The 247179-nt window shown below is 38.4% G+C and overlaps 32 protein-coding genes, 1 long non-coding RNA gene and 2 pseudogenes across 49 annotated transcripts; 18 read left to right on the top strand and 17 right to left on the bottom strand.

Annotated features, from left to right (window-relative positions):
- Window positions 1-8: 8 nt before the first annotated feature.
- Window positions 9-2277, top strand: LOC145238265 (uncharacterized). Its single transcript, XR_013862092.1, has 2 exons — window positions 9-1289; window positions 1492-2277. It is a non-coding gene; the product is annotated as an uncharacterized LOC145238265 (long non-coding RNA).
- Window positions 2278-6507: 4230 nt separating this feature from the next.
- On the top strand, window positions 6508-10230 carry LOC145238264 (uncharacterized). Its single transcript, XM_080101380.1, has 3 exons — window positions 6508-7520; window positions 8865-9118; window positions 9553-10230. Exons 1-3 carry the CDS (start codon window positions 7175-7177, stop codon window positions 9733-9735), a joined length of 783 nt encoding a protein of 260 aa, XP_079957506.1. The 5' UTR covers window positions 6508-7174; the 3' UTR covers window positions 9736-10230.
- Window positions 10231-12824: 2594 nt separating this feature from the next.
- LOC145238564 (uncharacterized) lies at window positions 12825-17789 on the bottom strand. Its single transcript, XM_080101770.1, has 3 exons — window positions 14138-17789; window positions 14006-14065; window positions 12825-13942 (listed from the first exon to the last, which is right to left on the bottom strand). Exon 1 carries the CDS (start codon window positions 17787-17789, stop codon window positions 14586-14588), a length of 3204 nt encoding a protein of 1067 aa, XP_079957896.1. The 3' UTR covers window positions 12825-13942; window positions 14006-14065; window positions 14138-14585.
- Window positions 17790-17811: 22 nt separating this feature from the next.
- LOC145238565 (uncharacterized) lies at window positions 17812-21162 on the bottom strand. Its single transcript, XM_080101771.1, has 3 exons — window positions 20872-21162; window positions 20740-20799; window positions 17812-20676 (listed from the first exon to the last, which is right to left on the bottom strand). Exon 3 carries the CDS (start codon window positions 20428-20430, stop codon window positions 17812-17814), a length of 2619 nt encoding a protein of 872 aa, XP_079957897.1. The 5' UTR covers window positions 20431-20676; window positions 20740-20799; window positions 20872-21162.
- A 9399-nt stretch (window positions 21163-30561) lies between these two features.
- LOC145239638 (solute carrier family 35 member G1-like) lies at window positions 30562-32590 on the top strand. The gene is made up of 2 exons (XM_080103005.1): window positions 30562-31587; window positions 31666-32590. Exons 1-2 carry the CDS (start codon window positions 31206-31208, stop codon window positions 32256-32258), a joined length of 975 nt encoding a protein of 324 aa, XP_079959131.1. The 5' UTR covers window positions 30562-31205; the 3' UTR covers window positions 32259-32590.
- A 202-nt stretch (window positions 32591-32792) lies between these two features.
- LOC145239537 (solute carrier family 35 member G1-like) lies at window positions 32793-35055 on the top strand. Its single transcript, XM_080102884.1, has 2 exons — window positions 32793-33308; window positions 33546-35055. The coding sequence occupies exons 1-2, from the start codon at window positions 32924-32926 to the stop codon at window positions 34145-34147; spliced, it is 987 nt and encodes a 328-aa protein (XP_079959010.1). The 5' UTR covers window positions 32793-32923; the 3' UTR covers window positions 34148-35055.
- Window positions 35056-43687: 8632 nt separating this feature from the next.
- On the bottom strand, window positions 43688-46295 carry LOC145239498 (b(0,+)-type amino acid transporter 1-like; annotated as a pseudogene). Its single transcript, XR_013862322.1, has 5 exons — window positions 45464-46295; window positions 45000-45390; window positions 44744-44931; window positions 44480-44675; window positions 43688-44416 (listed from the first exon to the last, which is right to left on the bottom strand). The product of XR_013862322.1 is annotated as a b(0,+)-type amino acid transporter 1-like (transcript).
- Window positions 46296-46957: 662 nt separating this feature from the next.
- Window positions 46958-48835, bottom strand: LOC145239497 (solute carrier family 35 member G1-like). The gene is made up of 2 exons (XM_080102826.1): window positions 48371-48835; window positions 46958-47774 (listed from the first exon to the last, which is right to left on the bottom strand). The coding sequence occupies exons 1-2, from the start codon at window positions 48753-48755 to the stop codon at window positions 47188-47190; spliced, it is 972 nt and encodes a 323-aa protein (XP_079958952.1). The 5' UTR covers window positions 48756-48835; the 3' UTR covers window positions 46958-47187.
- A 1862-nt stretch (window positions 48836-50697) lies between these two features.
- On the bottom strand, window positions 50698-53958 carry LOC145239620 (solute carrier family 35 member G1-like). The gene is made up of 2 exons (XM_080102982.1): window positions 53291-53958; window positions 50698-52546 (listed from the first exon to the last, which is right to left on the bottom strand). The coding sequence occupies exons 1-2, from the start codon at window positions 53673-53675 to the stop codon at window positions 51975-51977; spliced, it is 957 nt and encodes a 318-aa protein (XP_079959108.1). The 5' UTR covers window positions 53676-53958; the 3' UTR covers window positions 50698-51974.
- A 1958-nt stretch (window positions 53959-55916) lies between these two features.
- Window positions 55917-58610, bottom strand: LOC145237791 (solute carrier family 35 member G1-like). The gene is made up of 3 exons (XM_080100780.1): window positions 58575-58610; window positions 56814-57201; window positions 55917-56670 (listed from the first exon to the last, which is right to left on the bottom strand). Exons 1-3 carry the CDS (start codon window positions 58608-58610, stop codon window positions 56087-56089), a joined length of 1008 nt encoding a protein of 335 aa, XP_079956906.1. The 3' UTR covers window positions 55917-56086.
- Window positions 58611-58788: 178 nt separating this feature from the next.
- LOC145238475 (solute carrier family 35 member G1-like) lies at window positions 58789-61072 on the top strand. The gene is made up of 2 exons (XM_080101670.1): window positions 58789-59456; window positions 59701-61072. The coding sequence occupies exons 1-2, from the start codon at window positions 59072-59074 to the stop codon at window positions 60270-60272; spliced, it is 957 nt and encodes a 318-aa protein (XP_079957796.1). The 5' UTR covers window positions 58789-59071; the 3' UTR covers window positions 60273-61072.
- A 1792-nt stretch (window positions 61073-62864) lies between these two features.
- LOC145238540 (solute carrier family 35 member G1-like) lies at window positions 62865-64658 on the top strand. Its single transcript, XM_080101743.1, has 2 exons — window positions 62865-63524; window positions 63669-64658. Exons 1-2 carry the CDS (start codon window positions 63140-63142, stop codon window positions 64259-64261), a joined length of 978 nt encoding a protein of 325 aa, XP_079957869.1. The 5' UTR covers window positions 62865-63139; the 3' UTR covers window positions 64262-64658.
- A 4034-nt stretch (window positions 64659-68692) lies between these two features.
- LOC145237790 (solute carrier family 35 member G1-like) lies at window positions 68693-70428 on the top strand. The gene is made up of 2 exons (XM_080100779.1): window positions 68693-69077; window positions 69625-70428. Exons 1-2 carry the CDS (start codon window positions 68693-68695, stop codon window positions 70194-70196), a joined length of 957 nt encoding a protein of 318 aa, XP_079956905.1. The 3' UTR covers window positions 70197-70428.
- A 1468-nt stretch (window positions 70429-71896) lies between these two features.
- On the top strand, window positions 71897-73905 carry LOC145238642 (b(0,+)-type amino acid transporter 1-like). The gene is made up of 5 exons (XM_080101874.1): window positions 71897-72232; window positions 72306-72696; window positions 72765-72952; window positions 73025-73231; window positions 73295-73905. The coding sequence occupies exons 1-5, from the start codon at window positions 71897-71899 to the stop codon at window positions 73529-73531; spliced, it is 1359 nt and encodes a 452-aa protein (XP_079958000.1). The 3' UTR covers window positions 73532-73905.
- A 76-nt stretch (window positions 73906-73981) lies between these two features.
- Window positions 73982-75233, top strand: LOC145238645 (osteopetrosis-associated transmembrane protein 1-like). The gene has a single exon (XM_080101877.1). It carries the CDS (start codon window positions 74022-74024, stop codon window positions 74955-74957), a length of 936 nt encoding a protein of 311 aa, XP_079958003.1. The 5' UTR covers window positions 73982-74021; the 3' UTR covers window positions 74958-75233.
- LOC145238646 (ragulator complex protein LAMTOR3-like) lies at window positions 75223-76409 on the top strand. The gene is made up of 3 exons (XM_080101879.1): window positions 75223-75396; window positions 76078-76229; window positions 76292-76409. The coding sequence occupies exons 1-3, from the start codon at window positions 75295-75297 to the stop codon at window positions 76407-76409; spliced, it is 372 nt and encodes a 123-aa protein (XP_079958005.1). The 5' UTR covers window positions 75223-75294.
- A 45-nt stretch (window positions 76410-76454) lies between these two features.
- On the top strand, window positions 76455-78642 carry LOC145238644 (zinc finger C3HC-type protein 1-like). Of its 2 annotated transcripts, XM_080101875.1 has the most exons (7): window positions 76455-76694; window positions 76817-76964; window positions 77092-77321; window positions 77454-77599; window positions 77736-77907; window positions 78087-78182; window positions 78325-78642. In XM_080101875.1, the coding sequence occupies exons 1-7, from the start codon at window positions 76455-76457 to the stop codon at window positions 78568-78570; spliced, it is 1278 nt and encodes a 425-aa protein (XP_079958001.1). In that variant the 3' UTR covers window positions 78571-78642. The 2 variants fall into 2 exon arrangements, with proteins under 2 accessions (XP_079958001.1, XP_079958002.1); XM_080101876.1 differs by lacking the exon at window positions 78087-78182.
- Window positions 78643-81386: 2744 nt separating this feature from the next.
- LOC145237895 (uncharacterized) lies at window positions 81387-94152 on the bottom strand. Its single transcript, XM_080100886.1, has 16 exons — window positions 93787-94152; window positions 93118-93368; window positions 92739-92855; window positions 92600-92676; window positions 92283-92431; window positions 91234-91382; window positions 90961-91044; window positions 90698-90892; window positions 89919-90106; window positions 88920-89058; window positions 87870-88054; window positions 87276-87378; window positions 86044-86911; window positions 83077-85851; window positions 82603-82741; window positions 81387-82267 (listed from the first exon to the last, which is right to left on the bottom strand). The coding sequence occupies exons 1-16, from the start codon at window positions 93941-93943 to the stop codon at window positions 82075-82077; spliced, it is 5769 nt and encodes a 1922-aa protein (XP_079957012.1). The 5' UTR covers window positions 93944-94152; the 3' UTR covers window positions 81387-82074.
- A 737-nt stretch (window positions 94153-94889) lies between these two features.
- LOC145237462 (uncharacterized) lies at window positions 94890-107783 on the top strand. 2 transcript variants are annotated; one of them, XM_080100328.1, is made up of 16 exons: window positions 94890-94999; window positions 95186-95255; window positions 95406-95442; window positions 95508-95590; window positions 96137-96264; window positions 97858-97958; window positions 98155-98223; window positions 98442-98519; window positions 99225-99346; window positions 99841-99939; window positions 100461-100572; window positions 100834-100935; window positions 101232-101394; window positions 103985-104175; window positions 105136-105249; window positions 107332-107783. In XM_080100328.1, the coding sequence occupies exons 2-16, from the start codon at window positions 95224-95226 to the stop codon at window positions 107404-107406; spliced, it is 1506 nt and encodes a 501-aa protein (XP_079956454.1). In that variant the 5' UTR covers window positions 94890-94999; window positions 95186-95223; the 3' UTR covers window positions 107407-107783. The 2 variants fall into 2 exon arrangements, with proteins under 2 accessions (XP_079956454.1, XP_079956456.1); XM_080100330.1 differs by lacking the exon at window positions 98442-98519 and having other exon boundaries at window positions 94917-94999.
- A 7-nt stretch (window positions 107784-107790) lies between these two features.
- On the bottom strand, window positions 107791-120379 carry LOC145237461 (F-BAR and double SH3 domains protein 2-like). Of its 3 annotated transcripts, none has more exons than XM_080100325.1 (18): window positions 119606-120379; window positions 117741-117838; window positions 117371-117416; window positions 117149-117225; window positions 116871-116909; window positions 116369-116513; window positions 116123-116259; window positions 115988-116051; window positions 115098-115226; window positions 114692-114814; window positions 114310-114470; window positions 113940-114033; window positions 113052-113225; window positions 112184-112441; window positions 111277-111598; window positions 110131-110360; window positions 109322-109516; window positions 107791-108426 (listed from the first exon to the last, which is right to left on the bottom strand). In XM_080100325.1, the coding sequence occupies exons 1-18, from the start codon at window positions 120248-120250 to the stop codon at window positions 108364-108366; spliced, it is 3000 nt and encodes a 999-aa protein (XP_079956451.1). In that variant the 5' UTR covers window positions 120251-120379; the 3' UTR covers window positions 107791-108363. The 3 variants fall into 3 exon arrangements, with proteins under 3 accessions (XP_079956451.1, XP_079956453.1, XP_079956452.1); XM_080100327.1 differs by lacking the exon at window positions 119606-120379 and adding an exon at window positions 118083-118246; XM_080100326.1 differs by lacking the exon at window positions 116871-116909.
- An 11300-nt stretch (window positions 120380-131679) lies between these two features.
- LOC145239623 (phosphorylase b kinase regulatory subunit alpha, liver isoform-like) lies at window positions 131680-154722 on the bottom strand. 3 transcript variants are annotated; one of them, XM_080102984.1, is made up of 30 exons: window positions 154480-154722; window positions 153932-154090; window positions 153579-153650; window positions 153332-153476; window positions 153057-153220; window positions 152709-152849; window positions 152532-152636; window positions 152337-152429; window positions 151830-152006; window positions 151114-151300; window positions 150101-150194; window positions 148648-148801; window positions 147946-148090; window positions 147709-147787; window positions 147377-147450; window positions 146528-146731; window positions 145942-145959; window positions 145105-145156; window positions 144632-144739; window positions 144294-144408; window positions 143638-143759; window positions 143083-143161; window positions 142685-142774; window positions 141769-141910; window positions 141357-141463; window positions 140792-140839; window positions 139223-139366; window positions 136491-136652; window positions 135109-135312; window positions 131680-132682 (listed from the first exon to the last, which is right to left on the bottom strand). In XM_080102984.1, exons 1-30 carry the CDS (start codon window positions 154555-154557, stop codon window positions 132506-132508), a joined length of 3639 nt encoding a protein of 1212 aa, XP_079959110.1. In that variant the 5' UTR covers window positions 154558-154722; the 3' UTR covers window positions 131680-132505. The 3 variants fall into 3 exon arrangements, with proteins under 3 accessions (XP_079959110.1, XP_079959112.1, XP_079959111.1); XM_080102986.1 differs by lacking the exon at window positions 140792-140839; XM_080102985.1 differs by lacking the exon at window positions 145942-145959.
- Window positions 154723-154955: 233 nt separating this feature from the next.
- Window positions 154956-157842, top strand: LOC145239624 (multiple inositol polyphosphate phosphatase 1-like). Of its 2 annotated transcripts, XM_080102988.1 has the most exons (12): window positions 154956-155040; window positions 155127-155248; window positions 155306-155462; window positions 155532-155628; window positions 155693-155839; window positions 155893-156025; window positions 156101-156332; window positions 156390-156496; window positions 156560-156672; window positions 156902-157032; window positions 157126-157260; window positions 157381-157842. In XM_080102988.1, exons 3-12 carry the CDS (start codon window positions 155395-155397, stop codon window positions 157613-157615), a joined length of 1398 nt encoding a protein of 465 aa, XP_079959114.1. In that variant the 5' UTR covers window positions 154956-155040; window positions 155127-155248; window positions 155306-155394; the 3' UTR covers window positions 157616-157842. The 2 variants fall into 2 exon arrangements, with proteins under 2 accessions (XP_079959114.1, XP_079959115.1); XM_080102989.1 differs by lacking the exon at window positions 154956-155040 and having other exon boundaries at window positions 155063-155248; window positions 155532-155625.
- Window positions 157843-159728: 1886 nt separating this feature from the next.
- On the bottom strand, window positions 159729-164261 carry LOC145239625 (heterogeneous nuclear ribonucleoprotein K-like). Of its 4 annotated transcripts, none has more exons than XM_080102990.1 (3): window positions 164083-164186; window positions 161810-161956; window positions 159729-161058 (listed from the first exon to the last, which is right to left on the bottom strand). In XM_080102990.1, the coding sequence occupies exon 3, from the start codon at window positions 160988-160990 to the stop codon at window positions 159959-159961; it is 1032 nt and encodes a 343-aa protein (XP_079959116.1). In that variant the 5' UTR covers window positions 160991-161058; window positions 161810-161956; window positions 164083-164186; the 3' UTR covers window positions 159729-159958. The 4 variants fall into 4 exon arrangements, with proteins under 4 accessions (XP_079959116.1, XP_079959118.1, XP_079959117.1 ...); XM_080102992.1 differs by lacking the exons at window positions 159729-161058; window positions 161810-161956 and adding exons at window positions 162528-163653; window positions 163877-163921 and having other exon boundaries at window positions 164083-164260; XM_080102991.1 differs by lacking the exons at window positions 159729-161058; window positions 161810-161956 and adding an exon at window positions 162528-163921 and having other exon boundaries at window positions 164083-164261.
- Window positions 164262-164833: 572 nt separating this feature from the next.
- LOC145237788 (epimerase family protein SDR39U1-like) lies at window positions 164834-166872 on the top strand. Its single transcript, XM_080100778.1, has 4 exons — window positions 164834-164855; window positions 165170-165315; window positions 165473-165558; window positions 165625-166872. The coding sequence occupies exons 1-4, from the start codon at window positions 164834-164836 to the stop codon at window positions 165848-165850; spliced, it is 480 nt and encodes a 159-aa protein (XP_079956904.1). The 3' UTR covers window positions 165851-166872.
- Window positions 166873-167848: 976 nt separating this feature from the next.
- LOC145238810 (epimerase family protein SDR39U1-like) lies at window positions 167849-170483 on the top strand. Of its 4 annotated transcripts, none has more exons than XM_080102080.1 (7): window positions 167849-168120; window positions 168402-168490; window positions 168625-168695; window positions 169238-169347; window positions 169433-169518; window positions 169585-169856; window positions 169928-170483. In XM_080102080.1, the coding sequence occupies exons 1-7, from the start codon at window positions 168076-168078 to the stop codon at window positions 170341-170343; spliced, it is 1089 nt and encodes a 362-aa protein (XP_079958206.1). In that variant the 5' UTR covers window positions 167849-168075; the 3' UTR covers window positions 170344-170483. The 4 variants fall into 4 exon arrangements, with proteins under 4 accessions (XP_079958206.1, XP_079958209.1, XP_079958208.1 ...); XM_080102082.1 differs by having other exon boundaries at window positions 167856-168154; window positions 168628-168695; XM_080102083.1 differs by having other exon boundaries at window positions 167855-168490; window positions 168647-168695.
- Window positions 170484-170546: 63 nt separating this feature from the next.
- On the bottom strand, window positions 170547-173169 carry LOC145238806 (uncharacterized). Its single transcript, XM_080102075.1, has 7 exons — window positions 172458-173169; window positions 172229-172396; window positions 171899-172081; window positions 171673-171831; window positions 171516-171599; window positions 171243-171392; window positions 170547-170899 (listed from the first exon to the last, which is right to left on the bottom strand). The coding sequence occupies exons 1-7, from the start codon at window positions 173012-173014 to the stop codon at window positions 170749-170751; spliced, it is 1452 nt and encodes a 483-aa protein (XP_079958201.1). The 5' UTR covers window positions 173015-173169; the 3' UTR covers window positions 170547-170748.
- A 954-nt stretch (window positions 173170-174123) lies between these two features.
- Window positions 174124-187867, bottom strand: LOC145238805 (ADAM 17-like protease). Of its 2 annotated transcripts, none has more exons than XM_080102073.1 (14): window positions 187592-187867; window positions 185515-185655; window positions 184513-184794; window positions 184174-184292; window positions 183192-183377; window positions 182192-182386; window positions 181241-181421; window positions 180626-180790; window positions 179991-180137; window positions 179009-179141; window positions 177991-178214; window positions 177222-177370; window positions 176003-176263; window positions 174124-175647 (listed from the first exon to the last, which is right to left on the bottom strand). In XM_080102073.1, the coding sequence occupies exons 1-14, from the start codon at window positions 187865-187867 to the stop codon at window positions 175296-175298; spliced, it is 2811 nt and encodes a 936-aa protein (XP_079958199.1). In that variant the 3' UTR covers window positions 174124-175295. The 2 variants fall into 2 exon arrangements, with proteins under 2 accessions (XP_079958199.1, XP_079958200.1); XM_080102074.1 differs by having other exon boundaries at window positions 181241-181418.
- LOC145238807 (protein adenylyltransferase FICD-like) lies at window positions 187812-189977 on the bottom strand. Its single transcript, XM_080102076.1, has one exon. It carries the CDS (start codon window positions 189583-189585, stop codon window positions 188164-188166), a length of 1422 nt encoding a protein of 473 aa, XP_079958202.1. The 5' UTR covers window positions 189586-189977; the 3' UTR covers window positions 187812-188163.
- Window positions 189978-190767: 790 nt separating this feature from the next.
- Window positions 190768-195954, bottom strand: LOC145238808 (gamma-butyrobetaine dioxygenase-like). Its single transcript, XM_080102078.1, has 10 exons — window positions 195319-195954; window positions 194695-194828; window positions 194403-194628; window positions 194033-194108; window positions 193921-193965; window positions 193728-193849; window positions 193112-193307; window positions 192634-192756; window positions 192379-192483; window positions 190768-192302 (listed from the first exon to the last, which is right to left on the bottom strand). Exons 1-10 carry the CDS (start codon window positions 195396-195398, stop codon window positions 192195-192197), a joined length of 1215 nt encoding a protein of 404 aa, XP_079958204.1. The 5' UTR covers window positions 195399-195954; the 3' UTR covers window positions 190768-192194.
- A 70-nt stretch (window positions 195955-196024) lies between these two features.
- On the bottom strand, window positions 196025-199621 carry LOC145238809 (gamma-butyrobetaine dioxygenase-like). Its single transcript, XM_080102079.1, has 10 exons — window positions 199438-199621; window positions 199027-199160; window positions 198337-198562; window positions 198197-198272; window positions 197808-197852; window positions 197633-197754; window positions 197196-197391; window positions 196919-197041; window positions 196450-196554; window positions 196025-196385 (listed from the first exon to the last, which is right to left on the bottom strand). Exons 1-10 carry the CDS (start codon window positions 199515-199517, stop codon window positions 196278-196280), a joined length of 1215 nt encoding a protein of 404 aa, XP_079958205.1. The 5' UTR covers window positions 199518-199621; the 3' UTR covers window positions 196025-196277.
- A 991-nt stretch (window positions 199622-200612) lies between these two features.
- LOC145238811 (uncharacterized) lies at window positions 200613-204150 on the top strand (annotated as a pseudogene).
- Window positions 204151-210246: 6096 nt separating this feature from the next.
- Window positions 210247-214756, top strand: LOC145238472 (gamma-butyrobetaine dioxygenase-like). The gene is made up of 10 exons (XM_080101665.1): window positions 210247-210407; window positions 210829-210962; window positions 211052-211277; window positions 211510-211585; window positions 211701-211745; window positions 211964-212085; window positions 213052-213253; window positions 214086-214208; window positions 214347-214451; window positions 214518-214756. Exons 1-10 carry the CDS (start codon window positions 210328-210330, stop codon window positions 214623-214625), a joined length of 1221 nt encoding a protein of 406 aa, XP_079957791.1. The 5' UTR covers window positions 210247-210327; the 3' UTR covers window positions 214626-214756.
- A 3615-nt stretch (window positions 214757-218371) lies between these two features.
- LOC145237110 (organic cation/carnitine transporter 2-like) lies at window positions 218372-228104 on the top strand. Its single transcript, XM_080099860.1, has 12 exons — window positions 218372-218568; window positions 219007-219148; window positions 219460-219563; window positions 221963-222063; window positions 222429-222583; window positions 223278-223446; window positions 226229-226340; window positions 226417-226556; window positions 226724-226938; window positions 227334-227516; window positions 227583-227724; window positions 227976-228104. Exons 1-12 carry the CDS (start codon window positions 218386-218388, stop codon window positions 228040-228042), a joined length of 1713 nt encoding a protein of 570 aa, XP_079955986.1. The 5' UTR covers window positions 218372-218385; the 3' UTR covers window positions 228043-228104.
- LOC145237111 (uncharacterized) lies at window positions 223937-225752 on the bottom strand. The gene is made up of 3 exons (XM_080099861.1): window positions 225493-225752; window positions 225044-225197; window positions 223937-224787 (listed from the first exon to the last, which is right to left on the bottom strand). The coding sequence occupies exons 1-3, from the start codon at window positions 225622-225624 to the stop codon at window positions 224345-224347; spliced, it is 729 nt and encodes a 242-aa protein (XP_079955987.1). The 5' UTR covers window positions 225625-225752; the 3' UTR covers window positions 223937-224344.
- A 211-nt stretch (window positions 228105-228315) lies between the features above and the next one.
- Window positions 228316-246401, bottom strand: LOC145237109 (cleavage stimulation factor subunit 3-like). Of its 2 annotated transcripts, XM_080099858.1 has the most exons (19): window positions 246275-246401; window positions 246100-246179; window positions 245916-246011; window positions 244939-245034; window positions 237951-238081; window positions 237514-237615; window positions 237322-237448; window positions 235231-235389; window positions 234843-234924; window positions 234589-234698; window positions 233458-233649; window positions 232521-232664; window positions 232174-232276; window positions 231908-231977; window positions 231611-231745; window positions 231412-231472; window positions 231076-231256; window positions 229457-229612; window positions 228316-228791 (listed from the first exon to the last, which is right to left on the bottom strand). In XM_080099858.1, the coding sequence occupies exons 2-19, from the start codon at window positions 246124-246126 to the stop codon at window positions 228595-228597; spliced, it is 2169 nt and encodes a 722-aa protein (XP_079955984.1). In that variant the 5' UTR covers window positions 246127-246179; window positions 246275-246401; the 3' UTR covers window positions 228316-228594. The 2 variants fall into 2 exon arrangements, with proteins under 2 accessions (XP_079955984.1, XP_079955985.1); XM_080099859.1 differs by lacking the exon at window positions 246275-246401 and having other exon boundaries at window positions 246100-246268.
- Between the last annotated feature and the right edge of the window lie 778 nt (window positions 246402-247179).

Raw genomic sequence — 247179 nt, 5'->3', positions numbered from 1 at the left:
GTTTGCAATTCCATGGTAAATGCGATCCCTTGTTGCACGTTGTTTAAGTGATCTAGAAACGCTGTGACCTGGCTAATATTTGCAAACTAACAACCGGCTTCCCTTTCTGGATGTGGAGGTATTACAGGCAACAGACGGGAGACTTTCCACGCAAGTGTACCACAAACCAACGAGCACCAGGCGCTATTTGCATTTCACGTCTCACCATCCTCTACACCACAAGAGAGCTGTGGTGAAATCGCTGACAGATCAGGCCCGAAGGTTGACCACAGAACCCGGAATGCTCCAAACCGAATTACGAAGGGTACACCAGGCCCTGCGGTTAAATGGCTACCCGAACTGGATCCTCCGTGACCGAAAAACCACGGGTGCTCGGAAAAAGGTTCAGTCCAAAGAGCGTACATTTGTTACCTTGCCATACATTCCTAGGTTAACAGACGTAATACGTCGCATGTTAATCGACTTTGGGGTCTCAGTAGGGATTAAACCAGTCAACACCCTACGTCAGATGCTGTCGCACCCCAAAGATCCCATTGATACAAACGCAGCAAGGGGTGTGGTGTACGCGATCCCATGTCAACAGTGCAAGGAGATTTACATTGGCGAGACGGGAAGATCTCTGAATACGCGCCGTAAAGAACACGAGAGGGATGTAGCCAAGAAAGATGCTAAAAAATCGGCATTAGCACAACATGCTACTACCCTCGGTCACACCATAAACTTCTCTGCTGCCCAGGTGTTAGCTAGAGAAACCGATTTTCACAAGCGAGGTTTCCTGGAGTCGTGGAACATACATTCTCACACCAACACGATGAACGTTAAAACGGACGTTCTAATGCCGATAACTTATCGGTCGCTTTTGCACCATTGAGCCAGGTGTTATCACACGACCATTGGTGCGAACTGCGTTATTTCTATCGCCTTTTTTGTGTGTGTTTCGCCGCCCTTTTCGCTTTATAATAACTTGTGTTTGCATTGTATGTCATTACCCTGATGAAGGTGTTTCGTATGGGACATCGAAACGTTGGCATATTACAATAAAAAACTGCCGGAAGAGCTAAAAATTCTGTTAATACGTTATGCCTGGCAGCAACAGTGTATTCACGACAGGAGTCTTTCCCCGGATTCGCGCACTACCAACTGCGCTACACATGCTTAGTAGAGATACCGCCGAAAGTCGCATCACAAGAACCGTTGGCTGCCCTGTATGCTGCACATGTCAGCTGTCGAGGGTTCCAATCTCACCGCAAGCGCCTTGACATATGGGAATTGGGAGACCAGCTGTTTCAGTACAACGCCTTTTATAGGCCTGGCGTACTATAAAACAAATTTAAATTGATAAAATACATAAAATCAGAGCAGCGTGAATGCGATAGTTGTTTAACTTTGATAAATGTATAATTAGATGTTTAGTACAAACAAATTATTTAAGTAAGCCTGTTTACGAATACATAGATTTTATGTTGCGGCCAATCAACATTAATTGTTTAGAATGGAAATGCGGTGGGTTCCAGAGGTAGGAGTGTCTACACACGATGGCATCGCGACCATCCTATCAGCACTGGCCCCGTTATCGCATGGGTTGTGGGGAAACCAACACGGTCTGCATCAAGTACCGGGATGTTCACAACTAGCAAGATAGATCCATACCCACTGCCGCTATGTCGCCTTCAAATTAACATCCAAACTGTTTTCTAGAAACAACAAAATATCTACACGTCTGTTTCTACAACAAATTGATTAAATCTAAAACCTTTGTTAAACTAAAATTGCTTGGAAAGATTGTCCTTTAGGCAAACCAAGTTAAATAATCGCATCTAAAATATCCCAATCTTTCAGCTTTTTACTGGGTTTTTGTTTATCAAATCCGAATGTGTTTGTTGACATGAAACAGGTATAACTTTCTCACAAACGCCATTTTGTAAATCTTTTGTGAAAAAACTCACTTTTTCAAAATGTATTGAAACCTGCGCTGTGTCGGGTTTGGCGCTGGAATAGAAAATACCGAATTTGAGATGTGAGGAGAAATAATAGAGGAATGACCAGCTTCCATGTAAATGACAATTCACATGTGTTTTGTTGTTTTTTGATATTTTTTTCCGCAGCGCATTGTACAACAATTAAAACTTGTTGTTATTTCATTGTTAAGTAATAAATTAAAGTGGGTGTTGCAAAGTATTTTATCCTGTTTGAAGTGACACCAGTAGGATATTGTGTTCAACAACCGCAAGAGCATGAAGGCCAACATGCAACATCTTATGTTGAATGTGCTCAAAAGACTTTGATTAATTTAGCCGAGTAGTTAGTGTTCGTATCAAGTCTAAGCACATAGAAATCAGCAGGTCTTCAAAAGCGTTTATAACTTATGGCTTATACTACATTGCATTAAAGTTTAATGCAATGTAGTATAAGCCATAAGTTTTAACCAACTCATGTATACTGTTTGGAGCCAAATAAAACGACGGGCTGTATAAGTTGGTAAACCGTGGTATAAAAAGTAATACGCAACAGTTAGCTAAAATCACTGTCCCTAAAAATCTTTAGCACTATCGGCGTGAGATCTTTTTTAATGCAATTAGGTTGAGAAAAAATTATGTACACTTCTACGCATAACATAAACCAATAGCTTTTTAGGCAACAGAACTTGTTATTTCCAATATAGAATGGACAGAAGGGCTATAGCTATGTTTTCAGTTAAGTTTGAAATAACTTTGTTAGAATTTTACAAACGTAAACATTGTCACAGGATGGAGTTGTTACACAAAAAATGGCGCGTCACCGTGTACAAGTTGGACACCCCTGGTTTAAGGCATGTTAATAGGTTGAAGAGCTTTCTTTCAGGATTCTATGCGATGTTCTAGATTACTAAACTATTACTGGTGGATCGCTAAAAATTCACATCTGTACTGTGGAACATGTATTATTTATAATGCAACATTTTTTGCGGCAACTAATTCTAAATATCAAGTTGCAATTTTAGGCCGAAATGTCTCAAATTATGTTGATAAAAAGTACGCAATGACTGAAAAGTGAATAATTGCACAGATCAGAAGATATTCGATGCTTTGCTTGTGCGTTGGGATCGCTAGATGTTGTGCCCGCAGTTCGCGTTAGTTTAAAAGACTTAGCACGACTGTATTGGAAAATAAAATTCTGAACATTTTTAAAAAATGAGAGCTGACAAGATGTCCACAGGAGGGCGCTGTAGTTCCAAATGTGAAGCTCTGTTATATTCGTTTGAAGTTTGTGCTGAATTTTTTTTTTACCCAACACTCTTAGTTTTATTAGGTAGACAATGAAACAGACAAATGGCTGAAATAAATTGTATTCAGCAAGATATTCAGCTCACTGCGCGTTACATTCTTTTTTATATACTCATAGAGGAAATTTTAGTCCAATAAACATATTGAGACAAAAAATATTGGGTTGTATATGTAAAGTCAGGTTGGTTTACAGTTTGGTTGATGTTTTTTTTAAAAGGTACATGCATGATGAAAAACTATTTCGGTGGTTATGCATTGTTGGTGGTAAGCAAAGGAAAACGAATTTTGTAAATGTTATATATCCGTTTTTTATACATAAGTTATATTCAAGATACCCATATATTTTATCCGAGATTACTCGGATGTTGCTTTGTAGAAATTGTTGTTACGTTGAGTGGCGACATGTCTTTAAGTGGGTCCACTGTGTATGTAGTAGGATAATGGTTCTGGTGGTCCATGGACCACTCGTGGTCCATGATGACTTTTTGTGTGGTCCACAGGACGTTAATTATATTTTGTGTTGAATTGGAAATAGGCCTTAGTTGCAAATAATTTAATGAATATTTAATACGAAAAAAGCTTATCCAAGTTATTGGCCATTTGTTGTTATCTGTTATCTCTCCCTACAACAAAATTATGTATTGATGGAATATATTTTTTAAGCCAATATACTTTCTGTGGATGCTTTTTTATCTCTTTGTTGACGCCGGTGCGCGAAATAACGTCAGTTTCGAATCAGTCCGTATTGAAAAAAAGGTTGCTGAACCTCCAGTAAAACTAGCAAACTTGATGCTAAGAAAACATTCACAAATGGGCATTGTGACGTTTTTTTGATACTTAGTCGCTTGTGTGAATTCAGAAGTAATTTACGTTTGTTGACGTGTTTCCTTATAGCGTATGTGTAGCCAATTAATAAAGCGATAAAACGGTTCATTTCATAAGTTCAAACGCTTCATTAAATTCTCAAGTAAAGTCCACGAAAGAAGAAAGCGGTTTTCCAGAAAACATATTCTCTAGTATGGTCATGAAGATTATGATTTTAAGATTTGGTTGCTTGCGAAATATTTTCCAAACCGAAAAGGTGAATCTTATTTGCACACATACACGTTTCATTAGGTTCCGGTAATGTTCAGTAATTATGGTTGAAGCTCGGTAGAATGGCGTAGTAGAAGAACTTGTTCGGTATTTCATAAAAACGAGCTGTAACCCATCTAAGATTTGAAAGAGAAATAAATACGGCTTTTTTAAGCCAAACATTTGTTAGTTTACATTTTGTTTCACTCTCAGATACGAATGTTCACATACAACATTTTAAACAATTGTATGTAGTGGGTTACTTGTTTTGGTATTTAATATTTTAGCTGAATCGGCCGAATGGTTACCTTTACCGCTCATATACACTGTATACACTGGAAAGCCCAAGGGAGTAAGTCACTGGTTTACAATTGTGGCGATTTAATGCATAGCGGAAGGTCGCTGCTTGACGCACGAAAGGATTACGAGGCAGTCATTTTGATGATTAGACGCAGTAATGCCCTGTGTATTTATTAAGTTAGCACGCGCATTTTCAGTTTTTAGCGAAGGTTGTATCTGAGAAGTGATTAAAACGATATTTCAGTTTCATGCATGTCAGACAAACGTTGTTGACTAACATGAAGGTAAAAAACAGGACGTTTTCCTAAGACGCAATAAAGAGTCATTGAACGGTCGTTGTCAGTTTTTCATCACAGAACACAATTTAGAATGTTTTTTTGTTACAACGAAGGTATTTATTTTTGACACATACACTCCAGGAACAACACGTGAGTTATACATAAATTAGGAAAAACGTTATTGTTGAACACTAAGAAATGCATGCTATTGAAAACTGTGTCAAAAGGTCATTAAACAGACGTTCTGCGATAGGCTACTGAAGAACATTTTGATATCAAGAAGACCTTTGCTGCAAAAAATCTTTCTAATTTATCAGTGTCGGTAATATTGTGTAGTTTTTTTAGGATAAGTTGTAACTGCTTCAAAACTGGCCTTGCACAGCTATTTCGAGGTCAAACCTTAAGGATAAATTCTTAGATTGGGAGGATTTTTTGTGCTTTTTTACTACTTTTGTAAATATATGATGTAAACAGGATATGGACAAAAAGTTCAAAGTTTGGGTTCATGCTTTCTACTAATTTGTCCTTCTAAAAAAGAATCTAAAAATAAAGAATTCGTAAACCTTTTACCATGACTAATTCGCACGGGACCTATCCGTTTTTGCTTGCAAAAACAATCATGTGTGTAGATTAAATGCTGTGTAGGGTAAATCGATAAATAGGGTACACAATATAAAAAATGGAAAAATATAGGAAAGCCACCTTGGGCTTAAATCATTTTACCCTAAACTAATGCAGTTTAAATGTTTATTTTAAATCCCTAAAAATAAGCGTTGCTTGCAAACATAACTATGGAAATAATTATGGTTCAACTTAAATCGCAGCTTATGCCATGTGCATTGCTCAACTTTTGTCCTGGTTGTGTTGACAATTTCGGCCAAATAAATCAGTTACGTGGTGATCGAAGCATTTGATTGACGCGTTTGTTCATAACCTGACCGCGGTCGTTTATTATAAGTGATAAAGGAATTTATTCCAGCATCTTGACAGGTAAATTAAATTTCTGAACCACGAGTGTTTGTAGGGCTATGGCTGAAAGGATATCTGCTTTAAAGTAAATAATGTTATGGTGCAATAATCTCCTCCAACTTTAAGATTGTTGACAACAAAAATCGCTTGTTGGAATAAAACGTCGAAGTCCACACAGCTTTGAAAGAGTTTGATTGACGTGTCTGCTCGTAAACTGTAGGTGCTAAATCAACAATTCTGAAGTCACCTTTGCTATTCCTCAATGGCACAAAGTGAAAAACTTTAGGCATATTTGCAGCTTTCCATTTTTGAACTGGTAATTTGTAAACAAAACTAACGGCAACCTTAGCTTTAACGCAACAGTATCTGTGAAAGGACGTTTTGGTAAAAACAATGTTTGGTAAAAACAGCATGTCTGTAAACAAACTACAAAAATTTAATACGGCGATTCTGGTTAGTCATATACTGGTAAAATGGTGCATTTCGCTTAATTATGGGTCGCCTTCCCCGACTCAGCACCCAACGCTTTAAGACGCAATAAAGAGTCATTAAACGGTCATTGTCAGTTTGGCCGTCGTACGACAAGAAGGAGAGGTCACTAAATGTCAAGTTGTAGGTATCTTTTGTCACAACGTAGCTTATTATGGGTCCTCTTCCCTGAAGGGGACGCATATTGACTTCACTCAGTTTTTTTTCTGTTTTCCCCCTTTAAGTTGGTTTGTGCACTTTTGGCATGAAATCTTTGTTGGATTTGGATGAAACTTTCACAGGTGGTAGATTATAGTCATGTAGATGTGCCACTTGCCTTGTTTGTCTTGTTAGCCCCACTATTTACCCTGCTAGCCCCCTGAAATGGGTTATTTTTTAAACAATGTCCGAATTTAATAGAATTCGGATAGCTTGTACAGTGTACGATTTATGCCTGTCAGTTGTTGTGTATCGCCCTCTAGCCCCTATATTTACCCTTAAATGGGTAATTTTTAAACCATGTCTGAATTGGATTAAATTTGGACAGTTTGTTGATGTTGTCATTTATAGATGTTCATTATTCTGTGTCATCCTGTAGCTCCAACATTTACCCTTGTGTCTTTTAAAACAAGGCAGACAATGTCTAAATTGCATAGTAATAAACACTGCAAAGGTTATAAAAGACGGTGGCTAATATGGGACCCAGTATAAAATAAGCATATAAAACGTATTTACGTTTTGAAATAGGTTATATTGTAAGTCCAATGGCAAAATGTGCTAAGCCACCCTTAAATTATTGACACTATTTAATATTCAGGCAGGATGTACTTGGTAAAGCTAGTTTTCCTCTTGACAATCATTGGTCCGTCATACTGTCATGACAACCACAAACAAAAATATTTGGTTTGTCGGCCGCTTGACGGCTTGTTTGAGCAACAACCTTCAAGTTCTTTGAATCAGTTAACGTTAAGAGGACCTCCAGGTCGGCCAGGTGAACGCGGACCTCCTGGTTATAAAGGTGAGCAAGGTCAACCTGGAGGCCCAGGAATGCAAGGGGTCAAAGGTGGAAGGGGTGAGCCCGGTTTGCAGGGTCCAGAAGGACCACCTGGACCCCAACTATTGGTGAATTGGACCAGAATAGACAATCGTATACACGAAATAATTAATGGTAAGATATTTAGCTAATGTTTTCTGTTATTGATAACATAATTAAGAACTTTAAACTGTTGTCCGAAATCTGATTACAATAATTCTTTATTTTTTACTGTCACTTGTGAGTTTCCCAGAAATGCACGGTGGCAGAATTACAGCTTTGATGTCACTTACGCGTGTAGTGGGTAAATCCCAACACAAGGGACAAACTTCCTATAAGAGCTGCTTAACTGGTTGCATTCTTCGCAAACATCATTGTTTCTTATGTACAATCCTCACATATTACACTGGGGCGCTTGAATGGACCTTAATTTTTTGTGATAAATGCCCAACCTTATAGTTAGGTAATTTTCACGTTTGCACCAAAACCAAATGCCGTATTTATTGAATTGTAAGCCGCGCCTTTTGTTTTATTTTTTTGCGTGACCAGCAACTGTTGACAAATAGTTGTACTTCATAGCAACATAAAGAAGTTTGTTAAACAATAGTATCTAACATCACAAAATGCGGCTTATAATAAAACACGGTATTCAACTTTTGTATTCTTTAATTATTTAACTCTATGATTGTTTGAAGTGTAAATTGCATTTCAGTCTTTCAACATTGGCTTAGATGCGATACGGACGAATAGTTTCTTAAATTTGTTTCCCAGTTAATTGATTTAGAGACACTTGGTGATTTATCAACCTAAATCAGGATTTGTATCTCGTAATTATCATTCAAAGCAGTGGTTCCCAACCTTTCGTGAACCATGCCCCCCTTAAAGTAACTTTTTGGCCTCGTGGCCCCCTTCAAGTTACCATGAAGGCCATGTGGCCCCCTTAAAATGTAGATAGCAATCTCGCGTTGGAATGCGGTATAAATTTCTAATAGAGTAACAGGTCTAATAGAGTAAATGAGCGTGATAAACCTCACTAGAGACAAATAGTATGTGAAATAGTCGATTAAATTCGGGAATAAAGGTAAAGTGAAAATGACTTTTAGTGGGTGTTTCTTGTGAATCTACGCCCGTGGCCCCCCGGAACACAGCTCGTGGCCCCCCAGGGGGGCCATGGTCCCTGGTTGGGAACCACTGATTTAAAGCATTCAACAGTCATTGTAACACAATCGCATTGTGCGCAACAATCAAAACGCATTTACTAAATAACAATTACATACGACGTCATAAACAATTAACAGTTGAAGCTAGTAACCGTTTTTGATCGTTTGGTGCAATATCGTGCTTCGTGCAAATAATCCTTCAAAAGTCGAATTGTCTTAAATTTAGCGCAGTTGCAACAACATTGACACAAACAGACCAATAAGTTCGCCACTCTAACAAGTCATTATTTGTAAAGGTGAAATATCTTTCTGTTGGCAGAACAAAGAATATGCACTGGAGTTTTGTACAGAGATCATTGCTACTGGCTGCCGTGGACTGTTGTAATGTACAGGGGTGGCGGTGGAAAGTCGACAGCTGTAAATGTTTGTACTTCCCACAACGCCACAATTGTCGACATAGAGACTGAAGAACAATACGACGTGTTATACAAATATATTCAGAAATCTTGGCTAAAGTACGTTGATTGGCCGACATACGAATATATTAAAGTGTGGTTGGCATCAAGTTACACGGTGAGTGTTTCATTTCTCACAAGCGGCAATTTATTTTGTAGAGTACAATACAACAAAAACAAAACGAAACAAATTTAAATTGATAAAATACGTAAAATCAGAGCCGTGTGAATGCGAAAATTGTTTAACTTTGATAATCGTATTAGATGGAGTCAGTAGGGCATCGACAGCTCGACCATTATTCATTGAAGAAAAAACAAAATGTTTAGCAAAAGAGTAAACAAATGCTTCAAAATTTTGTTTTTAATTCAATTTAAAAAAAAAGTTTTATTTTGCAACAAAACAAAATTGTTGTCGGAACTCTTGGAAAATTTAAATCGCGACATTCTGTTTGAAACCCTGTTTAGTACAAACAAATTATTTAAGTAAGCCTGTTTGCGAATACAAAGATTAGTTGGTGTTATATTGTGGTCATTCAACGGTGATTTGTTTAGAATGAAAATGCGGTGAGTTCCAGAGGTGGGAGTGTCTACACACGATGGCATGGCGGTCATCCTCTCAGCACCGGCACTGTTATCGCATGGGTTGTGGGGTTACCTACACGATCTGCGGGTCAAACCGGGATGTTCACAGCTAGCGAGATAGATCCATTCCCTGTGCCATTTTGTCGTTTGTAAATTTATTTTCAAGTTGTTCTATAGAAACAATAAACTATTTGCACGTCTGTTTCTGTGATAAATTAAAACTGAAATTTTGTTTAAACTTGTATGTACTTGGGAAGATTGTTGCTTTCAGGCAAACCAAGTCAAATAATGGCATCTAAAATAATATTTTTTTCGCAATCTTTCTTTTTTGTGTGGTTTTGCTTTAACTTACTAAAATGTACATATGTTTGTTGACATGAAACAGGTATAACTACGTCACCGACGCTATTTTGTATATTTTTTGCAAAAAAAACTTACTTTTCAAAAATGAATTGAAACTTGCGCTGTGTCGGGTTTTGCACTGGGAGTAGAAAAATAGCGATTTTGGAATGTAAGGAGAAATAATAGAGCTTCCATCTGAATGATCATTTACCGTTATTTTGTTGTTTTTTGATAAAAAAAAAATCCGCAGCACGTTGTACAACAATTGAAACTTGTTGTTATTTCATTGTTAAGTAATAAATTTAGGTGGGTGTTGCAAATGTGTTTTATGCGGTTTGAAGTGAGAGCAGTAGGAGATTGTGTTTGACAGCCGCAAGAGCATGAAGGCCATGCAACATTTTGAATGAAATGAATGTGCACAACAAGTAGATTAATGTTTCCATTCTACATTAAATGCTGCGTTTAATTTCATGATTAAAAATATCAAACCTCCTGACCATTTATACTCGTTAAAATAGGGTTGTAAATATTATGCCGGAATCAAACTCCAAATTTCACCCCTTTATTTGCACTTGATGGCATAATTAGGCACCCTTTGATCGTGTTTGTGAAGTTCCACGATTAATTTGCTTAAAGCACTTTCGACAAATCATCCAAATATCTCATAGAAAAGGGTGTATAATAAGCAAGTACAACTTAACAGCATTTTGCGTTGTAGCATTTTTTCAACCACGCACAGACCCAACAGTTCAATTATTGCACGCCCGAAGTTTCATTGGAAACTGCCATGTTCTGCAGACTGGGCTCTAGATATTATGCTGTAACATATGTGCTTCAATCTAGTGGTTCTCAACCTTATATTAACCGTGTGTGTACCACCTGATGACATTTTCTATCGTCGCGTAGCACATATAGACCCAGTGGTGAGATTCAGCCGGTTCGCACCGGTTCTATAGAACCGTCTCAGGAAATTTTATGAGACCGGCGAACCTGTTAGCGTAACTGAATATTGTCAATGGACTTTTGTGATAGAACCGACTGACAAAAAATTTAAATCCCACCACAGCAAACCAAATTGAAATTGGTAGACATAGATATGGACCTATTCTTTTCGAAAAGGACAGCACATTTCTGACACAAGCAAGGTTAGCAATTCCAAAAGAATGACCAAGAAATGAGTTTCAGCCAAGAGCAGTCACTTGAGTTGCAATTCTTACAGACCGGCAGCCCAGCGACATTTGGGTATACGAATTAGATACCAATATCTGACTATACAAGTGTGTAGAGGGTCACCAGAGGTCAATGAAAATGGGAGTCTGCCGGGTACCACCCACTGGGTATTCCCCCGGGGGACCCCGAAAGGTGCTAAAAATGGGTACAAAACAAACGGGAGAGATACCACTTGATTCCACCGCCATGGGATGCCCATTGAGATCCTCATACAAATTCCACAAACGACAGACATTTTCCCCGCCTCATTTGGTCCGCCAGACCCCCCACAAAGGGCCCAAAAAGGGGGGTAGCATAAACGAGTGAGATACCACTCGCAACTAATGCCAAACGAACAAGTTGAGTTTATACAACGATAATTGGGATACGACAGACTACTGTTCCACCGCATCGCTAGTATCAGACTCCCTAAAGTTCGACTGTGTCATTGACGTGACAATGCTGTTATGACGTCAAATCCATTGTGATGCAATTACCTTGTGCTGTGCGCGACCGCATGATGTGCATTATAGTCTTTGCAACTTGTAGTTAGTGAAAAAAAATGTATGTGGAATTAGATTGGTTGTTTCAAATAGATCAGTGTAACTATTTAATAATATTAGTATACAAATAAAGACTAAACCAGAACACACGTTATTTAATAAGTGCGTAATAAACGGATAACATTCATATGACTCATTTTCCATAAAGTAGATCTCAGTGTGAAAAGGTTGGTGGGCCTTATTATAGGAAGAATATACATTGTAATTGCCAAAACTTGACAAGAATATTACTTTGTTCGTGTTTCGTTTGTTCGAGTAGCTCAGCAACTGGTGTTTATCAAACTGAAATAGCAGGTAAAATTTCGGATTCGCAAAGGGAAATGGTTAGTTCTATCCACTGCTTTGATTGATTTCAAGATATTTTTGCAAAAAAATGTCTAAATCTACTTTGTGTGGTAATATTTTAGGTGCCTTATTAATCAAAATGCTGAGAACAAAATTTATTTCAAATTTGGTAATTGTTTTCAATTTGCCGATAAAATATAGCCTATCTTGTATACTTTCGTATTTAATGTGTGTTTGCGCGTGTGTTTGTTTTAGGAAACTGATCCATAACAACAACCCCGAAGCTTTTTCATTATATGCAAAACATCAGATGAAAGTAACGGGCGAGAGTTTGATGATGAAACTTGGAAAACTTTCAAAAAAGCAGCTGAGGCCAGACTACAATTGCAGACTGACAAATATAGAGATGTAACGACAGACGTTAATTAGCAGTCAGGCAGATACAACGCGTTTTGTTATACAAAACCATGCTACAAAAATTTCACTGCTGTTAAAAACGACCAGCTTATCAAAGTACAGACGGGCCTCGTACCAAAAAGCCAGAGACAAGAGAACGAAGCTCTCTTTCACCCTAGTGACTCTAAAGGTTCACTGAAAGGATCATGTATCTTCTGTGCAAATATGACAAAGACAGAGGCAAGAGAGTAGAGCAACTATCACAGTGTCTCACTAAAAATGGTTGCGACAAAATAGCTGAAGCAGCTCCACACAATGTTACCGAATTATTTCGGCAGGCCTGAAAAATCGATCTTATGCACCAAGCCTGCTTACTTAATTCGGAACCGGTCCAGAACCCTGCAATAACGGCTCACCACTAAAGCCAATTATACTCCCTCACACTGGTTTAGCTTATGGGCGCGACTTATATTTAAAACAATATAAAAACGACGTACGTTACACCGGGCACGTGGCCACCCCACCACCAATACCAACACCAACACCAACAAGTTTCACGGCGCCCAGAGAAAAGCTATGACTTCGACTAGTGACGCCCTATTTAAAGCATGCGGAATAGGGAAGCACATTCCGGCGCAGTCAACGCTTTCACAACTAATCACTCCTAAGGGGAAGCAGCGAGGGTGCCATAACACAAAAACGTAATTAAGGTACCACAACGAAAAAGAACGAAAACAATAAGTGACGGTGACAAAAAATAATAAGCAAATAAAATTTCGCTACAACAGTACAAACGAGCGTGTCAAAGCGTTACTCATTGATCTTATAGCCAAGGAGGCTCGATATCACAAATCTTGTAGTCGTGAGTTATTCAGGTGTGTTAAGGTCCAAGTCGAGGAACCTCTGCAGACAGCAAACTCTAGAAACAGAGAGTTACATTCAATGACAAGATGGATATTTGATCCCCAAACTTGTCTTTTGTTTTCTTTGTTAAGACCTGTATTCTGTAGCTATCCAATGTGTCTTCTGCTCCTCCATATCCAAGATATTCTGTCTTGTATAAGTCAAACAAAGACGAAATAAACATTGCCTGTCGATTTATGATCACCTCTGATCCAATGAATGCCACAATAGTGGTAAAGGAACTCTCTGTATCTAGAGTTTGCTGTCTGCAGAGGTTCCTCGACTTGGACCTTAACACACCTGAAGAACTCACGACTACAAGATTTGTGATATTGAGCCTCCTTGGCTATAAGATCAATGAGTAACGCTTTGACAAGCTCGTTTGTGCTGTGTGGAGCTGCTTCAGCTATTTTGTCGCAACCATTTTAGTGAGACACTGTGTGTAACGCAGTCCCCTTAGAAAAGTGGCCAGCTTCTTCGGACAGCGCAACAGGTCACCTCTGCAATCTCCGTAATTACTGCAACGTACGTAACCAGAACACCGACAGACACCATCAAATGAAATGCTTTAATCGGCGAATACAATCAATCTCAGTCACGTAGCAATGCAGTTTTTTGACTGTGAGAAATGGCCCACAGAGGTAACTCAGTGAGTGGCAAAGCTGAAATAACATATCACACATGAATAAGGCATTATGACGTCACAGCACATACGATTCACTCACCAGCAATATGTACTTGCAGTCAACACGACTGTGCAGTTTACAGGCGATCGGATGTCACAACTGTAATATTTACATTCAAAGTTAGATTAAATTCGAACACTTTAAGTTAGAAACATATGCAAGAAAGCTTACCACGACAGCAATGCACAGAATCACAAGATCGCCAATCGAATTTCAGTTAAATTCAATCCAATTAATCTTTACAGTTCGCCACTATATTTCACAGCTGCAATAATATATAGACAAGTTAGCTTACACAACTACGACAGCATTACACATAAATTCCAATCGCTAACCAATCGACACGGGCAGAAACAGACAAACCCTGACACACAAACTTGGAAATGATATCAGCCACGCTACAGTTCGCGCATGCGCAGGACAACAATCAAACGTTTGTTGTGCAATGCGCAATGAAGCGTATAACATGAGGTCCCATAAACAACTAATAAGAGCGCAGAGAAATTCTTACACTCCCCCCCCCCAAAATTGACAAGTGGTTCACATTCACGTTCAATTTTGCAACACAAAAATATTTTGACGCGCTCGTCGAGTAGACACCACAACCGCAAAATGTCATTTACAATTCGTTTACAGGTGGAGCAACAGCCACTGGGTCGTCATGCGCTTGCGCATGAACTTTCTCATCTGCAGGAACGATTAAACACAACTTGTGTATAGGCCTTCGAACACAGTTTCCCTTGGATCGAACCATGACGTTTCGTACGACTCCATGCTCATCAGGATGGACGGCGACGATTCTTCCTATCGACCACGACGATCTCGGGGATGCGTTGTCCACCAAAAGGACAACGTCGTTCACTTGGAGATTCTTTTTCTCATCATGCCATTTTTGACGTGAGATAATAGTACGCAAATATTCTCTCGACCAGCGCTTCCAGAACTGATCCGAAAGGTACTGGACGTGGCGCCAACCTTGGCGGGCATAACAGTCACGGTCATTCGTAGCGGCCGGCGGAAGGCCACCAAAAGGGTTTACCCTGAGCAAGTGGTTCGGGGTAAGTGGAGTTTCATCATCAACGTCCCAGGTGACCGGTGTCAGAGGACGAGAATTCAGAATTGATTCAACTTCCGACAGCAGAGTTTGCAGTTGATCATCAGTGAGCGTCCGTTCGTTTGTCAAGGCTGAAAGTATGCGTCTTGCCGAACGGATCATCCGCTCCCAGGCTCCTCCCATATGACTAGCGCTGGGCGGGTTAAAGGTCCATTGTATTTCCTTCTGCTTCAAGTGTTCTTCGATCTGGTGCTGGTTCCAGTTTCGAATTCCATCCTTTAGAACACGTTCCGCACCAACCAGGTTGGTGCCGTTATCCGAGTACATGTGCAAAACCACACCTCGTCGCGCAACAAAGCGGCGGAGCGCGTTGACGAAGGCGTCGGTGCTTAAGTCACATGCAACTTCCAAATGAACTGCACGTGTTGTGAGGCAAGTAAATAGACATCCATATCTTTTCACTTCGCTGCGCCCTCGTTTGACTAGCAGAGGGCCAAAATAATCAACACCAGTGTAAGCGAATGGATGGACGTTCATTTGTAAACGAGGAGGTGGGAGTTCAGACATCAGCTGCTTTGCGGGCTTGGCATCGCGGTGTCGGCACTTCAGGCAACGACTTAACACGCGGCGAACGGCAACTGCTCCCCCAACGATCCAGAAACGTTGATTCAGAGTCGTCAACGTGTGATTCAATCCAGAGTGACCAACACGCTCGTGGAAATCAGTTATGATCAGATCGGTCAAACACGAGTTGTGAGGGAGAATCGCTGGATGGCGTGCCTCGTACGAAACTGGGGCTTTATCCAGTCGCCCACCAACGCGTAAAACTCCTTCAACAAGAAATGGATCCAATCGAAATATTGGTGATGACTTAGTCATCTTTTTCAATCTCCCTTCTCTGGACATGCCAAACATCCATTGCGCAAAGTGACATCTTTGCACATACTTGACTGACTCCATCTCAGCAAGCTTTAACTCATGAACTGTCAAAGGCGTGTTCGAAACTGGCTGAGGTGGGCGTCGCACTTTTTGTAACAAATAAAATTTAAAGCGCAGCATCCAAGCGACTGCAGACTTTAATTTGTACAGAGAAGAAAACCTCATTAACAGTCGGTCCATTGGGCAAGCAGACTCCACAACCGTAAATACATCAGCAGGTTTCTTCTCAAACACATTACCATTGACCTCGACGTCCTGTTTCTCGAACATATTCGGCCACCTTGCAGGCTCATCTTTCAGAAACATTGGACCAAAAAACCACATATCCGACTTTGCAAGAGTATCAGCTGGTGCACCCCGAGACGCCAGGTCAGCCGGATTCTGTTTTGTCGGCACGTGCTTCCAGTTCCGAGTGCACGTATTTTTTTCAATGAAAGCAAGCCGACGGGATACAAAAGGCGGAAATCTTCGTCGATCGTTGTGTATGCTTTGCAACACCACAGAAGAATCCGTCCAAAATATTGACGGACGCAGATCTAACCCTAGTTCCCCCTTGATTGTCTGCTCCATCTTCACAGCAGTAACAGCAGCCATTAGTTCAAGCCGAGGAATGGAAACTTCTCCTTGAGGGGCCAGTCGAGATTTACTCATGACGAGAGTACACGTGACAGAGTCCTTTCTTGTAGATCGCAGGTAACACACTGCGCCATATGCCTCCTTCGATGCATCGGAAAATACATGCAATCGGCTTTCTTGAATATTGTCGTAGGCGTGCAAGTTAAACGAACGCGGAATACTGATGTCGCGTAGACTTGATAACCTGAATAACCACCTTTCCCATTTCCGTAGGTCCTTTGGGGGCATTTCCTCGTCCCACTCGATTTCTTGCTGACATAAACTTCGGTAGATCAACCGTGCTTCCACTACCACTGGAACAACAAACCCCAGCGGGTCGAATAACGAATTCATCGTTGACAGCAATCCCCGACGAGTGCGCGGTTTGACTGGCAAAGAAACCGTGAAGTTAAACTCATCGGCTTGAACGCTCCAATGGACACCAAGCACCCGCTCCTGTAGATCTGCATCTAGAGGGTGCGTCAACAGAGACTTGGACAGTTCCTCAGCTGGTAAACTATCCAGAATTTCCTTGCTGTTGGATAGCCACTTGGTCAATCGAAACCCGCCTTTCGCAAGCAGGGAGCGCAGTCCTGCAACGAGTTCCAGACCAGTGTTAACATCCGAAACCGACGTGAGACAATCGTCCACATAAAAATTTCTTTCCACAGTAGACGCGACAAGCGGTTCAAATTCACTGGCAGCTTGTCGCAAACAAAATGCAGCACAGCTTGGGGACGAAGCTGCGCCAAACAGGTGAACCTTCATTCTGTGCGGAATTGGGGACCTTGACAGATCGCCTCCTGGCCACCATAAAAAACGTAGGCAATCGCGGTCACGCGGAGCCACACGAACTTGATAAAACATGGCTTCAATATCGGCCACAAGAGCAATAGGTTCCTTGCGAAATCGCAACAGCACACCGACTAAACTATTTACAAAGTCGGGACCTTGCATCAGAGCCTGATTGAGTGACAAGCCACGATATTGAGCAGCGCAATCAAATACAACGCGGAGTTTACCTGGCTTGTTGGGATTTAGAACACCGTGATGGGGAATGTACCAAACGCGTTGATTAGTACTTAATTCATCCGTGGAAATTTCTTCAGCATACCCCTTGTCAATTGTGGTTTGCATTTGCTCTCCATATTTCGACATCATCTCGTCATCCCTTGCTAGACGGCGTCTTAGGCAGCCTAACCGTTTTGTCGCCATTTTGAGGTTGTCAGGCTTTTTGTCAGGTTGTCATGATTTGGTGGTCGTGTCTCCAGGGAAGTGGCAATTCATAGTGTCCATTAACAAATTTAACAGAATCCTTCATCATCCGATATGTTCTTCTGTCTTCAGTCGAAAATGGAGTACCCAACACGTCCCCATCTTCTAAGTCAGTAGGCAAAAAATCTCCTTCATCGCTCAAGAACATGGCGTGAGCATTTTCAACAGCAGATGCGAAATGGACACGGGCGGTGGGATTTTTTGATTCGAAGGTTTGGCCAAGCAAAGACCAACCCAAAGGCGTCCTCACTGCATCCGGGCAATAATCATCCCCCGGGCGGACAGACTTTACTCGATGTGCGACAGGAATATTGGCTCCAATCAATAACGTAACCGATCCCCCTGGCACGTTGCATAATGTCAAGTCTTGCAAAGAACGATGCGCCCTTAACGTCCGTGTGTCGGGCACAACGTTTGGCATCACAGGAATTTTGTTGACCACAACCACCTCGGGAAGATCAATTGCTTCTCCGCCACCCAGCGGTTCAACTGCAACGGATATAGCAACAGTGTTCAAATGACGTGGCGTCGTTAGAGTATTCAACAGTATTTGTTTAGGTTTGCCACAGGCTCCTAATTTATCCATCAATTTACGTTCACAAAATGTGGTAGTGGACCCTTGGTCCAGAAAGGCATATGTCGCGATTGCTGTGTTTCCATATCGCACCACAACTGGAACCACATTTAAGTATACGCTCGCAGCATTCACACTGGCACTGTACTCTTGCGTCTGAATCGCGGTACAAGCAGGATTTACGTTGTCGATAAAATGCGGCTTAGCTCTAAAGGCCGGATCGTGTAAGAGATGGTGATGGGAAGTTCCAGTACAGCCCTCAACCTTGCAGGTACTTGTTGCGTTGCAATCACTGGCAATGTGATCGCCCTTAAGACATCTAAAACACAGTCCTTTTGTACGAACAAACCTTCGCCGCTCTAAGTATGTCTTTTCCTTAAAGGCAGGACAGTCGTACACTTCATGTGGGTAGGCGCACAACACGCATCTTACAGAAGACGAGGGTTCCGAAGCGACGGTATTGTGAGCAGTAACCTTTGTATGTCGATTCGCAGCCTTGGATGCTTCCTTTGGGGGAAATAGAGCCTTCCCAAAAATGGAATTCGCTTGTTGACTCTTTTCACCAATAAACTCAGTCAACGCAGCAAAGTCCGCTCTTCTCCCTGTCTTCTTCTCTATATCGGTGGCCCTCGCAATCCATTCATCACGCAGTGGCACGGGAAGTTTTCTTGCGACGGTAAGCATAATCTCCATCGAGTCTACACTAGACGCATATCTTATATCATGTAAGGCAGTGCAACATTTATCTAGTAGCACAGATAGTTTCATCAGTCCATCTGGATCGTGGGTCTCAACGACCGGAGACGCTTTTAGATGTTGCTCGCATCGTTGTGCTATAACATGCGGTTGGCCGTATTCTTCGTGTAAAGTTTGCCATGCCAACTTATATCCTTCAGAAGGATCCTTGGCATCAAAACGTTCTAATTTTTCACAGATATGCGGTTCGCAGTGCTGTTGCAGAAACAACAAACGCATATCGTCACTTCGAGACTTTTTTGCAATATACACGTCAAACTGGCGCACGAACGACCAGTAGTTCATGGGGTCTCCATCAAATTTCTTCACTACAGGCCTGGGCAAAAAGCGTTCACCCACTCCAGGGTAATCGTGATCAACAGGTCTCGGTAGCGCAAGCTCTCTGACAAGTTGTGAGGACTGCTCGTGGGATGGTTCGGGAACGCCTACAAATGGCTTATCGCGTTCCAGTGAGTGCTTATTTTCGTGTGGTAATTTAGCAAATATGTGTGGCGACGCCGCCGTGTACTGCTTATCCTCTATCACAGGTATTGGTCGCTGCGTACTGCCTGAATTCATCAGGTGCAACTGCGAATTTTGAAGAGACTCACACGTGGATTCTTCCTCCCAAGCTTGAGCTTCAACCTCAGCTAGTTGAAGTTGACAGCGCCTATCTTGAGCATTTCTTCGAGTATTTTCTTCAATACGGTCAGCCTCCATTTTCATCTTCGCGACCTCTTCCTCCGCAGCACGCCGGGCAGCTTCCCTTATGCGACGCGCCTTGTCTTCTGCGTCGCGGCGCAGTCTTTCAGCTTCTTCAGAAGCTCGTCGCTGGTTTGCTACTTCCTGATCATGGGCGAGTCGTGCAATTTTTACCTTCACGCGACTTCGGCGAATCTCACTTCGAATCGAACTCGTAGTTGAATTTCGACTCGATCGAACAGACAATCTGTCATCGGGAACATGGTGACTCGTTTCTGGCGTTCGAGATTCTCCTTTTTCCAGAGTTGCAAACCATTGCTGCACCCTCTCGTCAAATTCTTCCTTTTCCCAACGGCAATCGGCTTTACGACAAACTGTTTCGGGTAACGTATCCGAATCTGACATTTCGTCGCACAAGTCCATGACGACTTTGAATTCCAATTCAAGCGTTGGTAGAAATTCCTTTAGTGGAATTGCACCTTCAGGTTTAATCATCAGGTTTTCAGCACGCAAATAATTATTTTGCAGCGCCTTCAAGGCAGACACAATTTTCGACTTGTCTGCAGACATTGCGACAATCACAGTTAAAAAACGATGTAACGCAGTCCCCTTAGAAAAGTGGCCAGCTTCTTCGGACAGCGCAACAGGTCACCTCTGCAATCTCCGTAATTACTGCAACGTACGTAACCAGAACACCGACAGACACCATCAAATGAAATGCTTTAATCGGTGAATACAATCAATCTCAGTCACGTAGCAATGCAGTTTTTTAACTGTGAGAAATGGCCCACAGAGGTAACTCAGTGAGTGGCAAAGCTGAAATAACATATCACACATGAATAAGGCATTATGACGTCACAGCACATACGATTCACTCACCAGCAATATGTACTTGCAGTCAACACGACTGTGCAGTTTACAGGCGATCGGATGTCACAACTGTAATATTTACATTCAAAGTTAGATTAAATTCGAACACTTTAAGTTAGAAACATATGCAAGAAAGCTCACCACGACAGCAATGCACAGAATCACAAGATCGCCAATCGAATTTCAAATTTTCATATATAGACAAGTTAGCTTACACAACTACGACAGCATTACACATAAATTCCAATCGCTAACCAATCGACACGGGCAGAAACAGACAAACCCTGACACACAAACTTGGAAATGATATCAGCCACGCTACAGTTCGCGCATGCGCAGGAGTGACGCAACAATCAAACGTTTGTTGTGCAATGCGCAATGAAGCGTATAACATGAGGTCCCATAAACAACTAATAAGAGCGCAGAGAAATTCTTACACTGTGATAGTTGCTCTACTCTCTTGCCTGCTGTCTTTGTCATATTTGCACAGAAGATACATGATCCTTTCAGTAAACCTTTAGAGTAACTAGGGTGAAAGAGAGCTTCGTTCTCTTGTCTCTGGCTTTTTGGTACGAGGCCCGTCTGTACTTTGACAAGCTGGTCGTCTTTTAACAGAAATTTTTGTAGCATGGTTTTGTATGACAAAACGCGTTGTATCTGCCTGACTGCAAATTAACGTCTGTTATTACATCTGTATAGTTTTCCAAGTTTTATCATCAAACTCTCGCCCGTTACTTTTATCTGATGTTTTGCATATAATGAAAAAGCTTCGGGGTTGTTGTTATGGATCAGTTTTCTAAAACAAACACACGCGCAAACACACATTAAATAGGAAAGTATACAAGATAGGCTATATTTTATCGGCAAATTGAAAACAATTACCAAATTTGAAATAAATTTTGTTCTCAGCATTTTGATTAATAAGGCACCTAAAATATTACCACACAAAGTAGATTTAGACTTTTTTTGCAAAAATATCTTGAAATCAATCAAAGCAGTGGATAGAACTAACCATTTCCCTTTGCGAATCCGAAATTTTACCTGCTATTTCAGTTTGATAAACACCAGTTGTTGAGCTACTCGAACAAACGAAACACGAACAAAGTAATATTCTTGTCAAGTTTTGGCAATTACAATGTATATTCTTCCTATAATAAGGCCCACCAACCTTTTCACACTGAGATCTACTTTATGGAAAATGAGTCATATGAATGTTATCCGTTTATTACGCACTTATTAAATAACGTGTGTTCTGGTTTAGTCTTTATTTGTATACTAATATTATTAAATAGTTACACTGATCTATTTGAAACAACCAATCTAATTCCACATACATTATTTCTTCACTAACTACAAGTTGCAAAGACTATAATGCACATCATGCGGTCGCGCACAGCACAAGGTAATTGCATCACAATGGATTTGACGTCATAACAGCATTGTCACGTCAATGACACATTCGAACTTTAGGGAGTCTGATACTAGCGATGCGGTGGAACAGTAGTCTGTCGTATCCCAATTATCATTGTATAAACTCAACTTGTTCGTTTGGCATTAGTTGCGAGTGGTATCTCACTCGTTTATGCTACCCCCCTTTTTGGGCCCTTTGTGGGGGGTCTGGCGGGCCAAATGAGGCGGGGAAAATGTCTGTCGTTTGTGGAATTTGTATGAGGATCTCAATGGGCATCCCATGGCGGTGGAATCAAGTGGTATCTCTCCCGTTTGTTTTGTACCCGGGGGAATACCCAGTGGGTGGTACCCGGCAGACTCCCATTTTCATTGACCTCTGGTGACCCTCTACATACTTGTGTAGTCAGATATTGGTATCTAATTCGTATACCCAAATGTCGCTGGGCTGCCGGTCTATTAATCTGACTTAAATGGAATACAGGAAAAAGCCTGAAAAGCTCCGCTGTGCAGCAGGTTGAGAACCACTGTTTAAACTGAATGCTTTTAGTTGTTAAGTCAACACCAGAGGGTTTGTCTTGTTCCACAAAGTTTAAGCTTCTGAAATTATTTAACTGATTCAAAATGTCAAATATAGTTTTTACGACCAGAGAGCAATGACCATTAGACACCATTCTGAAATTGTAGGGCCTACACAATACAGGCTTTTTGGGATACAAACCAAAAATATTTGTTAATATGCAGTTTTCAAATTAGTGCTTTCGATATAAACACCATACCCGATATAAAGGTGTGTAACAAGCAAGTAGAACAGCATTTTGCTTTCTAGACATGTGAAACTGCCTTAAAACATTTCCGTATACACCGACCCTTAAACCACACACAGACCCTCGTGGAGGTTTGCGAATCTCAGGTTGAAAATCACTGCTTTGAACACAGGTGTTGATAGGGGTGGCATATCACAAAACCCAAGGGGTAACGCTTTTCATTGACGTCTAATACAAGTGGCAAACTGATGGGGACTTTCCGACGAATGATGAATTGCTTACTTTTACAAAGTATAAATCATTAATATCAGAAAAATTTAAATATTTGTAACAAAACCAATTTGGCCAGGAATTAGCAACTGTAAATCACGGTTTAAATAGTAAAGAAATAACCTAATGACATGCACGACGTTCTTTTGTAGGTGATGTGTAGCTCATAAAGTACCATGTCGCTCCAAAATAAAATGGACAGAGATTCCCTTTATTACTAGATATATTACTTCTGCTGATTCTATTTCCGTCTTTACACAAACTTCAAATTAATTTTAAAATGCAAACGTGCACAACAGATTGTTCGCAATCCTGTATAACAAACTCCCGACTCCTCTAGTTTGGAGGGATACGACGCAAACAGTTTTTACGTTCTCGCGTACGGCACCTTGCGTATGCCTTCGGATCGACATGCTTTCTGTTTTTGTTTCTTAATTTGTGTTTCTGCCAGTGCAACCATTTGTAAGCATTGATTTAAAGGTGAAAAGCTGATAGGAAATACGTTTTTTAGCATTGTTCACGTTTAAATGTTGTTTGATCACGTGCCCTCTCAAATATAGTGCGGCAGAGGGTGGAGCAAGCGAATTGTTACGTTACAAATCTGGCAAAGCAAAATAACTTTCGGTCAGCGAAGGAACTAAAGTTGTTTTTTGTTTTGCGAAACTGCTTCTCTCTGGAAACAAGACTCGAATTTCGTAAGTTTATGAATTCGCTTTCACAACGAGTTACGCATTGGGAAGCTTTTGCCGTATTGAGGTAAAAACTCATGTTTGAGTGTGTTTGGCGAAACAACAAGGATAAAAAAGGTGGTTTGCCATTCAGTGTTTGGCATTACCATGCGTTATTTAGTACCACTCCAAGTTTGAGGTCTTGATATCACAAAATTTGTTCTTTACCATGCAAGTTAACAAGAACTAACGTTTTTACAAATGTTTGCATGTACTGTTGATATAACCAGGCCCTCTAAGTCAAAACAACCTTGACTTTGTTTGTTATTCTGTTATGTTCTGCTACATCTGTAGTAAAATTTGTCTTTTAGTGCTCGATCATAGTAAGATTTGTGCTTCATGCTTTGTCTCAAAATATGCTGGTCTGAGATAAGTAACACTTGCATCAAGGTCAATTGAGTTTAAGGTACATGGTCTGAAATGCAATGGCCAAGGTTAAGGCTACAATAATCAATCAAAACAATAAAAACTAACAAAATTTTACCAAACAAATATCCAAAAAAAAGTCAGTTCATAAGTTTGTAAATGTGACATACTAAATGCACTTGCGGGCAAATATGTTTAATTACATACAGGTTGAATGCATTATCTGTTTATTTGCATGGAAATAACAGCCGCTTACGACTAAATTGGTCATCCAATTAACTAGATTTGCCTGTATAAACCATTAGACTAGTCCAAGGGTGGGGAACCTTTTGATTCATAACGGCCACCCAACGGCTTAAATGTTTTGGTTTCCAAATTCCGTTTATTGGAAAATTAAATGTTTAACCATTTAATGATATGATGATACAATTTTGCAAGTAAGATCTTTTCCCGCTAGGGAATTTACCCGCAAAACCTGGGGGGTTTCCCACATAAAAATTTTTACAACAGATCGCCAATAACAAACTTCTAAGAAGTCTGTGTAATGCTTTTGCGTTTATAATTTTGAGCCAGATAATGCAGGATTTTTGATGTTATAGTTAAGCACAGTGTAACTGCAGCCAATAAACGAGAATTGACGTAACCACAATGACAGGCAAACCCATATTTAGAGGTTAGAGATTTTTCCTGCGTGCCAATGATTCCTGGTTTAGTACAACGGCATTGTTGTGAAATCAAGTTGTAAACAACTAAAAGTTTCATTGAATTGTAAAGATGCAATATCCTTTAAAAATAGGCATAGAAATAATATAAAAATGACCAGTCAATCAACCGTACTACCATCCTGGGTTTCAAGTGGTTTGAAAACAGACCCTTTAAATTCAGCGGGTATATTTTCTGTACCTCGATAACTTGCTTGATAGCTGTTTTTTCTGGTGTTTTGGTAACGTTACGTTTAATTTGAGGCGGAGCAATATGTGCGAGCAAATATTTGTAGTGGTAAGTGATCCTTCATAATAGCCTGGTGGACGTTACTTTCGTCCGAAGTTACATTAAAAATACTCTCCCCTGAAAACTGCAGCGTAATCCAAAAAAGTTACGATTTAGGGCGCTAATTCCACCACAGGCTAGATTTTTCTGGCCTGCGGCTTACCTTATGGTGGTGAATGCTTGGCGACTGGGTCACTTTTTGTTTTCATCCTTAGTTACGTTTTTAGTGGTATGACACCTTCCCTGCTTCCCCTTTAGGGATGATTGGTTTGTAAAGCGTTGATTGCGCCGTGTCTTCCTGTTCCGCATGCCTTAAATAGGGCGTCACTAGTCGACGATACGGCTTTTCCCTGGGCGCCGTGAAACGTGTTGGTGTTAAGTATTGGTGGTAGGTTGCCACGTGCCCGGTGTAACGCTGTTTTTACATTGTTTTAAGTACAAGTCCGTGCCCATAAGCTAAACCAGTGTGCGGGAGTAATTGGCTTTAGTGGTGAGCCGTTATTCCAGGGTTCTGGACCGGATACGAATAAAGTAAGCAGAATTTGTAAATAAGACTAATTTATCAGGCCTGTCGAATAATTCGGTAACAAATTTACGGTCATTTGACAGGAATCAATATTGTTTATACAACACTAGTGCTTACTCCGTGGGTGCGAGAACTGTTCCTAGGGGGTGCGGGGATGCTAAATCATTAAGGTTGGTTAGGTCTATTCTATTTAAGCAATTACAGATGGGGGAGCGAAAATTGGTTAGTGATTTGAAAGGGGGTGCGAAAATTGGCTGGTGATTTGAAAGGGGTGCAGCAAGGAAAAAAGGTTAAGAACCACTGCTCTAGGCTTTCGAGGAAAGCGGTTTATACTTCTTGCATTCGAACGTAACTTCTGAGGTTTGTGTGTTGAATTTATAAACAGCGATGCTTCGCTCAGTACCGACAATGCGTTTAGATGTGTTGAATTTTGTAGACAGATTAACCAATGCGTTCGTTAAAGGCGTTGGTTTGTGTAGTTTTATACGTGAACGTAACTTTAGATATTCCCAATGCACTCCAAAACGCAATAGGTCAACTAAAATTGTCATAAAACATTTCTGTTGGTGAAATGCAAACTAGGTTTGTAAAAGTTTAATCTAAAATTTATGCTAAACGTACTTTTTGAGTTTGAGTTGAGTTTATTTTGCCGGTGATACAAATGGAAGCAGCACATATGCAATTGCGCTAAAATATTTACCAAGCCGGAAATAGCTGCGCAACTTTGGGACGTTATAAAGCGCGACATATGTATGGCTACAGTTGGTGGAAAGATGATAAACGCGATGCAGCTACCCCGTTACTAAAAGCGTTATGTGGCAGGGACTCCCATCAGAGGGTGAGTTTGGCGCATACTTACTCATCAAGCCGCTTTGCTTTCAATGTATATTTGTCTAGCACATGCTGCAGTCGGGATTGGGCTTCTGCACAAAGTGATGACAACAAAATAATAACCGCAACCAACAATCCAATATATCAGAGGGTATAGTAGATGTATGTTTAATGCTTCCTTTTTAAAGTTTTTGCATTAATATTTTCATTCTTTTAAATATTCGTAAACTTAAAGTAGAATTTAATACTCGAAGCAGAGTTGTAAACGGGACTTAATTTGGACGCAGCCCGAACCCGAATCGTTTTTAAGAAGCGCGTTTGGGCCCGAAAGTTTGATTAACATGCCAATACATTGAAGCCTCATGAAAGACCACTTGAGACAACAAACACAATAGACAATTGGTCTTGAGCAAGGCGTTTTGGGACTGTTTGAAATTAGGTCAGGTCCAGCAACTAGCTTCTTAGCTAGTTAAGTTTTTCAAAAAAGTGCTGACACAGAGTGTAAAGTCAGGCCCGAATCAGACCCGTTTTTTTGATGAAATCTAAGCCCGAACCCGACCCGAACCCAGCCCGACTTACAACTCTGTGTGAAGTCCATCTTTATATCTTTCAAGGGCATTTTTTCGAAAAATGATCAAGTGATCTCAAAGAATATCTATAGTGACCCAAAGGTAGATCACATGTACAATTAAATCCTACGATGGAATTGTAGATAAACAGAATAAACAGCTGATTCGGTATGGCGCCTTCAATGGCCTGGCGTACTGTGATTTAGATAAACAGAATTATGACATTCAAAACTCAACTGTGTTGCAATGGCTAGTTGAAGTAAATGATGAATTCGTTGTACGAATAATAAACTTTACCTAAAACGGCAAAACGAAGATACGTGACTAACAAATTTGTAGCTCTTCCATCAGTTTTTATTAAAATGTGCCGACGTTTCGATGTCCCATGCGAGACACCTTCATCGGCGCAATGTCATAAATTGAAAACACAAAGTTGTCATGAAGCAACAAGGGCAATGAAACACACAAACATGGTGTCACAAAGACATGACATTTATTAAATGTTTAACAGATGTTTAAGACTTTAAGTCAGGGGTTCCCAACCGGTGGTACGCGTACCACTAGTGGTACGCGAAGGGTTTTCAGGTGGTACGCGAGTAGCTTCTGTTTTGTTCACAAAAACCTCAATTTGCAACTTTATATTTTGTTTGTCTGGTTCTGTTTACAAAAAAACAGTCCCGAGGCCTATTGTCATTGTTACGTAACTATTCCTGTTGTTTCGTATCATTACGATCTTCAAAATACAGGTCATGTCAATTCTCAACAAAAAGCATAGTTGCTACTTGCTATGAAAAGCCGAACAACGCTGCGGCACAGTGGGCGTTAATTATGTCAAATGATTGCTCTTGATAGATATATCTACTGTTTTGGTGCTTAAGATAGCGTTGAATGAAATATGATTCAAGCAAAATGGTTGTTCTGCAAGAAGTGGTACTGTAGAGCACATTAGTGCTCTATGGTGGTACGCGTGGCAGTGCAGAGCGTCCAGGTGGTACGGGATCGTAAAAAGGTTGGGAACCCCTGCTTTAAGTGAACATGTATATATGTATATATATTACTGTGATAGAAATACAAAAACGAGGACATTTGCACACAATGCCTGTGTACTATTTTTACGACCAACGTAGTCAAGGCCTAATCAACGATTCTACAAAAAAATCCAAAATGAAGCTCAGGACAAGGGTTGCAACAAAGCAAGTGCGCGTATTGTTTAAACAAGCAGCCTCAACTACATTGGCAGACATTGTCAAGTAGCAATAATGTTTATACAACACATGTGCTAACCCTGTATAAAATTCAACTTCAGTTGCATTGCATTTCGTCTTGCCATTTAAAAAAATCAAATACATTTCAACACGTTCATTTTACTACCTTACTACCTAAAGTCAAATGCTTTGTACGACTGGCTTGAAAAACCGAAACGTCGAGGCTTGGAGTGACCACTTTTTGCCTCGAGCCTTTTGCAAAAAGCGCTTTATACCTGTTTGCATTCGAAGCGTAACTTTTAAGGTTTATGTGGTGAGCTTAACAACAGCTGCGCTTCGTTGGGTACTGTAGCGTAAAAATAATGCTTTGACATGTGCTGTAAAGAAGATGTCAAGCCGGTCGTTATACGCTATTTTGTAAGTTTTTTGACTGTAGATTAGGATTCGCAACACTAAACATCAACCTATTGGGATGACGTTAAAAAGCGTAGTTTAGGCATTTTTTAGGACATGATAAAATTCGGAAATAAGTTCAATTAGTCATCCGATTTGCCTAAGAAAAGTAGCCTTAAACGTTTTTACAAACGATGATAGTTTTTTGTTGTACCAAACACTGTTGATATTTGTTGCAATAACTAATGAGCATTTCGCACAACAGCGTTTTCGAGTCATGTTTTCCGGTATCTGCCTTACGCCAATAGTTAAGCAGGCGCTTTCGCTCTACCCTCTGTAAGCGAACACCACTGCATTCTTCGTTTTCTGTTGTTTATTTGGCATTTTTGCTTTCTTGTTGTTTAATGCAATACGAGCAGCGGTTATACTTATATTCAAGCTGCTGGTATATCAAGAAAGAAAAATTTAATTGGAGAACAAAGTTAGAGTAGCTAGTGCGGTGCCAAACCCCTTTGTGGGTTTCGTTGACGACCAGAAGTGATGTATCAGTTGTAAAGATTTGCATTTGGGAAGGATATTGCTATTTAATTGTAATAGCGAGCTTTCGTGCAGTTTAAAACAACAACCCGAAAGCCTTTGCAGTTTAAAGGGCTATTGTGCTAACAATTCGAAACAATATCTTTTAAGAAGTGATAGGTTTGCATGGCTTGTAAGGAGAATCAAACAAGAGCTGGCAGATGTAATAGGAAGCAAAATTAATTAAACTACTTGAGGTTCAATTAACATCCAGAAAATGTTATTGCCCATCTCCGCTGATGTAACGTTACTTTTAGTTTTAAGTTTACAACTTGAAAATTCGATGTAACTATAAAATATAGTCTGCACAATCATTCCATGTAAAATGAATACATGGTGAATAAGAAGGGGCACAGGTTGACGAGGTTTCAGTTTTGAGTTACAATCCATCACCGGAGCAGGCAGTTAAGGTTGCTGCACATTCAATCAAACTGCCAGCGTTTTGGGGGTGCGTTTACTTGTCCTACATAAAAAACGAAAAGCTCGGTTGTCTTTATTTTGATCTCAATCAACAGAATAGGCCCTACTAGATCAAAGTCCAACACAAAACAAACACATCAAAATCCAACTTTGCTGCTTCTGTCGCAGAGACAAGCCTGTAATGCAAATAACTGCAGCAACTGCTCAAATCAAACGCAAGTATAAAACACTATAGTCGCGGTTTAGTATATGTCAGGTTTTGTGTTGAAGCAAGTATAGCAACATTATTCTATGCTTCACATAGCGATATCCGAATTGTCATTATTGTGTAGATTATCAACATCCCATTGCACACAAAAATCAATAAAGATAGTTTTCCGTTTCCATGCATCGCTCGCAGTAAACTAGCCTACCTATTGTTTTTCCCTTTGCTTCTAGATCCGATTATAAATTATGTGCAAATTCCAAAATAACATGCAATATAAACACATTGTGTGTGTTTTGATATTATTAAGTTGTTAGCAGATCTTTTGTAAGGGGTATTCGAACTTCGAAGCTTTTTTTTTCCATAGAAATTCCAGACTCTTTGTGACTCAGTTTATGCGAGCACTCAGTGGTAGCGAACAAAAGGACCACATGCAATAAATTGATACTTTTTCGTTGCTCCTATGGCTAATGTCGTTTAGTTTTATTTTTTATGGTATGTGAGAGCGGGCCAAAAAACTAAAGGAATTTTTACAACATTACAAGTTTACCCCGACTTTACAGATTTTCCGTATTTTGGACTTTGTTTTCCGTATTTCCGCCGCTCCGCTTTTATTTTTCTTATCCTTAAACGAAAGTGACGCTAAATGTACTTACATAGATTTTACACTTACAGATTGCAGGCCGCAGGACTTTTCGCGCTTGCGACTTTTATGATTGCAACTTGAAAACTTGATGCCACGATAAAACGTGATAGTATTACCTGCAAAATCATCCCATGTAGAATAAAACATGAACTGGTGAAAGATAAGTATAGGGCAATGGTGTTTGAGGTTGCAATTTTTGGTTACATTCTGTCGCCGGGGGAAGGATGCTACGCATTTCATCAACTTTTTTTAAACAGTAACCCACGATTTGGTTTTATCTCTGTTTTAACGGAATGTGGCCTATTCAATACAGAACAAAGTCCAACACACAACAGGCACACCAGTGTCAAATTTTGTCGTAGAGACAAAGCTTCATCAGTGAACTACAGAAACTACTCAAAGCAAAGCATAGACATATAAAAACACTAGTCGCGACAGAGGTAAAGTAGTCCAGTGTAAACAAGGTTTAGTGTTTGTCAGGTTTTAAGTTGAGGCAGGTACAGCAACACCTTACTATTCTGTATGCTTTAGGTACAGCAACCGCATTGTTATTATTGTACAGGATACCAACATATAATGGCACAGAAGGTTACACAGCAGACTACCGGTAAGTGCGGTACAATTGTAGGGTTTTTCTGTGCTCTGTTGACAGCGTTTAGCTGGGCGCTGGGTGGATTATTGTTCAAATACGTAAAGGAAGCTGGAGCAGATGAAGTCCAAATCGCGAGATGCCTCTTGCAGTATATCCTAATCCTGCCAATACTTGCCTACAAAAAGAAAAATGCTTTTCAAAAAACCTTTCAAACAAACATCCTTGTTCTCCTTCGTTGCTTAACCGGTGTCGCCTCAGACTGGGTGTACTTTTCAGCTTTGCAATTTTTACCCCTCGGCGATGTAACTTCTGTTACGAACACTATGGTTGCATTAGTCGGGTTGTTTGCCTGCATCTGCTTGAATGGTAAGTGACCTGAAATGTTAGCACGATGATCTTTCGTTTTGAGGTTTTTTTATAGCCCTACTTTTGTTTTGTGTTTAGAGCGTTGTTCTATTGGCGAGTCATTGTTGACAGTAATTACCTTTGTTGGCTTGGTGCTGGTCGCCCGACCTTCCTTCATATTTGGAAAGACACAGGCATCATCTACAACCGACATAATAGCGGGATTTTTACTGTCATTTGGTGGAGCAGTTCTAATGTCCTTGTCGATGGTCATACTTCGCAAACTAGGTTCAGGAGTTCACTACAGCATAACTATGTTTCACTACGCATGGATTGGATTGGTTTTTAGCCTCGTTTCATCCGCAATTAAAGGAACCCTCCGAATTCCTTGCAAATACGATGTGATGATGGTATCCCTTGCCGGTGTCACTGGAATATTTGGACAACTGTTTGTAACCCTAGCACTGCAAAAAGAAAAAGCAGGGTATGTTGTGGTAGTGCAGTCGTCACAAATTATTTTCGCTTTAATATTACAGTTAGCGTTTCTAGGCTATTTCCCTACAGTAACGAGTTTGATTGGTTCGCTACTGATTTTCTTTTCCTCAGTCTTTCTAACCTTGACACGAGTTCGCAGTAACGACCGCAAAGAGACCAACAACGAAGTCGTTTCAAACGCGTCCTCACGAATATAACTTTTGTATTGAAAGCCAGATACAACGGGATAAACGATTTTTATATTATACAACTGACATTTATCAACAAACTGTACTTAAAGACTCCCTTCGCTGTTTTACATGAAGAACGAAAATCCCATGCATTGTATGTTTTTTTGTGTTTTTTTTATTTCAAATATCTCCTGCAAGAGTTCGTGGCAAACATTAGAAAATTGAACAACTTTTTACTTGTTTTTGTTTTGCGTAAGCTACGCTACGCTACCAAACATTGGCTAACAGGATAGAAAACCGCTGACGACGCTGTGTAAATATTTGCATTTGCTCCAAATAAATTACACAACGCAAAGGTAGCACTAGTCGGATATTGTAAGAAGCTGTCTACATACAGTAAATATCAAAAATTTTAAAAACGTTTTTGAATGTAACTGCTGATGTTCGACGGGTATAAGGACCAGACACTTTACAATTTTGATTGGGTTAAGCAACGACACCCGTAGTAGACAACAGTGTAGAAAAGAAAGTTTGTTTTGTTGTATAAATGCTACATATACATGCATAACGAAAGGAAAACTGGTAAGACAAGAAGTTTTAAGGTTAGATGTGCTTGTTTTTAGGTATCGATGTCTTGCAAAGCTGTTTGTAGCCAAAAGCTTAGCTCTCTGTTTTGTTTGATGTAAAGCACAATGGCGCCTGATGGCCATGAGTGCAGCGAAACAATCAAGTGCGACAAGGTCATGGGATTTTTGTTTGCCTTGCTGGCTGCATCCAGTTACGCAGTGTCGGGGCTAATTTTCAAATTGGCAAAAGACGCTGGAGCCGACGAAATACAGTTTTCAAGATCGCTTTTGCAATATATCCTTGTACTTCCAATTGCTACATACAAAAAAAAAGATATTATAGCAAAAGATCTGAAAACAAACATAATTTTGCTTTTTCGGGGTTTTACCGGCGTAGTGGCAAACTGGACAAGATTTTACGCAATTTTATTCATTCCACTCGGTGATGCTGTGTCTATCGTGAACACCTATGTGACTTTGACTGGCTTGTTCGCCTGTATTTGCCTCAAAGGTGAGTCACATTTGTAACATGAAATAAATCCTACTTCTTATTTATGCATGTTTCTAACACGTAGTCACCAAAACATAACTCCCAAAGTCAGATACAGTAGATAAGCTAAAAACTTTATACAACCTTAATTCTATAATCCACAATTCAAAACTTCCAATTTTTAGGACCTTTTTTTAAAAAAAATAAACATATAAACGTTATTTTGTCAAGATCAACCCAGTGTATTTTTTGTTGTAGAACGTTGCTCGTTGCTGGATGCCCTACTTTCAATTCTTACCTTCGTCGGTTTGTTGCTTGTGGCTCGGCCTTCATTTATCTTTGGAAACATTTCCACTGAAACCCCTGAACATATAACAGCAGGAGTGCTGCTTGCATTCGGGAGTGCTGTACTAGCCTCTATAACCATTGTTTGCATCCGAAAACTTGGTTCGGAAATTCATTTTAGTGTGAGCATGTTTCATTACACATGGATTGGTTTGGCTTTTAGCCTAGCCTCAGCATTTAGCAAGGGTGCTCTTAGCATTCCATGCACCCACGATTTGATAGTGTTGTTTCTTTCCGCAATCACTGGGATATCTGGACAGATGTTCATGACTCTAGCATTGCAGAAAGACAAAGCTGGGCAGGTCGTGGTAGTTCAGTCAACAGAGATTATTTTTGCTTTGCTGCTGCAGTTAATAGTCTTTCGGTATTACCCTACATTGACTAGTTTAATCGGATCGTTACTCATATTTGGATGCTCTTTTGTTCTGACCCTTAAGAACACACGAAGCAAAACAAACAAAGAAGATAAAACAGACAGCACTTCGATTGACAACGTGGCATTGAAAAAACAGTAGGCCTAAATATGTGTTGCTGTACGAGTCTATTTGTCTTTCTGATGAAGGTATAACAATCATTACCTTCATATACCCCAATTGGGATATTTGGGGGGCAACCTTAAATTAAAAGGGTTAGTCTTCTTTTTCATTGTACAATGACGAGAACCTTTAATTCGTGTTGTAGTCTTTGAAGTACAGTCAATTTTTGATCGCCGCAGTCGATATGTATCAAAATCCGCTGCTTGAGCAGCCAAAGGGAATTTATAATTATATTTAAGGCTTTGGTGTGAGTTAGTTTGACTGTGTTAAAGTTATGTGCCGACTCCGCAAACTAATATGAAAGTTTAAACATCACGTTTACCTTAAACAAGACGCAGGCCAATGCAAGCTTTCACTGTGTCAAGGAGCAAACGGCTTGTCTGAATGCTGGCTATTGAGATCAGGTCCTGCAAGGTTTTTATTAAAATCACTGATCTTTGATTACATAACAGCAGTACATCCTGTATGCAAGACACCAAGGCTATTTACTCTTGTAATTTCGTCACAGTCCAACAGTTAACCAATCAAGCTTGACCTTTTCTGTTCTACCATAGATAACTTAATTCACTAGATGCGCAACTCGGCGAAATCGCTCAGACAGGTCACGCTCGAATGGACCAGTACACATTGGCTTATTTACAATGGCGGGCAATGGGTGAAGAGTGAAGATATTGGCAAAAAATCGCAATTTATTGCATTAAACGTCAAATAACTTTGGAATTGAAGTGATAATAAATTTACAGGTTACGTAAGTGTTATGTATCTCGTGTATTTTATTCGTTTTTAGAAGTTTATTGTGTGTTTTAAAAGGATCACTAACCGTTTTTGTTTGATTGATTTTGTATGTTAAATATACCATGGACAAGACCAAATTCTCGTATTTGTGATTTAGTTGTATTTCTGTGTAATAGCTAGGTCAGCCACATCGTGCCAGCCAATGGCAAAAAATCTTTGTTTAAAATTTGCAATCCTGAATTTCAAAGCAACTCTGATATGAAGAAACATTACAGCAATTTACAAAAATGTGTGCTCTCATTGCTTGACCCAACTTAGGGAGACATAATACATGCTTCATAAAGAAACGTAATATTAATTTCCTTTTAACCCACTTCTGTTGTCAAAATCAAACAGTAATTCTTTTCAAACAGAGCATTCATATGTGAAGATCACTTTGAAAAAAAAAACGATCTGCTGATTATTGGTTGCAGAAAAAAGTTAAAAATTGGTGCTTTGCCATCCAAAAAAATTCCTAAACAGCAGTACAGGACAAAATTGGTAACATTGCCCATGAACATATAAATGTTTATTACAGCTAAAATCATTTGTTGTGGCCAAGACAAGCAGAAAAGCACCATTTGACAGAAAGGTTCTTTCATAAGTTAAACACCACAGCGTTAAAAGTGTTGAGAAAGCTTTTAAACAATTAGGTCCTCAGCTGAAAGTTAGTACACACTTCTTAAGTTAACAATTCATTTTAAACAACAAGTTGTACAACATTTAGAAAAGTCATTTTATAGAAAAGGCAAATACCTTTTGGTAGAACAATATAAAAATAAAATTGTTAAAGCATACATAAGGTACAGTTATGTTTATTATGAATTAATCTGGGTTTCTGTATGTTATACTTTTTGTGGCAGACTTTGCATCTCAAGCAATGTTGAGGTTGAATGAGCTCCATTTTATGGATGGTGAGTTAAACCACTATCTTTGGGTATTACTCCATTGAGGAAATCAACTTTAAATGCATTTTTAAGTATAACACCTGCTTTTAAAACAAGATAGTTTTTACCATTAGGCTTTTATTGTTTTTTGTGCATCATTACAGGGGAGTTGGATAACTTTGAACTTTGTACGGGAGTAAGCAGGAAAAAACAAGAATATTAACAGAAAAAGGGCCGGTAATATGTAAAATGTTTGCAAAGTATGGCAAAAAATGGAATGCAACAGAGTGCAGCAAATGAAATCCAGTGCAACTAGTAAAGAAGAATTGGTAACAGTGGATGACCGAATTCATTAGGATATCTTGATATGCAGATTCAAATATTTCTCATTTAATTTTGGAACAGTAATGTGTCATTTCCCATCTGCAGGATTTGGTTGAAAGTCAAAAACACTCACTAATGAGTGGCAAGCCTCATTTTTTAAAAATGCAATGTAAAAATGCTTCAAAGACCATTAATCGGAGACGGTACCACCCTGATGTGGTTCATTGGGCAATTGAGTTTTTTGCTAGAGCTTCAGCAGCATATAATCATCTCAGAACCAGTGGTGTTCCTATATTGCCATCATCACGTACTTTACAGTAGTACAGGTATAAGTTGCAATTTTACACATAATTTTTTGAACTGACATATCATCACACAATCCTTAAAACACTGTATGGTAGATTGTTAAAAATATTGGCTCTGGTGCATGTGGTATCAACCAATTGGCAGTCAATGCTCTGTGGATGCAAAGTTAGTTAACAGCAGCAATTTATGCACTTTTTCATGTTTTTTTAATTTATTATTCTCATGTAGTCAAGAAAATTGGTATTCTAGGAAGGCCACTTAGTTGGATTTATTGACTACGGGGCCAGAAATGCAGACACCATAATGACAACCCATGTATGTAGCAATGTGGTACACATACTGCAAATTGTCCAATTCAGCGAATTCAAAGTCCAAACTTGCTACATAAATAAGGTTAATAGCCATTTTTTTATGATATTATTAAGAAAAATTCCAAAAACTAAAACATTTTTATCAAATTAAACGTCGCAGCTCAAAACACTTTCGACAAGACGACAAAATATGTGTATGTTCTTACCAATGCACACGAAATGTGTACTTGTTCATTCGAGCGTGCAACGTCTGAAGGAAGGCAAAACCAATATATTCGCGTTCGTGGTAATTAAATTAGATTTGTTAAAATAAAAATGTTTAAAAAATACATCAACCAAACATAACTACACATTAAAAGTTACATCTTGTTCTATGTAGTAATTCACCCGAGAGATTTTTTTTATATTTAACCGGCAGACGAGTTGCGCATCTAGTGAATTAAGTTATCTATGGTTCTACACAGTGGAACAAGGTCTTCAGCACAGCCGTTTTGTAAGCTAGCTTTTGTAAAAGAATACTCTGGAAATGATTATTTAAGGACTAAAGCCCTTTATCGTATATTAAATGTATTACTTTTCGGAGCCATCAACTTGTAGAGCTATTCTGGCAATTGCATTTTTAGACCGATGTTTCGACGTCCTGAACAGGTCGCCCGAAACGTCAATTGCCCAAATAGCTCTACAAAGTTGGTATCTCCAAAATGTAATATATTTTATGCATGAAAGGGCTTACTCAATTTCTAAAGGCGGTTATGTACAGAACAAATTTTGGACACGCCTAGTTTAGGGTTGCCATATTTTATGATACACAATCCCTGACAAAATTTATCTCAGTTGCGTTAACCCAGTGGTTCTCAAACTTTTTCGTTATTTTCTCTTAACGATCTCTTTGCCATTATTTCGAGAGTTTGCGGTGTATTTTAGAAAAACGAAAGTTGATTGCAGGATTTTAGCTTGTTATGCAAAATTCTGCATAACAATGATCCAAATCTGACATTACAGACAAGACAAAAACATTACAATTGTGCGCGAACAATTGTTAGTTGGCATACAATAAAGTCTATTGTTTGGCAATGGAGACGGTCGATTCTCACTTTCACTTTGATTTAAACTTATTCAGTGGCACAAACTGACGCGAAATATAAATATATAATTACTTTAACCTTTTCGCGGTCCCCGCAAAATTGCCTCACGGAGCCCTAAAAGGACCGCGGACCCCAGTTTGTGAACCGCAGGGTTAACCTTTTTTGAGCTCAAAATACTTCTATTGCGGAATAAATTTAGAATATTCGAAAGTCACACGGACAGCGACACGAGAAAACGTTAGATACGATACTCTTATCCTTGTTAATTAACTTTCTGCGTAGGCTTCTGTTTAGTAAAGTTTATTAGGCTAAGCTCACTACTCTCACTATCCTTGAAACAATAAGCATATATATCAGGGGTCGCCAACCTTTACCACTCTAAAAACCATTGGGACGAATTTCAAATTTTCACAGAAAAAAAACACTGGGAGCCACAAAAACCTTTTAAATTTGAAATAAAATGCCACTGTAAAAACGTTTTTATATCTCAAGACATCGACTTTTTTTGTTAGTTAATTCCTTGCACATTAGGTACACAGTTAAAGCAAATGAAATTTTTCATGTCCCCACGTAGCATCGAACGCTGTGTTTTTATAAAATGCGGATTTTATTTGCGCATTTATTGTTAGACAACTAGTAACAAACAGGCATTGTTACGCGCGCACACACACTACAAAACGAAACAGTAACCTTGTACGTTAACCTGCGCGCCACCAGTTTACCTCTTTACGTTTCATGGTATAGACGCGGTTGTAGCTAACTATTAGAAATTTTCTCCGTTGGTACATTAATTTCGTAGTATATCTATATTTTTTCTTAAATTCCTGACTTTTAAGTACATTTTTGCATTTCTCCCGGACGCAGATTTAAACACTAAATATCCCTGATATGTCAGGGAAAATCCTGACATATGGCAACCCTAGCCTAGTTAATATGTACTTGATTTGAGAGACTATAGTCTATACATATCTGTAACCAAATAGCGGAAATAACAATGAGACATGATGAGCTTAAATGTTATAAAGCCATTGTGTTGAAATAAAACATTCTGTTTTCCTGCAATGTCTCTATATTTTCTATTTTGTTTACACTAAAGTAGGGTTGCCATAATTTATGATACACAATCCCTGACAAAATTTATCTCAGTTGTGTTAACCCAGTGGTTCTCAAACGTTTTCGTCATTTTCTCTAAACAAGGGGTGCACAACCTTTTCTCTGTGGCGGCCGCATCGCAGGTCCTTATTTCACCAACGGCCGCCAATTACTTGCTTGTTTTTGTTTAAATTAGCCTGGTGTAAAGAATTAGGTTTATATCATATATATACATACCATTTAAAGCCCCCTAAAATGCTCAGATTAATAATTTCTAACTTGGTGCATAGGTTAAGCTGAACTGAGCTAACTGCTTATGACGTCATAATCTGTATAGTGACGATTGCGGTGCCTGTTTTTGCGCATTGTTTGCACACAATAAGCGGATAAAATGCCTGGCGCACATGGTTATACTCGACTTGTAATCTTTTTTCCAGTCTCACGAAATCTGTTTAGAGCAGTTGGAAAATCAAAATATTTCGCCAAGTAGTTTTAGTTAGGGATGGCCCGATAGTACTGTATCGGCGCCGATACCCGATGCTTCGAGCAGTATCGGTACTCGTCCGATACTTTAGCGGTATCGGTACAAGTTCCGATACTTTTTTTGAGACTTTATCATGTGTAAAATTGAAAATGAAAGGAGGCAAAAAAATCGGGTGTGATAACATATTTATGGGACTACAACTAAAAAACGCGTTCGTTTTGGATTTAATGAAATTATATGACCTAAATCGCTACAGCGACTTAATGCCGCAACACGTTTTTTAGGCCCGCGTTAATTGCGAGCGAGCGTCACAACACACAAAGTTCATTGTAGACGTTTGTAAGCATAAGTTTGGAAACGGCAGGTGTTTAATTTGTATGGCCAAGTGTATTTAGAGATTCCTAGTGTTATCAGTGACAAATTATTTTCTATGCCGTTAGGTGAACTTGTAAAAATGGCTTGTAAAAATCGAAGTGCTGTGTGGGATCATTTTATGAAGTGCGAAACTGATTTGTCTAAAATAAATGCACATGCAATCATTGTGGTGCAATTCTTGCCCCTGGTGGTAATAGTTCTAGGTCATGGTTAGGGATGTTCAAAGTAGAATAACTGGGTATTCTAGAATAATTGTTTCGAATCTAGAATATCGAATCCAATTCTTATGTTATTTTTAACTGTGTAGTCATTAATCTTGACAATAACGAAAGTAGACCATTTTCACACATTATAAAGCTTAACCAAAACAAAGAAAATTACTGGGAAAAAACTTTTTGAAACTAAATACCCAAAAATCCAAAAAGACAGAGAATTAGCAAAAACACGTTGATTATAATAATTTTATTTAGTGGTTTTTATTGCCTTCAGTAGTAGTAACCATGTTGTGAGCATGCTGAGGTAATTGGATTTGTCTGGTTGTAAAGCACTGACATAGACTTCCTAGTGTACAGATATATAAAGTTTGTTAACTTAACACAACTGCAAAAAAGGCACCCTAGCAAACAAAGTTGTGACAATCGGTGATTACTTTTTAAATCCCAATTAAACTACCTGCGATTTTGCAATACAAAAGTTGGCGTTAAGAAATGACCCAAACGTCATATGTTTTGTGATTCCTTCACTGTTTTGGGCATATTAACAGACAATCCCATTCTCTGCCTAAAGCAGCGGTTCCCAAACTGGGGTCCGCGGTCCTTTAGGGGTCCGTGAGGCAATTTTGGGGGGACCGCGAAGCGGTTGAAGTAATTCTATAATCTTATTTGGGGTCAGTTTGTGCCACTAAATAAGTTTAAATCAAAGTAGAAATGAGAATCGACTGTCTCATTTGCTAAACAATGGCCTTTATTGAATAACAACTATCAAAAATGCAATTGTTCGCGCACAATCGTAATGTTTTTGTCCTGTTTGTGATGTCATATGCTGTCTTTGGATGATTGATATGCGCAATTTTGCATAACTAGCTAAAATCCTGCAATCAACTTTCGTTTTTATGAAATACACATTTAGGCTTAAGGACCGCGAGCCCTCAAAATAATGGCAAAGGGACCGTTTTGAAAAAAATATGAAAAAGTTTGGGAACCACTGGCCTAAAGCCATGATCGTTAAATGTTTTTTGTTGTCAAAGTCGGAAACAATAACGCCGGTAAGACGTTGCAAACAAAGATCAGATGCGTAACAACAAGTGCACCAATCGTTAGTTATGCCTCCAATGCACCACCGTCGTTAGGGCATCGTTAGCTCGCCAGCTGATTTGCCAAAGAGTCTTTACCAGACCTGGGCATTTTACGGCCTTAAGTGATTTATTAGACTGAGTGTGTTGTTAAATTAACTGTGATGGTAAAAAGGCAGTTAATGTGTTAGACTCAGTGTGTTGTTATATTAACTGTGATGGGAAAACACATTGCAAATACATCAGTTTGAAAATGTTTTTGCTTGTTTGCAAAGTATCGGGTATCGGTATCGGATCGCAGTACTTTTGGGGTAAAATATCGGGTATCGGTATCGGTTCAAAATATTGGTATCGGGCTAACCCTAGTTTTAGTTACGTCACGGCCGCCAGTACACGTGAGATACGATACTCTGATCCTTGTTAATTAACTTTCTGCGTAGGCTTCTGTTTAGTTAAGTTTATTAGGCTAAGCTTACTACTCTCACTATCCTTGAAACAATAAGCACATATATCACGGGTCGCCAACCTTTGCTGGAAATTGCGGTAAAATCATAGGATTTACATTTGCACTGCTGGCAGCATTTGGGCACTTGGTGGATTGGTATTCAAATATGTGAAAGATGCTAATGCCGATGAACTTTTACTTGCAAGATCACTTCTGCAATTTCTTCTCATTTTACCACTGCTTTCCTACAGAAAGGAGAAGCTCCTTCAGGAAGACCTTAAAACAAACCTGCTTCTCTTTGTGCGATCTACTGCTGGTATAGTAGGAGACGGGTTTAACTACTCAATTATAAAGTTTATACCACTCGGTGATGCGGTGTCTGTAATGAGCTCGTATATAACTCTGGTCGTCTTATTTGCCTGCATCTGCCTCAAAGGTGGGTAAAGTAGTTTGTGTTTGATTTAGAATGTGTGAACGCAGCATCCGTGGTACTTAAATACTTTGGTAAATTAGATCTGATTACACTGCACTGCAAGGTTGAAATCAAAAAATCATCTTAATAATATGAAAGTGCTTATTTTTTTGTGCAGAACGGTGTTCCGTTATCGAAGCTCTTCTTTCACGACTAACTTTTGTCGGCTTGGTGCTTGTTGCTCGTCCTTCGTTTTTGATGGGAAGTCCAAAATTTGAATTAACGTGTGACCTGGTAACTGGAATTCTGCTTGCATTTGCTGCGGCACTTTGCTTCACAGTGGCAATTATTACTATTCGTTACCTAGGATCAGGAATTCATTACAGCATTGCCATGCTGCACTACTCATGGCTGGGAGCAGTGTACAGTCTTACCTCAGCCACAAGCAAAGAAAATTTGCAAATTCCTTGCATGGACGATCTGCTACTGGTATCTCTGGCTGCAGTTATTGGTTTATTTGGACAGTTATTCTCGATATTCGCAATGCAGAAGAAGAAAGCTGGGCAGGTCGCGGTGGTTCTGTCATCAGAGATCGTATTTGCTTTGCTGCTGCAGTTCATATTTTTAGGATATTTTCCAACTTTAACTAGTTTCATCGGCTGTTTACTGATATTGGGAAGTTCTATTATAATAATAATAAAAAAAACTTACAGCATGCAGGTTAAGAAGAAAATACATGCAAAGTTAAAAGTAACAGTTTGTATAAATTTGTAGGAAAGAGATAGCTACAAATTTGTAATTGGTCCTACATTAGGTCAACATGTAACTAAAGATCTTTAAATGCAGTTCGTGGTTAAGTTGTTTTCAAACTTTATGAGGTGATGGCAAAATTTACTCAATGTTATTTACTCCATTAGTTATGCGATGTCTGTTATGATGAGAAACTACGTGGGTTTAATTCGTTTTAGTAGTATTTCCATGAGTAATGCAACAATGTGATGTTGTAATGGATTTTTTTCTGAACAGAGAGAAAGTAAATCCAATGACCTTGCTGCATTTTTCAGAACATTTTTCTTTTCGATCTGAATAGTCCATAATTAAAAAGAAAAGCTGTGTACAAGAGTGTTCTTGTCGGTTAAAACTGATTTTACATCAACGTTTCTGATCTAGTTGGCATGTATTTTCTTTTAGCGTAAAAGACAACATTAGATGTAAAGAACACACTATAACTTTATGACACTTTAAATCTATTAGAACAATTAACACTCGCTCTGAAATCTAAATAAACCTCCGGCTGGTTTTGCGGCGAACCCGGATTTTGGCAACTTGTAAATCTGTCGATGCATATAGCCCGCAACGGATATTATTTATGACAAAAAATCGCACAGACCTCGCAAATCACAGTCCAGTTCGATACTTCAACGTTTAAAGGCCAAAAGTTACAAAGGAAAATTAGTTCTGCCCTAACGCAGTTTAACCTTTTCATAATACCTTATTAGTCAGAACCATTTCAACATACCAACAGCTGGTCTGCATCATAAAGATGGATATGTTGCCTTGTTGACTTTACTCTTTGTTGACATAGACCGCATGTCATGCTGACCACATGTTTCTACATTCAGCTGCTGGTCGAGTTACAAAATGCTGCACTTGTTGGAATTGTGCACAGGAGGCAAATTAAATTTAAAAGGAGACAATTTTGTAGCAAAGCTATTATACATAAGGTTGTGTAGGACGCAGGGTGACCAAAAAAACAAGACAAAACAGAAAGACATGCATAAAGCAACCATTGGTCTTTACCCAGTGTTTACTATACGCTTTGAACAGGTTTGTACTAAATATAATCTTGAGTATGCGAAGTAATTGTTAAAAAATTTTTTTTTTAATCAACACCATACGCCAGGGGTGTCCAAACTTTTTTTGATGGGCGGCAATTTTTACCAGGTAAAGACGCCCGCGGTCCAACGTTTTTTTTAATTAGAACCCCAATATACGGGATTCAAGAAATTGTGCGATTTTGTTGCGTCAGCACCATGTACATTACCTTTCACCGGTAAATAAAGACCCTTGGAAAGTTTGCGTGAAGTCGCAAGTCGCCAAAACCCAAAAACTTAGCTTAAACTATGGAGGCCATACGCAACACATTTTGAAAAAACGCCGCGGGCCACACAAAAAGCCGCCGGGGGCCGCACTTTGGACACCCCTGCCATACGCGAATAAATTTTTTAAATACAATCTTCCCAAGTCGTTGGAGCAACTTGAAGGATTTTTTGAAGCACCAGAGTTATCTTGTCAAGTCCATTGCACTCGCGCCACTTGTGTACAAAAAAGTAATACACAATGGGCGAGGAAAGCAAAAACGCGAGAGAATACAAAATTAGAACATCTGGTTTGTAAACAAGAGGTGCAACAAGGAGGTAGCAGCAAATGACGACGGCTAAAACTGAAACAGGAATCGGAACCTATAAAATAAAGTAGCTAGTTTTTTAACATTTATTTTAAGCCTACACGATCTCGTATCGAACCTTAAATGGTCGTTTCATCATAGGGCGAGTGATTCTCATAACCAAAATGCTAGCTATGGAGAATCCACTGACTAAAGCTGAAAGCATTGATCAGTGAATTAAAGTCGTTTGGAAGCAGATAAATTAGCCCCATCAATGTCACAAAAATCAGCGCCGGAGTTGGCATGTGGTAATGAATGTCAGCCATTTCAAATATCTGTGAAAAATATGAGAAGTAACTTGCTTAGATCAACCTTTTCTGCACAACATGATATTGAGCTCAACCTTGGGAAGCTGACCACGCCTGGCCGCTGCCAAGGGGATTCGACCTGCTGCAATGACCGTTCCATTCAGGGCACCAGCAATCGACAAGCACACCGACACAGGTATGATCCAAGCAACAGGACCAAGCACACGTGATGCCCACGTTACTGCGACTGCTTTGCTTTGTAAAATCTCCTCAGGGGTAAGAACTGAAAAGTGTTAATAGGTTTAACGAGGCAAATGAAACCTTGCAATCGACCGAACGTTTAAAACTTACCGGCAAAATAAGAGATGTTTACCAATAAATAAAACATTGTCACTAAAGGCACTGCGATTAAAATGGCTCTGGATATAGTTTGATGCGAATCTTTTACTTCTTCAGCAAGAGTGTTTAACCCGTTCCATCCATCATAAGCCCACAGGCCTTGATAAAATGCTAGGCCAACTTCGGAAAAGCCTATACCGACCAAGTCTTCTTTACGAAAGGCGTTGCTTAAGTTATTTGTTCCTACTTGGTCATCCTGGCATAAACGGACGATTCCTCCAACTGTTATTACAGCCATTCCCACAAACTTTGCCCACGTTAGAATTTCTTGCAGTTTTGATGCAAATTTTAGGCCTACGCAATTGACGATAGTAAGAAGTAAATGCAGACTAGCCGCAATAACCTGAAAAAAGACAAGTGTCGTTTGTCTTATTTGTACCAACCTATTGTAACTAATAAAAACATCTTAATAATACCTTGGAAAAATATCTCGATGGTTTACAATTTCTGGGATAGTATGATTCAACAACGTAATCTCCAAAAGTTAACGCCAACGCAGCTATAGCAGTTCCACTGGAAATTAGGCAAGTGCACCACACATAAGAGAAACCAACCCAGGGTCCATGCCCTGCATGTATATAAGTGTAGGTCCCACCAGAAATGCTAAAGCAAGACCCAAGCTCACAATAACAAAGGGCGCCCACTAGAGCTATGACACCACAGCCGGCCCACACAACAAGGCTCAGACCTACACTGTTGTTGGATCCAGCTAAAACCCCGGTCGGGGAAACGAATATTCCAGAGCCAACCATAATTCCTGCAATGACTGCTACGCTTCCGGCAAGTCCAATCTCTCGGCGCAGTCGAAATTCTTTGTTCTCGGTTCGAGCATTTTCTCCGACTTGGCTGCGATTTGTCTTAATTGCTTGCATCCTGAAAAGCTGCGGTGTGTCTTAGATGAAAAATTTTGCAAAATATTATCAGTGGTGGGATCCGGCCGGTTCGCACCGGTTCTATAGAGTCGTATATTATGTGATCAGCGATCCGGTTAGCATTACTGGTTGCTGTCAATGTACTTTTTGTAACAGAACCGACTGGAAAACATGACTTTTGCGACAGAACCGGCTGACAAAAAAATTAAATCTCACCACTCCTAAGTTATATATAAGCAGCAAAAAAAAGGAAACATTCCAAGTAGTTAGGTTAGTTAGTTATTTTTTTTAATTAGTTGGTAAAGTCGCGTATTTTGAGTAGATTGCATATTCTACAATAAATCATTAATATAGATGGCATTTTCATTAAGCCTGGCCATTAGTGCATTGCTAGTCATATTTAGAGTAGCCTATCTACTTTGTTTAGAAACATGCCCTGCTTAATACACAAGGCTAGAATGACGGCCATAAAGCGTGTTTTCTGTAGACGAGACAATGCTAATAAACGGAAATGTCGTTGTCAGCCGAAGTGGTGTCACTTACACAGTGTGCATTTGTAAAGTATATGCGTTTGCAAAACAATGTAATACAAATCTTTAAACTAACTTCACAAAATTCGAGCAAGCTTGGGCTAAACGCGACGAAAGTCTTTGCAGATACTTGTTTAAGTGCAAACGAACTACAATCTGATTTACGACAGTATTAAATCAATGTTTGCCTACAGGTTCTGTTGCCTAACAAAACGTTGTCTGGGTTTCCAATAAACTCGTTCAGCTTTACTACCTATTTAAACAACCAAATTGGTCGAGTTTACACACAGCTAGTAGCAATTTTACCCTGATGAAGGTGTTTCGTATGGGACATCGAAACGTTGGCATATTAGAAATAAAAAAACTGCCGGAAGAGCTGAAATTTTGTTGATAGCAATTTCCTGGTTTAGCTTTTCTTTGAAGCTAAATTTCTACAAGACGATCTAGAAACGTTTAAGAGAACTCAGTCATGATTAGCGTAAGTTAAACAAATTAAACTTCATAAAGGTAAGATTGTTCCTTTATATTGTTACATCGGTTTGTAGATTAGACAGTTTCTTCAGAGTTAAAGGCATAATGGAAGCGTTACAAGCACCAAATCAAGCTGGAAGCGACTGCTAATCATATAAGTTGTTCAAAACACAAACATCGTACAACACTGCAAAAAGTGGTCAATTTGGGTTATGACATGCAAAAATTGAGTGGGAATGTGAGGTATTAAAAGGTGTTTTCGTTTGATCAGTTGTTTGAATCTCTGTCAGCTTTTTCCTTCTGCGTATTAGGCCTACTTCCCCGAATCTTCTTTAATGTCAAAACGACGGACGAAAAAAATATGATCAGCGAACCGATTAAACTTGTAAGGGTTGGGGAGTAACCTAAAAACACTAATTGCAGAATGAGAGCAAAAATAATTTGCGTCGATTGTACGACTACGACCTGTCCGGCTTTCTCTTTTTGCAGAGAAATGATCATAAATATTTGTGCCAATAAACCTACAACGGCAATCAGCAATATCAGCAGCAGGTCGTCCATACATGGAATTTGCAGAGTTCCTTTGCTTGCGAATAAAGCAAGGCTGTAGACTACTCCAACCCATGAGAAATGTAACATTGTGATGCTGAAATGGATTCCTGACCCCAGATAGCGAAGGACAATGATGGATGCCGTGCTACAAAGTGCTGAAGCAAATGCAAGTAGAATTCCAGCCATCATGTTGTCTGCTGATTCCGATTCCATATTTCCAAATAGGAAAGATGGACTAGCGACAAGCACCAAGCCGACAAATGTGAGGATTGAAAGCAAAGCTTCGATCACCGAGCAACTTTCTGTACACAGTAAAATAATATATAAGCTGTTGCTGCCAGGCATAATATCAATTTTATAGAGCACCTCTGGCATGTGTATTTTTTACAGCGACGCCATTCCCAAAAAATCATAAGGCCACCGTATCGAGTTCAATGCGGCGTTAGATCTGGCTCGGGAGCCTGACCATAGGAAAAGATTATTTCTCGGGTCATGGAATATTTACCAACAGGGCAACACGAACATCAAAACAGACGTGATGCTTTCAGTGTACTACAGACACGTGCTCTAACATTAGGATCCAATCAGTCGTTATTGCACAGCGCTTTCGTTGCGTTGTGGCGAGCTTGCGTTTAATTTGTTTTTCCTTTGTTTATGAGGTACTGTACAACGCGCATTCAGTTTTTTACCCAAGAAGGCGACCTGTATCGGAAACATCAGTATGGAAGTACTATTGCCAAATGAGCTCTACGAAGTAAAATAATATGTTGTCAAACACCACAATGACAACAGCAATATGTTGTCAATAATACAAGTCTCATCTACTACCAAATGTGCTTATTTGTATGTTGATGTGCTTGGTTTACTGTTATAATTTAAACACAAGGTTTTTACAAACCTTTAAGGCAGATGCAGGCAATCAATCCGACCAAAGTTACGTAGGAGTTGGTAACAGACACCGCATCACCAAGTGGGGCAAACTTGATACTTGAGTAGAAAAACCAATTTCCTAAGACGCTACTGGCACCACGAATCATTATCAAAAGGTTCGTTTTTAGGTCATCCTGAAAGAGATTTTCCTTTCTGTAGGTAAGCAGTGGTAAAGTGACAATAAACTGCAGAAGTGATCTTGCAAGTAGAAGTTCATCGGCTCCAGCATCTTTCACATATTTGAATAACAATCCACAAAGCGCCCAGCTAAATGCTGCCAGTAATGCAAATGTAAATCCAACGACCTTGCTGCATTTTTCAGAACATTTTTCTTTTCTGTTTGGGTAGTTCATATTTTAGGAACAATATGTAAAAAATCTGTGGAGTACAAATTTCCTAGGTGCACAGTTTCGAAGCCAAGTTTTGCTAAAAACAAAATTAAAGTAGCGTAAACGTACATTGTATTGCACATTTAAGATGACTATACGTGTATTACTGGGGCTAACCTATAAGCGTTCATGTAGACCACATTAGCGATCGCAGAACATTTGCAGATAAATTATAGTACACCATAGCCCTATTAAAGACGTTATACTGTATCAAGCCCATCCTCCAAACATCAGTTGGCAGAGCGATGATGATTATTTTGAACTGACGTTTCTACGAAATTAATTGTTATCGGCAGTGAAATATAACCAGCAAAACGAGTATCTTTAGTTACCCAGATGTATGAAAGCAAAAAAGAGAATTACAAGGTATACTTAAGGTGAGACGGCATTTTTACACATACCTGCTTTATTGTGTAAGTAACTTAATGGTCAATCGTTTTGTTCTAAAGTTTGAACTGCAGAATTGCATTAATAGTTAAAAAACGTACCTTACAACTAAATACTACTAAGACAGCACTCGATCAGATTGCGGTATAAACTTGTTGCCTTTTGGCAATAACAAACTTAGATGTTTGTTTTACTTTTGTTTGTGGCGAGGCATAGAACCTGCAGTGAACATCAAACATTGGCCAAGTCTAATTTTGATCCAGTTTAACTGCTTAATTTGTGCACAACTTTCCGAGTGTGTACTAAATTAGAGCTTTAAACTTATTGGTTAAAAAATCCAAAAATAATGAAGAAATGCTGATGCAAGCATAGTACAAGAGTTAACGAATACTTCGCACATCAGAATCACTTCACAATAGCATCTGTAAGTTTGCAACAACTGCACAGTAATTGTACTGCCTTGTTGACTTTACTCTTTGTTGACTGAGTCGCTAAGTCTGGTGAATTATAATTTCCACATTTGCTGCTTGTTATGATGTGGAATTATTCGTTACCAATGCAATTGGATCTGTGCTCGACAGGCGACATTAAAAGCTGTTGGATGACTGTACTAGACTGCAGCTTTTTTGGACGGAGCGGGTCATATTTATTCATGTTGTTTACCCCGACACAACCATATAAGCGTGAACGATTTGTCAATAGGAGTATTTTTATTTAAAGTATTGCGGGTTTATTTAAACCATATTGACCTTGACAATTTCGGAAACGTTGCTACGCGGCAAAATTTAACAAAAAATGTTAGCTGACAATCTACATTAATACAAACCAGTGCCCGATGTGGCATGTTAGAGTGCAAAAGGACAATTTCAGATTAGTCAACGCTTAAAGGGTGAACAGTAGCCGTTGTCTTAGTATCTTTTACACGTTCGTAAACGAAGGCTCGCATATTTGAACAATCCACCAAGTGCATTTTGCACATTGCTTGTTTTAATCAAGTAAAACTGAACTAAGCATTATCCGCTGGTTTTACCAGCTGCTTTAGTCTTTACAAAATTATGTTTTATTTGAAACAAATATATTCTATTATTACTGGAATTGCCTAATTCAAACCACTTAACGCGCGTTTGACGATGCGTATCTAGTGACCAAGAGCAAATAGTTGCAAAGTTCTGGTTTTGTTCGGTTTAACGCCATATGAATTACGGGGTAGGCCTACCCTGTTTAATACCATTTCTTATTGGTTTTGTTCGTTCTTCTTTTTCAAAAGGCCGAACCCGGCCCAAACCCGAACCCGAAAATCCCAGGCCGACTAACAACTCTGTTTTGTCACGTGAAGCCTGTTGTATCAAATATTATGTGCACTATTTTGCAATCCAGTAAAAGGCACAAAAGGCAATTACGTTTGTCAATAAGTTTGAAAGCAGAACTTTGCTTTGAAAGCAGTTGAAAAAATGGATTAAAAGCTCAAGAACGAGTTTCTTGTCTCAAAAAACCTGCACATACAACACAACAAGCGTTACTGTCCGTTACAACTATAATTTGACGGAGTAAGCAAGTAGTAGGGGATTGCGGCGGAATGTGGCTGCGGGCCACATTATCATGCAAGACCAGAAACTGTCTGCGGGCCGCTCAAAATCCCGTCGCGGGCCGTATGTTGCCCACCCCTGCTCTATATAAACGTACAGCACAGAAAACTGTTGAAAAAAAGGATTAAAAGCTCAAGAACGAGTTTCTTGTCTCAAAAAACCTGCACATACAACACAACAAGCTCAACTTTACGTCAGGTGTATAGCGAAGACAGTAATGTTAGCACACAGGCACAATTGCTAACTTCTTCTTCAGGTAAGAATTGTATTAGGCACGTCTAAACATCGTGGTCGGGCCAACATATAGCTTTAAAATGTTGATACCAGTATTGGCTTTAGTTTGTTTTTATAACATCGGTTACTCGGACAAAACTGTTAGTGGAAATGGCAGTCTTTGCAGGTCGCTTGTTTAGACAGCTCACAAACGACAGTGTCACATCGGCGTATGTTTACCTTGTGATACGAATACAACGTTAAGCGAGGTCATAGTAAAATTAGCTACACAACCTGCAACTGCGGTTACATATTTGTTCAATCGCGCAATCTGTGTTAAAACATATCTACGGAAAGCCGTCCTATAATGTAAACCAGGGGTGGGGAACCTATACTTAGAGCCGCGGGCCGCATGAATTGCACAACATTTTCGGGCGGGCCAAATAATTTTTTTATTTTCAAAATCCGTGTAAAATGCCCAAATCACACGAGTGGTTTTAAATTTCATCCATACAGATTTGATATCTTCTTTTGCTGCTACATGTAGAAACAAGGTATGCAGGTTTATCACCTATTTTGACTAAAAAATAAGTGTTTGTTCATTCTTTCTTGAACACTCCAGCACCAATATAACGATCTGTCTTTTTTCCTAGTATATATTTTAAACAACAATATAAGGATCCACGCTAATAGCTCTAACATCAATTTAAAACTAACACCACATGGCAAATGATTCGTCACTGCAAGGAGAGGCAATCGAGTGACTGTTACGTCACAAATATAGCAAGCGGTTGAAAGCGTGGCAATTTTAATAAGTTAGGCGTCATAATGTGGAATGGGGAGATTACCAATAATGTCGTCATTTCAACGAAATATTTGTACATAAGCATTTCATTGTTGTTGTTTTTTATGCTATGTTGTATACTGTTCTTTAACAAAATTGTGACGGGACCACATTAAAAAGGCAAACGGGCCGCATGCGGTTTGTGATTTATATTTATTTTGTGTCTACGTTTTGTTCCTGCCTTCCACTATCCCGAATTCTTATCAACGTCAAAACAACAGATGACACAAATATAACCAGAGAACCAAATAAACTAGTAAGTGTTGGTGAGTACCCTAAAAACATTAATTGCAGAATGAGTGCAAAAATAATTTGCGTCGATTGAACTACCGCAACTGGGCCAGCTTTTTCCTTCTGCAGTGCAACTGTCCCAAACATATGTCCTAAAATACCGATGACTGCAGCTAGAGAAACTAGCAGCAGGTCTTCCATACACGGGATGCGCAAACTCCCTTTACTTGCTGCAGAGGCAAGGCTGTAAATGACCCCAACCCATGAGTAATGCAACATTGTGATGCTGTAATGGATTTCTGAACCCAAGTAGCGAACAATAACAAATGATGCCGTGGTACAAATAGCTGAGGCAAATGCCAACAGAATTCCGATCATCAGATCACCTGCTGATTCTGACGCCAGATTTCCGAATAAGAAAGATGGACGAGCGACAAGTATCAAACCCACAAAAGTGACGATTGAAAGTAGAGCTTCGATCACGGTGCAACGCTCTGCACAGTAAAAACAGCTTATCAATAAAGTGTTAGTTAGTTGGTTCGTTTGAAAAACGGAAACATGAGCAAAATTAATTAGGCGCAATAGCTCGATTGTGTGACATTAGACTCTTTCCACTAACAGACTCTATATCAGGGGCGGGCAACTTCTCCAGTCGGCGGGCCTGATATGGGAAAATGAAGTACTTGGCGGGCCGGATTCCTGAATCGATATATTAATCGCGTATTTATCCAGTGATTTAAAACGGATTTTTGACCACCTAAACTAAATACAATCAAGAACGTCGCAATTACAATACAGTCCAAACAATCTAACTATAACATAAAATTATTCACCACAGCAAATTTAATGCATACACCACAGACTTAGATACTGCTGAAACACTAACTAGGCTACACGTGTGGAAAGAAAGAAAACCGAGAAATCAGGCCACCCACAAGGTTGGCAGTTATGTCGTAACAATAGATGTATGGTGCGATGGTTACAACGGCGGGAAAGTTTTTTGCTAGTGGGGAGCGTTACTGTCCGTTACAACTATAATTTGACGGAGTAAGCAAGTAGTAGGGGATTGCGGCGGAATGTGGCTGCGGGCCACATTATCATGCAAGACCAGAAACTGTCTGCGGGCCGTATGTTGCCCACCCCTGCTCTATATAAACGTACAGCACAGAAAACTGTTGAAAAAATGTTTGCCGCAATGTGATTGCAGATTAAAGACCTTGATCGGCTATTTTACCTACCTTTAAGACAGATGCAGGCAAACAAACAAACCAGAGTAATGTAAGAGCTCATTACAGATATCGCATCACTGAGTGGAATAAACTTTATACTTGAGAAGTAAAACCAGTTTCCTCCAACCCCAGTCAAACCACGCAAAATGAGAAGAAGGTTGGTTTTTAAATCATCCTGAAAAAGTTTTTCCTTTCTGTAGGTAAGTATTGGCAAAGTGACAATAAATTGCAGAAGTGATCTCGCAAATTGAAGATCGTCAGCGCCAGCATCTTTCACATACTTAAATAACAATCCACCAAGCGCCCAACCAATTGCCGCTAGCAATGCAAACATAAATCCCACGATTCTACTGCATTTTCCAGCGCCATCCTTTTCCTTGCTTGGAGAGCTCATATTTAAAAAAGATCATACCTGTGGACAACGTAACTTTTTTTACAGACATTTTATCAAACTGCACTGAAGTCTTGACTTGTAACCAAATAACACCGATTTTGCAATTCACTTTAAAACTGAATTCTTGCTTGACAAAACTAGCTGCCAGGACAACACTCCATCAGATATCCAAATTCACTTTACGTTCGTTACAACGTGTTACATATAAGCAGCTGCGTATCTGGTGATGCGTATCCTGCCCGTAAAACAAATATTAGCCTAGTTTTTTTATCCACGCTGGTTTAATTGTTTTTGAAAGACGTAACGTAAGCGAGACAGTCTGACATAGGAAATACTAGAACGAATTAAACCCACGTAGGTGCTTATCATGACAGACATTGTATCTCCCCCTGGAATGAATACGATTGCGGAAAATTTTGTCCAATTTGCCATCACAGCGGCAAAGTCACGAAAAAGCAAAAATATGTTTGTTTTCCGGTATTTTTTTAAATAAGTAACCGCTATATATTCCAACAGGTTATTGGGTTTAACTACCAAAGTTTCAGGTGCTCGCGCGAAATACTTTGACAGCAAAAACCCTGCTCATGCTTATCACAGCCTCTGCACTGCAAAGAAAGATGAGCAGGTAGAATTCCTGGACGTGCTGCATATATGTTTTTCCCAATACCCTTTCGGTCTCATTTTGACTGATTTTGTTAAGCCAACTGCAATCACTCGCCTTTTTTACGAAACATCACCTCACTCAGCATATTTAATTCCATGGTTGTTGGGGATGCAAGGCGATTGCGCAGACTTAACGAAAATGATGAAAAGACTAAAACATCTAGTAACGACCAACCTCAAAGTTGTCAAAACCTGGACCTGGGACAGCACTACTGCAACGAAGTCAAAAAAGAACAACAGCATAAGACTTGTCTGGCCTACCGTTTTTCCTCGCTAAAGGTATCAGGGATGAAACCTGCAACCCAAAGCTTGCGTGGTTTATAAACGGCCAGCTACACTGGGAGGATTATTAACCAACTACAGGCGCATTGCATTTGACGAGCGAAACTCAAGCAGCTACAACAAGAAGGTCCCATCCATGCCAACATTGCGGCCTTTGTGGGCGCTACAGCAACTACAAATCAATGGTGCCCTATACCACCACAATCAACACACCCGCTGGTGAAACGCGTCTCAAATAAACCCTTAGTTGCCGCGACTACGGTATGTTGCTAAATTTGTGACATTACGCCAGCAACCACATTAATATTTTGAAAAGGACACCTGACATCGGCAAATGTTTCTGTATTACCTTTGTTGACCGCCCTAAAAAAATACAAAGACATGTGCGAGGCCGAATGGCAAAGAATATTGGACGCTAAAATAAATATACAAGAAGTGGTTCTGACTCTAGTATGTTAAAAACTCCATCACACCGATGTTGGTATGTCCCTGCGTGCGCGTGCCTGTCCTACTTTTTACGTCTTATGTTTATTTTTTTCTCCCTCAAATCGGTGCCCAGAGTTGCGCTTGTTTTGTTTGGGTTTTGAAGTTAGTTCAAGTAGCTGTGGCAGTTAGCAACAGCAATCCCTTTTTTATAGTTATACTGTTTTATAGTTATACTGTTTTACTGCTTTTATTTTAATTTTAGCGTGTTTGTTTTAGCACTCATTTTTGTGTCGATTTGTATTTCGATTTCCAGGAACTGATGATACGACATAGGCGAAATGTATATTCCTTTATTTCAACCGACTGATTCCGTTTTACCAAGGGTTTTATCGTTCATTTGGTTTTACTGTAATATTGCAGAGGCGTTCTGGTAAACATAATTTCGTCGGTTTCTCTGCCTTTTGCGTATTTGAACACTGCTCAGAAACTGCGTTACCAAATGCAGCCGACAGGGCTCGCAAGAGTAACACGCCTTTGTTAAATGTGTTTCTTTCGCTATGAGTCTTTTTGTTGGAAGTCATTGCAATTTACTTTAAACAAGACATAAAGCCAAACTGTTGACCACATATAAAATCTTTTTAAAAAAATGTAGTATCTCTAAAGTCTAACTCTAAACGAACCTTCTTATATTTATACAAACCAAATTGGTGGTTTATTCGAAACGAATGCAAATATTTACATTATCGTTTTTTTTTCTATATTACGAATTTCGTTGGTCAATCTTTGTGAACGAAACGAGTTAAAAACCTGGAATTAGTTTAAATTTGTTAAAAAACATCAAATATATTTCCTTTGAAACTATATGAAAAATACATCAAAATGAAATTGTATTAACCAGCCTGCATAAAGTTTGAAAAAAACTTGACCACGAACTGCATTTAAAGATCATTAATTACATGTTGACCTAAATAGCTAGATAAACTTCCAGGAGCACACATGTAGGACCAATTACAAGTTTGTAGTTATCTCTTCCTAATGGACTAACTGTCATTTTTATCTTTACATGTGTTTTCTTCTTTCCCTGCATTGCTGCGAGCCTTTTTTAACGTTATTATGACAGAACTTCCCAATATCAGTAAAGAGCCGATAAAACTAGTCAAAGTTGGAAAATATCCTAAAAATATCAACTGCAGCAGCAAAGCAAATACGATCTCTGATGACAGAACTACCGCGACCTGCCCAGCTTTTTCCTTCTGAACAGCTACTATCGCGAATAACTGTCCGAAAATGCCAATAACAGCACCTAACGAGATCAGTAGCAGGTCGTCCATGCAAGGAATTTGCAAAGTTCCTTTGCTTGTGGCTGAAGCAAGACTGTACACTATTCCCAGCCATGAGTAGTGCAGCATAGAAATGCTGTAATGAATTCTTGATCCAAGGTAACGAACAATAATGATCGCCAACGTGAAGCAAAGTGCAGCACACAATGCAAGCAGAATTCCAGCCATCATGTTGCTTGGTGATTCCGATGTGAGATTTCCAAATAAAAAAGAAGGACGAGCAACAAGTACCAAGCCGACGAAAGTCAGGATTGAAAGAAACGCCTTGATTAACGAGCAGCTTTCTACACAGTAAAAAAGGTTCATTAATATTGTAAAAATACTGTGGGGTTGGAATACAAGGTATAGTCAAATAATTTAAGTATGGATTTTTATGGATAATGTTTTTAAAATATTGTATACCACAACACTAGTTTTTTTTACTTACCCTTGAGACAGATGCAGGCAAATAAACCGACCAGAGTTATATAAGAGCTCAATACAGACACCGCATCACCCAGTGGTATAAATTTTATACTTGAGAAGTAAAACCAGTTTCCCAGAACGCTGGTTACGCTACGAAGAATTATGAAAATATTTGTTTTCAAATCGTCCTGAAAAATCTTCTCCTTTCTGTAGGTAAGCAGTGGCAAAGTGACAACAAACTGCATAATTGATCTCGCAAATTGAAGTTCATCGGCTCCAGCATCTTTCACATATTTGAATACCAATCCACCAAGCGCCCAACTAAATGCTGCCAGTAATGCAAATGTAAATCCTATAATTTTATTGCATTTTCCTGAACCATCTTTGTTCTGACTTGGAGTGCCCATAACCTGAAATATATAAGAATAACATTACTATGGATGAGTTGTTTTGGTCATGTGAAACCGAATTAAACGCTATCTGCACGTTCTTCCGTCTACTCGGCTTTACAAAATTGCTTTTAATTTGAAATATTTTGGTACAGTACTCGAACAGCGTAATTCAACCACATTACCCCTTGCAATTACTCACCTACATCCAAACCACTTGATGCGTGTTTGACGGTGCGATTTCAGTGACCAGCAAGAGCAAATATTTGACTTTTTTTCTGTACATAAGAACAAGGGTCCGCAAAGTTTTATTTATCAACATCATCAGCCTTCTGACAATGTTCACGTTGTAAAACCCAGTCGTGTTATCAATAAAAATGCTATGAAAACAGCGTAGGCCTTCCCCGTAATTCATATGGCGTTAAACCGAACAACATCGGGTTGAATGCCGAACTGTGCAAATATTTGCTCTTGGTTACAGGATTTACATTTGCATTACTGGCAGCATTTAGTTGGGCGCTTGGTGGATTGGTATACAAATATGTGCAAGATGCTGGACCGATGAAGTTCAACTTGCGAGATCAATTCTGCAATTTATTGCCACTTTGCCACTGCTTACCTACAGAAAGGAGAAGATTTTTCAGGACGATTTGAAAACAAATATTTTCATAATTCTTCGTAGCGTAGTTTACCAGCGTTCTGGGAAACTGGTTTTACTACTCATGTATAAAATTTATACCACTCGGTGATGCGGTGTATGTAATGAGCTCCCACAAAACTCCGGTCCGTACTAATTTATTACGTCGGATTTCGTTTCCTTTACTCTTTACCATGATGTATCTCTCGAATTTTGCGCAGTTGTTTTGTGGTTTAGCTACGTTTTGCCATCATTGCAAAAATTGACAAAAACTCAGTTCATTGCCATAAACTTGAGCGTTTTTTACTCCTGCAGACGTTGAGAGTGTTAACTACCTTATTAATGCAATCATTGCAAAACCTGTCCCAGACCTGAATCTTTGCAAAAACATGTCCTATAGACTTACACGTATTTTCAATCATTGAGTGAATTATGTTGTATGTAGCTACTTTTCCAAAAGGGCTGCTGGCCGGGTAATTTTGCTTCCGGGCCGGATTCGGCTCGTGGGCCGTAGGTTGCCGACCCCTGGTTTAGAGCTACTACACTTTTTGTAAGAATATTTTATTTGCGGTAAACAGCTTAGCCTTCCGTTTTGTTTCAAGTATGTGGCATCCAACAAAAATCATCATAAGGAAAGGAACAGATTTGACACAGTCATAGGATTTTTGTGAGACCTGCTGACTGCATTTGGCAACGCAGTTTCCGGACTTGTGTTTAAATACGCGAACGGCACATGAGTCGACAAAATGCAGTTTACCAGATCATTTTTGCAATGTGTCCTTGTTGTTTCCATTTCTACTTAAAAAAGGAGATATTAGCAAAATACCTGAATACAAAGGTTTGCATTTTCGTGATTTTGTATGTAATGCCTGTTATGATGAGCACTTAAGTGGGGTTTAATTGCTTCTAGTATTTCCTATGCCAGACTGTCTCGCTAACGTTACATCATGCAAAAGCAATAATACCGGGGTGTATAAAAAACTAGGCTAATATTTGCTTTACGGACAGGATACGCATCACCACATACGCAGGTGCTTATATGTAACACGCTGTAACGAACGTAAAGTGAATTCGGACATCTGATGGAGTGTTGTCCTAGTAGCTAGTTTTGTCAAACAAGAATTTAGTTGTAAAATGCATTGCAAAATCGGTGTTATTTGGCTACCAATCTAGACCGCAGGGCAGATTGATATAAAGTTCGATGAAAAAAACAAAAACTTTATGTCGTCCACAGTTATGATACTTCTTTAAGTTATGAGCTCTTCAAGTCAGGAAAAAGATGGTCCTGGAAAATGCAGTAGAATTGTGGGATTTACATTTGCATTGCTGGCAGCAATTGGCTGGGCGCTTGGTGGATTGTTAGCCAAATATGTAAAAGATGCTGGAGCCGACGATTTTCAATTTGCGAGATCCCTTCTCCAATTTATTGCAACATTGCCAATACTTACCTACAGAAAGGAAAAAATCTTTCAGGATGATTTAAAAACCAACCTTCTTCTCATTTTGCGTGGTTTGACTGGGGTTGGCGGAAACTGGTTTTATTTCTCAAGTATAAAGTTTATTCCACTCAGTGATGCGATATCTGTGACGAGCTCCTACATTACTCTGGTCGGTTTGTTTGCCTGCATCTGTCTCAAGGGTAAGTGAAATAGCCGATTTAGGTTTTTAATTTGCAATCATTTTGCGGCCAATATTTTTTTTTATTCAACAGTTTTCCTTTCTGTACGTTTATATCGAGTCCATGGATAGTAATGTAAAATAGTCCGAGTATAATGTCACACAACCTAGGTATTGCGCTTAAGTAGTTTTGATCATGTTACCATTTTTCAATCGCACGAGCCAGCTACTTAACACTACACTGATGTACATGTTTTACTGTGCAGAACGGTGCACCGTGATCGAAGCTCTGCTTTCAATCCTCACTTTTGTGGGTTTGGTGCTTGTTGCTCGTCCATCTTTCCTATTCGGAAATCTGGCGTCGGAATCAGCAGGTGATCTGATGATTGGAATTCTGTTGGCATTTGCCTCAGCACTTTGTACCACGGCATCATTTGTTATTGTTCGCTACCTGGGGTCGGGAATCCATTACAGCATTACAATGCTTCATTACTCATGGGTTGGAGTCATTTACAGCCTTGCCTCTGCAGGAAGCAAAGGAACCCTGCGAATCCCATGCATGGACGACTTGTTGCTGGTATCTCTAGCTGCAGTCATCGGTATCATAGGACTTTTGTTTGCGACTGTGGCACTGCAGAAGGAAAACGCTGGCCCAGTTGCGGTTGTTCAATCGACGCAAATCATTTTTGCTCTTATTCTGCAATTAGTGTTTTTAGGTTACTCGCCAAGGCTTACTAGTTTGATCGGTTCGCTGATCATATTTTTCTCATCTGTCGCGTTGACGTTGATGAGAATTCAGTACAGTGGAAAGCAGGAACAAAACGTAGACACAAAATAAATTCAAAGCACAAAGCAATTCCATTTAAAACCTGCTGTTTTGTTTTGACAAAGTCGATACTTACAAAGTGTAGTTGCACTTATTTCATTACGTTTGCCTTAACTGAGATTTTAAAGTTCCTATTACATGGACTTCTTTTAGACCAAATGACTTTTTAGACCACGTTTAGATACACAATATTTAGGATAAGGGTTTACATCATAGGACGGCTATTCGTACATATGTTTTAACACAACTGGCGCGGTTTAAAAACCTTGTGTCCGCAGTGGCAGGTTCTGCAAGTAATTGTCCTATGACCTCACTTAACGTGGTATTCGTGTCACAAGGTAAACATTGGCCGATGTGACACTGTGGTTTGTGTACTGACTAAACAAGCGACCTGCAAAGACTGCCATCGCGACTAACAGTTTTGTCCAGTTTTGCGATGTGATAAAAAAAAACTAAAGCCAATACTGGTACCAACATTTTAAAGCTATGTAGGTCCGTTCGAACACGTGTGTTAGACGTACCTAATACAGTCCTTACTTAAAAACGAAGTTAGCAATTGTGCCTGTGTGCTAACATTACTGTCTTCCCTATACACCTGACGTAAAGTTGAGCTTGTTGTGTTGTATGTGCAGGTTTTTGGAGACAAGAAAACTCGTTTTTGAGCGTTTTATCGTTCCGGTTTCACATTTATCTGCAAACGTAACTGCTTTTTGTGCTTTTTATCTTTCGCAAAGATTTTTTAATTTTATTTTAACTTAGCCTTAAGTAAAGATCTGCAAACTAGGGGGCAACCTTGGATTGCAAATTCGAAACGTGCGCACGTAATGTTTAGTACAACAGGCTTCACGTGACAAAACAGAGTTTTAAGTCGGCCTGACATTTTCGGGTTTGGCCCAATGTTTTTTCAAAAAGAAGAGCTTGATTTGAGCCTGACTTCACATTCGGTGTCATTTTTTTTAAACAAATACAGCCCTATAAACGCCTTGTTCTTAGACCAATTGTCTATTGTGTTTGTTGTATTGGTCTTTCCTGAGGCATCCTTGTATAGGCCGGTAAATCAAAATTTCGGGCCTAAACGGGCTTCTCAAAAACGATTCGGATTAAGGCCGAGTTTCGAGCTTGTATTTCGGGTTCTGGCCGGGTTAGGGATCCAATTTCTGGCCGTTTGCAACTCTGATAGGAGAAAATTATGTCATAATGAACATTCAACACGTACAAATGCGACAAGTGGTCTGATTTAAAAAAAATCAACCAACTTTCTTATAGTGCGACAAATGGTCTTATTTAAAAAAATTCAACCAATTTTCTTATAATGCGACAAGTGGTCTGATTTAAAAAAAATCAACCAACTTTCGTATAATGCGACAAATGGTCTTATTTAAAAACAAACAAATATATGATTCTAAAAAATACTTCGCTAAAAGCATCCAAGAATTTTTTTACATAAACCTTGCAAAAATCAAAGAAGAAAACAGCGGTTCATTTCAATTGTGAATATTCATTGAAACATCGCCGAAATTCGTAGTTATATATTTGAATTACGTCAGAAAACCGTACGTACTCGTTAGACCAGAACTTCTGTGATAACCGCAATATATTTCTGGTATATTATGCATGATTCGGAGATAGCCCTTGGATAAAGTTCGACTGGGCTGTCTTCAACAATTTTAAACTAATGACCAACAGAACAGCTATGGTAAAACGGGCTGATAATGCATAGTTCGGTTTTACTTTATTACAAGAAGCAATATGCAAAATGCTTTTGGTGGATTGTTGTTCAAATATGCAAGCCATCGGCTAAAACATGTAAAATATACTAGAACATCGGCTAATGTTCACCCTTTAAACGTATACCGATCAAAAATTGTCGTTTGGCATTGTAACATGCCACATCGTGCACTTGTTTGTATTAACTCAGATGCGCAGCTAACATTTTTTGTTTAGTTTCTGTTTCCGCGTAACAACGTTTCCGAAATTGCCAAGCTCAATATGGTTTAGGTGGCTCAGCCAAAAAAGTTTAACTGCAACTGCAGTAGAGAGACAAAGAAAACGCCACTAGGCAAAACGTTGTGACCAATCCAATGCATTGGTATATGGATGACCATGGAATCGGCAAAAAGAAACTGGAACACACTACAAGAAGAGTAAAACAAAAAGTTTTCTTTAGCCAATCGTTTCTTTTTATACTTGTTATTGTGTTAACCTGCGATCACATGCTTGTATAGCCTTGTAACTGGTTTTTATCTTTGCCTGTCGTGCACAAATCGAACAACCGCGCCAATGCCAACAGTACAAACAGCCAAAATGTAGTGAGCACAACCTGTGGCCTATAGGGACAAAGGGATAAGTCAACAAGACAGTAAATGCTGGTTCTGGATGCAGACCTGCAGTTGGTATTTTAAAATGCTTCTGATTAATAAGGTTTTCATTAAAAATGAACGATTGTTCGCAACTTTTTGACCTCAAACAAGTATTGTACTGGACTGTTATGTGCAAGGTCAGTATGTATTTTTATGTGACTTTTGTGACTGTGAACATTTAAACAGGTGTCGCCTTTAACAATTTGGAGTTATTGGAAAACTGTAAATGCGTAACCTGTATTCACAGCGTTAGAAACCCAATAAAAACAAGTTGAATGCAGAACTTGACAAATATTTGAACTTGGTCACTAAAAACACATCGTCAAACACGCATCAAGCTGTTTGGATTTAGGTCGATCATTGCAAGGGGTAATGTGGTTGTATAAGGCTGTCGAGTACTGTACTAATAGATTTCACGTAAAAAGCAATTTTGTACAGCCTAGAGTAGATGTATGATAATTCGGTTTCATTTAATCTTTAAAACTGTGTCATCCACAGTAATGTACAATTTTTCAAGTTATGGGCACTCCAAGTCAGGAAACTGATGGTTCAGGAAAATGCAATAAAATTATAGGATTTACATTTGCATTACTGGCAGCATTTAGTTGGGCGCTTGGTGGATTGGTATTCAAGTATGTAAAAGATGCTGGAGCCGATGAAGGTCAACTTGCAAGATCAATTCTGCAATTTATTGTCATCTTGCCACTGCTTACCTACAGAAAGGAGAAGATTTTTCAGGACGATTTGAAAACAAATTTCCTTGTTTTGGTGCGAGCTGCTGCAGCCATTATAGGAAATTGGTTTTACTACTCAAGTATAAAATTTATACCACTCGGTGATGCGGTGTCTGTAATGAGCTCCTACATAACTCTGGTCGGTTTGTTTGCCTGCATCTGTCTTAAGGGTAAGTGATATAACTTGTGATTGATTTCTGGTTTACGATATTGCTACAGAGAATTCGCACTTAATTAAGGGGCATGTTTTTACCTTCCAACTTTACTACACATTGAGCATTTTATCATGTTATTAAATCTCTTTTACTGTACAGAAAGTTGTTCGGTGATAAAGGCGTTGCTTTCAATCCTCACATTCGTCGGCTTGGTGCTTGTTGCTCGTCCATCCTTTTTATTTGGAAATCTCACATCGGAATCAGCAAGTAACACGATGTTTGGAATTCTGCTTGCATTAAGTGCAGCACTTTGCTTCGTGTTGGCGATCATCATTGCTCGTTTCTTAGGAACAAGAATTCATTACAGCATTGCCATGCTGCACTACTCATGGGTAGGAGCAGTGTACAGCCTTGCCTCAGCCACAAGCAAGGGAACTTTGAAAATTCCTTGTATGGACGACCTGCTACTTGTATCGCTGGTGGCAGTTATTGGTATTTTTGGACAGTTGTTCTCGATAATAGCTATTCAGAAAGAGAAAGCTGGGCAGGTGGCGGTTGTCCTATCTTCTGAAATCGTATTTGCTTTAGTGTTGCAGTTCATATTTTTAGATTATTTTCCAACTTTGACTAGTTTGATCGGCTCGCTTTTGATATTAGGAAGTTCCGTTACACTAACGTTGAAAAAGACTTGTAACAATACAAGCAAAGAGAGCGTTAAGGACAACGATAGTTCTTCGGTTAAAGAAGGATAAATCTGTAATTCGTCTCATATTTGTGGTTTTAAGCAGGTTAAATGGTAACCCAGATATGAAAACCAACTACGCAAAATACAACAAGATAATTGTTACTTAAACAACTCAACTAGTCATTTTTCTTGCAGTTTTGAGTCAATTTAATAACGCATGGCAATTTCTTCATATAAATGCAGGTTTACCATTTACATTATCTAAAGTGCATTACTACATTCAATATGTTTATCATATCTATGCATGTAATTTCGTTTAGTAATCATTTTTGGCATTTAAATTTCAAGAAATAGAAAGCCAAGCTCGTCGCTAACAGAAACAAAACTTCATTTTTCTCGTCGTGTGTGGTTGCAACTCAAGTACATTTTAAAGTTTCATTGATATTTCTCGTAATAAACTACATTCCTGCAATTGGGCTCACATAGGTACAAGTTAGAACGTTGTACCGGCAAGTGTTGAGCCGCTTCAATAGTACCTATTGTTTAAATACAACGTCCTTACTTGAAGCTTCTATTAGTACCAGAATTTAAACATTGACTCATCTGACATTACGACGATTGGCAGCTAACGATTTTTGTTTAGTTTTACCGCGTAGCAAGGTTTCCGTAAATGTTAATGTTCAACTTGCAAATCAACAACACTAAAAGCATAAAATAGTTTAGTGTATCTGACCAGTAATAAATCGGTGTATAAATTATACTACCACTGCAGTAAAGAGATAAAATAAAGTATTTGAAAAAATCCCTGCATTGCCTTTGTAATATCTTATTTGATGTAGACATTTTCGAAGCATATTACACTTTTCAGATAAATAAAATTTTGTTTTGAAGCAAGCGTGTATACTACTAATATTTGACACAAAGTTTATTGTTAGCAGATAAAGGATTCAAAAACATTGGCGCCGCATGAAAGAAACGGGCACACACTGGAAAAAACAAACGTTTTCTTTATGCATGTCCTTTCTGTTGTGACTTGTTATTTAGGGCACCCTGCGTCCTATTGTCCTAGATGCGCAAAAGTGTTCAATCTTATGTATAATAGCCTTGCTTTAAATTTGCCTCCTTTTCAACAAAATTTGCCTACTGTGCACAATTCTAACAAGAGCAGCAATTTGTAACTCGACTAGCAACTGAATGTAGAACATGTGGTAAGCATGACATGCGGCACATGTCAACAAAGAGTAAAGTCAAAAAGGGAACATATCCATTTATGATGCAGACCTTCAGTTGATATATATAATATAAGCTATTGCTGCCAGGCATAATATCAAGTTTGTAGAGCTCTTCTGGCAAATGTAATTAGTTGACATGATGAAATGGTTCTGACGAATAAGGTATTATGCACAGGTAAAATTACGTTACGACCGAACAAGTTGTCCTTTGTAACGACCTTAAAACTTTGAAGTATCGAACTAGACTGTAATTTGAGTAGGTCAGTGCGATTTTTTGTCATAAATTAATATCCGCTTTGCTATACGCATCGATAGATTCACAAGTTGTCTAGATTCGAGTTTGCCACAAAACCAGCCAGGGGTTCATATATCAGAGCGAGTGTTAATTGTTCTAATAGATTTAAACTTTAAAGTATCATAAAGTTATAGTGTGTTTTTTACAACTAATGTTGTCTTTTAGGCTAAAAGAAAATACATATCAAGCAGACCAGAAACGTTGATGTAAAATCAGTTTTAACCGACAAGAACACTCTTGTACACAGCTTCAATTATGGATTATCCACATCGAAAAGAAAAATGTCCTGAAAATGCAACAAAGTCATTGGATATACTTTCTCTCTGTTGGCAGCATTCAGCATGGCGCTTAATGGATTGTTATTCAAATACCTAAAAGATGCTGGAGCCGATCAAGTTCAACTTGCGAGATCAGTTTTGCAATTTATTGTCCTTTTACCACTGCTTACCTACAGAAAAGAAAAACTCTTTCAGGACGATTTTAAAACTAACTTTATGTTAGTTTTTCGAGGGTTGACCGGCGTCGTGGCAAACTGGTTGCTCTTCTCAAGTATGAAATTTATTCCACTTGGTGATGCGGTGTCTGTGATGAACTCTTACATAACGCTGGTCGGTTTATTTGCCTGCATCTGTCTCAAGGGTAAGTATTTTTTGTTTGATTTAAAGTGCATGATATGTCATGTAGGTCATCCATTGCACACATGTTTTGGCACTGTGTACGATTTTACTACTACTTACGATACTTGTCAACATGTCAACGTGTCCATTTTACTGTAGAACGGTGCTCCGTAGTCGAAGCTCTGCTTTCAATCCTCACTTTTGTCGGCATTGTACTTGTCGCTCGTCCTTCGTTCCTTTTCCAAAATCTGGCGTCAGAATCAACAGGAAATCTGATCATTGGAATACTGCTGTCATTTGCTTCAGCACTTGGTACCACGGTGTCCGTCATTGTTGTTCGCTACCTGGGTTCAGAAATCCATTTCAGCATCACAATGTTGCATTACTCATGGGTTGGAGTAGTCTACAGCCTTGCCTTAACGGCTAGCAAAGGAACCCTGCAAATTCCATGCATTGACGACTTGCTGCTGGTACTCCTGATTGCCGTTGTGGGTGTATTGGGACAAGTGTTAATGACCATTGCTATACAAAGAGAAAAAGCTGGACGTGTCGTAGTCGTACTATCGACGCAAATTATTTTTGCTCTCATTCTGCAATTAGTGTTTTTAGGTTATTTGCCAACCCTTACAAGTTTAATCGGTTCGTTGATCATTTTTTTTTCGTCCGTCGTTTTGACATTGAAAAAGATTTGGGGACGTGATACACAGAACGCAAAAACTGACAGAGATTAAAACAACCGTAGCCAGTCAAATAAAAACTCTATTTGACACCTTAGATATGTCCTTAAATAAATTTGCATGTTATAACCCAGGAAAAATGGATTTTGTTTGTGGTTCGTACGTTGTCAGTTTGTGGTACATCGTTTGCATATGTAAGTATTGTATTGTTTTGAGTCATACATGTGTATTGTATAAGTGGGAATAAAAATTGTGAACTCTCTAATTTTCTGGTGTACAGCATTCTATAAATCTCATGGACGTTTTGTAACCTGATGTAGACAGCAGGGCATGTTGTGTACTTCTTCTGTATTGGTTGCGGCATTTTCATTGAAAGTATTATGTTGAAAAACCGTTCACGCATATGGTTGTGTCCAGGGTTTTTTTAAGATTTGGTTTGGGTGACCGCTAAGTAGTTTTAAGAGACCGCAAGTGTTTCATTTAAATACCAAAAACTGTAGTTGTAGTTGCAAGTCCAAATTTTGGGAAACCGCTGGAGAAATTTGGGGGACCGTTTCAGTCCCCCAAAACACCTCAAAAAAAACACTGGTTGTGTCAGCGTAACCAACAAGAATAAATATGAACCGCTGCGTACAAAAAAGCTGCACCTTCTTACACAGTCTTACAACAGCTTTTAATTTCGCCAGTCAAGCGCAGATCCAATTGCTTTGTCAGCGATAATTCCATATCTTAACAAGCTGCCTGGTGTGGAAAATACAATCAACATGACTTTTCACTCAGTCAACAAAGAGTAAAGTCAACAAGGCAGTACTATTACAGTCGTTGCAAACTTGCAAATGCTATTGTGAAGTGATTCTGATGTACAAAGTATTTCGAAACTGTTTTATTATGCTCGCATCATGCAGCTTTTCTTATTTAATTGGGGATTAAGAAGTTTAAAGCTCTATATTAGTTCACACACGGCAAGTTAAACTGGATTAAAATCAGACTTTACCAATGTTTGATGTTCTCTTCAGGGTTTATGCACCGCCAGACACAAAAGTAGAACAAACATCCAAGTTAGCTATTGCGATTAGGTGACATGAAGTTTATACTGACATCAGGTTGAGTTCTGTTTTAGTGGCATTTCGTGGCAAGGTACGTTTTTTAGCTAAAAGTGCGATGTCGATTTTGGAACAAAACGATTGACCATGAAGTAAGTTGCTTAGAAAATAAGGCGGGTATATGTAAAAATCCCGTCTCACCTCAAGTGTAACTTAATTTTCCTTTTCTACTTTGCTTTTATACATCTGGGTAACTAAAGATACTTGATTTGCCGGTTATATCCTACAGTACTTTACTCATTCGTTTCGTAGAAACGTCAGTTTAAAACAATCATCATTGTTCTACCAACTGATGTTTGGAGGATGAGCTTGATACAGTAAACGTCTTTAGTAGGACTGGTGTACTTTTATTTATGAGCAAGTGTGCTGTGACCTGTGATCGTTGTGGTCTACACGAACGATTCAGGGCTGGCCCCTGTAATACACGTATGTTCATCTTAAATGTTCAATACAACGTACGTTTGTGCAACTTTAATTTTGTCCTTAGCTAAACCTCTTTTTAAATCTGTGTACCTCAAATCTTCAAATCTGGAAATTTGTTCTTTAGAGATTTTTTACATATTGTTCCTAAAACATGAACTACTCAAACCGAAAAGAAAAATGTTCTGAAAAATGCAACAAGGTTGTTGGATTTACATTTGCATTACTGGCAGCATTTAGCTGGGCGCTTTGTGGATTGTTATTCAAATATGTGAAAGATGCTGGAGCCGATGAAGTTCAACTTGCGAGATCAATTCTGCAATTTATTGTATCTTTACCACTGCTTACCTACAGAAGAGAAAATATCTTTCAGGATGACCTGAAAACGAACCTTTTGATAATTATTCGTGGTGCCATCAGCGTCTTAGGAAATTGGTTTTTCTACTCAAGTATCAAGTTTGCGCCACTTGGTGATGCGGTATCTGTTACCAACACCTGCATAACTTTGGTCGGATTGGTTGCCTGCATCTGCCTTAAAGGTTTGTAAAATACATTGTGCTTTAATTATAACAGCATACCAAGCACATCAACATGTTAATTAGCACATTTAGCAGTAGATAAGACTTTACTCATTATGGTATCTGACAACAAAGTATTTTAATTCGTAGAGCTCTTCTGACAATAGTATTTCCATTCTGACGTTTCGACGTCCAATTCAGGTCGCATTTTGGGTAAAAAAAACGTCATATGCAGGTCGCCTTCAGGGTAAATAACACTGAATGCCTGTGAAAAGTGCACGGTAAACAAAGGGGAAAAAAGAAATAAACGCAAGCTCGCCACAACGCAACGAATGATTGGGCTTCTAATGTAAGAACACTTGTCTGTAGCACAATGAAAGCATCACGTCTGTTTTGATGTTTTTTAACTAGAGAAATAATCTTTTCCTGTAGTTAGGCTCCCGGGCGGCCTTGTGATACCGCGTGATTGGAAATGGCGTCGTTGTATAAAAATACACATGTCAGAGGAGCTCTATAAATTTGATAATATGCCTGGCAGCAACAGCTGACATATTATTTTACTGTACAGAAAGTTGCTCGGTGATCGAAGCTTTGCTTTCAATCCTCACATTTGTCGGCTTGGTTCTTGTTGCTCGTCCTTCGTTCCTATTTCGAAATATGGCATCGGAATCAGCAGAAAACATGACGGCTGGAATCCTACTAGCATTTGCTACAGTACTTTGTAACACGGCATCCATTATTGTCATACGCTACCTGGGTTCAGGAGTCCATTTTATCATTACAATGTTGCATTACTCATGGGTTGGAGTAGTCTACAGCCTTGCTTTATTCGCAAGCGAAGGAACCCTGCAAATCCCATGTATGGACGACCTGCTGCTCATATTGCTGATTGCCGTTGTGGGTATATTGGGACAAATGCTTATGACCATTTCTTTACAAAAGGAAAAGGCTGGACATGTCGTAGTCGTACAATCGACGCAAATTATTTTTGCTTTGATTCTGCAATTAGTGTTTTTAGGTTACTCGCCAACACTTACTAGTTTAATCGGTTCGCTGATCATATTTTTTTCGTCCGTCGTTTTGACGTTAAAGAAGATTCGGGGAAGTAATACGCAGAAAGAAAAAGCTGACAGAGATTAAAACAAATGAGCAAATGAAAAACTTTTTTAAAACCTCATATTCGTAGTCAATTTTGCCTGTCGTAACCCTAATTGACCCCTTTTGCAGTGTTGTACGATGTTTGTGTATTGTAACTTATTTCCTTAGCTTCCAGGTTGAATTCGTACTCTGAAAAAGCTGTCTTATCTACAAACCGACGTCATATAACATAAAGTACAATTTTACCTTTATGAAGTTAAAACTTTTTAACATTTGCTAATCATGACTGAGTTCACTTAACGTGAAATCTTTAGCTTGAAAAAAAGTACACCTCCTTTTCGTACAATGTATTTGCACACTACCAGCATGCTAGTTTAGTGAAATGAAAAGCACAGGTATACATATTATGTTAGTCAACAATCCCTACATATTTACAACGTATCAAAAATTTTGCGTACAAACGCCACTCATAACACAAGGCTAAAGCATACAATCTCACTTCACAAAAGGCTAGTCCAGTTTTTAGGTCAATGTCCTCTGCACACTTCTGAGGAACTCAATCCAGAATTCAAACGGAGCGTACTCATGTAATGTGATCAGCTCGAACTGCAGGTTTTATATAGGGCGCTATTACATGAGGACAGTTGCGATTACAGATCATACATGCAATGCTAGGCACTACTTCTAGCTTCGTCAGCAATCCAAGAGAAATATTGCGAGCAATTGGACTGAGTGTATGTGACGGGAAATTGCTTCTGGTTGTGTGTAAACTCGACCAAATTTGGTAGTGTTTAAATCGGTAGTAAACCTGCAAGACTTTATTGGAAAATCAGACAACGTTGTGTTACGCAACAGTATACCTGTACGCAAACATTGATTTAATACTGTCCTTTCTGTTGGTTGACAAATCAGATCGTTTGCATTGAGCATTCCATAAAAATCATCTGTAGAGGGTTTCGTCGCGTTAAGCCCAGGCTTGCTCGATTTTTGTAAAGTGTGTTTGCAGATGTAGTATACATTGTTTGCAAACGCAGATACTTCGCTGTGTTTGCATTACACATGCACATCGAGTAAGTGACACCACTTCGGCTAACAACGGATATTTCGTTTACTCGCATTGTCTCGTGTGCAGACAACATCACACTTATTGACCGTCATTTTAGCCTTATTACGAAGAACCAGGCATGTTCTGAAGAGAGTATTGGTTAGTTAGACAGACTACTCTAAACTATAAACAAACCACGACTAACAATGCAATGGCTAAGCTTCATGAAAACGCCATACATTTCAACGATCTATTGTAGAATATGGAATGTACTCAAAATACGCAATTTACCTAACTACTTGGAATGTTTTTTTTTAGCTCAGAGAAGTGCTTTTTTATTTTTGCAGTCCAGAAAAATACTATGACACCTAGTGATTGTTATAACAGGGATTTTTTCAGAATTGACACTGTGAACTGCATGCTTTGAATAGCAGCCTACAAAGTAAGACTTTCAAAGAAAACTAACAATTGTACTTACAGGCATTACACTGACGCTGATCGTCTGCTGCTCTTTTTGAGTACATTTTGTACTTACAGATTTAACATTTTTCACATGCACATACCGCAACTATTCAGGATGCAAGCAATTAAGACCAATCGCAGCCAAATCGGGAAAAGTACTCGAACTCAGAACAAAGAATTTCTACTGCGCCGAGAGATTGGACTTGCCGGAAGTGTAGCAGTCATTGCAGGAATTATGGTTGGTTCTGGAATATTCGTCTCCCCGACTGGGGTTTTAGCTGGATCCAACAACAGTGTAGGTCTCAGCCTTGTCGTGTGGGCCGGCTGTGGTGTCATAGCTATGGTGGGCGCCCTTTGTTACTGTGAGCTTGGGTCTTGCTTTAGCATTTCAGGTGGGACCTACACTTATATACATGCAGGGTGTGGACCCTGGCTAGCTTTCTCTTATGTGTGGTGCACTTGCCTAATTTCCATGGGAACTGCTATAGCTGCGTTGGCGTTAACTTTTGGAGATTACGCTGTTGAATCATTCTATCCCAGCACTTGTAAACCATCGAGATATTTTTCCAAGGTATTAGTAAATTGTTTTTGTTAGTTACAATAGGTTGGTACAAATAAGACATACGACACTTGTCTATTTTCAGGCTATCGCGGCTAGTCTACTTTTACTTCTTACTATCGTCAATTGCGTAAGTCTAAAATTTGCATCAAAACTGCAAGAAATTCTCACTTGGGCAAAGTTTGTGGGAATGGCTGTAATAATAGTTGGAGGAATCGTCCGTTTGTGCCAGGGTGACCAAGTAGGAACAAATAACTTCAGCAACGCTTTTCGTAAAGAAGACTTGGTCGGTATAGGCTTTTCCGAAGTTGGCCTGGCATTTTATCAAGGCCTGTGGGCTTATGATGGATGGAACGGGTTAAACACTCTTGCAGAAGAAGTAAAAGATTCGCATAAAACCATACCAAGAGCCATCTTAATCGCAGTGCCTTTAGTGACAATGTTTTATATAATGGTAAACATCTCTTATTTTGCAGGTAGGTATTGAACGTACAGTTGATCGTAAGGTTTCATTTGCCTCGTTAAACCTATTTGCACGTTTCAGTTCTTACCCCTGAGGAGATTTTACAAAGCAACGCAGTCGCAGTAACGTGGGCATCACGTGTGCTTGGTCCTGTTGCTTGGATTATACCGGTATCTGTTTGTTTGTCAATTGCTGGTTCCCTGAATGGAACGGTCATTGCAGCAGGTCGAATTCCACTGGCGGCGGCCAGGCGTGGTCAGCTTCCCAAGGTTGGGCTGATTTAATGTAATGTTGCGCAGAAAAGGTTGATTTAAGCATGCTACTTCTGATACTTTTCACAGATATTTGAAATGGCTGACATTCATTACCACACGCCAACTCCGGCGTTAATTTTTACGACGTTGACGGGGCTGATTTATCTGCTTCCAAACGACTTTAATTCACTGATTAATGCTTTTAGCTTTAGTAAGTGGATCTTTCTAGCTCTTTCCATAGCTAGCATTTTGGTCATGAGAATCACTCGTCCTACGATGAAACGACCATTTAAGGTTCGATACGAGATCATGTAGGCTAAAAACAAATGGTAAACTACCAGCTACTTTATTTTATAGATTCCGATTCCTGTTCCGGTTTTAGCCGTCGTCATTTGTTGCTACCTCCTTGTTGCGCCTCTCGTTTACAAACCAGATGTTCTAATTTTGTATTCTCTCGCGTTTTTGCTTGCCTCGCCCATTGTGTATTACTTTTTTGCATACAAGTGGCGTGAATGCAATGGACTTGACAAGATAACTCTGGTGCTTCAAAAACTCCTTCAAGTTGCACCAACGACATGGGAAGATTGTAATTAAATTAAAAATATATATATTTGCGTGTTGATTTGTCACAAAAATTACCAATTGCTTCGCTTACTCAAGATTATATTTTGTACTAACCCATAAACAAGTCTGTTCTTTTCCTGGCCATGTGTGTCACATGATTAGCATGTTTTGTGCCCAAACGGGTCTGGTCAAAGTGTCAAACTACATTGTGGTAAATATAATAGAAGCGATAATTGTGTGTAACTAAATATAACCGTACATTTTCCGCTTTTAAAAACAGTCGTTTTGTATAACAATTTAATACTAGAAGCCAATAGTTTTTGGTAACTCTGTTAGGGTGACTTATCTGTTTAAGAACTGTTTAGGACCGAAATGCTTTAAAATATTGTGACATTTGCATTCTACCATTTTCATATTATTGTTTCAGTTTTACTGCTTTGTTCTGAATGTGTCGTCCATTAAAGTTAACTCTGAAATATTATAACTTAACACAAGTTCTTGTTTAGATTTACACCTGTAGATGGATATCTTGAATTTCAGTTTATTTTGCCTGTTATCTCTGCTTAGATTATCACAATCGTTTGCAAGTGCAACAGAAACCAATACTTCCTCTTCACAATGGGTTGAAGGTACACTTGTAGGAAGCAGTGGAAATGAGAAAAGCTACCGGCGTGAATGCTGGTCTAAAAAAAATTGCGACAAAGATATCATGACTGGATCTGTCTCACCAGACTGTATGAGGTATTTGGAACAGTTTAGCAATGCTACAGCAAAGTTTATTAACTGCACTGTTGCTAATGCACGGCCACTGCATTACTGCGAAAACTGTGTGTCAGAATACATGTCAGTAAACAATGTTTACAAGATCATCTTCAACAATGAAGGAAAGAATGAATCAAGTAACTGCAAAAGGCAAATTTTACGAGCTGACAATGTACAGGTTGTACTGGCAACTTATAATTTCATCTTATACATATGGGACAAATCAAAATGTGATCAATGTTTCGATGTCACGGAAAGTAATGACACACAGATATACAAGCCAGCAGAAAGCACAAAAAAGTTGTTGGCAATGATTGAAAACACACTTTCGTGTTTCAGTGACTTTGGCCAGGGGGTCGTACCAGGTTTAGTTACCCAAGATCCCAACCAAACGGTTTGCAGTTTTTGCGTAAAGCTATACTGCGAGGCAAATGACTATTATGAAACAGTGGAAAAAGAAAACAAACTGTGCAGTGATCTCATTGATTCTATGAATTATACAAGGCTAGATTGGGGACAAAAATTTAAGTGCTCTGTTGCACAAAAAGATCAAGGTGAAATATGGGAAATAGCTGCACTTGTGTTTTCTCTACCAATACTACTGTATGTTGGCGTTTGGATGCATGCTAACCAGGACTTTTTGCTGGGTCACTGTGGTGTGATCAGACACACAAGGCTGGACAATGCCGAATAATTTTCAACAAATATAATTGATCGTTTTAAGTTTGCCAAAACAAATTTGTAACAAAACTCAATAATGTTCTGTTTAAACTGTTAAAAGACTATTCATTTCCCAGATTTAAATATTCTGTACTTGAAATGTGATTACTATTTAATGTTTATTATACTTTCATCAGAATAAAGCAAATTGCTGCTGGTTAAATTGCAATGTGAATTTAAATAAAAGTAAATACTACGTTTTTCTATTATGTGCATTGGCTACATTATCACTGTGCTTTACTGTGGTACAGGGTGTCTGTTCAGCATAATATGATTAAGGATAATTTGTTTGATTTTTGTGCAATACCATCATGTCTGAAGATTTAAAGAAGTACCTCTACCGTCAGCTGAGTAGTATCAAAGGATTGTACGCTATTGTTGTGTCTGATCGTGATGGTGTGCCTATTTTAAAGGTAACATTAACATAAAGGTTTGCTTCATTGGTACAGACAATTTTGGTTATTCACAACTAGTGAAGGGACAAGTACCCAGTATCGAACGATTTCAGTGGTATCGATACTCGGTATCCAAATATTTTGTCTCAGTTTTCGATACCAAAGTGCCAGTACCGAAGGCCGATTTACACCATAAGAACATGGGCAACTTTATGCCAATATTTGCTTCGGACAGCACAAAAGTGGAAAAAAGTTCCGCCAGTTTACGTACATCTTTTTCACTATCACGTGGTGATTACATTTTTCGGCATGTGTGAGTGTACGCCTGTACCCCGACCATGGCAGATAAATTAGCCAGTGATATACAACTAAGTACAACACTAGACTTAAGTACTCGGTAATCTTACTCTGTATCAAAGGTATATACATGTGGTACTCGTACTCGCTTCAAAACCTGGTATCGTCCCATCACTATTCACAACACAATGATTAAAAAATGTGAACATGTTATAAATGACAGTACAGTCACCTAGCATTCTCATGTGGCAAGGCGTAGACTTGTGGTTTACATATGAGTGTACCGTGATTGCGCTTGTCTGCATAGATGCTTCAGGGCTGACAGTAGTGAATTTATGTCCATCTTTACATGATAAAAAAGTGTATTAACACCAAAATATTAGAATGTTTTTTGTTGTTCAGGTAGCAAACGAGAAAGCACCTGAATTTGCTTTGCGGTCTGGATTTCTCAGCACTTTCCCACTTGCATCTGATCTTTCGGGGAAGCTTGGGTTTGGAAAGAACGAGTTCTTTATTTGTTTTTACAACAACCACACCATAGTGCATTTTAATCGGTAAGTTTTGGGTGAAGTTGTTTTTTCACATTTATTTACAAATAACGCAATGATTTTTCTAGGCAACCATTGACTGTCAGTTTTATTGCCTGTTCAACTGTCAACACTGGTCTAATTCTGAACCTCGGTGCAGAGTTAAAGAATTCTCTTGACGGTTTAAAGCAAATAGTCAAAGACTAAAATTTCATTGTTTTGCGGAATCAATATACTGTAGCAAAGTTCATTATGTCCGAGAAACTGCCAACTCAGCAAATTATACCAAGTGCAATGAGGCCTTCTATGTCTGTGGTGGAACAGGTCAAAAACACTTTGCTTGATCTGGTTAGCAGCACATTAAGTAAGTTATCTAATGAGACCGAAGACCCAGAAACAAATGGAGATTCACACAATACCAGCTGTAATGGATCTTCAGTAGTCTCCAACAGATCAAAGGATGGCTATCACCACAGATTAAGCACATTTACTGTATCCTTTGCTAAAACTGTATTAATTATATGTTTTTAATTCACATTTTAGCCTTTATAATACAAACTGCTAATTCTAAACTTAAAGGAAAAATGATTTTCCTTACATTGCTAAACTTGCAGCTTTCATATTGGTGTGGTAAGCCATTGTGTCTGAGCCCTCCATTGTTGGCTCAGTATGGATGGGAATGCATTGGAGAAGACCTTATTAAATGCTGCTCATGCGCTGCTATTGTGTCAATGAGATTACCTTGGTCAAATTCAAACAACTGTAAGTTGCCACTGTATATGCTTTTAAACTACATAACTGTCCATTCTTTACGACCTAGTATTAAAACATAGCATCACATACACAAGCATCTCTGTAGTGGTAAATTGAATGCACATATCTATTTCAGACCACCAGCAGTGCAGGAAAGCCATGAAACAGATCATCTCTGGTCACATGCAAATTTGTTCATGGCCAAGTAACTGTAGTCCACATTCTTACCTATATCCCTTTCATTTGAAATATCTCACCAAAGAGTGTCAAGTGAAGTTGGAAAATGAGTTTGTAGAGCGTGCAAACAACCTCCTCAAACTGAACGAATGGTTGCCACATGTTAACAACAAGGTCATCGCATCCATGGTTGGTACTTTGGTAGAGAAACAAAAATATTACTCATCAATTTAGGTTGCTGTAAATATACAGCTTTTGGTGTTATAGTGGATCATGTAGGATTTATCCCTAAAAAAATTTAAGATTTGTTGTTTTGTGCAGAATATATCCGATCATGTCATGACAAAGCTTATTAACAAAGCAAATCTGCTAATGAATGAAGCAGAGGAAAGTGAAGAGAATGCTGACGTTGCAAAAATGATCAAGGTGTCATCAACACTGCTTGCCCTCTGTGGCTGGCAAACAATGTATGAAAATATAAATAACTTTTTAATAATTCTTTCTTCTGATCTTTGCTATTGTGTTGGTGAGATTACCTTCTAGTTCAACCAACTCCAAGTTGAAATAGTTGGTTGCCATTGAACATGTTTTTGTTTTTAACAGCTGTGATTATTCTGCATCAAACCTAAGCATTCAGTGCAATGACACCGGCAGAAAAATCGGATTGTGGAACTTTCACTCAATAGATGACCGATGTCAGAACACCAATGAAATAGCTGAGGTACAAGATGTAATCCCACCCAAAAGAAGTCGGCAGGATAATGAAACAAAAATGGTAGAAACCTTTTTGATTTTTTTTTAAAATGTAAGTCAACAGAGATTGTCGAAACGTCTACACGATGTATTCTATATACACCACTACCTTGGCAGTAATGTTTATGATTAAACTACTTTTCAAGTCCGTGCATAGTGTTCCTAAGTCAACTTACCCTTTGCAATTATCCATTGTTACAGAGCATTGTGAAAGATAGCTTCCATCCAGTAAATCAACATCATGTCTGGTCACCATGGGTGATTTGTCTTAAACCTTTGGACCCCGAGCTGCCACATGTAAGTTTATGTTTACTCATGAAAAAAACTTTAATGATAACATTTCTGTAGCAAATCAATAATCCTTAACTTAACAACATTTTTGTAAAAATAAAAAAAACATTAACAACAAATTTGGAAATCATTCATCATTATTTTACAGATCACTGAAGAAGATGAGGAATCAAGCAATGATCCTGTGGATGCTACACAAGAGCCTGGTTGGAGCGTCCTCCTGAAGATTATTCTCGATCAGAAGCCTCAAGTACTAGAAGACGCCGATAATTCTATTGTTGGTGAAAAAATCACTTCTGAATCATCTACCCCAGTAGCACATATCCGAACACCACCGAAAGTTGCATTGAGCGCCGCTCGTCGAATGCTGAAAGAATGGTCATCACCTAACTAATCCTCTTTTCGTATGCTTAAATAGGATGAGATTTTTCACGTGTACATAATACAAATTCGTCGCCAAAAATCATTTCTCGTGAATACATATTGTTGAATCAGTGTGAGGTACACAGGGGTGGCAAATGGTTTAGGAAAATTTAAGCAGTCGAAAATCTTCTTAAAGACACGTTATCATGTTCGAAAACACATTTGTAAAAAAGTAGAAAAAGAACTGCGGGGGCTCGGGGTGCGCGCGTATTTCGAAAACCCGGTTTACGCAACAGCCTGTCTTATGGTCAGGCTGTTGGAACATATGAGGAAGACGGGAACATGTAGCAACGACACCGAATATGTGCTTCCAATAGTTACTGAATCATGAGAACACATGGAACAGTAAAGTTGCACCGCTCGATACCATATGTTACAAAAACAGCATATAAATTCTATGGAACGAAAAGTCATGGTTGCAAAGTTAAAATTTTCCATTACTTAATGCTTAGCCAAACCAATGTGCCAAAATAATGGTTTGAAAGCACGTGACCGCTACAGAACAAAGGCGAACGTAAAACACGAAACTAATCCCAAATAAAAAATGTAGTCGAGAAATATGATATGATATTTGGAATGAACGATTTTTAGAATTTCCATCATATTTCTTATCCTCCATCATTCAAGTTTTGCTACGATGTCTAAACCAAACAACTCATCAGCTTTGTTTTCTGCAAAAAAATCGAATTGTAAAACAAAGTTTTGTTTTATCACTTATACAAACGATATCAAACATGAGAAAGAATTTTCCAAACCACATGCTGAATCCATAACTCAGTAGTTCTCAACTGGTGGTCCATATGATGACTTTTGCGATAAACTGGATAAGCATTTAAGTTTTCACACAATTCCAGGAAATAGTCTTTAAAAGAAAACGATTTCAGATTAAATTTCTAGCTGCCAGTAGTTTATGCCACTTTTTAAAATTCCATTTTGAAGAAATACATTTGAAAAAAATGCCTGTTGTGTATGCTTGCTCAAAAATTAAACGGTCCTCGATATTCTTTTAATTGGGCTGGTTGTCCACGACGTGAAATTAATCGTAACGGAAAATCACTGCACTAAAACAGATTAACAAATACCACGATCCAAAACAAAAAGCATTTAATGAAACCATTGAGTTGAGTTAAGTCGATCATTTAATACCTGAATGTCCGTCGACAAACTACTGCCAGTTCCAAGATGGCGTCTATACGTCACCGTTCCTTCTCGTTTTCGTGTGAACTGCTTGTTGTCGTACGTGGGTAATTTTCCTTGTTCTGGCACCTGTCTAACTTCTTTATAAAGTATACGTACCTTGGCGGTTCTGAACAAGTGAAAAGGGTTACATCGACATCTCTTTGCCGTCTGCATCTAATCCAGACCAAAGTCGACAAAAAACACAAGTTGATCATGGAGGCCGTGTTTATGAAGACTTCGATCCGCCGTCAGACAAAGTACAGGGTATCAAGCGATACTTTCACACGAAACAAAATTTCTGTTACCTTTAGCTTTCATAAAGTTCAAAAACGTTTCACAATGTGTCTAAAATCCATTTTAGATGTTTGCTTTCAACCGGTCCGGCATTTACCTCCCATCTTCGTTGTGCTTTCACACTAAAAAAAAAGCCTGCATGCTTCACAGCACCATGACTGGACATAAGGGTCCAGAAAATCCAAAGCTCCACTGAATTCCACGCGTGATATGATGAATATTAAGGGTTTTTTGTTGCCAGTTCCTTCCACTAAGCCTGACAGCAGTGCCACGCAATCAATATAAATAGTCAACAAGGCATTTTCCCGCCTAGAAGCAACAATAATCGTTTGTTACATCATAGTGATCAAAAACACAAAAGGAATTTTGGGATAACTCTTGCACAAACAGTGTTTGAGGGCTACGAGGATTGCTATCTCAATCCATGTCACTTACCGTAAATGTTAAAAGTCCTTGCAATCGTTTTCCAAGATTTATGTCGACAGTCTTCAAACAATATTTTACCTCACTTTTCATGTCCTTGGCAAGTTCCACAACTGCAATAAATGATAGGTCTTGAAATAGACTGCCTTCTATTCTTTAAATCAGCTACCAGTAGCTTGCTGTGGATTTCGTCGCTTTTCATGGCAAATTAGCCTCAAGCACTGACCTAAACAGTCGGACACGTTTTCCACAGGGCGGGCAAATTGATCCACTTCGAAAATCACAACGAGCTCGACAGGCATAAGGTGAATGCCAACACATGGTGTGCACGGGTTTCTCCACCTCTGCGGCAAAGGCGACTTGGGCTTAAAGCAAGCGTTTAGCACCTACTTGCGTCTGCTTAAAAGTTTGGCATTACGCAGGCAATAATGAAGGTTTTTGTGACAAAAAATGGTGTAATGAGTCCGGTTGCCTTACAGAGACTGATGGTGGGTCTGCAGTGTTTTCTTCAATTTTCTTACAGTTGCGCAGCTGTTTTCGGCTTGGTATCTACTTTTTATGGTAGTGATTTGTCACATTTTTCTCGTCAAATCAACATTTAAAAATTTAAAAGTTAGCATGTACTGTAGACTTCGCCCCAAAAGTGAAGTGTATCTCGTGGCATGAAGTAATGGCCTACTTAGCAAAATCCCAAACTGATAATTTTACAAAAGCTTTTCATTCCACAGTTCACAGTATATATGTGTAGACGTCGCTACAAAGACAACGCGAATTATTTTTGCCTTGGTCAGTTCCACAACTGCAATTTTTATCATGTAGTAAGCTCTGATCTACACAAAACTGTTTCTTTCGACTGACTGCAAATTAATGTGTACAGAACAGAGAACCGGATTTCGAGTAGGCGCCATGTATAAATTAAAAGGACAGAGCCTTTTGGTTCGTTAAGAGATTGAAGCTCGAGCAAAAAAACGAACGAAGAATACGAAAAACAGACGAAGAAAGCAAAAATATTCCTGTTTCTAGTAAAAGGGCGCGGGCATAAAAATAGAAAACGCGAAAAATTTCTTGACGGCTAAAACCTTGGCCCGAACAAACCCAATTTTGAAGGCAGAAACAATTGTCGGTGTTCCATTTCTTGCGATAGGTACGAATGTAAGTAAAAACGCCATATCACAAAGTCTAGAGGCCAAGGGTAGGTCGAGTGCTAGAACAAACATCAACTATGTGTACGTTTTCTTTTCCAGTGTTAAATATTTTGTCTTGATTTTGCCGAATGCTGTTGTTTCAAGCAGTGTGCATCAGTTAGTGAATGATCTATTTCCTGGCTGAAAGTAGAATCTTCGGCAGTACGCTTAAGGTTAGCAATTATAACCACACAGACAGGAGAGACGACCATGACTGAACTTTGTAGTCACCCTTATTGCGGTTTTGCGGTGGTTATATCGCACATGTAGTACACGTTCCTGTTTAGAGCGAAATTAAAGGCAACTGCGTGCAAGAGGAAAGAACTGAAACTCTTTGTATATATTACAATCCACACAACCGTCATCAATAAGGCGGAGGTCCATGAACAAGTTTTCTAGCTCCCAAAATCCGCAAACTCATATGGATCGTCCTTGGACGAGGAGGTCTTTTTTACCGCCGGTTTGCCACCCGATTCGTGTTTTCTCTTTGCTCGGACGAGGTTAAAAGCCGCATCCCGAGGAACAGTGCCAGGTGCTGGGGTGCCCGACTTGCACATCTTCTGTTGGTGCGTGTTTGCAATGGTAAACCTGAAATTTTAAGTAGGGGTTAAAGGTCATATATTCAGTGCAAATAGGTCGGGCGTTTTAAGCACAGGGTCAAAGGTTTATTTTGAGCTGTAAGCGGGCCTAAAATTGAGGTACAAATCCGAGACCCAGGCCCAAACCTCAATTTCTTTTACACAAGCCAAAATTAGGTCTAAAACTTTAATTAACTGAGTTTAATTTTTAACGCAAATGTGACATAGTGGGAAGTCAGGCCCGAATCAAGCCCTTTTATTTAAACAAGCAAGAAGTGACTTGCAAAACTGCTGTATTAAACCTTATGCAGCCTACATTGAGAGAGCTTAAGAACTGAATCACACCTGTAAGGGGACACGGGAGGGAGGCCGTCGACAACAGTGCGCGATGATTGAAATGATTTCCCTGAGCTTTTCCTCGCGTCATTAGGTTGGTCCGCGCTCGTTTTCCTCCTGTTGGCTTTTGTCGGCCGTTGCTGTGTATCTGTGCGTTTTCAAGCAGTTTTAGCGACAATTTTAACATGAATGTAAAAACCCAGCAGCACATAAAATCAGCAGGATCAAGACAACAGCGCGAAACCACGTTGAGATTAAAACGATAAGAGATAAAACGGTTAGGTGTTTAATAAGTACAGGGGGTTCGAATTTTGGTGCTGTTTGGGTTTTTATTCATTTCCTTTGAAAATGACCCAAGTTTATGTCAAAACGTCATGTCCTATACAAAAATATAGGTTTGTTTGTTTCTCGTCAGAATCTTTAAAACCGTGAATCGTGAACACAAACGTTTATACGCGCTGTTTCGAAGATATAAAAACTTACCGTTGCCAGTGGAAACGCGCGGAGATTTGACTGTAACAGGGCTAGCAGTGGTTTCTGGCCATTTCGTCGCATTTTCGTGAACATCTGGTTCGTGCGAATGTTTAATATCGCTTACTTCTGTGTCCATTTTTTGAACGCCGCTAGGGGGAGTAGGTCCTGGCATTTCTCTTGCACTAGAAATTGTGGTCGGCGTTTCCAGAGGCTTAGGTTCAGTCGGGCTTGTGTAATTTGAGGAGCTGGAAGGATTTACAACAGAACTTTCGATTGCAGCACTGTTATCAGGGGGTGGCTTCGGTTCCACAGTGACTGAAGTTTCGTGTTCAATTACTTTCCTCTTCTTCCAGTGACGCTCGGGCTGTGCCACCCCGCCACCGACTGGTGACGTCACGTCAGGCAGTATGACGTCACTATGGCTTCTTACTCGATGGGGCGGCGTCGCGTGGACGTTAGACGTAAAGGTGCCGCGCGTATCAGTAGAGGCACTTCTGGTTGTCGTAACTGCAACTGGTGTGCTGTGTTCTACTGATGCTTTGCTTTCCACCTCATGTTTTGGGGCCACTGTTTTTCTCGGTCGCCCACGCTTACGGCGAGGCACAGGTAAAGCAGGGGGATCATTGGCGGGGGCAGTAATTCGTGTAGGTGAGGAGTTGGACACAGTGGGAATTCGCAAAACGGCACGCTTCTCTGGCTGCTGAGGCTTGGCGTCGTCGCTAAGAAGACCAAGACGGCGTAATGCAGCTTGGGCTCTAGTGGGCCGTTCAGTTTTTTCAGTTGTGTTTATTAGAGATTGCGACTCGTTGTCTGACTCACGTTCGCCATCCAGCGGTGGGTTGTCTTCGCCCAGGATTTCATAACAACGCGGCATGAGGCCGCTTCTCAGTGCCCGGTCGCTCTTCTGAATACTTAATTTAAGTTTAAGCGGTGAAACGTATGGTGCAGTTTTGTTTGAAGAATCCGCGAGTGTGCCGCTTTCATTGCCTGACGAGGACGCCGCGCTGGATTCGCTTTCGTCTTCACTCTCGCTTTCCTGAGTCACAATAAGGCGTTTGCGATCGATTTTTAACAAAAGTCCACCTTGCTTTACAGGAGACGCTTGTTCCGAGGATACGAAGCTGCCCGTGTTTGCGGAGGTATTACTGGCGTTGAGAGTGTCGTTGCCGCTTTGGCTAAGTTCCACTTCCCGCGAGGGCACGTTGGCCACTGGAACGTCGTCATTGTCTGAAACGTGGGCGGGACTTTCTTCTGAAGTGGGTGTTGCCGCCGTTTCGTCCTCGACTGGGTTAGGAAGGACTGAGCAGTATTCTACGCAGTATTCATCCGAGCTCCCGCTTTGAGCTTCGGAGGCGGTGTTAGATTTTTGGGCACTCATCATCGACTCTCTGCGCTTCCGTTTCTTCTTTTTCTTCCTCTTTGACTTTTTGCTCTTCTTCTTTTTGTGCGATTTCCTAGATACGGGTGACTCTTCACCAGGCGGGGGTTGGCTATCTTGATATTGAACTTGCGTTTGTGAAACCGAAGCACCACTAAAACCCTGCTCCTGCGAATTTTGCGCCACTGTGTTCATTACTAATGGGTTTTGAGGGTCAAAGGAAGGATTTAAAGAAGCTTGAGTCGCGATTGAGTTCGGTATTTGGTTGCTTTCCGGCGAGAGAGTGGAGTCAGGGAGCGGTGGCGACGAGTTGTCGGGAGGCAGTGACGCGGCGGTCTGTGCTGAATGTTGCAGCGCCGCCTGGTGGAGAGCCTGGGCAGCAAACTGTTGTGCATATATCGACTTTTGCTTTGGCGTAAGCGTCCAGCCACTGCGCGAATATACGTTGGAATAGTATATGTCGGGAGGCAGCACGACCTGACTGTTAGGATAGTATCCCGGCGGTGGATTGTAAAAAGACATTGGGACTTGGTATCCTTGGTTGGAACCGGCAGGAGTGTAGCTGGGTGGATGAGCAGCATTGCTGGTGGACAGGGTTGGGCCGCCGGCGATTGATCGCTGCTCATCAACAGCTACATCCTCATCGCAAGCATCGCCGACGGCCGACTCGTTTTTTGACCACCGATGACTCTGGTCATTCGTAGTGTCACTCTGCAGTGTCATTTCACTGGACGCTGCTTGACCCGACAAACGGGACGGAGGAGTCGCCTGAGGGTCATCCAGGACGTCCTTGTAACCCTTGAAGCGCACCTCGCATGCGTCCGGCTTCTGCAGTCTATGCAGAGAACGTAAACGCCTCCTTTTGGCCATCGAGGTCTTGTCATATTCGTTTAGAGATTTGTAATCACTCGAGTCGGCGGTGTCGGAGTGCTTTCGCGCTGAACGCTTCTGCATAGCATGTGATACCCGTTTGCTTGCAGGATGTGGGTGCTTGTGTCGGCTGGGTGATGCCCCCAAAGTTTCAGAGTCAGATTCGTCCATGTCACCACGGTAACCTCCATCTTCATCATCATCCCGTTTTCCTGAACGCAATCTAGGCCTTGGGATGTTCTTCTTATCGACAAGCACTTCCTTCTCCGAGCCTCCTTGGTCCTTGCGAGGTGACGTGTGAGATTTGCGGAGCCCTTGCTCACGTGACACGCTCGCCTTGTGATCCTCGGCGCTCACGTCACTGTCACATGATTGAGCAAGAGCTCCTGGCACGTTTTTTGCCTCGGCTGCTGCTCTGCGACCGGGCAACCTCCTCCCGATCTTCTGTGATGTGCTTCTCGTCTCTACACTTCCCGGGGAGCTCTTCACAGCGGAGATAGGTTTACGGGATTGGACGGTATGTTTCGCATTGCCATCTAAAAATTACATGTTTTGTGTCATAAAAGCGGATACTTAAAACAAGTCTGGTAGCTACATGGGCGAAACAAAAGTTAAAATAACCTTCAGGACGTACATGTGTGAATTGCAAAGCACAAAAAATTGTGGTTTGTTACAAAGATTGTCTATTTAAAAAAAAATGTATGGCATATATACAACTAATATCTTACTGCTGTCGGGTTTGGTGCATTTTGGAACTTGTCCATTAGGCAGTGAATTTTTTCCCTTCTGTGTGGTCATCTCCGGTTCATCAACCTTATCCGAATCCCACTTGATCACCAGATCAGGCTTGGGCGGTTTAACAGTCGCATTGGGCAAGGCACTGTCACTTAACTGCGCTGAACGCTCATTGTCAGTAATGCTGCTTGCCCGTGTGCCTAGACGCGAAGGGCGATGGCGAGATGTTCGGCTTTTGCTATCCGGCGTTTTTTCCTCTTCAACCTTTTCGGTTTTCACGGTAAAGGCAGAGGGCGAAACACCAGCGGCTTTTGTCCTCCATACTGACCAAGTCTTTGTGCGCTTGCTTAACCGTGTGTCAGTTGGCGAAAACGGGACTTTGTTTTCACTCTCAAAGTCTGAATCGGAATTTGAGCGCAAACTTCGCTTTCTCGTCTCGGCACGCGGCTTTGTAACCTCTTGGGCGACCTCTGGTGTCTCAGTCTGCGTTGGTGCGCGCTTCAGGCCTAATGATTCGCGCCGTTGGCAGGCGGTTAAGAACGCCTTACGGTGGAGTCCATTCTTATGCCGCGAAGTGGGAAGTTTATTGACATCTGGCGCCACCTTATGGTCAGATGCCGGAGGTATGGTGCTGGTATCAACTTGTGCTTTTAACTCAGTGTTTGTACTGTCTCTGGTGTCTGCAGGGGCCTTGTCCGCCAGTACGTCCATTGGCATCCACTCAGGGTGCTTGGAAAGAAATTTCCACTCCTTCTTTGCCAGCTCGCAAACTTCGGGTTTACCGAACTTGGTCAGGTTGTTCGCCATACGCTGTGTGTTGAAAGTGGTGTCATGGCACATTCGCCTTTCCAGCAGCTTCATCTACATTGTGAAACAAATTGTAAGCAAGTGTTTCCCAACCGTGAAGAAATTCCTTTCAAGGCAGGGATTTTAAAACTTTAGGGGAGAAAATTACTTTAATTTTTACATGTGGTTTGTAAATAGACTCTTTGAGAATATAACCTGTAAAGTTGACAAAATACGCAATTTTGTTTTTGTATGGTTTAGCATCTACTATTTAGTCTATAGGGGAAGTATAAAAAAAATTCAAATGAAAGAAGTTCGCCGAAAAATGATATAGGAACCACGGCTACAAAGTAAATTCCCCAAATAACCTAATATTGTCGAGGTATTTGCTTTTTATAATGCACAAAGTACTGGAACTGAAACTTGAGTTTGTACAAACCTGTGTAAGGAAAACGCTTTCCATATTTTTCACTGACGATCGTTTCGTCTTTTCACGTCGACCGATCATGTAACACAGGTTGCGCACGCGCTCTAAATCTTGCCTGTAATGCAAAGCACTTGTTACGAGGCGTTGCGTAATAAAACGCATATTACGTAAGGTACTATAGGTAATTTTTGCGATGTGTAAAATGACAATGGGTGGTAACTGGTCATTGACACACTGTAAGTCTTCGTGGATGGCAAATTAGGTCATCAACTTATCTTTTAGACACAATAATTAATTACATAATATAACAGAATTACAAGTGTGCTGTTTGGCCAATTACGCTGTGTAAATACAAAGAGCTCAACCGATAAAACATTTTAAGTTTCTATTACAAGCCATTTAAATAAATTCGCATTATAAATCAGACTTTTGCTCTAGCACCTATAATAAGCGATGTTCGTGATACAGTACACAATTTACTAAAAAAATATTATGTAATAAATGGATATTGCCATTCAGCATCCGTCTGCTTTTTCAATTCGCATTGGGGGGCAATTACAATATGCATAAAAATCAGTGTTTTAAACTAGGGTTTATAATGCTTACCTTAGATGGGTGAACATTCGAAGCCTCCTTTGGAGGTTGGTTTCAGCGGCTTCAGCGAGGGCTGTACCTTCCTCGTGTTTAGGAGTGATCAAGGCGCGGTCAAAGTTGACTTTACGCTTCAGTTTCCAATACGCCATTACCTCCTGTACAGTCTCAATGGGAACACTCAATGCATTCGCGACAGCCTGAAAAAGATAATTTTGTTGAGCAATTCACCAAGCAAGTGTTATGTGCATGTTCTGCTTGGAAAATAGCGTTGTTTAGGCAAAATAAGCTAAGGAATGTAGAAAAGCTCGGCACAATTGGGGTTTATATGTCGGAAACAGCCCGCAAACATACATACATTTTTTAGCATAAATAGGTGAAAGATGAATGAATTGAACTAAAGTTTGTTGCTCTAATGCTCAGAGAGCTTGTGGGTTTCTGGGGTCAAAGTTCACAATGACGAGTTAGGACACTGTATATTAATTATGCAGATTTTTGCATCCTTTTGTTTTTCTTGACCAAATGTGAGGAACAAACCAATGTTTAGGATTCCTTTAGACATGGAGGCACATATTACTGTTGATAAACAGATTATCAGAAGCGTGGATAAAGGTAAGAGACAGCAAAAACAAAGGACACAGAAAGTTTAACCTAAAATACGGTGTATATTTAACATTCTCGAACACACTACATATACAAACAGGTAAAAATGATCCCAGTGTTATAAAGTTGAAGAAAATTTTCCAAATCCAACCAAAATCTAAAAATGTATGTTGCTCTTGCACAATTTATGGCTGTTTTTTTAAAACATTGGCAGAAAATCAGAATACCCCAAAATTATACTACCCTAATTAAATACAAATTTTATACATATTATCGCATACCCATGCAAACTGAAAAGCACCATAACAAAGTTGAAACATATGGAGGCTACTTGTGCTATCAAAATACAAACTGGTTGTGACAATGAAAATGAAAATAAAGAAAACAATGGTTCTGCTTCGTAATGCCTGATAAACTTCCAGCAATAAACAATTCTATATATTTAAATCATGCTCATTCTACCTCATCTTTGACAAGAGTGAAGAAGTCTTCCTCCAACTCCATGATCCTCTTCTGCCTCAAGTTCCTCTTTTCCTCTTCGTCCTTTTCTTGGTCGCTGATGCTCTCCGTGCGATTTTTGCTGTGTTTCTTGCAAAAAGACCTGCAATGTTGAAGAAATGCAATGGTGTTATGTTATTATATGGCAGTTATAATCAATTAGTGCCCAATACAAACTAAACCAGTTAATTGCAAGTCAGTTAATCGGTAATATATTGTGAATCCCTACATTGCCTATCTTTGTCAAAAAAATGTCGGTTATATGCAAGCCGCGTACCAGGGACAAACTGCAATCCGGATTAACCAGTTTCCTATGTAGTATAATGGTTATCATGCACCTTCAGAGCAACCTAATTATAAGCTGCAGCCAGTGCACACTGTTTCAACCTATAACTTACATATATATATGTAGTAAAAGTTTAATTTTCCATATCTTGGGCCCTGAGAGTGAGAGATAGGAAGGCAGTGATGGGTTTATGGGCCATATTTTACCTGCTTAAGGAAATCCATGTGGCCCTTTAAATTATGGTTATGTGCCTATAAATGTTATCACCTTTAAATTTTGGTTACTATATCTGTTGAAAAAATATGCCTAATGCAAAACTGTGTTACTATGTTAAAATACCTTTTCCCCAAAAATATGTTTATTTTTTTGCTTAATTTTTTTGTTCAATACTCTGTGACACAATAAAACTGTTAATTTTGTAAAGCGCATGCACTGAAAAGTTTGTCCAACACAATTAATGTTGTTTTCACAATTTGACAAAAGTAAGACTTGTTAAAAATATCACAACACAAATCCACAAAACTAAAAAATACACTTTTCGATACTGGTTTAGATTAGAACAGCAAAAATCTGAAACACATGTTTTCTGGTAAAACTGTCACCAAGCCCAAAATGATAACCTCGGTGTCGTAAAGCCATTGTCATAGTATTGTAAATTCCTTGCAAAAGATGCCCACCTGAAAATGACTGCATCCTCTGCACTCTCATCAGTACAATCCGCAATCATGTCCAGTTTTTCTTCCACAGCGCATGTGACATGGTATGCTGTGACACAATGTTTAACACTGCACTGGATACAAGCTCCAACCCTGTCCTTACAGATGCTGCACAGCAATGCCCACCTAGATGCAGGGACATGGGATACCTGGAAAATAGGCCACAAGTCATAAACTGATATGGGAACACAATTTAAATTTTCAAGCAAAGATTTAAACTACCATTTATTTCTACAGGTAACTAGCCCTTAAGGTTGCAGTGGTGGGGATGTAGGTATTAGATGGAGTCAGAGTCAAAAGGTCAGAGTTGAATTGAGGATCAGAATTTTTGCAAACTCTACGAAGTTGATTATATTAAGGATGGTATTCCACTTAAGAGGTTAATTCGTGTTCACTTTTAGGCCTTTTACTTTACGCTATTTCCAATTGTTTTTGAATGTCTATTTTGTCACTGCCAAATAAACATCATTCATAACTTCTTATCTCCTGTTATGTAAACAAACATTTATTCAGTAGGAAAACACCAAAAGAATATTTTGCATGTGAAATAGTGAATACAAGGAGCAAACAAAAGTGGGAGCACCTTAAAACATATAAATCGCACATATAAACTTTCTTCCAGGCCACCTAATTACCCATTATTTTCTAGTGCCAAGGGCAACAGGTCAGGGCCCTTCGTCAACTAAGTAATTCATGTGTTGGATATGATACACAAACATATATATATCTATAAAGCGAACCTTTGTGATTGGTTCCATTCTTTCTGGATCTGCAATTGAAATTTCTGGGATCCAAAGAGCACAGCTTACATGAGCCCATTTATTGCCTGAACGTGTACTCTTCATAGCTCCTCCTTTTCGGTCACAGAGAATACAAACAGCTGATCCGCGAATACCAAGTGAGCATGGACGGCATAACCAGTTGCCCTCTGGAACCTGTATAACAAAAAATAATGAGAAATTCACCTAAAAGAGTTCAACTTTAGTGTGGGTTGTGAAATTACCTTGAGAATTCCATAACAGGCTTGATGTACACAAAGGTTACATCCATCACAAAACACCATTTCATTTCCCTCTTCACAGTCCGGCTAAAATACAAGTTATAGCTGTTACCATATGAAAAAATTTTGATACAATACAAAAGCTGTTGCTGCCAGGCATAATATCAAAGCTTTGAAATACAATTGCCAGAAGAACTCTATAAATGTGATGTTGATATAATTGCTTCCAAAGTCAGAAAAGTGGTGGAAACCGGAACACAAAAATTTGGTACTTACCATTCGACACACATCACACACTACATCTTCATCATATTCAATTCCCAGTCCTTCCTTGGTCTGTATTGCGACTTGCATGTTTTCATGACACTGTGTTTCTAATTCTTCCATTATTTGTTCCATTGAAAATTCATCCAATGACATTAAACCTACACAAAAGACATTGTGTTAATAAACTAGGATAAAACTGCAAAACAGCTCAAAAGGAACAGCGCTACTCTCTGATAGTGATGGGACAAGTACCCGGTACTCAGTATCGAACGATTTCAGTGCTATCGATACTCGTACTCGGTATCAAAATATTTTGTCTCAGTTTTCGATACCAAGGTGCGAGTACCGAAGGCCGATTTACACCATAAGAATAAGGACAACTTTATGCCAAAATTTGCTTCAGACAGCAGAAAATTGCAAAAAAGTTCTGCCAGGTTACGTATATCTTTTTCGCTATCACATGGAGATTTTACGACATGTGTGTGTGCACGCCTGTAGCCCGACCATGGCTGATAAATTAGCCAGTGATATACAACTAAGTACAATACTACACTTACTCGGTATCGAAGGTATATACATGTGGTAACTCGTACTCGGTATCGGTACTCAAAACCTGGTATCGTCCCATCACTACTCTCTGACATCAACATTATAGCATACTTTTATTGCATGTGATGTTTATAACTAGCAATGCATCCAGTCGGCCCAGAAAGGATAAGACCAAAACTGAAAATTTTTGTTTGACTAATACCGCACCTGAAACCCTTTCTTAATGGATGTTTTGAACTGAACCTTATATTGATAATGCAAGTAAACTCGTTTACAACACCCCGATACAACTTTTATAATGTGTACATGCTGCCTGCACAAAACACAAAGTATTTTGCAGACAACCTGAGCCATGTTTAGCAAAGGAACAATTAGTTTTGATCACTAAAGCATGTTCAGCAGACTGAAACTTTGGTGCATTACAACTTATTGAAAACCTAAACATCTTTGTAAATCATCAAAGTTGTAAAAAAACGGAGTTGAAATTCATAGTTATTGTGATAACTTACCTCTTAAACTCCGCTCTTCATTGATTTCATTTAGCCAAAGTACGTCCATTTCATCCAAGTCATATCTACACGCCGAATCTGCAAGCACATTAAGGTCGACCATGTCTTTATCTCCCGGTTCCGGACTAGATTTCAACATTTTCCTTGGCCTAAAAGTATATATATAAGCACATATAAGTCAAAATACACAGTTCTTAACAAGAACACTGATTTGAACTGTATAGTGCTGCTCATGCAGAAAACCTCCTTTAATAAAGACCTAATACTTTATGTTACCAAAAATTCATTTTGCAGTTAATACAAAACATAACACTTACATCCGAAATCCACCTTGCATTTCTTTGGGAACAATTCTTACGTTTTTTGTTGGAATTGATTTGGCATTTACAGGAACCTAAAAGGGCAATATGCTCAAGCAATAAAACAAGCAATTCAATATTATAATATGCATATTACCTGCACACCCTTCTCCCATTCAATTTTCCAGGAGTCTTGCATAACCCAATATTCTTCGCTAAGTAACTGAGAGGTGTCAGGAATTTTCATTGCACTTATTAAATCTTTTCTAAAAACCTGAGAAGTAATTATTCAGTTAAAAACATTTTGTTCAATTTTTTCAGCCTTAAAGAAACCATGTTTATTATTACGGTGTTTTGAGTTTAAAAATAAGGCAGACTCAATAACGACATAAAAATCGAATCAAGAAGGAAATAATGTGACATAACATCTATTTAATTTTAATTGTTCCGCATGATTCAAACCTTATTTTTATTTAGAGTATCCCAACAATAATGCAAAAATATGTCGACAAATGAGGTGCACAAGTGTAACCAACCTCAGCTGGTTTGTGTCGATTCGTAGGTGGACGGTTGTTTTTGCGCTGTGATGCCGAAAGTTTTTGAATGGAAAGTCGTGAAGAGGCAGACTTGGATGGGACAAATGAATCAGAGTCTTGACATGGTGGTGATGGAGAAGCTTCAACATCATTGAAAAGATCCTTTCCATCTAAAAGTTTGGATAAAACTGCAGTTGCGCTGCGGTTGTTGTTATTGTTGTCATCTCCATCCATTGAGTCCAAATGAAACACTGCAAAAAATTTTGTTTTGAAGATAATCCCCCATACTCAGGTCAAGTTACTTGTCAGTAAAATGTGGCTATTAAATATGCAAAGGTTTGAAAAACATATGCTTTTATATGCATGTTAACATGTTTACTTTCGGCATGTCATAAAAAGGAACCTACACATAAAATTTTGATATTTAATCTGTCATGATCTATCAAGCTTTAATTCAAGTTTTCACAAAAATCAGCTGCATTGTGTCAATTCTTGAATTGACCAAGATTGTCAATGATCAGGCAACACAGTGCTTTGACATTAAAATAGTGCTTCGAAGACATAATTAAGGTCCTAAAGTTAACCAAACTGCATAGTATTAGGAGTATTACAATACATACAATATGCCAAACCCAAATTCAACTTACTAAATATCAAACAAGCACAAACCTTTGTCCAGTGGGTCAGTGGTGTCATTGGGTGTGATGAGTGGAGATCCTGAGCTGCCGCCGGTTAGGTTAAAATCATCACCACATGACAATATGTTGTTGGGAAGTCGTAGTTTGGACTGTCTTCGTCCAGACGTCATTGCAAGTGTGCTAGTCATATTCCATTTTCCTGGTCCGAACAATGAAGTTTTTATCCTTTGGTGTACAGTGTTGTTAGCAAGGAAAGGTCAACTTTAATGAATCATAGAATTCCAATGTACAGGTCAATCTCCACTTTCCGAGAATGCCATTGTGCAATTAATTTGGGAAACAAAAATTAGCAGTGGAAAACAACCTAAACACCCAGACAAAAAAATAAATATCAAACATAAATGCCCTGTCATTTCCTTAAATTAATAAACAGCATTATAACTACAGTCTGAAGTCATTCGGGTATATGTTAAAGAAACAAACAACGTTTTTGCAAAAATGCATGTTGATTTGTCATAGAAATACAGTATAGTGCTGAAGGCAATACAGCTGTGTTGTGTTTTGTCGATCTTGTAGCAACTTTTTCTGGCCGTTTTGACGCTTTGGGTGCACATTTAGTGAAATACATCTTTTCCCGCGTAGGAAAACGCAAGCCCACATTCGTCAACTTTTACGCAACCCAAACTCAATGATTCTCTACTCCACAGATTAGTCTCAAACCCACAACATGCAGCCTTTTTAGATTCGCATGAGCAGCTTTTTTATTATCACGTGACCTGGCCGAATTTGAATCATTAACCACAACCATCGGTTCTGTTTAGCATCCGTACCGTAGTAAATTATCCAAAAATGGTATTTGCATTAAAACTAGAGCCCTTTTCAAGTTATTCGAAATAATAAATCAGCATACTGCCATTGATCCAAATTTTTTGCTACTGCTTTTTTGAAAACAATAATCGGTGCTTCACCAAACATAGTAAACATTGACCTTTTAAATAAATTATGTAAATATAAAACATTTGGGCAAAATATATCAACATAGGGCGCTTTTACTTGCAAAGTATACTTGAGCAATCAACACAAAGTTAACATGAAGCTATGCTGTCATTAAACGGCGCTCATTGCAAATAATTTCCACTGTTAGATGTCAGCAACGAGTTTGGTTGTCTGGCGCGAGAATTGGACTTATTTAATGAACAAAGTTCTGCAAAAACGTGCTTTTCCATGTTGCAAGGTTTTTATCGGTAAAATATATTAAAATTATTCCTTTTTTGCAAAATTGAAGTCGTTCTATTATGGCATCACCACCTATAAAGGAATCAGAATGTGAAAAGTAGCCAGACAGACAATTAAGCTATATAACTTGCAACAAAAAAGCTTTAACTTTGTTTTTATGATGTGTAATTGCTATTTGCAAACCTATTTTTCAGATACAAACTGTACAGTATTAAAAAGCTGAACTATTGTCATGGCGAATTTTCAAGTGGGAGACTTTGTGTGGTAATTTTACTATAAAACTTTTTTCTTATTTGGTTGTTTTTTGTTATATTTGGCCTAGCATTTAATAATCACCTAATAACTTTACATTTCATGATTCAATTCTAAACAACAATTATCATTTTGTGGTGTTAAATATTTTTTTATTGACAGGGCAAAAATGACGGGATATCCATACTGGCCAGGAAAGGTGTGTAACGTATGCATTATTCCTAAATCACTTTTTTTTAAATTGACCAATCTAATCATTTACAGGTAGCGGAACCGGACAAGGATGTTAAAAAACCAAGCAAGAAGGTGGAGATGTTTTTCATTCGCTTCTATGGAACAGGCGATTAGTAAGAACGTTTTGATCAAATTTTCTTTTTTTTTGCCTCGCTGACATTCTCACAAAGCTAAATATGCTACATACAAACGTGTTGCTTTTTCATTTAGCTCATAAAAATGTGTTGTTTTTTACAAATAAGCGGTACTAAATACTACATGTTATTCTGCTTAAAATACTGCATTGTATGTGGAATGTGGTAATACAAGCCCAGCAAGGGTGAAATAAACCAGATTCTAGTGTACTTTTATTTACAAACCCTCACCCAACCCGGAGAGCTCTAACCGTTAGCGCTTTTAAAAGTCCGCAAAATTATATTTTTGTAAAAGCAAGTCCTTTGCAACTTCCTGTCGTGTGATAACATGCGGCCACATGCAGTATTTAGTACCACTGCCCCTTTTTAGAGATTTTTTTTTGAGATTTTTTTTGCGAGATTTGTTATTGCAACATGATGAAATTGACTTGTAAACCTTTTAATGTACAAGGTTCAAATTCTGACTAGTTTCTAGATTTTTTACACATTTTTAGCCAAGGTAAAGTATTGAAATTATAATTTTAGTGCTTGGACAAAGGCTGATCTTGTACATGATTATGCGGAGCAAAAGCAGAAGTATGCCATCGGCAAAGCAAAAGGTTTTCTTGAAGCTGTGCGACAGATTGACCATGCAGTGGAGAGAAGAGCCAAAGGTAATTTTCGATTCCTGTCCTACATGTAGGCTTTCTTTCACACATACAAATGAATCCAGTTAATTGCATAACCTATTAAACAACTTTTTATGCAATAAAAAAATTTTCAGACAAATGGTTACTGTTGGGATTTACACTTCCTATTAAACAGATTGTGCAAATAACTAGATTTGGCTGAATATACCCGGTTACATGTATATATATATGTTATCTGTTTGGTTTTACCATCAACCCAATGATTATCCTGTTAGTTTTGCAAGAGCTTTCATACATTTTATCTCTTCTTGCAAGTAGTTCGAACACCTAGGACACAGATGACATCTTGTATACAAGGTTGTACCAGTGACCCTCACTGCTTGTTACTTTAAAAGGGATAGCGCTAAATAACGCACAATCATGCATGATACCATGTGGTAAAAAGCAAATCTCATTCCATTGTACATATGCAAACCCACATATTTTTCAGTGGACATAATCAGGCTGTACCAACTGTGACAAACATGCCTTTATGAGCAAAAATTGTATACAAAAATCGAAATGGCCACTTCAGTATGTTTGTAAATGCAATAAATTAATTATTGCATGTATGCATTTAATAAGGATCAGTCCTGAAGCGTTTATGTAGACCAGTGGTTCTCAGTTGGGTCAGTTGTATTGCATTTCATGATCTTGAGTTAGTTGCAGCAGAAAGCTACTCGCTTACCACCTTAAAAGCTGTGGTGTACCACTAGTGGCAAGGGTGCCACCAGTTGAGAACCACTGCATTTCGTACATTAAATAGGCCAAAATCGTTCCGTTTACCACTGCGTGATAACAGGGAGTCGTTATCTCAAAGATGCGAGCCTTCAATCTCTTGTATTCGCTTGTTATCTGGAGGTTTTTAAGGAGGTTTATGCGCTAACAATGGGAAAGTTACGTTCCGGCTAGGACGCTGGTAGCAGTTTCTTGCTTAGTGGTAACTGCACTAAGTGCAACATATCAAACTGTTTTTGCATTTGAACAATGTAAAAGTGTTAAAAACGTGTAATGTTGTGTTGCTTTGATCCGCCAAACACGTAATAGTTTGTCAAAAACATTAGATTGATGTAAATCGAGTTATGTTATTAGGGTAATTTGTTACTTGCCAGGCACAATTTATGCCTTCTGCAGTTACCACCTTTAGTGCATTCGTGACTTTGCGCAACTTAACAGTAGGGTTACCGTTTCAGCAAGAGATTTAGTTCTTTAGAAATTGGACCCTGTTTTTTTAAGCAACGATTTTGATTACCTGACAGTCACGCTTATTTTGCAGCTGCAGTTTGGCTGTGTAAGCTAGATAGCAGCGGCGAAATCAGAAAACTACAAAGCTTTCGCTAAATTTACCTGTTCTTCCTGTCAATTAGATAGAGAAACCGCCAATTTTGGAAAAAGTGCTTTGCCGCATAACGCGCCGTTTTGAACAACGTGTGACATCATAATGACGTCATTAGGGATTTCCCCCAAAAAAATTGTTGCACCCCCCTTTTAAAAATTTCTGGATACGCCCCTGCATGTGTGGGAATGTTTTTTACAGTTCTACCGTAATGTGATGCATTAAATCAATTTATTTTTTAGGACTCCCTGACACAAGTGATGAGGAATCTGAGGAAGAGTCAGAGGGAAGTGATGACCAACCTCTTGCTAAGAAAGCTAAGCACGAAAAATCATCTTCAGCTGTAAGTTGTGTAAAATTTACAAGGGTCTTTCTGTTGATGTTACTTTTTGTGAGAAAAGTGATTTTTACTAGTGGACTCTTGACTTTTTACCATATCATGTAATGTGCAGAATATGTTAGGCAATGCCAAACCCAACTTTTTGTCTTCTAAAGTAGTTTTTTTTTGGTAAATAAAGTAAAATCGTCTTTACTTTTAGACTGCATCTGGCACACCACCAAAGAAACGTAGAAAATCTGCCAAGAAAAGTCTTCCAACCAGAGAAGAGGTAAGTGCACCTGTAATGTAGTAGAATTGACCACTTTTTCATTTATGCATTTGTACAATTTTACTAAACATCTTGCATCATCCTAACTATCACCATTGCAATTCCTATCCCGTTGCTCATAAAACGTAGATCTTTGCTAAAAGACACATGTTAATATGCCTTGTCCATTATAAGTGAAATCCAACTTTGAATATTTACCTCTTGCCCACGTCTGACAGCTAACTCTCAAGCATCAGAACATGTCGCATTATCTGCTCACACAAAGACAGAATGCAATCCCTCCATCTGCTAACCCAGTGAGTAACTAATTTCCCCATCAACTGACCGTAATGCAAGTGTGTGGCTTGCATGTTCATGTGTGTCCGTGCTACGCTTTTGCAACAAGTATTACCATGAAAATATGCAACCAAAAATTGTTCCAACAAAATCTTATATAGTTTAAACGTAGCTTGCCTTACAGCATTAAGATTGGCACCTGACAATTGCTTTCGTAGTTTAACATCCATATGATAATTGCAATTGAACACTTTTAAATCTGAACTAATAAGCTGTCAGCGTGAGCAACTAATTTTTTAAAAACATTATCATTGAACTGATACTACTTTCAATAAATACTGTCTTTAGTTTTAGTCTCAATTTCAATTTTGAAGTGTCAACCTTATGCCATTGATGCTCCAAATAGTATTTGAGTTTGCTAAAGGGTTTTTTGGGGCATTATAAATAGTAAAACTGGCAAGTGCCATTTTTGTGGTTAATAAAAACCATCTCTAAATTTTTAATTTTTCTCAAAAAAATTGTTTGTATTTTTTCCTGATTTCAAAACAATAAAAAATATTTGTGAAAAAATGTGATTGATGCAATAATACTAACAATTTTGTAAGCTTGACATTTCTTTTCTGCTTAACACTTTTGCATGAGGTGTGCATACATGTAGTATTAAATGTTTGTTTCACCTTGTTTTTAATTTTCACCTTGTCTTATTTCGCCACACCTATTTGCAGGTCCATGTATCTTCAGTAGACAACCTCAACTTAACCGAACCATGTGTTTCACCTGATACGACAGCGGATGCCGACAGCACCACAAGTATTGTTGCAAAAGACGTCATCCCCACAGATAAGAAGTAAATAGTAATCTTTTTTTCTGTGGTGCCTTGTTTTGCAAATTTCTTTTTTTCTTTTTTTTGTCACCAGTTAATTTGTGAAAACATGGTGAAGTGATGAAGTAAATAATAATGAAAAACAAATATTCCTAAAAATTGCTTGCAAAATTTGCATTAAAATAGTTACTTCGTGGCGATATTTTCAAAACAGGGGTAGGCAACGAAAGGCAAATTTATTGAAAATTTTAAATGATAATGACATGGCATGCTAACAGTTTGGTGTCAGTAGATTTAAAATCGATGAGAATGGAGGCAGAATCATGTGTGTAGCCTGGTTTTTATAACCTACATCATAACAAGTTACTGAAAACCAGCAATGTATTATTTTGAATTATTTTAAAAAGTATGGTAAATTGTCATGTCATGAAACTTTACCTCAAAATCACCTGTTGGTACATGGTTGCTGACTGTGGAAATATAGCAGTGTTTATAAAAAAAATACTTATTTTTGTTAGAATTGGATTCTTGGGTCTTGGAATCATGGGGATTCCGATGGCAATGAATTTGATCAAGAGTGGACATGATGTTACTGTGTGGAACAGAAACCAAAACAAGTAACATATTAAGTTATAGAATAAAAAAATGCTTTCAAATCATGCAAAAGTTTGCACACAACTTTTTTTAGTTGAAAGCGATGATTTATATGGCAAAATTTATCTGCTGTGTGAAAACTTACACATTTTGTTTTTGTTCTTTTGTAAAAAAATTTCAAAAAAAAATTATGCAGTTGTAGCAAACACAGAACTTTTAATCCTCAAATATGGTCATCACTTAAACAAAACACACAAAATAAATTTATTTTTTTGTTATATTCATTTTGCGTTTTTACATTTTAAAAATACATTGAATGGTGATAATCGTTGTGCACTCCATTTTAGCAAAAGGTTGACTTTCCAAACATTTAAAAAAAATGCTATTTGTAAGAAATAAATGACATTTATTTTATCGGCATTTGATATAACCATCTTGTCAAAATCAGCAATTATGTGTTCTTGGAGACCCATGTGTTTATGCTTTACAAAGCTGTGAAAATAAAAATACATATTCAACAATTTTAAACCTTTTTTATATTTAGGTGCAAGCAACTTTTATCTGCTGGTGCAAAAGAAGGGACATCCCCAGCTGATGTAGTACAACAATGTGACATCACATTTTCATGTGTTTCCGATTCAACTGCTGTCCGAGATGTAAGTTTGTTAAATTTGTAACATGATCTTTTTTGTAAAATGTACCTTAGCAGAGTCAACCAATTAAAGACCAAATATTGTATTCAAAAAACAATTTTGTTTTTTACAGTGAAAATTTTTAAATTGTACAGTTTTCACATTAAACTCTTCAACCATTTAAAAAAATAAAAATGTTAAACTTATGCCAAGTTTGGACAAGGTAAAAAATATTGCTGGTGCATTTTAGAAAAAATAATTTTCTTGGTCCTGTTTGTATTTTAGTTGGTGATAGGCAACAGTGGAGTTTTGCAAGGTATAACATCAGGGAAAGGTTATGTGGAGATGTCCACTGTCGACAATGACACTATAAAAGAAATTTCAGAGGTATTGTTTGACAAAGTCACACAGAAATTATTCTGGTGATTTGTTGTTTTGGATAATTTTTTTAAATTTACTTTGTCTAAATTAAAATCACTAAAAATGCATTTGGCTCTGTCTGTGTCATTTCTGTATGTTTAAAATCCCTTTTTTAGCAGAATCAAACCAATTCCTGTGAAAACCTTTAAGCTGTAAATGACTTTCATGTTAAGTTTTAAGGTTTCTGACCAATCTTCTTTTTGACAAACAGTTTTGGGATACTGATAGTTTTGATATCTCATTAAAAAATTGTGCTTTTGAAGGCTATTTCCATGCGAGGAGGTCGTTTTCTCGAAGCTCCTGTATCTGGAAGCAAAAAAGCAGCAGAGACAGGACAACTCGTGATTTTAGCTGCTGGAGACCGCTCCCTGTACATGGACGGATATTCGTGCTTTGAAGCAATGGGAAAGAAGACCTTCTTTCTAGGTATGGTTTTAAAAACAAAAAACTCTAATCTTTTTTGCTTAGCCATTTGTAAAATTGTTGTTAAGGGGATAAGCAGTAGTTCAACAAGTAAATCGGTGAAAAAAGCCTTTGTATCGCAACTGGAAAATTGCAATATTGAAATAATTATGGGTCCCCTTCCCTGAAGGGGACACATATTGATTTTACTCGAAATGTTTGTGTTTTTTTTCTTCTCCCCAAAGTTTGTCCGACTCGTTTTTCCATCAAATCCTTGATGGATTTGGCTGAAATTTACACAGATAGTAGATGTAGTTATGTAGATGTGCATCCCACTTGGTTTTTGTTGATAACCCCATTATTTACCCCGCTAGCCCCCTAAAATGTTTTTTTCCCTGAAGTTTGTCCGACTCATAGTTATGTAGATGTGTATCCCACTTGGTTTTTGTTGATAACCCCAGTATTTACCCCGCTAGCCCCCTAAAATGTTTTTTTTCCCCGAAGTTTGTCCGACTCATTTTTCTATCAAATGTTTAATGGATTTGGCGGAAATTTACACAGATGGTAGATGTAGTTATGTAGATGTGCATCCCACTTTGTTTTTGTTGATAACCCCAGTATTTACCCCACTAGCCCCCTAAAATGTTTTTTTTTCCCCGAAGTTTGTCTGACTTGTTTTGCCATCAAATGCTTAATGGATGTGGCTGAAACTTATACAGATGGTAGATGTAGTTATGTACATGTGCATCCCACTTCGTTTTTGTTGATAACCCCAGTATTTACCCCGCTAGCCCCCTAAAATGTTTTTTTTTCCCCGAAGTTTGTCTGACTTGTTTTGCCATCAAATGCTTGATGGATGTGGCTGAAACTTATACAGATGGTAGATGTAGTTATGTACATGTGCATCCCACTTTGTTTTTGTTGATAACCCCAGTATTTACCCCGCTAGCCCCCTAAAAGGGGTATTTTACCCCGAAGTTTGTCCGACTCGTTTTTCGATCAAATGTTTGATGCTAGCCCCCTAAAATGAGTTTTTCAATTTAAATAGTTTTTACTCCATATAGCATATTTAGATATGCACAGTACCAATCACTGTGTTTGTCTTCACAATACCAAACTTACTCATTGTTACCTATTGAAATGCATTATCTACAACTTTGCATGTGTGGGGACCCATGAGTTGTTGCTTGCAGAAACAACCAAGGTTATAAAAGACGATGGCTAATATGGGACCCAATACAAAACAAACATAGGAAATATATTTATGTTTTAAAATAGATCATAGTGTATGTGCTAAGCCACCCTTCTAGTTGAAACATTTTAATGCCCCCTACAATCAGCCACAAAGCAAAAAAAATGTGTGATTCTTATCACTTTTCCTTTTTCTTTAAATGTTTTTTTTTTGTATCAACATTAAAGATATGTTTGGTGTTCAACTACAATCTGGATATTTCATCTGTTTTAAACTTTTAACCACAAAATCAAGATTTTTCCATTTTGCATCAGTTAACCCCAAATCAAGCAATAAATAAAAATATTTCAATTTTATACTTTTGTCATTTAAATAATTCACAGCAGATTAGTCAAAACATTAACTTAACTAAATAAAACCAGGCCTGTTTGCCAAAACCACAAGTCCATGTCTGAGGAAAAACCTCAAGTCTGCCATCGAAGTCCAATATTGTACGTTGTATAATGATGTGCAAAAGCTCAAACTCAGCCTTTTTCAATCTGCGATTGGCAATTTTTAGTTTCAAAGAGTAAAACCTGTAGTTCCAGCATTTATGTAACATTAATATACTGGAACACATTCATTGTTATTACTAGTTTTGATACATAAATGCTTGATGGTTAAAAAAGGTTAGGACTATTTTTTAACTTTAATTCAAACTTACTTAACATCAGTGTTTATTCTATAAATATTTTTTGAGAACAGAAATGTGGTTTTACAAAAAAAAAGTTTCCAGAAAGGTTTTCCAGAAAACACCAAAAAATAGGTCTTTGCCTGTTAAAATAACTAGGGATGGACCAAAACAGCAAGTGTTCTGTTTGGTCGAGCACCGAGCATGACTTGTTAATGATCGGTGCTTGGTGTATTGTGACGTCACAAACATACCCAATTACACTGTATTTTTTTTAAGTCCCTTATTTGGACACCAGGGTCATACCTAAACTTCAAAAATCGCTTCTGTATGACAGGTGAGGCAAGCCAACGCTAAGTGAAACACCTATGTTTTTGTGTAACAACATCAACTACTTAAAAATGCATGTTTTGTTTCAACAATTCTCACTGGCACATAGGTTGCGCATGGGTGGGATGGTTCAAAGCATATTTTTGTTTCAAAAACTTCTTTCAAGGTTGACATTATTCTTTGTCTAACGCTCGGCTTAGTTCATGTGACTGCTCAGCACCGAGCATTAAAAATTGGGGTGCTCGGTACTCAATTTTTTGGTTCTGGCTCGGCTTGGCCCATCCCTAAAATTAACTGTCTTTTTGGGAAAGCGATCAAATTTTATGTAACTGTCATTATCAGTAACTTGTTATATGACATTGAACTGAAAAACTTCCCATTTTTTTGATCAAATAAAAGCTTTAAAATCTTTATTTGCACAGGGGAACTTGGATGTGGGGCAAACACCAAACTGATTGTCAACATGCTAACTGGCACATTCATGGCATCCCTGGCTGAAGGATTGTCACTTGCAGAAAAAGCTGGCCTTGACCAGTACACCCTACTCGATGTTCTTAATCTCAGTGCCATTTCTTGTCCCCTCGTACAAACCAAAGGATCAGCAATACTGGAGGTAATATATCATTTCATGTCATGATATTTAGTGTTTGGAAAAAGTATATTCACAAGGTTTGCTTTCCTTGCACCAAAGTCCTTTCTGAAATCCCCCTTAAATATGTTTTCCGCTTAGTTCATGTACAGCAGGCATGGGAGCCTGTTTAGTACTGCATGTCGCATTGCACAACATTGCAGGGAGCCTCCAAAATGTTTACAAATTACCACACAATACACAGCAGAAGATTTTATACATCAAGCAGAAACTATTGAGTGGGTGACAAAAACAAATGACTGAATGTTTGCTAGTCTTTTGGAGAATCAATAATACTTTTAAATTTTTTTAATTTGGACCACTTTAAGAAGTAAAGTAGGGCACAGGATCCTCTACACGGATAAAGAGCATGTAAGGGACTGTTGGTGAAGTTTTTCATGCAATTGCTGCAGGAATACTAAAAAAAAATGTAAAACAAATAAATCTCTGTTGTACTTTGAAAAAGCAGGATGACTAAAACTTGCCAATATAATTACCAGGTAGCAGCCAGCATCACGTAATTCTGTTTCACATAAAGTTTTGATTGTAAGACCACCTTTGCCAATAGCCTTGTGCAATGAGATAAAGACTGGTTTTGGATCATCATCTTTAGCAAAAGTTTGGTTGGTCATAACTCGAAAACAATAAAGAATTCTTTGTGTATTTTAAAGGATCAGGCCCAACTACATGTCCATTGGCTTAGTTTGTAGAATTTCCTCACATACATTTACATGCAATTTTACCAAAATTTTTCAATAAAATAGATTCACAAAAGGCATTTATGGTGTCAAGGTGGCAAAACTGATAGGCTTGTTTTCAAGCAAGGATGGAGTAGTGAACAACTTTTGTTGATTTTTTTTGTTTCTCTATGCTTTTATCATAGAAATATATTCTCACTGGTTGTGAAAAATTAGACAAATAATATTTGATGATTTGTTTGCACAGGGCCATTTTCCAGCAAACTTCCCATTGAAACATCAGCAGAAAGACCTTCGACTTGCCTTACAGATGGGTGAAGTATTGGAACAACCTCTTCATGTTGCTGGAGCAGCCAATGAGGTATTTACCGTTGTGTGCTTATTAATTTACATCACAATAAAGTTCTGTACAGTAAACGTTGGTTAATCTAGACCTGTTTGGAACAAAAAAATTGCCTAGTTTAAGCAGTGGTTCCCAACCTTTATCGGCGAATTCCTAGCTTAACCATTTAAAACTTTTGCATTCTTCCCAATATTCCACAAAGTATGATGCTAAACCATACGAAGAGCATTTTAAATTTGGTCTTTATCAACTTTACAGGTTATATATTTACAAACCACATGTACAAAATAAGTAAATTCCTTGCCTTAGGTCTTAAACTTTCTTCCCGGTTAAAGGCTTGCCATTATAAATCCTTTATACTTTAAGTTTTGTCTGAATCAGGTGAAGATCCGGTTTAACAAAGGTTTACTGTATTTTACACAACAATTTATACTGAATGGTGAATGGCATTCTACTGTAATTTGAATGTTAAATAGATTTGCAAGCATGTTAACACCATGTTTGTCTACCCATTAGCATTTATGGTTCCTAATTACATATTTACTGATTTATATCTTAAAAGCACACAAATGATCAGTTTTGTGGCCAAGTGTAAATAAAATGCTCGAATGGGCATTGTCAAGATGTTTGATGATGTATATCTCTGGGTTAAGTTAGAAAAAAAGATTTTTTTCTTTATAATTTCTGATGAGAAAACAAAAACTTCACATGAAAAATGTAGATTTTAAAACTTGTATATTAAAATTTTTGTCTGAACACTTAATTTCCAACAAAGTGCTGTGTGAACCAGGTTAGCTGGAAAACATGCATTTGCCAAACCACACCCTGGTCAATTGCCTAAAAAATGTAATGTTTCAATTGTGAACCCTATTTTTTTTACTTCACTGTTTTAATCTAATATTTACTTCAAAAATTTGGCAAATTTCTTTTGTAAAAATACCAAAATCTGATGTAACACATGGTAACATAACTGAAATGAAACACATACAACATTATGGCAATTTTCTTGATGTACCACAACAATAAGCAATACTGTTGAACAAAATCAGTGTTAATTGTGTATTTCAGTAATATGCTGTGATCTCCCAAAATGTATAACTACAATTTAAGCATAGTGGTGTCGATATAAAGTGGGTATTATTATTCCACTATCCTACAAATCAGTGTGGTGGACCCGATGGTGAATTTAAGCTGGATTAGATTACTTATGTTACAACAATTGGCAATACAGTAATCAAGTGTGTCAAAAAGTTTAAAGCTTATGCTTGATATACCTGCAAATTTAACAGCATATTACTGGTAGTCTATGTTATACTTCCTGTGGTTTAGAGTTAGACTTTAGAGCTGTTTTGGGCAATATGCAGTAAGCATTTGCTTTTTTGGTTGCCCTGGGTCGGTAAACCAACCATTTTCCACGTGTTAAACACGCCCAGCAGATCACTTTTAATGGTTTAGTTCAAGTATTTGCGTTAGGACGGTACAAGGTTGTAAAAACGAGACGCATTAAAAGTTGTGCTTACTCGCCATGAATCTCGTCATTTGTTGAACACACAGTGCCTTGGCATCAATTTGGGCCATTAAACCCTCAAACCCTCAAATAGACGCACCAGGTGATTGCTATTGTTCGACCAACGGTTGTACGTCGGTGACGTAAGTCGTCCAATTTTGGTAATCGCCTATTGTTGCTGCCTAGGTGACCCCGTTGTTTCCAGGGACATTTGCGGTAAAAATAGAGAACTGGTATGTTATGATGCGGTGAGCGGCCGACATATACTACTGTGTGACTTTTACCGTGTGTTGCTATGCGTGTGTGTATAAGACGCTTTTATTACACAACCTGGTTGGCTTAAGTTGGTCAAATTAGGTATTAGGCGGGGTATTCCCGTTTGGATTGCTGGGATTGACTTACGGCTTAGGCAATGTTTGAATTCAATTCTCTGGCCTAAAATACCATAGCAAATCGCGCCTTCAAGTCTTCCCACAAGCTGGTTTCAACATTTAACAACCTATACAGGGGTTGGGACACCACAAGCTTTTTCGTGGACCACAAATTCCATGACAGGCTTGACATATATGTATATCATTCCCGATGTTTTTCAGTTGTACAAGCGCACAAAGGCGATTGGATTCGGCGACCGGGACATGTCCTGTGTGTACAGGGCTGTGAATGCGTGATCGGAAACACCAGGCAAGCTTTCCCCGTTTCCTGCAACTGCAAGTGCCAAACGCCGGCGCGCCACGATCTGCTTGTACAAAGACCTGCGTCCGCCCGTGGCTGCGACGTTTCGTAGTATTGTTGTTTTCTTTTTATACAATCGTTTCCACAAAGCGTAGCGGTTGAATTCGTGTTTACTATACGATTTTGTAGCCTGTAGTGATTTTTGCCCCCTCTTAATCGTGGATAATATCGTTTTTTACAGCACATAATTCTCAACGATTTTTACGCATTTTCTCTCGTTGATTTAGTCCTTTGGAATCATGTCTCGTCTGTCGTTTTCCAAATCGGGCGATTCTGTGTAGCACAGAAATAAAAACCTCACCACAACAAATAAGACTCACTTATCAGAAATTGTATATTTTTTATTTGTACACGAAAAGACGCGTTCAGGGTCCGCACTCGATTAGCAATTGCAGATTTGACGGAAAAAGAAAGAAAAGTTCAAAACTGGATACCAGTGTGCATTTTAAGTGCAGCATCACATAAGGACCGTTCACTTCAGGCCAAACCTCCTTGCTTAGACCGGCTGAACAAGAAAGCACGGCCTTGATGTCGACCAAATGTTTCAGTAACGCCGTAAACTGTAGAATACTACCAACTACCGCTATTGAAAGGAAACAATTACAGAAAAAATGCTCGTATGGCACAACTGCGACCCTACTCCATAGATTAAGAATAAGAAACACGCGCTATAAATAATTATTTAAAAAAGAACGGGAACAACTGTAGCAAGATACGCGCAGTACTGCCCCATTATTCCAATCATAGTTCCTTGAGGTTATCACAATATTGTCTCATCTCTTTGCTCAAGGTTCTGGTATCCGCTTGTGCTATCCATCGCCGAGTGCAGTGCGTTCCTGTGTGTGGAATGTGTTGTTCCCACAAACATTAAATGAACAGTGGCCGTTTGATCATCACGTTGACCCTTTGGTGTGAAGAAACGAGGGCCGCATTGGCGGGGGTGGCGCTGATCTTTGCTGAAATGACAAAACGTAATGTCGTTCATGTTACTGAAATATGTACGTGCACCCTCCTTAAAGTTCACCACCCATTGCCAGTGGTTGGATTCAGCCGGTTTGCACCGGTTCTATAGAACCGTCTCACGAAATTTTATGAGATCAGCGAACCGATTAGCATTACTGGTTACTGTCAATGGACTTTTTGTAACAGAACCGGCTAGGAAATATGACTTTTGTGTAAGAACCAGCTGAAATTTGAATCCCACCACTGCCCACTGCTGAAGTGTAGACAAATGTTCATACTCAACCACGACTTTACTTTAGCATCGACCCCTTACAAAAACATACAAGCCCAATAAAAAGTGATAATATGTTTACGTAACTGGTTCAACTCCATCAGATCATGCATCTTCCAGTTACCACCTTACTTCCGTCTTGCAGTCCTAACTTACAGTGATTTATTCCCTAGTCTGCCGTAACTGCTCTTACACTACATAAATGCTTCAGGACTGATTCCACTGGGCTTTATTTTATGTTGTTTACTAACTACCGGGAAAGAATGCTAAATATTATAGTATTTTCCCAAGTCCCGATTTTGTATTGGTTACTCCGGTAGAATTATTTTCGGGCTCCATAGACAAGTTAACATACAGCAAGATGGAAAGACTTTAATCTACTGGTTTTCCACCTGTGCTACGCGAGCTTTTTCTAAAAATAATTTATTAAACTCAACTGACCCAACTGATCAGCTTTAATTTTGGACTAAACCGGTATCTTGGACGTTCTTTGTGAAGTGCTACTGAAGAAAGAGTAGGCCTATCTATTGGACTACCCATTTAAGCACTCAGTTCCTCCAAAACCCAACCTAACGCACTGATCACCATTTGAACGCAGCTTAAGAAGATTAACTTACCGGTTTGTGAACTTGCGCATAAACTGGAGATTCAGGGTCGGAATGTGCGCGTTGGTGGCGGACCTGCGGCAACGCTAACTCGTTGGGAATAAAACCGGAATCCGGGGAAGGATTGCGATCATCTGGTGGTGGGGGCGGACACTCGTTCGGGGGCGGGGGTTGAAAGCTTGGCGGACGATCCATAAGCGGCGAGTTCTGAAGCAACAGATTGGGTTTACGCCAAGGTTTTATGTAATTTAGCTCGTTTTCAGAATTTAATAACATAAGTTGCCAGATTTATACATTGTATGAAAACTTTTATATTCATACCCCGAACCGTTCTAGTTTTAAAACATTGCCGTTTCACAAAAAAGGGTCCGTTAATAATTAATATTCCATTTTTTATAAGTAGTTCCAAAACTGTATCAAAGGGGCCAAAAAATCTGATGGTGGTAAAAAAAACCTTTGCCTCATAACTCTTTAGGTGGCCCCAAATTTTATTGAATTTCCGAACAACATGTCATAAACAGTAAACATATACGACCACTTTTAGCTATACAGGTAAATCGCTTATTTCACAGGGTAAGGTTTGCAAACCCAGACATGTCATTATCCATTATATCACAGAAGCATCGACCCAATACATGATAGATGGACAGTTAGTAAGGTATGGATTTTAGCTTGTTGCTCCCAACAAACTGGAGTGCCGTAAGGGGCTACATAAGATAACACGGCCGAGGTTTCGTCACAAGAAGCCATTCAGCATGAGAACCTAATACCAGATTCAGGGCTGCTGGACAACTGCTATCGTATTTTGTGTAGATACTTACTGATATGTTCGCATGGATTGATGAATCGTTTTTGTCGCCTTCAGCACCAGTAAGTTCCTCTACTACAAGACCTGGAAATACTCCAGTTTGTCCGTTGTATTCGCCTTTCCACCAGCCATCGTCTATTCCGTTGTCGTTTTTCGACAAAATGTTTATGATGGCATTTTCTGGGAAAGTAAGTTCCTCTTCTGAGCACCCTTCATAGTCGTACATGGCTTTGGCCAAACAAACTGAAATAAAATAAAAAAATAAAAGTCCGGTACTGAAAAAATGTACGTTGCTCGGATTTTTAATTTGTAAACATTTTTTTTGTTTTGGCCAAACAAACGCATAAAACACGTATAATTCGATGGACCACGATGTCAAAATAAACTTTAACGAAAACGGATAATTCGTTGGACAATGACCCCTAAACAAATTTGCAATGGACTAAAAATTAACAGACATATAGGCCGAAAAAATGCAACAAAAAACGTATAACTCCTTAGACAACCGCCCAAAACAATTTCACAAAGCCCCAGGATTTTAAATTTGCAAACGTAATGATTTTTATTTGCAGTTATCGATCTTAGCAAGTCAAACTATGTGCTTTGCTGAGTCATTTGAAATCGACACATTTATTGGACCAGATTATCGAAATATGAAATAACGCAGTCGAGTGATTCATCGACATCAATTTGTGGCAACGTAAATTTTGTGCCAAGCGAATGACATCATGCTCAAAATATGTTGGGCATGATATGTGTCATTGCAAATTCCACTGAGGGACCGTGTATTAGAGCGAAATATAAATATTTTGGGAAAATAAATTTCTACAACCCTTTGGTAACCTATGTGCCTACTTCAAAAAAGGCATTTCCTAGTTTAAACACTAGTTACACATTTTTGGGAGATTTACGCAGGTACCATTGAAAATTTGTACATGTGGTTTGTAAATATACACGTAAGTTCTGATAATATGACCTGCGAAGTTGATAAAATAACTAATATTTATTTGATCATTGTTTGGTTTAGCATCTACTATGTAGTATGTTGGTAAGGAATGAAAACGTTTTGAATTGTTAAGGAATGAATTCGTCCGAAAAAGGTTGGCAACCACTAGGCTAACAAAACACAAGCATAGAACTTTCTAGAAAATGCACTTACCTCCACGACTGACAGTGATGTGAACCCCGGAGTTTATCTGTCGAACTTCCCTGTCGTTGCCAGATGTTGTGGAATTTGACGTCATAGACGATGTCCCTGACGTCGACGAAGAAGACTCGAGCGTGTAATCGTCGCCCGGCGGTTCACAGTACAGATGGTGGGAAGGAGAGTTTATCGCCGCGGGAAATTCGATGTAATTTTCCGGCACATATCCAACATTTCCCTGGTTATTTTTGGCTTTCACCCACTGGTCGAGGTCGCCGTCTTCCACTGCTTCGATGACATCACCTATCTCGATTGTAAGTTCGTCCTCCCTTGTTGCCTGAGGACAATAATTTGTAATTGATACGTTTGATTCATTGACACAAAAGTCATATTTTTCAGCCGGTTCTGTTACAAAAAGTCCATTGACAGTAACCAGTAATGCTGACCGGTTCGCTGATCTTATAAAATTTCGTGAGACGGTTCTACAGAACCGGTGCAAACCAGCTGAATCCCACCACTTATTCTAGGTATTTTTGTATGTACCTGTATTTATACATTGTACATACTGTCTGATTTGAGACAACAATGGTAAGGTATTAATAAAGTATTGTTTTACCTATAAATTAGTTTCAATTAGGCGTCTAATTTAAGAGCATATTACACTAAAGGTGGTGATAAAATGATCATTAAACTGTGTTCATTGCTTCAAATTAGGTATGAATCATTGCAGTAAAGACTATAGTTCAAATGGTGTATATTGAATACAATCAATTTGTATGACGAAAACTAATAGGCCAATTATGGTGTACGTTTTTCTGCAATCATTTTGACCAAATGATGAATATGTTTTAAAGTGATAGTTATTTTAAGGTGTAACTCAAAACTATGCAAAAATAGAACTTAAGCCATGATATGATTTTACCTTGTAGGCATATTTAACAGTACAGGTCATTGGATACTGTCGACTGTGGTCACTTGATGGAATTGACAAGTTGTCGGCATATGTATGACCGTCGTCCTCAAAAGTTTCATCGTCATAAAAATCATCGTCAAAACCATCAGGAGTCATTGGGGACTGAGGGTCCATGTTGGCGATGTGCGATTGCGCATTGATTGATTTGTTGTGCAAAGATTGCCGCCGTATTTGGTTGGCATGTGACACTGAGGCCTCCTTGGCTTCCTAGATGTTAAAACAACCGTTTGATTGTAGTAGTAAGAGTGCTACAAACACCACATACTGATTTTAGAAGCAAAGTAATTTCATTTAAAAGCCAAATAGCGTTAAAGCAGTGGATTATTTTTAATAGATTCCTCCCTTAGCAATTCAAAACAGTTTCATTACTGTATATTATATATACAATATATTAGATACTAAACCATACAAAGATCATTTAAATTTGGCTATTTTATCAATTTCACGGATGATATTCCAAAAAGGTTAACTGTCTATTTTCAAACTACATGAAAAAAAGTTAATTCCTCCCCAGTTGGGAACCAATGCTTTAAGTGTAGCAGTAGTTGACTACATATGTGTGATGTTAACATGCCTTTGTAATTGTGACAATAACAAAAGCAATTGTTGGGACAACCACATTACAAGGATATCTACAATACAAGCTCTCCAGTATATTAGTGAGCAATATTGATACAAAAGTAACCAGTTCTATAGTTTGTTTAAAGATCTCATTACCCACAAAATAAGTTGCCACCTCAAAAATGTTTTATATCTAGTTTTTTTTACAAAACAACCTACAGTTTGTAAAGCATGTTTGTGAAAAAATGGCAATTACCTGTGCCTTAGCACTTTCAATCCACGTATCAACATCTACACCAGCTTCTCGAAGCATGTCAAGTCGTGCCTCACACTGAAGATGGCTGGTTTCCACTCTACGTAAGTCTTCACGGCATTTCTCAAGTCGAACCTCAGTCTCTTGAGCTGCGGCTTCAGTTGTCAAGGCAGGGTTCTATTGACAAGCAAGAAAAAAGGAACACTTTAAACATGTCAATTTCAAGATGATTTAGATATATAACTGCTAACGTCAGACCATCTTATGCGATAATACCCTGAATTGAAGCTGATGCAGCTAGTTTCTGACATTTTTAAATTTGCAATGTTTAAACTGCATTGAAAAAAAAACGCGTGAAATTATCATCAATCTTTACAAGGCACATTGACATATAGGCAACCTGCCTGAAACCAAACTACACAATTGGATTATTCATTTAAAAAGGTCAAGCCTGAAATACAGGAAATACGCAATGAAGTCTGCAGCGGCTGCTGACCACAAATCTAAGTTCATGCAATCAAAATCTGCAGGTTGAAGCAAGGTGTGCCAGGTAACATTCATTTCCAATTAGTACTTGACAGGACTGTTTGGTGCTTACCACATTAGCTACAATACTCCTTGTATACCCAATGAATTGATGTTTGTACTCATTTAACAGTACTCCATTGTGGTTACTGCTAAGTGTCGGCAAGGGCATTAACTTTATCAGTTTGGTTAAGCAAAAAAGCCTAAAAAAACTCTTTGAATAAATTTAAATTAACATGGTTTGCTAATTACTATACTGAAACTGGCAAAAATATGTGAGCTTTTTGTTAATAAACTACAACAACATAGAGTTTTATTAACCTTTACATCTCATATCCTATAGGATTTTGTTTAAAGAGCACTTACTTGAGCATATTTTTGTGTGAGATCCTCAAGTTCGTACTTCATCTTTTGAAGTCGCTGCAATTGTCGGTTATCGCGCACCACATATCCGGCCCACCTTAAGCACATTCAGTTTTAAATGCCAGGTATACAATGACAACAAAATGCACCAGTGGCATGAGTGTCGTTATGAAAGTACATGTTTGCAACTACAAATTATGAATGAAAATTTAAAACCTAAACAAAAATGTGGCACAGAAGTATCATGAAAAAAAATCGTTTTCTAAAATGTAACTTTGATAGAAAAATCAGGAAAAAGGAAATATAATAGCCAATTTTCAACATGTTAACAAACAACTTATAGTTGAACATAGAAAATAGTCGCTGTCTGTACCTTCGTGCTTCTCTGTTAAGAGAGTTGTCTTCCGTACTTTGTTCAGCTTGTAGCTTTCCCCCATTGTTATCTGAACCACAAGCTTCGAACTCATACATAGGTCCCCATTCAAAAACAGGGTTTTCGCGAAGGAAACAGCGAACATTGTATTCACGGGAAATCTAAAAATCATTTACAAAAATTTAAAACTTGAAGTACCTTTATATTTTAACTGAATAAATGCATGCATATAAGTGTGAAAAACACACCAGGAATTTGGATTTATTTCACACAATCCTTAGATCTTTTTCCAAATAATTAATATGTTGTCCATACACACTATAAGACATGTAAATATGTATACTTTGGGCCTAAATTTAACAATTAGGCATTTCTAATGCACCTTGGTAGCATCTTCAGCTGATACAGCATAAGCTTCTTGTGAAGTTTTTGATACATCCAACTCAATCTGGCTCATTGAGCTCAAGTAGTCTTGTAACTTTTCATATAAATTTCCATCTAGCAACTAAAACATGACCGAAATTAGTTTCAATGAGATCAAACACTTAATTAAATGACAGCCCACAAAGTATATATTAGGACACAGAAGTTAGTCACTGCCATAAAAGTACAAACTTACAATTTAATATCAATTAAATTTTATCATGATGTCATTGTCAACTAAATTACGTTTCACTATAAATCTGTATGTACAGTTATAAATATATAAAGGAGACAGACACATATGATGTCACTAAACGATAAATCACTTTTAACTGAATTGTGTATTATTACGAAGGCACACATACTGCCATAGCTGCAGGCATGTCTGTTTCATAATAGCGGCGTTGATGGGCATTGGCTGCACTCAACATCAACAAATATTCATTGCGGGCCACTGTGGAATTGGTTGTGTTTTCTTCACATCTTTGTTGCAACTGCACAGCACAAAAATAATTTTAATTAAACTTTGTAATATGATCAGCACACTGTATAGGACTATTAAAAACGTGTTATAAATGAAACACACAGCCACATTGTTTGATTTCCGGCGCACATTACTGTTTGGTTAAATCTGTGGAAATTTTCTGGGAAATGTATTTTCGCTTACGCAGCGTGATTCATGTATTTGTTTAGCTGATTGATTAATCTTCAGAGCATGCGTAAGATAACAGCCACCAATACATTAAAATGTGTACTATACAAACACAAAGAAATGTGCCAATAAATTTAAAAACTTAAAATTTAAATTTTACAATTGTATGTACTATATGTAAGTATGCTTAGATCATCTGTTATCTCAATAGAAACCACATGTTGACAAAAATAGATGTAATTCATGTGACTACTACATCATTCCAAACCAAGGTATGTAAAGAGGCACTTATCCTACGCTGGACTGGGCCTGTTCTGTTAAGCAACATATAACAACAAACATAGACCAGTAAATCAATAAAATGGAAGAAAGCCCATGGAGAGAAATATAAACAGAGGAAAAGAGAAATTGTCCGCGGAGAAGACATTCCTGTCGTTAGTGCACCTTCGTGCTGTTTGCTTTAGGCTACGACCAAGGCAAATTGCATTGTGTTTTGAGATTAGGGGGAGGTATGAAGGACATCCCTTGTGTTTCAGAACACGACCTTATCAATTAATAATGAGTTTTTATGGTATATATAGCAGTATTAGTCTCATAACGCACCTTTTGAACTGTCTTCTCCAAACCCGCTTTGTTTTTGAATAATCCAGTTCGGTTTCGTTTTAACCTGTGTACATATTACATATATTATCTGATTTAGATGAACAGCACATTTGCTATTTTGAGTGGTTGACAAACCTTTCTGTGACATCTTGAAATTTTTCCCGAGCACCGCTAGTTAGTTGTTCAGCATCATAGTATTTCTTTTTGGATTTTGTCAGTTCTTTGATTGAGTTGGTGATTTCATTTTGAAGGGTGTTTAACAGATCCTGGCACTGTGAAAAAAAAACGATTTTTAAATTTCTTGTCATGTTACATTTTTGACCAACAATCATTCTACAGATAATGTAAAAAAGTAGAAGTTAGTGGCCATAATGTATTTACCTTTTTTAACTGCACTTCCTTTTGTGTTCGGCAGTTCTTTGCAGCTTCATATATGTTATTTTTGTAATTCTCAGATGCAACAAGCCTAGTTTGGGCAACTTTGTCAGTTGCATCAAGAACAGACTTCCATACAGCCATCACAGTCCTTAAAATAGAACAGTCCTTTATTGGTTAAATGTACATAATATCCGTAATTCACAAAAATAATTGTAACAAAATCAATTGACTTAAAGAATTGAAAGCAGTGTTGATTTTTAGAGCTGTTTCAATTGAAATACTCATGCAAACACTCTTTTAAAACACATCTAAAACTATTCCAATTCTAATGTGGGTGAGTCTACTAAACAAAACCAAGTTGCAATTAGGTCAAAGTTTTGTGGACAAATTGTAAAAAACAAATCAGTCATGAACAATTACTGGAACAGTGTATCATGAGTTAAATCTACTAAATATTATATTTCAACCAAGTGTGTGAATGGCACTTCGCTACGATTTCACTTACGGCATAGGAGACAAAACAGCTCTGTGGTGTTTACTGATGCTGTGGGGTAAAAAATTCATGATGAGCATCAATGTTTATTTTATCCACCAACTCAGCACAGAGAGTAAATGCAGTAAACACTGAAGTATAACTTTACATACATTGCATACAGATTTTGTATTACCAACAACGAAACAATCAGTCCATCTGTTTTATATGTGCAGTCTTATTATATCTTGCCTACAGGGCATGCACTAAGCCATTAAAATTTAATTTAACAAACCAGTAAATAACCCTACCTGTTATCATTGTCTTCTGTGTCCACAATTACACTGCCATCTTTCTTCTGGTATTGAGCTGCCAGCTTTTGTAGAGCCTGCAAAATCGAAGAAAGCAAATTCATATGGTATATTAACAGCACAAACTGTACAAGAATTTAAAACAGCATGTATTTACAAAAGTATTGAGAATTCATAAACAATGTCCGAGCATGTGTTTTTCTTAAGGCTGGATAATATTACCTGTCCATAATCTTTTTCAATTTGGGATCTTTCCTTTCCAAAATTCCTAAAAAAACATTGATTGGTAACACAAAACATATTTACCATTACAAAAATAGATTGTGCCAATACAGATTTGGATAAAAAGTGTAATCAATACATTCCATGAAGCCAACCAAGTCTGTCTACTGTGTTTTATGTACAACAGCAATACTATTAAAATAACAGGCTGTCAACAGACTCTTCCTCTCATTTTCAAATGAGAAACAAGCTCATATCCTAATAATAGAGAAACACTCATACACATTGAGAGAACAAGATCTTTCCAAATACACATAACACTAAAAATCAATGCCAGATCAGCACAAAAGATTTATGTGGAGTTCTATACCTTATGTCGTCAAGCAAATCACACTCCTGTTGGTGCTTGTTTTTGAGTTTTGAAAGTTGTTCAAGTTGAGTTGTTCGGAGTAGCTGTGTAAGTTTGGTCTGCGAGAAAAAATATTTGCACAATAAATAATCATTAACTACATACAATATGTTATTAAAACAACAAAAGATAAAGTTTGAAGACAGTTTACTGTTTGTAAGCAACATTACACGTTCAAACACTGCAAAACTTTTATCAAACAGTACATGTTTGCAAGAAGAACGTATTTTTCTTAACCACGGATATAAACAAGTCATTGCCTTCACAAAAATGCAACAATCTTATACAACACGTGTTTTTTACCTTCCTAGGGGGTGGCTCCCTCATACTGTTCAAAAAACTTGTATGTTTGTTTGTTTTAGCCTGTTGAGCTTATACTGTTTTTGAAGGTTGTTATACTTTAAACACAGTACAACTATGGACTAACAGCTGCGCACCTACGCTTGACAACAAAAACATGGAATAAGTCAGCGATGATTAATTGCAAAACGTCCGGTTCGGTCAACGTACAATGTCCGGTCACTAACCACACTGGACATCTACAATACTGCCGAATATACTACAAAGCCACGAAGGTAGACCGCGCGCTAAAGATTAAGAAAACTTCAGTTTGAAAAACTCTCTCGTAAACAACTCGCGAAAACCTCTTAAACCTTGCCACAGACGATTCAACGAGCTTCGGTTCGGTCTAATGAAGTCTGCCATCAGAGCAAACCTCCGAATTGCCTCCGCGAGACTCTTTTTCCCCTGCGCGACGTGTTTGTTTCTTTTTTATATGACGTACATGAGCGCGGTATGTTCGATTACGTAGCGACGTACGTTCCAGCCAAAGCAACATCAGCAATGCGCGGCATGTTTTGTATTTTGTATGCCCAATTCATGACGTAATTGGTAGTTTTGTGGCGTAGTTACGACAATTCATAGCTGCATGACCCATCGATTGAAAAAAGATTGCTACCGACCTGCTGGCCTAAAATATTAATAGCGCGCTGCAAGCTTGGATTCGAAGGTGCCTTTTCAAGCGATTGCCTCATGGAAAATTTCAAGGGCATAAACCGGTCACTGGTGAACTGTATGTGTATCGATTGTGACTGCATGGCTAATGACTATGGGCAGACAGTCAAAAAACGTTTGATGCAAATTAGCATTAAGTAATCGCATCCCGTAATTGTCTACTCATGTGACAAAGAATATTTAGAACTCGCCCTCAATCATGCGAAGATATTTGGATTGACCGCGACCGTACATTGTTTAAAACAATTCTTTCGTATTTCGCTGTTGTCTACTTTGTTCTGTCGCCTCTTAGCCATGTTAAGTTAAATCACAGGATCGACCGAAAACAACGAAATCTATTTCATTTGGAAATCTCCTGACACACTAAATGAATTTTATTTCAACCTTTAAAACCAAAAATAGGGTCAAATAACTGACTGTCGTACAGACCTACATCTACTACATCATCGACAATATACTAACTTTTAAATAATGTGATCATTATAGGTTAGACAGCTAGGTTATGAAAACCACATAAATTTCCCACCCAAAAGAGTGAAAGTGAACAAAGCTATTTTTAAGAACGTACAACAATGGCCAAAAAAAATTCCAAATAAAGTCATGTAAAGGCTAGCTTAACTTTCAAAACTTAAAACTCCATTGTTTACTTCGTTCCACAAGGTTCAACAGCTGGTAACAACAGGCTGACCCGATCTGGGCGCAGTTTCGTCAATGCGACAGACGTCATTAGGTGCGTTTCCTATTACGTCATAAACATCAACGACCCTGCCCAACTTGATTCACCAATTCAGGTTGACACTCAGTCATCCTACCTTATAGCCATGCACTGAATTTCGACTGGAACGACGTCGATTTCTTTGCTGTGTGTTTCCAGATTCACCGACATATCGCACAGTCGATGTGTCGCGCGTTGAGCTTCGTCGTTTTGCCCTGGGTTCTTGTACATCCATCGACGAAGCACGCACTTTAGTATCCGTTTTCGACATGCGCGTCCTTGTTACAGAAAGAGCGTTGTCATTCTCGTCGTAAGCCTCTTTGATGAAGCACATCGGAGGCAAGTCGTCGTCCAAAATAGATATGGGAAGCAGCTCTGGGGGCGTGCGCTCGCTGGGAGCGGTCAAAGACGGCCTAACAGTCACTGATCTATTTCTAGTGAGTGAACGTTTCTTTGCACACTCAGGCCAGACTTCTTCTTCTCGACAGGCTTGTGGTTGTTCGCTTAGCTGCGTCGAAGACCTTGACTTTGAAATACCGATGGCTTCAACTGAAGGAACAGACTGTGAACGTGAGGCTGTGCGGCGAAACGGCAGAACAGACGGCAGACCCGAGAAGGTTGACTGCTTCTTCAGAGGCACCTTTTTTGGCTTGGTATCTTCATCGCCAGCGTTTTCATACACCATATCGGCGGCTGAAGTGGCGTGACGCGCTCCACGCTTCGTTGTGCCCGTAATACGCATGCAAACAGCAATCCGCCCCAGGCTTCAGGCCAAGTTGTGTCAAAATCATGTGCAAGTAAACAAATGACAAATTTTGTCGCAAGCCACAGCCTTTACTATTTTTACACCAGTCTATTTCTGCATGAGGGTAATTACAGTTTTTAACGATATTACGTATAACAACTCATTAGTTATAAATGTAATTACCACACCTGTAGTCTACCTTCAAAACATTGGCTATGCAATATTAATCTGGTCTTTTCAGGTACGGTAAGCTTATATAAGTTGACTAAGTTTTAGTTTTGCCTAAATTGGCGTATCCTGTTTTCCGACACTAAAAACACACGCATATCCTCTACGACATTACAGAAGAAATTTCTCCTAAAATCAGCCACAACGCACATGCCTTATCTACTCCATCTAAAAATTCGCATCAAAAAATCTGAGCGTATACACAACATGGTCGTTTCGCAACGGCATTCGTTTTAATCACGGGGTCCAGCGACAACAGGCTAATTGCGGGCGTTTTTTGTCGTATAATATGACACCAGAAGCATATGCGACCACCGTCACTATAGCTAATCGCATTATACACCGCGTACTTGATTCAAGGCTGTTGATAAACTTCTGTCGGTTTCTAAGAACAACAACTTGCATCTGATGGTTGTCTGCTTCGTGACACACTTAGAAAGACATGTCGAAGACAAACGTGACGTCGGCTTGTATTCTATGCATGTATTGACATTCTGACCGCGATTACATCACGCCGAAGTTCCGAACGATAGCGATTGCATCACATCGCGACCGTGACATAGATCGCATCTGACTATAGGAGAACAGGTGTGGCCTACAGTCTCATATCGATTGGAAAGATAAAACGTAAACTAAATGCCAAAATTTATTGCGTACTTGGCGCTTTAAATGTTCTATTCGGGTACTACCACCAAGCATACAACGCGTAATATGCATTAAGACCTTTAGATACAACAAAGAAGTGCATTATCGTTATGGAAAGGTCGCCTGGCACAAGCGTGGGAATCCACTGCTTCCTGAGCTCTCCTGCGTTCTTCCCTCATCAAATCCAATACGAACAACTTCCGTGCTACAAGCTGACTTGCCCTATGCTGCACAAACCAAACATTTTGCTACCGTCCGATACTGATCTCTCTGACGCCGTATCAAAGCTATTGTCATTTGGTGCCGGGTCGTATCTCTCATCTCGGCCGGTTAAAAAATCGCCAACTGCAGCGATTTGAACTCATTGACCTCACGCCGCTGCATCCACATGCGTTTGTTCAACCCGCTAAACCCTTGACCCCGCGGCCAGTGACTTTGCGTCGAAGCGCAGGATGGACTGTAACTGACCAGTGGCAACCTGGTGCTAGACATACACTTCTTCTATGTTTACAGCCTACGTTGAGGAACTCACGCCGGAATACTAACTTTATTGCGGGACAACGAACCACCCATTTCGTCTTTGATTCTAAGGCAACAAGGGAATGCTAAACAACGGCGGCGGTGTTTCGTTTGCAAATAATCGTCAGTAATTAAGACGCGCACAGCAAACAGATGGCCTTTTGGCAGCTTGGAACGCGTATAAAGCGATCTCCGAAAGAACGAAGTCGGTCAAGCAAATACCAGGGCAGACTTCGCGACGTCATTTGCATATGACATGTTACATCCGCGTGGCTTGCTTATAATTGCCGGAGAGAAGCGTGTGCTACAATGGGATAAACGGTAGGTGCAGTACAAATTCTATATCGTTTGCCAAAGTGCAGACATCCTCTGTAAGCACTCCTGTATTGCTTTCATACTGCTGTCAATCGAAGGCAACTTACTGGTTGTAATTAGAAGGAAACTTGAACTGTTTAACCTGACTAGTAAAACCTGTCCTACCGCCCAAGGAGTTATCGCTGATCAGTCATTCTATCTTTCAGCTCTGCAGTGAAATCTTCGACTCTTAGTGCAGACATACATATGATATTTGTTATTTAAACATTGAACGGTCGGGCGAATGTCAAACACAGAATGGTCGGGCATAATCCACAATTGGTGTAGCAGGATTCCTCCTTGGGTAAAAAAATTTGTCGGTTACCAGGAAATCGTTGACATATAAGACCTTTAAGATGCGATTTTATTGTTTGTTCCAGGTAAACCGTTTTTAAACCGAACCAAACAAAAAGTTTTACTGACATGACATGTGACACTGTACTACCGTCAAATAAGCCATCTTGTTCGATAATAATCGTTCTGTATTCAATCTCATTTACTCCACACCCTGGTGTAACCTTTCACCTAAAATACACTTAACGATTTAGTATTCAGATACTTCACTATAACACCATGTAAGCGATAACTTCGGTTTGCGCGTTCGAAAAAAGAAAGCGCATGTTGACACTTTAGCTTCATGGTTACCGCCCAATGTTTTAGTAACCCACGCATATACGCCCGTATACTAGCGTGCGGGCCGTGTTGTTTTCATTCAATACGTGGAACAATAACAAGCTACAATCATCGCAAAACGAGCGATCGAATTATTATGCCCGGCTCACGAGGTTTAAGTGACAAAGGCGGTAAGGTCCCAGTCCAGGTGTACTGTTGGTTGGATACCGGGCCATTGTCACTTTGTTTACTTTCCATGCGCCGAAAAAGTGCCCATGGTAGACCGCGGAATTGATACGGAATGCGCATCTCCGATATGTTGATTCTGTCAACCTGACCTTTTATAACCCCTTTGTTGCGAACTGGTGCACGCTGTAACCCAAGTATTGCGGCAGTTGTGGGCTTGTATGGTTTAAGCACAACTGTGATGCTTGTATACTTTTCAATTAGTTATCCAGTTGGGCACAATAGTTTGCTGATATTGATATGACAGTTTCGCCGAAAAACAAAACATTATTATTAACGAAATTCACACAACAAGGACATTTTGCACGTAAGTGTTGCGGCAATTGTAGGCTTTTATGGTTTTAGCAAAGCTGTAATGATTGTATACTTTTCAATTAGTTATCCAGTAGGGCACAAATATTTGTTGATATGACAGTTCCAACGCAAAACAAAATATTATCATTAACGAAATTCACAGACCAAGTAAATTTTGCTTGCATTTTTTACCATAGACAACAGTTTAATCATTTTCCGAAAATATACCAGTAGCTTCAGGTGCTTGAATATAAACGATGTAGTAACGAGAATAGTGCAGGAAAACAAATGACGACCAAGAGTGGGAAAATTATGATGCCCATGAAGCTAATTGCTGTCGACCGAGGCATGATTGGCGTCATCCAATTTGTGCCCACTGATTTATTTGTTACTTGCATCATAACGTGGGCGAAAGACTTCCTAAATATGTTTACAAAGATGGTTTCATTGCTACCTATTAATCTGGTATTAGTTTCACTGCTAGTACGAAGGAATATAACGTTACTCGCAGTGCTAGCGATAAACAAACAACTAATGCGCTTATAGTACACAAATAAACATGCACTCAACTAAGACTGATTTGGGCACGCGTACCAAAGCCAGTAAGAAGAGCTAACAGTGACATTGACAGCTCATAACTAATATCCCTTTGTCTGCGCCCTTTCTGATGTGGGACATTTAAAACCATTGCACTCAGATGTATGCTGGATTTGGCATTAAGTTTTCTTGAAATTCGAGGGCGTTCTAGAAAAGAAGCGTTTAACATTTTGGTTTATCGGCATTCCTGCAAATGCATCTGGGCGCCGGTCAAAAGAGTGCATCTGCCTGTGGTGATGGAACAATCAATTTACTCAAAAACAAATTAAACACGCGCTGCTGGATGCTTGACTTTAGAATTTGCGTCCCGGCCTAAACGCAAACAGCTGTTGTACTTTTAGGGCCACTAAACTAATATAGCTTGCTTAAAATATATTATACTACTAAGGCTTTGCTGCAAGATAACATGCCTGTAAAGAACAACCATCCACTAACGCCGACTTGTTGCAGTTCAATGTAGTGTTTCACCGTTGCACAAATTACACGAATTGAAATTTATATCAGTCACTCAGCTGTCCTTGCAATTGGTTGCGAGGCCACACAGTTCGTAAGGGCGACAAAGGAAAGTCGATACAACTGTGGCCTGAGTGACCCGGGACCGGTAAATACTCAGATTCCCGCAGAGAAAACACGTAGCAAGAAGCGTGTTCATTGTGTGCTAAATCGGAGTTGAAAGTTTCCCAGGAGGTTGGGGTGGGCCGGTGCGTTTCCCTGTGCTTGTCGGCATTCCAACAAACAAAACGGAGGGGCGGTCGTGAGAGCTAAGCACTTTGGAAACCCGAAACGTCGGTCTCGAGACGTTACCGACTAAACATACAAAAGCCAACGAACTGGAATCCGGATTACAATCTATCGGTTATGGGCAATGTCCATGCTTTCATCATACGCTTCGCATCTGCCTTTAGTCGTAAAATATGCGAAACGCGCCTTAAAAATGTAGGATGTGTTTGAACAGGTCAAAGATTTGGTCGATCTCCACATAAGCAATGGATTAGTGGCCTGATATCGTGTGTGCTTTTGATGTTACAACATGGTTCATTTTCGTTTTAGGTTTTCTGATTTCACTGTTTATTTCACACAATATGTTTTTTCCACGTTCACTTATCGAAATAATTTAAATGTCACGCAACAAGAAACACATAACACCCAATGTAAGTATGTTACAACAAACATTTAAAACCGGTTACTTGCATTTACCGTGTGAAGATGTTTTCAAACGGAAGCCAAAACGTCAGGCCGTGTTCGGTTTTTAGTTTAAATAAAACCGGCATTTTCGGGTCCGACTTCGCACTGTAGGGCGCATTTGTGTCTACTTTTCGCTGTCGTAAATTTACCATTCGGACATGGGGCTTTATGTCAACAAAATGTCGGGATCGGGTAGAGTTTAGGACCTGCTTGCAGCTCTGCTATCGACTTGGGAGTTCTTTGCTACAGTTTTACTGGGACAGTTAGGTAGGAAAAAGGTTGGGGCAAATTTTATATTACGACTTTTGTATGAACATGTAAACGTGTACGCAAGACAAATAGTTGAGAACCTTTGTCCTAGTTATAGCCTACACCCAGTCAAACTACAGCACCCAACATAGTTTCGCAATGTTGTTGTTTGTTCAAAAGTTTTACAGAGCAAGACCTCAATCACCATTATAATTCAAAAAGCGACAGAACTGAGTGGAAAAATTCATTTCAAGTCAGAAAAATTTCCGAGCATTAAGTTCGAACACGTGATGCTATGTCATGCGCAAAGTTTCGATGGCCTCTTTTCGGAACGCCTTTTTGGCCTTGCACGCGTGATGCCGTAAGTATGTAGGGAAATTCCGGTAGCATCTTTATGTACAGTTGTTGATAAGAGAACCCATCGGCGTGTTCAAACGACGTGCCATGTCTGTGTTTGCCTGAAGTTATTACGTAATCTGTGTAACTATGCTCGTTAAATTACTTTCTCCAAATTGACGTCGCGTAAATTACGCTTGGATTGTGGGATCTGATTTTGTTATTAAACCAAGGTGTCTGTTTTTCACACTTAAGCTAAATACATGTTATCAAACATATCACACTTTTCTGCTTCTTGTGATATTACCTGTATTTTTTACAGCCATGCTTTCAAAACCATCGACATGGTTTATGGCCCGACAATGGATTTAGCTTTAGGACACAACATTTACAGCCGACAACCAAACAATACATACGCGTCGACGTCAACCAGCAACATCTTACTTTTTGCGTTTTACAATGAATTGCAATAATCCGGGCAGATAAGGCAAACTCTTGAAACCAGCGTTCGTCAAGACCAAGAGAACGCAAAAAGAATTTCCTATTTGACACTAAAATTCATAGTAAAGAGCATTTCAAATAGCCTATAGGCTACAATTGAATATATTCAGTTGACAATTTGGAAAATATAATTGAAAGAGTAAAAGAGTTGACCATTCTAAACATACAAATAAAAGGAAAATTATCTAGGCCATTCCCTTTACCGTAAAGCGATATAATAGAATCATTGCAAGGGAGCTAATATGTAAAATTTAGGTATGGACACGAACCACTGCCTCACACGGTTTTGACTTGTAATCGCGCCGTCACTTAAATCGCATTCGTTATGCCGCGCACCGCGGAAAAACGCCGGTGGGGATGTCGAGGCTTTGATCAGGGGCACAACGAGTTAGTTTAGCAATGTTGATTAACACTCCCACCAAGCGGAGAAATAACACAAACAGCTGTATGCGCAGCGCCCACTAGCGATTAAATATTTTTTGAATAAAGTACCCGTAATAAAGTTATAGATTTAGCTAAAATATAATAAAAATATAATTGTCAAAATTTGGTGAGATTAATAAGAATTTGGCCGATAAAATTATATTAAAAACGAGCCCAATAAAAAGCTTTTTTAACAGCCAGAATATGAAGAACGTATGTTTGTTGACAAGCAAACAGCGGTTAGCAAAAGAACCAATACGGGAAGCATTACAGCATCCTGACAAGACGTTCCGTTATTAACGAGTTTTTTTCGTGACATCAGTTTGCTGTGTATTTCCTATTCAGGAAAAATCCACTGAAATGTTCTGTTGCGTAATATTACTGAAACTAACTGTAATGGAAAAAAATCCAAAAAGAATTTCTGATTTTATAAATGTCTTAAATGTAAATTAAATTTATAACATTTTTTTCCAGATTACATTTTACTTTCGTATTAATTTAAGTTCTTTATTGTTCAATTACAAACTTTAAGTCATTCGTCTTCAAGATTTTAAGCTCTAAATATTTCGCCTTTACAGCATGGTATCTGGAAGTAAGTGTAAACACATCATGGCTGTAAAAATGTACGCATAACATATCACATCCAGACAAAACATATATATTTTAAAATCTTAAGGAAGGTTTTTTCATGAACTTGAATTTACATGTTTACATGTACACGTTTACATGTTCATTCAAATTCTGGACTGAATATGAATGTAAACTACTTTGACCATTATGCATCCAACGACTATTCGACGTTCAATGTCACAGGTCGAATTGCAAAGACCAAAAAATCGATCAAGGGCTGTGAATATTGGAAAAGTGTGGTTGCTCCATATAGTGTTTTCTGCATTGTCTGCATATTGTCGTGGTTTCCCTTCTTACGCAAACAATCACAACCACAAAGGGCATTAACCAAATCGAATGTTTGCATGCAAACACCAACCACAGATGCTATTGAACACAAATGGATTGTTCCTGGAATTTGGTTTCGTTTGCCGGTAAGGCTTTTTGAACAACACTAATGAGGTTGTTTTATTTGGAAATGACATGTTGTCTAATGTGGTGCTACATCAAGTGTTAGTCCTTGGTAAGTCAACATTTTTAGCGGATAAAGCGACGCTAATCGACCAACATCGTCGAACTTCAACGAGGCGTAAAAGATGCACCATCAGGCACTTTGTGCGCACGTGACAAACAAATGGTGCACGTTTCGAGTTAAGCATCCAAGTGGAACGATGACCTTGTACGGAAAATTTTCGGCAAAACTTTTGGCAAAAAACTGGGCCAGAAAAAACATCTTGACTAACAACAAAACTGCTAAGAGCCGGTATATACTTAGGAACACTATACACGGACTTACAGAGTAATTAGATTATAACATCACTGCCAAAGAACTTGTGTATATAGAATACATTGTGCAGACGTTTCAACATTCACTGTTGTCATCATGAGTGCAGGTTGTTAATCGAGGTGTAGAAAACGGTATCAAAAAAGTCTGTATATAGTTCACACACCTTGTTTCATGTGTCTCAACAATCCATGTTATTAACATCAGTGCATTGTATGTGTGCAATTTTACAAGATTATTCAACGCAAAAAAACTCACCCTTTCAAATCCAGACGAACTGAGGCGACGGTCATCAAAAGCTAAGCTCCACATGCTTTTCGATCTCCCACCGCTGAATGACATGTTCGAACGTTTTAGCGACATAACGACGGTAGCAATCAGCTTTAAATCCACGAATGATCCTAATCCCCAGTATCGTGTAGCACTCAGTTGTGTCAATTTTCAGGTTCTAAGACCTACTGGTTCTCGCATGCCCTGCAAGTGCAGTAACCAACCATACACAAGCCTTAAACACAAACGGATACCGGTTGTATATCGAGATAAAATGTATAATCCCATCAAATATAACATTTACACCAAAAATGGATCAGTTTATTTGAAACCGATTCATACCACACACATCTCCATAATTTTAACAATTTGGAAAAATTATGAAACTCTGGTCTGGTCCTGGCTCGAAATTGTCGACCTCCAAACAAAGTTACATGAAGTATTGAATTTAAAACTGCTTGAATCGTCAGAGCCAGAAATCGATCAGTAAACCCCAGAATAGGTTTTCGCCTGAACGCTGAACACACAAATAGAACTTCTACTGTCTACTCTGGAAACCAAGACAAAACGACTTGTTACCTAGAAAACAGCAAAGTTGACTGGTGTTGGGTGATCTAAACCCTTTAGTTTCAACGTGCAACCAGTCAACCAAATCGTCTTAAAATTCTCCTTTACAGTTTTGCGAAAACAACCTTGTCTGCTGACAGTAAGTGAAAATCTGCGGGAAATACACGACTAGGGGGTACTCTGTCGCGTTCGAAGCCTTTTCTAAACCTGCATGTTTGGCCAAAACCCAAGTCTCATTGCTCAGTGTGTCTTAATTTTTCAGCAGGCGTGTCCTATTGTGTGTTTAGCCTTATCAATACTCAAGAAAAGAAACGCTGTTTGCACAATGGCCAATAATCAAATATACTTCCAACTTGGTATGAACAAGTAAAATTTCAATAGCACGGCAACGACTAGCTGCGTGTCGTTATAGATCGCCTATTCACACCCCTGGCTAAAGTCCTTTCCTTCTCTTCTAGCACTTGAAGGACAAATTATTACCTAAGTATTTGGGATATTGCGTGTCTATACTTGTTATTTCACTGGTTTCAGCCCAGTTACCCTTGTACGCCGGGTTTCTGTTCCTAAGTTTACCGGTGTTTATGTTCCAGAAGTGAATACGGCTACACAAAGATGTGAGAATACCGTCAGCCATTGTCCGGTTTTCGCAAAACAAAGCAGCCTAACAAACAGAGCTGGTATCCTATTACACCAAGACTGCGTAAGGTAGAGAATACTGTCTCACTTCTCTTCTCTGATATTATGCGACAACTGCAGCCAAACGATCCAAATTGTAGCAAATTGGCGATGCCCTAGCAGTATCTTCTGCTGGCAGTGCTGTTTAAATTCTCGCCGTCGCGCAGTCCTGAAACGATCTTTTCCACGTTCCGTACCCACAGCACTTCACGCTTGTAACTCCCAATGACGTTTCGGCTTTTTGTGACGTACCTGACGTTTTTCTATCAATAGAACTCGAGTTGTAATAGCTGTGCACGCACGAAGGCTTGTCCTAACGCTAGTTTCCTAACAAAAGACGGGTCGCCGACTTCACCTAGTCAAGACTTTTTTTCAAAACAGCGGTAAGAACCTAATGCTTGTAATTTTACCTGCATTGCATGTGAAAAATTAAACCATAAACAATTAAGCTAAATATCCACAATACCCTTAATCCAGCTCTATGCTTTAAACATTCCAGCGTTTGAAAAACCCATGACTCAAAATGCGGCATCTAAATATGCAAAGCGTACGATTTGATTAACTTGTCGCTGGAAAAGCTATAAAACAGTCCCGAAAAAATTTGGAATGACGTACTAGCTCGTTCTTACGGCTGTCAACTGCTAACTAGCTTCATCGAGAGCAAACAATACCATTTCTTACAAAAAAGTAATGCGGGATGGGTGGTTTCAAGAAAATGTACTCGGTAAACAAAGGTGAAGTCAGATACTTAAATAAGACCGTTGAACAAAGGTCAGCACTCAGCACCTTAGTTGTCACAAGAAACATCTTCTTTACCGCTAAATGCGGTTAGAATAAAATATTATCACATTCAACAACAAACCGAATGATAAGCTGAAGACAGTGCACAATTTCTGCCAAAAAAACAAATCTTTTAGTTAATTAAACCAATTTCGGCTGTTGGACGATGGATGAAACTTTTTCGGAGAATATCGGTCACAGGTGCCAAGCTTTCACGCATGGCTAGATTTCTGTACCTACATTGGGTTCAAGGGACTGGTCGACATCGACAGACCGAGAAAAACACGTCTGGATGTCTAAAACTACCCACCTTGGGGAAAATTCGTGACCTTTGGCAATGAAGCCAAGAAGAAAACACGCCCTATATTGATTCAATGTAGAAACTATGAAATATATTGTGTACGTGCAAGGGCGGATATTAGACGGTCAAAATGTTTTTGTAAGACCATGTATAAACTTTTCAATGTTACACTAGGCACTGGAAAAAGTCGAAATTAACCTTCCCAACAAACTTCACCAGCATAGGCCTAAACTAAGACAAAACAAGGACGCAAGTTGAAAACAAGAACATTCTTGAAAAACGAAGACAGAATTTCAAAAAAACATAGACAAACATTACAAAATAGAACTATTTGGCAATGGCATACCCAACAATAATAGCTCAATAGTTCTGTTATCAAAATAATGTTGTAAGTTATAGATGGCTATGAGTTGCTCCTCAAATAGAATAATCATCCTGCACTGGGGCTAAATATATAAAAGCAAATTCTTCCTGAAACAAAGCGAAAAAACTAAGCAATTTTTTCAACCTAAACCCTTTTTCTCTGATACTGCCTGAACTATCATAATATGGCATTGGTGTTTCTGAATTGACGTCCAAAGCTTGCTTTTTTCAGTGGGTCAACATGAAAAGGTTTGATAAAGGTGTGAGGCGCGAACCAACGCCTATGCTGTGACGAGGTATTGCCGAATTTCCGACTCGCTTTGCTGAAAATGAATGAAGAGGAACACAAAAAGATTTTGGGCCGCACCCCCTACCATGTAAACCGCAAATGTCGAACAACAACAAGCACCTGCGTAGGGTGTGAGAAAAACCTAAGGCTATGTGTGCCGGCAACCGGTCCAATTAAAAACATTTAAATGGTTACAATAAAACTTGATTTAGATAGGAATCCTGAAGGGCAAATTGTTCAGTTCCCACACACAAAGGAATCTATAAACAACATTTTTACCCCAAACGGGGAAAATTTGGAATCACTTTCTACTCCACTTCATAAATAATCATCCATGCAGCAGAAGATAGAAAGGTTATAAAAAAGACTTTTAATACTAAAATAGCACAATGACAGTAGACTACAATCATTATACTAAAATTTTGTCATGAGTTGCTCGAAAAATGTAGATGTAAATAGCCAATTTCTGTAGTCTGAAAAAAGAGATTTGGCTATGTATGCTGCAAAAAGAAAACTGTTAGAAAACTGACTTTATTGTCTTAAGTAGCACTCGGTAATATTTTATGCTGCACGTCTTACTAAGACTTTATACGACTCTGTCAATAGTACGCGTTCTGCCAAGTCGCTTTTTTTCACAGTAAAGTCAAAAGCGCAGAGGCGGAAGAAAGCAAAAGTCGACAAAACGGCAAATACGAAACATGCAAGTACAGACCAAGAAGTAGTGGGTGGTAAGTATCGGACATGGTGTAATAAATCGCACATAAAAAACTTCGACTTCAATACAAGTAAAAGTCAAGTTTTTACCATACGGTTTTCATCTCCATATAGGGTTGCTGGGTAACGCAAATGAGTTGTTTTTTTACTTGTCTTGCAATATATGTGCCTGTTTTAGGCACGTACCCATTAAAACTTCATGAAAAAGGCAAGTAGGATAGGTTAAGGCAAACGAAACCCATGTGAACCATTTGGTTTATAGCAATATATGTCAGAACAGTTGATGTTTTGGGTCAATGCTTTGCGGACCCCCAATATGCATAGGTAATGTCTGGAGTAGCGGGGTCGGCAAACCCTGGCATGAGCGCCAAGGTTGGCACGCTAGGTGGTTTTTCATGGCACGCCAACCGTTTTATATTGAAGTAACAATTTAACCAGTTACACTGCTTGTTCGTAGTTTTTATCATGCCATTGTCTTAAAATGCAGTCTTACATGGACAAAACACTCTGCTTTCTCTTTATTTTTGATATGTGCTGGCACGTACCGCCATTATTTAGAAAAACGTTGGCACGCGAGTGCATTAGCACATGGAAATAACAAGTAAATTGGCACGCGTCGTCTAGAAGGTTGCCGACCCCGGGTCTAGAACGTTACTTCGTGGACAGAACTATAAATCAGTGCAACTTAATGGTAAATGAAGATTGGTGGGTTCAACTGACGGCACAGTCTCCAACATTTTCGGGAAAGTATTCCTTGAAGGACACGGCAACAGCTTTTGAGAGGTAGGTCATAGTCCCATACGGACCGCTGGGTGCACAGTCGTAAAATTCAGTACAAATTTTGTTCGAGTCCTTGGTTAGAAGTTCGTCTGACGCACCATCGTTCACCTGCAAAACACATTTATTTGTGCTTTAAGGCAATTTGGAAAACAACTAACATTGGGGCTACGAGGTATGGAAAATTTAAGCTAAGTTTTAAAAAAGAAAATATTTGATTGTATATAAATAAGGAATTTGTGATGGTCTTTGTGCCACATATATCTTTCAAAAATTACTTGTTAAATAAAATTTTAAACTAAAACAGATCCTGTCGTTTGTATGTTACAGTAATATCAAGATTTTTGGTCACACACATACTTTTTTGTGGAGAGGGTAGAATAAAGCATTTAGAACGTATGTTGTCTACCAAGCCTAAAAAGTAGTACAAGTCTATTCAGCTTTTTGTCAGGTTCAACCTAGCACTAAAGTACTATTAAGGCAAGTTGAGACAATACATTCAACGACAGCCAAACAGTCTACCTGTACCAGTCTAAACGACGGTAAACAATTCTTAAGGTCGTAAATCAATATACACGGTCGTCACCGAGGAAATGGAATGCTTGGCTGGGCACGGAACAAATAGTCTAGGTTTGCCTTCGTACGGTAACAAAGTGTGACTAAGTTCTTCGAAGCATCGTAGACCATTTTTTACGAGCCCGATCGCAAACAAACCTCAAGGCATGCATTTTTTTGCCCTTCTTGAGCTAAAAATGTAACTTGTTTCTGGTGCATACGTAAGTTATACGGTTATGTAGTTTTTGAACATAATGTGTCCGACTAAATAAGTTTAACGTTATCCAGGGTATGAGCAATGGTGGGATTCAGCGGGTTCGCACTGGTTCTAATAGAACCGTCTCACGAAATTTTATAAGATCAGCGAACCGGTTAGCATAATGGTCACTGTCAATAGAATTTTTGTAACAAAACCGGCTGAAAAATACGACTTTTGTGATAGAATCGGCTGACAAAATATTTGAATCCCACCACTGGGTATGAGTAATAATAAAAATAGATTCCTTTGCGTTTGTCAGCAAATTAAATTTTGCGAAACATTGAAAGGGTGAACAGCAAAATAGTGTGCAAATAAAGCCTATAGGACACACCTGTTTAAGCCCCAATACGAATTTCACGCCTATGAAAAACTCATTCTTTAAGCGCAGCCATTATAGATTGCAGAATCACCACGTTTTTACGGTTGACCTGCCGACATGGGCTTAACACGTGTTCGTGCGTTCGCCTCGGCGGAGAAGCTTCGTCAGCACAAGTCACGTGGTCTTGGTGTCAAATAGCGACGCGCATATTTGCCCGGTTTCGGTTTCGGAATGATCACATCAAAGGAAGAGTGTATAATTTATTCTGTCCTTTAATAGCTTGGAAATTACAAAACTGATCAAGTATGCCATAACAATTTTATATTTATTGAAAAAACATTATTTTGTCGTTGAACTGTGTTTTTTTTTCTTTGTAGGTAGACACATTGGTGGTCACAACAAAAAATGTAAGGTTATAATCTAACTTTTGTAACAAACAGCCGCAAGGCAAAACACCATAATGGATTTGACCAAATTTGTTGTCGTCCAACTGTGTTATTTCTTTCTCAGTAAACACATTCGGTTCACACAAAAAATAAAAACGCAACGCTATGGTCTTACATATTTTGAACAAACTGCCCCAATGCAATAACACTGGTAACGGGTTTAAACAGTAGACGTGGGTTTGGTTTGGTGTTTCAAGTAACAGCAGCAGTCGACCTGGTCAGAAATTCCACGTATCTATTCAAGACAGACTCAAGTTCACGAGTGACTGAACATCAGAACAAACCACAGGTAACACAAATTCCAAACGGCGTTGAAAGCAAATAAAACCTATAGCTTAGCAAATTGTACAGAGCGGAAACCCCCGGCAGCGAATCTATTGTCACAGCCCATTTTTTCCCTTGCGAGAAAAATTTTTGCCCAGTAAAGGCGAGGATTGAAAAACTAAACGTGGTCGCCTAAAAAGGATGAGTTAGAGAAAAATGTTCGTGATAAACAACCCTATACTGGGCGTGTCCTGCACGAACATTGTGGTACTCCTCAGTTTAATCATGCTTAAATCCTTAACTTAATGTGAAATATGACTGTTTGTTTCCGATTTAATCAGATCAGCACCAAGATGTATTATTCGTATGTATATATGCATACCGCCAAAACAGTTTGCTCAAAAACGGCTAGCCTGCCTGTAAGAGACGAGTATACTTAATAGGTAGTGTATAGGCAAATTCCTCAAAAATTACACAACCCCTAAAAGATTTAAACAACCCGGAATTTGATTTTATGCTGACGCATTGTGCAGCAAGGCAGTTTCCAAGAAAATGCAAACAAATTCAATAAACATAGTTTTTTAAATAGTAAGATGAATAAATTTAATGTAACTTCAATAAAAAAAAATTCTCCTATTTTTTAGATAGTGTCACCAGTACCCTTTATATATTGGTATTTGGGTTCCAATTTTACCTCGTCTTTTTGGAAAAGGTCACTGGCACATAACAACACACTGTCAACATTGAGGTTGTCGGAAAGGAATTTGACGCGCGGAGCATCGCCCAGAAGCGTGAGGACAATAAGGGTTTCAACCACCAGTTGTCTGTACTCGGCTTGTGGGATGTGGTTAAGCACGTTTTCCACGAGAAGCGCAAATTTTAGCTCCCCCGGGGTCATCTGCAAAAATACCAAGAATATAAGTTCACATTTTCGTGCCGTTGATAATGACTGTAAAACTGACTAACGAGAAGAGAAAGCAGAAAATTGAAATTTATATTTTCATGTCAAGAAGAAGAAGAGTTTCAAAAATTTCTCTGTTTTATGTGTTGTATGTTTCAATAATTGCCGAAAATTGCCCAACGTTAATTTACCAGAAAAAAGTTTAATGGTAACAATAGGTTTGCGGCAATAGGTTACAAGACACAGCCATGTGCCTACCATTGTGGTGGCATTTTTGCTTGACATATTATAGAGTACATGTTCACACTTGTCTTATTGATTTAAACGAGGTACCTCTTTTCATATGTGTGTGTGGGCGGCCACAATGAATAGACATTGGCACAAACATGGACGGTATATTTGGGTGAATCCCGAAAACCTGGCCGTAGCCCAGCAGTGGGTCAAGGCATTTTAATGGGCCATAGAGCATTTTAAGTAGGTTGTAATGTTTCAAGGCATTGCTTGTGTTTCTATCGTGGTAAAAATACGCTATGACTGCAGTAGTGAATACTTTTTAGTAAGTGGCCTTAATGTTCCATATATTCAAGTAAGGATTTATCAGAGCTATTGCGAACGCGCCTTTTTGAAGTAGATCCAGACAGTTGGTGAAAATTTAATTAAACTAGACTTGAAGGTTTGAAATAAAGGACGTTTTCCGAAAAGCCAACATGGCATATTACCCACAAAAAGTAGGCACCTAATATCAAAGTGGTGGTTTGCTAAGCCAACATTTCCGAGCTACACAGGTCAGGAAACCTACAATTCTCCACCCTACAATTTACAAGCACAAAAATGTTACACAGAAAACTCACATAATTGCCAAGGGTGCTTGCTGAAGGGACCAGCAACTTTTTAACTGAAAAAATGCCAGCAAATGTCAGCTTATGGGTTATCAGTACGTGAGCAAACGTATCAAGTTTGGCAGAATTCGTACAATTTTTGATCTGTTTCCCCCCCTTGTTATGTGTTAATTTGTCACGGGTGTGAAAATTGACAATGAGGGGTTAGGGACAATGCTAAGGTGGCGCTTATTCACGCTATAACAAAACATTAAGAGCAGGGTGCTATACGGTAGACAAGTTAACAAAGCAATCCGCTGTACTTCACCAAGCAACAAAAACGGTTTTAAGTCTTACCTCCTTGGTAACATATCCAGGTATGTAATGTCCTCCAATGACGAGACCGTAGCACTTTTCAAGCAACCTCCATATTCGGGAATAGAAGTTTTGCGGAACCCGGTTTAAGGCTCCGTCAATTCGTCGCCTTCTGACCCACTGGCCACGTTTTTGGCCGGAATACTGCAAAGCAAACGATAAATATTCTTTGTACAAATTCAAAATGTTATAGTGTAGTTTAAATTAAAAGTACATGATTACATTTGGGGCTCCAACGTAGAGGGTAAAACAAGGTAGGTGGAAAATGAATGGTAACATGTGTGTGTACAGTTTCAAAATGCAACAATGAACAAAACTTTATGCAGGGTTGCGACACAAATGTTATCATTACTATCGTTTTGAGGTAAATTGTGTACCAGAAAGTATGCAAATGCATTTGCAATGGTGGTTTCCCACATCCCTGCATACTAACGCAATTAAATAAGACAGCTACGCAACGGGGCTCTACACAAACATGGCGTGCGGTCAATTTGAATGTGTCAGTCTGACAGGCGATAGGTCATTTGATTGTGTTTTTATCCTACCATTCCCACCCGAAAATTGAAACCATTTCTGCAACAAAAACAAACCTATGCAAAAACGGGGATTGACCACTTCCCTGCGGACTAGCACAGTTAAATAAGATGGCCACGCAGCGGGCCGGGGCTCTACACAAACATGGCGTGCGGTCAATTTGATTGTGTCAGTCTGACAGGCGCCCGTCGCACCTTTATAACGGAAGCCACATTGACACGGCGTGTTATTTGCTGCCGAAACACACAATAGCTGCGGTCTTAGGAGAACCGCAAATACGTGTCAATTGTCCCTAAACCCCAGCCCCCAAGTCACGTGAAATAAACGAACTGTGATGTCACAATTCGTGTGCGTAGGCGTTCCGCTACAAGTCGCGACGGAATGTTTTAGGTGAGAAAGAATATGACGGGTCAACGATAATAGCTAGTTGCTGGTATGACACGGAACAAATGTATCAAGGTATTGAAGTGAATTGTGCAGAAGCTATGAACTGGCAGAAGCAGCAACTGTTATGAGGGTGGGCATTTGTATTATTGCTACAAAGATCCTACGTACATTGTTAAATTTACCAAAACGCATTTTATATGAACATGCAACTAGGGATGAGCTAAAACTACAAAAGTTCTGTTTGGTTGTACACCGATAACCTCACGTAAATGCTCGGTGCATTGTAATGTCACAAACAGTGCAATTCCACGCTATAATTTTGTAGCTTTCCAAGGCCCCTTACGTCAGCAGCGCTGCATTAATCTGTGCAGGCCCCAGAAGTACGCGTTTTTTCATGATTTCCACCACAGGACCAGAAGTGTTTACAGGGATGCTCGGTATCGAGTACTCGGGTTCTGGCTCGACTTGACCTAACCCTGAATGCAGTCTCTCACCCCTACATGGCTCCTCTAAAATACACAATCCACGTATTCCAGGCTAAAACATGTAAAACTTTTAAAAATGTAGACGGTTAGGTTAGGGGTTAGCCAGGATGAGAGTCTGTAAAACAGTAACATTACAATACAATCTCTTTATCCCCTTTTCGACTAAAATTCTCACATGCGTTGGGTACCAAACATAAACCCTACCCAGACCCTACTAGCCCTAACCGTCAACATTTTTACAAGTTTTATTAGTGGATTGCGTTTTCAAGAGGGGCCCCCTTTACGCTTAAATTTATTTTTCAAATCGTGTATGTTATTGTTATATACTTATATAGCGACATGTGGTATAACCCGTTTTGGTGACATATGTAAAACGTTGGGGTGGCTTGTTTATTGTAATAGTGACGCAATTTTGTAAGGGCAGATTTCACGATATTGCCTTACAGAATTTAACCACACTTCAGCCTATGTTTGAAACGAGTATATTCTCTATGATGTTTTACGATGTGCCTTATATTTGCCAACGTTGTTTTATGGCAAGGCAGCATCCGTAGGCAAAAACGCGCAGTGATCAGGTAGGTATTAAATGTTTCTTTAATAAGACAAAAAAGTCGTGGCTCTGGTTGTGGGATGAAACATGGTACCACAATATTGTACGTTTTTGCACAAATTTCGTGCAAAGCGCAACGAACGTTTTTTGACAATGGTGATTTGATTTTCTGCAAACAATCTGTTCAGCTTAAGTAAGTTTTACAGAAAACCTAGGTTGAACCGGATCTTCGTTTAATTCGGACAAAACTTGAGGTAAAAATGATTTGTAATGTGGTAAGGCTTTAACTAATCGACATCGGGTAATCCTGATCTTCGCTTAACCCGACATTGTTTGGTCCAAACGGGTCCGGATTACCAGAGGGTCACTGTAGTTGTAATTTATCGCAAGTCGTATGGAATTATAGGGGGTACCAAAACCTTCATTCTGGGTAAAGTCATTATACATCGGATTATTTATTAACCCAAAATATTGTGCATTGTCACGTCGGAACATTGCGACGTCACATATATTCCTAATTCTAGGCTAGTTTTGGAGCTTTTTAAGGTTCTTTACATCACCAGCGGTGTATTAGGCTGTACATGCCCCCAGAAGTATTTTTGTTCTTGAATACCCTTTCGAAAACCGGTTTTGCATGTCAGTGCATCAATATGCAAAATTAATCGTCGGGTCAGGTTGTGTGACCGCTCGGCTGCTCGGTACCGAGTACTCGGGTTCTAGCTCGGCTCAGTCCATCACTACAAAATATCACAAGTAACCTGAGCGTATCCGGATGGAACGATGAGATCGGATGAAACGCTTTGGTTTCGAGAAAGCTCGGACTGGCGGTCAGTGAACTGCTGGTCGAAAAATTTCACACCTTGCTTCCAAACAGGCGGTGAGATGAGACCTGACAAGCTACGCTGTGGATGCATGAAAGTGTCATGTCATGTGATAACGTAAAATTTAGGAAGAGTAATCATGCACACCATAGCACCTAGGAACAGATGTGTGGAATATTACACAAAACGCTAGTGCAGTGGTTCCCAACCGGGGAGGATTTTTAAACCTTGAAGAATGGAGTTTACTTTAATTTTCACATGTGGTTTGTAAATAGACACTTCATCTCTGGGAATATACCCAGTAAAGTTGATAGAAGACCCAATTTTAAATGATCTTTGTATGGTTTAGCGTGATGTGTGAGGAATTCGTCTATAAAGGTTGGGAACCACTGGGCTAGTGGATGTATAGACTGAGTGTCTGTGATAAATCGAGGACAAATCACTGCTTCACAAAATGAACCGTAGCGCCCTCTTTCGGACGTTTTGCAAAATTAAGTACGCAATGTGCTTTTTGACCATATTCATCATAAAAAAAATGTTAATTGGCGAAATTCTTATTATTATATGCTATTAATTAGGGCGAAAACAAGTGTGTGAAGACCTGGAAAAGAAGAATCAATGATACTGCTCGAAATTACACACACCAAATCACCCAAAACTACTTCTGAAAAAGAACCCCATTGTTATCTAATGCATGCTATGAAATGTCGGATAACAGCTTAGAAAACACATTAATTGCCATGCAACACTTGCAATACTACCCATATATCTATCAGTTACACAGTTGCATGCAGTATTGACGCAACTGCTATGGTCAACTGCCAAGCAGGTATTTCACAGCAAAGCATTTCAGGTAATTTAATGCCGAAAAAACAAACATAAGGATATTTTTAGCTGTATATACTAATACGAGGTTATTCGAAAATATTCGCAAAGGCAGCGATGACCCAATTGCAACAGTTGTGTGACAAAACTTTTATTCATTGGTGTTTGGTTTTGCTGCATGTTGCGCACACAACTAAGTACTAACGTGCGTAAAATATATCAAATACAGCAAATTTCTGCCACAACCAACTATCACTTACTTACAACCTAACGTTCATTACTAACATAAGATGAATATAAATTCATAACTGGGATCAGCCCTGAAGCGTCGATGCAGACCAGCGATCACGGCACACTCATATATAAAACACAGTACGCCAGGCCCTGACCTGGGTTCGAATCCCACCGCAGGCTAGATTTTTCGAGCCTACGCCTTGCCATCTGGTGGAGAATGCTTGGTGACCGGCTGATTCAGTATGACGTCTTTAATGGGCCTGGCGTACTGTGATTTACTAACATAAAAAAATGCAGGTTCAAAAGTCAGTTAACGACACCATTTCACACCACTTTGTATCAATCATAGAGAGAGTGAGTGCAAGCAGAAAAGAAGAAGTCCAAAACCACCACACAGCATGAAATTATCAAGTATGAAATGGGTGAGTGCGACTATCTACTACTTACTGGGCCACGTGATTCTAATGAGTTGGGCCTTGTGGTTGATACCTGCTGCTAAAGGGTGGAAGGAAAATAGAATGTAGATGTTAGGGTGCATTTGAGTGTAAGCTGTGATAGGGTGAGCACATTCTAAGCAACTATAAGTAGTATGTTGCTGGTTGCACACAGACAACTATAGTTTTGCTGTATAGACAAGCTGGTCGTATTTTTATTGGATACCAATATGCATACAAGTTAGGAATTTTTATCGCCGATTCCATTCATAAAAATAAGGAAACTAGTTTTATTCTAAAAAGCGGTTTTGACTCATTGTAGTTTCAACCGATCGCTTATTATAACTATAATATGTAGTAGATAGACATCTTATAGTCATATTGGCCATAAATTTAATCAACACCTCTGTAGAATGTTAGGAGGTAAGTGTAACCGTTAAATTGTAGCTTTAGTCCCCATATTATCAACTTAAATATGCATCCAGATTTTGTTTTTGACATTCGCATACATTAACCATAGACGCATAGTGCGTTCGACCTTAAGTATAGTTAGAACCATGCAGTATAGTGAAACTTACTTTCAACTTTCGTTTCATATTTACTAATTTCGACTTGTCTCCCTTCGAAGATCGCTCGGTTTGCAGAGCAATTTCTTTTACAGTTGATGTGCCAGGAGTCGGACGCGCTAAACGTAAAATGTATATTAAGAAAAAGGCGAAATAGAATCACCCATGATCCAAACATGACTTTCAGTCGAGTTGTAAAATGGGCCTGAAATTTGGGGGGCGACACAAGAATTTTGATGAAATTAAGCCCGAACTATTGGCCCAAAAGATAGATTAGTCAAGGTGAAATTACGACACAAATCTGGCCTAGTGTAAACCCGTTTTATTTCAACTAAAGCCCGAAGCCGACCCGGAAAGTCAACTCTAACATTTAAAATATCAGAGTTGAATTTTTATGTAAAGGCAATAAGATGTTTTTTCTTACTGCTTTTAATGACACCGAATTCCTTGCCGCTCAGGATATTGTGTATAAGTTGTTTCATCTCAAATGGACTGAGACTCATCAGATGCATGGAAGCTTCCTCTCCGGAGCAGCGCAGATGTCTGGCAAGTTCGCTTGCCATAACCTTTAAGTTCGATAAGGTGTAAGTTTAAAGGCAAACGTGCGTATTAAGTTTTGGGACTCAAAACCATATTTTTACAACCCTTGTACAAAATATAGATTAGGACCGGGACGGTTGGAAAACTGCGTTATATTAATTCATCGCCATCTCAGTCACAAGTTCTGGTTATTTGACTTAACTTAAATTGGTAAATACACCCAAAGGGGTAATTTAACAAGGGATAAGTAGGCAGGGGGTATTACAGCATTTTTTTCACTAAATAATTTTATTGGATTGTCGGTTCGTTTTACTCTACGTCTACAGTCTACACTATGTGTGAAGTTAAACTGTAATTTAATAGGAAGAGACAATATTTCAGATAAGGGAACCCATAATAAACATGTGGACTATTTATTAAAGGACAAGTTAATTTTTAGATATAGGGGCACCAGAAGACTTGAGTTTCAGTGTGAAAAAAGTGTCAGCAGCTCCCATTTTTTTAAGGAGTGGCACAAATATTTAGCCAAAATCGGTTTGTCGCTCTTTACATAGTGTCAGACTTTACCATTGGACGGTTACATACAATTATAACAATTCATTTTCCCATATAATACTACAAGTTTGAATGACTCTGTGGCCTACTGTTTTCTTGGTGCACTGGTGGACCATGGGTCTACAGTTTGCAATTGACCTTCCAGTATAACAACACAGCATTAAACTACCACCAGTATCAAAATACAATTGCCACCAATTGCACAAAAAAACTTGCCATGCAACAGCATGCAGTGCACCACCCACCTGTATTATAAGGCCCACCCGTAACCGCAAGAGGTCGTTAAAGAGCTCAGGTGAGGCGCGAATGAACATGGCGAGGTACATAATGATCTCCTGCGTCACAAACATGCAATGCTGTTAGAAAGCTGACAGAATTTGCCACCATCAAGCAAAGGTTAATGTCGCTTTTTTACATAAGAACAAACATAAGGTTGAAATTTAGCATGGATCATTCAACTTTGTTTGTCTTACAGAGGTTTACGCGTTCAGGTCTATAAACGCTAAATTTTTAAACAAAACATTACACAAACGAAATGCCTTGGAATATACAAATAGCCAAACAAGTGCTGTACACAAAACTTTACAAATCGTACATTTTCATTTGGGTCTTTTGCCTAATGCATCCCTAGTAAAACGCTTACCTGCGTAAGAACTGCCATATCGGTGTCTTCGGCAAACGATTCAATTATTATGTTTAGAAGCTCATCGTTGGGCATGGGTCTAAATATAAAATATATGTAAGTATCGATATAATGTCACTACCAAGTAATATCATTAAAATTTGGTGTTTTTTTTTTACTAGATAACCAAACGTCTGCAATTTTGGTTTGTATCACATACCATGGTATGCATTAGCTATAGATTATGAACTGGTCACAGCTAAATGTTTTCCGAAGAGCTAGGTACACACTGGTCTGTGGTGAAATTTAAACGCACGAGCCCAACCCTATTCGAGCAGTTGCCTTACTAACCAAGCTATCCAGTTAAGCTTCCTATCCAGTTAAGCTTGCATATTAGGCTCATAGTGTACACAGTGTAAAGACGATCTAAGAACCAATGGAAAAGCCTTCAAGACAGGGGGAAAATACGTAGCATTGAAAATAGAATCAAAGTCTTGCAATATGTTTACAGAAGGTTTCATACAGTATGTTGAGTATAAGAAGTGAAAAACAATTAATTAAATGATAGAATATTACCTTACTATGGTCGTTTCCCTTGGTTCCTTGGGAAGTCCAACCGTGACCTGCTTTTGCCTCACCAATAAGTCAGTGGTAGATTGAGCGAGTCCACATACGCGACGATGCAACAAACCTATCATCTGCAAAGTAAATTGGTACATAAATGTCTGCCTATAATTAACCCTGTTGCGTGTACTAACGTAAGAATTCACATGACACAAAGTTTATTAAATACAGATTGGCGGCGTAAAAAGCACAACTATTTAAACCAGCATTAAGACAAGGTTAGGGGGAAGAAACTTGGTTGAATGGTCGAGGGCAGGGGTCCCAACACTGACATCAACAATGACCAGGATTCGTCCTTCTGGGCGTCCTGGGTTCAACCCCGTGAAAAAAATAGAGTTAACAACTAAATTTAGGGCTAGGCTATGAGTTTTTAACGCAACTTTACTATACAACCTCATTGTAACCACAATAGCCCTAAGCGTAAGCATTTTCACAGAATTTTGGTTTTTCACAGAAAACTATTTGCAAATGCCCTTTGCGGTATTCAACAAACTTTGTCTGCGATGTGAGTTTTCACGTTAGCAGATTTTACACAATTCACAACAAGTGGCGCATTGCAAGAAAATGGGATGGGGCATAGGCGTAACCATCAAGCTTATTACTCGCACCTGTCTCACAACCATCCAGTTTCCCTGCTGGCCAGCACGTTCGTACAACTCCTCAATAAGATCACTTACAGTTGAACCGCTTCTCCCGTCAATCATCGAATCCCAATTAGCTCCTCTGTAGAAAAATGAAAGGTCATTGTGTAACATACTACACAAACACACGTCTCGTCCGAAAGGTTGCATATTAAACAAAGTTATCGCCCAACTGGTGTGGTGCTAGATAAAATACTCAAGAATTGGTGATTTTGCTGACGTTTTGACCCCAGAACGATGGGGTTTCTTTAGACTTTAGAGCAATGATTTTGTTTAGGCTGTTTTGCCAGACGATAGAAACTTACTTGAGTCTGTAGAGGGCATTGAGGATGTCGGCTTGTTCCCATAATGTTCCGGAGGTCTGTAGTTGACGCACTAACACCTCAGGGTTGCTCTCCTCGTCCAAAGCCGCACTAAGTTGTTAGAAATATGTAAATGTAATATCAGAAGGGTGGATTTCCGATATATTGCCATTCTATGTATTCTTTTACTATTTAACGATTTACTATATAGCATTATTTGACCTACTAATAAGATTGTTTGTGCAAGCAAAATCGTATGGGTCCCTACATGCGTGTTTATGCAAATTGGTTACAGTATAAAAATGTTGCAAATATTTCCAGATTTCCCAGCACATATTAGTAAAAAGCATCTAAACTTTATATTATTTTCACTTTATTATGATGATAAGTTGTAAGTTGTAAAAAAACGGATAAAAATGTTTTAAAACAATAATCCAAGTCTAAGGCGCAGTCGAAAAAATGTGGCAACTTTTTACCTTTCGCTGATTCGCATCTTTTTCTGAAGAGCTTCGTTAAATAGAGCAATATCTGAAAATGTCAACTGATGTCATACGGTATGAGACATAAATATGTTTACAGCACACGTGTTTTTTAGCCATGCGCAACAATAATAAATTTCAGTGCCGATTTTAGTTATGATCACTACACACACGAAAACCTCACTACAAACAGATTATCAGAAGTTGCACAAAATCACAATAATTCCATTTTGCATGCAACTAATAGGCATGCAGTGATGAGAAGACTCAGTGTAAAAAATGTTGACTTTTTTAAACGCAAGGTTCGTAACTTTCAAACGACGGAAAACTAACATAATTTTTGTGGGACTGTAATCAGATGGCACGAATATTTTAAGAACGTTTTTTCAGTGCGATGTAAAACTGAATTTAAATTTCTGTGGTGTCCAGTATTTTGTGATTTTAGTCCAAACTTTTTGACCATTGTGATTGGCAAAGATGACATTCAAACACACGCAAGCATAAAGCAACTACAACATGCAAAAGATATGGATATACCAGGGTGTCAAAATGATCATCAATTTAAACTTAATGAAACGAAACCAAAGTTGAAAGCAAATGGCAAATATTCTGATCTTTTTGACGCCCTGTTTAAAAGAAGCCCATTTAGGGGCGTGTTTGAGGTGTGTCCACCAGCACACAATGTGATATGTGAAGAAGTGAAATTTGTGTGAAGTAGGGAAGCAGCAATTGAAAAAAATGATTATCCAGGATCTGGGTTATGCCACCGCTTTATCACGCTACGAATTAGGAATTAGTACACTATGTTTACAGTATATGCAGTCTGAAACTTACCAGGGCCTACCAGGGAACCTATATAAGGGAAAGAAAAATACATGGTGGATATGAGTGAAAAGTTTTGCTACAATCTAAAGGATTACAACAAAATGTGCAGGTATTGTGCTGAAGAACTCTTACATCACTTTGTAAGTGTTGAAAACCGACATGCGTACATCATAGGTTCAGGCAAAGCACTGTGTGTTGGCTCTTGTTACTATCGATCACTTGAATAGACGTTTAATAACTGCAGTCAAGATGCAGCTATGCACAAAATTAAGGAACAATAGCGCCATCTAACGTGCGCGGAGTATAAAGTACCAGGTAAGAATTTTAAGTTAGCAAAAGCATTACTGCTATAAGCGTGTGATTTCAAATTAAAGAAACATCGTGCATTTTAATGATTGCGTCTAACATACTGCGCGTATTAACCTTACCATTACTGCTTGAGCACTAAAACCTAAAATGAAAAGCTGCAGTTTTTGACTACAAACTACAGACGGTTTAAGGCCTACACCTACAACTGATGGGACTAAATCACGTGAGTAAACCAATTCGTGAAACTTAAAGGGCTAAAAACCCATGCAAAAAATCATATGATTACTGGTCAAATCCGCAGAAATTCTTCGCTGACGTAATCGCCCAGCCAATCGCGCTTGCAGGATGTTACGCTGTTCTTCCTGCGTCATTTCCGGCCCAGACTCGGTCACAGGTGACGCGAGAAACCGCCCGGTGTCGCTGTGGAGTCGGTGGATACGAGTCGGGGGTCGACTGAGAAGAAGGTCAATGAACGCCGAGTCAACAGAACCTAAATAAATTAAAACTTTCAGTATATTTTCTTTTGTGAATTAGGCAAGTATTTAAATCAGGATTCGGGTCTAAAATTTGTGCGCGAACACGAAGCCCGAAATTTGTTGAAATAGATTCCGAAAGTTACACATATACGGTTTAGTTACGACACAATTGTGGTCTAGTGTAGAGATGTACCGAATATTCGGCTGAATCGGCCACTTTTGCAAAGATTCAGTTTCGGCCGAATAATTTGTTGCGATTCGGCCGAAACCGAATCTTTTATTAATACACATTTAAAGCGTTAAACGTGTCTTTTCTTCTTAGTACCAACGAAAATCGCGTCCATCATTATATTTTTTAACACATTGACGCTTTTTCCACTGCAGACAAAAAATCAGTAATTCATTGTCGGGTTGGCAATCATGCTTGAGGCAATGTCCAACCCCACAAAACTAAAATAAGGACGAAACGCAACCATTCTGCACGAATTGCCTGGTAGATAAAATTATGTTTTCATGTCAAACGCGTAGGGTACGACTTCGCGTGACGTCATAAATGATTCGGTTGATTCGGCAAAATTTATCTGGCAAAATCGCCGAATATTCGGTTTCGGCCGACTCGAAATTTAGCCGATTCGGTACATCGGAGTGGCTGTTCTTACTTTCATCTTCCAGGAAAGTCAAGCGAGTTAAACATGAAGTGCTGAGAAAACTCTCCAAGGGTCCAAGAACAACTCTGTAGAAATGAAATAAAATCCAGTCAATCGCATACCTAACTTTTTTGTGCAATTAACTGGATTATGCTATAAACCGGACGATTTTCTTAACAAATAGCTAAGGTTAAAATTTGCGGGTTCTATGCAATTAAGTGGTGTGTGATTAACCGGATTCGTCTGAACCACAAAAGAATTCGCATGTTTGCAAAGCCTAAGTTGTACCGTTAGTACCTATATTAAAATATTTAGCGCATATATTCTTTGAATACTGATCATACCTCACGCCATACAGGTAGCCACTTTGAATTTTTCGCAAGGTCGAAATGAGTGATGGTTTAAAACTTTCACCGTCTTCGGCTGTAAAAAGACTTGATTATCTAAAAGCTGTTTTGTTACCATGGTTACCAGGGGGGAAAACGCATCAGCAATAAGCATAGCCAAGTTAGTTCACAACTAAATCCACTTAGCATTAAATCTATGCAGTCTACTGAGGTTTAACTAAAAAATGGACCTACTTAGCATGCCACGGTGTATTGGAACAGTGATAATGGGTCTGCCCAACATATTCCAGTATGTAGACAAGTATTGCAGTTCAGTGAGCATCATGTCAATCAACATGTCAGTGTCCAGTGTCATGTAAAAGTCACGTTGGTCAAGTAACTGTAAAGTAGAAAACATTGTACAAGGTACACACGAAACACAGATGTCACAAATAAAAAACATTAATGCCCCCCCAAAAAATAAGGTCTCAAAAATACGGATCTATATTTGTTGAAACAGATGTGTTATGTCATTGGTTCCCATCCGGGAAGGAATTACTAAAGGAATGAATTTCAAAACTTTAGGGGAGGAAGTTAGTTTAATTTTTACATGTGGTTTGTAAATAGACACTTTAGCTCTGGAAATATAATCTGTAAAGTTGGTAAAAAAAAACACTTCTGACGATATTTGTATGGTTTAGATTTGGCATCTACTATGTTGCATATAAGAGAGGAATGAAAATGTTTTAAATTGTCAAGGGGGGAATTCATGGAAACGTTGTCAGTCGGTGCTCAAACAGTAATACACCAATCGGCAACGTAGCCTACTTTATTTCTTCAAAATAATGGGCAAATTTGTTACGACTCTCAATGGAAAACATTGTGCGGAAATCTCTAGGCAAACTACAACAAAAAGGATGAAAATTTACACGTGTGATTTTTTGTGAAAATACTTACGTTGGGAATAAATGCAAACGTATGCCCTTTAATAATGTAGAGTTTGCTTGTGCCGAGAATTCCGATCTCGGTCATTGGTCGCCCGGACAGTTTCAGTTTAGGGCATCTCCCCATGTGAGAGTAGACCGAGGCTAGGATGCGAGCTGGCTGCACGCTACAAGAAAAATAAATAATACAATTCAAACAAGTCACAACGCAAAAATCATTACTTTTTCTGTTTGTCTAGTACAGGGGTGGGCCACCTACGGCCCGCGGGCCGCCTCCGGCCCGCCAGCAACTTCTGAGCGGCCCGCGACTCGTATTTTACTTTGATCGGCCGGACGGAATGTATGTGTTAAAGCCCATTTTTATACCAAAGGGTTGTTACATTAAACGTTAATAGTTATTAGTTTATTACCAAGAATAGGCATTGTTAAGTACATAGACAAAATCATTGTATGTTTGACTTTGCCTTGCACTGCTCTGTTATTGCATAATAATCGTTGCGGCCTGCCGCCGCAATATATCACCACTTTTTGGCCCGAGCATGGGAAAAGGTTGCCCACCTAGACTCTAGTACAGGGGTGGGGAACCTGCGGCCTTTTAGCTCACTAAGTGCGGCCTACGATGTCAAAATACATTTTAGAATGTTGATATTACAGACTGCACCAGGCGCTGAAAAATGGACAGAAACGTATTTTTTGACCTTAATTCCACATTATAATTTGATTAGTTATAGGACAGCGGTTTTCAAACTAGAGCCAAATGGTCCCGGTAAACAAAGCGATTTCAGCAGGACTACTAAAAGCCCAAGGTTCTACAATCTTATTTGTGTTGCAAAAGAACAATTGTTTGCGCATAATCGAATGTATTAAACTTGTCTGTGATGTCACAAGCTGCTCTTAGATCATTGATATTTGTAAACAAGCGAATTTCTAGGTTAAATAAATCCTGAATGTTGGAGTGAAGGTGGAAATGTAGTGAGTAATTTTATTTAGCTTGAACCGTAAGTCCTACAACTCTACGAGGGAATAGCAAAACGACCATTATGTAAGTCAAAAAGTTTGAACACCACTGTCCTCGGTCTGGAAAATAGTCTATGCGGCCTAAACGAGTGTCGATAAACCGTTTGGTGGCCTTTATACACAAAAAGGTTCCCCACCCCTGGTCTAGTACTTTGGTCACACGAGTACAAAGGTCGAAATCAAGCATGTGTAAGTTGTATGAAGAACAAAAAAGTTAAACCTAATATATCTTTATTTCGTGTGTGATACTGACGGCACATAATGCCTAAAAACTAAACAGATACAATCAACAGGTGTTATATAGTCAACACGAAAGCACACATTTATCTTGTTTGTAAACCATGTTATCAATTACCTATGCGACCACATCCCCAAATATACCAAACAAACCCAAAGCAAGCACCAAATTTAATACACAGCACCCAGTAACATCCTAGACTTGCACTTACCGAATAGGATGAATCTCGTCTAAGGTTTTCGCGTGAACTCCAAGCTTTTCTTTTAACATGGCTTGGTATCTCTTTTCCTCAGCAAGTATCGCAACTGCAAATAGTCACAACATGATAAATTAAACCACTTATTACACCACTTTGGAATTGAGGTGACGAAAAAAGTTTGGACTTTCCTAATCCGGACACGAAAAGCAGCTAAGTGACGTCATAATGTGATTTTACGATTTAATCTTGGCGAATGACAGACCGCACAAAAATATCGATGTTACTCATGAGTATGACTGATATAATTGGTCTATGAGTCGGTATTGAATGAATACTAAGCCAAGTTGTGAATATATGTGATGATTCTAACTTGAAGCGGGTTTTAATTGGTTCCTGCGACAAACTTGCTAAACAGGTTTGTCTGCCTTTCTGTATACGAGTTATTGCAAATACGTTGTCAAATCTTGAGGGCATTAACGGAACGAAATGCCGAAAAAGCTTACATCTGTGGTTCTGTGCCATGTTCGTGTTACAAATAATTTGATACCAAATTCAGTGTGTGTTGTTATGGTTTATCTTACTTTATAGTAAATTTATTGACTAAAGGATCATTTTGAACTGTTGGCCATTAGCTAAACCTGATGACAAAGCATTATTTGGGTTTAGTATCCAACGGACGACAGGGTATTACATTACTACACAGTTCGACATTTGCAACATAATGACATGTAACATAATGGCTTTAGGTCAGTGGTTCTTGAACTTCTAAACCTAGAGGCATACCACTTTGAACAAATAATTTTGGCTCCTCAAGGCTAAACCAGTTGTTGAAAATTAATTTCAAACGTTATTGTGATTGGTGAGACAGCTTTGGGTAATAATAACACTAACGTATAGTTGTAGCGTTGCATTCGACGCCGGCATGGCACAAACGAGTTTTTGTGGCATGTAACGCTTATAGCTACGCACAGTTAACGTAGAGCACTTTGCAAAATCAGAAACGTCAGAGGTCAAAGGTGACTTACTTTGAACCACAACGTCGGGTTTTGGGGCAGTTGCAAATCTTCGGTTAAGTGGGTCGATTTCACCAGGGGCAAGATAACCGTCCATGAGGAGTTGACCCAGCAAATAGAGGGACTGGCCCCAAAGGTGGGGTAACTTACCCGTGGGAATACGATCTTGACTGTGAGGATTCGTTTTTTCATGTTCCACCTACAAAAATGCAAAAAAGATGAGAAGTTCAGTTCACCAACCACTTTGCAGGTAATAACTAGTCTTAAAACTGCATCAACTCAAGAATATTTATTGTTTTAATTAACAGTACTTGTGAAAAAGTTTTTAACATGTATTGCAAAATAAAGTGTCTCAATTCGGATAGCACTGAGTGATCGTTTGTTGATGCATTAATTGTTTGCGTCTGCAGGATATGTTGAATTTATGTGCTATGATATAATGAGAAAATAATTGTGGCATGGGAAATGTCACATTGGCCAATAAAAATGGTGTTGATGTAAATCGAACAATTGACAATCAATCAAATACACTAAAACAATAGTTTCGGCCCAGCGCTATTTTTTTTACCAAGTTACCACTAATTGTGTTTTACAGACCTAAACACATTTTGCCTGATTCTGCAATCATTTCTTTTGTTATAAGGCAAAGTTCAGGCTTACACAATTGCTTATCTATGTAATAACCCAGATCACTTGAAATGTTCTCTATACTTATTTAACTTATTTACCCTTTCCGCTGGTACAGTGTAAAGTTCAGGAATACATTTAACATCATCATGTACAACCAAAATCTCTTTTAGTGCATCATGATATTCCACCACTTGTTGTCCATTGTCGTTAAAAATTCCGTCCAGTATAAGGTATGCCCAGAATACTGGCCATTCACATTCTATGTCTTCAAACATCTGTATTAAAAAAATGGTAACCCCAGTTGAGTTAAGTTGGGTATATTTCACGGTTGAAACGAATCGTAGCAACACAATTGTGCTAAAATGTTCACCAAGGCACAAATTCACCAAGCGATTTGCTCATGAAAAACACAAAAAGCTGGGATAGGTGTAGGACCAGCAACCTTACAAAATGGAGGCAAGTGCTTCTACTACAATGATCACATATGGTGCTACCCCCAAAACTTTTTTTGACATTTCTGTGATTCTACAACAACATAAAATACTTAAAAAACACATGCATCGCTATTGCAGAGATATTTAGAAACTGGAGACACTGTTTCTTACCTTAAGCTCAGCCAATTCATAGTGGAGGCGCGATGAATCTTCCAATGCAGTTTTGTATCCATCACGAAGAAACCTGCTGCATCCATACCTTCCCTAAGAAAGTAAGTTCATATTCCAAAATTTGAAATTGGTACTTGTATTGGCAATAAACATTTGTTTAAATGCAAATAATTTATTGTTAAAAATGCTACAAACCTGTAACTTATTGACAATGGCTTGTTTTGTAATGTCAACTAGATGTAGATCATTTACAGCAAATGCAGGATATCCAATAATACTCAGTAACCCAGCATCTACTTCCTGTTAAATGACAAATTAAAAATACAGCATATTTTGACACCAATATTTATCATCACTGCTAACAGTATGTACCTTGGAATTGGATTCTCTGGGAAGCATGCTTTCCAAAATAGCTTGACATAATGCTTTTTCATCAGGAGTAACATGTATAACTGACTGTGGTCCCCCACTGGATCCAAACAGATTGAGCTCATCTATTGCCTCAAGTGCCGCCTAAATAACAGGTCATTACATTACAGTGCAAGTTTCTTTGGCTTAACCATGTCCTTCAAAGAATACAGTCTTAATTACAACTATATCAACAGTGTGGCATAACTAAATGTTTTTTTTAAATAGTACCCATCTTTGAAATATATTAGAAGATTGATGTAAACTTTTGTAGGTATCTTAAGAATACAAACAGTATGTTTCTCCTTTTACCTTGCACATTCCAACTGAACTGGCATTTAACTCAGGTACACCATGGTTCGTTTTATCCCCTCGCTCCCAAATCCCATAGTCCGGTGTCCGATATGCACTTGATATGTAGAAAACCAGATTCTGGACAAATGCAACTTCATCCAGACTGTAAATTATCTGCAGTCCTGGAAAAGCAAAAACTTTTCAACATCTCATATATATTTTTCAACTTAAACTAGGCATAAAAAAATCATAGACCTCATGCTCTTTGTTTTTGATAATGCAAATATTCTTACCAGATACTGACATTTGTGCCAGCATAAGAATATATAATCCTGTAGCATCAAGTTGCAAATGTCCCCAGTCATGATCTCCAACCACAATTGAACGAGTCCGACAATGATATTTAGCATGCAATGCATCATTGGCTGATTGACTGGTCTGCAAGTTTAAAAGTGTAACATTGATAGTCAATTTATCAGACAGTCACACAATTATATATTGCAGTTTAAATACAAACACAAAATAACAAACAAAAATCACCTTAAAGTTTTCTAACTTTTCTGATTGTCGAATCATGCACATGAGTAAAGATCTCATACACTTGACCACACTCTGTAAAAAATGATTTTTTTCCACAGTTATTTATATGTATCTTGAGGTGGGATTTAGCCGTTTCGCACCGGTTCTATAGAACCGTCTCATGAAATTTTATGAAATCAGCAAACCGGTTAGCATAACTGGTTACTGTCAATGGACTTTTTGTAACAGAACCGGCTGAAAAATATGACTTTTGTGATAGAACCGGCTGACAAAAAATTTTAATCCCACCACTGTATGTATCTAAGCATTTAAGCTGACTCAAAAATGTGTGCTGTGATACTTGTACTACATACCTGTTCGAGCTCATAGCATTTTGCCTTATCTTCATCCAGGTCAGCTTGTCGTCTGTAAGCGAGAGCCAAACCCCACACAGCTTGTATGGAGTAAAGGTTGTCTCTGACCCATGCATGAGGTTCTCCTTCACTTGCAGAGAACAATCCAGTCACTGGATCCTAAAATGGAAATAAAAGAAATTTAATACACAAACCTTTAAAAAAAGTCATTTGCTATTTTTTTATCAACATGAAACCAGAGTACAATGCTGGTATCTTGAAAACAAAAAAGAAATACGACTCTAAAGTTTTGACACAATTATTCTAAGCTTCTCAAGCTTTTCAGAGCACTTTATAAAAATAATGTCTGCAATTAACCATTTCTTTCCTGCTATTTTCTGTTTAATCCAGGTCTGAAATTTAACTTCACACTCTGTACACAATTCCACAAAGTCAGAAAGTGCTATCTACATTTGCTTAGCAAGACACAACCATGCCAAAAATAAGCTCTACTTGCAATTCTTGCATATTGCATTGCGTCAAGCATAAATATAAAGAACAAGATTCACCTGATACTTTAGGATGCTTTTTTGTATAACCCGGGCATAGTTATCAAGTTTTACACCTGAGTTACTTCTGCTTCTCATTGTGATTTACTCTAGATTTTAGCAATTTATTGCAGAAAATTGGTAAAAGTCACAAAACAGCTGGCTGCTGTTATTAGGTTAGGCCAAAATCCATAGAAAACAGCCAAATTTTCGCTGTCCTTCAGCTCATCCGTTTTCTCTTTCTCCATGCTTTTTGCAAAATTATCATATTTTAAACACTTTAAAAAACAAACTATTATTTATGTACCTTAAGAGTGAAATCGACAAATAAGTACACTGTAAATGTACTGCACACTGTGCATAAAAAATCAAAACCGGGTAAATAAACATGGAAGTTTTACCCCCTAAATAACTTAGTGTTTCAGATCACAAATATCCCCGACCTAATTTTGGAAAGTCTTACCCTTTTTTAAAAAAAAACAGGTCTTCTAAAATATTGTGACTGGATATACTACTAGTATATTGATATGCTTAACAAATACAAGGAACAGGGCTATCATGGTGACGTCATGACCTGTTACGGTAAACCCCCACTAAATTTCCCTTGTTGAAAACCGAAAATGGATCGTCCTTAATTGAAGCTCTTTTTTGTTCTTCGGTTTTGGCAGTTCCTTGGTTACGTATGGAAAGTAGGAAATGACCTTGTGACTACGTAGCTCGTTGTACTGTCACCCACCAACCGCTCTAATTTGGATCAGTGCAAACCTACGCTATTACTCACAAGTCACAAGTATAAAGAAACAGATAAACAAATGTCGGTATGGTTCTGACTAGTTTTGTGTCATAGATGTTTTTTACATCCACCCTCAAACCACTTTTTGGAGTAGTGGAAGTTTACTGTTCTATGTGTTTGGAAGCAGATGAACAAATGTCAGCATGACTCTGATTCATATGTTTTGCACCTGTGTGATTTTGTTGTTGGGTTTTCTAGCAGATGTTAAAAGGTGAAATGTTACAAAAATATTAAAAGTTAATTTTAGAACAGGACTTAATTTGTTTGTTTATTATCTCAGCACATCAGTTCATAATGGTGCTACTTCATTTGCAACAAAAACTACATATAACCAAAGGCTGGTTTCAAGCGATGTTTCATTGTATTGGGATAAGGTTGTAAGTTATTATATTTTAAGTCTTTTTAAAAATTGGATTATGTAAATATTTTTTATTACTGTAGTTGGATGGGTATGATTTGCTTTACACTGATGGGACGTTTCGGCATGGCACACGATTTCCTAGTGACGAAAAAGTTGAAAAATGGAGAAGACATGTGCTTAAGATCAGTAAAAATGACATTAATGACACTTTTGCTGATACTCTAAAGGTAGTTTATTACTAACATTGTAAATCTATGTTAAAATATGGTTTTATGTCTAGCTTTGGGATGCCCATTTTCCAAATCAAAGCAGTTACATGTTGCATGAGGTAGGAAAAAGGGAACTTCAACGTTTGGCTATCATTATTTTCAACATGACAAAAGATGGCAAATATCTTGGATTTGACAAGAAAGGTTAGGCACTAGTATATATATATATATTGGTAACTCTATTTGGTAATTTAGCCTATTTGACATGTATATATTTAGGGTCTGTAAGGTTTATGACAAGCCCAAAAGTTCGGACAAAGCAAAGTGCTTGCTCATTTATCAACCAGCTTTTGTGCTTGCATGGAAATGAAACTGGCTGTTTACATCTTGATGAAGTGCCAACCTTTGTTGAAAGTCAAGATGGTAAAAGTTCTGATATGTTTGAATGCACAGGGGGAATACCAGTTCAAAACAATCCAATGCTACTTCGATCATTTGACTATTGTCCAAAGTAAATTGCAAATAGATTGTAACTTTGCGTGACTTTAGTTATGATACTGTTTATTAGGTACTCCGAGAAAGTAACTCATAACGGAACAGCAGATCATGAAGTCAAGAAGTTTGGATATTCTGAGCATGCTGTTGAAGTCACAGATCACATTTCGGGCAAATTCAGTGCATAAAATGACATTTTAATTTAGTTCCTTCTTTTCTTTTTACTTACTTTTTGCCATGTAGAGCAACGATTAAACTGGACTGAAGTTACTTCTTTGCATCAGCTTTGTGCATTTCATTTTGCTCTTCACAGATACACAGCCATTTGTGATCTTTTTCATCCCAAACATTTGCAGGTTGGCATAAAAATTAGGCTGTGAGATTTTGGTTTGCTTAAGTAACCTACAGACAATGCACACTATTTCAACCTGTCAGGTCTCATCAGTGCAGGTGTGTACAGAATCCCATAAGACCAATATTTTGTCACCAGCTGCACTGTTAGACTTTTTATGAAAACTGTATGCATCATCTCTATCTGTAGCTTACTTGTCAGTTAATGGCTCCATGCTGTCCTGTTTTGTTTAGGTTATGGAATTTGCCAATGATTTGAAACATTACTACAAAACTGGCTATGGTTATGAAATTAACTACAAGCTGTCTTGTCCACTGATCCAGGACATTGTAGGCAGTTTAGATAATGCAGCAACCAGTAATGGGTATGTTTGTGAAGTTGAAATAAAGAACTGTTTAGATTTGCATTTAGACAACGCTATGGGTGATTACCAATGAAAACACTTCATGATCTCCAGGTCAGCTGGTGCAACGTTTCGTTTTGGTCATGCTGAAACCATTATCCCTTTACTTTGTATATTGGGATTGTACAAGGAGAGCGAACACTTGACTTACAATAGCTTTTCAGTTCATGGAAAAAGGCGATTGTTTCGGTAAGAAGTGTAGTGCTTTTTCATTATCTTTATCTACACCTTTTAGGTAAATTTGGTTGTGGTATCATTTTTTGTTTATATATTTGATGTATTCTTCATCAAAACTCCGTTGTTTTTCAGAACTGGTGTGTTTAGTCCATTTGCCGGTAACATTTTGTTTCTTCTTTACCGCCCAACTGGCGCACATAACCAAACAAAATTCTCAATTGTTGTCAACGAGCACGTCGTTAAGATACCGCGTGCCAATTGTCACGTGTGTGATTATAACGACGTACGACAGCAACTTTTTGAAGAACTGATGCTGCTAGACTGTGCTTCCGTATGTGCTACCAAACAAAAAAAGGACGAACTTTAACATGATGTCGTGACAACTGATCCACTGTGAACATTGTAACGCAATCTGTGCCTGTTTCTTCATTGTAACGCAATCAGTTTATTTGGTGTCTGTAATGTGGCTTCTGATATATTTTTATTCTAACAATTTTTCATATTTTGTTTGGTTTGCTTTTAGCCAAAATGTTTGTTTTTGATGAAAAACTATTGTTTGTCATGTCAAATATATTTATAGTTCGTCATTTGAAATGCGCCGTTCCGCTGTTATTGCGTACTTTGGCAGTGTTGTAACTATTATTATTGCGTAGCATTGTTGCAGCAGTAACGAACGATTAGCATAAATAATTCGGCACAATATTAAAAAATCTATTGTTTCAACTTTCAACAATAAATGTATAAATATTCAACTTGGAGATTTTAAGGTAGCAGACGTTTTCAAAAGAAAGAGGCATTTGGGTTGAGGTGATGGTTTGTAATTGAAATAACACAGTAATCTAGTTGCGCTGCCATGCGATTTTTGTGCCAGCCAGTAATATAAAAGAGTATATAATTTGGTTAAGGCCAGTGGTTCTCAACTTTTTAGAGCTCGTGCCCCCCTCCTCCCCAAAAACATGTTAGATACGAAATTCACCAAACGACCATCAGTCAAGAAGTCCATGATCTATACCAGGGGTTCCCAAACTTTTTTGGTCTGTGGCCCAAATGTCTATTTAATAGCGATCCGTGACTCACCACGTGCTGTAAATTTGGGCACAAAAAAAATAACTCAAAGACAGGCGAAATGGTTTCTTGCAATTTATTTTTAATGAGATACATGCTCCTGAAATTTGGCTACAAGATTCGGAATTCTTTGCAAATATTATGTTTTCAAAACAAAGCGCATAATATCTACAGTATAACAAAACCGTATAATCTGCTCAAATGGCTCTGTGGCCCATTGAAAATGTCTTCAAATTACTGCAAATTGAAAAGACAAGTAAGCTTTAAGGTTTTTTGAGTTACGTAATAATTTTAGCTTTAAGTAAGTGGAACGGAGTATGCAATTAGCGGTAACCTTAACGTGGACACAAAGATAGGGTGGAAAATATTTTGTTAAAAAAATCGAATGCACATCAGAGATAGACCGGCGACCGGTATAACTATAGAAGACCCATATCGGCCTACTTAACTACCGATAAAAAGTCTAAATGTATACCTTTTTAACGGTAAAAAACTTGGTTGATAAAATGTGAACGGCAAAACTTGTACGACAAAGAAACAAAAATAGTAGTTCAAAAGTCGTACTTTGCTATGTGTATAAACGAACGCAACCGTGTAAAAAAGACCAACGAAAGCCACGTCTGAGCATCAAAACTTTCGTCGTCGGTTTGCTTTGATCCTGATCAGTGACTGGGCGTTGCTCCATACACAATTGCGCCCAGCAAACATAACATGGTAACAAACATGTCGTTTTTACCGATAATTGGTAACATGCCAAGTATCGGCGCCGAATAATCAGTCTAACCCTAATGCACATCCACTCGTGCGAACGCGATAAGATATTTGCAACACACACTCAGTTCCGTATATTACAACAGAAAGGGGTTGCCACAATGGACAAATATCCTACTGTCAATTAGTGGATATTTCTAGTGAGGCAACAACCGTACCCCGCCCAGGAAACAGATCCCTTTGAGTGGGGGACATGAGCTCAGGTTGCGAACCGCTGGTTGCAGCAATCGACCGCAATGAAGTATACGTGTTTGGCCAATGGCTTTGCAGAGTAGGACATTTTAAACACAATGCCCTAACAAGCACTTCTTAAATGGGGTAACACTATACTGTATAAATGAAAGATACAATAGACATCATCCGTGACAGTGGCAACTGCTTTTTGACTGAACAACTTTAAAACTCAACTGTCGCCAGACCATGTAACACGCCAGTTATTTAGTGCACCAATATTCTCTGCATTTCATGGTGTTTGTTATACTATGATTAGATCTGCTTTTAAAATGTCCAACTTTCTTTACCACACATAAAGGCACTTGATACAACTTAGTTCTGCATCTGGATTGATGAACTATTTTGCAGTACTGTAGTAAGAGTGATTCTGAACTGACCAAGATAGCACAATACAGTTATTCAAACCGTGATAAGAAAACGGGGTGTAATTCAAAAGTCACATGGTGACTAAGAACACATTCACAACATAGTGACGTTGGACGTGGGCAGGCATTTTTTACATAGCAATAGCATTCTACAAAAAACAATTTAATTTAATGCCAATTAGTAAGTACAGATATCAGCAGATAAAATAATTAAAATGCTGTTAGTGGGACACAATCACATTGAATACATCGCCATCCGACAATAGCAATGTATCTTAAAATCCTCCACGGCCGCGACCACCTCTTCCACCACCACCACCAAAGCCACGTCCACGATTGTTACCACCCCTGCCACCTCTAAAGCCACCACCACCCATTCCTCCACCTCCACGATTAAAACCACCTCCTCCGCCACCACGACCACCAAAGTTCCCTCTTCCTCCCATTCCACCTCTTCCGCGATTGAAGCCCCCGCCACCCCGGCCTCCTCCACCACCACCTCGACCCATATTAAACCCTCCCATACCACCAGGACCAAAACCACCGCCTGGGCCACCTCTTCCACCACCGCCGCCGCCGCCTCCTCCTTGGCCGAATCCACCCATACCAAAGCCATCAGCACTATCGTAATCTTCAGAGCACATGCTTGGATCAAAATTCTGAACAGGCCCCTTGGGTGGAATGTCTTGAAGAAGTTCCAAAATCAACACAACACATTTTGAAATCACATCTGGTTGTCCAGACACCATACACAATCGATCGGTCGAGCCAGGACATCTTTCTCTTTGGACGGTAATCTGAGCACCAGTTTGCTCCCTTAACTCTTTGATTTTGAATCCACCAGTGCCAATGATTCCTCCAGCCTGGCTTTGGTGCACAAGCAGTTTAATGTTCATTTGGTTGTTGCCCCGCTTTCGTGGATTTGTGTTTTCATACACAATGGGTACAATGCGAAGCAAAAGTTCGCCACAGTTCTGAATGGTGGTGCCCACTTGCAAGACACGTTCTTTGGTTCTGGCATCCGGAATATGAATCTGGGCTTTGTAGGTATCTCGAAACTCCTTGATCACAGTGCCACCTTTTCCAATAATTCCACCAGCACTTTTGGAGGGTATTAGGCATCGCATTTCAACATTTTGTGGTCTTGCACGCTTTGTAGGGCTGTTGTAATCATCTTCGCCGTCATTGTCCAATGGACGCTTGAATGTCTGTTGTTGTTGGGCATAAGCCTCAGCAGCACTTGACACTACTGCAGCTCCATTTCCACTATTTGAGTTGTCAAAGTTATAATTTTCTTGAAAAGCCATGTTTGTTCACAATGATGCACAACAAATTCAAATTATTGGCTTCTTTCCGAGTTATTTATAGAGGCAATCTACAAACAAAAAAGCATGTTACAAAAATTTGTCCAGTCACATAAAACACATGTAACAAATTATAAGTGTCTGGATATAAGTCAATTAACATGGTTACAAAACTATAAAAACACACTTTCTGGTCTTAGAACCAGCAGCTTAATACCTATTACCTATAACAAATGGTTTTGGTCCACAACACTTCAACGAGATTTACAACTACATTAGCACTAGTACATTTAACACACACATTTGTATTACTCTTACGTACAGCACAAGCCATTGCAAAAGACAAATTTTAACACCAATATAATATAACCTATTTACGAACTGACGCGAATCAGTATTTGCCAACCCCTTCTACGAACAAAGACAGCACGGGAAATATTACAATCCAAAACACAAGACGCTTCTTTGCAAGAAACCCTTCTGTTGTATCGGCTTACCCGGATGTTAAAATAACAGGGTCATTACCGTAACGTCTATGTATTTACCTATTAGTATGTTCGGTCTATATTCCCTAACTTTGGTACGAATATTATAAGTTAAAAAGTGAAGTATTTTTAATAATATTTACAACTACAGTCATGTCCTGCGCACTAAACGGAAGCTATTGTAAGTACTCTAACGGCCTTGTAAATTCAAAACCAGCGGCTTTTTTCACGGTTCACGAATAGGTCACGTGACGCCCAACGTTCACGAAAACGTCACGCCGACCGTTGCAATAATTATATTTGCCATTTTATTGTTTGTTTGTGTAATTCTGCTTACCTTTCCCATTGGACGAATAAAAACACTCATCTTCATCTGTTGAAGCGAAGTCGCTCACTCGGTCCGAAAAAAATTCGTAGGAAAATTATTTGACTATCCGAATTTATATTTTAACCATGGTTGTATTTTTCTTGAAGTCATCGTCACCTATCAGGATAAACGATTTGTTAAAGTTCTTCAAACGCACCAAGTTCGTCGATATTACATTGCCCAAAAATCTGGGAACCCGAAAAAATTTCCCAAAACCAGAGTCAACTTATAAACATAAACACTGGATGCGAACTTTTACGAAAATAAGCCGGGGGTATACAAAGGAAAACAAGCCAGTTTTGGGCGTAACTATACCCTCGAATCGTGTTATCGCAGACCTTTAAAAACGTGGGGTGATGAGACTTTGGCGCTTGAATTTATTTTCGTTGATAGGACCCACAAGATCACATTTTACAAACGGATTTAAAAATATATAGTTGGGGAGACTGGATTTATCGCTCACCATTGCTAGTCACTACATCAGTGGCTTCTAATCTAAGGCAATAAAGAATTATTTTATTCCATTATTTAAAACAACTGGAAAGGTTACCCTTATACATCATCAATCTGAATTACTAAAAAGGCTATGTTATCCCAAAAAATAGAAACCACTGTGCTAAATAATGTCATAATTGCCAAAATTGGACATAGTAGGAATGCAGTCTAAAAAACATGGTTGCACAAGAAGTGGAGGGCATTGGGCAAATTGTTTTATTAAATATCAACAGGCTGCAACACCACTAAACAAAGATTTCAGAAAAAAGATGCACATGAGTGGTCAAGTTGTAGATGGCATTGTGATGGTGGAAAAGGAAAACAGGCATGTCTTTGGACACATTTTAGAAAAATCAAACAAAAGGAATAACAGCACAACATTCTTTGCATTACAAATGATTACACAATACAATAAATTTAATGACCTCTATTAGGCCTTGTTCTAAAATTTGGTACACGCACAGAACCTCTATTGAACTGATTTTTAGGGAATGGCCTATTGCTATTCAATCTGCCTCTGCTAGTAAAACGATGGCCCATTTGACCAAAGCCTCTACCAAGTCTTCCTCGGCCACCACCAAAATGGCCCATTTGACAGTGGCTGCTGTGTGCATTATCATACAAATCGGTTGATGCAGGATTAAAGTTGTTTACTGTGCCATTAATTGGAAGGCTTTGCAACATTTCAAGTATTAACACAACACATTTCGAAATGACTTCAGGAGTTCCAGACACTTGGCATGTTCGATCAGTGGAATTGGGAAGGCATTCTTGATGCATTTTTATCTGGGCACCAGTTTTTTCTCTCAAACCATTGATTTTGAAGCCTTTTGGGCCAATAATGCCACCTGCTTGGCTATGATGGATCAACAACTTTAGAGACATTTGGTCGCGTTCTTGAAAGCCAGCATTGTTTTCGTGAATAATGGGCACAACCCTGAACACAATTTCACCCAAAGTTTCAAGACCAGCAGTTGCCCTAAAAATACGATGTGGGGCTTGGGCATCAGGTAACTGAATCTGAGCTCGAAAAGTTGCCCTCATGTCTTTTATGTTATTACCCCCCTTTCCTATTATCCCACCAGCAGTTTTTGCTGGAACAAGGCATCTCATTTCGATATCTTGCGGTCTGAAGCGTTTTGAGGCATTATGGCATTCATCAACTTGGTAGGAGAGAGGATAGTTGCGTTTTGTGCAGGGTCGAATGCTGGGCTGGGCTGTAAGGGCATTGTTACCACCTTTGGTATGTGCATCAGGAGGACTGTAATATTTAGTGCCCTCTCGGAATTCAGTCATTGTGCAAGTGCCTGGGTCTGGGTCTAAGTGAGAGGAAAGGAGTGTCACAGGGTTAACATGATTCGGCATACATGTGCAGCACAATACTTTTGTCAACATTTTACTTTTAACCAAATTCCTTTAAATTAACAAACCACTATTTAGACAGAAAGGCAAGTTGCAAAAACTTGAGGTCATTTTAATGTCTACTTTACAAGCCAGTATACAAATTTTTTTTTAACAAGAATACCAATAAAACAAAATCACCAATATTTTGTTATTTGTCGTTGCAAGGTCTGGTAACGCCAATGGCTGTGAAAGGAAAGCACATGTGATTACATAAGAATGTAGAATTCAGTGTCAAAACAGAGTCAGCCAAGACTGCTACGTTTACGTTTCAATTACACAGCGAATAGGCATGGCCATCATACAAATATAAGGCAATTTCGCTCATAGAGTATTTTGGTACTTACTTGTTAAATATCTTCGGCCTCAATAGTCTTCTGTTCCTCGACGTTTCTAGTTCTTTTATCTCATATGGCGTTCAACCTCCCGTCGCGAAGCAAACAGAAATGGCGGCTTCACGGCCTCAAAAAGGTCACGTGACTTTCGTGATTCTTGTGAGCACGAAACAAATGGTTGAAAAATATTCACACATTTTCTTCGCGTTATTTAAATTATTTTACACCTCCATAGTGAAAAACGAAAATCTACGCATTTTTGAACCTTCAAAATCGGTGTTTGTTTCACAAAAAAGACGTACGTTGTTTATTTGTTTAATTTTGTCCTCAGTGGCATCATAGAGCAGAATAGTATTAGTGCTCTATGGTGGCATGCATGTAAGGAAAACGGCAAACTGTGTAATAGAGGCCGCTTTTTCTTCTTTGAGATATTTAGACTTTTTCTTTCAACGAACGATTTAAGAAGACTACATAAACAATCAATGCAATAAATTTGTTTTAACAACAGTGCATATCGAAATAGGGATTTTCCCGTTGGATGCCAGAAGTGGAGAGGTTTTACTTATTTTATTAGTTAGCTCAAGTTTATCAACTTTTGGTAGGTTGAATGTGTGTTGCGTGACTGTGATTTTCTAAAGTGAAACATGTCATTAACAGTAGCCCATAACCAATTTTGATTACCTATTTGTGCAAGCATTCTTATATAACTGTTAATCATTTTCTGTGGATAGGTTAAGTCTGGTTAAGTTTGGCTTTGGAAACAATGGCACAAAGAGTGTTGATTGGTGAGTGACTGGTGAGTGTTATGATATACCTTTTTTGCTATTTTTTGAAATCAAGTGCGCCTTCATGCCATAAGACAGATTTTTATTGTAAAAACAGTTGTGTTTAGGTGGTGGCCAGTCTGCAAAACATGGCAGTTCCCGACGAGATCTCGCGCGTGCAGGACCTACATGTCCCGCGTGCGCGCGTGCACGACCCGTAGGTTCGCGGGCAAGGGCAAGTTCAGTAGGCGCACAGCAAGTAAAATAGGTCAAAACAGTACAATTTTTGCGTGCAACACCCAAAAATTGGCGTGCAAAATTTTTTTTCATAAAATAATCGCACGTGCAGCTGCCACACTCTGCAGACTGGGGTGGTGGAACAGGATTTATTGGAAGATACATCTGTAGAACTCTCGAAAATGCTGGGTATAAGTCATTGATAATATCCAGAAACCCCAAAACAGAAAACCACCTGACCTGGGTAAAAATGACTGTTTGAATATGATTTTTTTTAAACACGTTGGAACATTCTTCTCAGCTTTGTTCTCAATTATTTTTTTTAAACAAATTTAACCCTAATGTGTGCAACACATGTGTTTATCACAACGTTTTATCTTATTTCCTTGGGCAAATGTCAGGATGAAGTGGAGTCCACTGGGCTACCAGAAAACCTAAAAGCTGTCATTAATCTAGCTGGAGAGCCTGTTTCAAATCCATTAAAAAGGTATTAGTTGTATTACTTTAAACAGTTTCTCAAAAAAGGGTAACAAAAATGAATATGTTTGACTAGATGGAACAAAACTTTTCAGAAAGCAATCCATGATAGCAGAATTGGAACCACAAACTTGTTAAAGAAGGCAATAATGAATTCAAAGAACCCACCCAATGTTTTTGTAACGATGTCAGCAGAGGCTTTATATCCACCTGATCAGATGAAATTATATGATGAGTACTCCAGTCCTACTACATCAGACTACGGGTCACGTCTAAAACTGCGGGCACGCCCCATGCAATAGAAAAAACTGCGGGCCCACAGTTTTTATATTTGCGAGAGACATGACCAGCACTGGATATAATGGGCCCGCGGTTTTTCCCTGCGAGAGGTGGGCCAAGCACTAGATATAGTGGGCCAGCAGTTTTTATACTTGCGAGAAGCGTGCCAAGCGGGCCCACAGTTTTTTAATTGCATAAAGCGAGCCAAGTGCTGGGCCAAGTGGGCCCGCAGTTTTAGACGTGACCGTCAGACTACAGGTCAAAATTTACAACCAATTGGGAAAACGCTGGAAAATTTCCTTCAGATCAAAAAAAAATGTGTACCCAAAGCGAACACTGGAGTCTGGTTACCAATTTAAATATCCAACACTGGAAAGTGCATTAACCAAAATTATAAAGTCGAAATGATTTAACTTTCAAGCTGCAAAATAGCTTCTCTGATAGTTTTTGTTCTTGTTAACAACTGTGTTTTAAACTTTTTTCCAAAAGTTCATTGTATCTTCGTTCCCGATAGTTAATTGTATTTTTAGAAAAGTGCGTAAAATGCTTTGTTTTTATAGATGTGCACTAGATGCCCTATGACATAACAATACCCTTGCAGTTTATTTCTCTATGCTGTGCTTTTGGTCATTTAGTATCGAGGTTTGTTGGGACCATGTGTAGTTCATTAGGTGGCTGGTTTGAATTTGCAAAATTAAGTTAAAGCTAAATGTGTAAACTCTATGAAACAAATAATGTTGCTTTCGCATGATGAGTTTGCATTAAAGTTACCCAATTTGCCATACTTTAAAGTATGTTTTTTTTTAATGTGTAGAATCCATTTTGATGATGTCAAGCAGTGTTTTTTGTTATCTGTGATACCCTTGTCAATAACTTTTTAGTATTTTGTTTTGCATCACACCAGTTGAAAGACAATTTTGTTGAAGCTTTACTTATCACGCATACAATCAATTTTGTATCTGATTGAATGTTTTAAAGCATCATGATTGGCGTGATTAAAACGTTACTTTTATGTGTGCTCAAATAAACTTAAAACGTTTCCCGATATTGGACTATTTCTAGTGTGACGCCTGCCGTTTACCAGGCGCGCTAGTTCATGACGTTGGATCAACAACAACAAAAGAGTACTCAAGGGCAGGAACTTGGCCCAATGGTCCGGCGCGCCTGACCCATATATAAAATAAAAAACCTTGATCGGAATTACTCAACCATCCATCAGCAGCTTTAAACTATATGTTTGAAAATATAATACTTTTTGATGGCATCATTCAAAATATCAAACCCTTATCACCATGAAAAAAGGTGTTAAAATATATATTTAAAAAACCAGGGAGTCGAACCGCTTGTCATATGGGTTCAGGTTCGGTTCGGGTTCACTTCGTTTTGTTTTTAAGGGTTCGTGTTCGGTTCAGGTTTTTAAAAATGTTCATTTTCGGGTTCGGGTTTTGTTCCGGTTTGGGCAAATTATCCGGTCCAAACCGGTTTGCGGTTTTTGAACCGGTTCAAGTTTTCATTCGTTTCGATTTAATTCTACCCATCATCTACTTGGCCTTATCAAACTCCAAAATAATTTTGACCGTGCACTGTTATTTTTGACACGCCCTATAAGTGTTATCTAACGTGTTTTTCAGTGCGCTGTTTTGAAAAAAATCACTAAATATAAAACGGACTGAATTGTTTTCTGGTTCAGTTCCGGTTCGGGTCCAACGCCAAACAAAAAATAGGGTTCAACTCCGGTTCGGGTTTTTAAAAAATCGTCATTAGCGGTTCGGGTTCGGTTCAGGTTTAATGAAATTAACCGCTCAAACCGGTTCGCGGGTTCGGGTTCAGTTCCGGTTCGACTCCCTGTAAAAAGCCTTTGCACACTTGCAACAAAATTTCCCGCTATGTCTGTGACATCTTTCCCATTCAAAATCAAGGTTATTTTGGCCACGTAAAAATACAACAAGCCCACTAAAATGACAAGAATGTTCTATTTAAACAGGGGATTGCAACTAGCAAGCACAGTTTAAAAACGTCCATTGAATAAAAGTAGTCTGGTAGTGCAACGTGAAGAAATGTTTTTATTTCTTCTAGAAGAGTGTCATGTAAAACTGTAGCAACCAATCTCTAATCCCCAAGTAAACTCCGTTTGCGCAAACTTACGTCCGTTGTAACATTGTATCAAAGTAACTATTAAGTTAAGTTGAAGTAGGTTGTTATAGTATGGTCAGTCTGGTTTGGTCTGGTGAACATCGTTCGAAACAACATGCATATATACGTACAACTGTCATCCACAAACAGTCAACAAAAGGTTACAATATATTGTATACAGCTGCAAGTAAAAAGTAACTAAATTCTTGAGGTGTTTATTGGTTTACGTGTGAATAATACTGTACAGGTCATAAGCCTACAAAACTAATAAGTTTAATGCTAATGAATTATCTAAACTTTTTACAATATGTCCCAAGTCTGTATTTCGTGCAAAGAAGTAAACTAGGAAATTGATTTTAAAGAAACATTGAAAACTATAGCACAGACGAACAATCAATGGAATTAATTTGTTTGAAAACAGTGCATTTTCAAATTGTGCAGGTAGTATCGAAACAGGTATTTTTCCCGTGGGTGCCAGCACAGGTTTTTACTGGACCTAGGCATCTCGATCTCGAGTGTATCACGTTTTGGTAGGTTGAAAGTGTATTCTTTTGTGTAACTGTGGTTTTGCACTGTCACTAGGTTATTCACATTGACCTAATTCCCACTTTAATTACCTATTTGTGTATGCATTCTTGTATAATTGTTACTCATTTCTTGTCAGTAGGTTTACTTATACTTTGCAGCTATTGTTATCTTTGGGTTTGAAAACAATGGCACAACGAGTGTTGGTTGGTAAGTGACTGTTGCTGCATAAGTGAACTATCTGATATTTTGTTTTTGAAGTCAGTTGTGCATATTAACTAGGGTTACCAGACGTCCGAAATGTCCTAGACATAAACGGATACGGAGTTCTGGCATAAAATCTGTGTCCGGGAATTATTTTTAAAAACACTCATATTGTCCGGAATTTTTGCATCAGCAGTCTAACCTACAGTAGTTTTCACAATTCTTTTTATGGGGGACTTAAAGGTTTACATTGTAATTATTGGCTGTGCTGATTTTAATGCACTATACCCTGTACATTTATATGAAACAATGAGCCTTGAAAGCTAACAATACTGTGAATATGTTTGTAACTTATTTTGAAACAAAACTGCAATTTTATCTCTTTAACAGTAAAAATAAAATTTCTAAAATAATGTAACTACATGCCGTACAAAGAAACGAAACTTTGGTGTCGCCAAAGCTATTTATTCAAACCGTCCAAATTTTTTTTAGCTGATGCAAATATGCTAACTCTAATATAGATCATATGACAATTTTTTTGTGTTTAGGTGGTGGAACTGGATTTGTTGGAAGGTATGTCTGTAGAACTCTTGAAAATGCTGGATATAAGTCATTGATAATATCCAGAAATCCCAAAACAGAAAACCACTTGACCTGGGTAAGACAACTGTTTGACCATCAAAAACTTTTTGTTTCAACCCATGTGTGTGTTTCATCTTTTTTTGTTCGGGGAAAAATTTTAGGATGAAATTGAGTCTACTGGGCTACCAGAAAACCTAAAAGCTGTCATTAATCTAGCTGGAGAGCCTGTTTTAAATCCTTTCAAAAGGTATTATTTGTATTACTCCAAACACTTTCACAGAAATCATTCACAAATATGAATATGTTTGACTAGATGGGATGAAGCTTTTCAGAAAACAATTCATGATAGCAGAATTGGAACCACAAACTTGTTAAAAAAGGCAATAATGAATTCAAAGAACCCACCCAATGTCTTTGTAACAATGTCAGCTGTGGGATTTTATCCACCTGATCAGGTGAAATTGTATGATGAATATTCCAGTCCTACTACATCAGACTACTGGTCTAAATTCACAACCAATTGGGAAGCAGCTGGGAAATTTCCCTCGGATTTCAATGAAGTTCGACATGTGATTGTTCGATGTGGTAATTAGTTGTGATAAAAATCTTACCGACTATATAGGTTTTTATTTTTATCCCATGTCTATATGTTGTAGGTGTAGTTCTTGAAAGAGATGGTGGTGCTTTGCAACAAATGCTACCATCTTTTTGGACTGGTTTTGGTGGACGCTATGGTTGCGGAACCCAATGGTTTCCATGGATTCATGCTGACGACATAGCAGGCATCTTTCTACATGCAGTTGAGAACTCAGATGTAGAAGGAGTGTTGAATGGTGTTGCCCCAGAGGCAAACACTAACTCACAGTTTGCAAATACCCTTGGGACAGCTATGTGGCGACCAAGCTTGATACCCCTTCCAGCCTTTGTTTTAAGAGCTATGTTTGGATCGCCAAGGTCCAGCATGTTACTTGAAGGTCAAAATGTGTACCCAAAGCGAACACTAGAGTCTGGTTATCAGTTTAAGTACCCAACATTGGAAAGTGCTTTAACTAAAATTATTAGGTCGAAATGATTTCATTTTCAAGCTGCAAAATAGCTTCTCTGGGACTTTTCGTTCTTGCCAACAACTGTGTTCTGAAACTTCTTTTGTTTAACAGTAGTTCTATTGTTGTTGTCTTTCCTATACCGCTGCATAAAATGCTTTTTGTTGTGCAGATTTTTACATATATTGCAAGAAGGTTTGAAGAAACTTTTTAGCATAGGACTAGTAACCACACAACACTACCAAAACCAGCCAGCCAACAGGAGCATTACTTTATGTTTGAGAATATTATACTTTGTGTCATGAGATGATTCAATCCCTTATCAAAATGAACAAAGAAAGTGTTGAAATATGTGCAAGTTGTTGAAAACACTAGTGCATGATTGCAGACCTTTTGGTGTACATAAGGCACATGCCCATTCTGACGGTAGGGCATTAAAAATCTACATTTGCTCCTTGGGATCCTGCACATTCAGATGAAGACAATGGTTCAGGTTCATCTTCAATTTGCAAAAAAGCTTCATTGCATACAAAAAGATAATCCACTTTCTCATGGAAGTAGGTGTAAGCAACCAAATCAGGTTTTCTGTCAAACAATGTACACAATGAATGTCAAGTGGCAAAACCTGATGTGAGAGCACTAAACTTAAACCGTGGAATTCAGAAACTTGGGGTTTGGGGGCACAAAAAAGAATGGGCTCTTTAAGTAAGAACTGAAATTCCTTAAAGTGGGCATTCATATGGGAAATAAAGTATGGGCAGGATACTTTTCAAACTGAAAATTTTGTCACTTGTATAATTATTCTCTTTACAAATATTATATAAGCTTCAAAATGGGCAGAAATGTGTTTTGTCAGAAAGACAGCAGTAACAAACCAATGTTATTTTTTATTGTTTGGTGAACGTTTAATGTTTACATTGGGACTAACTTTTTTACAAGATTGTACACATCTTCATCACAAATCAGGTTGCAAAAAGACAAATCCAGCATCTTAAGTTTTGGTAAGTGCAGTTCAAGTTTGTTCAACCAGTGTCCTTTCAACATTTTTACACCAACTAAATTCAATTGTTTTAAGTTTCTGAAAAAGTGAATTTAGGTTATGATTCAACACACAAAGATTTTGCCCAGTTGGGATGTGTCATAATCACCTTATGTTTATAATGTGTTCTGAAATCATTTGAAACTTGCAATTTTGACTTACCTACACGACAAAATTAGTTTCTCAATTGCTTCATCAGTAACTTCAGGGCACCACTGCAATGTAAGGTCTTCCAGTTTGGGGCAACTAAATACAAAATCAAACTGATATTTACATAAGCTCTAAACAAGCCTGTTACATTCGAACTGTATAAATTTACTTTAAAGCAATTGAATGCAAAGTGCTGTTTTCAATACATAAACAATCAGCCAATGTTAGTTGTTGAAGGTCTTGGACAGATTGGTGAGCAAAAAAATTCGCTAAGGTACTGTTGCTGATTTTTTCTGATTCCAGCTTTTTATAACACAGTCTTTTTAACCTGAAATAATAATAAAGAAAATTGAAAAACAAACTTGCTGACTGCTATCTCTTTTTTAAATACTTACCTTACTTTACCATGAAGGCTCTCAAAACTCTGATCACTAAGGTGGTTGCAAAAAGATATCTGAAAATTTGTTAATTTGGGCAAGTTACTTGCAACCAAATTTACTGCAATATCTGTAAGATCTTCCCCATCCAAAATCAAAGTCTCAAGGTTTTTTTGGCCAGAAAGAAATAGAGCAAGCCCACTAAAATTACAAAAAATGTAAGATTTTAACCAATGATAAATAACAGGGGTGTGCAAGCAGCCTGCAGTACAAAATCTTGTTGTTATTATTTAGGTCTGTTGTGATAAAGGATGTCGTAATATACAATCATTGTATGTAATAGCATACCCATCAGAAATATGCAGAACACCATCACTCATAAAATGTTTTAGTTTGGAAGGCATCTGTGCCATGTAACTTAATCCCAAATCTGTTATGGAGGCACAGTGTGAAATATCAAGAGTTTTTAGATTCTGCAACACTTGCAAAGACTTGATTCCTTCATCTCCAATTTCCCTGGATAAAACAACAGCATTTTGATTGTGTAAAATAAGTGTGAGTGGCTCATGAATTATACTTGCAACTGTCCAAAACAAGCACTTGTAACTTTCTACAGTTTTCACATATGTCCTTAAGCACAGTGGAGGTAATATATTCACAAAAGGAAACATCAAGATGACACAGATTGACACAGGAGTACAGGGTTAGTTTTTCTTTTTCACCCAGCACAAAATCATCATAGTAGCGACTGAATTTCAATTTCAGTACTGATGCACTGATGTGATCAAAAACAGGACAGAAAAGATGTGAATTAGTGAGGTTTCCATCCAAGATCAACTTTTCTGTTAGCCTGTCTAGTTTCTCATTGCCATGTACTTGAAATTCATCTTCAAATGGAAGAAACAAGGTGGTTGTAGTTTCTTTTATTGTTGTCATATTAACATCATGCCAAAGATCTGGGTCCAGAGACAGAGCCCGAAATAGCTTGCATACATTTCGAATAGTAAACAGGATAGTTGGTTTTGGCAGGTTCTGAAATACATTTAGCCACAATTCAACTGGTAAGTCCATCCATGATATTGGAACAGTTTCATTGAAGTCATTGACGTTTGCTGTTGAACAGACGTCCGCCATAGAAAATGACTGTTTTCTGGACTTACATTATGTGATAACCAGGCTTCATTGTAATGGAAAACAGTTTTATGTGTAAACTTGAAGTTCTGTTCAAATATTTTGCTGAAAGTTAATTTGGAGTTTTGAACAAGTATGAGTTGTTACAAATAATTCCTACATCTGGAAAAAATTGACTGGAAATTGTGGTGTCTATTTGTCAATGTGCACAGGAGTAAATTAACTGTGGCTTTTCAACATTATGAAATTTATTTGAGAAAAAAATAATGACACCTTTTGGGGGCTCATCTAAAAAAACGCAATCTACATCTACAAAACATATGAAACTTTTGAAAATGTTAACGACTAGGGCTTTTAAGGTTGGGGTGAGGGTTTGTAATGCAAACAACTTTATAACTTAATCTCAGAATTCAGATACCCCTTTTGGGCATATAATATTTTTACATACGTTGGGGGTGGTAGTGGCAGGTGTGGGATTCAGATTTTTTGTCTTTTTTGTAGTTTATACTTATAGCTTTCAAACGCAACGTTTGTTTTATATTCTTCAGAAAGCAAAACACACACATCTAAACGTCAAAAAACTGCAGGCTTCTTGTGGTACCGCAACCGCACGCCGTTCAACGGTTGCATGTAAACAAATGTAGAGCACACCCCAGTGGTAAAAGATTTTTTTATCTTTTACTTTTTATCAAGTGGGTTATTGAAGTAATGTTACGTTAATATTAAATTATTACCGAAGGTGAAAATCAACGAACATACAAGAACTTTGGGGTTTCGGGCAAAAACTAAAGGGTAGGGGGACTTTTGTTTGACCAGTCGGGGCGGTGGTTAATAAACTAATAGGCTACTTGTGTTCGCAAAAAAGGTAGGGGTCGTCAAGAACACTAACCACTAAAATGTATTCTGTAACTTAAATAGGACAATAGCCGTAAAAGAGAACAGTCAAACCATTTCCTTTGGGCCGCTTCTTTTCATTGCACAGGTTTTTAAGAGGTTTCAGAGCAATGAATACGGTAAACCAAATCTTTGCGAATAAACTTTCAATGCCTGTCATTCATACCAGTGTTTTAAGGCTGCTTAACTAATTTCCAGGCTAGATGCAATACGAAAGGTTGATTCAATGGTTTGAGTTTTAATGTAAAACAGCAAGCAAAAGGAACACATGGTTTGTGTGTGTAAAACGATAAAAGCGGACCCCTGCGACAATAACAAGAGTTCGGCCAAGAGCTGTTTTGACCTGTTGTAGACCATACTGTTATTGGGTCCCACGATAAAGCAAGTATAACATAGTGTCGCGTTAGTGGGCTACATATTTGATTTGCAATTTTAGGTTTTGGTGAAATATACCTTTACAAAGGATGCTGTGTTTTTCCAACATAATATTAATATTTAATGAATATTAACAAAATAATATTCATACAACTGCTTTAAGAAGCGCAACTGCCGAAGTTAAGTATCAAAAAATGCATAGTATGTCCCGGTTTGGGACACTTTTTTTGGCAATTTAATCTTTTTTTATGGGTTACTTGTTTTTAATAACAGTACAGAAAGGCACGGGCCTTGACAATAGAAGGGAGTATTAAATATAAACACTTTTTTTGTAAATGTTTTTAGAAATCTTTGCGTTTGAGCTGCAAAAAAGGGGGCCAAAAAGACAAAATTCGTTGCATTGCGGCAAGACTCAGGGCTCCACAAGACCACAAAACTGCAAAAAGGCTACTCAAGAAACGAATCACTAATTTACAGTCTATAATGGCAGTATGATAAGCATGAGTGCGATTTCACAATGCCAGAAGCGGATTGAATGGCATGATGCATTTCACAACACGCAGAGGCTTCACTTGTGACAAACACGCATTGTTACCATCACATGAAAAAATGAACTTCTTTATATGAATAGATTTTTTCGAACTTATAGTTTCAAAGGTGCATTTGATTTTGTCCCTACAGCAAAAATATACTTAAAACTTCCATTGAGGAATAGTTCCCACTAGTGTGCAACAAAAATAAACAGTTCAATAGCTTAAAACAACAATTCAAAAATGATAATACTTGGAGTGATGGAGTGACGGGATTTAAAAGCGTTCGACCTATATGCCGTAAAATATACAGATATACGATAAGTGTAACAAAATCATAAAATCCATCACTTGTTCGGGAGGGGCGATTCAAAATACTTGCATTTTTTGCTTTCTGGAAAAGTACGAAACGCGCATAAGTCCTTTCAGCAGGTGTACAAAATGTTGACGTAAAAGCAATGAAATAAAATAAAACGTATTAAGCGTCAAACGCACGTGTCCTTTAAAACAGGTGACACGAGCGCCTCCTGGCGGAGAAGAAACTTGCGCCGCACCGGTAGGGCGTGTCCGTTGTCGCCTTCATCGGCCGTGTCGTCCCTGTCGGCGTTGAGAACAGCCGTGGGTATGTCAGTGGTCGAAGAAGCAGCGATCGGCTTTACTTCGCCTTCAAACGATTTGTCGTCGAGCGATGACGTCAGAGACGGGTGGGAGCGTGATGGCGAAATAACTTTGGGTCGGCGATATAACGGTTCCACGTTAATCTCGCGTGGACGAACCGGTTTTGCGCCGTTAACGGTCGCTGTTGGTGCTGGGCCTTCGGTTAGATTTTCATGGGACCTGTGAAAAACCTTAGTTAATTCTGACCCCTTTGGACCAAATAATGTCTTGATTAGGTCCGAATTAACCGATGTCGATCAGTTCAAGCTATTCCACGTTACAGACTATTTGTACCTAAGTTTTGTCCGAATTAGACTAAAATCCGGATTAACCCTGGTTGTAGTAACATTGGCGTCCAACAAAATTAAATTTTCAAAATCGTTGGGTATTTTTACTTTCTAAGCTAAACGGATTGAAAATTGCGTTATCCTTAACTTTATCACATTTATATGCATATAATATATTTATTATAAGCATTAAAAATACATTGTTAAATGCATCTTAATATACCACCACACCATTTTTTATAACTTACTTTCTGATGACAAGACCCCTTTCTTGTGAGGCGCGCCACTGTTCCCGGGCTCCAATGCCTGACCGCATGGCCATATTGCCTCCTGTCCAATTAGCTCCGGTTCTCTGTATTCGAATCCGTGGCGTAGGAGGAGCCGATCCCGCACCGACACCACGGAAAGCACGCGAGAAGTTAGCGTCCCCGCCAGCTTTTTCGTTAAACCATCGCTCTTCCTTCTGTCGCTCCTTCATTCGCTTTTTGTCCACAAAGTTAACGAGACACCTGAAGGTACAGATAAAGTTTATGCATATTCATACTGGGATCAGCCCTGAAGCGTCGATGCAGACCAGCGATCGCGGCATACATATCGATAACTTGCGATCCCTTACTACGAAGCTGATATGTGCAGCATACAAGGCAGGCAACGGTGCTTGTGATTCGACTTTCGGCAGTTTCTCCACTGAGCCCTGTGTAGCTCAGAAGAATTTTTTTTCTTATTGGGCCATTTAAACTTAGCATGTACAGTAGACCTCGGTTAAATCGGATTCGGTTTATCCGGATATTTACCTAATTCGGACAAATCTCGAGGTACCAATGATTTGTAATATGTAAGGCTATGACTAATCAACATCGGTCAAAGCAGATCTTCGCATAATACGGATATTTTTTGATCTAAACGGGTCCGGATTTACCGCGGTTTACTTTATTTGAAAAACATTGCCAAACAACTGTTCAATGAAATTAGAGACAGCAGAATCAGTGCAGCTGGTGACAAGACATTGGCTGTATAATTAAGTTCCAGCAGCACTGGTGATAACTTACAGGTCGAAATAGTGTGCAATGTATGTTCCCCTAGTGTCCCTAATGGTTCCATGCTTTCACATTATTTATATGAGTACAATTCCCTACAACAGCGTTTCTTAATCCCCATTTTTCTGATTTAATTTTGGGAATCCGACAAAATTGAGAAACACAACTGCCCTGGCCAAATTACCACAAGTCCATTGAAAACTTGGGATAATGGATAAGTTGCAGGGTTAAAAACATACAATGCAATAAAACAATAGACGCCTCATGTAGAAAGTAAACTTACAAACCCACTTAACAAAAGTTAAAATTTAACACAATCTTTCCAATGCCTCTTAAATACCCACATTGACTCATCCTTTTAAGGTTCCTAGAACTCAAAAATTACACCCTTAACCAAACAAATTTCATCACAGCAATCCTTTCCACTCACCCGCAAGGAATCCAGAATAACAATGAAAACACGAGAACGGTTCCTACGATGTTGTCAGCGAGAAATTCGCCAATTTTGTCAGGCGCAATGTGTTTAAAAATGTCCCAGACACGCTCAATCACATCTTGGGTCTGTTTGTTGCAAACGCCCTGTAAAAAAGCCTACGTTTACGACCAGCAAAAAGCAGTTTAGTGAAATTGTATGAAGCAAGTATAAAACGACAATATCATACGCAGTGTTTGTTAAAAGTTAAATTACATCCAAAAACTTATATGCATCCAAGCACTTCAAAACTAAATATTTCTGTATTTGAATAGTTTGCCTTTCATAAACGTACTGAAAAATAACAGGGAGTATGTTTTACCAACGTTCTACTTTTTTTAAGGCCATTCAGGTGGTACAAAATCTTATTTTTGTTGATGAAAGATCAAATTAACTGTGACGAACTGCACTGATGAGATCTTTTAGGTCGAAACAGTGTGCCTTGTCTTCAGCATACTGTTAATTATATGGAAATAGTATAATATCATTACCTTTAAGACTATGTATCTTGTATTCTTGTCCTAAAACTACTTTTATTTGTGTTTCTCGCGTTTATGGCACAACAAAGAATACTGTATTGGCTGTAACTTTTGTGTGCAACTTATTTTCTGCATATAGGTCGTACGTGAACACTATACAAAACCTCCAAGTTACACGGGAGTGAAAATAGTTTAGGAATTGCTAACTTAAAATAAACCAAACCAACTAACATTGCAAGGCTACTTACGTTTTGACAATATCCCAGCGTGCATGTTGCGTTGTCTAGAAGTTTCAAGAAGCCTTTAGTGCCGGGTTCGATATAGGGTGTGCATTTTTCAGTCATAGCTTCGCCAGTAGCATTAAGTGGGGCGCAACACCGCAGACAAAAATGCTCCTTGTTCTGTGTGCACAGGCACGGCTGTTTACCTTTTGTCACGCAGAATGGCTGGCAGACACCGTTCTTGCATTTACCTGGTGAAATAGATTTACGCATTGTAAGAACATAAGTCAGTGCATTGGTTGGTTTGTTGAAAATTAGTTTTGCTTTGATGGGGCATGGATTTCAGCCTGTTACTCGCAACAAACTGAACAAACCAGTTTTTCCCAACCAGGGAGAAATTCCTTCCAAGCGGGAAATTTACTTTTTAATATTTACATGTGGTTCGTAAATAGACTCTTTAGCTGTGGGAATATGACCTGTAAAGAGGATAAATGCCCAATTTTATGATCTTCGTATGGATAAGATTTGAGATATTTTATGTAGTATATTAGGGGTGAACAAAAATGATTTAAATTGTTAAGGGGGGGATTTTAAAAAAGGTTTAAACCACCGTCAAAAATGTTTTGAACCACTGCTCTAGCCCATACGGTTAATGTCCTGTCACTGGCTGCACTAAAATACCTTATGGGTCAAAAACGTGTGCACTGTCTGCAGCTTACTTTTCATACAATGGCTCTACGCTTTTGAACATTTACCACGTTATGGAATTTTAGCGTTATTATTCCACAAGCACTCCTAGTACACAAAGGCTATCTTAGGTTGGATCTTTACTAATTATACGATTTTGGCAAATTTGAGATAAAAGGGTGTGGTGGTTTGGCAGTACGTAAACGTAACGAGGACTGCCCCCTTTCAATAACAAAGAAACGTGAAACGCACAAAGACATTTGCTTCGAAACAGAATATCTCTCCGGCGCATACAAAAGATGTCTAAAATCGACTTTAATGTCAATTATTCATGGAAAGACTTTCGTCTGTTACTCACCGTTGTCGCCGCATGTCGTGTTGTCTGGCACAGGTTCCGCTTGGGGGCAGTAGAAAGACTTGCCATCGCAGTAGGCGTCCTTCCAACACAGTCCAGGAATATGGGCACGACACATCTTCGAAGTGCTTTCAGCCTGGAAAAAACAGCTAAAAGTCCACACTTCGGTTTGAACATTGTTGTTTTATTTATACAGTGAAACCTCGGGTAAACCAGATTCGGTTAACCTGAATATTTGACTAATTCGGAGAAAACTTGGGGTACAAATGATTTGTAATGGGGTAAGACTTTAAGACTTTAACGGTCAATCCGGATCTTCGTCTAATCCGATTTTTTTAGGCCCGAGCAGGTCCGGATTAATCGAGGTTTACTGTAATCTTTTCGGGAAAAAGTGACATGAAAATTTTATCTGTTCATCAGGCGCTTTATGCAATTTAGGGGCAAATAAGAAAAACGTGAAACAAATCACTAAAGATCCTAAGGCATTAAAATGCTTAAAATCAGGTTTTAGAACAAAAATTCAATAAATAACAACACAACAGACTGTAAACTTTGATAAACCCGAAGTCATCAACCGTTTATGCTTGATATGTACACAGTGTTTTTTTTAAGGTGTTTTGGGGGACCGAAACGGTCCCCCAAATTTCTCCATCGGTTTCCCAAATTGGCTATTTAAGCAAATATGGCCATTTTTTGGTATTTAAATGAAACACTTGCGGTCTCTTAAAACTACTTAGCGGTCACCCAAACCAAACCTTAAAAAAAACCTGTATGTACACATACTTCAATTAAGTAGTGGGTTTCTTCATTATACAAAACAATAGGCGTCTTAAAATAATAAACGAAGGATGATTCATGCTTAACAAGGTGATATACAATAGGTATTACAAGGCTTTAGTGACTAGTGATTATATATATACTATACACAGTTTATCTTCGATTACATATACTGCTCAAATCATTTACGGTAGTAGTTCATATTTACCTGACAGTCCTCAGTACAGCACGGGTAATTTTTGTTGCTGCACTTGGCACCGGGTTTTAACGTGCAGTTTGAGAAACAACAACGATCCGCGTTTGCCATTCCGGTTATATATCCCACATCGCAAGTTTCGTTGTCGTGTTCCTCCACCTGTGCAAGTAAGGAAATGTACTGAATATAACGTCTGTTTACTAGCGAAACCAAAACGCTACACTACATATAGCAATGCCCGATATGGTGTAAATGTGATTTTGATACATAGCGTATTTATACTGCATGTACGCAGGCTGGCATATTCTGTTAAGAGATCTTGTGGAAGGAATTTAAACAGAACTTGTTTTTACAATAGTCTTGTGGGATTAGAGTTTGTTACAAAAAAATTGGGGTAACTTTTCCTCCAAAGGTTTTAACAAAACCAAAAGGGCTGGGAAACCCCTGCCATAAAAAATAAAATTTCAAGATAAATTTTACAAATTTGTCATTCAACTGGTGTGATGCTAATCAATATAATAGTTGTTTTTCTTGAAACATTGAAAAATGTGTTAAATATGCAACTTGGAGGACGAAACGCTTGTTCAGTATTTACAGATAAAGTTAAACATGTTTTTTAAGTAAACTATCACATAGTGGTTTATCACCTGGTAATTTCCACAGAACGAGTTTTTGTCCTCATGAAAGCAGATGGGAGCTTTCTTCAGCAGACTCGGCATTATATTGTGTTTACTGCAGTCCGAGAACCTGTTATTGTTTGGATATTGACCACTCACTGCGGCAGGGTACATGATATAGTTGCCGTTGTTTGCCTGTATTTTAACACAACTGCATGAAGATGTATGTTGAACACAGAGTTACGGCAGCTTAGGTTTAGTCTAAAGCCCTGGAAGTAGACAAAAAGTTACTGCAGAGTTATAAGTCGGCTTTTCTAGTGGGGTTTGAGTTTGTATAAACCTGGCTAGATACGACCCTTGCTTCACTCTGTGCATGATTTTTGTCGCAATTTCACCCCTTTTCGGGACTAATTCGGATTCGTTAAAAAAATTCGGGCTGAAACCGGGTTACAAGGCTTGTATTTTCTGGACCCAATTTTTGGCCGCTACAATACAATAGGTCAATATTTAATTTTTGTAAACTGTCGTGTTCAAAGATTTTTTTCAAATGACTTTCACAGGTTATATTTCCATTTTATTTATACATTTCGTTTGAACAGAGAACATTAACATAAAAACACAACCCCCAAAAGACAACATTTTCACCTGTCCTGGTGTGCAGGAGTCGGCCGTGTACCCACTGCCATGTCCGTCGTCGTGTTCGGCTCCGAAGTTATGGCCGAGTTCATGGGCAGTGACCAGGTCAGCCTCAGTGGTCAGTATCTTCTGCCCCCAGTTAACTGTAGATGTGAGGCCAGTGTTGAGGTAGAGGGGTTTGGGTGACCTACTAAACAACAAAATAAAACGTTGGTTTATTGAGGTAATAATAACAGGGCTGTAATTGGGCTCCCAAATAGACGTAAAACGCCAAATGTTTTATGGTTCAAATTTTTTGTCAAACGCTCATGCCATCATCAGTGATATGAGGGCAACATCAGTTACACCCGCTTATAAACACTTGGGTCACATGAAAGATTGATAAAAGGGTGCGAAATTTTTGCGCGACGGCTTTTTGGGCCGTTATTTTCCTCATTCAACTTATGAACAGATCCGTGTATAGTGCTCCAAAAATTTGTAAATTTTGCAATTGGTCTTTGGAAAGATAATTTTCTGTGTAAGTACCTGTCTTATTTGCTATATAAAAAGGAAAAAATGAAGATGTTAAATTTAACGACAAAATGTATGCTGTGCTGGCCCGTTGACGTTTTGATTTTAAATTTTCTCAGAAAAGCTGGAAATGGACCACTAGTACATTTTTCTCGTACAAGTTTGATTCTAAAAAAAACAGAATCAGTTACAAAACTTACACAGACGAGGTTTTCCAAACAAATGAACAACCGCTGCCTCATGTTGTTCTTTTTATAAGAGGAAATAGACCAATGTTTTACCAGAACAAGACGTAACGTGCTATAGCAAAGCATTGTAGACGCTACGTAACGTGCTATAGCAAAGCATACAATCAAATCTATCGCTTGCATAAATCAAACCAAGAAAATGACTTATGCGAAAGTTGAAGTAAAAACGGGAACAGGAACAACCAAAATTCACATCAGTCACCTGGGTCTGTAAGGCTTTGTGCAGATTCCACCAACGTTATCCACTTTTTCCGAACCGACGTACGCCAGACCGAGCAGGCCGTTTTCGAAATCGACGTATGTGAAAAGGTGGGACAGACATACGGACCTGTTGTCTTCACTAAATGCTTCAAGCAGGTCTTTGGCACCCCACAACTGGTCCATGTTGTACCTTGTACTGTAAGAAACGACAGAAAAAACGTTACTTCAACTTTTAGATGGAACAAAGTGTAAGTAGAATTTTCGGAATTTCAAAAAAAACAAAAATGGCTCTCCAGTCCTTTTAGTAATTTCAAATTAATGGATGTTACGGTAATTCAGTATTACAAGTTTGGAAAGGTTTATTTCCAGGCTAAAACTAGTTAACTATTGTGTACAGAACAAATTCATTTTGCTTATGCAGGCATTTTGCTTTTGCTAACAAATGTGCCCAAACGGTTTGCTTATATCAGCTACATCAATTACATAACAGCCTTTAAAGTATCATACAATTCTCTTTTTAACACAAAAAAACTGTACTACTGGGAATGTCTATCAGGGTTCCCGCACAATTTTCGTTTATAAATTCCATGACTTTTCCAAATATTTTCAAGAAAAAAACAAAAAAACTTCCATAACCTTATTCAAAAAAATCGAGCAATTCCCATAGTAAAACAAGAAAAGAGGAGTTGGTATATGTAGCCAATTTACTATTCTTGCAACGAATGTACAAAAACATTACAAAATTAGAAATTCCTATCTCTATCTGGCATTTTCAAGGAACAACAGGCACCAAATTCCAAACTTTTTGAGGACTTTTGCAAAAGTTGTTTTTTTTTCAAAACTTTTCCAGGCCTTAAAAATACAAATTTGAATTCCATAACCTTTCCAGGTTTTCCATACCCGTGGGAAACCCTGATTTTATCTGATTTTTGTTGGGGAATTGGCAACATTTAGTTGGTAAAGGCAAAATGTGAAAAAACTTTGAGAACCACCAGTCCTACCTCTTAGTGAAAGTGGTGTCATTGTGGATGGTGATTTCACCAATCTGAAATCCATATCCAGTGTACATTGTCTCACCACTCGCATCCCAATTTGTTTTCTTGTAGATCTTGTTGACTCGGTCAATCAAGTTGATCAGGTAGTACATAGTTTCAAGAACACTAGAATTTCCCATTTCTCGATAAAACCTAATCAGTAAGATGTGTTTTGAATAGTTTTTAACTCCAAATGTGGTAGAGGAAATATGTTATGACAGATGTGGTATGGACCACCTGCTTAATCTAAGCCTTGGGCTATGAGCAGTGTTTTTTTTAAGGTCCCCCAAATTTCTCCAGCGGTTTCCCAAAATTTAATTTAACTAATAAATAATTCGTTTAAGCAAATATGGCTATTTTTTGGTATTTAAATGAAACACTAAAACTACTTAGCGGTCACCCAAACCAAACCTTTAAAAAAAACCTGGCTATGAGAACTAACACTTATGGACATGAATAACCTAAATTTGACCTATATTAAGCAGTTTAAATCCAAAGCTGTAAAAAAGCATTTTTATAGCAGCATATTTCTGCTTCCCAAATGAAATTGATGAATTTAAAAATATGGGATTGGAGTCGGTTTCTAAATATTGTGTATAGTCTCAGTCATGATAAATATCACTTTTGGCAACTCTAACTTTACATCACTTCGATTAAAATACAGCAAAAAATCTGTAAGGGCAACACCAAGACTTTTTTGCAGAGTCATTTTACTTAAATTAAGTTGAGTCTGCGTCTTAAACTTTTTTGAACAGTGGAGCTGAAATTTTATAGAATAAATCTGAAACATTTGTAAACAACTCTACAACCCAGATTAGAACTGAGAACATGGCAACAATCAGTATCAAATTTAAAAGTAGAGGTATTGTTGCACTTCTCGTAAGACAGATTGTATTAATGTGTGGCTTTTTTAAAATCCATAAATCCTCATTCGTTCTTTAGCAGTTACCTGAAATCAGCTACCAAGGATATTTTGCAAATCTTTTTGTTTCCAGCGGCTCTTTTCTGTCGACTGTGGACAGATCTGTCAGTGTGTTTTTGTTCCCTTGATTTGTTGTTTTTAACATTCTACAAAACATGCACAACAATATGAAAAGCATTAAAATCCATAGAAATTGTTTTTAAATGTTTATAATGTTTCTTTAAACTTTTAGTCAAGTGTGCAAAAAACACAATATAAACAGTTTTACTAATGTTTCAAAAATATATTAATCTGTTTAATTTGACCAACTGTTATATTGCAAACAAATCTTGAGTTTAAAAATATAAGACAACATAAAATATATACCTCGTTTTTGTTCCAAAACTCTTTCATTAACTTTTCAGTGTCACAAAATCCTCCTTTTTTATGGGGGTGTAATAAATGTTCCTTTATTATGTCTGATTCGCGGTAGACAAGCAGGTCTCGACATTGTGTGCATTTCCCGCTACTGACTTTTTGTGGTTGAGGTAGATGGCGCCAGAGAGGCTCGACAATAAAAGTTTCATTTTTAGTGACAATGTTCGCAGTTAATAAATTGTCATGCATATGTGCAGTTACAGAAGATTGTGCATCACCCAAAACAACACCCTGAAAATAAAGACATGTTTCAATGTACAAATAGCTTTAATGATAAAAGATGTAATTTTTTTCTCAAAAATGCCTCTTTTTGTGTTAAACTTGTTATTCCTTAATTTTTATTCAAAGCAGAAACTGAACAGTGGTTCAAAAGGTATAGTATTTCATTTTCAAAATACATATTATAGTTTGTCCATTTTTCTAATTGTACAACCAAAAGATGTTAATAAAAAAAAACATTTTTCAACTACATCACAATTACAAAAAAAACATTGTGCAACAAATAAATCAAGAAAATGCTAACAATCTAAATTGAGAATTTTGGGGGATCTGCCTACTCTATAGATTGATTTATATTACAAAAAATTGTCAAAAACAAACCAGCAAATTGCTTGAGGCTGTATAAATTACCCAAGACAATAAATCAATTACAACCACATGTAAGAGGTGGGGGCATTTTGCCATGACTATTTATTTACTTTTCAGGGAAGTAGGAAGTTCAGAAAAAGGTAAGCAGCCTTACCACCCACTTGTCTCACACAAAACACTTAGGAGAAATTGACCGGATATATGAGTCACACACATGTTAATGGGCTGGTCAACACACATTGTTATTTACAAAGGAATAAGTATTTGAAACAGGATTGCCTATATGGAATGTACTGTGGTAAACACCCAGTATTATATTCTTCAAAAACACAAGTTGAATTGATTAAGAAAAGATATACACACCTTCATAACTGTGGATTTGTCCACATCAATTTTGTGTGTATCATACTGGCTTGTTACGTAAGCCTTAAAACCTGGAGCAAATACCTCCGTCGATGGCATGAGAGACAATGTAAATGTCCTTTCAAATACATTGAAAGAAATCTAAACACAGAACACCATCAGCAGATTAATACACACAAAATTGATAGGGTGAATTTGAATCAAAGCTACAACTAATGTAAACTAGAAGGGTGGCTTAGCACATATTGCCCTTGCATATACACTATAACACATATTTTCTACACTAATTTTATATTAGGTCCCATATCATCCATTGTCTTTTATAACCTTGGCTGTTTCTGCAAGCAAAAACTCATGGGTCCCCCACACATGCAAAGTTGTAAATAATACATTTCAAGAGATAACCATGAGAAAGTCGGGTGTTGTAAGGTAAAACACAGTGATCGGTACTGTGCCTGAATAAATATGCTATATGGAGAACAAACTATTCAAATTCAGTCCATTTATACATTTTTGAAGGTTTTTCTATTTTATGGTCTATCTGAGAAAAAAAGTGTTAAACAGTGAGAAAATAGGCTAAAACACAACAATCAGCTCCTATAACACAAATCAGCGCGAATTGCACGTGACTGTTGGGGGCTAGTGGAGTAAATGATAGAGCTACAGGGTTGAACCCAACAATTAACACCTATAAATATTGCACTGTACAAGCTCTCCAAATTTCATTTAATTCAGACATAGTTTGAAAAATTGACCCATTTTGGGGGGCTAGTGGGGTAAATGCTGGGGCAACAGGGTAAAACACAACATTATACACCTATAAATGCACACTCTACAAGCTGTCCAAATTTCATTTAATTCTGACATTGTTAAAATTTGACCCATTTTGGGGGGCTAGTGGGGTAAATGTTGGGGCGACAAAGTTGAACATAACAAACAACAACTATAAGTAGCACACTCTATAAGCTGTCCAAATTTCATCCAATTCGGACAATGTTTAACAAATTCACCCTTTTAGGGGGCTAGAGGGGTAAATATTGGGGCTACAGGGTTAAACACAACAATTGAAACCTAAAAATGACAAATTATACAAGCTGTCAAAATTTCATCTAATTCCGACAGCGTTTAAAACACTCACCCATTTTAGGGGTTAGTGGGGTAACTGATGGGGTTTAAAACCCAAAAGTATAAAATATGAAACCACAATGACCCAATCAACAGTCATGTAAACTTTTATCCAATTCTGACAATGTTTAACATTTTGACCACTAGAGGTGTTATTAGCAACATTCGTCAATGCTGTTAAGTGTCAACTGCAAAACATCCTCGAACAAACCCACAAACACTGGTAACAAATGTCTGGTTGCCTTTATAACACCTCAGAAAACTAACATTTGTGGTGCGCACCAACAACATTTTACACTTTGATGGCTAGCAGAAAACTAACGTTTGTGGTGCGCACCAACCACATTTTACATTTTGGGGGCTAGCGGGGTAAATACTGGGGTTGTCATGACAAACGAAGCAGATGGCACATCTGCACAACCATATCTACCATCTGTGAAAGTTTCATCTAAATTCACCAAAGATTTCATGGCAAAATGGGGTGGACAAACTTCAGGGAAGAAAAAAAAAAAAAAGAAAAAAAAAAAAAGAAATCGAGTAAAATCAAAATGTGTCCCCTTCAGGGAAGGGGACCCATAATTAGTTAAAGCCTTATTCAGTACCATGTAAACATAACGACACCCAATGGTGGACTGATGCACATTACCAACAAAATTTATTATATCTAGAGGTCAAATGAACAAGAGATGTCAAAAATATTGTATCGACAAGCTTTACTATTACATTTACATTAAATATGTATTTTTTGTTGGAATATAAAGACATTATGTGTGAACTGGCTCAACACATCCACATATATATCACAGTATTATGCCTGACAATATCTTTTTTATCAAATGTTTTTAATTAAGTTGTGAAACTTTGTTCAGTGATGAGATAGGGTGTATTAAATAAAAGGATAAAAACCAATCTTATGGACAAGTGCAACCATAAAAAAGTTTTGTTGACACACCTGTTTGTCAAGGGTAGGAAGCTCTTTTTCCGCATCAAGACTCCTTTTTTGTCGATGGAAGTACAGGTCGCCCTCTTTGATAGTTTGCCATGTGTGCAACCTTCCGTGAAGTGGATGGCTTGTTTCTCCGGATACCAAGCTGGCCAAAATCAGTGGTACAAAAAGCACAGCATTATATTGCATTATCCAATTGTCACTATAGTTGCACACAGGGGCAGACCTAAGGATATTACGATAATCCATGGTTAGCATACACAATACATCTTGTAACCACATCAAACATAAATAAACTGGATAATGGCACACATCCTACTTCAGTGAAAAGTAAATAAAGAAAAATCTTTTGCAAGCACATCTAAAAACATACAGCAGTGTGTGAACTTACCACAAAGTCAGCGTTTTAATACATTACGCTAGTGAACAAATGACATCAATAACCCTGTTTAAAATTAAAACGCAAAAGACACATCACAAGATAAAACTAAGTGCACCTTACCAATTGCCACTGCCCACTCAAAACACAAAAGTTTCTAATATACACAAATGAATTACCAGACAAAAACTCTTCGGTGTCATGAAACACCATCACTTTCTGTCTCCTTAAATTTGGGAATAAAAGTAGTTTGTCCACTGAGAGTTTGGTAAGTAAAGTTGTGCTCATGTAGATAAGGTAGTTCAGCAGCAACAAGGTAGTCTTCTAAAGTTTTTGAAGTACAGCGGGCAATAAACCTAATGAATGGCCTGAGATCGCCAGTGTTTGCGGCAGTTAAAGTCTCATAATATTCCCATCGATGTTGCAGTTCCACAGACACTGGTGGAAACCCGTTTTGCATTAAAATGAAATTCATTAAAAGTCGTGCAGTGCGGCCGTTGCCATCTACAAAAGGATGAATATAAACCAGTCTGTAATGTGCAATGGCAGCATATTCCACTGGATGCAGATCAATAACATCTGGAGAGTTTAACCAGTCCTCAAACTGATCCATTAATAGTTCAACATCATTTGGGTGCGGAGGTATATGTCCACCTACATAGACTTGATTCGTTCGAAATTCGCCAGCGGCTATGGGATCAACAAATCCCATTACACGCTTATGAATACTTTTGATGTCTTCTATTGTAATTTCACCAATGTTCATTAACAAAGTATTGTTCATGTAGGCCAAGGCCTCTGCTATGCCAATGACTTCATTGTGTTCCATTATACTTTTGCCAGCCACTACTGTCTTGTGGTCAATTATTTGACGAATCTGTTCCAGCGTCATTGTATTACCTTCAATGGCAACGGTGTGGTATATGTGCTGATAATAGAACTCTTTCATGGCGCTTCTTAAAGTTGGATGATGAGAAGAATACTTATACAGTTCCTTCTTTTTATCATCAATTTCAACAAATACATTTTTGTCATGCTCAAGAACCAGCGGTGCAGTTCGTTTTCGATTTGTCAAGGCAGTGGAGTGCTCAGGATCACAGAACAATGCACGCTGGTACAACAGATCGGCCTGGACAACATTTTCATTTTCTAAAAACTCTCCAAACTCATTTAAACTTTCTGAAAAATTGGGACTCAAGGCCAACGCATGTTTGTAAAGTTTTAAAGCTAACTTTCTGTTGCCGGCCTCAGCCAATGCTCTAGCCTTTCTCAAACAAGCTTTGACTTCCTCCAGACCACTAGATTCCCCTTCTTGTTGTGTTTTAGTTGTATGAAGATCACCAGAATATGTTTTTACTGAGTGGGGCTGAGATGAGACGAGGATTCCGAAGCCTTTGCTGCCAGTCAAATGACTTTTTCTCTCATTCTGAGATACGAGGTACTTTGTGTTTGCTAGTGTCATAATTTCAGTGGACTTAGGTTGTGAGAACTGAATACTAATACTGGGCATGTATCTTGACAAATAAATAAAGGTCTGTCCAAATGTTGACAGTGATAAAAACGTCACTAAGGATAGGGCACAAAACCCAAGAATAAGAATAACACAGGTTTTCAGTTGCATGATTCCGTTTTTTCTATGTTCGCATCGTTGAATTTTCGTTCAGCAATAAGGCAGGATCGAAAATTTATTCAACTTCACAACTTCGAAATCTTTTTGTAAATTAAACAACCGCATCGTGTAAGACTTGTATTGAGCGTGTTGATTACTAATAACCTGTACAAAACAAAGCTTAAAAAACGAGAAACACACACTAACAAAACCCAACAAAACACAAAACGAAAATGCCCCATAGAATTCAACTCACACTTAATTGATTGACGTCAGAATGATAATAATACAAACGCTTTGCTAAAACTGTTATGTGACGTCATTGTATTAGCCAGTTTTTCTTGTCAAACTTTCGACAAACGTTTGTGACCGCTATGACTCAAGATTTCTATGATTCTAATACGGTAATCCAAAGTCTATCTATCAAACACAAGTTGTCGCACGAGAATTCATGGAGCGTGAAATGGGGCGACTTTGCACGCTTTTAACAACGCAAAGGATAGGGTTTTGGATGTTGTTTTCAATAACCTGGCTTAACGACTAAATATTTTTTATTTCTAAATTGCCTTGCTGACAAGAAAATTTATGCGTGACGTAAAAATGACGTCATTGGTTGCCAGGCAACGCACAATGTTTGCAGGAAAGCAGTTTTATTGGCACGAGTTTAGCGAAAAAAAATTTCTGCATTGTTTGCTAGCAAATTTGTGAATAAAGTGTAGTAAATATAAATGATCCCGACCATTTTTAGTAATAAAAAATGTTGATTGTACAGATATTTCAAAAACTTAGAAATATAAGTGTTAACCAAAGCAGTTTGTTTATCGAAGTTATACTTTTTAAAGTCTTTATTTAGGTTAACGGTATACTTATTTTTTTGCTACTGGAAAAAGTGCAAACCTACAGAAATTTGCAATACATTTAACAGTTCTATGATAAGATGAATAAAGTGTTCATATATATAAACTTGCAACTTAAAATAGTAAAAAAAGTGGTTTGGTGGCCAGTTAAGTGCACCAATATAATGAAGAAACTGGTGGATGGGTGGGCTTTTAAAAGAACAAGCTGTTGATTTCAAAGTATTCTTACTGAAGAACAATTATCTAGTGTCCCATCGCACCAAACCTGTGTAAGAAGTTGCTGTTTGGCATGGCTCCTGGCTTGCAATACCAACAGGCATATAGACTGAGAAAAAAGTAAAACATAAATGCCAATGTTTTATTTTGCAACAATTTTGATTAAAACAGACACAAATAATGACATAAAATAGTAATGCATAACAAGATGGAAAGACAAATAACATTCATTGATTTACATGTAATTTTGTGACATTTAGAAGGCTGACACAGGATCTATTGGACTTCATGTAACTACTGTGTTTGAGTTTATGAAGCTTTAAAAAAACATGTCATACTGTGCAGTGTGTCTCTTAAGTTTTGACTTTTTTGATTTTATGGAATCACCAATTTTGAAAAATGCTAATAATTCTTGCATGTTATTTTATGCCCTTAATGAAATCATTTGGATTTTTTGTGATATCCTCACATAACATGTATTGTGGGAAGTATCAGCTGAAACTGAAATAAATGAAAAAAGTGCCACTTTGGATGCAAAATTTCCCACGAGACTTTTTGTGCTGTGCAGGCGAATAGATTCAAGAAGATTTAACAATTTTGTTGATATTGGTTGTTTTATGCATCAATGTTAGTTGTATTTGTTTATATTGCATTTTTTCTTGTGGTTGTGTTGCATATGACAGTACACATATTCAACATGGTATATAGACCTTAATTAATGCAATAAATATTTTTATCACTAAAAAGTGTGAAATATCTTTCAAAAAAATTAAAAAAAGAGGGAAAGATTGTGCAACACCTTTAAAGGTAGTACCAAAAGCTTTCAAAATTCAGTATGTGCTAAAAGCGTCAAAATGCAGTAAATAAACGATGACGTCACTATTACGTCATGACTTTTCTGACCTTGGAGGACCATGGTCAAACTATTTATTCCAATTTTAGATGAATATACATCACAACCTTTTTATCTTTCGGGACTTAAGTAGGCTACATGTATATCTACTGGAAAATTTACCCGCTAAAACCTAATTTAAACTCTATTTCATGTTCATCAGTTCCATTTAAACATTATAAGTTAAGCGTAGTTATATTTTTATTCAAAATTTTGCAGAAATTGCAAAATCAAACACCGCAAAAGTATCCAAATTAATCATTTTATAAATCGGCCCCATAAGGCGCAATGCAAAATTCGCGCTAATTTCGCCCCATTTTCATCCCCACAACTTGTGTTTTCTATGGCGTGCGACAACTTGTGTTTTCTATGGATTTTGCGGTAATCTACTCACATTGTTGTGTAAAATCTATTTTGCATTATACATCAAGATCCAAAATTGTTTAATTACAAACAATGTTTTGAACATTTCACTTCGCCTGTGGTTTAAAAAAGCTATTGACCCGTTTTCGCAGAAAATATTTATTTCATTTTAATAAATTCAATTTAAATCGTTTTTTCGAGCAATTGAATCTATTAGTCGATTCCTATGCAGGCTATACAATAAATGAAAAAAGATATGTCAGCCGCTGTAGCAGTAGGCTAATGTGCGTCTCCTAAAATGAACAGTTGTTTCCAATTTTCGGCGGAACAACGTTCTTTTCCAACTTGCGACAAAGTGCAAGGTATTTGCTTTTCATGTCATCCAGTTTGATGTAAGTCCCCTAAAAAGACACAATGGCGATTTATAGCACACATCTGAAAAAAAAGTTTGTGAAACACCAACAATAGTTAACTCACTTGTAAATGTCTTGTCCCACCATTTAGCTCGTAACCTTTTCTTGCATGAGCCATTCGTCTGTTATTGAATACGATAAGATCGCCAGGTTCCAATTTAAAACAGTACTGTTGAACAAACAAAGTTATTGCAGCAATTTTGTTTCGACACAAATTGTTTCTTAAAAAACATTTGAGTCGATTTAAACAACAACAATATTTACAGAGGTTCAAAAACAAAACATGTTTAATTTTGGCTGGCTTGTTCGATCTACTTGCCTGCATGGATTTCCTTCGAGTTATGTTGGAAAGAGTAGTATATGCTTTGTAGTATCTGTTGACATCTTTGTCCCGCACTTGTGGTGTAGAAAATGTTGTCGCATTCCAATTTACAGCAGCTACCTGCAGGTTCAAATTAACACGTTAACTATAGGCCTAACTTCTGTAAACTGTATGGTTCATTTAACTTTGACAACACTAAATTATATAGTGCTTGAAAGTATTTTGTTTTTATTTCTTATTATTGTGCAAAAACGTGCATTTGTCATGAAATCCAAAACCCTGGGGATAAAACCCTAGGACAAATAGAATTAACCAGTAGCCTATACACAATATTTGCACACAAAATATTTTTTCCGTGGTTTTCTGCTCAGGATTTTGAATTATGTTGAACAGTACAGAACAGTAGTCACCGGAAAACTGCGACTCTATGGGTCGATTTATGTTTAAACTACAAGTTATTTTGTCATAAAATAACCTTTCCGAAATAATCAAGTTGAATATGACATTTATGATGCTCAAAATATCTTCCTGCAGAGGGATCCTCAGTTAACCAACAACCGGGGACTTCCACCAGAGTTCTAAAATCCTCCGGGCTTTCAACGCGAAGAACCTCGACTGCTTCAAACATGTCTACGATGATTGATTCACCACCAGTCACACTCTTGTCAAACCTAATAAAATAACGCATAATTAAAAATGTGTTCGTGTTCGTTCGCAGAACTATATTAACAGTTAAGTTCTAAAATGTTGATTCTGGGAATCATTCCCTTATCTGTTTACCGTTGTTGTAACTATATCCACCTTTCATATTAGGCCTATAGCATAGTTTAAGAAGCCTTGTATAAATTTTAAATCTTTTTGTTTTGCCTTTTTAGACACTGAAAATGCTTGCATGAGCGAAACATATTTGTTCTTCACAATAAAGCCAACTGATTTCAGCCTTGAAACAAACGTTTCCAAACTTGCGAACAGTTAATTTTGCAAAGATATTATTTTAAGCCTGAAAAATTAGCAAGTAAATGAGATAGGTTTAGATCTCGGCATGGGGTCGTACTTTAGACGGGTTTGATTTTATGTTGTAGCACGCAAACCTCATAGTATGAAGTAATTGTATACCAGGAGCAATTTCACTGCTAACTTGATCTTGGTGGAGTGGTAACATCAGGTTGGTATAAGCCACATTTTCGCTGTCACGTACATAGATATCGTACATCTGGAAGATATCGCGCAAGGGTTTAAACTTTAAGCCGTCTCTTAAAAGAACCTATTGATATATGCACGTACCTTGCCGTAGGATGTGGGCTCGATGTAGGCAATTTTCTTGGCTATCTAAAAACGTTTATACAGACGATAAAATTTGACCATGCAGTTCGTCAATGTATAAACTTTAACTTACCTCTACCACTTTTCTTTCCTCTGTTGGAACGTTCTGTATGAGACATACACCAGCTTCAACGACATCCTTAAGCAATCTAAGACACCACATACAAAATATATCGTGAAACACAATCGAAAATGTGTAATTTTGGGTGCAAAGGTGATTAAGTTAAAATGTGCACAATGAAACCGTTTCGTCCCTAACCGAAGAATAACAAGGTTTAACTGTAGTAAAACGCACAAGAAGTGACTAAATGCCGAGGACTATGCCTTACTAAGTTGTCATGCCAACTCTCTAAAAGACTTTTTAAACATCAAAATAGACGGGTAGAACAAATCGAATATTATTTTCTGAAATAAATGTAATTAACATCCCTTAAACTGCATACCTGTAGAGTCCAATGTCTTCGTCGTCCAACAATGTTTTATACTGCATCTTACGTACATTTCGTTCCCCGTCATTGCTCGTGACGTAACGACTGATGACGTCACGTTTAGCTATCTTCGAGTCAAGGCAAGCATCGCAGTAACATTTGGATCGAAGCCAATTTGCTGGGTGGACTGTTTTATGTTCGGGCAGTATCTCGCCCTTGTATTCCGTTTGAAGCTTTTTACCTTCATTAAGAATATGTTTAAGAATACAGATGGTTCAAAAGTTGGATGATAACAAAAATGTTTTACCTTCACAGTCGACCGATGCAGATATTAAGCTTAAATCATCAGGAAACAGGGGTATGTTAATTGTGTAAACTCCAGGGATTGGGGAAACACATTGTTCGCAACGGCAGTTGAAACGAAGCCACTTTGCATGAAATCTGAGAAGTTGTTTGAGGAAAGAGTTCAGTTTATAATATAATACGGTGTAGCTGCAGCGCGTTCAGCCATTATCCACCAGTTGTGCCCGACAGTTTTGTGCGCTCCATAACGTTTTAACGTTGCGCAGCTATTTCCGACTTGGTGACTGTTTTAGCGCAACAGTGTAACTAGGTTGTCTTTCACCAAGCGAAATAACCTCAACTCAACTCAGTTACACAAACATACGATAATATAGATTATAGAACACCGAGCTGTTCCATTTTAGTCTGGTGTTTGTCGAAAACCAAAGTCGCAGGTATGCAATTAATGCCATTAAGTAACATATTTATCAAACGCAGCTAAAAACTATGTTTAGTAGCTCGAACACGATTTTACAACTACGTGCACGTTACATGTAAGGCAATTTACAAACATTACAGGAACCTGTTCGTTTCCGCTACGGATTCATAGATAAAACAACGTTTCAAATTAAAAACAAAACCTGCCAACCTGCCTGTATGTCCGTCCTTCCAAAGGACCTCACATGTATCTTTATCCAGACCGACTTGTATCGTTTGAATTGTTGCCATTTCTTTGCAGCTACTCTACCACTTGTTGTTATGGGCGACTGGCATGCAGCGTTATGCTCGCGAGCTCGTGCAGGAAGTTGGCAGGATATCACTTCTTCTTGTTTGTAAGTGTCTCTTATTGTTTGATGCTAGTCTGCTATATACCAGTAACACGAGAACAATTAATGTCAACCAAAGAATGTTGCAATTTGTTTGCTTGTGTCACAAACTGTCACAATTTGCCTGCCTACTTTTGTGTATATTCCTTTTAACACATATAGGGCAAAACAACGTTGAACCAAAATAATCGCTTAAAGCTAAAACTAATTAAGAAGAAATGTTACCCTCCTTCATGATGACTGTTAAAATATCGCTACCGACCAATAAACAAGTTCTGTATCTAAGCAAGCAAGCATACATAACATTTTCTTTTGCAAATATTTGTTGGATATGCATACTGTTTATTATCGAACACCCGTGCTCAACACCTTTAGATAAGCGAATGCTAGCAACTCTATTACGCTGAATTTTCACTTTTTACCCAGAAAAGGTTATCAAGCGAACAAACCATATTTTTCTCACTAGTAAACCGGAAGTAAATCTGTTTCATGTTGTGCTGCTGGGACTGTGGAACACAACCAGTTGGAGACAGGCACTTTAAAGATTTATTTGAAGCCTTACTATGACAATTCACATCGCAAAAAAAACGAAAATGCTTTTTAATTAAAAAAGCATTTGGAAGGCGATACGATAAGCGCAACACTATAAACCCTGAGCGGTTCGGACGTAAACTATCAAAACATAAACAGAGAAACTCCTTGCCCTGTGGCCAAATCATTGTTGACGTATTGGGGTAAACAAACTGGGCGACTTCAACAATCAATCTCGTTTATGTGGCTTCTAAAAAGAGCAGTTGTTTCCAATCTTCGGTGGCTCGACGTTTTTTCCCAACTTGTGGCAAAGAACAACGTATTTGCTTTTCAGATCATCAAGTTTAAGATAAGTGCCCTGTTACAAATCAAGGTACATTAAATGCGAACAGTTTTTTACAGTTAAATACAGATATTATTACTTGGAGATGTCTCTGTCCGCCGTTCAGTTCAAAGGCCCCTCTGGCATGTAGCATCCGCCTGTTATTAAATGCTATAAGATCGCCTGGTTTCATCGTAAACCGGTACTGCAAAAAATTGTTGTAATGTTTCGGCTGTTTTGTGTGTGCCACAAGTCCAAACATATATTATATAAAAAAGAAAGGATAACCTCTCGTATAACGTTAAACAGCCACGGGTGATAAGACACCGAATGTAAAACGAGACGACAGTAATTGGTGGACTGGTTACGTTACTGAGTCTGAAGTCGACAATCTCATTAATATAGCATCTTCGTGTTTCGGTCAAAGAGAAATGGAAGAATTAGTTAAAACAAACTTATACTGCACGCTTTCTTTATTGTGACAAAGCAGTCCCCATAAATGTTAACAATCATCAGTAACAAAACGACACATATAAGATAACCTATGTGCACATTCAAGAGTCATCAACCTGCATTGATTTCCTGTTGATAATGTTGGAAAATGCTGTATAGGCTTTGTAGAGCCTGTCCACGTCTCTGTTTCGAACTTGGAGTGTGGAAAACGTTGCTTGATTCCAATTGACGGCAACCACCTACGATCACATTAAAGAGTTGCTTCAACTTTCTGCTAAGTAAGCTTAAAACATGCACTTCTGATCTGAAGTGAGATTAAATTGCCTTCCGATGCAACAGTTTCTACAAAAGCAATGCATAACAACAAAACCTTGGACCATTTTTATCCTTAACCTTTCCAAAGTAGTCAAGTTGAATATGACATTTATGATGCTCAAAATATCTTCCTGCTGAGAAATCCTCAGTTAACCAACAACCGGGGACTTCCACCAGAGTTTTAAAATCCTCAGGACTTTCAACGCGAAGAACCTCGACTGCTTCAAACATGTCTACGATGACTGATTCACCACCAGTAACGCACTTATCAAACCTGCATAAAAGTTCGCAGGAATGGTAGTTGAATGTACACATCATCTGGCACAGTGGTCAGCAACCGCCTGTCCACGGCCCGGTGCCGGTCCCTGAGGGTTTCGGTACTGGGCCTTATAATTTTACAGGTTTAAATTAAACACAATTCTGGCATATGAAAAAAACGTAAATTCATATTGACATTACATGATGCCAGTTATCGTATACGTTCAGTTGTTTATTAAGGTCCTAGATTTTCTCACTTAATTGCGTGCAGCATTTGTATACCGGGTGCTGCTTCGTAATGGACTTGGTCTTGGTGTAAGGGGAGTTTCAAGTTGGTGTAAGCGACGTTCTCGGAATCTCGTGCAAATACTTCAAAAATCTAAAAAATACTGATAATGTAAATTATGAATTTGGTTAATTTATTAAACGTACCTCGCCGTAAGTTGTCGACTCAATACAGGCGATCTTTTTGCCAATCTATAGAAGTATAAACCGTAATTAGTTTTTCGGTTGTGTTGAAAAAAAGTGTTATAGCTTGAACGACTGCCAATGCATTTAGTGTTACCAGGTAAAACTGTATTAAACCGCCCAAGCCTTATCACAATCATTATCAAATCGCTCCCATGAAGTGATTTTCAAAGAGGTCCAAAACATACCCAATTTGACTCAAAAAAACTGAACTTTCAATCAACTTTGAAACGTGTTACTGTCAGAGTTGTGTAAAATTGTTCGTAACCCAGAGAGTCAACTAACATGTCCAAAATCAGACCAATTTGTGCGTGAAAATCTCTCAATACAACTACATGTATTCACAATCATACCTTTACAACCATGCCTTCCTCTCTTGGGACATTCTGCAAAACACAGAGTCCAGCTTCAACCATATCTTTCGTCATTCTACATCAACAAACACAAAATAAAATACAAAGTCAAAACCTTAAAATAACATCCCAGGTCACACCTATAAAGTCCACGGTCAGGATCGTCCAACAATTCCTGGTATTGCATTTTTCGGACCTTTCGTTGCCCATTGTTGCTCGTAAAGTAACGGCTGATGACGTCACGCCTTTCTATCTTCGATTCGAGGCAAGAATCACAGTAGCACTTGGCACGCAGCCATTTAGCTGAATGAACTGCTTCGTGATCAGGCAGTATCTCGCCCTCGAATTTTGATCTAAGTTCCTCACCTTTTCACAAGACACCTCATTTGCCGAAACGTTTGAAATATAAAGCATGTCGCTTTTTACGTCTATTTGGGCCATTATTTTCACCATTAAACCTATATTTTGTCAGTAGTTTCCAACAAGCGTGGCCCGGCACATTTGTATATTTCAAGGGTGCCACCAATCATTCTTGGCAATTATCACTTTTGTAATCATTGTTAAGATAATATCTGGCGACGTTTCATTGTGATTCGTCTATCTTAAAAACCCAAATTAGCTATTTTATCCATCATGTCTAAATACAGCATCCTGTGAAAACAGTCTGGGGCATGATTAATAGCTAATAAAGTTGTGCTGTAAAAACTAAACGGGATTTGTTTATGGGAGTGTCCTGGGTTCCAACGCAGCAAGAAATGTTAAAAAAACGTTAGTAAAACAGCATGGTTTAAGCTGGTAAAATGTACGTCACATCGAATGCAGTTATTTACCATTATCGGAAACATATGCACCAGCAATGCACAAAACTGATGGAAATGACGGGATGTCGATTCGTGAAACGCCCGGAAATGGTGTGATGCATATTCCGCACTGACAGTTGAAACGAAGCCACTTTGCATGCAAACTAAAACGATTTGAAATAACGCTGCCTTTATGAACTGTGTCTGTTTTTCAAAAATACTTTAAAAGAAAAACATTTATGTACTTTATCAGAAATACGTTACTGTTTTCGTTACCAGAAATACGATAGTCATTTCGAATTTTATTTTCATTCTAAAGCTTGTTTTTTAGACCCAGGCTTTTAACAATATTTATTTTGTAGAAGCTAAACGTTTTCAGAGCATTCTAAAGCACAAAAAAACCTTTTCGTGATGATGTAACAACTTCTAAAAAGTAATTACCTGCTTAAATGGCCGTCATTCCAAACCAGTTCACAAGTATTTTTGTCAAGACTGACCACAATGCTACGAATAGTGACCATTATACTTACTGACTTTATCCAGCGGCTGTTATTTTTTCACTCTAAGCAGTTTCAGCGGAGTGCAAGCTATCGCTGTCCCCGATTAATTTTTCTGCTGTCTTTTTTCCGTTTGCAACAAAAAAATAAACACCAGACCCAACGCTGATACGAAGTGATGTGTGTTTGCACTGCACAGCACGCAAGAGGTTTAACTTCGTTGCGCCAATTGTTTACTATTCATTCACACATTGTTGGAGCTCATAAACAAAAAAGAGGAGAGTGGCGTTCTGGCTCACTTAGGCCAGAGCCACTATATTGACGTGCCTGGACACTCCTGCTCTAACCAATCAGACCCGTCTGCCGCGTCACGGTCCAGTTGTGTTACTTAACGCATCAACAATTTTCCATTTCAAGGGTGTGTTTCGGCAGGAGACAGAGGAAGAAAAATGTCAACAAATCTCGTTTGGAGAAATATTTTAGCTTTTTTTGACTAAATTTTCACAATTTTATTAAAAATGTAGTGGTTTAGTGCTTATTATCCAATAAATAAGCTGCAATTGACTGTACAGTATGCACATTGCAGATACACTGGGAAAACGTATCACTTACGAGTTGTATCAAATAGTTCATGTGCAATATCAAGACTTTACGTCTGTTTCTTCGTTTCTTTAACAAAATGGCTTTTTCCTTCACACAAGACGATAAGGTGCATCATTGCCTCATGGTGTATTGGTTTACGCCTAATTTGGGCAAACTGTGCCTATATAGCCAGCTGTATATGCTGCCAGCCTACATGTTTTTGTTACTGTTTAGCTAAAATGATAGTGTGTTATTGCCACACACATGGTATAATTTTGCCACACACATGGTATAATTTTGCCACACACATGGCCCTGGTTTATACTTCTCTTCTTAAACATTGCTATGTAGCGGCCTCTCTCACTACCGTTATCGTGTGCCTTCATACTACAGCGAACCGGACAGATTGCCTTCTTTCTCTGACTCTCGTCTTATGCGGCGTATTCGCTCATTGTGTTATTCTATTACGATGTACCTCGAATAAACACCTCGCCACATTTGGTGACCCCAAGCGTGCAAAAACGGTATTTTTGCATTATGACAGAAGCCACAAACTCAGAGAACGCTGTAGCAGTAAAGTTACCCACGTTTTGGAGAGCTCAGCCACGAGTTTGGTTTCAGCAAGCGGAGGCACAGTTCGCTCTAAAAAGCATTGCAGGAGATGTAACGAAGTACTATTATGTAGTTTCGGCTCTGGATCAGGACACAGCAAACCGTCTTATCGACCTGCTAGAAAACCCGCCAGACGCAGACAAATACGAGACTATCGCCGCACACGGCTGAGCGGAGAGGAAATTAGCGAATCACGGCTCTTGGCCCGCAAAGCTGATGCGATATGGTCAGGTAATCAGACGCCTACGGAACCCGCACTGTCCAACGTTCGGCGCAATGGGTTTTCTCCCGACCAGCATAAAAAACGAGGTAGGAAGTCTCGATCAGCTTCACCACAGGCGATGCCTGACTCAAAGTCCCTCTGCTTTTATCATCGTCGTTTTGGTTAAGTGTCGTCACCCTTGTGCACTCGCACAGTAGGGAAACGAGGAAGCCGGCCATCCCTAACTGCCACGATGGCCGGCGCAATTGGCAACCTTTTCTTTGTCTGGGATAGCTCAGCAGGTCGGAATTTTCTTGTTGATAGTGGCGCAGAGATAAGCGTCATACCTCCCACGGGATTAGAGCGCCGCACCAATCCTCCCGGCAAAACCCTCGTTGCTGCTAATGGCAACCATATCCCGACGTACGGTGCACGTCTGGTATCCATGCATTTACCTTCCGGCAAATTTCAATGGAAATTTGTCCTTGCCGAAGTTTCTCGACCGCTGCTCGGTGCCGACTTTCTGAGGGCACATTCCCTTTTAGTTGACCTCAAGCACCGACGCCTCATCAATGCCGAAACTTTCTCCAGCGTCGCACTTGGCAAGGCCTTCCTATCAGCGCCGAACCTTAATGCTATTTCCTCGGGCACGTCTGTCTATGCTCGACTATTGGCCGAGTTCCCAGGAATAACAACTCCCCACTTTTCACAGTCGCTTCCCAAGCATGGAGTTCAGCATTTCATTCCCACTAACGGCCCACCAGTGCACTCTCGCGCTCGTCGTCTCCCTCCCGAGAAACTCAGCCTCGCTAAAAAGGAATTTCACAACATGCTGCAACTGGGCATTATTCGACGTTCTTCCAGTCCATGGGCCTCGCCACTGCACATTGTTCCAAAGTCTTCCGGTGGGTGGCGCCCCTGCGGCGATTACCGGCGTCTTAACGCAGCTACCCAGCCTGATCGTTACGCAATTCCTCACATTCTTTTCAGACTTTTCGGCTCGGTTGGCAGGATCTAGCGTTTTTTCCAAAATTGACCTTGTTCGCGGCTACCACCAGGTTCCTGTGGCACCTGATGACATCGCGAAAACCGCGGTCATTACCCCTTTTGGCCTTTTTGAATTCCTTCGCATGACATTCGGCCTTAAAAACGCGGCACAGGCATTCCAGCGAATGATGGATACGGCATGTCAATCTTTAGACTTTGTGTTCGTCTATCTTGATGACATCCTCGTCGCCAGCAAGTCTCTTTCCGAGCACTACGACCATTTAAATAAAGCGTCTTTTCAAACAGCTTTCCGACCATGGCCTTGTCATCAACCTGGGAAAGTGCAAGTTTGGCGATTCCCACATTGATTTTCTGGGGCATCGCGTTGACAGTACCGGCGCCCGCCCTCTTCCCAACAAAGTCGAGGCTATTCAAAGTTTTCCGCGCCCCACCACTGTCAAAGGCCTTCAGGAGTTTGCGGGTATGGTAAACTTTTACCACCGTTTCATTCCTGGCGCTGCACGCATTATGACTCCTATTTATGAGGCACTCAAGAGCAATCTTACAACGTTGCTTTGGAGTGACAGCTTAGATTTGGCTTTCTCGGAGGCAAAAACCGCCCTAGCTAACGCCACGCTGTTGCACCATCCCTTGCCTGATGCACCGACTGCTGTGACTAGCGATGCATCACGGCATTCCATCGGGGCTGTTCTCCAGCAATTTATCAATAATGCCTGGCGACCATTAGAGGTTGAAGTAAACCAGCAACTAAACAAAATAAGCCAATGGATGTCTTCAAACAAGCTTACCATTAATAATTTAAAAACTAATTTTATAATTTTCCCTCAAAAATCAATCTCACAAAAATGCTTTAGCGTAAGCTGTGGTCAACAGAAACTAAACCAAGTGTCCCATACTAAATACCTCGGAATGATCATAGATGACAAACTCTCTTGGAAACAACATGTTGCATACCTTGCAACAAAGCTAGCCTCCGGGTCAGGTATGCTATTTACGCTTAAAAAATATTTGCCATCAGCTTCATTAAAGCCTGTTTATACAGCTCTTGTCGCAAGTCATTTGACTTATGGCATTCTGAGCTGGGGCACGGCTACATCCCAAACTCTACATCATCTAAATGTTCTTCACAATAAGGCTGTCCGAAATTTAGCAAACGTATCATACAGAGAAAACCTAAATCATGTATATTCGAAAAGTCAAATTCTTAAAATTCCTGACATGTACAATTTTGAACTAGGAAAATTTATGTTCAAAGTTCACAATAAGCTTCTGCCTCCTGTCTACACCTCTGCCTATACTTACATTAGTTCAATTCATAATCATATAACACGTCAGTCTGCCACTAACCACTTTTTCATCAAACGTATGTCCTCAATGGCGACATTTTATTCGATAACTGTAACCTCTCTGACTGTGAAGCACTAGAAAATGTGCAACACTAATCGGCTAAACTAATTTTAGGGTGTATGAGGACCACTTCGTATGATAAAATATTACAAGACCTTGGATTGACACCCCTCCGTGTTCGTCGCAACGTTCACTCTCTCGTTCAATTTCACAAAGTTCTAAATCGCATAGGACCTTCATATTTACAAAGCTGCATTCCTGAATACGTTAAAAACTTAATTAAATATGACTTGCGTAACCCCCTCAAAATACATCCCATTGCGTGCCGCAGAAATACCAAATATAACTCATTTTTTCCCAAAACTATCCGCTTATGGAATGAACTTCCAAAAGAAATCCGATTGATAAAATCTGTTTCAGTTTTTAAAAATAAAGTTAAAAAACTTTTCTTTTTACGTATCCAGTCAGAACCTTACATCTGCATGGTTCTTGTCCTAAGACAACTGCCCTTCATTGCATGCTTCGACTTAACCATAGCCCACTCAATATCAATCCCAGGCACTTTCGCCCTTGTGCATGTCAGGCCGTAGAAACCACGCAACATTTGTTTCTCAATTGTCCACTATTGATTCGTCCTCGCACAATTTTGTTTTCTACTGTTTCGAATATTCTGACAGAAAACGCTAAGTTTAACGCTTCATTTCTTTCCAATCTTTCTCCTGGTGCAATTATTCGTTTCATGCTATTTGGTCATCCTGATTTAACAGACGCCCACACACTGTCATTATTCCATGCCGTTCACAAATATCTGCATGCGTGTAATAGATTTTGATTTCTGCTGCCGATTTATTGACATTTTAACCTCTTTCGTTCGCTTTTCCTCTTTTGTTTACTATTATTATCGACTACCCTTTATCTGAAAATACGTTTATTTCTCGTATGGTGACACGACAAAGGACAGTTTTCAGTTTCCGGACTGTCGTCTGATTGTCGTAAAATAAAAAATAAATAAATAAAAAATATGTCCTCAACAAAATCCCAGGCAGCATCTATTTACCAAGGCCCAAAATTATGGAATTCCATTCCTCATTATATAAAAAACAACCCTCTTCGTTTGTTTAGCAAATTATACAAAAAAAGCCTTTTGGATATGTATTTGACCTGGTAAGTTTTTACATGTGTGCCATACTTCTTATCCGCATTATTTTTCACGTTACTTTCCATTGCTGTGTACCTTGCGCTTGTATTCCTCCCGCCAGTTCCCTAGCAACCACGTGTAATGTATGATAACATTTACAGGACCAATACAGTACATCATTTGCATTATTGTAAACTGCGCACACTGCTCTAGTTTTAATTATTAAATGACTCCTGCTGTGTGACTATCTTTTTTTCCTTTTTGCCTATTTATCATTATTTCTGTACACGGGTGGCTGACTCGATGACCTATATGGTCCCTTCGCCATCCACCAGTTGCTTGCCTATTATATTTTATTTGCATGCAATAACCGCGTACGCAACCGACAATAAAATGATGATGATGATGATTGGCATTTTTTAGCAAACGCCTGCGACCACCGGAGCTCAAATACAGCGCTTTTGGCAGGGAACTGCTCGCCCTGCATCTCGACATTCGTCATTTTCGCTATGTTTTGGAAGGTCGCGTGTTTACCGCCTATACCGATCACAAGCCTCTGACCTTTGCTTTCACCAAAGTGTCCGCTCCGCGGTCAGCACGCCAACAACGTCATTTAACCGCCATTTCTGAGTTTACCACAGATGTGCACCACATCGAAGGCAAACAAAACCACGTGGCCGACGCGCTCTCCCGCGGTTCCATTGATGCTGTTCGACTCCCACTTGACTTGGATTATTCGGCACTGGCAGCTGCGCAGGTCGCGCCGGAGGTTCAAGCATATCGTACCGCTGTCACTAACCTTAAACTAGAGGACATACAAATTGATCCATCTGGAACTACAATCCTTTGTGACGTTTCCTCTGGATCGCCTCGTCCAATTGTCCCAACCTCATGGCAACGTAAAGTTTTTGACATTATACACGGTCTTTCGCACCCATTCATACGGTCAACACGCAAACTTGTCGCTTCAAAGTTTGTTTGGCACGGCTTAAAACTCCAAGTTGGCCTTTGGGCAAAACAGTGTGTCCGCTGTCAGAAGGCAAAAGTCCAACGCCACGTCCGTGCGCCTCTAGCAAGCTACCCGCCCTGCTATGCACGCTTTCAGCATCTCAACGTCGACATTGTTGGACCGCTTGCACCTTCGCAGGGTAACAGATACCTCCTTACCTTGGTCGACCGTTTTACTCGTTGGCCAGAAGCAATTCCTATGCCTGATTCTACCACCATAACGTGTGCACGCGCATTTGCTTTCCATTGGGTATCCCGTTTTGGGGTTCCTGCTGACATATCATCAGATCGCGGCCCCCAGTTTACCTCCGATCTATGGACGGTTTTCACCCAGCTTCTTGGTATTCAACTGCACCGCACAACCTTATTCCATCCACAAGCTAATGGCCTGGCGGAACGATTTAATCGCCACATGAAAAGTGCACTCATGGCACGTCTAACGGGCCCCAATTGGGTCGACGAACTACCATGGGTTATGCTTGGAATCCGCACAGCTCCAAAGGAAGACCTGCAGGCTTCATCAGCCGAACTTGTTTACGGCTCTGCCATCACCATTCCAGGCGATTTTTTCCGCCAAGAACATCACGAGCCTTCACCCCAAACGGTTCTTCCATCGTTAAAGGCTACGGTGCGTCAACTTGTACCGACTCCAATGTCACGCCACGGCCCTATCCGCACAACGGTCCCTGCAGCATTGGCCTCCACTCCGTACGTTTTCGTACGGAAAGAAGGCCACAGACCCCCGCTTACACCACCTTACGATGGCCCTTTTCGCGTCATTGATCGAGGCAGCAAAGGGTTTCACGCTTGCCATCGGCGAAAGCAACCAGCTCGTTTCCATCGACCGTCTTAAGCCAGCGCATGTCGACCTTACGCAGCCGGTACAAGTGGCCCAACCCCCACGCCGTGGTCGCCCTCCCAATTCCGCGCACCAACCAACGACGACACAACCGATGCCGTCCGAGAAGGAATCGCATACTTCAGCACCGCCCGATCCGGTTCCACCCGAACCCGTTCCTGCCCTGGCGGATCCACCAGGTCATCAGCCAGAAACTTTACCTTCGGGTCAACACACGCGAACGCGTCAAATTCGCACTCCGTCGCGTTTTATGTGTTAATTTTATTATGTCCGTTTCTGGAGGGGGGTCATGTAGCGGCCTCTCTCACTACCGTTATCGTGTGCCTTCATACTACAGCGAACCGGACGGTTGCCTTCTTTCTCTGACTCTCGCCTTATGCGACGTATTCGCTCATTGTGTTATTCTATTACGATGTACCTCGAATAAACACCTCGCTACAGCTATATTTATTTTTAAATGTTCCTTTAGCTTTAGGTCACAAGAAAAAAAAAATTTGCATTTTTTAATGTGTCACCTTGATAATTAATCCTGGTAAATTGATTTTGGGAATCATTCCCTGTTCTATTGCCATTGTTGCAACGATTTCCACCTGCCATTGTTGCAACGATTTCATATGAAGATGCTTATTTTAGCGAAATATATTTGTTTTTTAAAAACTGACAACTGATTTTAACCTGGAAATAAAGATTTCCCAAAACGTGTAAAATCACCTTGATAATATAAGCAAGAACTGAATATAAATGCGTCACTGTTTTTTGTAAACATTTTGTGTTGTTACAATTTATGGTCTGCAAGTCAAGATTGAATGGTTTTATAATCCAGTTGTGTTTGATGATGAACAAAATGATTTCACACATTTTTACAATAGAGGTATGTGTACTTGAACTTAACTACATAGGTTTTTAGGTTATGAATAAAATACATGAACTGTTTGGAAATTAAAGTTTAGTAAAATTGGCATTCAATAGCTTTTGGAATGAACAACAACAATCAATGTAAAGACTATGGTGTTATCCCTATTCCCTATAGGGATAACTACTATAGTAGTTAAAATCTATATGATCTAGTTTTAGGTCTAGACCACAGTCACCAAGCATATCAAATGCTTAAAGATTCAAATATTTTGGTTCTTCCATTACAACTGACTTTATGCAGACATGTTTTAGAACATGATTCTTAAATTTGGTGCAAAGAAATGTTTTGCTTTTTATTCACTGATTACTCTTTTTTGTTTGTTTTTAAGGAATGCTTCACGCCCACAAGTTGGCGTTTGAAATCACAGGAACTTGGCCGAATGGTCCGGCGCGCCTGACCCATATACAGACATAAAAACCCTGATCGGGATTCGTCCCCGGGAGAGTCCTGGGTTCGAACCCCGTGAAAAAAAAAAAAATTTTTTTTCGGCAGTGTGTGTGCACAAGGTTGCTGAAGTAAAAAGCCATATGTACATGGATTCAGTCAAAGAATCCATGCAATTATTTATTCATGAATGTTAACAATTACCTGAAAAGGGGTTGGACATTTTGTATGCTACATGTTGGGCTAATATGTTTTTTTCTGACATATACTGTATATTTGTGATTTAGGGGTGTGTTTTTATTGAAAACCTTAGCTACATACTAGTTGCTCACAATACAAATGTGTTTTATTGATCACTTTTTATTTGATTACCATGGGGAAAAACTCAAATCATTCCAAGAGGAGGTTGATTGGCATTTTCCATGTGCTCTTTCGTTGTGAAGCACTTAAGTAGTTCAGTCAATCGCATTGCATAATAATGTCCTCAGATTCGAAATTATTTTCTGATCATACTTTCAAATGATGAAATGCACTTAAGTAGTTCAGTCAATCGCATTGCATAATAATGTCCTCCGGTTCGAAATTACTTTCTGATCATACTTTCAAATGATGAAATGAGGGACTCAAGATTGCAAGTTTTTTTTCACTCCATGACTGCAAATCCTCATTAACATTTGTAGCAAATAAAAGTTGGTCAAAATCTCTGGTGGTTGACTGTAGGTGTTGCAATTGAATCAACTTGCAGCAATTTTTCATTAGATGTGTTTTTTCCCCTTCTATACAGAAAAAAGTTGGAAAATACATTTCTATGAACACTTCCTCAAATGTAATCACGTACCTGCTGTTTATGCAAAGGCACTTCAGTTGTAGCCACACCTGTTTTAATGCCAGTAATAGAGGGAGCAGTTTACTGAGAACTATATTCTTGGGGGGCATTCTTCCCTGTGCACAAAGCTTTTTCACTGGACATTTTTATCTCACTAGTAAGGTTTGTAAACAAAGCTCCATTAGCTCGAGCTTTCTCAACTTTGGATTGTAGTTGAAATAAAGTCATCGTTGTATCAAAAACAGTATGCTTTTGTCCACTTATTGACAACCCCTAGCAAACGTCTTCTCATAATTTCTATAATTATCTGTGTTGCAGTTTGATTACATGCTTTATAGTCAATGTAACTTGCCATCGGAATAAAGCATATTACGCTTTTCTTGCAGTACAGAACTTACATCCAACTAAAATTCGCAACGTCTTGCAGGCTACAATGTACAGAATCACCTCTTTTTGTAACACAACTGAAGCGTGAAGCGGCACACGGGTCGAAAAAGAGAAAGAAAGAAACAAAGAACAAAAAAAGAAAAAGGCGGCAGTGACCAGGCACGTCAATATAGTGGCTCTGCTTAGGCCTAGTCCAGTGGTTCCCAAACTATGCGCCGCGGCACACTGGTGTGCCCCGAGATGTCATTAGGTGTGCCGCAAAAAATATTGAAATTAAAATCAATCAAGTAGAGTAGCAGTACCAGGTGCTTAGACCACTAGGCCAACATACTCCACGTCTCTGAGATGTTCAACTAGGCTATTTAACTATGAGAGGGACCTGTATAGCGGCTTTATGACTTCATAGTCAGTGCCTTTGTCAATATATGTTTTATTCAAATGTTCGAAGTGCGCCAAATATTTTTTGTTTTTTCTAAAATGCGCCTTAAAAGAAAAAAGTTTGGGAACCACTGGCCTAGTCGGTCCGTTTGCTCACTGTTGCTTGCAGTTCTTTTTTTGAGCCACGCTAGGCACAAATTCCACAATGAATTATCTTCCCACGGTTTGCATTTCAAAACGAGATTGCAGCGGTCGTGTTTTCCCTAGTTTTTCACAGTTTTGGGTTGAGTTTTTTCTGAAGATAAAAGAAAACATAGCGACAAAATTGCAAGTAGGAATAGCTGCATGTCGTTAAAACGTAAGGGCCACAAAGAAGTACAAGGTACAGTTTTTGGACTAAGGCTAAATGCCCTGCAGTTACACCGTTGCAAAGACATTGCATTAGTTTGACGACCACTTGGATAAGAACTCACGAAACAGCTCTTGCAAAGTGTTTGCAGTTCCGAACAATTTAAGCTTATTAACGCATAAGGTTATGAGGGCTTGTATTTTTTACTGGGTGTTTTAACTGAGCATTGGGGCATCGTGTGTTCTGTCAGGGAACAGTGTCAATGTTTTTAGACATACCATGTACATAAAAACGATTTAGCAGGCAAAATGTTAAAAGGCCAGGAACACAATAACTCCGCGTCAATGGTGCATGACGGGTAAAGTACAAGATAACTCAGGTGTAACCAATTTAAGTTTCAAAAGCCGATCTAGGTTTAACTTTCTTCAATTGGGCTAAACCCAATGGTGGGATTCAGCCGGTTCGCACCGGTTCAATAGAACCGTCTCAGAAAATTTTATAAGATCTGCGAACCGTTAGCATTACTGGTAACTGTCAAAAGATTTACTGCCAATAAACCGGCTGACTTTTGTGATAGAACCGGCTGAACCCGATTCCTGATGAACTATCACTATCCAAAAGCGAGGTAAAACCTTAAACTTTTAAAACCCATCAGCTGACAATGGTAAAAGTGTCCCTGGTATCAAAGAGTTTAGGCAAACCAAGAAAACACATTTTTAGTTTTATGCAAACAAACCACTGTCATAAGAAAGCTAGTTCAACCTGATATCCTATATCTCATTGTTTTGCATCAAGCAAAAGGTTAAGCCTGGAATTTGTTTTCAAAAAAGGCACTGCAATGGCAGAAATCAAGTCAGTTCAGATCTCGTTGGACAAGAACATTTGTGAGGTGCTGTGGAAAGACGATCATGTGAGCAGGTAACACTTTTTAAAATGAAAAACTGTAGTAAGTTTATTTCACATAGTAAGACAGGCTTACTAAAGGTGTTCTACCGAATTAAGCCGGCAACTACATTTGCTAAGGCAGTGGTTCCCAACCAGGGGGGAATTTTGTAATTTGTAGGGTGGAATTTGTATCACAATATTCAACTTTTACTGGTTGTCTGTGCTATGTGTTATTGCTGGATTTGCCATTGATGAGCTGAGAAAAAGAAAGTTCTCCTATAATCGATTTTTGTAGGGGGTAATTAGGTTTGAATATCGACTAAAAGGATACACAGGACGAAAAAATGTTGGGAACCACTGTGCTAAGGCATACGCAAGAAAAGGGACCGTTAAGGCTGATCTAGTGATGCATTCATGTTTTTGGTAAACTCGGTTCTGATTTTCAAATATCCAGGTTTCATGCAAGGTGGCTTCGGTATAATTGCAAATGTACAATATGCAAACCTCCATTTCCAAACGTGTACACAGTGGACGTGTTGCAACTTCCAGACACGTTGAAAATCGACGAAGCTCACACTTCAAACAATGGTTAGTTGTTTGTCATAAACCTTCGCTGATAAGCTCCTGAAGTGAAGAATAGCTTCTTTGTTTAAGTTTCTTTGTTTAACGGTTTGCAGGTAATAAACTATGTACGAAGTATGATGGAGAGGTTTTACCAGACCACGAATCGCGCCATGAGGCTGATTGGCTTCGTGCCAAATGTTACTGCGACGGTTGCCTAGAAACAAAAATAGAGCAGCGTGACGTCATTGGCCGTAATATGAAAAACAACGGAAAAAGAAGGGACATTCCCACAATGGAGTATAAGGAGATAGTCGATGATCATGATCGTGGTTTGTTTAAGTAAGATTCCAAGTTGAGAGGCTTGATTTTCCCTTTTAAGCACATTTCAGCAAAGTGCTGCTGAATCAGCAGAGTTTCACAGTGTTTTTGTTTACACCACTCTGTTAAACGAAAATCTTTGTGAAAACTGAATCAAATTAACGCCTCATGTTTAGCAGTTATCCACAGCTAAAGAATCGTGTAGGTAGTCGCTATTACTGCCTTTAACCTATTAACCTAATTTGTATTTAAGAATGATGAACAACCTCGTTGAGAACGGATTTTGCCTGGTCAAAAAAGTTCCTATCGAAAAAGGCATGGTAGTAAAGGTAACTGACCTGATGTCCATATATTTGTATTTATTAGTAATGTGTAGCAAAGTGTTTGAATATGTATCCAGCTTTATTACCATACGGCAGTTCGTGATAAAGTTTATATCTTCAGATGGCAAAGAAAATTGGATTCATTGAACCTTCTGCCTATGGTGAGGTAAGCAATTATTTACTTGTCCTAAATTAGCCTTATGTTGACACAGGGTTAACCATTGATATTCACAAGGGTTTTCTGCAACTTTTGCGCCGCAATTATTGTTCGCAGTTTACAAAACAAATAAGAGTTAAAGGCCAACTGCATCTGCATAAAGGACTAATTGGTTATTCGCTAATTGTGTACAGTTTGAAATAGCTTTGCCAAATTCTTTACTGCAGATGTTCGATGTGTTCGTAAAAGACTCGGAAAATGAGGCTTACACCAACCATTTGCTGCCTTTTCATCAAGACCAACCGACTTACGAATCTGCACCTGGAGTACAAATGTTGCACGCTATAAGGTGGCGATACTAGTCTTTTAGAACAGGGTTGTACAACCGGCGACCCATCGAATAACGGTTGTGGCCCACTACAGACCTGTATCAACGCGTTGCCAGCGAGAGATTCCATATATATATATATATTTGGTTGATGAGCAGGTCCATGCACATAGTGCTAATTTTCTGGTCTGGGGCCTAACCAGGCAACTAAAATTACTTGCAATTTGTGCTAGTTTCTGTTAACTATTAAAAGCAACAAGGTGAAGTCAACTATTGCACTCCAAACATCTGGACCACAGTCTAACCATGTTAACTGTGTTTAGACCAACAGTGAAGACTGATTACTAGGGCAAGTTTTTGTTGCACTAAAAACGTGAGAAAGTTGCACTTAATTTCAACAAAATCCCTGCCTTAGACTGTCATCTTAACAGATATTATCGCTTCTTACTTGCAAAATAACGAATGCACTTTTGCGCAATACTTGATAAAAGTTGCAGTCAAAAGTTGCACGAAAAATAGAAAAAAGTTGCAAAATGTTGCAACATAAAATTCCTACAAACAGCTTATAACATCATACTGCATAAATTCTAAGTATTTAGGAAGCTGCTGGAAGCTGTAAAAAAAAGTTGCAAAAACTTGCCCTACTGATTACATTAACCACACCTATGATCACTCTGCAAAGTTGTAGGCAGGTCAGAAATTCGGGCCTAAACCCGAAAGTACACACCAAACATTTGGCCCGAACCCCCAAAACGAGGCCAAAATCAGGTCAGAACGTTGCGGAAAATGATGCCGAGTGTAAAGTCAGGCCCGAATCAAGCCAGGTTTTTTGAAACTCAAACTCCAAACCGGCCAGAACCTGATCTGAAAAGCTCGGTCCAACTTACAACTCTGCCCAGGACTAAAAAGATCGTAGTTTCGTTTTTAAGCCATGTCTTGAGATTTTAGTCACATAGGAAACGTATGCTAACTTCATGACGTTTACAGGTTTGATGATTGCATTACCGGTGGCGAATCCAAGTTGGTGGATATGTTCGAAGCAGTCGAAGTGCTTCGTAGTGAGTTGCCCCATCATTTTAAAACACTCACGGAAGTTCCTGTCTTGTATGACACAATTGACCTGAATGGATCTGTTCCGAAGTTTCTTGAGAATCAAAAATACCACATAAATATTGACTACTTCGGAAAGGCAAGTAAACGATCTTGTTACACCTACAGCAAGACGCTTACTAATCAGGTTAAATCAGGAGACACTAGGAACGCTACAAGTTCTTTTATAACGGCTATTTGGTATAACTGAGCACGAAAAACTTTAATGAAATCAGTTCAAATATAAACTGTTGCTGACAGGCATAGTTTATCATCTAAATTCTAAATGATGCTTTCGGGCAAATGTTTTGTTTGTACCAACGTTTCAACGACCTATTCTAATTGCCTTTAGAAAGAGTAACTAATGACACTCCAGTAACACTCCAAACCTTTTTATTTTTAACCATTTCGGGTTTTACTTAACAATTTGAAGTGTTATAAGCAGGGTTGCCATACCGTCCTTATTTCTAAGATTTGTCCTTATTTTGAAGGGCAATGTCTTAGAAAAGTTCATTGTCCTTATTTCTAAGAAATGTCCTTATTTTTGACTTGAGTCCTTTTTTCTTATTTTCAACAATTACAAGTCGAAACCCTGCTACAAGTAGAAGTAAACCTATACCAGAGCTGTCGTGAGATGTACAAAGAATTTTATACAAACAAGAAGTTTTTGGAACAGATTGTTTTTGGCAAAAAATACGGCATTGGATATGTCATGTCTCGTATAAATGCAAAAATTTGTTCAAAAACGTTTGTTTTGTTTCGTATGAAAATTTTATTTTTCGGTTGTCCTTAGTTTTAGTTTCAAGTCGATGGCAACCCTGGTTATAAGGCTTTCTTACTAGGATGTTGAAACGTCGGTACAAACAATATATTTGCCAAAAGAGCATCATATAAAGTCCATATATTACAAAAACTAATCAGGCTGTTAACAGATCGTTGAGGTGAATTGGCAACCAGGAACGAACGCCGCACCACAAGTACGGGAAGGGGACGTAGACAGATATTACGAAGCTTATCGAGCTCTTCTGAGGATTATTCGACGCCCGGAGATGCAGGTTGGAAAATATTCTATGTATTACTATTTTAACATCAGGGCAACGTTCAGGGTTTTTATGTCTGTTTATGGGTCAGGCGCGCCGGACCATTCGGCCAAGTTCCTGTCATACCTGAATTCTTTATTTTTATGTTTGCAGTTCCGATTTAAGATGGACTGTGGTGACCTCTTGGCGTTTAATAATCGACGTATGCTTCATGCCAGAGAATCGTACAACGAAAATGGAGGGAAAAGACATTTGCAGGTGGACGCTACTTGACTGAATGTTGCAGAGCTGCCAAAAATCAGTTATTGTTTTTTTGACTTGCAGGGAACATACCTAAAGCTTGAAGATTTGAAAAGCAAGTATGTGACACTTGCCCACCAACTGAACATACTCGTCGTTCCACCGAAGGTCGGCAACAGATCGTCGTTTTGAAAACCAGTTTGAAATGTAACCACGAACAAATAAAAGCAGAAGTGTAGCTTACATAATCTATAAGGTTGATAATAAAATTTGAAAATAATAATAATGGTACTCCGCGGATCTTTAATGTATTTTAAAGCAGGGTAGCCTACCATAGCATAAATAAAATCGTGCTTTGATACATATATCTGCAGTTGTATATTTTTGTCTAATAATATTTTAAAACCTTTAAAGCATTGAAGTTACAAAACAAAACAGAGCATTTCTTTATAATATAGTGACTGTTTACTTGCGCGGCCAAGTAACAAACTAGTTAACACTATAATGTGTTACAAAAAACATATCACACAGCTGCAAAAAAACTGCCCTCCTGCAAACTCCTAAAGGCCTTTGACAGTGGTGGGGCGCGGAAAACTTTGAATTGCCTCGACTTTGTTGGGAAGATCATGGTAAAAACAAAATACGTGCCCCGGGCAAAGAGGAAAATCGAAGGCTAACATTCACCGGACTGAGTTCAACAACAGGGGTGAATCCCAATCACCACGAAATAAAACTGAACTTTTTTTAAACATTTTTGGCAAAGTTGTAAAGTCATCGGCAAAAATGGATATCAAGAGAATGAAGAAAAAAACTGTCTTAAGACAGTGATTCACTGGTTTTTAATGTAAACATCCTGCGATTTTAGGTAGAGCTACTAACACTTGAATTTGGTTGGCGCCTGGTTGAAAAATTTTCGATAGGTGGCGCAACGGAGAACATGCGTCCATTTGGGTTTATGGTAAGAATGATTGCTGAGTCAGCACCATAAACCGGGCGCAAGCCAAATTCCAGTGTTAGTAGTTCTACCGCGATTTTACGTTTACATAAAGGCCTGCAATCAACATTCATATTACAAAATACACTTTTTGGAATATATTTATTACCGCTTAAATGGGTACATTGCAAAAACGAAGATGTAGGAACTTCAATGCAAAAAGAAGTCACTTCAAAAAGAAAGTAAGCTTAAATCTTTACTTACTATAACTTCATCATTACTGAACTAAACGGCGTATGTAAGGCAACTATAGGACCCCCAATGGAGAAAACAATTACGTTAATAATTGAGTTTCTAGTTACTTTTAATGATGTATAGCAACAACTGTCAGCGTTTTAAAGAGTTTTTCTTTTGAAAAGCCGCGAAAGCTCTTCGCGCCACTTAACGGTATTTAGCAAACTTTTTCAGACGTAAGTTATACGTTAGTATAACTTTCAGTCATTGCAGTTTAAACTTATTTCTAAGTCGAAAGATGGGCGATTTTACCCCAAACTTTAAATCAGGGGTTCTTAACCAGGGGTACGTGTACCCCTTGGGGGTACAAAGCACCAAAGCAGGGGGTACGACATGCAGTGTGAAATTGTACACTATTTAGGCATATTTGTGAAGAACGCGTAACAAGTTACTTTGTTATATGTCTTTGACTGATTGTTGGTGTGCTGTAAATATTGTTGAACTTACAAGACTTATAAGTTATAAATACACTGAGTTTAATTCCTATTATTACAATTTTATTTACTTTCGTCGGCCATTGTAGACCATTGTAGGGGTACGAGAAAATTTCATGAAAGCTCAAAGGGTACGAGCGCTAAAAAGGTTAAGAAACACTGCTTTAAATGTAAACCACACGTAAAAGGCTATAAAAGGCGGCAGTACGGAACAAAGGTCGAGAAACACTGATTTCTTGATTATAATTATAAATTACGGTGGCCCACAAGTGCAAAACACAAAACTCGTGACACACGCAAAACCTGTGACACACCCCAAAGTCAGAACACAAAAACCATGACACACCAAAGTCAGAACACAAAAGTCGTGACACACCCCAAAGTCAGAACACAAAAACCATGACACGCACCAAAGTCAGAACACAAAAGTCAATTATTATATTATTATAATTATGAATAAATAAGGAAAGTCAAAACAGTTACACATACCAGGTGGTTATCACACTGTTTTGAAAGGAAGGCACATAAATGCAGTTCAAACAAGGAGAAAAAGTCTTGGCCACACTATACACTGAAGAACAGTGTTTCAGTATAGGATAGTGCACATTATATTCAAGCAAATTGCTTTGCCTAGACACAATAACTTTATGTATAAAATAAAAACAAACTTTAAAGCGTTGTAAGTTACCAAAGTTTTAAGTTATAAACGTTTTGCATAGAAAGTGTATCCAAAACAAATATACAATAGAAAAAATCGTCTGTAAATTTTGTACAATATTGATTGGAGTTAAAAATGCAACACCATTACGATGATTATCGTATGTTGAAATTATTGTAGTAAACTGCAGCTAAAGACTATGTAGCCCTCAATTCGCTGCGTTATGGTACAACCCATTAAAGGATTTCTGTGGTATTTTAATACCTGATATTTCTCCGAACGATCCTGCGGGCCAACGCGTTGTTTCTTGACCTGATTTTTGCACGAGATAAACTTAACATTATAAAACGATACAAATCTGTAATTATAACGCCAAAAGTGTAGAAATATTTGTTGCTGTGCCTGACAAACTGTCACCTTGGGCATCTTATATATTTTTTCACTTCGCCAATCTAGCTATAATCGCATAAGCAGTATGTGGGTGGCATTTCCTTTTAAAGCGTGTTTGTACATACGGAAACGCATGTATCCGATCAAACAGGGAGGGCAATTTGAAAAACTAAACAGAAAGCATGGAAATGCTGTTTTGAAATTATGGAAACGTTTTGTTATTTACAGTCGATTTTTGATTAATGAACAACATTCACAGTTGTTTTTCTGAGCGATTGAATACGGCGACAGACCGACAGTTGTTTGCTTTGTGTCTGTCAGAACTAGTCAGGAGCAGGAAAAGTTTGTTTTGATATACGGAAGGGAAGTGAGTTGATTTGAAACGTTTACATTTACGCAAAGTCACATATGCAAGAAAGTGTTATTATGATGTGTATTAACCATGGTAACCAAACAAAAAAACTCGCTTGAAGTCTTGTTATTACTTCAATTTTAATCGTATTCAGTCATGGCATTTTTATAGTGTTAGGTATTTCTGCTGCTAATATTGTTTGTTGTTATACCATCGTATTTTACATTTTAATTCGTATAGTAGTTATATACTTGTGAATGGCGAGCTGGTTAAAAGGCATGCGCTGTAAGAAAAATACTTTGAAATTGTAAGGAAATAGCAGATCCTAAAACACGGCTTATAATTCACGTCTGCATATACCCACCCAACGTTCTAATTATGCTGCGTTCGTCAAGCGCAGGAAATATTTTTTAGGCAATCTCTGGGATAGTCCCCAATATATATTTAGATTTTACAGTCGTCACCCTTTTTGCAGTTAAAAATTCGTAGTACGTTTAATAGAGTCTTTGCAATGATAACTTGAAGTTTTTGAAAAGATTAGTGTAGCGATATATACGTTACACTCTTTAATAGTCTTTTGGACGTCTTGAATATTATCAAATTCGTTGAAAAGGCCATAGCTGTCTCACGGTTTTCTTTATAATATAGGCATATGTTAAGTTGAGTTTTCTATATCCCAAAAGCCTTTTCGTATATCCATAGCGAAGAGTTGAATTGATATGTTGAACAAATTGAGGTGTTTGTAATTAACCGAAATGATTGGCAAGCATAGGCTAATTTACCGACAAGTTTTCGAAGTTTGGTAAAGTCAAATTTAGTTGGAAATAATACTTACTTTTGAAAACCGATGTTTGTTTTTTTCATTTTGTAAGTGAAACAGGTATATAATAATGACATACGACAGCTTATTGGAGTCTGTTGGTTCGTTCGGAATTTACCAAAAGAAACTTTTTGCAATATTTTTTGTAAATGGAATTCCCAATGCCTTGCTTCTTACATCAATTGTGTTTCTACATTACATGCCTGAACACCAGTGCACAGTGGACCATCTAATTCCAAATAACATTTCCCGGGTAAGCGTTGGCAAATTGAAATGGAAATTTGTGTGTGCGCTTTCATATTGTGGCTTTTAAAACAAATCAAAACAGGATTGTACGTCGGTTCGGGTTTGGGCCGGGTTCAGGCGTAAGTTTATTCAAAAAACGGTCTTGAATCGGACCTGATTTTACACTCTGTGTCAGCTCTTTTTTGAATAAATTTTACTTCAGTTTCGGGTTGACAATTCGGGTTCAGGCCGTTTACAACTTTGATTTAAAAGCTTTAAATTGTTAAACAAAAACCTTACGTTGGTAGTAAACGATCGAAGTCCAAAATGCGAGCCAAAAACTTGAGACTTATTTTAAAATACACACAAAGAGGAAACCAAATGTAATAACAAAGTTTGCAGTATGCCGCAGTTTTAAAACTTTATCCATAATAAACTGTAAACAGTTGTTGCTGCTTGTCCCTAGAACTCGACCCTGTTCCAGGAGATATCCGCCGTTATAGGTTACAGACGTTCGGTTGAAAACACAAGCAACAGTTGCCTTATGTACAACGTTTCCCAACAAGCGGTTGAACTAATGTTGTATCAAGGTGTCGCAAATTTCACAGGTAAAACTTTCTATGTTTAACTTTTGCACACAATTGTGTATGTAGGATTGATTTATCTCATACTTTATAGCCCAATATGCTACGGGAGACGTGTATACTAATTAATAATTAGGCTGTCTATTCGCCGTAAATGTAACATAAATATAGCAAGCGCTGCGATTTTCGCAAGGGCAAAACAATTAATGCTTATTGCTTCTGAACTCAATTTACTAAAGACAGCTACAGCATTGAAAACAAAACCGTTTAGTTGACTCAATTTTAGCCTTAATATATATTTCTACCTATTCTTTATGTAACTTTAATTTTTACAGAGGGCGTCAAAGTACTTCATCGCAACGCTTCACTATTGGCCGTCCCATGTCAGCGTGGCCACAGTTATGACAAAAACGGATTTGTTCAGTCTGCTATGATGGAGGTATATATTAGAGATGTACCGAATATTCGGTTTGCCGAATTTATTCGGCCGAATCGGCCACTTTTGCAAAGATTCGGTTTCGGCCGAATAATTTGTTGCGATTCGGCCGAAACCGAATCTGTTACGAACGCATATTTAAAGCGTTAAACGTGTCTTTTCTGCTTAGTACCAACGAAAATCGCGCCAATCATTATCTTTTTTTACACATTATCGTTTTTACCACTGCAGACAAGTAATCAGTAATTCATTGTCGGGTTGGCAATCATGCTTGAGGCAATTTTAAACCCCACAGAACTAAAATAGGGACTAAACACAACCATTCTGCACTAATTGCCTGGTAGATAAACATATATTTTCATGTCAAACGCATAGCGTACGACTTCGCGTGACGTCATAAATGATTCGGTTGATTCGGCCGAATTTATTCGGCAAAACCACCGAATATTCGGTTTCGGCCGAATCGAAATTTTGCCGATTCGGTACATCACTAGTATATATTACCATAGGTGACTCCCTAAAAGCCATTGTTAAGTAAAGTTAAGCTGCGTATATTTCGCTTGGTAAAAGAGCACATAGCGACACAATGGTACTGAACAATTAACCACCGAAAATAGCTGCGAAACTTTAGCCCCTAAAAAGTGGATCGTACAATCGGGGAATCATGAATAAACGCGCTGCGGCTACACCGTATTGTAGGCTGTTGTTACCTTGCGAAGTTGGTTTGCCAAATGCACTGAAACCCCTATCTTGTCTGTCCAGGCTAGGGCATATAGGATGCTCATTCGGCAAGCCTGTACAAATTGTACAAACCCTTGTAAACGCAGAAATTAAACTAGAAGGGTGGCTTAGCACATATTGCCCTTGCACATACACTATGATCTATTTTAAAACATAAATATAATTCCTTCACTTATTTTATATTGGGTCCCATATTTGCCACCGTCTTTTAAAACGTTAGTTGTTTCTGCAGGCAGAAACTCATGGGTCCCCACACATGCAAAGTTGTAAACACTGCATTTCAAGAGATAACCATAAGAAACTTTGGTGTTGTAAAGTAAAACACTGTGATTGGTACTAGGATTAAATAGTCATGCTATGCAAAGTTCAAACTATACAAATCGACTCAATTCAAGCATTGTTTAAAGTTTGTCTAGTTTAAAACAAAGAAGTAAAACACAACAATCGATACCTATAAATGGCATAACATTTCCAACAATTGCCCACTGTTTAAAAACTCACCCATTTTAGGGGGCTAGCAGGGTGACTATTGGGGCTACAGGGTTTAACACAACAATCGTCATTTGTAAATGGCAAATTGTACAAGCTATCCAAATTTCAGCCAATTCCGACCCTGTTTAAAAAATTTATCCTTTTTAGGGGGCTAGTGGGGTAACTGATGGGGCTACAGGGTTTAACACAACAATCATCATTTGTAAATGGCAAATTGTACAAGCTATCCAAATTTCAGCCAAATCCAACCCTGTTTAAAAATTCACCCATTTTAGGGGGCTAGTGGGGTAAATGCTGGGGCTACAGGTTTTAACACAACAATCATCAATTGTAAATGGCAAATTATACAAGCTATCCAAATTTCAGCCAATTCCGACCCTGTTTAAATATTCACCCATTTTAGGGGGCTAGTGGGGTAACTGATGGGGTTCTTCACCCTAATGTTGAAAATATGAAACTGCAATGACCCAAACAACAATCCTGTAAAATTTTGTCCAAATCGGCCAATGTTTCAATTTCGACCACTAGGTGGCGTTTTAACCAACAACCGTAATAACTTATGACGTCACAAGATGACCCAAACAACAATCCTGTAAAATTTTGTCCAAATTGGCCAATGTTTCAATTTTGACCACTAGGGGGCGTTTTAACAAACAACCTAATGACTTATGACGTCACAAGGCTGTGAACAACCCCCTTGACTGCTATCCGCAAACACGTTCACCAAGCAATCCTTAAACATGAGTACCATATGTAGTTGTCTTTATAACATCACACAAAACTAACGTTTGTGGTGCGCACAAACCACATTTTACATTTTGGGGTCTAGCGGGGTAAATACTGGGGTTATCATGACAAACGAAGCAGATGGCACATCTACACAACTATATCTACCATCTGTGAAAGTTTCATCCAAATCCATCAAACATTTCAGGGCAAAATGGGGTGGACAAACTTCAGGGAAGAAAAAAAAAAAGAAGAAAAAAAAAGAAAAAAAAAAAAAAGAAATCGAGTAAAATCAAGATGTGTCCCCTTCAAGGAAGGGGACCCATAAAAAGGGGCCTGCAAAGATTCGAAGGTTATTGTGAGCAAAATTAAGATTCCCAGGCGTCGCTCGCTGGCTGTGTTTGAATTGCACATAATCTTACTATCTTGTTCCTATTTTACAGTTCAATGGTGTATGCGAACAGGCATGGTACAAACCTTTTATTTCGTCACTCTACCTAGCCGGGATGGGGTTTGCCGCTTTATCTGGGGTGTTGTCAGATAAGTATGTACTCTTTTGCATTTGCAACTTAGGGCTTATCTTAAAAATACTTTGTTCAACTATTGGATGGTCATCTACGGCAATAAAGTGTAGAGAAAATAAAGAAGCCTGTAATGTAAAAGACAATCGTGGGCCCACTATTTTGCTAAACTCCTTTGCATTGAATTCAAAGAAGCATCAGCAGCATTGGAGCTTGACATGTTTGTTTAGATTAATTTTTCGTATAGCTTCAAAAAGCCATCCTAAAATTTATTAGTTTCCTGTCTATTACAACAAATGGTGTTTCTGGTATGTTTTCCATGAAGTAATTAAATGTTGTCATAATAAACCTCATTGACCTTTTAAAATTAAATGATAACTTTTTACAGGTTCGGTAGACGACCAGTTTTTCTGTTTTTCACTTGTCTTCAGTTTGTGGTTACTTTCTTCACAAGCTTTGCCAACGAAATTCGTGTCTACGGAGCTTGTATTTTTCTATGCGGTCTCACCCAAATGGTCAACTACATGGCAGCGTTTGTATTGGGTAATAATGATAATAAACTTCAAAAGATAGTTTGATGTAATATTCTGTGATGACACATGGCAATAAGAGTTAGGTTCCATGCGCTTCAGTGCTGCCTTTAATGATGCACTAAAACGTAAACAAACAGCGTATTGCAAGTTTCCGGTTTCGACAAATTTGACAAAAAACGTTTCTGCACGCTTGGAATCCGCAAATGTTTTTGTAAACGCAAATCACATACCCAACTGTGGTTAATTATCATCAAATTATTTCGGATAATCGCAAGAGCATCGCAAACTGGAGTTTAAATTAAACACAATCGTGTATGACAGTGGTTCTCAACCTCTAAAACGCGACTTTACAAACATAGAGAATTTTTTTACAGTATGTTACTGCAACAGTTCGGCTTTTTGCTCTGCATCTAACCCTTAAAATTGTAGTCATGAGGTCACCATAAAGATATACACTAATTCGTGCTGTTTAAGAAAAGACAAAACCAAATTCATAGAAGTTTTTAATCGAAAATGCTGTTGTGCAATTTCTAAACCGAACTGTCGTCTGAGTGACTATGCTAAACAGAAGACACTTGAAAAGTTTTTATAATAGGGATAAAATCATCCTGTTTTAGAACCAAAATCATATTTTTCGTTTTGATCAAGAATTTCTCTCACTTTATAGTTTTTCATATAGTTTGCTACGAGCGTTATGTTTTTAGGTACCGAATGCACTACTCCAGAATACCGAAACTTCATTTCAGTAAGTTCGTTTTATTCATTTTCCCTGGGCTACATGATCGGGCCTCTTATATCCTACCTTATTCCCAATTGGCGATGGATGATGCGTTTTAACGGCTTGGTAGGGTTGCTCTACATTCCAATGTACTGGTAAGTGGAACTTTTATGATTAAGGCTAAACATAGCGTTGATTGTCTTCAGTTTGCAGAGGAAGTTAAGACACCAAGCAAACTTATTGGGTATTTCGTTGATTTTTTTAACTTTGGTGGGTGGGCAATACCTGACTGCGTTAGGGTCGCCGAAGAGAAGAGTTAGTGACCAGTGGTGGGATTCAGCGGGTTCAGACCGGTTTGCACCGGTTCTACAGAACCATCTCACGAAATTTTATGAGATCAGCGAACCGGTTAGCAGTACTGGTAACTGTTAATGGACTTTTTGTAGCGGAAACGGCTTTAAAATATGACTTTTGTGATAGAACTGGCTGACAAAAACTTTGAATTCCACCACTGTTAGTGACTAGTTTAGTTCAACCCATCAAGTTCCTCTAGGATCAAGCAAGGTTACTAAAGTTTCTTGCTTAGGGTAAAACAAGCAGACTCACACAGAAGGCGGCCATGCTAACTACATAACCAGCACAGTATAACAAACACCGAGCCTGTTGTCACGTAGTGATGCACCAAAGTTTCGTTTAACAGAAATATACATTGGGTTTTTTCGATGTTATAGGCAGAACTACGGCTGAAATAAAACTTTTCAATTGAATGTAAATACCATTTACAAATGATTGAATTTACGACATTGAGAAAAATTATTGATGAAGTTTAATGAGCAAAAAATTAATGAGCAAATTAACAATGCCAAAAAAGTCTATAGCACTGAAATAAATCAAACATTGATAATTTTAGGACATTTCTTTTCATCCATATTATTGTCATTGTATTTCAATAGAAAATAGATTTAAGGTACTGCAATGAGAGGTAATGCAATTCCCTGTTCCTCTTAGTGTAAGAGGTTTCACATTAGTACAGCAGAAATGCAACTATTAACATCAATCTATAATTTGATCCCCATATTTGTTATATCTAACCTTTCCAGACTGCTGTAAATCTGGTTCTGCCTGTTTGGCAGGGTAGCTGTTCATAGACGAATCTTCAAATTTATCAGCATTTTGTTCTATGTTACTGCCAGATTGCGATTTGGATTGTGAAAACCTTCCATGCCATTCAGGCTTGTCCATTTGACGATTTTTCTTTCGGAGTTCATCATATGACACAAACCTCTTGTCTTGTTTACTGTCTTCCTCCAAACCAAACTGCATTTCTTGGTTGTTCTGCTCTTCACAGTTCTTTTCAAACAGTGATTTCCAAGACTGTCCATTTGCCTTGGCCTCCACTAGTTGTCTGAGGTTCGAATCAGGAGGCAAATCAGTTTTAATACGCTTTATCATTATTGGTACATAAGACGCTTTTCCAGTGATGTTTCCAACGATGCCTTGCACAAAAACATTTTGAGATAAAAAAAACTTTAAGCCACACTTCTCACCAGGTCAAAAACAAAGTTTTAAACTAAAAAAAAATGCAATTTGAAGCAATTTAAATTTAAACCAAATTTTTGTATTGCACATTACTTTTAAAAGTACTTGTAAAACTGAAAACCAAGCACAATAACCGTTGAATACACCAAAAATGTTATCTCTGGCAAAAGTCTTTTTTAGTGTAAACAAACTGCATAGAAATAGAATACATACCCACAGATCCAGCTATCAAGAATTTTTGCCATCTTTGCATCTTTGGATAAAATCTTCCAATACCCAAAATAGTTAATCCCATTGAAACAAGTGCCAAGGGATAACCACGAGTTATAGCAGCTTCAGTCCTCATCTTTTTCATAAATATTTGATCCTAATACATTTCAAAACAATAATGCAATTTTGAAATAAATAGGCAAATCCACAATAACAATCATAATATGAAAAATGAACAACACTGCTTTAGTAGTTTAAATCCAGTTAGGGAAATCTTTATTTCCAGGTTAAAATCAGTTGACAATCTTATAAAAAACAAACATATTTCGCTAAAAAGCATCTTCTGTGTCTAGAGAGCATTAAACGGAATAAAAATTAGAAAAAGATAACCAATTTACTGGTAGTTTAAAGGCCTAAATTATAAAACTTTTGTTTACATTCTTATTACTTACCTGTACTGAAAGCTGTAACTGTGGTGGTATTCCATGATTAGAATTGGGACCTGGTCCTCTATTTTGTGGGTGAGATGGTTCCCTTTGTGATAGTCCTTCACCTGTGTTTTGTTCTGTATCACGAAAACTCATCTCGAAATGTGTCAGTATAAATCAGAAAATCTAATGCATTTGTTGACCGTTGCAGAATACTGTATGAATAAATTAGCTTTCAATTTCTGACATACATAAAAATTAGCTTTCAATTTCTGACATACATAAAAGGCATACATAAAACAAATAGTTGTCATTTAAACGCGAAGTGCTTGTCATGCTACAAACGTCTGATGTAACCAATGCAAAACACAGATCACACAAAATAACAACAAAACACAAAAACAGAAATCACGCTTATCTGTCGCGTGTCGCCTGTCGCGTTTCGTCAGAACAAAATGTTAAGTTGAGTTTATTTGAATGTAACAAACAAACTGCATCTTGCCCAAACGCTTAACGAGTTTTGCCATACAGGTTTTGTACCTTACACACGTAGCCAAAATCGAAAAAAAAACGTATTGTTCAACTTTTTTTGCCCCAAGGCACTCCGAAATATATGAGGAGAAGCAGCAGAGTGCCAAAATAGCAAGTAGATTTACAACTTTTCAGACGACTGTCACACGTGTTTATTTAAACCTAGCCAATTACATCGTTTGTATGCTAAATACTGCATATTCGATTATGGTGCTTTGTTTTGAATCAGGTTAATTCCCGAGTCTCCTCGTTGGCTGCTTGCTAAAGGAAAAATCAGGGAAGCAAAAGTGATATTACAAAAGATAGCAAAAGACAATGGACAGCTTGACAAGATGGACGCGGTAGGTTTTACTGTAACATGAGTGTGATATGTATTATATAACATGTGTTTGCATAATACAAACCCACACACTTTAGGGGGCAATGGAGTTGATAAGCAAGGAAACCGTTGTTAAAGCAGACGAAAACAACAAGTCCTTGTCAACATTACGGGGTCTTCTTGAACTCGCACGAAACCCCAAAATGATGGTTATAGTGGTGGTGATTGAGATCGCATGGTAAGATATGGTCGTAGAGTTTTAAAACCACAATAAACTTGGTTTTGGCTTTCCAACTATACTATACTGCACATCCGTAATGTGGATGACTGTATGCTTTAACGTTTAAAAATGGATGAAGTAGGACTATCTGTGCTTTTTTTCAAGCTCAGTCCTTCGTTTAACAGGTGTGCGACAGCTGTTGTGTACTTTGGTCTGTCCTTGAGTGCCCAGAATCTTAACGGTAACTTGTTTATGAATTGTTTTCTACTTGGAGTCCTAGAGATACCGGGCGTAATTGCAGCTTATATCGCGGTGAGGTATTTCAGTCGCCCCAAGTCTCATGCCTTCTTTATGTTCCTAGCTGGTGTCTGTTGCTTGGTAGCAGCCTTGCTGAAATCTGGTAAGTTTCGGTTTAAGCTACATACGAAATTAAGATACTTTGATACAAAGCGCTCACAAATAAAGGTTTAAACAAGATCTTTGCTTCCGACAATAGCCTAAGCACTTATGGCGACCATCAGTTTAATTATGGTTTTCAACAATAATGCCATACGAATTAGAATAGAAATGCTTTTCACATTTTATTTCCATTGTATTTTTCGTTCATAATCATGAATACTGCGGAATAAGTTACAAAAAACGTTTTGCTAGCATGACAATTTTTCTAAACCCGTTTTGCGTTTACTGATTGTGGTACAGATGAGGCACTGATGTTTCACTTCTAATTGGTATGGATGAGAGTTTATGCCCTAGTAAATATAAGTCTGAGGATATAATTACAGTTTTTTATTTCAGTGAACGGTAATGCTACCTTGGCTGCCTCGCTTCTAGGAAAGGCTGCAAACTCAGGAGTTTATTATCTCGTCTACATCCACAGTGCTGAAATCGCACCTACAGTTTCACGAAACAGTCTTATGTGTATTGGATCAATTGCGGGTCGTATTGGATCGGTAATTGCACCATACTTTGTGTACATGGGTAAGATTCTCTAATAAACTTTTACTGGCCAAGTTTTGGGTAAATACGATTTTCTCTTTTTGTCAGTGGAGTTGTACGGTTTCTTTGCACCTTTTCTGGCCCTCAGCGCTGTCACTCTGACCTCTGCATGTCTTACGTTGCTTTTTCTTCCCGAGACAAGACTCCAGCCGCTACCGGACACCGTACAGGACACCCTTCGTCTAAAAACGTAAGTCCATCGAAACATACACTTTCAAATTTAAATAATTTTTTGAACCGATAAAATGATTTTTCCCGATTAAACTCCCTAAAGTATTCGACCTCTATGATGTTTTTAACAGCAAGGTCGGCAGCGCAAGCTGTGAAATTATTATAATTTTTTTGCAACGATTAAATCATTTGTAGCACTCGGGACATATTACTGTTCATCATTTAGGTTTCCATATTAAATAATCATGTACAACATCTTTTTTTTTACAGAATCTGTCAAAAAATAGTGTGTGGAAGATGGCAAAAGCAGACAGACGTAAAAACTGCTCCGGCCTAAAACTGCTATTTGCCGCTTTCAGAATTAAGTTATGTATACATGAATAAATAAAGCCCAACAAATCTGTGTTCGAGTGTTTTAGGAAATTGTAGCCAAATAAAGAAGTGATTGTGATGGACAACCAGGTCACGTGGTGCGTTTAGCGAGTTGCCAGATTTGTGGCAAAAATAGATTAAGAAGGATTTTCTAAACACGTGACGCTGCGGTAATGCAATTTCACAGTATCAATCACGTGATGTAAAGCTTGCACCTGCTCAGTTTTGCCCTTAAATGCATCGTTGAACGAAAGATGTATTAAGAAAGCGTTTTGTACAACACACAAAACAGAACGCGGTTAACTGCAGAAATGATTCTTCCAGTACATCTACCAGTGTTTACAAAAGAAAAAAATTATAAAAACTATTAAACACAAGCCAGTAAAATTTTGTTGTTTGGGAATATTATGATTTTAAAAATATTTTTTACCATACACAGTTACTAGTTGTACACTGGTTTGAAGAATTTCTGGCAGTGTTCTCGCAAATGTTTTTCAGCAGTGTTTCCAAAGCAAAATTATCGCACTCTTTTTTGCTGTCTTGCTCTGTAAATGTCATTTACTGGGGGAGCGGATGATTTCGAGTTTGGGGCTGATTCGTCATCGGAGTCACCCCTGGTGGATCCCCGTTTTACCCCAGATATTTGACTTTTCCCCGTTACGCTGATCGTGTGTCCTTGGCCACCTGAATTCACTTGCTTCAGCCAGTCTTTTTCTGTGAAAATAAAGTATCGCACTTTGGAACACCATATATAGAGATCTGTTCATAAGTTTAATAGTGAAAATAGCGGCCCAAATAAACGTAAAAAGCGACACGCTTTACTTTTCAAACGTTCCGGCAAATGCTCATGCCATCATCAGTGATATCACTAAAGTATCGCATTACAATCAAAAACGTCCTATTAACAAAAAACATTAAACGTATGGTAATGTTCCTTGAGATGTTTAGGAATTAATTTAACACAAAAAACAAGCATTTGGTGTGTTTTCTTGCCAAACTGGAGGTACCCTGCCGCTGTATCGTTAGTATATTTCATGGATGTCTCCAACACTTATGCCAAATTCACCTTTGTAATCAAAGTCAAGAACAGCAGTTACTCACATTTTACTGTAATTCGTCGATTTAAGCACAGAAAGTTAGCTAGTTTGTTCAAGTATAAAAACAGTATTGGATCAAAACGCACGTGAGTTACTGGAAGTCGCATATTATTTGTCTCGTCTCGTGGGCAGTCAGATAAAAATGGGTTGAAAACACTGAATTACATCAAAGTGGACACTTTAAAAAACACACATTACTGTAGTGTAGAGTGTTTGTCTTTGCTGGGGCTTCACCTTAGCGAATTCTCTTTTTTAATTGAGTTATTTAGTTCTGCCACTTACCAGAAGGAAGCTTGCAGTCGACAAATTTGTCCATGAGATCATCGATTTTCACAAACGGACCGTGGAAACAATGTGGAGGAGGCATCAGCTTCAAAAGACTCGTCGCGGGACCGGGAATCGGAAATTCTCCGCCTGGAACTGGGTGGGAACCGGGGACTAAAACAAATATAACGGAATAATATATAGACGTAAAAGTCCGTAACCATAGCCACTGCAACTGGTATGGCCGATCAGCGCATAAACTGTTTTTTTTTCATGAAGTTAACGCTATAGGCGATTACAGTTAGAATCGCCTCGAAATGTTCGTAACAAAGGCAATTTTTTTTATCTGGCCGAAGTTTTTGAAACAACCGTATGGTGCGGACAATGGTATATATATATCTGCTTTATACCGGGGATAGTTAACTGTCGGACCGCCACCGCTCAGAGAAGGCTGCTGGAAAATCAAATAGTGGCAATACGTTTTAACTTAAAGCAATGTCATTGCCTTCTAGATATAGTTTGACGCTATATCGATACAGCAGTGGTGTTTAAACTTATCCGCCGTCCAATGTTTTTCCGATCTTGTGCAGCTAGTACTAGCTTTATCATTATTTGAATTTGGAGTGCAATTGTGTCGCTACGTTATTTTCAACCAAGCGAAATAATTTCTGGTGACGGCAAATTGTTTAAACGGGTAGAGGTACGAAAACCATAACTCACGTCAGCCCCACATTTAGCTAAATTTCGATAGATGACGCAAAGAGCTGAATTTTAGAATTTTAAGAGCTGAAATTTTTTTTCACATTTATTTAACTTTTGACTCAAGTCCCCCTAAAATTTATTTTGCAAATGTAGTGCGTTGTTTGAGAGCAAACAACCAACGATATTTAAAAAGAAGTGAATATTATGATGCCTTATGACGTAACACACATTTTGAATAATGACATACGTGGCAAAGTTTTTAGTTGATCAGTATAGAACAGGGGTCACCAAACTTTTTCACAGCGGGCCGGATAATTTTATTATTCACGCGCGAGAGCCGCATGGCTCACAAGCCCTGACGCAGCCTTCCCAAACTGGCACTCGTGAGGCGATTTTGACTAGACCGCAGAGGATTCATGCCTTTCCACGATCGTATTAGTATTGGGATGGTGCCGATGTTTTATTGTAAAATTATGAAAAACATAAAAGTGTCTCATTTACCAACTAATGCACCTTTATTCTATCTCAAGGAACAAAAAAGCAATTGTTCGCGTACAATACCTTAATTGCTTTTATCTGTGACGTAACAAACTGCGTTTGGATCACACTTATGCCTTGTAAAGTGTTGTTAGACCAGGTAAAATAATTACTAAAATGTATGCTGCATGTTTGCACTATCTTTAAAGTCCCCGCTGCAATTTGGTGACCCCTGGTTTATAACATAGGCATGAGAGACTTCTTGCAGTTCTATTGCTGCAAGTGTTTGAAAAAAAACATCCGTTTTTGCCTGTTTCAGGGGGGCGTGAAGTGCCGGACAAACCTCTTAGGGGGGCGTGGACAAAAAAAGGTTAAGAACCGCTGCTCTAAACTAAACTAAAGCCTACATTTCTTCCGGTATTGATTTTTGTAGGGTTAATACAAAACCAACAACTTACAGGGGCGAAGCTTGGGTTTATATGGTAACATTTGAGCGAAATCTGGTACATAATAACCAGCGCGTTTTTTCGTCTCAGCTACATCTGTGGAAGAAGACGTGCCGGTTTCTGAAGCGACCGCAGCAGACGTTGTTAACATCGAACTAGCAGTGGCAAGCTTGCTTTGACCCCATACATCTTGCTGTAAACACAATGAATTTAACATAAAAAATGCTGCAATACCGATATTTCAATTAAAAAAAAAAAATTGAAACATTTGTTCTAAACAGTGTTTCCAATTTTGTTTCACTAATTTGCAAACTTTCTTTTGATGAAAATTGTCAATTTAATGCAAACCTTGTAGCCAAGAGCGCGTAGTTGTTCTGTTGAACATGGAAACAAATCAAGAAACCGGTACCTGAAACGAAAAAAGTGTTTTAATTTATTTGCATACACCATGTATTCATTAGACAAATAAAAACGTTTTTTGCCGAGCTTTAATGTTTTTAAACTTGTCTGATCATTAAATTCCTGCTAATGACTGATTGCCCCTTACCTGTCAACCAGTAGACACGTCGTTTTTCCTTCATAATCTGCTTTGAACGCTTCAAGTCGTCGGTTTTCAACTTTTAAGAGAGAAGACAAATCCCCAACGTTGTTTTCAAACTCAAGATATTTGTTCCAAATTGTTCTAAAAAAACGTTTTAGGTAAATTTTAGACTCTGTAAAAGTACAATACCAAACACTATTTCATACACCAAATTAACTATTTTAAAAACAAAAATTTTGCAAATAAAAGGTAACATCAAATCATTATTGCGAAAATAATGTTGGTACTAACTTGAGGACTTACCCTGATTTGTCGGGAGGAAGACTTCCCGACGTCAGAACACGTTCAAATAACACCCTTGTGTTGTTATCCTCTGAAAAACAACAACAATATTTTGTATCCTTATTCCTAAATTGTTTTGGACAGAATAAATGCCTATTTGGGAAAAGATAGTCTAACAAGAAAATCATATAACAAAATGTCAGTTTTAATGACTTTAAGCCTTAACGAAAGAAGGTAAAGTTAAAGGACTGGCATATTATTTGGCTGGGTATTAAATGTATGCTTACCGTTCAAATGCGACATGTAGTCTATGTATGCAAGAAGGTAGTCAGGCTCGTGGCCGAAACGTTTCAATCCCAGCTCAAAAATCTTGAAGGCGATTTGCTTGTCCTAAACATAAACGTACGCTACATAAGCAACCTGTTTATAACGTACTCTCGAGTATGACATTCCATTTTAAAAAAAATTCTTGAATATGACATTCCATTTTTCAAAAATATGTTAATGCTTCATAAAAAACAGTAACAAAAGTAAAGAAAATCATTCTAGGATACAACATAAGAAAAACGTCCTTTCATATGTCCATAACTTATAATAGGACAAAAAATGTTTAGTACTACCAAAAAATCCTTACCTTAGTGCAGTAATACTCCATTAGGGCGGCAGCAACAAACACGTGGTATTTGATTCTCTGATCTTCCCGCGCTTTTTTAAACACAGCCCGAGCTGCTTTGATGCCTTCAGCTCGCCTCGTGAATTTCATGTATTGGATGTAAGTCTAAATAGAGCGTGTTTCGGTTAACAGTGGAGAAACGTTCATATCGGTTAATTTTTTCATGACACTTGTATCTGCAAGACACGAAACTCGCAATCCGTATATTTTTGCAACATTTCGCCAAATTCTCTGCAAAACGTGTGTCACAGATCAAAATTAAAATTTAACAAATTAAAGTTAATTTAACTGAGAGTATTTGAACTGAACAGTATCTAACCCTTCAACAGGCAACATGGGCCTTTGTGCCCAAAGCTGTGCCGTGCGCGCCTGGTAAAGATAAGACGTGGCTCGCTGTTGGGTCAGCAGTCTAACTTTGCTTGACAAACCAATTCGAAAGCGGCAGTGTCAGCAATGTCTGTAGTGTTCTGTTTTCAGTTTAGAGTTTTCGTCTCACTTTGTTTTGTTGTGTTTTTACTTTTCTTTTACTTTTATTGATGTATTATCTTGTGGTTTTTATAGGAACTGATGATGCCATTAGGCGAAATATATATATTCCATTGAATTCATTGACAGATTTCGTAACTTGGAAAATGCTTTCCATTCTCAAAGTTAATTTAACTTAATAATTATTTATTTTTTACGGAACAAGTCCAAAAAAGGAAACTTCGTGATAACGAAGTCAGTGTTTTTCCAAAGCGCGAAAAAAGTTTTCCATTGGAATTTGGAAAATTTATCTTGATAGTATTTTCCAGTAGTAAACTTTTTATAAAATGCTTCTTTCTTCAAAAATGCATTTTAAAACGGACACAGTCAGCTAATGGGAAACCAACATGCTTTATTTTGAGTTTCAACATACCAGGGTCTGGTCGATGTCTTTGATATCAAGAAGTCGTTGGTATATTGTGTGAACTTTGTCGTGTTTCATGCGGCTCTCCTCAAAGTCGGCGTACGCAAAATGGATGAGCGTGTTGTCCTTCATAACAGATGAAATGGCTCGTTCGTACAGAGAGGATGACTCGTCGGAAAGAATCTTGCTGGAATTCGTGTCCTTCAATTTTTTGTAATTTTTGTTTGTACACGCCAAATCATTTCCACGAAATTCGCACAGTGAAAACACTACACCTTCTGGGCAAAACATAAACTTTAACGTCCTTTAACGGATTGAGCACTAAAAATTCACACCTCTATTAAGTTGGAACTACAGAATTCTAAAAAGTGATTTTTAAGGATAAATCACTAAAAATCGGATCTGAATTAAAATGTCCCGATTTTGGTAAATAAAACGCTAAGGCTGAAATGTCCCTACTACTTTAACAAGCAGTACAGGGAGCGCACCTGCTGGGATACAAAACAAATGTAATGATATAAAACAAGAGTGGGCGAGATTTGAATTAGTAGTAGACAAAAACACTACATTATTTAGGCTGGAGAAACAATATTCAGGTGCTGTTGACTACTAACACTTCCATATGGAAGCATATACCTGCACCAAAATAAACGCATGTCTTGATCTAAATTAGCAATAGCGTGCCTGGATCAAACAGGTAAAAAAGCAGTATAATTTTAGTCTCATATTTTAGAGCTTGATAACAAATGTGTGTTTGTGTTAGTTACAAAATATACTCATAAAGAGTGGCAGACGATCAGCGTCAGTGTAAAGTTTTATTATGACATTACACTTACTTGTAAAAGCATAGAGCCAATAAGTGATAAGCTGCAGACAGTGCATCGCACAGACTAGGTGATGCATGGGGTTGTACCCTGTGCTCCCAACGAACTGGAGTGCCGTTGAATGGCTACACTAGCCAATGCGGCCGATCTCTCGTCACCAGCTGCACTGATGAGACCTTATAGGTCGAAACAGTGTGCACTGTCTGCAGCTTAACACTTGCTTGTGTTAGTTATATTTATCTTCTTTTTTTTCAGCAAGTGTGTCTAAAAAAGGCTGCTGCCTTGTGAAAGATATGAAACTAGTTGTACCACTTACTCCTTTTTCTTGCATCAGCTTGCTTGTGCTTGATAAATATTGAGATGCTTCATACCATACATCGGGGTGGTGGCCCAAACACAAAAGACTTTGCTCATATGCAAACATTACTGCACAAAATCAATTAAAAAAATACATTTTTTAGCATTTGTATTCTTTTTTCAAATTTATTATAAAAAAATCTGAAAATCAAGGTTTAACCGAGCAACAAAAATTGCAATTGTTTAAAATAAATAAACTAGGATTTAAAATACCTCTTTTTGAAATATATGTTGCATCTTCAGATCTCATAGGATTTGATTTTTCCCAGTCAATGTATTTTTTCCACAACATTACCTAAATTATTGAAGTAAACATAAAAGCATGTGCCTTGAAAAAAGTTAGCAGCTTTCTGAAAATGACTCATAACTTTAGTTTACCAGTTAGAAAGCAATGTTATTATTTTTGAGATCTGAATTTTATGTTGACCGACAAAAAAACTTGGCACTAATGGTAAATTGAGCTTAAATCTAAATCTATGTTATTTAATTTAAAATCTTCAAAAGCATCTGGCATCTGGTATTACGTTTTGCAGCATTGGTATGTTGCAATAGTACACTTAGTTGTGAGCCATCCTTTGGTTTACTTTACAAAAATTTGCACCTGGCGTGATTCCTCTGAGCTACCATTTGGTGGGGTAGCAGGGTTGTGACGTTGTAGACTTCTTGTCATAGCTTCCAATTCTTTAGCTGCCCTTCTTGCGTTTGAATATTCACGAGTTTTATCATCAACCATTTTCTTGGCAATTATTGGATTGATGCCCTGAAAAGCCATTTGCAACTAGAAGGGTGGCTTTCTGATATACTTCCATTTTATATATTCTATACGATATTTACCAATTTCCTATACACATCATTTGATCTACACATATGATTGTTTTTGTAAACAAAAACTAATGGGTCCCCACACGCGTGTTTGTGCGGATTTACGGTAAACAAATGTTGCGGTGACTTTTAGATTTTTAAGGACAAATTTTTAGCAAGCATTAACCCAACAATAAAAAATTTTTGTTCGTATTCTGTTTGCACTATTATTGTCATATAATTACAAAAACATTAAAAAAGAACGAAACAAATACAGTACTTTAATTTAATCTCTTGCTTTGACCCAGATATTGTCGTCCAAGGTCGGGTTTTAAACACATTTTTTTCTAGAAAGCTGTAACAGTTGTGTTACAGACACTTTAAATTAAAAAGCAATTTGCTACAAGTGTACACATAACAATTTGTTTTTCATTTAACTTTGTTTCGCAAAACCATTGACCTGTAGTAACCTCTCAGGGTGCACACGCCAAACGACTGTTTGACCTATTGACACCGTTTTCAATAGCACGCCGTCCTTACTGTTCAACAACGCCGTTTAACCTAATTTATACATGCCTTGAGTGTTGATTCCTAAATTTATTGCCAAAAAAAACGCTACGTTATGACGAAAGAAAGTTCTGAACTGTGTTAGTAATACCTACTAATTGACCTTAAGTAAACCGTGGTCATGCGGCGGCCGACCTGACAACGAGCATTTAAAAAAAACATTTACCTTGCAAAAATGTCAAGTTTATTTTTTGAACTTTATTTTGATTAACAAGTTTTGCTTAACATATACGAAACCGAAGCACGCTTATTAGGTTTAAATCACGTCATAGGTGTGAAACCTTTGCCAAAACTGAAAATGTGAGTGATAACTCAATAAAACGAAATAGCATTGCTGTGCAAAACAGCTGATTTCTGATCACCAAAACGACGTCTCGTAAAACGTCTGTCCGACGTCAAGCTGAGCCCTCCTGCTATCGTAAACCAGTGAGTTACTCTCTTGGGACTTCTGCCTACAGTGTCTTTCTTGACCAAACGAGCGTTAGACACATTTACGTTTCGGGGGCCTGTGGGTGAACCGCTGGGTAATTCGGGGTCAAACTTCTGGAGGATCAAGTTTGGATTAATAACTAACATATGTCCAAATTTGAATAAATCTGAAGCACTCTTTCTTTACCAAACCAGCGTTAAAAAATTTACGTTTCGGGGGCCTGTGGGTGAACCCCTGGGTCATTCAGGGTCAAACTTCAGGAGGATCAAATTTTGGTTAATAACTAACATCTAACAAAATTTAAACAAATTTGAAGCACTCTTTCTTGACCAAACGCATATAACAAACCATGTTTTAAAAATTTTGCATTTTGGGGGCCTCTGGGTGAACCGCTGGGTAATTCGGGGTCAAACTTCAGGAGGATCAAATTTAGATTAATAACTAACATCTGTCCAAATTTGAATAAATTTGAAGCACTCTTTCTTAACCAAATGCGTCTAACAAGCCAGCGTTAGACAGAAAATAGAAAAAAAAAATACGGACAAAAACAATATGTGTCCCCTTCAGGGAAGGGGACCCATAATAATCAATACCTAATCCAAAAATGTGTTTTAATTACAGATTGTAGTAACTGTTTACAGCTCCAAACACACATATGTTTTTAGTAAAAGTATAACACTGACAAAACCACTTAACTACATAACAGTATCAAACAGATTGCCCAGGAATCTTAAATTCATAACCATAGATAATTGTTTGTCAAGAAAAAAGTGCACTAAATAACAGAACTTAATATTGGAAGTAGTTGCAAATCAACAAAATAGTATTACTTCTGATACCATTACCTACAGATTGTCAGCTCAAGGGGGTGATAAATAAATTAAAGTTGTTTACTTGTTCATATTGTGCATATTCTCTCCACAGCTGTTCAATGTTTATCATAGGATTCACACACCCACGTTGATAAACTCTTCTTACAGCTGTAATTCTTTGGTTTTCTGCATATGACCCAACTGCCTCACTGCAACCAAGAAGTTTCATTTAACTTTGTGAAGTGCACAGTCATATTAAAGTACTTATACTTACACAGATTTAAGAAATGAAACATAATCAGACCAGATCTGATATGACATTATGTCCATCCCGATTTTTTCCAATGCAAAGTCATATGCTTGGGCCATTTTCTCTCTGTAAAAATGTATTCATAAGGTATACCTTTGTTAAGATTTGGTGTGACACAGTTAGACTTCAGCAAGCTCTACTGTTGTATTGTGACTTTATTTTAAAAACTGTTTGCCTTTATTCTGAAAATTAACATGTTTTGTTGTACTGTAATTGGAGTTGAGAACAGCGTCAATAAATTTGAAAAAAAGGTACAAAAATTTACAGAAAAACTAATGTTGCTATTACTACATTTTGTATGCGCCTATAAGTTTATATATGTACACAGTCTCACATAAATGATTTTTTTCAATACATTAGTTGCATTCAAACATCCAATTAGCAAATTATTTAATGTTCACCTGTAAGACGACAAGCCACTCTTAGTTTCACGGACGTAAGTAAGATAACATTTCCACAAATCAATGTTAAGAACTCTCATCAAACATCGCTGGAAAAGTTTTTCAACTTTTTCGTAATTTCTGGACTTCATCTGTAAAAAAATTGTGGGCTTAACATTGTAGGTTATGCAACTGAAATGTCTAGCTTGCTTTTAAAGTAAAACTTACCTTTCAGTGACAGAATAGGGTTTGTCGCAAAATGCACGATTTTGAACAATATCAGTAAAAAAATTGTTTAGATTCAAATAAACACATAAAACCAAAACTTCTTTTGAATCTAAACAATGTTTTTTCTGCACAAGACAATAGTTTCTGCTAAGAGAATTTTAGAAATTTTTCATTGTAACTGACAAATCATTTTTATGGCATGTCAACTTTCTCTCAGGTAAGTAATTTTATGGCGAGTAAATTTATATTTTTTAAACTATCTCTAATGACTATTTGTTTTTAATTTGCTTATTTCAACATATTTTTATTTTATATTATCGTATATTTTTGTTGTTTTTTCAACCTGGAACATTTAATGCAAATCCGATTTTTAAAATAAAATGGAAAGAAAAAATGTATTGTTTCATTGATAATTTAAAAAGTAAATAAAATTGTTTTCAAGTTAAAATCGTTTTATTTTTAATGGTTGCTTTAAAGAAAAACAGTTAGATGTGTTTTTACTATGAAATTTAGTTGGATGCGGTCAGGTTCCAATACAATTGCTGAATAACAATATTTATGAAAAGAAACTAGAAAACTGAAAGCTATTATTTGTGTCTTAACTTTGCATGAAGCTGCTGTTGCGTTGTAAAATCATAAAGACACTAATCCTGCCTTTTTAGACTGTAGGTTTTTAACAGGAGTGTTGTGTCCAAACAGTTTGTATGGATACAGTGTAGTGATGTATTTAAGTTTAATAAGCCCAATCTTTTTTCAACCTCAAAAACTAACTTTGAAGAAATTGATGCCTAAAGATTTGCAATTGTTGGCAAATGAAAACCTATTCAATAACCTAACCGCTGTGTCTACAGATTGCTTGCCACGCCGTTGGTAAAGTATTTTGTTTTGGCAAATCAAAATGACAGATTTGAAATATTTGGGTATGTTTAGTATCGATTACATTACTAACACATTACAGCTGCATATCCCTTGCAAAATCTATTGTTTTGAAACAAATGACAGGTGCATTTAAGAAAAAAATGACAGATTTTGTTGGGCATTATTTTGGGCAGTTGACAGATGTACAACAAAACAAATGTGGCACAATTTAAAGTGATTTAAGCTGTTCGTTTGTGTGATCTAGTTGTTTACATCAACATGTTTCGCTCATAACAAAACAATCCTTTTGTGCTTCACAATCCTTTCTTCCTCGTTTTCTTTGACTAAAACTTAAACTACCAGAAGTACAAAGCACCAACTGCTTTTGAGTGAAAAAACTTATCAATTTTTTTTCTTCTTTTCAAAGTAATAAAAAAATTGGATCACCGATGTCCTCAAAGGATTTCCTTGTGATGTTATTTGACCTTGTGCTAAAAAGGCATATTTTGGAGGTCATGTTCATAATAACATTGTTGTATTCTTTCCAATTACAATATATAGGTGTTTGTGCAATTTGAAAATATTATGACATGCCATGTCCATATTTTACAGTAGTATTATTAACGGTTTTAAAAAAGTAGTATGCTCTTTGGTCAGTGTGTTGGTTTTTATTTTAGCTTTTTTTAGTGAAATATGTGTGAAAAAAACTAAGTCATAAAAATTGTTAGGGAGACAATCCAATATAACGATAGATTAAACAAGAGCCTTAGTGTAGATCAGTAGTTTTCAACCTTTCATGGACGGTGCCTCCTTTATGTAACTTTTGGGCCTTGTGGCCCTCCAAGTAAGCCCGTAAGAATTGTGTCCCCCTACCAAAATATGTAGATGGCAAACTCAACTAAATTGTTTAGTCCAGGATCTGTCAGGATAAGTATTTTGGTGAACAGTATAAATATTAAATATATCTAGGGTCCAAATGTAGGAGTTGTTGCTAAAAATAAATCTGGATATCTCAAATCAGATGTGTTAAATATGTCTTAAAAAAATTCAACACAGGCACTACCAACGACATTTATGACCTGGAAATTAGGTCAACTGTCAATAAAACACAACAATAGGTAACAGCAAATCAGATTTATTTCTAGATCGATTAAGTACTAATTTCGGCTTCAAACAAGTCAAAAGGAGCGAACAATATACCACCGTATCTATAATTCCTTTTCTTATGTGCAAAGTTGTAAATGTTGCATTTCAAAAGGTTACCATGAGAAATTTGGTGTTGTAAAGTCAAACACAGTAATGACTATTCCTGTATTTAAATTGTTAAAAACAATTTATACATTTTAGGGTTGGAGGGGTAAACTGTGGGGCTACATGGTAAAACACAACAATCAACACCTCAAAATGGGTCGATATTATAATTTCAGTCATTTTAGGGGGCTAGCGGGGTAACAGCAGGGTTATCAAGTCAACCATAACAGGCAGTACATGTTCCACCTGTATAAGGTTTATCGACATTCATTCAGGAATTCATGCCAAAAGTGCATGGATAAACTTTACAGAAGACAAAAAAAAGATTTAAACCAAAATGTGTCGGTTAATAATTATTAATTTCAGCTGTTTTATGAAACACAGGGTATTTTCTTGGCTAAAAGTCACAGGTGTCCAAAATGCAAAAGTCCCACATATTTGCTTTTAAAGCAGGGGCGTGCAACATACGGCCCGCGGGCCAGTGTCCGGCCCGCGGCATCTATTTTTGTGGCCCGCGCAGACTTCAAAGTACTCTATTTCTTATCAATACTTTTTACTGATAGAGCATGGAATGTTGCTATTTGTACACCATCACTGGTATTTTTGACTTTGTACAACCTCACATAGTGATAAAGTTTTATCCACTGTGACGAAATATTCCCTTTGTTGCATCATAGTGTGCATTATGAAAGAACTGCCTTTCTAGCAATTGATTCAGTACGTGATTTATAGGTGCAGTAAATATATTGAGATTTATTCTACGATAAGGTTAGCAGATATCCCATTGATCAAAAGTACTCTAAGGGCTATTAAATAAATTGTTTAAAAAATGTATGTGTTGCTTTATTGTCTGGCCCTCAGCAATATTTTAACTGTAAGTTGTGGCCCACTGCGATAAACAGTTGCACGCCCCTGTTTTAAAGCATCCAGTGGTGGTGAAACAACAAGAACTCAGTGATGTGTAAATAACTTCCAAAGCACAACAGAAAATTCACATTATGACACAAGAAAAAAGTTTAAATTTGCTATTGCTGGGTGCAGACAATGAAAATTTAAAAATAAATCAGTTTCAAGCAAAAAAACTTCTGTGTTTGCAACAACTTTCTTATGATTAAACTATTACAGCAACTTGAAATGTTTCATCCAAATTAGAAATGTCTTATACACAGCACCAAAGTTGTATCTATATGTGGACACCAACACAGTAGGGTACCGGACAGGGAGTTTGGACCAAACTAAGCTAATGGAGCACAACTAAAACCTTATGTACTACCTAAATTCATCAAAATAAAATTTAAGGTAAAGTGGCCATGCAAGTCCGTTAAAACAAATGAAAAGCTCACACACATAAGACCAATAAACTTTCTTTTCAGTATACATGTTAACTTTTAAAGTTGCTAATGTTGGCAAAAAAGATATCACAAAAACATCTGATACTACCTAAAAATAATAAAATCACTAGTCTGTATCTATATTTAAAACTTGTTAAAGTGTTGATTTTAGCTTTTAGGAAATTTTGTTGTTGAGTTGTTTTAACTTAAAATGACTGTCTAAATCAGTGGTTCTCAACTCGTTTCAGGCCATGGACCACCACTCCAGTAAAAATAATATCATGGACCATTTTATTTTTGAGCAAGATCGAAGTACGCATACAAAACTACTACTTGGGCTTGAAACATAATTGTTTAAAACCGATTTTCAAGAAGTCAATTATTAACAGCTAACATTTTGATACTCTTTTAACATGTAAGATGCAATCATCTCTAGTTTATCAAAAAAATTAGTGGACGTCCTGTGAAGTGTGGACCACCCAAAAATGGACCACCAGTTGAGAACCACTGGTCTAAATTGTATATTTTTTGTACATGATATAAAAGAATCACAAGTCTGATATTTTAAATGTTTGTTTTGATTTTGTAACAGTCTTAATTTTGTTTTTTGTATTTGTCTTTATTTATTTATTTTTGGGTCGAAACTACTGTCTGCTTTTTGCACCTCATGTCATAAATTGATGTGTTGTTAAGAAATCCATCTTCTGCCTTAAGTCTAGAACTTCAAATGAGTTCAGCCCATCAGGTTCTTCAGAGGTGTGGCAATGCTGCCTAAATTGTTTGGTCAGGTCATGTGACCAATATGGTTCTACCTGCTTGGCTGGATCAATGTCCGTTAAATTTTGTCATGGAACTTCCCAGTAACCTAACATAGTCTGAAAAATACCACACCCAAGACAACCTTCATGTGTCATTGATTTTGCATACAGAAGATGTATATTTTTCTATATATACCCAACCCATCTTGTTTAGTAACTAGACACAAAAAAGTGATTAAATATAAACTCACTCTAAGAAATCAAGCGATCATAAATCAATTTTTACACTTCAATATTTTTGATTTTCACTGGTTTAGCGCTCTAGGTACCATGACTAAATAAACTGTTTATTAATGAATGAATTGACTTCTACAGAATTGTGTAAAGCAAGGTAAGTCTGGTTCTTTACCAACTGAGGTACACAACTTTTGTTTGACAAGTTTTTGTTGTTTTCAACAAAAGCACGGATCAGGAGGTAAGTGGTTAAAGTGTTACACAGATTGATGGGTTTTTCTAAAACAGGTGGACTATTATCACATTGTCATCACACAACCAGAATGAAATCCGAAATTTGAGATCAAAAATGTTTTTTCGGCCTCTGATTTAGAATTTTGTAATTTAAGTGCATGGATTTGTAAAATATGAAGTGTTTTGACAGCTTTAGGTACAAATTTATTTTCAACATTTACATTAATGAGCATGAGTGTTTTTTTATGAAACTTAACTGTACATTGGCAAACTTTTGTCTCATGAAAAACAGGACATTAACTTGACTTTACCTCTAAACAATTTACACCTAGATATTTCAAATTAATGACACACCCACCAGTTATCGCAGCGTTATAACATTAGTGACTGGTCATGTCTAAGTAGAATACTGACAACACACATTGGGCAAAGCTGTACTAAACCAAATGAAACTGTTTTAAACTTATCTTAATCAGTTAACACGTTGACTGCCAAGGGATATTCCTATGTTGTTCTTAAATTTGCCAAATATGTTTTAGTGTCTTTCTAAAATCAGAGAGTCAAAATATTTTGTGCCATGCTACGAGTTAACTCGTAGGTAACCTGGTGGTGTAGGGTGTCTCGGTGTTGCCAAAACGCATCCACAACGTTAGTTCGAGACGCCAGCTCGTTTTAGGCGCGTTACAATCGAATAAGTCTACTGCGAGTATACTCGTATCTGGCAAGCCTGGCTAGATCGTCAACTATGAGGTAACTCATAGTTGGCGGTCAACGTGTTAAAAGAGTACCAATATATTTCCTACCTTGACACCTACAATTTTCATTTATGTTGGTTGATCCCCAGCCAGAGCATAAAAATTATGTATCATTTAAATGTGTAGTTCATCATGAACATATGTGTTGTGTCCACAAAGTACTTTCATGACATCAATAATAAGCTTGTTGCAAGGCATCCAATCAATAATTAGTTGAATAAAACTATCTTGCTGCTTAATCTTTTAGCTAATCATACATAACTTGAGTGAAAACAGGATTGTGGACTGTGTGAAATAGAATGAAACAAACACAAAAATTCAAAAAGAAAGCTTTTTAGAACAGAAAGAAACTTCACGAATACTGGTTTGATATGATGAAGATATCTTCTCAGAAAGTTTGCAAATCTTGCAACAAACAGAATTTACAGACAAAAAATATAAACTTCAAAGCTGTTGCAGCAGAAGTGTACTTTATGTGAAAGAAGATATTTTAGCGCTCAAAGAGAAATCCCACTTTAGGCAATGGCTCCATTGGTGTATTCAAAGACTTGGTTTTGTACAATGCTATGTTGCTTCTGATGAGTGAATGCATTGTGGCAACCCCAAATGCTATAGTATACTGATAATAAGCAGAAAAAACAAGTTATTTCAACATGTGATAACTTTGTACAATAACTTGAAACTGCTAATAATTCTATGTTGTGCCTCCCAACCCTTTTTACTTTCACACTTGATTGTGATTGGCTGCTTTGTAACTTCCTGCATCTGTAACTGCAGCCATTGTGTGCAAATTGGCTACATCAATATACCACATACTGTATAGCTTGCTACATCCTTCTTTTTTAACTCAATGCGTTTAAGCCAGAAGCAGGGAAATTCAGTTAATGTTTGGTCCCAAGATAATAAAGTAAAATTAACCAAAGACAATCAAAATCATCTTAAATTTATCAGAGACAAAAACAACTTACTCAAACTCATCCAGATCTTTTTCTGCCCTTGTCACCTCTTACACAACTCAATAAAAGACTAATATATCTTTGAGTATTTGGTTTTACTGCAAACTCAGTTTGCATGACCTTAAAAGTACGGCACAGTGATAAAAAGCACTTATCAAATAAAAAAACACAAGTTGTTGTAAAATTTGCATAGAATGAATGTTTAGGCTTTTAAAAGCAGTTTAATCACAGTGGGCCTGAGGTTAAGACATGAAATATCAGTTTTCAGCCGAAGGTGCCTTTGGTGTAAATAGCTGTTTTTTCGCCAACAACCAGGAAAGCTGTAGGTGTAGGACAAGTTTTATGTTTTATGGCATTACTGTTAGGTTTCAAAAAATGAAGAAAATGAAAAGATTAACACAAACCTCATGCTCAATGTAAATCTTCCAATATCGACCGGTAGTAGGAAACTGTGAAATCAATCGTTCATAGGTTTTCCTTGCTTTGGGAATGTTTTGCATCTGAAAAGCATGATATTTATATTCTGAAATATCATGTGTTTACACAAATATTTGATTAACTTGATGCTGGCTAGTAGAAACTCCAACCTTCTAGGCGACATGTGCCAATTACTTTTTTCCATGTGTTAATGATCTCGCGTGCCAACGTTTTTCTAAATAATAGTTGTTCGTGCCAGCAGATAGCAATCATAAAGAGAAAGCAGTGTTTTGTACATGTAAGGGTGAAATTAAGACAATGGCATGATAAAAACTGAAAACAAGTAGTGTAAAAGGTAAAATTGTTACTTCAATAGAAACACGCAAATCGGTTGGCGTGTCATGAAAAGCCATCTTGCATGGGGTTGCCGACCCCTGCTCTAACTATTGGAACTGTTTATATTAACCAAATTTGTCTTTTTTGATGTCTGTTTTATGTTGTATATCTTTCTTCTGTGGTTGACTGCCGGAAAATTTCATAAGGGTTGTATACAGCAGAAAATGTTTTGAAAACTACAACATAAGTCGTAAACAGGAATGTGACAACTGTGTCCAACTATTGCAATTTGCAACTGTGTGGACTATTAACAATTTTCTGGCAAACTATTACATTTTAACTGTTGGCAGTTAGGAGTTAGAGTTGCAATCAGAAAAGATCAGCTAAATTTAGGAAAAATGAAAGCATTACACCAATCCAGCCGTCAACTCTTAAAGATTTTTGGATCTCAAGCATGCTAAGTTGATAACATTCATCTGTATCACCATAAATAGTCTTGTCAAGTTATCTGATTCACTGTATAAGTGACTTCAATATTAGTGTCAGTGTTTTTTGACTATAACAAATACAAATTATACATAACTATAACCAATCATAAAGTTTGCATAGTTTTGTATACTAATAATACCTGTGCATCTCGAATCAATGTGTTCCAAGCATCAATGTCATATGCATTTTCCTCAAGACGTCTTTCCACTTTGCGTATCCTCTCCGGTAAACTTTCCTGCATAAATTATTTAATTTAGTTCAATATATGTCAGATCACAGTGTCTATTTTGAAACATCAGTTTCAGCTTACAACAGCAGCTTACCAAATCGGAAGACTTTGAATTCGCCATAATACTGTGGCCTGTGTAACGCAATTCAAAAATGGCGGAGCAGCTCTTTGTATCTGTCAAGCACCGCGTTTAAAACAGCTGTTACTTTTAACTGTTACATAAATTTGATTAGTGCAGTCACAGTATAAATTATGCACTAACACTTTACCTGTTTGCTGCTCAAATGAAAAAAGCAACTTGCAGTTTGTTTGCAAAACCAGCAGAACTTTTCAGTTTTCACTGCATTGCCGTGATGAAGTCACGTGACGATTGAGTCGCCGCACAATGCAATAGAAATATAATTTTTTTTAACTGGGGAGAAGATGCCGGGTTTAATTGTCACCTCCTCGTGATTACATGAAACGGTTATTGAAACCATATTTTGCATTTTGACTTTAAAGGTATCAAAAATAGGCCAAATTTATTTCAACAAACTTTGTGCTGCGTAGGCTACCTCTCACGTTACTATCGGATAAAGTCTCCTCGGTCGTGCCAAAATTGGCCTAGATAATATGGGGCGCCGTTGTCGAATAAATTAAGTTGCCGCAACTTAATTTTTTCGACAACGGCGCCTTAACGCCGTTTTGAAAACAAACAAAAAACTTGCAAGATGGCTAACTTGCGGCAACTTAGCGTTGCAAGTTAGCTAACTTGCCGCAATATAAGTTATCTTGCGGCAACTTAGCTAACTTGCAACGCTAAGTTGCGGCAAGATAGCTAACTTGCGACGCTAAGTTGCGGCAAGATAGCTAACTTGCGAGGCTAAGTTGCGGCAACTTAGCTAACTTGCGACGCTAAGTTGCGGCAAGATAGCTAACTTGCGACGCTAAGTTGCGGCAACTTAGCTAACTTGCAACGCTAAGTTGCGGCAACTTAGCTAACTTGCGACGCTAAGTTGCGGCAACTTAGCTAACTTGCGACGCTAAGTTGCGGCAACTTAGCTAACTTGCGACGCTAAGTTGCGGCAAGATAGCTAACTTGCGACGCTAAGTTGCGGCAACTTAGCTAACTTGCGACGCTAAGTTGCGGCAACTTAGCTAACTTGCGACGTTAAGTTGCGGCAAGATAGCTATC

The sequence above is a fragment of the Phallusia mammillata genome, chromosome 7, assembly GCF_965637545.1.
Source record: "Phallusia mammillata chromosome 7, kaPhaMamm4.hap1.1, whole genome shotgun sequence".
NCBI lineage: Eukaryota > Metazoa > Chordata > Ascidiacea > Phlebobranchia > Ascidiidae > Phallusia > Phallusia mammillata.
This window is presented reverse-complemented; position numbering and strand designations above follow the sequence as displayed.

Bases quoted from the DNA above. Each gene is read 5' to 3' on its own strand.
- LOC145238264 (XM_080101380.1), top strand. From the start codon at position 7,175: ATGTACTTGGTAAAGCTAGTTTTCCTCTTGACAATCATTGGTCCGTCA. The intron at 7,521-8,864 runs GTAAGATATTTA...TTCTGTTGGCAG, and splicing joins TATACACGAAATAATTAATG to AACAAAGAATATGCACTGGA. The intron at 9,119-9,552 runs GTGAGTGTTTCA...TGATTTGTTTAG, and splicing joins GGTTGGCATCAAGTTACACG to AATGAAAATGCGGTGAGTTC.
- LOC145238564 (XM_080101770.1), bottom strand. From the start codon at position 17,789: ATGGCGACAAAACGGTTAGGCTGCCTAAGACGCCGTCTAGCAAGGGAT.
- LOC145238565 (XM_080101771.1), bottom strand. From the start codon at position 20,430: ATGTCTGCAGACAAGTCGAAAATTGTGTCTGCCTTGAAGGCGCTGCAA.
- LOC145239638 (XM_080103005.1), top strand. From the start codon at position 31,206: ATGGCACAGAAGGTTACACAGCAGACTACCGGTAAGTGCGGTACAATT. The intron at 31,588-31,665 runs GTAAGTGACCTG...TTTTGTGTTTAG, and splicing joins TGCCTGCATCTGCTTGAATG to AGCGTTGTTCTATTGGCGAG.
- LOC145239537 (XM_080102884.1), top strand. From the start codon at position 32,924: ATGGCGCCTGATGGCCATGAGTGCAGCGAAACAATCAAGTGCGACAAG. The intron at 33,309-33,545 runs GTGAGTCACATT...TTTTTGTTGTAG, and splicing joins CGCCTGTATTTGCCTCAAAG to AACGTTGCTCGTTGCTGGAT.
- LOC145239497 (XM_080102826.1), bottom strand. From the start codon at position 48,755: ATGAACTACCCAAACAGAAAAGAAAAATGTTCTGAAAAATGCAGCAAG. The intron at 47,775-48,370 runs GTTTGTAAAAAC...TACTGTGTACAG, and splicing joins TGCCTGCATCTGCCTTAAAG to AAAGTTGCTCGGTGATCGAA.
- LOC145239620 (XM_080102982.1), bottom strand. From the start codon at position 53,675: ATGAGCTCTCCAAGCAAGGAAAAGGATGGCGCTGGAAAATGCAGTAGA. The intron at 52,547-53,290 runs GTAGGTAAAATA...TTTACTGTGCAG, and splicing joins TGCCTGCATCTGTCTTAAAG to AGCGTTGCACCGTGATCGAA.
- LOC145237791 (XM_080100780.1), bottom strand. From the start codon at position 58,610: ATGGAAACAACAAGGACACATTGCAAAAATGATCTG. The intron at 57,202-58,574 runs GTAAACTGCATT...TATATATTTCAG, and splicing joins CACATTGCAAAAATGATCTG to GTTATGGGCACTCCAAGTCA. The intron at 56,671-56,813 runs GTAAGTAAAAAA...TTTACTGTGTAG, and splicing joins TGCCTGCATCTGTCTCAAGG to AAAGCTGCTCGTTAATCAAG.
- LOC145238475 (XM_080101670.1), top strand. From the start codon at position 59,072: ATGAGCTCTTCAAGTCAGGAAAAAGATGGTCCTGGAAAATGCAGTAGA. The intron at 59,457-59,700 runs GTAAGTGAAATA...TTTACTGTGCAG, and splicing joins TGCCTGCATCTGTCTCAAGG to AACGGTGCACCGTGATCGAA.
- LOC145238540 (XM_080101743.1), top strand. From the start codon at position 63,140: ATGGGCACTCCAAGTCAGGAAACTGATGGTTCAGGAAAATGCAATAAA. The intron at 63,525-63,668 runs GTAAGTGATATA...TTTACTGTACAG, and splicing joins TGCCTGCATCTGTCTTAAGG to AAAGTTGTTCGGTGATAAAG.
- LOC145237790 (XM_080100779.1), top strand. From the start codon at position 68,693: ATGAACTACTCAAACCGAAAAGAAAAATGTTCTGAAAAATGCAACAAG. The intron at 69,078-69,624 runs GTTTGTAAAATA...TTTACTGTACAG, and splicing joins TGCCTGCATCTGCCTTAAAG to AAAGTTGCTCGGTGATCGAA.
- LOC145238642 (XM_080101874.1), top strand. From the start codon at position 71,897: ATGGTTGGTTCTGGAATATTCGTCTCCCCGACTGGGGTTTTAGCTGGA. The intron at 72,233-72,305 runs GTATTAGTAAAT...GTCTATTTTCAG, and splicing joins CATCGAGATATTTTTCCAAG to GCTATCGCGGCTAGTCTACT. The intron at 73,232-73,294 runs GTTCGATACGAG...TTTATTTTATAG, and splicing joins CGATGAAACGACCATTTAAG to ATTCCGATTCCTGTTCCGGT.
- LOC145238645 (XM_080101877.1), top strand. From the start codon at position 74,022: ATGGATATCTTGAATTTCAGTTTATTTTGCCTGTTATCTCTGCTTAGA.
- LOC145238646 (XM_080101879.1), top strand. From the start codon at position 75,295: ATGTCTGAAGATTTAAAGAAGTACCTCTACCGTCAGCTGAGTAGTATC. The intron at 75,397-76,077 runs GTAACATTAACA...TTTGTTGTTCAG, and splicing joins ATGGTGTGCCTATTTTAAAG to GTAGCAAACGAGAAAGCACC. The intron at 76,230-76,291 runs GTAAGTTTTGGG...TGATTTTTCTAG, and splicing joins ACCATAGTGCATTTTAATCG to GCAACCATTGACTGTCAGTT.
- LOC145238644 (XM_080101875.1), top strand. From the start codon at position 76,455: ATGTCCGAGAAACTGCCAACTCAGCAAATTATACCAAGTGCAATGAGG. The intron at 76,695-76,816 runs GTATCCTTTGCT...CTAAACTTGCAG, and splicing joins ACAGATTAAGCACATTTACT to CTTTCATATTGGTGTGGTAA. The intron at 77,322-77,453 runs GTTGGTACTTTG...TGTTTTGTGCAG, and splicing joins ACAAGGTCATCGCATCCATG to AATATATCCGATCATGTCAT.
- LOC145237895 (XM_080100886.1), bottom strand. From the start codon at position 93,943: ATGACTAGCACACTTGCAATGACGTCTGGACGAAGACAGTCCAAACTA. The intron at 92,432-92,599 runs GTAAGTGTTATG...ATATACTTTTAG, and splicing joins ATGCAAGGTGGATTTCGGAT to GCCAAGGAAAATGTTGAAAT. The intron at 82,742-83,076 runs GTAAGTTTTTAT...GAAAACGCACAG, and splicing joins GCGCGTTTCCACTGGCAACG to ATACACAGCAACGGCCGACA.
- LOC145237462 (XM_080100328.1), top strand. From the start codon at position 95,224: ATGGCGAATTTTCAAGTGGGAGACTTTGTGTG. The intron at 104,176-105,135 runs GTAATATATCAT...TTGTTTGCACAG, and splicing joins AAGGATCAGCAATACTGGAG to GGCCATTTTCCAGCAAACTT. The intron at 105,250-107,331 runs GTATTTACCGTT...GATGTTTTTCAG, and splicing joins TTGCTGGAGCAGCCAATGAG to TTGTACAAGCGCACAAAGGC.
- LOC145237461 (XM_080100325.1), bottom strand. From the start codon at position 120,250: ATGCGTATTACGGGCACAACGAAGCGTGGAGCGCGTCACGCCACTTCA. The intron at 117,226-117,370 runs GTAATATTATCC...TCGATTTTGCAG, and splicing joins TTGAAAAAGATTATGGACAG to GCTCTACAAAAGCTGGCAGC. The intron at 116,052-116,122 runs GTTTGTCAACCA...ATATGTACACAG, and splicing joins TTTCAAGATGTCACAGAAAG to GTTAAAACGAAACCGAACTG.
- LOC145239623 (XM_080102984.1), bottom strand. From the start codon at position 154,557: ATGAGAAGCAGAAGTAACTCAGGTGTAAAACTTGATAACTATGCCCGG. The intron at 152,007-152,336 runs GTAAGAAACAGT...TTTTTAATACAG, and splicing joins ATGAATTGGCTGAGCTTAAG to ATGTTTGAAGACATAGAATG. The intron at 139,367-140,791 runs GTAAGTAGTAGA...ATGCATCCACAG, and splicing joins CATTAGAATCACGTGGCCCA to CGTAGCTTGTCAGGTCTCAT.
- LOC145239624 (XM_080102988.1), top strand. From the start codon at position 155,395: ATGACTCTGATTCATATGTTTTGCACCTGTGTGATTTTGTTGTTGGGT. The intron at 155,463-155,531 runs GTGAAATGTTAC...TTATTATCTCAG, and splicing joins TTTCTAGCAGATGTTAAAAG to CACATCAGTTCATAATGGTG. The intron at 156,497-156,559 runs GTGCATAAAATG...TTTGCCATGTAG, and splicing joins TCACATTTCGGGCAAATTCA to AGCAACGATTAAACTGGACT.
- LOC145239625 (XM_080102990.1), bottom strand. From the start codon at position 160,990: ATGGCTTTTCAAGAAAATTATAACTTTGACAACTCAAATAGTGGAAAT.
- LOC145237788 (XM_080100778.1), top strand. From the start codon at position 164,834: ATGGCACAAAGAGTGTTGATTG. The intron at 164,856-165,169 runs GTGAGTGACTGG...TTTTCATAAAAT, and splicing joins GGCACAAAGAGTGTTGATTG to AATCGCACGTGCAGCTGCCA. The intron at 165,316-165,472 runs GTAAAAATGACT...GGCAAATGTCAG, and splicing joins CAGAAAACCACCTGACCTGG to GATGAAGTGGAGTCCACTGG.
- LOC145238810 (XM_080102080.1), top strand. From the start codon at position 168,076: ATGCATATATACGTACAACTGTCATCCACAAACAGTCAACAAAAG. The intron at 169,348-169,432 runs GTAAGACAACTG...GAAAAATTTTAG, and splicing joins CAGAAAACCACTTGACCTGG to GATGAAATTGAGTCTACTGG. The intron at 169,519-169,584 runs GTATTATTTGTA...ATGTTTGACTAG, and splicing joins GTTTTAAATCCTTTCAAAAG to ATGGGATGAAGCTTTTCAGA.
- LOC145238806 (XM_080102075.1), bottom strand. From the start codon at position 173,014: ATGGCGGACGTCTGTTCAACAGCAAACGTCAATGACTTCAATGAAACT. The intron at 171,600-171,672 runs GTAAATTTATAC...TTTTGTATTTAG, and splicing joins TTGCATTCAATTGCTTTAAA to TTGCCCCAAACTGGAAGACC. The intron at 170,900-171,242 runs GTTAGTCCCAAT...ATTGTTTGACAG, and splicing joins GTGTACAATCTTGTAAAAAA to AAAACCTGATTTGGTTGCTT.
- LOC145238805 (XM_080102073.1), bottom strand. From the start codon at position 187,867: ATGTGGTTACAAGATGTATTGTGTATGCTAACCATGGATTATCGTAAT. The intron at 183,378-184,173 runs GTAACTGCTAAA...CTTACTGATTAG, and splicing joins TCCTTGGTAGCTGATTTCAG to GTTTTATCGAGAAATGGGAA. The intron at 180,791-181,240 runs GTGAAAATGTTG...GTTAAAATACAG, and splicing joins ACTCCTGCACACCAGGACAG to GCAAACAACGGCAACTATAT.
- LOC145238807 (XM_080102076.1), bottom strand. From the start codon at position 189,585: ATGCAACTGAAAACCTGTGTTATTCTTATTCTTGGGTTTTGTGCCCTA.
- LOC145238808 (XM_080102078.1), bottom strand. From the start codon at position 195,398: ATGGCAACAATTCAAACGATACAAGTCGGTCTGGATAAAGATACATGT. The intron at 194,629-194,694 runs GTAAAACATTTT...TTCTTAATGAAG, and splicing joins TGCATCGGTCGACTGTGAAG to GTAAAAAGCTTCAAACGGAA. The intron at 194,109-194,402 runs GTATGCAGTTTA...GTGGTGTCTTAG, and splicing joins GAAGACATTGGACTCTACAG to ATTGCTTAAGGATGTCGTTG.
- LOC145238809 (XM_080102079.1), bottom strand. From the start codon at position 199,517: ATGGTCACTATTCGTAGCATTGTGGTCAGTCTTGACAAAAATACTTGT. The intron at 198,563-199,026 runs GTAAATAACTGC...TCTTGTGAAAAG, and splicing joins TGCATATGTTTCCGATAATG to GTGAGGAACTTAGATCAAAA. The intron at 198,273-198,336 runs GTGTGACCTGGG...TTGTTGATGTAG, and splicing joins CCTGACCGTGGACTTTATAG to AATGACGAAAGATATGGTTG.
- LOC145238472 (XM_080101665.1), top strand. From the start codon at position 210,328: ATGGCAGAAATCAAGTCAGTTCAGATCTCGTTGGACAAGAACATTTGT. The intron at 210,408-210,828 runs GTAACACTTTTT...TCAAATATCCAG, and splicing joins AAAGACGATCATGTGAGCAG to GTTTCATGCAAGGTGGCTTC. The intron at 213,254-214,085 runs GCAAGTAAACGA...GGCTGTTAACAG, and splicing joins ATATTGACTACTTCGGAAAG to ATCGTTGAGGTGAATTGGCA.
- LOC145237110 (XM_080099860.1), top strand. From the start codon at position 218,386: ATGACATACGACAGCTTATTGGAGTCTGTTGGTTCGTTCGGAATTTAC. The intron at 223,447-226,228 runs GTAAGTGGAACT...GTTTTGAATCAG, and splicing joins CTCTACATTCCAATGTACTG to GTTAATTCCCGAGTCTCCTC. The intron at 226,939-227,333 runs GTAAGTTTCGGT...TTTTTATTTCAG, and splicing joins AGCAGCCTTGCTGAAATCTG to TGAACGGTAATGCTACCTTG.
- LOC145237111 (XM_080099861.1), bottom strand. From the start codon at position 225,624: ATGAGTTTTCGTGATACAGAACAAAACACAGGTGAAGGACTATCACAA. The intron at 225,198-225,492 runs GTAAGTAATAAG...GAAATGTATTAG, and splicing joins AGTTACAGCTTTCAGTACAG to GATCAAATATTTATGAAAAA. The intron at 224,788-225,043 runs GTATGTATTCTA...TTTTTGTGCAAG, and splicing joins CTTGATAGCTGGATCTGTGG to GCATCGTTGGAAACATCACT.
- LOC145237109 (XM_080099858.1), bottom strand. From the start codon at position 246,126: ATGGCGAATTCAAAGTCTTCCGATTTG. The intron at 238,082-244,938 runs GTTTGTGTTAAT...ATTTTTTTACAG, and splicing joins AGATTTACATTGAGCATGAG to ATGAAGTCCAGAAATTACGA. The intron at 237,616-237,950 runs GTGAACATTAAA...ACATTTTTACAG, and splicing joins AGTGGCTTGTCGTCTTACAG to AGAGAAAATGGCCCAAGCAT.